This window comes from Hyperoodon ampullatus, assembly GCF_949752795.1.
Source record: "Hyperoodon ampullatus genome assembly, chromosome: 14".
Lineage (NCBI taxonomy): Eukaryota > Metazoa > Chordata > Mammalia > Artiodactyla > Ziphiidae > Hyperoodon > Hyperoodon ampullatus.
In genome coordinates, this window is record NC_136927.1 from 25,507,959 (window position 1) to 25,790,697 (window position 282,739).

Sequence of the window (282,739 nt, forward strand, 5' to 3'; positions counted from 1 at the left end):
CGCTGGGGGAGGGCCGAGGGCAAAGAGATCGTTGGGGCTTCTCCTGCCCTCTTCGGGGCGGGTAGTCTAAGCCCTGACTCCGCAAGCACCGCCCCCACCCTGCAAGCTCCGCGCGCCCGAGCACCCAGCGTCCGCGCTCCACTCCTGCGAGCTCGGCTGTTGCGTTGCATCCTGGGCTCTGTGGTTTTCGAGGACCGTTGGCGGGGCCCGCTCGGGGTGCGCGGCTATTGGGTAACGGCTGGGGCGCCCGCAATCGTTCCCTTTGTGCCTGCCCCTTCCGCCCCACAACGGCGCGTCGGAGAGCTGTGACGGGCTCTGCCCTGGTGCGCGTCAGCGATTGGCGGAGGGGCGGGGCCCAGGGGCGCGGCTGTCCACGGATTGCTCGGGCGCGGCGGGGGCGGGCCCGCGCATGCACGTAAGGGCGGTGCCCGGGTCGTGGTGGGTAGTGCCAAGATGTCGGCCGCGGCGGTTCCGGAGCTGAAGCAGATCAGCCGGGTGGAGGCGATGCGTCTGGGGCCGGGCTGGAGCCACTCGTGCCACGCCATGCTGTACGCCGCAAACCCAGGGCAACTCTTCGGCCGCATCCCCATGCGCTTCTCGGTGCTGGTGAGGACGCGGGAGGACGCGGGCGGGCGGGTACGGGACGCCACTCGGACCTGCGCCCGTGACCCGGCGCTCCCTTGCAGATGCAGATGCGCTTCGACGGGCTGCTGGGCTTCCCCGGGGGCTTCGTGGACCGGCGCTTCTGGTCGCTGGAGGACGGACTGAATCGGGTGCTGGGCCTGGGCCTGGGCTGCCTGCGCCTCACGGAGGCCGACTACTTGAGCTCGCACCTGACCGAGGGCCCGCACCGCGTCGTGGCGCACCTGTACGCGCGGCAGCTGACGCTGGAGCAGCTGCATGCTGTGGAGATCAGCGCGGTGCACTCGCGGGATCACGGCCTGGAGGTGGGGGCCGTTGCCCGGGCCCCGCTCCCCGCCCCGGGGTTTGGCTCTGGCCCCGCGGAAGGCACCGATGGGTAACACGTCCCCCTGAGGGTCCCCTGGACAGTTTGGGAGGGTGTCGCTGTCTCCAGCTTCGGGGTGGGGAGAGGGACCAGGGGTCGGGTAGGGTGGGAGGGGGGCCGGGTCTGGGCCTCCCTCGGGGCTGTGTTCCATCTGCCTTGCTGCCTGCCATTGCCAATCCTGGGAGTGGGGAGTGGGATCGGTGGGAGGATGGGAAGGGGCGGTGCCTGCTCCGGGAGGTGTGAAGCTGCAGAGTAAAAAGAGGATCTTGTAGGTCTGGGTTTATGGGCCGGAATCTCATGGTGTGGGGGATGAAGGCTCTACTTCTGGGTTTTATAGTCTGGAAGACTGGGAGTGGCACTTGGGGTGTTTGGGATTCACCAGGTGAAAGAGGGAGCATGGGGGTGTGGACTGCGGGGCTTCCTGCCAGTGGATGAGGGCTGGGACTTGAGAGTGGGACGTGCATGGGGATGGCCTTGAAACTTGCTTGGGGAAGAGAGGGGCTGCACCGCACCAAGGGAGCTGGCTGGCTGCTACCTCACCCAACCCTACCCGGGTCTCCCATTATGTCCTTGGCAACCTGGCTGTCCTTCCCGTGGCCTAGCAGCTCACAAGCCCCTCCTGCCAAGGCCATGCCATCCGTGTGGGGACCTGGTCCCAATCCTGGTCTCCTCTCCATGCAGGTGCTGGGGCTCGTGCGCGTCCCACTGTACACCCAGAAGGACCGAGTCGGTGGCTTTCCCAACTTCCTGAGCAACGCTTTCATCAGCACAGCCAAGTACCAACTCCTCTTTGCCCTCAAGGTGCTCAACATGATGCCCGAGGAGAAGCTGGCTGAAGCTTTGGCTGCGGCTACGGAAAAGCAGAAGAAGGCCCTAGAGAAGCTGCTCCCATCTTCCTCCTGAGGTTGCGCCTGTGCCTTGTGTCTGTCGCCCTCCCCCTGGCTCTCTGTACCCATGGGCTGAGGCTGGGCCCTCCAGCCTCAGTGTGGGAGTGTGTCTTCTAGCATGTTCTGTGCTTGACCCATTCCGACTGTGTGGGGGAGTGGGCACCTCGTCATCTCCACTGCCCAGAGCAGTTACTGGGTGGTGGCCTGGGTGCACCCACTCTAAAACGAGCTCTCTGCGCACGTGTTGTGGGCTGGTGGAGCCCCAGGTGGTGCCTGATGGCCTCTGGATAAGTGCACATGCACTTGGACCCTGGAGAAGTTGCTTTGTTCTCGTGGCAGTTTTGTTCTTGTGGAGGCCAACTTTGGGTTGACTCCATCCTGCGTCCTGCCCCGAGCCAGCCCCAGGGTCTGGAGAAACGCCAGCCCAGGATAGGAGGTTATGTTGTGAATTTTGGTTGTTAGCTTTATTTGTGGTGAGTTTTCAAAGCAGCTTTACCCCTCTGTCTTGGTCCCTGTCCCTGTGGACAGTCAGGGCCGTGGGGCCCAGGTGTACAAGGGAGCTGCTGGAGAAAGGACAGTAAAGTCGTGCCTCCGCCGTTCTGTGTCTTCTTCGGTCCTGGCTACAGGCCTAGGGGTGGACGCAGGAGGGTGTCCCCTTCCCCGCCACCCAGGGACCGGAGGGCAGGGGCCGGGCCTAAGAGCAGGGCTCTGGGTACCATTCAGGTGGAGCTGATGCAGGCCTCCCCTCCTAGGTGGGGGTGCCAGCCACCTCCCCGTGTTGACTGTGGCACTGCCAGCGTGGACTCTCTGGGCCATGGGCCTGGTCTGGTGGTTTCTTCACTGAGACTGACAGTGTGAGGCCCCTCCCTGATCCTGGTGGCTCTGGTGGCGCCTGGGTTGAGCCCACTGCTTCTTCCTTTGAGGGCCTCCCTCTCTCTGTTCCCAGCACAGTCTGCAGGCACCTCCAGGAAACAGTCTGGCAGCACTGGCCAAGCGTGCACAATGATGACAGCAGAGCCACCACGGGACAGGAAGGTCACCACTGGCGGTCTCCTATGGCCCTACGTCTGGAAAGACTCCTCAGCGAAGCTCACAGTTTCCACAGCGCTGGCCTGGTAAGGAAAGCAATGCTCCCGGCCCAGCCTGGGTGTCCCATCTTAGAGCCTCGATGAAGCGGCTGGCACATGTGGGCAAGGACACTGCTCTGTAAATAAAACACCTGTACTTGCTCCTCTTATTTCTGGGGCCTGCTTCGCTCTCCAGGTAGCTTTGTAGAATAATGGGGGTTCTGATGCAAAGGTGGCCCTAGCTACAGGCAACAGAGGGATGGGGCAGCAGGGACCACCCAGTCGGTCCTGCCCTGAGCATGGTGCTCTGGGCGAGGGCCCTGGCACAGCTTTCCTCTTGCTGTGGTTTATCAGCCAGTACCTCAGGCCGTGGGACCAGAACTGAACCCCTCACCAGCCAATCTTAAACTTTATTTTCCAGCAAATGACATACGCTGCCCAGGCGCCCCGCCCCAGCCCTCACCTGTCTGGGCGAACCTCAGTGTGGCGCCTGTGGTGTGTGGGGACACGCTCTCCCCAAGGCCCTGCCTGCTCTGGGCCCCACTCCTGGGTCTGGACAAGAGACCCTCGTCTTGCCTCAGTGCGGGCCTTGCTGCCCTCGCACCGGCCACAGCCCCGTCCTGTCTGCCAGCTGCTCCTGGGGCCCGATCCTCTCTGGCCCTGGCCACTGCAGCTGCCTGCTCGCTGGCCTCCTGTCCTCCGGGCACGCGGCTTCAGGGTGGATCAGTCACCCCACGTCAGATTCTGAGAAGGGAAAGGGAAGACTGAGGGGGGCGCTCGCTCGGCTGCACAGCTGCCCTGCTCTCGGGGCCGAGGTCCTGGACAGACAGACGGACACTCACCGTCCCCCTGGCTAAGGCTCCCGCCAGTTCTCCTTCCTGTTCAGCACCTGCAGCTTCTCCAGGCTCTGGGTCACTAAACACAGCACTCGCCCTGAGGACGGGGGCAGACAGTTACTGCTTCGCAGTCTGGAGGGCTCGAGGGCACAGGAATGGATGACCTTGAGGGCTGGTGGGCTGTCCGGCCCCCTGGACTCACCCATCTCCCGGACTCGATCCTCCAGGGCTCCCGACAGCTGAGGGAGGCTCAGGGCCTGCAAGGTGGCCTGCCAGCCTTTGGAGTCTGCAGGGCAGAGAGCTGAGTAGGCCTGGGGTCTGTGCCCACAGACCTGAGCCACTGAGACCAGGGGACACCCCCCCCAACCTTTGGTGCCATACGTCCCCCTCATTACATCAGAGTGTTCTCCCACTTGTGGAGCAAAGCGCTGACGGCCGGTCAGGGCTCAGCCCCAGGAATGTGTGTGAGGGCCCCTGCCTACTGCTGGGCTATGCCCTGGGGGGCCCAGCCAGGGGCTGCAGAAGTCACTTGAGGTCTTGGACAGTAGAGGCAGCCATGGCCCAAAGGCCACCTGGAGGAACAGTGAGGACATGGGCTTGGGCACGTGAGAGGATCTGGGGTGGGGTGGTGTCAGTGTGATAACCGCACTCAGACAAGTGGTAAAACCCAGCCTGGGGAGGCGTCCCTGCCCTCTGGCTACCTGTTCTGTGTCCAGGACACTGCTCTCCTTACCAGCTGTGGGGAGGCCTGGGCCCAGTGTGGCCTCGAGCAGGGATTCATCCTGCTGCACTCGGGCGGACAGCTCAGCTTGACAGGCTCTGCCGGACACGAGAACCAATCGCTGGTGAGGGGAGAGGCCAGGCGAGCGGACACCCTTCTCCCTGAGTGTGAGGCGGGGCTCTTCCCTGTGCGCCCTGCCAGCCTGTGCCTGTGCAGCCCGGGCAGAGAAAGACACACACGCGGCCCCTCTGCTGCCTGGTCTGCCCTGCAAGGAGGGACAGCCAGATATTTGGGGTGGCGGTGACTCCAGGAAGCCCTGAAAACGACCCATCCTTGGAAGAATCTGGAGGAAACAGTGACTTGGCCTGGCCCTGGCCCGGGGGCAGCTCGGACACCCGCTTACCGCAGCTGGTCCAGGACGAGCGCAGCGTCCCGGGCCAGGGCCCAGGTCTCCTGCAACTGTGCGTGGACGTCCTTGCGGGCGCCGTCCTGTTCCAGGAGGCAGCTCTCCACCACGGCCCGCAGCTCCTGCTCCTGTGACACCAGGCCCCGCATGGCCTCCACCTCCTCACAGCGCTGCAGCGGGAGAGGCAGCACGTGCAGCAGGCCGGTTCGGGGGTGGGGAATGACCACTCGGGCGGGGCTCCCCCACCCCAGGTTCCATCTCTGCCGTCAGACTGCCTCCTCTCCTGGCCTGGGGGGACCTGTCTCCACCTTGGAGCCCCCCCGGCCTGGGCCCCTTCCTGCAAGCCCTGCAGTGTGCGCTGCTGACACCCTTGCTCCCCCCTGTGCCCACCTGTGCGCCCCACTGCATCCGAGCCATGATGCTTCCTGGCCTCGCTGTCCTGTCACCCGCCCTGGCTGTTGCTCTCCGCTGATTCTGGGCATCTGTCTCCACGCTGTGTCCTTCTCTGCACATCCCCTGCCCCAGCTCTCTACTTACTTTGTGCAGCTGGATGGCAAGCTCCTGCATCTCGGCTTCAAGCCGGTCAGCGTAGGCCAGCTCCAAGGCATCGCTGGGGGGGCGGGCACTGCTGTGCCAGCGGGCGATGGCAGAGGTCATCTTTCTCTTGGGCCCAAACAACCTACAGCAGGGAGTGAGAGGACACGGATCAGCACCTGCTCTACGTGGAGGCTCCGTGGGCCGTCCTTCTACCAAGACTGTCTGCTAGAAAGATCCCAGCTTTGAAGGGGGAGAGTAGCCCCCAGGATCCTGGGACAGAAGACAGAAAGCATCGTAAGGAGTTGAGACCTCCCCACCCTGCCTGGCTGCTGCTTTCACTGGACAGGGAGCTGGGGCTGCTAGGGATGCTCTCAAAGGTGGACAGTGGAAAATGTCAGGATGCCCTGAGCACAGCAGTGTCCACTGGGCCAGCTCGGGGCCTCGGGACCCAGGCTGCCTGCACCTGAGCTGGGAGCAGCTGCAGGAGTGGACAGCTGACAGCAGGGAGAAAGCTGGCCACTGGACAGGGAGGCTCTCCACCCAAATGCTGGGAGCTGCACCTCAGCTGGTTCCTGGGCATTGCAGCCACAGAGGCCCTGGGACTCACGTGATGCCGATTTCCTTCAGGTCGCTCTCAGTGAGGGTCAGAAAGATGCGGAGGTCCACGTCCTGCTCTTCAAACACCTGCAGGTATTTGAGGCAGCCGATCTGCTCCAGCAGCGTGGCGAGGTCCTAGAGGGTGAGGAGCCAGGGCAGGTCAGAGGACAGGCAGGCCACGAAGACGTGGGGGCAGGAAAAGGCCCATGCTGCACACACAGCTGCCTTTCTCCTGCTGAGCACCTGGCCTGTCCTGAGCTCTGCTGACTCCCAAGTTCGGCAGAGAGCCTGGGCTGCCCCCTGTGTGTCCTCAGGCAGGGCAGGCAGGGCGTCTCTGGACCAGTGTCTTCACTGCAGCAGGAAGCACACCCTGTGGCAGGTCTGCGGCAGCAGCTCCTCTCGGTCTCTGCTGACCCGGGACTCTTCATTTTTCCTTCACTCTGGGGGACAGTCTTAGCCAGACGTCTCACTGTTGGTTAACATGTCGTCCCATGTCTTCTGGTCCCTGTGGTTTCTGATGAGAAATACGCTGTTAATCGTCTGGAGATCCCCTTGTACGTGCTGAGTCACTTGTCTCTTGCTCCAAGATTCTTTGTTTAGTGACACTCTTGATTGTGACGTGTCCAGGTGTGGCTCTGAATTTAACCAACTTAGAACTCATTCAGCTTCTTGGACGTGCAGATTCATTTTTTGATCAAATCTGAGAAGATTTGGCTTTTTTTTTTTCCACTGAAAACTTTTTTTTGACCTTTTGGATAGAAATGGGAATTTATTTGCCAGGAAGGATGATCCCATGGGACCAGTGCAGGGCCTCCTCTTTGCTAATTCTGTGTTTGGCCACGATGCAGCCTGCCCTGCACTTCTTGTCTGCGATGCTGAAACCTGGCCTCCCAAGCACCACGTAGAGGTCCAGGCTGTAGGTACCAATGCCTGGTGTTTGATCCCCAGATTGACGTGTTCTTGGATCCCCAAACCAAAGCTTCCAGTATCTGAGAGATTATTTTTTTCTTAACTTGCATTCTCGCACCTTTAGACGTTTCTCCAGGATTTCTTCTGCTTGGCCCCATGGACTGTGCAGTGGACGGCAGTCTTTTCATTTCCCCTGATAAGATTTGGCTATTTTAAAACATTTTTTCTACTTTTCCCTCCCTCCTCCCCAGGAACACAATTACATGCACGCTGTTGCACTTGCTGGTGTCTCATAGGTTTCTGTTCATTTTTCCTCATTCTTCTTTATCAGATTGGATAACCTCAAGTGATCTATGTTAAGTCTTCTGGTTCTCTCTTCTGTGTGCTCAAACCTGCTGTTGAGCCCCTCTAGTGAAATTTTCATCTCAGTTATTGTACTTTCAGTTCCAGAATTTCTATTTGGTTCATTTTTATTTCTATCACTTTATTGATATTCCATATTTAGACATGGTTTCCTTTAGCTCTTGGAACATATTCTGTTCTTTTTTTTGTTTCTGTTTTACAAATCCTGTGTCAAGGGCTGACTTTCAGGAGATAGCAGTGACGGAGCTGCTCTGCTACGTAGGAAACCCCGACCCAGAAGCAGGTAGCTTCGCCCCACCGGCTCCTCTGCCAAGCACATACACCAAATCTTGGAACATATTTAAAGAAGCTGATTTAAAGGCTCCAATCGGCATGTGTTTAAGGTATCAAGAGGTCAGCTGCTCACCGAGCCTGGGAACACAGGCGCTGGAGAAAGCTCGCCAGAGGGGCTGCGAGGAGAAACCAGCAAAATCACACGCTTTTAGTGAAGAGCAGAGCTGTGACTTTAAAAAATGGCAAATACTGACCTCTCTTCCACCTTTGTACCACTTATGCCCACAGAGGGTGGGAGAACACGCTAGGCAGTGGCGCTGCTGTTGCACCTATAATCCTGGACAAACTGCTCAGAGCAGCCACGATGAGAAAGGCAGCAATTAAGTTCTCATTAAGTCCCGACTAAGTGCCACCTTGCCTCTGCTTCCCATGCAGCTTGTCACTGTCACCTGAAAGCAGCTCTGTGATGCTGGCCCTTGTTTCTCCTCCCCAGGCTCAGGGAGGCTGAGCTGAGCATGGAGACCAGGGGGAGAGACGGATACCTCCATGGAAAGGGATGAACAGAAGCCCGGCAACCGGCTCCTCTCGCCATTGGAATCCTCTCAGCCCGAGTAGCTTTCTAGGTCGTGTGGAGAAAACCACCCCACTCTTTTTTCTCAACAGTGCCGGCCCCATGGGAAGTACAAATAAATGACTCACAAATCACAAGAAGCCCCATGGTCTTACCTGGGGTCCTGAGTAGGGGGACCTGTCAGTCTGGGGGATCAATCTTGGGGCACAAGAAGTCCCGGTGCCAGGAGGCCACTGGCTGTCGCTGCTGCTGTAACGATTCTTGGTCTTCACGTAGCTTTTAGTTTGTTTGCGACCCGAGCTCTTCCGCGCATGATCCGAATCCTGTGATGAGAGGTGTGTGTTTAAAGCAACTGCAGGGGCTGGCGGTTGACGTGCTGCATCCAGGCTCTGCTCCCCGCCCCACCGCCAGTGTATGTGGCTTCATCTGCACACTCCCCTCACTGTGGGGAAGGTCTGAAACTTCCCGAAACTCCCCCGCCTGCCAGAGACCTCCCCGGTGGCGGCCCCTGTGGCACTGCATGGACATGCGCACCTCAAGTGAACTGCTAGGCAGCCCCCACGGGGGCGGGGGGGAGGGGGGAGGGTCACCTCATTGCTCTCCAGGGAGGCCTCGCTGCTGAGTTCCGGGGCCCGGGCCAGGCCCTCACTGCTGCTGCTGCTCCGCGCGGCCCCGAGGTGGGCACAGAAGGCGTGCTCTTCTGACAATGGCGAAGACGAGGACGCCTGACCACAGGCCTCGCCCATGGCGACTCCCCAGAGCCCTGTCCCCGAGCGGCTTCAGCCACAGCGCTCCCCGGCCCCTCCAATTGTTCACTGTTTGCTTCTGCTTCACGCCGACTGCCGGGCCAGGCCCTTCCTCTCTAGGCTCGGCAGGGTTTGTCTGCTCTGTTCACCGATAAATGCAAGCATCTAGCCAGTGCTTGGCACACAGGACACTCGGTAAACAGCTGTGGAATGGACGATGCACATAACATACGAAGACATTTCCTAAGGACTTACCAGTCAAGAGGCTAAGCCTGTCTGTCTGGACTGACTCCCAAATCCTGCTCAGAGACCCTGGGTGAGAAGTCTCCTCACCTGTCCCCACGCCACATTATGACTCTCCTCACAACAGCCAGAACCTTCTCTAACCTTCACCCTCTCCTGCCGGATGGACCCATCACAGGGCCACGGCCCAGCTGGACTGGTGGCGGGGGGGTGTGCGTACCCCGGCTGCTGCTGCTGCTGCTCTCCACATCCCGCTCGTTGATGGGGGAGGTGACGTCCCTGTAGCAGAGGCCCCCCTCTTCCAGGGGGTTCTCATCGCTGCTGTTGAAGGTGACATAGCCCCGTGGAGGCACCTGCTCTGTGGACAGAATGGGGCACGTAAATCCACACGCATGCATAAGGAAGGACGAGTTCTTCCTTCCACACGCAACCACCTCCTCAGAGGGATCTCGGCGAGGGGAGCCCCGGGACAGCATTCTCTACTCGCCACAGTAACCTGGACAGAGCCGTGCCGTCTGCAGGTGAGGAAACAGGCTCCAAGGGGTTAGTGACCAGCTTGTGCCCAGCAGCGGGTGCACGTGGAGCCAGGCCTGGCAGTGGTGGCCTATCATGCCAGGCTGTTGCTTTGCCAAGAGGACAAAGTAGGAGATGTTAAGCTGTATTTACAAATTCCTGAGCCAAAGGAAAACTATACTACAAGGTGTTCCCGCAGCTGGAAACATCTACTCTCATACACACACTGGCCTGCATGGCCCCTGCGACTTTCCAGCACAGGGGCCAGTCAACCCCAGTCAAGAAGATCCAGCTGAACAGGAAGGTAAGAGGCCCTGGCTAAACATTAACGGCAGTGACAATGGATTATATAACCTCTGAATGTCTGCCTGCGAGAAAACAAGAAGAGGCAGAACACAAACCAGAGTGTTTAACTCCGCCTTTGCCCCTGCCTCTGCCCCACAGAAAGCACGTGTGTTTGCATGAAAGAGCCTGGCTGGTGGGACTATAGGTAACTTATTTTCTTCTTTATACCCTTCTGAAGTTAGAGATTTTTTACATCAGCACGTGCTATTTTATCATTCAAAAATGTTTTTTAACTTTTGGCAAAGACCATATATGCACTTACAGAAAATTAAACTTTCACACAGTGTAAGAAGAAAAACAGAATCTCCTGAAAGGCCGGAGCTGAGAGGCTGGTGAACACTCCTTCCTATGCCCCCGCCACAGCTCAGGCGGGACAGGTGGCCTGGGCTCCTCCAAAGGAATAGACTCTGCCACTCATCCCAGAGCCCCGAGCTCCCAGCTGCCAGACTGGATGCCCGTGTCCTCACCTGCTGCACCAGCTCGCCAGTCAGCCCCCCGGATGCTGGGAGGAGGCAGGCCTGGTTACCAGCCAGCGCCAGGACCCCTTCCAAGGGTCTGAGAAGGGAATCAAGTCCTCACATGGTCTCCTGGCTGGGAGGGGGTTCTGAGGGCTGCTCGCTAGACCAGCGGCCTGGTCACTGATGGGCGAGACCCACACCGGAGTCTGGTCACTCAGGCCAGCACGAGAGACAGCGTCAAGCCCAACTCGCCCCAAGAACTCAGTGCCTGGGCTCCCCAAGAGCACTGCACTCAACACTCGGGCTGACGGTCTGACAAAAACTCAGGCCATCTGGAAACTCAGGATCTAGGGTTCTGGCCCACCAGGTGTCTGGTGGGCAGTTCTCAAATCCACACCCTGAGAAAAGAGCGCGAGGGCAGAGTCCTCCCCAGGGGATGCGGCAGAGACAGGAAGGGGACTCAACGGTCACGTTCTCCCTGGGCTGACCCACCCACGTGAGGAATGGATCCGAGCTCAGCTCTCTCTCTCCTACAGGAGAGAATGTTCTATTTGTAGTTCTAACCAACAGAAAGGAAACTCAAAGGACAAACCAAAACCCAAGAGCGAGCCACTGACTAATGTGTCTCCATCCCTGTGATGGATTGTGAGTCCTTGAGCTGCTGCTCCCACCCAGCAGCCCAGGCGGCCCCCACGTCAGGAGCCTGAGAGTCGCTCGTTCTCTCAGACAGAATCCTAGACTACGGTGTCGAAGCCACCGGGATCGTGGGGCACTCACCGTAGCAAGGCTGCTGCATCCTGCCTCCAAGTCCAATAGCTGTGAGCCTGGCCAAGGCTCGCGGCCCCTCGTGGATGCTGAGGCCCTTCTTCCGACAGGGCCTCTGTCTCTGAGGGACAGGGCAGGATTCATCTGAAGAGCTCAGATCTTCGTATTTTTCTGTGGGTCAAACACCAAAATTTAGACGGTATGTTCAGTGATGGACTAATTTACTAATCCTCATAATGAACTGAAATAAAAATCATCCTAATTGCTTTTTTCCTTTTCCTAAATTAAGAGAAGTGTTCCCAGGATGTCACCTGTAAGAAATGCCACAATGGGCGGGTCCACTGCTCAGATGGGCGACAGGGACATGGGGCAGGGGGCAGGCCGGGGGGAGTAAAATTGCTAAGTATGGTGAGCGGATCCAACTCATCCCTCTCTGAGTTTCCAGAATTTTTTACAACATGTAAATATGTTAACAGTCAGAAATACAGTCTGTTCTAAGCTGAGGTGACAAGTAAGATCCATCTCTTCATAAACATATGGCAACGGCAGTCACAACTTCTTAAGCCATTTTATATTCTCAACCTGAACAATCTCTTAGGAAACAAGTGCCACATGACAGCTCTGTGTGCTGTTTTAGGACCCGTCTGAGCTGAAGAGCTCAGTGTGCCCACAGCTGTCAGCATTTTATAGCTTTTCATTGTTTTCCATATTTCATTACACCTACAAGACAAAATTCAGGGAGTTTTTCTGTAGAAGGCACCCATTGGGTAAGATCTCACTTTGGAGTTGGTGAACCGGGGTGCAGACATGCAGAGAAGCCCCTCATTACCACTGTATCCCCTGTGTGCTGGTGTCTGTTACAAAGCAGTCCTGAGGCCAAGAAGGGAGATGCTCACTCAGACATGAACTGAAGGCTCAGCCCAGCCACTGCCCGAGAGCAAGAGAGTCACTGGCCCAGTTTCCAAGCCCAGGCCAGTGACGCCAAGTGGACCCCTCCCTCACACTCCAGCATCCATGCCACCAGGAGGAGACGAGGGTCTATCCAAGCAGAAGCTGAAGGAGTCATAAAAAATAAATGTTCAGGCAGGGGAACCAAGGAAAAGGTGGCTCCACGAATCTGAACCTCCTGACGTGGCCCCTTGATCCCGTACAGTTGGCAGAACAGACAGAACCACACGAACTCCACACCCCAACATGGCCCAGGTGGCAGGGAGCCCCACAGACGCCGGCATCCCTGATGCCCGGGAGGAGGTGAGCACCCACTCCTGCAGAGACTCAGCACTCACCCCTTCTCTGCACAGAGACTAGTGGGTCCAGGAAACACACCACACAGAAGAGAGACATGGGTAAAGACCAGGCCCAGACGGTTTCACAGGGAATCCTTCAAAGACCACATGGGAGGCTTCCCTGGTGGTCCAGTGGTAAAGAATCCGCCTTCCAACGCAGGGGATGCGGGTTCGATCCCTGGTCGGGGAACTAAGATCCCATGTGCTGCGGGGCAGCTAAGCCCATGCGCCTCAACTACTGAACCTGCACTTGCGTGCTGCAAACTACAGAGCCTACACGCCCTGGAGCCCACACACCACAACTAGAGAGAAGCCCGTGTGTTGCAATGACAGATCCCATGTGACGCAACTAAGGCCCGATGCACCCCCACCAAAAAAAAAAAAAAAAAAAAAGACCACATGGGACCAATGCTACATAAATTGTTCTAGAGCACAGAAAGGAAGGGAAACTTTCCAGTTCTTTTTATGAAGTATAATACTGATACCTATAACTGATAAAGATAGACAAAAGAAAATCAAAGACCAACATCACTTATGAATATCCATACAAAATTAATAAACATTAGCAAACAGAATCTAGAACCACATTAAGAAAAGAGTACACCAAGTGGGATTTATGCCAAGAATGTAAAGTTGGTTCATTATTAAGAAATTCATTAACATAATATACTGTGTTAATAGATCTAAGGAGAAAATTCACAATCATCTCCATAGATGTTGAAAACACCTTTGACAAAATTCAGCACTTATCCTATAAAAACATTCAAGAATACAGGAAATGACAAATACTTTCTTAACATGATAACATACATGCAGACCTTACTCTGCAAGCCAGCATCTTACTTTTTAAAAAAAAAACATTTATTTTTTATTCTTTATTTATTTTCATTTATATTTTTTATTTTTTGGCCGCACCACACAGCATGCGGGATCTTAGTTCCCCAAACATGGATCAAACCCGCAACCCCTGCAGTAGAAGTGTGGAGTCTTAACCACTGGACTGCCAGGGAAGTCCCAAGCCAGCATCATACTTATTAATGTGGTATTTCTGCTAAGATCAGGGCCAAAGTGAATGCCCACTACCTCACCTCATTCAACAGGGAACTAGAGGGATTAGTGAGTGTGATGAAAGCAAAGAAATCTGAGGTACAAAAATCAGGAAGAAAGTAGTAAATCTGTCTCTGTTTGCAGGTTCTATGGCAGTGTACCTGGAAAACCCTAGAGAACAGATAAATGAAACGAATTCAGACAATGAAAGAACTCAATAAGGCAGCAGGCGGTAGAACTGTGGACAGACAGCAGTTGCCTTCCTCTGCACAGACAACAAGCCGTTCAAGGCTATGGTGGCAGCATTAAGAGGGATAATGCTCTTACAACAGCAATGACGGAAATCAGACCCTCAGGAATAGACTTCAGTTACATGCAAAATGTATTTGAGGAAAAATTTAAAACCCTCTTGCAAGACACGAAAGTACACTTGAACAAAAGGACGTCCCTTGGTCTTAGGGCGACTCAACAACACAGAGCAGTTCATTTGTACATTTGCCACAGTCACAAAAATATCAGCACACTGTTTTTAAGGAGCTAGACAAGTTGATGCTCAAGTTCACACAGAAAAGCAAGTGCCAGGAAACACTGGAGAAGGAAAGCTACGAGGAGGGCCAGCCCCACCAGGTGGCAAAACATGTCAGAGAAAGCCTCTGTCATTTACACAGTGTGGGTCTGTGTGTGCAGAGTCCAGTGGAACAGAACAGGCAGTCCAGAAACAGACCTGAATGCAAACAGAAATTCAGAACATATGGTAAAGATCACTAGGTCAAAAATGGACTTCTAAACACATGATGCTAGGACAACGGGGCAGCTATCTGGAAAAAAACATACATGAAAATACATTGTGAATGGATCAGAGATCTACATGGAGAAATGAAACCATACACATACTAGAGGAAAACATGGGCAATTTGTTGTACAACCAGGGCATAGGGCAAGATTTTCTGTGACTTAAAACCCAGAGGCAATAAACGGATGAATTTGACTACATAAAATTAAAACATCTGGGGCTTCCCTGGCGGCGCAGTGGTTGAGAGTCCGCCTACCGATGCAGGGGACACGGGTTCATGCCCCGGTCCGGGAAGATCCCACATGCCGCAAAGCGGCTGGGCCCGTGAGCCATGGCCGCTGAGCCTGCACGTCCGGAGCCTGTGCTCCGCAACGGGAGAGGCCACAACAGTGAGAGGCCCGCATACCGCAAAAAAAAAAAAAAAAAAAAAAAGAATTAAAACACCTGCACGGAGACAAACAGCACAAGCAAAGTCAAGAAAGAAAAACCAGAGCGATCCCCTCTGTGAGCTGCCTTCCTCCTCCCTGTCCTGCCCATCCTCAGCCTGGCAGTCCCGCCCTACGTTCTACACCCTCTCCCCTCAGCCCCGGTCCTAGCCAGGCTCCAGGAGCCAAAGGGGAGGAGGGGACGCCAGCAGAGGCCTGGCCGCAGATGCAGGTACCTGGGCTCCGGTAGAGGCTCGTGGGCAGAGAAGGTGAGTTAGCGTCTATCAGCCCCACAATCTTCATGTGTCCATACTGCTTGGCCAGCATCCGGGCTGTGGCTCCACTGTGGTCTCTCGTGTCCACTTTGACTCCCTGTGAAAGTTTGTGAAAGAAGAAGAGTTAGGAACCTTGTCCACAAAGCAGCCTCGCTTTGGGGCTGCAGACCCTGGAGGAGAGGGAGGGCACCGGCATCTTCCTGACAAGCCCACATCCCTGCGAGAAAGTGGGGAAGGCAATCTATCTATCTATCTATCTATCTATCTATCTATCTATCTATCTATCTATCTACCTATGGCTGCGTTGGGTCATCATTGCTGCACGGGCTTTCTTTTTAGTTGCAGCAAGCGGGGGCTACTCTTCGTTGCGGTGCACAGGCCTCTCATTAAGGTGGCTTCTCTTGTTGTGGAGCATGGGCTCTAGGTGCACAGGCTTCAGTAGTTGTGGCACATGGGCTCAGTAGTTGTGGCTCGTGGGCTCTAGAGCTCCAGCTCAGTAGTTGTGGTGCACGGGCTTAGTTGCTCCGCAGCATGTGGGATCCTCCCAGACCAGGGCTTGAACCCGTCTCCCCTGCACTGGCAGGCAGATTCTTAACCACTGCGCCACCAGGGCAGCCCCGGGAAGGCACTTCTTAGTGACAAGAGTCGGGGGCACCCGGCTGGCTCTGACGCTGCAGACACACACTGAATGGGGAGCATGTGTCCCACTTGCTGCACCTCTCTTCACACAGAGAAAACTGGAGACAACAGATTCACTGGAGGGCCAGCCTTTAAAAACCATAATCAGATTGGGAGCACCACCCTTCTGAAACAGAATTTGGTAACTTTTACCCAAAGCCCTAAAAAGTACTTATCATCTTCAGCACAACAGTTCCACTTCCACACCACATATCTGCAATAACAAAAACCCGGAGACAACTTAAATGCTCAGGGGGGTGGAGAGTCAGCTATGTTACTGCCGTAAGTGCTGGTATTTACAAATAACAAAATTATAACCAAGATTTTAAAAGGACCACAATACAAAACTGTATACATACATTACAACTGCGACAAAACAAAAAAGTATACAGAAAGTAATACTGGAAGGAAATATGCCCAAACTGTTAGTATTATTTTTAAGCAGTAAGATAATGGGGATTTTTCACATCTTCCTAATCTTCTATATTTTCTAAATTTACTACTATGAGCACGTTTACTTTTGAAACTGGAAAAGCCCTATAAGCTTTCCATTTTGAAAGCTTCAACCATGCAGCCTCATAGTTGATGGTGGGACTACGAGCCCGTGCTCTGGAGGGCAAATCAGCAAGATAGTTGAAGCCTGAAAAGTGTGCACGCCCTCCAACCCGGAAATTCCACTTCTGGGAATTTAACCTCAGGAAATAATGAAGGATATACACTAACATTTAGGATCTTCCTTGAAGCATTTAGCATAGTGAGAACTGAAAAGAACTAGTTCACTAGGGGATTAGTGAAATAAGTGAGAACACATAAAATGGAACACCACCCACCCACTTTCGTGACGGGGCCAAGTGTACGTACAAACCTAGGCAGGTGTGCACAAGACATCGTTAAGAGAAAAAAAGCATATTACAAAACATTCTGTATAATGGAATTCCACTTTGACTTAAAATATTTATCCATAATAAACTAGGATACTTGGGAATTCCCTCGCAGTCCAGTGGTTAAGACTCGGGCTTTCAGTGCCGTGGACCTGGGTTTGATCCCTGGTCGAGGAACTAAGATCCCATAAGCTGCACGGTGCGGGAAAAAAAAAAAAAAAAAAAAACTAGGACACTCAACAATATGTTAATGTGTGCTATCTCTGGGTGATGGTATTATGAGTGATTTTTGCTTTCTGTCTGCTTAAATATACTTTCTAATTCTTTTATAGCAAGTATATATCGCTTGTATAGTAAATATTTACATATGTACTTTTTTCCCCCTATTTTAGAAAACTATGATCAACTGACAGTCTTGGTTGAGCCCAGTACAGAAGGTGATTATCACACTTCCCTCTGGTAGGAAAAAAACCGCATTTGTACAAGAGCCTAATTGAGCTTTACTTTCTATAATCCCCAACTTTCCAGAGCTCTGGTTAGAAATCAGCAATGAAACCTTCAGCCTTAAAAGAGCATTTCAGGGGAGTGGCAGGAGGGAAAATTGGATGAAGGTGGCCAAAAGGCACAACATCCTGGGGGGAGGGGCAAAATAGGGGTAGGGGATTAAGAGGTACAAACTATTATGTAAAAATAAATAAGCTACAAGGATATATCGTACAAATAGGGAATATAACCAATATTTTATAACTGGATATAACTTTTTGGGTTTTTTTGGCTATACCTCGCAGCTTGCGGGATCTTAGTTCTCTGACCAGGGATTGAAGCGGGGCCCCTGGCAGTGGAAGGACGGAGTCCTAACTACTGGACTGCAAGGGAAGTCCCTAAATGCAGTACAACCTTAAAAAAGTGTGAATCACTATTTTGTATACCTGTAACATATAATATTGTACATCAACTACATCTCAATGAAAATTTTTAAAAAGGCACAAACTTCCAGTTGTAAGTAGAAACTAGGGATGTAATGTACAACATGATGACCACGGTTAACACTGCTATGTGTTATATAGGAAAGCTGTTAAGAGAGTAAATCCAAAGAGTTATCATCACAAGGAGACATATGTATATAGATATTTTTATCTATATCAGATAATGGATATAAACTAAATTTATTGTGGTAAGCATATCATGATATATAGAGGTCAAATAATTATGCTGTACACCTTAAACAGTGATGTATATCAATTATATCTCAATAAAGCTGAAAAAAAGATAATTTCTAGTTTCAGTTTGATAGAAGGACCCAAAGGTTTCAACCAGAAAAACAAAACCATCTTTAATGAAGGATTTTTTTTCTTTTTTTTGGCTGCGCCACGGGGCTTGTGCGATCTTCTTAGTTCCTCGACCAGGGATCGAACCCGCACCCCCTGCATTGGAAGCGTGGAGTCTTAACCACTAGACTGCCCGGGAAGTCCCTGAAGGATTTTAACTAATATCCGCTCCGTGGCATATGGGATCTTCCCGGACCGAGGCACGAACCCGCGTCCCCTGCATTGGCAGGCGGACTCTCAACCACTGCGCCACCAGGGAAGCCCCACTAATATCTATTTTTAAGCCTGGAAGACTACAACTTCAGATTATACTAAAGGGAAAAAAGAGTAGTAACACTATTTCTTAGTGAGGAAGAAAACAGAACTGACAACAAGAAGGCTCCAAAGGTGAGGGAAGAAAATATTAGAATTTCCATCAATTTATTTATCCTTTAAATTTTTTTGTTTTTCTATTTTATAATGTACATAATATGTAACTAGAGAAGAACATGATGGAAGTTCATTTTAACTGACAGGAAGGTGGGATCACAAAGCTGAGAGGCCGTGAACCAGCGTGATGGCTGGGGGCACTCCCCATGTGGAGGCCATGGCACCCTCAGCTCCCTCCTAGGAGAGGCCCAGCCCACCCTACATGGTCCTACTGGAAGGAGGGACATGGGGTACGAGGGAAGTGGCTGCAGCCCCTTCCTCCCCTGGCAAAGAGCACAGGGTGCCCAGCCTCCAAGTGTGGAGCCTGGCTAAGGGGGGCAGGTCAGGGGACCAGGTCAGGGGACCGGGTGGACTCACCCATGACTGAGCAGGAGGAAATTTGCAGGGAATGAGGAGCTTCCACACAGGGCCAGCCAGACGGCCTCCCTAGCAAAGGAATGACCCGGCCCATCAGCCAAAAAGCAACCACCAGAACTGACCAGCCCCTTCCACTCCTGATTAGTGCACTGGGGGAGGCTCACTGTTGATTTCCTGAGTTTGATAACTGTATGTGATAATGAAAGAGAAAATTCTTGTTTTAGGAAAAACATACTAAAGTATTTAGGAGAGGGACTTCCCTGGTGGCAAAGTGGTAAAGAATCCGCCTGCCCATGCAGGGGACATGGGTTAGATCCCTGGTCCCGGGAAGATCCCACATGCCGTGGAGCAGCTAAGCCCGTGTGCCACAACTACTGAGCCTGCGCTCTAGAGCATGCGAGCCACAACTACTGAGCCCACGTGCCACAACTACTGAAGGTTGGGCGCCTAGAGCCCATGCTCCACAACAAGAGACGCCACCACAATGAGAAGCCCTGCTTGCCACAACTAGAGAAAATCCGTGCCCAGCAACAAAGACCCAGTGCAGCCAAAAAATAAAGAAAAAGAAAAAAAAGAAAATGGTTTTAAAAAAAAAAAAAGTATTTAGGAGGAAAAGGGCACTATGTCAGCAACTTACTTTCAAATGGTTCCAAAAAAGATAATAGGTATATAGAGACTGATAAAGAAAATGAAGTGAAATGTTAACATTTGGGGAATTCAGTGAAGGTACGCAAATTCTCTGTACTATTTTATAACATTTCTTTAAGTCTGAAATTGCTTCAAAGTTTAAAATTTAGAAAAATTTCCAAAATAAATCCAATACAATTTGTTTTCCCTACATATGAGTCGCCCACATACAATCTCAGACCCAGTCAGAGAGTAAAGGCACCAAGTGAGGGTGTAATCTGCACGGTACATAAATGATCAAAAGTCTGATTCTCTAACACATTTTCCTTTTAAAAAATTATAACAGTAACTGTCCCTTATGGTCTTCAGTTCTACCTTATTTAAGATCAGGCTCTAAGCTCAAAGGCAGAAGTTATGCTTTTCACAGCCGGGGCTCCCTGCCCCGCATCAACATCTGTCCCTTTGCTACGTCTTAAGGAGGCCTAGTTCGTGTGAGCAGAATTACCTTCAAAGAATAATTATGTTCAGAAATGGAAGCGCAGATGGCAAATAGATATATGAAAAGATGCTCAACCTCACGAGAAATCAGGGAAAGGCAAAAATCAACAGGAGACCACTCAGCTGATAGCAGGTACCAAGGGTTTTGAGGGGACAGGAGACACAAGCTATGAAACGCTGTCAGAGGTGTGCAAACTGGGACACCTACAGGGGAGAGCAAGGTACACTCTCTAGTGAAGATGCACCCAGCCTACACACCCAAAATTCTGCTTTGAAGAACACATCCTGATCTCCTAAAGAAATCCCTTCATATGTGCTCAAGAGGACAGGCAGAAAATGCTAACTGCAGCACTGATACGAATAGCAAGGTGGACATGACTTAGGGGTCCACTGACAAAGGAATGGAAAATATACCGTATTCATACATTCAATAAATACAGAGCTGATAAAATGAGTGAACCCCATCTACATGTACCACACTGTGTTAAATGACACAGTCATTATATAAATATATAACATAAATAAATATATTATATTTTTTTTAATGGATGGGAGGATACTTTTTCATTCCATCAAAGCCAAACATTCATGAAGTGTCTCTTTTTCTTTATAAATTTATTTATTTATTTATTTTTGGCTGTGTTGGGTCCTCGCCTCTGCGCGAGAGCCCTCCCCAGCTGCGGCAAGCGGGGGCCACTCCTCATCGCGGTGCGCGGGCCTCTCACCATCGCAGCCTCTCTTGCTGCAGAGCACAGGCTCCAGACGTGCAGGCTCAGCAGCCGTGGCCCACGGGCCCAGCCGCTCCGCGGCATGCGGGATCCTCCCAGACCAGGGCTCGAACCCGTGTCCCCTGCACCGGCAGGCAGACTCTCAACCACTGCGCCACCAGGGAAGCCCTAAATATATTATTTATATAAATCTTTAAAATATATAAAACAAGTCTACATGCTGCTTAAGGACACATAGTGTGTGATGAGAGTATAGTCAGGGACAGGAAAGGTACAGACCAACATCTGGATAGTGGTTACCTCTGGATTCATGTGGATTAGTTGTATTAATATTATCTCTGTACTATTTTGAATGTTTAAACTACTTCATAATTTTTTTCTATAAATTTATTTATTATTTTTATTTATTTATTTTTGGCTGTGTTGGGTTTTCGTTGCTGCGCGTGGGCTTTCTCTAGTTGCGGCGAGCAGGGGCTACTCTTTGTTGCAGTGCGTGGGCTTCTCATTGCAGTGGCTTCTCTCATTGTGGAGCACGGGCTCTAGGCACGTGGGCTTCAGTAGTTGCAGCACGTGGGCTCAGTAGTTGTGGCTCACGGGCTCTACAGCACAGGCTCAGTAGTTGTGGCACACGGGCTTAGTTGCTCCGTGGCATGTGGGATCTTCCCGGACCAGGGATCGAACCCTTGTCCGCTGCACTGGCAGGTGGATTCTCAACCACTGCGCCACCAGGAAAGCCCCAACTTCAAAATTTAAGAGTCATAATGCTTACTGCTGTAGACACCGTTCAAGTTGGTACAACTTGCTCTTTGGATAGCAATTTGGCAACATCCACGTTATGGCTCTACTTAGGCTACATCCAAAACTTCTACCTTTAGTACCGAACTGTAGAGATGTGGTCGCACAAGTGTGTGGAGAAGTATGTGTGCAGATATCCCGCACAGCACTGTGCATGATGGCAAATACAACTTGATTCTATCTGCAGACCACTGTTAGAGAAACTGATTCATCCCTACAAGGGAGTGCTATGCTGCCATACAAGAGAGAAGAGAGCTTTATATCTACTGATATAGAACGATCCAGGATAGACAAGTCTAAAAAAAAACAAACAGGATTTCCCTGGTGGCGCAGTGGTTAAGAATCCACCTGCCAACGCAGGGGACGCAGGTTCGCTCCCTGGTCAGGGAACTAAGATCCCACATGCCACGGGGCAACTAAGCCCACATGCCGTAACTACTGAGCCCGTGAGCCACAACTACTGAGCCCGTGCAATCTGGAGCCCATGCGCCACAACTAGAGAGAAGCCCACGTGCCGCAACTAAGACCCAACACAGTCATAAATAAATAAATTAATATGACAATTCGTAAAAGAAATACAAATGGTCAATAAATATGTTTTAAAATGTTCAACCTCACTAGTAAGTACAAACCAAGATGCCACTTTTCTCCTACCAAACTGGCAAAACTTTACGATGGTAACATCTAGGGCTGGTGAGGATGTGAGAAAATGGGCATCATCATGTATTACTGGTGGGAAGGACAAGAGAGAGATCCTTTTTAGTGGGAATTTGTTAGAACTCACTAAATATTTCCCCCGTTGAACTTTTTAAACAACTTTATTAAGATGTAATTCTTCTACCATGCAATTCATCCACTTACAGTTTACACTTCAATGGTGGACAACCACCACCACAATTTCAGAACGTTTTCATCACCCTGAAAAGAAATCCTGTACCTCCCCCCAGCCCTAGGCAACCACTAATCTACTGGTCTCCACAGATACGCTTATTCTGAACATTTCATACAAAAGGAATCATACGATATTCAGCCTTTGTATCTGGCTTCTCTCACCTAGCATATTTTCAAAGTCCATCCAGGTGGTAGCACGGGGAAGTACTTCACTCCTTTTTATGGCCAATTAATATTCCATTGTGTGCATGTAACAATTTTATTTATCCGCTTATGGACATTTGGGTTCTTTTCACTGTTTGACTACTACAAACAATACTGTTACGGACATTTATGTACAGGATTTTGCCTGGACCTGTTTTCAGTTCTCTTGGGTATATAGCTAGGAGTGGTATGTATCCAAGTGCTGGGTCATATGGTAACTGTATGCTTAACTGTTTGAGAAACTACCAGAATGTTTTCCAAAGAGGCTGCATCATTTTTCATGTACAGAAGTGCATGAGGGTTCCAATTTCTCCACGTCATTACCACCTCTTGTTATTGTCTTTTTTTATTATATTATTATTTTCCTGGTTGTTTTGATTTGCCATTTTCCCTGATGACTAATGGTGTCAAGCATTTTTCCAGGTGCTTATTGGCCATGTGTGTATCTTCTTTGGAGATATATCTTTTCAGATCCTTTGCCCATCTTTTTATTGTCTTTTAATTTAGCTGCCCTTTTTTCTTAAATTAATTAATTTAGTTAATTTAATTCTCTTGTTGCAGAGCACAGGCTCCAGGCACGTGGGTTTCAGTAGTTGTGGCATGTGCTCTCAGTAGTTGTGGCTCATGGGCTCTAGAGCATAGGCTCAGTAGTTGTGGTGCATGGGCTTAGTTGCTCCATGGCATGTGGGACCTTCCCAGACCAGGGCTCAAACCAGTGTCCCCTGCGTTGGCAGGCAGATTCTTATTAACCACTGCACCATCAGGGAAGCCCTAATTGCCTTTTTATTAGGACCTATTAAGTTCAAAATGTGGGAATCAGCAATCCCTCTTGTAGAAATACAGCATACAGAAATAACTGCATGCGTGCTAAAGCTGTGTGTGCCAAGATATTACCTGGAGCACTGCTTATAATTGCAGAATGTTAGAAACCTAAATTTCTACTAATAAGGAACTGACTGAACTAACTATGGCATGGATACTGCATGGAATACCATACAAGGGTAAGATGTCTATGGCATATTATTTTTTAGAAGCTGCAGATCAAATACACAGTAGAATCCCACTTTGTTCAAAACAAAAAGCCATGTGTTCGCAGGTGTCTACAGACATACTTTCTCAGCAGAGGAAAATCCTGGGTCCCTTTAACAACCAACTGGGCATCCTGTGGGGGAACAGGGGGTGGGTGGAAAAGGAAGGAAGATCTTTGCCTCCTTATTCTATATAAATTTTTTAAGTGATGGGATGATGAGTGCTATTTACTGTTTTAAATTTTTTTCCATACTTTTCAAATAATAGTATTTTTAAAATTATTACAGGAATAGGTGTCTATAATTGCTCACCACTGTATCCCTAATGCCTAAGCACCACTCAGCACTTGGCATAAACAGATACTCAATGAAAATGTGTTGAATAAACGGATGAAGAGCAGTTATTTCTGTGTAGGAGAAAGTTCTGTTACAGTTTATTCCTCAGTGGTATGATGCCTCACTTGCTGTGACTAAATTATAAGCTAACAAACAGGGTCACTTACATGATTCAGGAAATACTGCACGATTATTTCATGGCCAGCGGCAGCCGCTTCCATCAAAGGAGTGAATCCATATACGGGCTCCCTGCAAGATCGAGACTGCAGTCAGATGATGAGCAGAGGAAGCTCTGGGGGGGCGGAAGCTTGCCTGCTGCAGACAAAACCTCAGTGATGCAAAGTCACCCATCCCTAAGCCTAGAGGGTTCCCTGAATGGGGAGAGATGAGAAAGTGAGTATCAACACATCAGTCCCGTGGTTTCTACCCCAGGTCTAGTCTTTTGTTCCTAAGACAATCTGTTTCCCATCTTCACTCCTTCTTAGCTGTTTTCCCCCCTGCTATGGCCTGAATCTCTACTTAATCACAGCACAAAGTAGCTGTCACCCTTCACTGCTCACAGACAGCTAGCACCTCCTCTCCACCTATCCAGATACCCTACATTTTGAGATCAACATCCTCCAGGAACCCTTCCAGGAGCTCCAGGACTAACCATCTCCTACCCTCACTACACCTAATGCTTGCTTACGGCTAACTCAGCGCCCTCTTCAGAGTGCCCCCTCCACCAAGTCCTCACTGGTTTCACCTGGGCTAGAAGACAGGAAGCAAGCTAACCACTGGTTTTCATCCGTTCGAGGACACACAGTTTTCACATTTTAGCATCGCTGAAGTCAGAATATCAATAAATGAAATGCATTTTAATTAGGAGCATTTTTTTTCTTTCTTAGTGGCCTGTAAACCTACAGTGTGTTACAATGGCTGACAGCAGCCAGGGTGTGCAGTGTCAGGTGAATGCTGGGTTGAAAGAGGATTATCATGGTGACATGCTTTAGACAACAAGCCTACTTCCAGCTTATATTTAAAACTCATGACTGTTTTCAAAGTATCACCTCACCTGATATATACAGAAGGCAAGAAAGCTAAAGGGATTTAGCATTTAATGCATGTCAATTCAGTGCCACACACTATGTTAGGCCCCTGTTATATGACAGAACATGTAATTCTTCTAACAGTTCTATGACATGGGCATTGCCATCCTGTTTTCGGATAAAGGAAATAAGGCACAGAGAACTTAAAATTTTGCACACAATGCCACCTGACAGATGCATGAGAAAGCTAGGACGATCCCCATGCCTCCACGCCTAGGCAGGACTGTCCCCTCCGTCCCTTTGTCTTGAGCCTGTCAAACCAAGGCAGGGGCTCCCTGCACTCCAGCCTCTAGCTGCCTCCCCAGTTGCCCTATTCAGAGTCAGACGTGACCACCCCCCTCCTGCGGCCACTTAAGACCTCGTAATCACCTCACATTGGCGTTCGCTCCACTGTCCAAAAGGAACTTGACCATCTGCTGGTGCCCAGCACTGGTGCAATGGAAGAGGGCAGTCCAGCCTTGAATGTCCTTCATTTCTAGCTCAGCACCTTGCTTCAAGAGAACACAGAATGCTCGTTAAGGCCGCATCTCCTCTGCACAGGGTGGGCGCCCTCCAAGCCATCACGCTGAAAGAATCGAAGTGATTACCCGAGCACACGCACGCACACAGGGGCCTGCAGTGGTTCACGTCTCTGCAGAGCGGCCGGGGGCCCCTCAGGTTTCTGGCCTGAGGCCCTCGTAGCTCACCTGGAGGAGGAAATAGGCGATGCTCTCGTTGCCACAGCTGGAAGCCAGCATCAGCGGAGTCTGCCCTTCTGGGGTCGGCACATTCACACTCACCCCCGCCTCGAGCAGCAGGTGCACGATGGTATCGTGTCCAATGTAGGAGGCATACATCAGCGGGGTCCAGCCACCACCATTCTTCTTATTCAAATCTAACTCTCTCCTAAACAAACGCAAGACATGCTAGACACGCCAGCCATCTCATAGGTGGGGTTTACCAAAGCCAGTGGCCAGGCCAGGCCAAGAGAAAGAGCAGGAAGTGCTGAGAGGAAGCAGAATCATATGCCACCCTGGACGTCACTGGTGGGGAGTGGGGGGAGTGACTACACTTGCCGGACAACTGCCTTTGCAAACTCCCTCAAGGTTGCCTCCCTCCTCTGATTTTTCGTTCTCATCTGCACCCTCCTCCTACCCTAAGGCCAGCAATTCTCTTTTTTGCTACCACCAGCTACATAGATGGTTCTCAACCACTGGAGATTTTTCCCCCAGGGGACAGTTGCCAAAGTCTGGAGACATTTTTGGTTGTCACAACTGGGGAGGGAAAAGCTACTGGCATCCAGTGGGTGGAGGCCAGGGATGCTGCTCAACATCTTACAGTGCACAGGACGCCCCTCACAACAAAGAATGAACTGGCCCAGGTTGTCAGTAGTGCCGAGGCCGAGAAACCCTGACCTGGAGCCTTGACTACCTCCCACCAACAGACCAGTCTGCTAGTCCAGAACCGAGGGGAGAGGAAAGAGGAGGGGACTCAGACAGTGGACGATTTCTCCCTTGTCGTCCCACCCTACAGAAACCTTCTTGGAAAAATCCGTGACAAAAGAATCCTGTCTTTCTCACTGATTTCCACTGCAATTCTGGAAAAGTGTTTCCCACAGGAAAAACAATGCAGGCTTCCCAACCCAGAGTTTGGGGTCGGGGGATGGAAGTAAGACCCACTTCCAGGAGCATCCTGCCTGTTTCACGCCCCAGTCTTTCCTCCTCCACAATCCTTGCCTCCAGTGGAGGTACCAAGTGACAGTCGACCCATGCAGTTCGTGCCTCTCCTAGGTACACACACTAAGCTACACCAGACAATTAGTTTCCATTCACCAGCACATTTTACTGACCCTGGCTTTGGACCCAGGCAGCCATTTCCCAGGTCCTGTTCCCAGGAATGCAGGGGTAGCCACTGGCTGGGAGAGCCGCCGGGAGACCAGCCCATTCTCACCACATGCTGTCCCACAGGGACAGGGAGGCGCCCCCACCCCCACCCCTTGGCAGAGAGGCCCTGGGGCTCTGGCAACCCCCTTCAGCCAAATCCTCCCTTCTGACCCCTCCAAATCCCCCTCAGGTCCCCAGTGTGTGTTTACTGTGCACCAGCCTCTGTCTCAGCAGGTGTCACAACCCAATCAGAACACAAACACTTCCTAGAGCCATTCTGGACTGTTCATTTTAACAGCACACCCGAAGGCTTAAAAGCCTGTGAATGTTAAAGGAGCAGAACTATAGGTGGGGTCGCGGTGACCCTGTCGGGAGATGTGCCGCCTGCGCATCCGCCCAGTACAGGAGTACCAACTGGCCAGATGCTCATAAGTGATGGCTACGACCTGGGAGCCAGAAACGGGGCTTCCACGAGGCTCTGCTTTAACTCCCCAAGCTGGAACTGGAAAAGGCCCAGGTAGGTATGGACATAGGTTGTTTCTCTAAGTTATCAATGAGATGATAACGGTGAGCACAAAGTGTGGCGGACAAAGTGGGAAGAGATGAGAAGATGGATCCCTTTCCAAAAATTACATTGAGTATCAAACCGTACTTCAAACAAGGCGGCGCTAAGAAGCAGTGCTGTTTAGGGGGACCTAACATGCACATAAGATCAGTGAAAACGGCATGTGGGCAGTGAGTAAGGTGCAATCCTCCAGGTGGGGATAACCCCACCTCCTCCTCTATGGCAGAAGCTAAAGGGGAGAGGGCGGCAGGAGGGATTAAAATGAAGCTTCTGGGGAAACAAGGCCATAGGGCATTGCTTTCAATCTTTATTTTTGTTTTGTTTGAGCATTTCTGCAATTAGTGAAAACCATAAAATTACTCTGGTTAAAGTAAGCCTGAAACGAACAATTTCTAAGCCTATGAAAAAAGTTTAAGCTGCCTTTTTCTTCCTCGGAATCAAAACTGCCTTCCTTATTGGCATCCAGCATAAATCATCCCTGACAACAGCCCAAGAGAAGCAGCAGTTGATCCACCCAAGGATTAAATGTCTACAGCTGCAGGCAAGGCCCCCGCTAGCTCCCTAATGGCTCCACCTGAGAGCTGAACCATGGAGCTCAAAAATCCAAGAGGAAGGAACATTTCCCAAGATCTCTTACCGCTGCACACATTCCTTCACCACTTCATACTGGCCAATGGAAGCAGCTGTGTGAAGATCCAAGGGGACGGCCAGCTCCTCCCGGCTGACCTGCGCACCCAGCCCATGCCACATGGACAAGCTGCGGTTCAGCAGCTCCGGCTCGCTGGCTTCATCGCTGAGCTCCGACATCGCTGTGGAGGGAGGCACTGGGGTCGTTAGGTCCTTCCTTTCTGGTAGCTACACGGAGTGAAACAGCATGGTCACACGCCTGCCCACAGCAGGTGGCTAAGTCACTGCCCTGACAGACTGCTGCCCAATGTACCCAACTCCTGGGACTGACCAGACAACTTCCTTTCAATAAATATCGTATGCGGGAATTCCCTGGTGGTCCAGCAGTTAAGTTTCCACGCTCCCAATGCAGGGGGCCTGGGTTCGATCCCTGGTCAGGGATCTAAGATCCCGCAAGCCCTGCAGTGCAGCCAAAAAGAAAAAAAAATTGTATGGTTCGGGCAGCTCCATCATGCTAGTACTGGTGAGCCTGTCACTAGACAGAAAAGAGGAGCACATATTGTGTCATAAACTGTGGCATATGTTTTCCTTTATCGACCCCCAGGCCCCACATTCTAGAAAGGGAACTCAAGGAGCCTGACAACCTCTTGGATGGGAAGCAGAGAAATGGTAATTAGGTCAGTGGACCAAATCAGCTCTCAGATGTGGTGAAAAAGAACCCTGGGGCTTCCCTGGTGGCGCAGTGGTTGAGAGTCCACCTGCCAATGTGGGGGACACAGGCTCGAACCCTGGTCTGGGAGGACCCCGCATGCTGCGGAGCAACTGAGCCCGTGAACCTGCGCTCTGGAGCCCGTGGGCCACAACTGCTGGGCCTGCGTGCCACAGCTGCTGAGGCCCACGTCCCTGGGGCCCATGCTCCGCAGCAGATGGGGGGGCTCTGACACGGTGGGAGACCCGTACACTGCGGCGGGGAGTGGGCCCCACTCACCGCAGCTAGGAGGGGCCCACATGCAGGGGGGAAGACCCAACGCAGCCAAAAATAAATACATAAAATTTAAAAAAATAAAGAGCCCTGGACTTGGAATTAGATCAAAATTTAGCTCTGCTACTTAGCATCTCCAACCCCTAGTTCCTTACTGTTTAATGGGGACATGATATTTCCAAGGACTGCGGTTAAAAACACATGGCAGAATGGACAAACAGTGGCACATCCACACAATGGAACACTACTCAGCCATAAGCAGAAGAAATAAACAGGTGATACACACAACACATGAACGAACCTCAAACGCATTATGTAAGCCAGACTCAAAACGCTGCCTACTGTATGATTCCATTTACAGGACTTTCTAGAAAAGATAAAACTAAAGGGGGGACTTCCCTGGCGGTCCAGTGGTTAGGACTCCATGCTTCCAAAGCAGGGGGCGCGGGTTCGATCCCTGGTCGGGGAACTAAGATCCCGCATGCCATGCAGTGTGGTCAAAATAAGTAAATAAATAAAAAATACAAGTGCATGCGTTTAAAAATTTTTTTAAATAAAAAAAGGATTAAAAAAAAAGGATAAAACTAAAGGAGGATAGATCAGTGGTAATAAGGGTTAGGGGTGGGGGGCCCACAAAGGGACTGCAAGAGGGAATTTGGGGATGATGGACTTGTTCTCTTTTTTTGCGTGTGTGTGTGCGGTACGCGGGCCTCTCACTGCCGTGGCCTCTCCCATTGCAGAGCACAGGCTCCAGACGCGCAGGCCCAGCGGCCATGGCCCACAGGCCCAGCCGCTCCGCAGCACGTGGGATCTTCTCAGACCAGGGCACGAACCCGTGTCCCCTGCATCGGCAGGTGGACTCTCAACCACTGCGCCACCAGGGAAGCCCCTGTTCTGTATCTTGATTGATGGACATATGACTCTATACATTTATCAAAACTCATAAACCTGTACACCAAAATGAGTAAATTTACTGTATATAAATTTTAAAAACAAATTTTGAAACAAATGGAAAGAAAGCCCCAACACAGAAACCAGGATGTGACCAGTGTTAACTGACTAGGAATCTACCTATGCATCCCTTGAATGTGGGAGAGACGAGGGGGAATGGGATAGACTGCTTAATTTGTTGGGTGACACTTTCCCCAAGATGGGACAACAGCAGGATGAAGAGCCCTTCATTCTAGGAATCCTAACCCATCAAGCCCAAGTCATCAGCTTCCTAGTAGAACTCTTAGTCCAGGAGTAACAACTCTCTCCTGTTCTACTCTGGGTGGGAAAGAACAAAGACCAAGGTGTAGAAAAGGAAGAGGAGAAAACAAAACCACTTCCAGTTCAGATGGCCTAAAGGTACCACAGCGGTTCACAGATGCCATTAGCACGTCAATCTCTACTAACAAATGCTTCCAAGCATGAGATACAGCCAAGATGGCCAAACAAGAAACAAGCCACCAATTTGGGGGACAAAGAATCTGTCGGCCCTTGGCCAGAGTAAGTGTAACAAAGTTCAGAGCAAAGCCCTGCTTCCTGGAACCACCTGTCCACACTGGCAGGGCCTGAGAACAATCAGCTCTCTCAATTTTCAGGTGGGAACCCCCAAGCTGAACAGTCCACGTCACAGAGCCTGGATAAGAATCCAAATAAGCTGAGTGTCAGTTCAGCACTCCTTTCAATACACCCCTCAAGCCTTCTTTGGGTGTGTTTCTTCTACTCCAAATGCCTCTTCCAGGGTGGGACCCATGTTCTCTCTCCTTTTATTGGAGGCTCACCTGTCTGACACCCTCCAGAATGCTGAGGGTCAATCAGAATCAGACCCCCACTCCACCAGGAGCCCATGGAGGGAGAACTCGGATGCCAAGAGACCATAAAGCTATTGGGTTGGCCAAAATGTTCGTTGGTTTTCTTCCATAAGATGGCTCTAGTAGCGCTTAGTTGTCTTTAACTTCATTTGAAACAATTTTGTTAGATTGTATTGTGACAGCTGCCATATCAGCGTTCATTTTAAAAAAAAGTTATCCTGCTTACCTGGTGGCGCAGTGGTTGAGAGTCCGCCTGCCGATGCAGGGGACACGGGTTCGTGCCCCGATGCGGGAGGATCCCACATGCCGCAGTGCGGCTGGGCCCGTGAGCCATGGCCGCTGAGCCTGCGCGTCCGGAGCCTGTGCTCCACAACGGGAGAGGACACAGCGGTGAGAGGCCCGCGTACAGCAAAAAAAAAAAAAACTTATCAAAATTGGTGAATTTTTGTGTAGCCATTTTAATGAAGATGGAAGACAAAAAAGCAACATTTTCAGCATGCTTTATTATTTCAAGAAAGGTAAAAACACAACCGAAACGCTGCAGTGTATGGAAAAGGTGCTGTGACTGATCGAACATGTCAAAAGTGGATTGAGAAGTTCCATGCTGGAGATTTCTCACTGGATGATGCTCCAAGGTCAGGTAGACCAGTTGAAGTTGATGGTGATCAAATCAAGACATTAATTGAGAATGATCAACGTTATACCACGTGGGAGATAGCCGACATACTCAAAATATCCAAATCAAGCACTGAAAATCATTTGCACCAGCTTGGTTATGTTAATTGCTTTGATGTTCCACATAAGTTAAGCGAAAAAAACCTTCTTGACTGTATTTCCACATGTGATTCTCTACTTAAACATAACTAAAACGTTCCATTTTTAAAACAAATTGTGAGGACTTCCCTGGTGGTCCAGTGGTTGAGAATCTGCCTTCCAATGCAGGAGACGCAGGTTCCATCCCTGGTCCGGGAACTAAGATCCCACATGCCGCACAGGGCAACGAAGCCCGTGCACCACAACTAAAGAGCCCACATGATGCAACTACAGAGCCCACATGCCACAACGAAAGATCCCACATGCCACAACTAAGACCTGATGCAGCCAAAAATAAATAAATATTTTTACAAAATTAAAAAAAAAAAATTGTGACAGGCGATGAAAACTAGACACTGTACAATAATGTGGAACGGAAGAGATCGTGGGGCAAGCGAAATGAACCACCACCAACCACACCAAAGGCCGGTCTTCATCCAAAGAAGGTGATGTTGTGTATATGGTGGGATTGGAAGGGAGTCCTCTATTTGAGCTCCTTCTGGAAAACCAAACGATTAATTCCTACAAGCTCTGCTCCCAATTAGACCAACTGAAAGCAGCACTCTACGAAAAGCGTCTAGAATCAGTCAACAGAAAACGCATAATCTTCTATCAGGATACCACATGACCATGTGTTTCTTTGATGACCAGGCAAAAACTGTTACAGCGGGGCTTCCCTGGTGGCGCAGTGGTTGGGAGTCCGCCTGCCGATGCAGGGGACACGGGTTCGTGCCCCTGTCCGGGAGGATCCCACATGCCGCGGAGTGGCTGGGCCCGTGAGCCATGGCCGCTGGGCCTGCGCGTCCGGAGCCTGTGCTCCACAGCGGGAGAGGCCACAGGAGTGAGAGGCCCGCGTACCACAAAAAAAAAAAAAAAAAAAAAAACTGTTACAGCTTGGCTAGGAAGTTCTGATTCATCCACCATATTCACCAGACATCGCATCTTCAGATTTCTATTTATTTCAGTCTTTACAAAATTCTCATAATGGGAAAAAATTTCAATCCCCTGGAAGACTAAAAGGCATCTGGAACAGTTCTTTGCTCAAAAGATAAAAAGTTTTGGGAAGATGGAATTATGAAGCTACCTGAAAAATGGCAGAAGGTAGTAGAACGAAACACTGAATACGTTGTTCAATAAAGTTCTTGGTGAAAATGAAAAATGTGTCTTTTATTTTTACTTAAAGCCCGAAAGAACGTTTTGGCCAACCCAATACTATTACTTCCTTTATCACCCTGCCGCATGCCAGATGCTCTACGATGATGGGGTATTCCTTACGAACAAAATTGTATTCACACATACATCACGTAAACTTGTAGAAAATCTCCTGCATATCGCTTCCAGGATTTATTTCCAGGAAGTAGCATTAGGAACGCAACCCTTTGATTTTCCTTTTACCTTTGTGTTCTGTCCATTCTGTAAAATGCTAAGTATTCGTTACTTTTTTTTTTTTTTTGTATTCGTTACTTTTAAAGCAAAATAAAAAAACAAAAAAATTAACAACAATAACCAAAAAAATGACGTTGCTGCTGACCGTGGCATCCACAGGGAGGAGGTCTGTGAAAGCCGGCGGGCACCGCGTGCCGCCCCGGGGCGTGGGCCTTCCGCTGGCCCCGGGTATCCCAACCTGGTTCTCAGGCCCTGGGGAGGGTAACCTAGGGAACTACCCAAGCACTCACACTTCCTCCCAGTAACCCTACACCGCACGTGGCTTTATAGTCCCCGCTCCCCACCGGCAAAGCGGACGCTCGGAGTCATAAACTCAAGCGGCGAGCCAGCGGCACTGCTGGGACGCCTCGAGAGTGCGCAGCAGGTGAGGACACCAGGCGGGGCAGGGACGCCGCGGAGCCTACCTGCGCTGGGCCTCGGGCCGCGGGCAGCCCTGGGGCTGCTGCTGCCGCCGCCGCCGCCGCCTACACCTGCCCCCTTGCCGCCGCGCTCCCTCGGCGGCGCCCGTACGGGGTCCGTCCGCGCCGGCCGCCGCCACAGCGCGCGGACCCAGCGGCCCCGCTCCCGCCCCGGAAGTGGTTGCGAGAGGCGCGGAGCACGCCGGGACGCTCGCGGGTCCCCCGGGCGCTGTGGAATTCGTCCGTCCCGCACCCGGACCTTCCGGTCAGCTCGCCCGGCTCGCTGTGTGACGTCGGCGGCAGCCAATGAGCAGGGGACATTCACCCTACCCCGCCCCTCCGCTAGCCAGGGAAACCAATCGTGTTTCAGGAGAGACAGGACGCGCCAAGTCCCGAAAGAAGAGCGGGGGGTGGGAAGGAGTTGGCAGTGCCCTAATGTAAGACTGCTGAGCGGGGATTCCGAAGGCAGCGACAGCCTCAGTAACTGCGCTGCGGCCCAAAGGGGAGAACACGGCCGGAGGGACGCGCTGGAGCCTGTTTATATCCCTGTCTGGACCGCGCCAGGCGGGGAGGCTGAGGCCGAGGTGAACGGCCTCGGGCTTGCCGCAGCTGCGGAGATAAATGTTGGGAGTTGGACGGGGTGAGGGCTGGGGAAACGAGCTGGGGATCGGTGGGAGGACGCACGATGGGTTTCCTGTTTCCGACCTTTAGAATTTAAAAGCCTGACCCAGAAAGAAAAAAAAAAAAAAAAAAAAAAAAGCCTGACCCAAGAGGACTTTGGCGTCTAGTTGTCATAACAACCGGCTGACCGGCGGCAGGAGGGGGTGGGGGTCGGAGCATTGGGCGGGGCTAACGGGCTGCAGCCAAGAAACGGACGTGGGGGGCTTCCCTGGTGGCGCAGTGGTTGAGAGTCCGCCTGCCGATGCAGGGCATGCGGGTTCGTGCCCCGGTCTGGGAAGATCCTACATGCCGCGGAGTGGCTAGGCCCGTGAGCCATGGCCGCTGAGCCTGCGCGTCCGGAGCCTGTGCTCCGCAACAGGAGAGGGCACAACAGTGAGAGGCCCGCGTACCGCAAAATAATAATAATAATAAATAAATTAATTAAAAAAAAAGAAACGGACGTGGAGGCAGTCAGAATTCGGAGGGAGCTGCTGTTCCGTGCAGCGTTTAGCGTAAACCTCGTCTGCTGGGTGAGCCAAGCTCCTCAACTTGGCGTTCAGGACCCTTCACGATCTTGTCCGTTTGCACCGTATATCTCAGCAACTGAAAACTTCTTCCCCCACATGTTGGGCACTTTTCACTCCTCTGAGCTCTTACGTGCTCTTCCCCGCAGCCTGTAATGCCTTTTCCTCCCCTATTGCCTTGTCCTCCTGGAGAACTTAGGGTCTCTGGTAGTCCCCTTCACCCGGGTGATCCTGTTGCCCTCTGATCTGCTCTGCAGACGGAGAACATCCCGTGATGTATATACCAGATATGTCCCCACTCTGCTGTTCCCAGGTCAGGTGCACCAAGCTCCTGCCCCACTCCTGTGAGCACAGAAGAAGTAAGAAGCCCCCACTCACCTGCTGCTTTCCTGATGGGAACCAGGGCTGGGGCAGGAGTGTTCTTTTCCCATTTTATGGTTACAGAGGGCTCTCAGGCTGCAAGTACTCTCCAGACACTGGCTCTGAAGTACCATCACCCCACATTTCTAAGCCCCCTTGACCCCTGAGGGACTGGGCCTTCTGTTAGACTCTGGGACGTGTTGCCTAAGTGCCTGGGTATAAGGGGTTAATTTGAGTGTCAACTCCAAAAAAAGTGTCCGCGGGACCCCAAAATGTCTCTAGTCTGTTACTTTGTAAGGGGGCAGTAAAGAGTAGTGGGGCTTGGGGCTTCCCTGGTGGCGCAGTGGTTGAGAGTCCGCCTGCCGATGCAGGGGACACAGGTTCGTGCCCAGGTCTGGGAAGATCCCACATGCCGCGGAGCGGCTAGGCCCGTGAGCCATGGCCTCTGAGCCTGCGCGTCCGGAGCCTGTGCTCCACAACAGGAGAGGCCACAACAGTGGGAGGCCCACGTACCGCAAAAAAAAAAAAAAAAAAAGAGTAGTGGGGCTTGAAATCCCCTCTGACTTTGATACAAATTCTCTTTGTCTTTACTAATGATATAATCTCTCTGAGCCTATAAAATGTAGATAATAATAGTGTCTGCTGTATGGGATATACATAGTTTACAAATATCTGTATGTCATACACATGTATCATTCTGTATATCATCCATATACCTACACATCAAGTACATATTATATATCAATAGATATATCTATATATTATCATAAAATATCCCTATGTACATACATCTGCAGGCTCCATACTGCACTACACACACATACACACTTGCACACACACACACACACACACACAATGCAGGGCACAGTGCCTGGCCCTCAGTAACAGGAACCTGCAGACTAGAAGGAAGAAGGGGTGGGTGGTCTCCCAATCCGTTTTCATACCCCAAGGCAAGGGATGGTATATGCTTTGAAAAGGCAGCCCCCTGAGCTCTTGACCCTTTGCTCCTGGACCCTCTCACCTCACTCCATGTCCTCTGCAAGGTTCCTTGGATGATGGCACGCTGAGAAGCATCCCATGGCATCCCATGACAAAGATGTGGGGCCCTTACTGCCCAATCCCTGGGACGCCATCCTTGAGGCCGTCAAGGAGCAGCTCCCATCTCTGGACTCAGATTCCTCCTCGGTAAGCAAGCACCTTCTTCCTACATCTTCCTAGGCCCCCAATGCACTTTCTTCCCGTGACAAACATCATGCTGACCAAGGACCGCTTTGGAGCTTATCAGCTCAATGTCATGTAAGTGAAGCGCCAAGGTTCCCTGTTGCAGAGGACAGGGAGGCCCAGACTCTGCTCTTTCAGCTGTCACCTCGCTGCTCTCTTCATTCAGTGCCAGGCACTAAGTGAGCACCTGCTGTACGCAAAGTCTTAGGGGTGGCAGGTACGTGCAGAACTGGGCGCCCTGGATCTCACCTTCACCAGGTGGTGCTGCCAAGCCCATTTCTAAGTCAGCGGCAGGAACCAGCCATGGCGAGTCCCTTCGGAAGAGAACTGGTCTTCCCAGACAGCTGGAGAGCAGCGGGGCAGGGAGGATGGGTGGAAGCTGAGGCGCACCTGGCCCTGCCTGCTGCCACATAATCCAGAGAACGAACTCTCATTTGTCCACAGTCAAACTGCGAGGAAGAGGAGCTGTTCATCTTCCAGCGAAATCAAACTGCCCTGATTCCAGACTTGTCAGAAGAACTGGCCGAAGACCCTGACGGGGCCTGGGTCACTTCCTCTGGGTCTCCTCCTGAGGTCTGTGGAATGCAGGATCCAGGGATCCATGAAGCCAGGACCCTTTAAGCACAATAGGGTGTGGGTGTGGGTCTGGGTGTCCATGGCCCTCACTGGACTCTAATAGCAATGTGGGTCTAAAGAGGTTAAAGCCCCTGGTATAGCATCTCTGCACACCCAAGCCTTTCTCCAGGTATAACCCAAGGAGTTTAGACACCAAATATCTAATGGCCTTGTGCACATCATGATCCCAGGAGCCCAGAACACTTAGAGCTGGGGGTGGGGACTAGATTTTCTATCTGATTTTGCCCCTTGCTCTTCCCTTTGACCCCTCACTACACACACACGCACACACGCGCGCACACACACACACCTCCCAGCTGTCCTATTTCCACCTGAGCTGTCTGACCATTGTCACAATTTGTTGTCATAAATGCCTCCCTTAACCCAGCTGGCTTCAGCACTATCTGGCTTCTCACAGAATCCTGCCCTCCCTAAACATTTGTTGATTGAATAAGGGCAACAGTGGGGATTCAGAGGTAAGAGGTGCCCCTCGCTGGGGAGGTAAGATGAATACAGAGAACAATTAGCAAATGCCACAGAACGCTCAGTAATTAAGTATCGTAGTTGCGGTCATTGCCAAATGTCAGAGGGAATTTTCCATCCTCTTGTCTCCCCATTTCCCAGGGTGCCAGGTAAGACCAAGAACTCTTAAATCTAAAGTTAATGGCTTGATGCTTAGTTAAAGCAGTGGAAGGAGATTTTATTCCGTAACTACTGACAGCAGGGGAAAGAGCTGAGCTCCGTCTGATTTGTGCAGAGGTGACGGGTGTTTCAAAGGAAGACTGAGGGAGGGGGTGAGGAGGGCTCAGTGGAGTCAGAAAAGTGAAAAATCACAAAGAGCCAGTCAGTGAAGCTGCAATTAGGCCAGGTGTGTCTGCTACCTGGCAGGTGTGGGAGACAGGAGCCTATCCTCCCACAGAGAAGGGAGGCAGAGGCCCTGTCCTTCCTGATGAGTACATTTCAAGGGAATGGCTCTCAGGTCAGTGACAGATGCTTCTGGGTTGTAAGAGACACATATTCACAATTATAAGACCTTTTTAGTAAGTGCTCTAAGAAAGGGAGGTCAGGGGCCTATCATCAGGTGTTGGCTAGAACAAATAATAAATTCTGGCAGCATGGAGCTTTCTCAGGCAGGCATTTTAATGCGGCGCTGGGGTAATCCTAGGGGCACAGGCTTACGCTGCCAGAAGCCATGCTGGAGTTTGGTATTTGGACGGAGTGGGTACATGCCGAGACTCTGCAGTTCTGAGTGCAAGCACTGACACAGGGTCATCTTACAGAGCCAGGGCGTGTCCCCTCCCAGCACCATGACAGAAATCACCCACGCCCTCAGCCATGCCTAGAAATATATCTGAAATAACCTCAAACAGGAGAATTGCCAGGGCTGCCAAGTCCCCTGATTAGTTCAGTTGGAACCATGTCCATGTCACTTTATTTTGTGTTTTCTTCATCTCTACACTTACCTCGGCAACTCTTCTGGACAATTATTTTTTAACCTGGGATGGGAAAGTCTGTACCAACTCACAGGGGTTGAGGCCGTGGGCTCACTCTGGAGACAAAGGGGCCTGGGTCTCATCTTGTCCACCTCTTAACTGCTGTGTGCCTTTCACAATGACCAAAAGGGGGGAACAACCTGAGTATCCATCAACAGACAGAGTGGTTAAACACAGGAGGACCATCCATACAACAGAATATTATTCATCCATGAAAAGGAATGTAGTTCTAACACATGCCGCAACATGGGTGAACCTTGGAAACACTAAGCTAAATGGAAGGACACAAGAGACGAATACTGTGTGATTCCGTGCCTATGAAATAGGCAAACCCATAGAGACAAGAAGTAGATGAGCGTTTACCAGGGGCTGGGGGAGGGGAGGTACAGAGTTTGTGTTCAGGGTGATGAAAAAGCTTTGTAAATAGACAGTGGTGACGGCTGCACAACATTATGAATATACTCAATGCCACTGAACTGTACACTTAAAAATGGTTCACATGGCAGATTTTATGTTCTATACACATCTTACCGCACACAAAAACTCCCCGAGGTATGTTTTGAGGCTGCTAACCGAGGATGCTTGTTTCCCCCATAGCCAGCTGTAGTGCCTGTGGAATCCGCCGGGGAACCCTGGGGAGAGTGGAACGCTGGGCCCCAGGCCCAGGAGTCAGCCTCTCTGGAAGGAAGGGCCCCTGGCAGGCCTTTGCAGAGCTGTGATGAGAGCAGCTCTCTTCTCAGGATGCCTGTGGAGACCCCCACGTGGCAGGATGACGATGGGGGCACAGCCTTCAACACCAGTACATCACAGAGTCCTTGCCAGGGGCCACAGGGAGAGGCCACTCTGTCCCCTCAGGAAGCAGGCCTGCAGACAGAGCCCCCAGGTGCTGCCTCACGGGCCCAGGAGGGCTCAGACTCTGCAAACCACAGAGCCCTCCGGAGGGAGAGAAGGAAGATGATCGAGAAAGACATACTTCACAAAGTCACCTGGGATGCCCAGGACCCAGCCTGCCAAGACCTGAGTGGAGTGAAGGAGATGCCCTGTGATGCTGCAGAAACGCTGCCGGAGGGGCCCCAGCAGGGACCAACCTTGCTCTCCCTCCAGGTAGGCATCCCCCTAGCCCAGCCTTCCCCAGGGCGATGGTCCTCCCCAGGCCAACTCGAGGGCTGGCCCACTACACCTGTCTTAGTCTCTTTGGGCCACGGTAAAAAAATCCCATAGACTGGGGGGCTTAAACAACAGAAATTCATTTTTCACAGTCTGGAGGCTGGAAGTCCAAGGTCAAGGCTCCATCACATTTGGTGTCTGGTGAGAGCATGCTTCCTGGTTCATTTGTAAGGGGTGAGGGAGCTCTCTGGGGTCTCCTTTTTAAGGGCACTAATCCCATTCATGAAAGTTCCACCCTCATGACCTAATCACCTCCAAATACCATCACATTGGGGGTTAGGATTTCAACACATGAATTTGGAGGGACAAAGAGATTCAGTCTATAGCAACAACCTTAAGCCCATGGCACCAGGCCCATCATCAGGCAGGCAGTCCTACCTATCCGACAGACCATCCTCAGGTCGAGTTAAAGTGAACAAGGAAGAGCAAGGAGACCCCAGCCTTCTTTAAAAAAAGAAAAAAGAATACTAATCCCAAGCATGATCATGAAGATATAGAGATAGGTAAGATTTGACAAAGCGTAATCTCAAATCAAGCCCTTGTTCTCATACAAATGGTGAGCCCCTGTATTTAGCTCATTAACGAGGGAACCAGCAGGATGACAAAGCCGGTTCAAAGAGATTATGAGAAACTGGGATTTTGTACATGGCGGGGTGGGGAGGGCGGAAGGAACGCAGAGATTAAATTGCTACATTAAGTACAACAGGTCAGCACCTACAGGGCAACAGAACTGGTACCTTTGGGGTTAGCTGCTCCAATGGACGGAAAAGAAAACCGTCACACTTCTCAGTTTTACGAAGCTGTCAAACAGGTGAGCCCTGGTCAACTGTGCACACCAGCCCTCCCCTAGAAAGATGGGCTCCTTGGAAGATGCTCCTGCATGACACTAAAACATCACAAAACTCTTTTTTGCCTTATTTGACAAATTTTCTTAACAACTTAGAGAAAACTGGCATCAAGGTGTACATGGAGGTCACTTTCACCAATTCCATCCTATCAATTCCATTCTTTCCTTGAACCCCTTTATCTTCATTCCCCTATGGGGCTACAAGGAGCTGCAAGGCCATATACAAGACACAGTAATTCCTGATTAACGTCCTCCCCCCTCATCATACCACTGCCGCCCTCCAGTCCTATCACCTGCCTGGAACAATCTGTTTCTTAAAAGAGCAAAACGTTTTAACCTCCCAACATTCTAAACCTGCATGAACCTAAACAGTTTTAATATGACACTGAGTTTCCTCCAAGTCAGACAACGTCTTTGTGCCAGAAATAGAAGTATTGCGTAGGAAGGTAGGTGGCCTCACCAGCCTTCACGGAGGGAGTTCATTCTGCAACCCACACGGGGTGGGTGAGTGGGGGTGGGTGAGCGAGCTGCCTCATCTCAGCCCTGGTTTCTGCCCAAGACATCCCAGAACTGCCTGTGTGGGTCACGGCAGCTGTGAAATCTGGCGCTCCTGTCCCTGGAACCCCACAGCAGCCTCATAATCACCACTTTACTTATTTCAGCAACTTGAAGAGTGGGATTTGGATCAAGTCCTTCAGAGTCTGACAGGGCGAGAAGAGGACCCGGGAGATGGCGCTTCTGGAGCCACGTGGTGGGCAGCAGACCGCCTCCAGGGCCGAGGTCTGACCTTGAACGCCGGGGCCCAAGTGCATACCCACAAGTGGCTCCTTCCAGGGCCTCCCAATAAAATAGGGCAATGGGCTGGGCACAGTCAGCCCAGCAGCTCGCCACATCTGCTGCGCCTCTCTGCTGCTCAGCCCTCGCCGTCCTGCACACCCAGGATGCAAGATTTTATCCACCCATCCATTCACTCACTGACACTCGTTCATTCATCCATTACATATGTGACGGCCTGCTATGTTCCCGGGGTGGACCAGGCCTTGGGGATATGAGAGGAAGCCCTTCAGACAGGGTCCCTGCCTTTTCTTCCCCCCGCACCTCCTCAGACCTGCGTCTCTTTCTTCCTGGGACAAAAGTAATCCTGCATGTGTTACCCCTTCAGCCCACTCCTAAACAGAATCCTGTTTCCACTGCCTCCACGTTTACCAAACAAAGCCAGGGATGATTCCTTCATTGCACTTGTGGCCTCACTCTGGGCAGTTTCGTAAAAAAGTTCCCTGTCCCCTCCCGGCCACTCTGGCCCACAAAGGTGAGTGGAGGCAGGTCTGAGGCAAAGGAACTGTGAGGGTTCTGGCCTCCGGTTCCAGAGCAAAGGCTCCTTTGTGGCCAAGGGCCCCTGGTGCTATTTTAAAAAGGGTTTTGTTTGGAATTTAACCCCTTAGAGCAGGATATGGAGAAACTCACTCTCCTACAAGTTGGGGCAGGGCTGGGGGGCTGTTGTTGGTGCCCCCTTTTGGCGGGCAATGTGGCGGAATCTGTTCTCCATTTAAAGGCACATAAGCCTTTGATTAAGCTATTCATTCCACTTCTAAAGTCTGTCCTAAACACACCCTCACAGATGTTCATTGCAACATTGTTCATACTTGTGAAAAACTGGAAGCAAACCACATTCAATATTCAGTAGGAGTCTAGCTAATCCGTCTACCAGAGAATTCTCTGCAGCTCAACAAATGGAATCTATCATCTATCTATCTATTCATTTCTCTCAACACAGAAAAATGTAAAATATATTCAGTAAAAAAAAAAAATCTGTAGAGGATGATCCCGTTGCTACTTAAAAAAAAAAAAAGCAAAGCAAATACGCAGAACTGTTATTGATGGTTCCCTCTGACAAGTGGGACCGGAGGGAGAACGGGGACTACACTGTTAACAGGACGTCACCCCTGCTTCCCGGGCTCACACACAGCTCCCTGCTCAAGAAGACAGCGCCCCTCGCCCTGCTGAGCTGGAGGGGGCAACACAAAAGCTGTGAGCGGCAGAGGGTGGGCTGGGCCTCCACTGGCCCCCAGCACTTCTCCGAGCACAAGCCCAGGCATGTCCACACAAGGGGTCCTGAGGCTCAGGCTGCTGTGAGTCAAAGGGGACTGCGTCCCCACTAAGCTGCCTCCCCCCTCCCCACAGACCACGCCAAGCCGAGCACCCAGGACAGGCTCATGGAACAACTCACCCTCCTGTGTGCCACGCAGTCCAGAGCCTTTTCCTCTGCCTGGAGGGTGCCTTCTGACATGCCCCAGGACATCAAGCCGCAGGAGGCCGGAAGCAGGTAGGACCACGCATGGCCCCTGTCCTCTCTAGAACTGGCTTCTCTCAGCATTTATTGGGCCTTGATTTATGGGTGGGGCACTTGATGTGTATTTCTCTTTCATCTCAAGAAAATGATCAGGTAGGTGTTACCATTACCCCCATTTTACAAACAGGGAAACTGAGGCTCAGAGAGGTTGCCTTGCCCAGGACATAAGTGGCAGAGCTGGGACTCAAGCCCCAAAGCACCTGCTCTTTCCCTACCCCATGGGAATCCTCCTTTCACCATCCACAAGGCCTCCCCAGAGGAGGACCCTGCCCCTCTGGCCACCATTGATTGGGCCAGCCCTGGGCATCTGACCCCAGCCAGGCCAGCTGTGGTGAGAAAGGCTGAAGCTGGAGTGTGGGGTAGGCAGAGGTGGGGACAGGGCCCTGGGGTCCGTTAAGGCCCAGCTGTACCCTGACTCTTCCCACACTCTGGTTGTCCACCCTTTTTAGGAATCTGAAAGCCAGTAATTCCCTTTCTCGCCCAAACTAGTCGGAGTGGGCGTCTGTCCCTGACAACCCAAGTGTCCAGTAGAAAGGACACTGCACTTTCCAGTCAGTGGCCACTGGCTACGTGTGGCTAGTGCAGCTGAGGAGCTGAATTTCTAATTTAATTTTAATTAGCTTAAATGTAAATTTAAATAGCTACTTCTGGCAAGTGTCTGCCATACTGGAAAGTGCAGATACAAAACATTTAATCATCATGGCAAGTTCTATTGGACAGCACTGGCCTACATCTTGAGGGCTGTTCTCAGGACCTGCCTCAGTGTCCTGCACGGGGGCACCCAGCTGGTGGTGCACAGGTCACACAGTGGTTACCGGGAAGTGACTCAGCCACCCCGCTCCTCTCACCCCAGATGCGCTTCCAGGGAGCTGGGCTTCCAGGCGCTGGCCATGGACACGCAGCTAAGGAGCCCAGCAGGGCCTCCCACCGTCTTCATTGACCTGCGGCCGACAAAGCCATCAGACCAGGGGCCCTCGGAAAGGTACAGGGAGCAGTGACAGCCCTGCCACAAACCTGCTGCTTTGGGTTGCCACGTTGGCCTCAGGAGGAAGGGGGACTTGTACAGGCAGGTCCCTGGGAGCACTGCTCACTTGAGAAGTGCTTTGAGCCAAGAACTGAGCCTGGCCCACAGTCCCACTGGGTCCCAGCAGCAGGCTCTCCCCACAGGTTGGGAGGAAGCTGGGGCCAAGGGTTATCTTTTCCTGGTGGAGTCCTAAGCAGACTTAGCCTAGGCTGGGGTACCTGGCCCTGGCTGCACCCCTCCACCACGTGCAGTGGCCCTTTGGTTTCAGCTGGCTGGCCTTTGGCCGGCCTGCCCATCCTCCTGCCCTGGGTCACCAGGGAGACCTGGGTGCTCCAAGTCCCTAGTGGGAACCACGCCTGGCTGGAGTGGGCTGGTTATGTCCAGAGGAACCCACCTTGCCTCTCCCTGCAGCTGCAGCTCCCGCTCCAGCTCCCACTCCAGCTGCAGCTCCAGCTCCTCTGACAGCGAGGAGGAGGGGGAAGAGGAGACAGCAGCTCGGTGAGACCAGCAGGGCCCAGCCAGGCTACGGTAACCACAGAGGGGCTCCTGCAGCCTGAGATGCTCACCTGGGCCTCAGCAGCAAGCCCCTGCCCGCAGGTTAACATCGGTGCTTTCAGCTATCTGGCACCCACAGGGCTGGCACAGGAGGGTGTGAGGGGGTCTGGGGGGCGGGTCTGGGAGGAGGGTAGGGTAGCCTAGCAACGCCTGGCCTGGCCTGTTCTCCAGACATCCCCAAGGATGCTTAGCTCGGTCTTGAGAAGGGATTACGTTTTCTTCCTGAAAAATTGCCGCCCAACTTGATTTGTTCCCTACTAGTGATGGCAATGAAAGTGAAGGGATGGAATAAAGTGGTGGTTGTCAGCCAGAAAGGAAAGGCTTGAGTCAGTTAAGTGAAATGTCAAATTCAGGGAAGGTTCAGGTCTCTGACATGTGGAGGCCACCCCGTGGTTGTGGGGTGAATTTGCATTATATGCTCTGGCGGTCTCCATCGTTTTTGGAATTACAGAGCCTGAAGATCCTATCCTTTGGGAACGTCAGAGTCTAAAGCGGCATTTCCCCAGTGTGGCGTGTAGCTAGGCATTATAGGATTAAAGAGGGAAAACAAACTTGGGTTGAGAAGTGTCACACAGGTTTCCTCCCAGAAGCCTTTAACATGCTGACACGCGAGGGCTGGAAGGCTGCAATCCTGACCTTCTAGTGTCTTGAGAACCAGGCACACGCTCCGGAAGCACTCTGCTTTTCCTCTGTGTTCTGTTTCGGTGGCAAAGCATTGGGAGGTTGGCTCCACTGGGTGCTGATGCAGGTTGCTTCTCTTGTGTCACAGGGACTGCACGGGGAAGAGTCAGCTCCTCCAACAGCTCCGGGCCTTTCGGAAGGCATTGGCTCAGCCCAAGCTGCCAGCTGGCAAGGGTCCCAGAAGCCAGAAGGCTCAGGCCCCTGGAGATACGGCTGGATCCAGCCCCGGGGGGAAGCAACATGTAACACTCTGGGCTGAGAGACAGAGTGCCCAGGCCAGACCCCCAGGAGGAAGTCCCAGGGCCCTGGGGGACCCTCTTGGGCCAGGGACAGCCAGGGAGGCCCTGGTGCCTCCTCTGGGCCAATTGTAGATGACTCCGGTAACGGATCTGAAAAGGTGAATAATCTGAGGCGAATAAATGGATAATCTGACTTTCCATCGACACCCGAGGCCCTGGTGGTCCCCTCGCTCTCCCGTCTCCATCAGAATGTGCCTTTGCAGCACAGGGACCCTCCAACTGAGGATCTGCTGCCAGCCCTCTGCTAGAATTCAGTCAGAACTTCTTCATGCACCGAGAGCAAAGATGCCAGGGCAAACTTGTACGTGTAGTGTGACAAACATGTGGCCCCAAATCCTCTGAAAGTGGACCAGAAGGAAACACCGTGAAGACAACAGTTTTGTTCTGACAGTGGGACTTTGAGGCTTTTTCACCTTTTTCCATTCCTGTGTTTTTTTCTCTTTAATGTGCATCTATTATTATTATTTCTTTTTAACTCCAAAATTTAAGTAAAACTCCTTTAGAGAATTTCAGGATTGAAAAAGTCTTGGAAAATTTAGCTTCATTTTCTGAGTCCTGGATGTTTGCTCTTTCGTGTTCCTAAATTTACACACACACACACACACAGACCAAATGGACTTTTTGATAGAGGGGCAGATTGAAATTTGCTTTTTTTTTCTTCAACCAAGACACAAAGGCATGTACGTATATGTTTTAGGGTCCTTCCAAAGTAAAGGTGGATGGACTTTTAAATATAGATAGAATGTGAATGTTCTAACACCTGAAACTGTCTCGGTGGACAACCAGCAAGAGCTGGGGGCTGCAGGCAGCTCTGCCGTCTACTTTCCTAGAAGTATCCCCCTGACCTCCCACCCCCGGCCCCGACTTTCAGAGTCCTTCCATAACTGTTGTTCTCAGCCCAGCTGCTCCCAACAGGCTGAAGCCCTGATCTGCAGCACCTCTGTTCTCTCTCCAACTTGTTTCCAAGGTCTCAGAGTCTCAGCGCCCCTCTGCCCTGTCTGCCAATGGGAAGAACAAAGCAATCACCTCGGGCTCCCCAGGCCATGGGATCAGGCAGCCCAGCAGGGTCCTTGGCATTTGGGCACATGTTCCAGCATTTAGCTGGGGTCACCGCTGGCTGCTATGCACTGAGGGTGGGCAAGGGCCTCTTCCCATCCAGCCCGGCACCAGGTAAGACAGGCCCTGCCCAGCCTCAGCCAGCCACATGCAGCCAGGATCGGGGCCACAGACTCTACTTGATCTGGCCAAGGGGGCCTTACCAGCAGCCCCCATTCCCCACAACGGACATTTGCATTACAAGCCGGATGTGAGACAGCTTCCACCAAGATCACGGGAGGCCCGGGGGAGGCCTCTCCGGCAGGGACTGTGGCCAGACTACCATCACCTGGGGCCCCCGGATCCTCTCCCCCCGCGCAGGCCCCCCACCCTCCAATCCAGGGTGCACACAGCATGGTCAGGACTCAGCCGCTGGGCAGGCAGTCTGAACATGGCACACAGCCTCCACTGCAGCCACTAGCCCTCAAGAACAAAGGCTATTTTTAAAATTCCATTTCCCCCACTCTCTACCCCTTTTAATGGCAGTAAGTTCACTCAGAATGTTTCCCCAACAGTGACAGAAAATAAACTTAGTTCCAAGTTCAACTCTGTGAATTACTGTCTATCAAGGAAAGCCAGGCGGATGAGGCGGTGGGAGCTCGGACCTGGGTTGAAAGCTGGTCCTGCCACCTGGACAAGGTGCTTCAAGCTCTCGGGTCTCAGTTTCCATCTAGAGCAGGAGAATCATGAAGACCTGTTACAGGACTGTGAGAGAGAATGTCAGGGAACAGGCATTGGATGGGCCCAGCTCGCAGGTGGCAGAAGGCAGCCACCTCCAGCACCAGCCCGGATGTGAGAGAAGTGAGCCTGTGAGGGGCAGGCGGGTGGTTGGTGACACTGGCCTGGCTGGATAGTACGTGTCCCACAAGGTTAAAAACCATCCCTAAACTGGGCGGCCCCATTCTCCAGAGAATACACAGGACAGAGCACAGGGGCCAGAAGGACTGACGTTGTTTATTAAGGGAACAGAGAAGAGCAGGTCACACCCCCCAGAACCTGGGTTGTGTGGAAAGGTAAAAATATGTCTAGCAATTGGATGGAACATTCCAGAACCCAGTGGTTTCAGAGCTGCCCCACAACTTTACTAATGACTAAAGCAAACAAGGCCTCTTACTGCTCCCCTCAGCCACTATGAGACCATGGATGTGAACAGATCAGAGAGGCACATCCACCTCAGAAATTCCAAGCGGGGCAACCAAGGCCGGCCTGCGTCCTGGGACACGGCCACTTGGGCCGGAACAAAGGCAGCCCTGGCACTCTACCCTGGGGACTTCCTGATGGGCTGGGGGAGGCTGAAAGATGGGATCTCAGGGAAGCATTCCTGCGCCAGCCATCCATCCTATAGAACAGCCATGGCTCTGCGAAGGTGACCCACAACCACTGTGATACTGGAAACCCCCCCCCACCAACAGGCTACATTTTGAAAGTGCAGCAAGGTTCGGGGGGAAGGCAGGAGACCAAGCCCAGGTAAGGCTGGGGTACATAAACTGCAAGAGACCACAGCCATTGAGGCTTCCCCCAAAGTGGGCAGAAAAGTGTCCCCCCAAATTCATATCCAGAATCTCAAAAGGTGACTTTACCTGGAAACAAGGTCTCTGCAGATGTAATCAGTTAAATCCAATGACTGCATCCTTACAAGAGGAGACAACACATGGAGACACACACAGAAGAGGCTGTGGGGAGGCGGAGGCCGAGTGATGTGGCCACAAGCCCAGGTGCGCCAAGGACAGCTGGCAGCACCAGGCGCCAGGAGCACCCTGGGACAGATGCTCCATCAGAGCTGTAGGAAGGAGGCAGCCCTGCAGACCTTGATTTTAGGCTCTGGCCTCCTGAACTGTGAGAGAATTCCTGCTGCTGTAAGCAGCCCAGCTGTGGTCCTTTGTGTGGCTGCCCCAGACCCTAATACACCTGCAGGGCCCAGCTTCCTCCCTCAGCCTGGGCCCCCCAGATGTCCCACCACGTGTCCTCACGCTGGGGCCTACAGGAGCAAACGGAGTCTGAAGATGCCTGAAGACCACAGTTTCTGGCTCCGGGACAGAAGCGATTCTGGCAGCTTCCCAAATCGTCAGGCTCGGGCCCCGGGGGCATCCTGGAGCCTCTGGGGTCTGTGAAGCGGCTGCTCCCCACCGTGTGTGCGCTGGTGCTTGCGGAGGTCAGTACCCCGGCGGAAGCCCCTGCCACAGGCCGGGCAGGTGTGGGGCTTCTCGCCCGTGTGCGTCCTGCGGTGCGCACTGAAGTGCGAGCTGTTGTTGAAGCGCTTCCCGCACTCGGTGCAGGCGTATGGCCGCTCCCCGGTGTGTGTCCTGCGGTGGATGACCAGGCTGGAGCTCTGGCTGAAGCGCTTCCCGCACTGGGCGCAGGCATAGGGCTTCTCGCCTGTGTGCACCCGCTGGTGCGTGCTGCAGTTGGAGCGGTCGCCGAAGCGCTTCCCGCATACCTGGCACTGGTAGGGTCGCTCCCCAGTGTGCGTGCGCTGGTGCTTGGTCAGGTGGGACGTCTTACTAAAGGCCTTGCCGCACTCGGGGCACGTGTGCGGCTTCCGGACCCCAAGGGACTGCCCTCTGTCCGGAGGCCGCTGGGGTCTGGTCAGGCCGGGCCCCTGACCCGGGAGCGCTTGGCCCCACCGTGTTCTCACCGACGCGTCCGCCCTGGCATACTCTCCATCCTCAAACTGCCTCCCAAGCTCTGAGACAGAGAAAGCACAGTCGCTGAGGGCTCCACGGCGAGGGGGAGAGGGAGAAGGGGAGGCAGGGTGGGGCAGCCCTTGACCCAGAGAAGTGCCTTCAAATTCCCTTTCCACACCCTCCGCAGGATGCCTCATTCAGAGCCTGATTCTGGGAACTAGAACGATGGCCAGACTCACAAGGCCGTGAGGTGGTACTGTGACAGTCCCATTTACACATGAGGACACTGAGGCCCACTGACCTGACGGGGCAAGGACAGGCCCTCCCAGTGCCGGGAACTGTCCCTGCCGAGATGCTGTCCACCCCACACCCCCATGCAGCCCCCTCCTGCCTCCACACTGGCTTGTCCAGGAAGCCAAGCATGGGCTCAAGCTCACATCCACCTCATCTGTACAACTGAGACAGGATGGAACCACCTCCCTGGCCTTTGGTAAGAGTTTTTACAAAGGAACTGATTCTGGCAGTTCCTCCAACGGTCACACAGAGTGACCACGTGACTGAGCAATTCCACCCCAGGTGTAGGCCCGAGAGAGTGAGGGCCGCTGGCTGGTGACACTCAGGGCGTCCTGAGGACCCCATGCCCAGCCCCTCGTGTCTCCCTCGGGACCAGCTTCCCTATGGTGCCTGCATGCAGTGCCATGTCCCAGCTCAAGGTGGTAGGACTCTCTTGCTGCTCGAGCCCCAAACCTTTCTTAAAGCCACCTGTCTCCCCTTGCCTTTCCTTCAGGGCGGGTGAATCTGCCTTTGTAAATGAAGTTTCATGGCCACGCCCACGTCTTTTTATACTGTCTGTGGCTGCTTTTGTGCCAGGACAGCAGAGCTGAGGCATCACCAGGGAGACCATACGGCCCATAAAACCTGAACTATTTACTATCTGGCCCTTTTCAGAAAAAATCTGCCAACCCTTGCTCTAAGCCCTTGAGCCTGAACTCCACAAACACAGTCGCCGAGGTCTAAGCCCAGGAGAGGGGAGAATCTCATCTGGGACATCCGTCTCCTCCCAGACCCCCTCACCTGAGCCAGCACTGCCAGAGACTTCCCTCAGCCCCGAGGCCGCACAAGCTGGGTCCCGCAGGCCTTGCCCTGGCCCATCCTGGGCAGTCAGACAGGGCCCAGGAGCGGGGAGTCCTGCTCATGGGGAAAGAGAAGAGAGGATGTGAGTGTGGCTGGGACAGAACACAGGGCTGCAACAACCTCCTCCTCGTGAGGGCAAAGGGGCATCAGGAGAACCTGCGGGAAAAACTCCATGCCTCAACAGAGGTGGGAGGCGCTCCACTTCTGTGCAGACTGCTTCCTCAGAGAGAGGAAGCGAGGAAAAACAGGGCCCAAGGCTCTCCCCGGCTCTGGGAGGGAAACCAGATGCCCCGAGGAGTCAGAATTTCATCACAACAGAGATGAAGTAGCCAAGAGTTACAACACACAGCAGGACAGACCACAGAGCAGTGGGACAGCAACAGTGCACACAGCAAGCCAGTATTCGTGGCAATAGAAAGGTTTCATCTTCATTTGTTCTACAGACACTTAGTTGGGAATAAATGAAGATGTAAAAGAAAGTATGTGATCGTTAATTTTCTGTGTCAACCTGGTCAGGCTACAGTGTTGTTGTTTGGTTAAATACCAGTCAATTTTTCTTTTTTTAATTTATTTTTGGCTGCATTGGGTCTTCGTTGCTGTGAGCGGGCTTTCTCTAGTTGTGGAGAGTGGGGGCTGCTCTTCGTTGCGGTGCGTGGGTTTCTCATTGCGGTGGCTTCTCTTGTTGCAGAGCACAGGCTCTAGAGAGCAGGCTCAGTAGTTGTGGCACACGGGCTTAGTTGCTCCGCAGCATGTGGGATCTTCCCAGACCAGGGCTCAAGCCTGTGTCCCCTGCATTGGCAGGCAGATTCTTAACCACTGCACCACTAGGGAAGCCCTCAATCAATTTTTTATCTTTATTTTTTGACCATGCTGCACGGCTTGTGGGATCTTAGTTTCCTGACCAGGGATCGAACCCATACCCTCAGCAGTGAAAGCACAGAGTCCTAACCATGGGACCACCAGGAATTCCCTAAATACCAGTCTAGATGTTGCTGTGGAGGTTATTTTGTAGATGTAATTAACATCTACACTCAGGTGACTGTAAGGAGAGCAGATTACCCTCCACACTGGGGGGTGGGCCCCACCAAATCAGTTGAAGGCCTTAAGAGAAAACTTGAGGTTTCCTGAAGAAGGAATTCTGCCTCAAGACGGCAGCCTAGAAATCCTGCCTGGTTTCCAGCCAACTGGCTTGCTGTATGGATTTCAGACTTGCTAGCCTCCACAATCGTGAGAGCCAATTCCTTAAAATAAATCTCTCTCTACACACACGTATCCTAATGGTTCTTTTCCTCTGGAGAACCCCAACTGATAGAAAGCAGGATCTCAACTCCTTTAAGAAACATTTCAGGGAGTGAACATGTGTCAAAAGTGGCAGGATGAGCTGAGAAGGGCCAGTGTGGGGTGGTGAGGAGAGGCCGTAGACAGGCAGGGCCTTGCCAAGAGCAGCTCTGCCCATGGGCGCCAAGGACAGCACAAAGGCTGAACTGACACTGGACAACCGTGTGGGTAAAGGGCGAAAGAAGGAACTCAGGACAGCTCTGGGCATCTGCCTGGGACATGGGCAAGCAGCCACACTGCCCCCGCTGCAGATGGGCCACTGATGGGACACTAGCAACCTTGGCAGGGCAGGGCTGCCCAGCACTAGGACTCACCAGGGAATGCCCCCGACTCACTAAAGCAACCCCTGGGCACAACGCCCACAAGTTCCTATTTTTAATATGCTGCCTGGTGATTCCTCTGGCCACTAAAGTTTGAGACCTGCTGGAGCAGCTCCTGTGGGTGGGCGGGGGGAGCCAGGGAAGGTGCTGAGCAGGGAGGTGGCCTGGGCCTCGGGTCCTGGAGGCCAGCACATACCACAGCCAGCCTGAGGGAAGCAGCCACCCTCCCTGACACTCACCCATGTCAGAGACACAACCCAGTATCTGACAGACAACGGCCAGGGTCTCCCTGCACATACCCTCATCCTCCTGCAGCATGTCGCAGCTGTGGTCCTGCTGAGCCAGGTCCAAGCACCCCCACTCCTCCTGGGACAGGTACACGGCCACGTCCTCCAACGTCACCGGCACCTGCTGGAACACAGCTCACTCATAGCCTGGTGGGCTCACCCGTCCCCTCCACTTGTGTGATGATGGCAGGTCCTGCTTACCTCCCCCTACTTCCTCCCCTCCCCAACCTTTCCCCTTCCATATGTTGTTATCCACCCCTTCCTGCCAAGCTTGGCTCAGACACAGCTGGATCCTGCTCTTTGGGAGGACATGGTCACCACCAAGCTCTGCCCCACTGCTGCAGGGCCAGAGACTGTGTGGACAGATGTGCTGTGTGGAACAGCTGTATCTGCTGAGATCTCAGCCACTGGGGCCCATGCTCCTTGAGGACACGAGTTAGCATGCCCTGCCTCAGCTAAAGCCAGCCCCAGGACCCAAATGGGGTGACCTGGGGACTTCAGGATGCCTCTAGGCCAGTGGTTCCCAAATCTAACACCAGACTGACCTGGGAGCACGATTAACAGCCAAGAAAACAATATCCAGAAGAGGCAAATCCACAGAGACAGAAAGACTGGTGACCGCCAGGGGGCTGAGGGAGGGGGAGGGGGGAGTGACTGCTAATGGGTGTGGGGTATTTTGGGGAGGTGATGAAAATGTTCCAAAATTGATTTGATTACGCTGATGACTGCACAACTCTGTAAATATATTAAACACTGTATACTTTAAATGAGAGAATTGTATGGTAAGTGCATTACATCTCAATAAAGCTGCAATTGAAACAAACAAGCAAAGGAGACTCTGCTTCCAGGCCAGGGCTGGGGGAAAAATCTATTTTTACCCAGATGCCAGAAGATTTTAACATACAGCTGGGTTTGAAGTGACTGCCCTAACTCACCATTGAGACTCCAGGATCCTCCAGGACACACCTAATACTCAGGTGGCATCTGAGAACAGGTAGGACTTCCCAGGAGGTGAAGACCCGCCTTGGAAACCCATAGACCTGACCACGCAAGAAAAGTGTCCCCGTAACAAGGGCACGGGACACATGGGGATGCTGCAGATCAGGAATGCCACTCACCTGGGACCAGGCTGAAAGGAAGGATGTGGCCAGTGCCGCCGTCTCCTGACACTGGGAGGCCACTGGGCCTGGGGAAAGAGCACAGAGTCACCCACCCATGCACATGGCAACGAAGGCTGGACAGGTCCAGCTGCTCCCCATCAACACTCACCCGGCCGGGAGCCTGCCAACCCCACAGGCAAACAGGCCTGACCCCGCCACACTCCTTTCCCTTCCCTTCCCTTCCCCAGTGCAGGGCGTCTCTTTCCTCAAGAGGGGCAGCTACTCACCTGTCTTTGGCCAGAGCTGGGGGCCTCTTTTTGGTCTGTGGCTCAGCTGGGCTGGGGGCTGCTGGCTGGAGTGCTGAGCCCCTTCATCCAGAGACAGCTCTGCTGGCTGAGCCTCCACCTGGCATTTCAAGAACCACTCCCCTGTCCCGTGGGCCAGTGCGTCATCAGGGACTACCTCCGGATCCTGCATACAGATGGAGATCTGCCCACTAGCTCCCAGAAGGTCAGGAGGAAACCCACAGGGTTCCCCATCCCTCCTGTCTCGGGCACCCTGGCCACCCTGTTCCCAGGCTCCGTCTTACCACCGGGCCACCTTGTCGTGTCTGATGGCCTCTGTGACCCTCCAAGCACCTCCCTCCAGCCAGACCCCAGGGAAAAGGCATGTGACCCAGGAAGAGGTCAGGCTCCCAACCTGGGGAAAGGGAGGCCTGCTCCACTCCTGAGACTCTGCGGTCTCTCCCCATCACACTGTGTTGCTGTCACCGTCACACTCTCACCCTTCCTTCCTTAGTGCTCCTGAAAAACCTGGGCCAGAAGGGCCCCAAATCAGGTCTCATTTCGGAAGCCTGAGTTACTGCACTTGCTACATTTTTTGAAATCATCTACAGACCCTCTGGAATCATCTTAATTCCAGCGAAGGTGAATCAGATAAATTTAGTCTCAGAGTTTACTGACGTCTGTAAGAGTACTAGGGACAAGATACATCCCCGGGGAACTGAAACCAGCACCAGGGACCCTGTCTCAGGCTCAAAATTCCACACCTCTGAGAGGAAACAGTCCCCGGAGGATACAGGGTGCCCAGTGACAGAGGAAAGCCATGACGGGAACCCCAAACGCCAAGGCTGGCAGGGTTGAGAAGGGCTCCTGGGTTCTTGTTGGCCACCACTAAGGCAGGATGTGCTTAATGCACTCAACTCACCTTATGGTCAAGTTTTTTTGGTTTTTTTTTTGGGGGGTGGGGGGTGGGGGTCTATCCTGCCAGATGCAAAAGAACAGCACAGTGTGGCCAATGACACTGCCACAGGGAGAAAGGTGACCTGCAGAATTTGCCAAATATCTAATCAGGAGGAATTAATCTGACCCAAGCAGGAGAAATCTGTAAGAGACTTCCCACTCCCACTCCCCAGATTTGGTTAGAAGGAATTGAGTTTGCTCTAGAGTGGCACTCTCTGTAGAATGACGGAAGTGTCCCATATCTGCACTGTCCTTGTCCAGGGAGTAGCCACTGGCCATGTGTGATGACTGAGCCTTTGGAATGTGGTCAGTGTGACTTAAAAACTACATTTTAAATTTTATTTAATTTTAATTAAAACAAACACACATGGCTAGTAGCTACTGTATTGAATGGCGCAGCCCCAGAGAGATTGAGGAACACCTGGGGGCTCTAACCAGGGCACCCACCAGCACCTGGTCTTTCTTCCCAGTGCTCCTCCTTCTTTGGGGATCTCTTCAACTCCCAAGGCCCTGCCTTAGGAGGTCTCCAGCCTCTCTCCCATTAAAACCTGTGTCTGGCCTACGTTGGGATGGTGTTAACAAACCAATCCACATAGCTTAGAAAGGGCCGGCAGGGCTATAGTGGTTAATCAAGGGGTGGACACACGTCGGCCAACGTTGAGAAACACTCTGCAGTTGCCTTCTTCAATTCAGTGTCTGGCCAGCCCCAGGTACTCCCAATGACCAAGGCTGGCCACGGCTCCAGAGCCCAAGGAATCTAAAAACACAGACCTCAGCAGCAGGGCCCCGTTTTCTCACCTCAGGGCTAAAATGCCCCCCACCTCACCCGCTGCCTTTGTTTCCTGGGCTCCCGCTGCAGCCCTTCCACGAGGACCACGGCCTCCTCACCGCTCTCTGGCTGCTGCTCCCGCACCCGGGCCTGGATCTCCCCTGGAAGCACCGTCAGGAACTGCTCCAGCACCAGCAGCTCCAGGATCTGCTCCTTGGTGCGCAGCTCAGGCCGCAGCCAGCGGCAGCAGAGCTCCCAGAGGCGGCTCAGGGCCTCCCGAGGTCCGGCCACCTCCTGGTAGCAGAAAAGCCGGAAGAGCTGGCGGAAGGTCTCAGGGCTAGGGTCTTCAATCTCCAGGGAGGGCTCCTCTTCCCAGCAGCAGTCCTCTTCCACCTTCACGATCAGGATCTCGTCCTGCTCCAGGGGTGGCGAGTGCTGGAAGCCGGGAGAGGTCGCCATTGCTCCCGGTGAGCCTTGTTCCTTCTCTGGCCTGGAGCTCACACCTGTCTCTCCCTATACCTCTGGCCAGACACTGGGGAATATGTTTTCAGGGCTCTGTGGAGAGACAATAAAGTCATGTAGGGTGCAGCACTGGGGCTGGATAAGCGTCTGCAACCCATAAGCCCCTGCCCTGGCCCCAAGGCCGACTTGCCCTCACTGGCAGAAAGAAACGGTTAAAGTAAATCAAACTGTCTTTGCTACTAACCCTCTAATTCCCAGGAGAGGTACTTAATCTCTGGGCCTCAATTCCTCATGTGAAAGAAGAGATAGTGAAAGAAGAGATGGCGACACCACCTACACACAGGTTGCTGAGAGGACTAAACGGGACGTTTGAAAATAATTTTAGCACAGTGCCTGGAACGCGGTCAGAGTTCTAGAAACGCTGGGTTTTCAATATTACAGTTGGACATTTTTGGATGAGGTCCGTTTGGAAATATGATGAGAATCAGAGCCCCCTCTGCCCAGGAGGACGCAGATTCTATCCCAATCTGACCCCCGATTTCGGGCTTCGGGAGCCTGAAGCCCATCCGCGGGCCCCACCGAATGGACGGTCACCAAGGCCTCTCCAACTCCAGGGTCTTGTGAGGGTCAGGATTCCCCGGCTGGGCTGCTTTCCCGTCTCGTCCCCTCAGCTGGAGGGAGAGCGGTGACCGAGGCCGGGCACAAACTAGGCTCCGGCGGGCGAGGGCCGCGGACAGAAGCTCGAGCTGGGACCCTGCGCCCGCGCCCACACTCACCGGCAGCGCTGAGACCCGTGGGGGGGCTCGGGGCAGGCCCGGAGCAGCGGGTTGGAACGGGAGCGCGACAGCGGGCGTGGAGGGCTCGGCGGGCCAGAAGCGAGGACCAAAATCCTTAGTTCGCAGACCCGGGACAGTCGGCGACGACCACTGGCTGAGCCGGCGTCGAGCTGCAAAACGAGGCCGCGTGAGCGTCCCACGGGAAGCATTGTGGGTAATGTAGTCCTCGCACCTTTGGCCGGCTGTGGAGAGTGAGAATGGGTCTGGGTAGGCGGGTCCACGGGAGCCATTGTGGGTAACTACTCACATTGTGGGTCCTCGTACTACTGGTTGAACCGACTGTCAGGCATAGAAACGAGATACGTAGCGAGTCCGCGAGATGCACTGTGGGTAACGTAGTCATCCCCTGGCTGAGCCGCGGCCTCGGGTAGATGGGTCCTGGGAGGCGTTGCAGGAGAAGGGTGTTCCTCCAACTTCAGTGCGCATGCGCGAGGCTCCGCAGTTTCTGGGCCATTCTCTCTGCTTCTCTTCCATCCACCCTCCCAGGCCTGAGGAACTCCACGGTGGAGGGGATCCTAGAAATTTACTTTTTTACACACATAGTACTATGTATATGCCAGGCTCTGTTCTAAGCGATTTGCAATTATTAAATCAGTTCATCTTTGAAACAAAGGGGGTACTATTATCCCTATTTTATAGGTGAGGAAACCGAGGTGCAGAGAGGTTCAATGACCTGCCCAAGGTCACAAACACCCAGTAAGTGCAGAACTGGGGCGAGGTTGGAACCCAGGTGTCTGTCTTGGTCCAACTCCTTAATTTTAGAGACTGGAAAATGAAGACTCACAAAGTTCTTGCTGGGTGCATCTTTGTTATCAATTGCATATTTCTTCATTTGTTAATTTGATCAACAAATATGTATTTATTGGGCTCTGCTTTGTGCCAAGCAGTCACGATGAGCAGGAGGTGAACTGGACAGTCAGTCCTTGGTGTCCCTGTGGAGCCTGGGGGAGGGAGGTGCAGGCAGGTAGGTCTGAGCAGGAAGAGGGTCATGGTGAGAGCTGTGTGCCTAGCAGTGAGAGCTCCATAAACATCATCACTAACAACCCGACAACCCTTGAGTTTTTCAGCTTTGGCATCCTCAGACCTAGTGCCTCAATCAACCCTCCCACCAGCTTCTTTCTTTCCTTCCATTTCTACTCTCCATTCTCTCTCGCGTTCCACTTTCCCCCCTATATCCAATATCCAGTTTTTCTTGTGAGCACACAGGCAGAACAAGAAACTGGGCTGCCCACCACTGATTTCTGGAGACACCCACACACACACCCCCGGTGGAAGGCAGGACCTTTTTAAGGGAAGACGCCAGATTTCAGGACAGCCTTGTGGTGGGGCTTGAGGAAAGGCAGGACCACGTATGCCTCATTTTTGCCTTATAATCTTGGGCTGCTGTGCAATGCTGTGAAATCTCTCCTTGGAACCTGTGTTTTGGGTCCGTTATTAAATTTTAGACAGACAAGAGGATACATCAATTAACGGGTCAGGAGAGCTGGGATCTTAGAGGGAACCAAGGTGCGGAGCCATTCAGAGCACTGGCAATCAAGCCAAACACAAGAAGCCTGCCATTCCATCGGCTTCAGGAGGAGGGCATGGAAAGGGGTAATTTGGAGAAGTCACAGATGGGTATGTAGTGGGGGAGGAAGAAGAGAGATAGACAAAAGTGGAAGAGGGAAAAGGAGGAAAACAGAAGAGACACTTTTGGTGCCATCTGGAGGGGCAGACAGGTGTGGGGACAGCAGCATTTTCCAAGCTGCCGCACAACTTCCTGTTTCTAACTGCCTCCTGGTTAGCGGTGGGGCCCTGGCCTTGCATCTCTCATCATCTCCTCGGGGCCAGATATTCACAAGTTAGCAAGTCCATGAAGTGACCAAGGCCTGACTAACGTGGTCCTGGCCCTCTCCTCTCTGGGCAGTTTTCAGTGAGTAGAGCCAACAGAGATTTAAAGGTTAAACTTCTACTTTGCCCAGGATTTCTTTCTTAATTCTATCTTGAGGGGGACACAGACATTCAGTCCATAACCAGCATACACCAGGATGAATTTGGGCCTACCCTGACATACACCCAAACCAGTGCTTCAGATCCACCACTTACTAACTGGGTAAGCCTTACCTTTGCCTCGTCTGTAAAATGGGGATTGTCGTAGCTCCAACTTCTGAGAGCTGACAGACAGGCTTCGATGACATTATGTTTGTAAAGGACCTATGATGATGTCTAGCACGTAACAGATGCTCCATAAACATCAGCTCATGACCTGTAACCACACTGGGATGAAGTCTGCAGGCCTCAAGATTTGTGGATCTTGGATGCCTGGGCCCGTGGAGTTCCTGTAAGAGGTCCACAACTCATTCAGGTGCCAAGCATTGTTTACAGTATGAATTAAAAGTATTTACAGTTATATATATATATATAAAATCACATGCCACTGTTTATTCTTATAAATGTAGCTTGTTTTAATAGAGTTTATGGAGTTTACAAAACAGTTCGAGGTAAAATGGCAGTCTTACACTCACAGAAGTTGGCAAACAACTGAGAGGCACACTGAAGACAGAGGGGAAGATCATCTCCAGGCTGATGGTACATAATCCCTAATCACGTAATGGGTGTTGGTTCAGCTCACAGTTACTCTTATGACTTAATTATGGCTGGGAAGAGATGGTCTACCATCAAGCACTTTACAAGTGTGAGTCATCGTTGGTAGCAATTTCCCAAGGTCCAAATGACTGAGAACCAACAATTCAGTACAAGTCAAACAGTTTAGCTAATTCGACTAAATTATCTAGAAGAGTCATCAGAGAGCTTCCATATGTAATGATAATGTAATGCAAATTAAGGGAAGCAGATGGGCAATACCACAAGTGTTTTTTACACTTTTTCTAAGGCATTTTCAAGCTAACAATAAAAGCTAATGTTTTTTAAGTACTTCTAGGTCCATGGTGCTTGTGTTTTTACTGCGCTACTTAAATCCTCACAATGACTATTGTGTAGATATCATTATGATGCACATTTGATGCAGATGAGTAAACTGAGGCTCAGAGAGGGGCAGAGCCCTGCCCAAGGCCGCACAGTTAGGAAAGTAGAAGAGCCAAGACAGACTTGGGCAAGTACGCCCCAGAGCCTGCTGCTCAGACCACTCCCCTAAAGGCAAACTTGAATGTCAGCCAGGTAATCAGAGCTCTGTCTTGGAGTAAATATCCAAACTGTATCTCAGAAGACTCTGGTCCTGTCCCAAGATTCTCCTTTGAGGTGGCCAACCAGGGCCCCTCTGGTTTTCTCGGCACACTAGGCAGATCTGCTTGGCATATAGTAGATGCTCGGTAAATATTTGCTGAATGACTGAATAAATAATGGGGTGTAATTTGTTCTTCAGACACTGAACTCTGTTGCCCAAACTTATCACAAACTTGATTCCGACAATAATATAAATGGGGGTTAATAGTACCTATTTCCCAGAGGATACTTACTACAATTAAATGACACAGCACATTAAAATACTTTGCTCTAGGGTGAAACATAAGAGCACTCAGTAAACAGTAGTCGTTTTGTTATTCTTTTCTTTTTTTTTTTATGGAAAATTAGTGTATTTGAATCATTTCAGAGAGTAGAGAAAGTTTCACACTAGCAGATTTCGGCTTTTAGCACCTTTGAAAAGAAACATTCAAAGCTAAGACAAGTGGCAGGACAGACTCCTGACTACCTTCAGTGATGATTCCTCTGACTTAGGGTGTGCAGGTCACAGAACAGTGTGGTTATTTGGGTTTTTTCTCTACATTTTGAGAGTGCCACAAAAACACACTTAAAGAGAGTGAGACAGGTGATCACTGACTAGATGGCTGGTGGTTAGAAGATGGAAGAGAAATGTTGGGACAAAAGGAGAAAGATCACAGGCTGGACGAGGCGGTCAAATGGACAGCCCGAAGGCGCTGACAATGCAGTACATGGTCTTGTTCTCCCATCGCACAGTGCAGCTCCCATCAGTAGAGCTGTCCCAGAAGTAGGAACTTGCCGTGTGCAATTCCGCTCCATTCTTCTGCATGATTACACAGGTCACAATGTATTTAAATGGTTTCCCCAGCTTGGTGAGTTGGCTTAAACTTTGCTCCACTACGTTTGTGGTCCACTGATTCACTTTGCTGTGCTGATAGGCGTTGCCACCGATGGCACTTTCTATGAAGTGAGCAACATTTCCTTTTACAATGTTGCTCACTTTATCAACAACACAAGCAGTCTCCTCGGTAGCCTGGCAGTCTTCCATCTTTCCTTCAGCGCCTCACCTCCGCCTCCCTCTGCTATTATTTTCATCAACAGAAAGGATGAAGGATAAGAGGGCTTGCTGTGCAATGCTGTGAAATCTCTCCTTGGAGTCTGGTTGTGTTTTGGTTCCATTATTAAATTTTAGACAAGAGGATACATCAATTAACAGGGAGGCAGGAGATAGCCATTGTTTATACCTCGAACCACCCAGCATTTGAAACTTGATATGTCTTTTCCCTGCAGCCAGCAAGTTAAATGAGAAGTAGATGGGTAGGACTTCCCTGGTGGCACAGTGGTTAAGAATCCGCCTGCCTATGCAGGGGACACAGGTTCAATTCCCTGGTCCTGGAAGATCCCACATGCCTCAGAGCAACTAAGCCCGTGCGCCACAACTACTGAGCCTGTGCTCTGGAGCCCGTGTGCCACAACTACTGAGCCCATGTGCTGCAACTACTGAAGCCTGTGCACCTAGAGCCCATGCTCCACAACAAGAGAAGCCACCACAATGAGAAGCCTGCGCACCGCAATGAAGAGTAGACCCTGCTCGCCACAACTAGAGAAAGCCCACGTGCAGCAACGAAGACTCAACATGGCCAAAAAATAAATAAATAAATCTTTAAAAAAAAAAAGGAAGCAGATGGATAAGAACGGGCATGCAAAACATGATGATTCCTTTGAGGGAGTGCTGCCTGTAGGATGAAGGCATCACGGAGAAAGGCTGGAGTGTGGAAGAAGAAGGGGAATCAAGGCCCACCAGGCATGCTCAGAAATCCTTACCCGTGGGGATGACGTATGCTAAACTCCCCTGCTCGCGGTCGGCCCAGATGTGGCTCAGAATAGGGTGAAGATTCACACCCTTCTCTTGGAAAAAACACAGTGTCATAGTCTGCTCAGGCTGCTGTAACAGAATATCACAAACTGGGCACTTAACCAACAGACATTTATTTCTCACACTTCTGGAGGCAGGAAGTCCAAGATCAAGGTGCCAGCAGATTTGGTTCCTGGTGAAGACTGTCTTCCTGGCTCATAGATGGTGTCTTCTCTGTCCTCACTTGGTGGAAAGAGACAGTGATGCCTTTCTTCCTTTAATCTTAGTTAACTCCTATAGACCCTGTCTCCAGATATAGTCACGTCGGGGGTTAGGGCTTCAACATGAGTTCTGGAGGGACACAGTTCAGTCCACAGCACACAGCCAGACCCACAAACACCACCAGTCCCTGGAACGGCAAAAGATTCCCCTCAGACCACCACCCACACCTGCTCAAACACCCACAAGGGCCAGGGGTGGGGAAGGCAAGACTGGGCTTTCGACACAGACATGCATTAGTGCACCAAACATTCTGGAATATTCTTGTTTTCCACAAAGACATGGGCTCTCTCCCGTTTTTCTTAAAACACGTGTCCCTCTTGGTCTTTCTTCTCTATTACCGTGTGTGAGAGTGATGTGAATGTGGCGAATTTCTCTCTACAAGAGACACAACAGTGTCGTTGTGACAGGTGGAGCAGGTGCAAGGCCTCAGTGTCAAGGCCACGGGAAGCAGTGGGGGATGCAGACCCCACACTGCCTGCCAATCTGATCACTCCCCAGAAGCCAGATATCTGGATGTTTAGGTGAAAATTCCCAGTTTTGAATGTAGACTCAAAGTGGGTTTAAATCTTGTGTGACATAAACCAAACCCACCAACACGTTTCTGGGCTGTGTCTGGCACAAACAAGGATGTACAGGTAGACCTCGTTTTATCGCACTTCACTTTATTGAGCTTTGCACATATTGCATTTTTTACACATTGAAGGTTTGTGGCCACCCTGCATTGTCAGGTGATGGTTAGCATATTTTAGCAATAAAGTATTTTTTAAATTAAGGTATGTACATTTTTTTAGACATAATGCTATTGCACACTCAACAGACTACAGTATAATGTAAATCTAACTTTTATATGCACTGGGAAACCAAAAATTCACGTGACTCACTTTATTGTGATATTCTCTTTTTTGCAGTGGTCTGGGACCAAACTGGCAATATCTCCAAGGTATGCCTGTATACACAGACAAAAAATGATGCAGGTGGTAATAGTGCCATGAAGAAAAACACACCAGTGGAGGGGAAAGAGCAATACAGTTGCTCTTTTGGGTAGAAAATATCTAGACAAAGGACCATTCATTCACCTGGGCTCCATCTCAGGAAGGGAAGCCAGCATATCCTTGGCTTCAACACTTTCTCCAAAGGCTGTCTTAAAAGGGGAGGAGGCCAGAGCTAAGAAAAGAGAAATACAGGTAAAATGTCCAACTTCCTCCAAGAAATCTGCTGTGGGCTGAAGCCAACCACACAGAGGAGAGCCAGCCTGTGAGAGACAGAGACAGACACACAGAGAGAGGCACAGCTGAGGAATGGGCTTCTTTCACCATTTTAAAGAAAAAAATTATTCATGGCACTTGTTAGGGACCACTGAGGTTACTGAGTCCAAGCTTGTACTGCTTGTTGAACAACAGGCCAATAAATCAAGAGACGAGTTGTTGGGGCAAGGAACAGCGACTTTATTCAGAAAGCTGGCAGACTGAGAAGATGGTGGACTCGTGTCCCAAAGAACCATCTTGCCTGAGTTAGAATTCAGACTTCTTTTATACTAAAAGGAGAGGGAGTAAAGTCAAAATTTCCTGGTTTGGGCTAGCCTCCAGAGGGGAGGTGTTCATTTCTTTCAGTCATTCACAGGTGGGTCTCGTGAGGATTGTTTCCTGTGAGCTAAACAAAGGTATTTTTTAGCTTAATGCTCATTACCTGGGAGGCAGGGTTCCTAGAGATGGGCCATTATGGATAATTTAAGCTTATAGGTGTCATCCCTTTAGTTATTAACCTGTAATAGAATACAAAGGTTCTTGCCTGTTACACTGCAGTGGGATTTTGCAGTGGAGAGAGATCAGGTTCATCTCTGAATACAAGAAGGAAAGGTGGGAACTTATAGCCAAGGTGCAGGGCTCGGGGGAGGCATTGGAAAATTAACAAAAGGAATCATCAGGGTAAGAGGGGTTTCTTGCTGAAGGAAGGCCAGGGTGATCAGACATCAATCACCTGGGGAATGTGAGAGGATAAGGAACCCAACTAGGGTGGGGGCAGGTGGTTCTGGCTAAACTGGCTACAAGTGAACAATGCAGAGATGAACATGGAAGCCCAAAAGTCAGGGCCTAGTTGAGAAGAGAGTTCAAAGGAGCCTGAATAGAGTCTGGTCGAGAAAAGAATCTTTGCCACCACTTCCAGGGTAACCCGGCTCCCTATCCCTGACAGAGAAGAGTGCTCTGGAGAAGCAGGAAGTGCCCTTTGGGGGTTCCAAAGGTAGAAATTGTCCACAATAAGACTGCAAAAGAGAGGCCAAGTGCCTTTGCCTACCCTCTGCCTGGGAGATAAAGGACTCCCATGTCAAGGCCTAGTCCTCCCTCCTCAAAACCCCAACAACTTCTAACCCCAATTCCTTGTCCTGCCTTCTTCTTCCTGATACAATAATAATGGCCACCAATTTCTGATCACCAGGCAATAGCATTCACACTCCGTTCTTAATTTAGTAACGCCAGAGGTACTGTATCTCTACAGGTTAAAAAAAAACAACCCTGAATCTCTGAGAGTTTTAGGTATTGAACCCACGGGGGATCATATGGCTAGGAAGTGACAGCAATGGGGTCGGAACACAGTTTTTTTTTTTTTTGCGGTACGCGGGCCTCTCACTGTTGTGGCCTCTCCCGTTGTGGAGCACAGGCTCCGGAGGCGCAGGCTCAGCGGCCATGGCTTACGGGCCCAGCCCCTCTGCGGCATGTGGGATCTTCCCAGACCAGGAATCAAACCCGTGTCCCCTGCAATGGCAGGCGCATTCTTAACCACTGCGCCACCAGGGAAGTCCCTGGAACACAAATTCTTGATTCCAGAACTACAGCTCCTAAGTCCTGGGTTAATCCACTTTAGCCAGTAATAATATCGCAGACATCCTAAGGCCTGACTCAGTCGGCTACACTTGACTCTCTCCCTGTCCTTTTGGTTAAACTCGCTCTGTAGCGCGCCCGGTGACGCCACAGCGAAAAGAGGCCGGGAAGGGAAGGCAGTCCTTATTCGAGTCCCGCCTCTGCCTCAAAGGCTGCGGCCGCACGCAAGTCACCTCCCTTCCCAGAGTTTCAACCTCCGAGCCCGGGAAGGAGCCCCAGCGCACAACTAAGGGGAGCAGCGGAGCACCGCACTCATTAAGCGCACAATGAAGGACAGCCTCCGCCGCGCAGGGACCGAGACCAAGAACGTACCCACCGCCGCGGTATCGCGCGTCTTTCCCAAAGCCTCGCGCGAGGACTGTGCCCGCCGGAAGCGGAAGTCGCGGGCGCCGGAATCCGGGAGCGGCCGGACTACTTTCCCAGCGTGTCGTGCGCCGCACCTGACTGGCAGATACCCAAGGGACTCGTTGGGGCGGGGCGGTGTCACGTTGCTTTGAGGGTCTCCCCTGGAGGTGGCCTTGCGAGGGGCTGGGGAGAAGAGGCATTAGCCTTTGGGTGCGACTTTGTCGTTGCCGAGGCCACGGGCCAGTCCCTTGCGTGCTCTTAGCCTCAGTTTCCACAGTGTGAATGGGGGACGTTAAGTCGTTCAAAATCCTTTTATCCGTTCATACATTTTATATATATATATATATATATATATATATATATATATATTTTTTTTTTTTTTTTTTTTTTTTTTTTTTTTTTGCGGTACGCGGGCCTCTCACTGTTGTGGCCTCTCCCGTTGCGGAGCACAGGCGCCGGACGCGCAGGCTCAGCGGCCATGGCTCACGGGCCCAGCCGCTCCGCGTCATGTGGGATCCTCCCGGACCGGGGCACGAACCCATGTCCCCTGCATCGGCAGGCGGACTCTCAACCACTTCGCCACCAGGGAAGCCCCATACATATATTTTTTAAAGCCACATATGAGCGATCACATCTGCCAGCTTTGCTAGGTGCTGGGGTTTCGGCGGCGGTGGTGAACAAGTGCTTTCTTTCATGGAACTTACATTCTGCAAAGAGAGGCATACAGCGGACAAATAATTGCACAAATAATTGTTTAGTCACCTCTTTGGTGAATGCTGCCAAACGGATAGAGAAGAGGGGACCTGTCCCTCTTAGGATGGACGTGACAGTTGAGCAGAGGAAGGAAGGTATCTTAGAGTTAGCCTGGGGAATGGGGGAAGAGGGGTCCACACAGAAGGAACCGCAGGTGTGAAGGTCCTGAGGCCCAAGAGATCGGGGTGCATTTGCGGGACAGAAAGGAGACCATTGTGGCCCTGGTGCAGGGGGCCAAGCTTGGGAGATGAGGCTGGAGAGGTGAGACCAAGCAGGAGGGCCTGGGTGGCTCCTGTGAGGATTGAGGGTTATATCCTAAGAGCAAGGGGAAACCAACAGAGTTTGGGGTTTTAAGCAGGATAGTGTCCTGACAGGAGAGGAAGCTTTGTGGAGTACAGCTCTAAAGGAGACCAGAGGGGAGCAGTGAGAGCAGCTGGAAGCTCCTGGGGCCCGAAGTTGAGGTAATACTAGTGATGGTGGTAGTCATAGAAGGAGGGATCTGACCCAGATTCCTAAAGCGGAAGCCACAGGGCCCTGGGGCTGATTCGGTTGGGGTGAAGGAGGGAGAAGGTAAGAATAACAGTTTAGTAAAATGAGGATAGTAACACCTGGGATAGGCGCTGTTGTGATTTAAATAGGCAATAGAATGCCTGACACATAATAAAGGCTTAATATATGCTAATTTTGTAAATAATAAAGACTGCCTCTCTGTTCAGAGCAGTGTTCTTTGTAATGATAAAACCTAAAAACAATTTCAATGTCGATCAACAGAATGATGGAGGGATAAATCTCACAGAGATTGTTTTTTAATATTTATTTATTTATTTATTTGTGGGCACTGGGTCTTAGTTGCGGCACACGGGATCTTTGTTGCCGCGTGCAAGATCTTCGTTGCAGCATGCGGGATCTTTAGTGAACCCATGTCCCCTGCACTGGCAGGCGGATTCTTCAGCACTGCGCCACCAGGGAAGCCCCTAATGTGCTTTTTTAACAGCAGCAGCAACAACAACAAAATAGCCATTATTGGGAATTTGCATTCTTGAAATATTGAAACCTAGCAAATATTCTCATAAATAATTTTAAATAACTGCAGTACTGATTTTTAAGCAGGCATTATTGGTTGTATACTGTTCCTATTTTAATTTTTTACAATTTCTCTTCACCATCTAAGATTTTTATACTTGCAGTATAACATGGCTACGGTAACGTGCACAAATCTGAAGGGTATGGCTCAAAGAATCTTACAAAGCTGTACACCTGTGTAACCTCGCCCAGATCAAAATATAGGTCATTTTCAATTCTTTGAAGGCTCCTTCATGCCCCTCCCCAGTCGGCAGTCCCAGCCCTTGCCCAAAAGCACAAATCTGATTTACATCACCTTCGACTGATTCTTCCTGTTCTTGAACTCTGTAAAAGGGCATCCACAGGGTGCATTCTCTTTGCTTGCTGGCTTCTTTCGCTCTCCATTAGGTCTGTGAAACTCACCCATGCTGTTGTGTTTATCAGTAGTAGGTTCATTTTTAATGCCCAGGAGCGGTCCATTGTGTGACTCTACCATAGCTTATCCACTCTCCTGCCACCCAACATTTGCAGTTTCCAGTTATAGGCTATCATGAATTAAGCTGCTATGAACATTCTCGTCCGTGAAATCGGGGGAATATTTTATTATACCAGGTACATGGGAATTCATTTTGTGATTCCCCATTTTAAAAAATGCCCACTATTGTTAATATGATGACTGTATCATTATGACATGAACCTGATTAGTGTACCACATAAAAGAAACCATCGCCCCCCGCCGTGCCTACAAAACGGAACAAAACAATAAGTAAAATGGCTCCTTATGGGACCTGGGCATCTATGAACAGGCTTGTCTTCACACACCCTGAAGTAGGAGGTTGGCGATGCTGTCCCTGTTTTCCAAAGGAGGAAGTGGATTCTGGGATGTCAGGTGACTTGTCTAAAGTCCTAAAGTCCTGCAGTTAAAAAGCGGCAGAGCTGGATTTGTAATCCGTGCTTGCTGGGCCTGGGGAATCCCAAGATGTGTCAGCTGAGGCCTTCACCCTCACCCAGCTGACCCAGGTCAGGAAATGCAGAAGAAATCTATGCACGGCTGTTACTGGGTACACAACTGAGTCTGTGCCAAGCATGGGCTGCAGCATCACTGTGGGCGTGGCAAGAGCTTCCAGAACTGGAGGTAAAGTCATCAGCAGAGAGCAGGACCAACTGTCCTTGGAATACCGCCACCCCCCCCAGAAAAAGATTGCTCCAGTGACCAGGAGCGTGCAGGCTGGCAGCTGGGATACCACTGCTGCTCCCCATGGTCACTTACTGAATGCTCACCGCCTGCTTGCGCCCTAGGGGAGCTTGGGTGTACCATGTGGGCTTCCGTGAAGTCCATTTCCTTTCGAGGGTTCCAGAGAGTCCTGGGAAGTGCTCACACACCCTGTGGGCACAGCCTCTGCCCTGTACCCGTGGTCTCTGCTCTTCCTGTCATCTCTGAGAGCTGTTTCTCCAGGGGTGGCAGGCACATTCCCTGAATCACTCCGTTTTGTCCACACAACAACACTGTGGGAGCGACAGTATCACCCCAGTTTTATAGATGAGGAAACTGAGGCCCACAAGAGTAAGTGACTTGCCCAAGGTCACATCGCACAGGGTCAGTGGCAGGGTGGGGATTTTCACATCAGCTTCGCCAGACTCCAAATTTGGAGTTGTTTTCTCACCACTCTGGTCTGCCAGGGTGGAGCAAAAGGGAAGGCAGGAGTGAGGGGCACAGAGTTTGGGGAAGATGGCAAAGATGAGTTTTTAAGTGTTTACAACGCCCCATGCAGGAGGGAGGCTTTGGGACAGACGGCAGAGCCTGATACGGACAGCAGAGCATGATTTGGAACTTGACTCTGGTTCTGGGGCAGAAGGGGCTGGTCGTTCAAGGCAGGCCCTCCCAGGTCTTCAAGACTCCTGAGGGCCTGAGAGTCTCACACTATTTTAAAAAGAACAATAGTTTTATTTGAGGATAGCTCAAAGAAGTCATTTACAAAACGCCTATTGTTTTCAAAGCACAGCTTTTCATAAAAAGCAATGTCCACCCTTTAATACATGCTCTAGTACACAGGTGTGTGTCGGGGGCTGCCCAGGACCCGGGGAGCCCCGCGGGCCCGGGATGTGCCGGTGCTCAGCATTCCTCATCTGAGTTGTCCTTGGCCCACCAGCAGACCTTTGGGGGTCCGGGGGTGGCCTGGGGGCCAGCGGGGCCAGGGACAGAGGCCGGGGCCGGGGCCCAGTTCACCCAGCCAGGCCCTCGGGGCAGCACGTGGCTTTCATTCAGTCTGAAGGTGCGGTAGTTCTCATAGTGGACGTTGTGTGTGATGTCCTTCAGGTCTTGGAGGTGGGAGCTGGGAGATGGGCGGCAGGTCAGCAGGACTTCCAGGGCATCCTCCAGGGCCCCCGCAGCCCCCCAGGCTCCCCACATGCTCACCGGATGAGCAGGTCTCTCAGGAGGGGGAACTCACTGTGAGCCATGTTCTCCACTGCAAGATACGGCACCAAACCCCTGAGCGCAGGCTCTGTTCCACGCCCTGCCCTCAGCCAGCACCGAGTAAGCGCCTGCTGTATGCTGCACACCCCCTGCCACCGCCAGCCCTTCCCCACATGTCTCCCTGTGTTAGCCCACCTCCCGTTTGTTTGTTAGTTCATTCATTCATTCACGGCTGTGTCCCAGCCCCTGGTACAGGTGGCTCCTATAAACAGCTGTTGAATCAGCAAGGCCTTCCTCTGCTCCCTCAGGTACCCCCTCCCATCCCACATTTCCTTCACTGTGCTTTTCACACCTGTCCTTGTCTGGTCAGCTCTGTGGGCACAGGGATATTATTGGTCCCGCTTTCACTGTATCCCTTCAGGAATTCCACATAGCATGCCCGGCACATAGTAGGCCCCACAATCAATTCTAGTGAATGAATAGGGTGCCTCCTGGGTGCCAGGTATCATGCAAAGCAGAGGCTCTGCCCCCTCCAACCACCCTATGAGGTTGATGTTACAATGATACCCATTTGACTGCGAGGCAGCTGAGGCCCAGGGGGTCGGGGAACTTGCCCGGGGCTTCTGAGCTGCACAAAGAAACTTGATCCCAGGTCTGTCTGTTTCCTGTGCTGGGCTCTGTGGTGGGTGTAAGGATGCCAAAGGCAACAGGGCTTTTCAACATGTTCTCCCCTGAGCCCTTGCCAGGGCCCCTGCACTGACCTTCAATGATGCCCCACTTCGTCTTCCGGCCCAGGACACACCTCCCATTCACAATGTGCTCTCGGTCAGCCCCGACCACAGCGAAGGGGATCCGTTCCTGCAGGGAAGGGACAAGATCGGAGGGTTGGCCCCAGCCGGGAAGTGGAGAGAGAAGACACTGAGGTAGGAACGTGCAGGATGCTGTCCTTTGTGGGGAGAGAAAGTGATAGAAGGAGCACAGATATCTGAAGTCAGAAGACACAAAGTCTAATCAGTGTGCCTCGGTTTCCTCATCTGTAAAATGGGAGTCATGACAATACTGATGCAGGGCTCTGTGAATGTTTGGGAAGCATAAATTTGGGCTTAGCATAATGAAGGGATTAGCAGAACAAGTCTTGGAAGCCAAGTGTTACTCAGAGCTACATTAGTGATATAATTCTGCTCATGCCCAATTTCTTACCACCTTCAACCACTATCATGAGGTTAAGAGATAATTTTGTACTATAATTCGAAAAGATACATGCACTTCTTAGTTCATAGCAGCGCTATTTACAATAGCCAAGACATGGAAATAACCTAAATGTCCATTGACAGCTGAATGGATAAAGAAGATATGGCATATATATATACAATGGAATATTACTCAGCCATAAAAAAGAACGAAATAATGCCACTTTCAGCAACATGGATGGACCTAGAGATTATCATACTAATTGAAGTAAATCAGAAAGAGAAAGACAGGGACTTCCCTGGTGGCGCAGTGGTTAAGAATCCGCCTGCCGATGAAGAAGACATGGGTTCAAGCCCTGGTCCAGGAAGAACCCACATGCCACGGAGCAACTAAGCCTGTGCGCCACAACTACTGAGCCTGTGCTCTTAGCCCACGAGCCACAACTACTGAGCCTGTGTGCCACAACTACTGAAGCCTGTGTGCCTAGAGCCCATGCTCCCCAACAAGAGAAGCCACTGCAGTGAGAAGCACATGCACCGCAACCAAGAGTAGCCCCGGCTCGCGGCAACTAGAGAAAGCCCGCGCACAGCAATGGAGACCCAATGCAGCCAAAAATAAATAAATAAATAAATAAATTTAAAAAATGAAAGAGAAAGACAAATATTATATGATATCACTTATATGTGGGAATCTAAAATATGGTACAGATGAACCTATCTACAAAACAGAAACAGATTCACAGACATAGAGAACAGATTTGTGGTTGCCAAGGGGGTGGGGTAGGGGAGGGATGGACTGGGAGTTTGGGATTAGCAGATACAAACCACTATATTAGCAGATACAAACCAGAGACTGGATAAAAAACAAGGTCCTACTGTATAGCACAGGGAGCTATATTCAAAATCCTGTAATACACCATAATGGAAAAGAATATGAAAAGGAATATATATATATATATTTATAAACACGTATATATAAATAAATATATATATATATATATAACTGAATCACTTTGCTGTACACCAGAAACTAACACAACATTGTAAATCAACTATACTTCAATAAAAGAAATTTAAAAAGAGAGAGAGAGGACTTCCCTGGCCGTCCAGTGGTTAAGACTCCGCCCTTCCGCTACAGGAGACATGGGTTCGAACCCTGGTCGGGGAAGATCCCATATGCCGCGGGGCACGGCCAAAAAATTAAAAAGAAAGAGAGAATTTTGTAAACCAGGGGCTGGCAAGCTATGGTTCCTGGGCCAAAGCAGGCAAGTTCGTTGGCATACAGCCCCCGTCATTCATTTACTCTTGTCTATGTTGCTTTCATTCTACTACAGCAGAGTTGAGTAATTGCAACAAAGTCTAAAATACTTACCATAGTCTGGCCCTTCACAAAAAAAGTTTGCTGAGCCCTGTTGTAAATTCTGGTTGTTTACTTATTCGTGGAAGGAAGTGGAGATTAAACAGGCAAGTGCTGCATGTAGGTTTGTTTTTCTAAGAATTAGGTTGTGATGGGGAATAAATTGAGGCTAATAATAATAACTGTCTCTTGCACACTTATTATGCATCAGCCCATATTTGACCCTCAATAGATGTTATATATCTGGATGATTTATTGAGAGGTTAATTTGAATACATGCTCGTTTATTTCCCCCAGCACTGTTCCAGCTGTGAGCAGGCTGCTGTCTTTGCTGGCCTCAGGACAGAAAGCAGAAGGTCAAGCCTCTTTGAACCTTTCACAGGAAATACTGTTCATTGCTCCAACTGGGAGCGGAAAGAGGGAATGTGTGGAGAATTTGGATGCCAGACAAGAAGCAGGGTTTCTATGTACAGATGTGCAGTCTGTGCACTGCACAAAGGTAACCCACCGTGAGGCTGTGTAGGGCTGAAATCCCATGCAGGCTCCCTTCGGTGAAGGAAGCTACTGCCTTTTTCTAATTCAAGCTAAAGTGCTGTGTAGGTTAGCAGGGTCCCTGGGGGAGGGAGTGGAGGCCAGGTGTCTATGGATGAAGAATCCCAGGCCTCACCCAGATGCTTTGCAGGATCCAGACAGACTGACATTGAATGTACCACAAGGACAGGAAGATGGGGGCTTGGAGGTGAAATTCAGTTGATTCAGAGAAAATGAAGATGTGGCTATTTCCTTTCTTTCTTCCCCTCCCCCTTCCTTCCTTCCTTCCTTCCTTCCTTCCTTCCTTCCTTCCTTCCTTCTTTCTCTCTTATCTTTTCTTTTCTTTCTCCCTTCCTCCCTTCCTTCCTCTCTCTCTTTCTTTCTCCAACTTTACTGAGTATAATTTACAAACCACAAAATTTGCCCTTTTAGAGGTACAGTTCAGTAGTTATCAGTATTCTCACAAGTTGTGCAACCATCACCAAAATCTAACTCCAGAGCACTTTCATCACCCCAAAATGAAAGCCCGTACCCTTTATCAGTCACTCCCCATTTTCCCCTAAACCTCCCAGCCCCTGGCAACCACAAGTCTATTTTCTATCTCTATAGATTTGCCTATTCTGGACATTTCATGTAATGCAGTCATATAATATTTGGCCTTTTGTGTCTGGCTCCTTTCACTTAGCATCACATTTTCAAGGTTTATCCACATTGGGTTAGGGTTAGGGTAGGATCTATCAGAACTTTATTCCTTTTTATGGCTAAGTAATATTCCCTTGTATGGATAGACCACATTTGTTTATCCATTCACAAGTTAATGGACATTTGGAATGTTTCCACTTTTTGGCTATTACAAATAATTCTACTATGAACATTTGTGTATGAGTTTTTATGTCAACATAGGTTTTCATTTCTTTGGGGAGTGGAATTGTTGAGCCATATAGTAACTTAGTGTTTAACCTTGAAGAATTGCCAGACTATTTTCCAAAATGGCTGCACCATTTGACACTTCCACAAGAAGTGTGTGAAAGTTCCAATTTCTCCACATCCTTACTAACACTTGTCATTCTGTGTCATTTTGATACTAACTACCCTAGTGGGTGTGAGGTGGTATCTTATTGTGGTTTTGATTTGCATTTCCCTCATGACTGATGATGTTGAACAATTTTTCATATGCTTAGTGGCCATTTGTATAAATTCTTTGGGGAAATGTCTATTCAAATCCTTTGCCCATTTTCAACTTGGGGTACTTGTTTTTTATTGTTGATTTGTAAGAGTTCTTTATATATTCAGGATACAAGTCCCTTATCAGATATATCATTTGCAAACATTTTCTCCCATTCTGGGGGTTGTTGATATGACCTATTTCTTGCTCACCTTGAGTTTGTGGATGAGTGGAGATTCATACCTGCTAGAAATGTATGAACTTTCCCCAAGTTGCAGAGAGAGACGAATCTTCAGGTGGAAAGGATGAGTGGGAAGCACATCACCCAGCCTCGGTCCTACCAGCCTCCCCACCTCCCATGGCCTCCTACCCGGATCTTGCTGTTGAGGATCTTGTCATTGATGTCCTCATCGAAGCACTTCTGTGGATACACCTCTATGCCGTTAGTCTTCAGGGTTTCCTGGATCTGGGGACCACACACAGATGACCTCAGCCCACCTGTGCACTGACCCCCCCTCCACACCCCCACTGACCCCAGACTTGTCCCAGGTGCCCAGATTACCCTGTGCCTGAAGGCCTCTCGCTCCTCAATGGTCAGGCTGTCGGCCCGGGCGATCACAGGCACCACGTTCACAGTCCGGCAGAGCCGCTGCAGGAACTTGATGTCCAGGGGCCGCAGGCTGCTCAGGCGGGGCAGCCATGGCAGTGGGCATATGATGAGCGGGTGCCAGCCCACAGCCCACCCCGGGGGTCCCTCCTCCTCCTCTTCTCCTCCCCACGCAGGTGGCCCTCTGCCCACCGGCTCAGCCACCTCACCAGTGCCCGGTGGGCGGCACGAAGTACACGCAGCAGTGCACTCGGGTGTCGGGGATATGTCGCTGCCTGGTGATGAGGATCTCCTCCTGCAGGTACTGCTCATACTGCTCACTGATGTAGCCCAGGATGGGGTCCCAGCTGGGGTGGGAGATGGCTCAGCCTCAGAACCTCGCCAGGAGCCCCCCTCAACCTAGGTCCTCTGGGTTCTCTCCCCTTAGGATGACCAATCGCCCCATTTGCCTGGGACACAGGAATTTCAGTCCCACACAACCTGAGGCCCTTGGTCACCCAAGTACCATCCCCCCACACCCCTGTATCTTCAGAGAGACCCCTGCTTACTCTTCCTCAGCTTCCTCTTCTGTAAAATGGGGACAGTAAGAGAGCACCTACTTTGTAGGGGAGGAGTAAGCATTAAAGGAGAGAAATTGCCGCAGCCTGGTTCAAACCACCAGGGGCTCTCACCCAATTGTTGCCAGGGTCCCTTCCCCCCACAGGGCTATTGTCAACACAGCAGCCAAAAAGATCCTTTTTCTGCTCAGCCTCCAGTGGCCAAAGAAAAGCCAAAGTCCTTATGTTGCCCTACAAGTCCCTACCCCATCCCACTGCTGAGCTCTGCCTCCCCTCCCACCCCACCCCCACTTCAAGGCTTTTGCACCTGCCGCCCTCTGCCTTGATCACTCTGCTTAAAACTGCACTCCCCCACCAACTACAGCTCCATCTCCCTTTCACTCCCAGAAGTGTCCTGTGTCAGTGATAAAGAGTTCAGGTTCACCCTCCACAAAACTGATTAATTTTGTTCAGTTTGCCTCCCCACACCCATGACAATATACATTTCATGGAGACAAAGATGTTCATCAGTTCTGTTCATTGCTGTATCCCTGTGTCTAGAACAGAGCTTGCACATACTAAGTGCTCGGTGAGGTGCTGTGTGCAGGACTGGCTTCACGGGAGTGTGGATGCAGCCGGCACCCAGGGCTCTGAACCAAGAAGGGCCCATGCAGGGCTGAATGCTCTGTGGGTGTGGTCTTATAATTCTTAGTAATTTTTTTTTTTTTTTTGCGTTACGCGGGCCTCTCACTGTTGAGGCCTCTCCCGTTGCGGAGCACAGGCTCCAGACGTGCAGGCTCAGCAGCCATGGCTCACGGGCCCAGCCGCTCCGTGGCATGTGGGATCTTCCCGGACCGGGGCACGAACCCGTGTCCCCTGCACCGGCAGGCGGACTCTCAACCACTGTGCCACCAGGGAAGCCCCTTAGTAATTTTTGAATAAGGGCCCCACATTTTCATTGCACTGGGTCCCACAAGTTGTGCAGCCAGTCCCAATTGTGTGTGTGTGTTTCATCTCCTTGAGAGCCTAGAACAACTCTGCAAGGGGGATGTCGTCATCCCCAAGTTACGAAGAAGGAAGAAGAGGCTCAGAGAGCTTGCGTGGCCAGGCCCAGGTTATACATCTGGGAAGTGGTCAAACCCAGGGGTCCTGACTCTGGAGTGCGGGCTTCTATCCCCCTGCCATACCATAGCCTCTATCAAGTGCTTCCAGGCAGTAAGCTAAGACCTTTACATACTTGACTCCCTTTGATCTTGGGGGGAGGGTTGCACACACCCACTGTACAGACGAAAAAACTGAGCCTCAAAGATGCCACAGCCAGGTGGCTCCAGGCCTGGATGTTTCCCAGAGACTGGAGGAGCTGGGCAGGGGCAGCCAGGGCTCTGCCCTCCCCACCTCCCCGCCAGGACCCACCACTTGTCGTTGTTGATCTGGTCCCCGAAGCCGGGTGTGTCAGTCACGGTCAGCTTAAGCTTCACGCCGCTCTCCTCGATGACTGTAGGGGGAGAGCAGAGGGGCTGAGAGTGGGCCTGGGTGGGTGGGGTGAAGGAGTGCTCACTCACCGTGGGTCACAGACTGCAGCTGCAGCGTCTGGGGTATGGGCACCCCCAGGCCCGGCATGGTGGCCTTCCACATCTTGGACTTGAAGAGTGTGTTCACCATGGTGGACTTGCCCAGCCCACTCTGTCCTGTGAGTAATCACATGGCAGCAACAACGGTGGATGCGTTAGGCATGTTTCTGAAATTCTTAAATAGTTTTAGAAAATAAACTGTTTTCTAAGTATAACAAATACAGCAAAGCACGTATTATCATAAGTCTCCAGCTCAATGCCTTCCCCCATTTTTTATTGAGGCAAAATTCATATAATAAAAAATTAACATTAACCATTGAAAGTGTACAATTCAGTGGCATTGGGTACATGCACAGTGTTGTGCAACCACTACCCCTGTCTAGCTCCAAAACATTTTCATCACCCCAGCAAGAAACTCTATATCCATTAGGCACTCACTCCCCATTCCCCCTCCCCCCAACCCCTGGCAACCACTAATCTGCTTTCTATCTATGGGTTTGCCTATTCTGGACACTTCTTTTTTCTTTTTGGCCGCGGCACTTGGCTTATGGGATCTTAGTTCCCCAACCAGGGATGGAACCCGGGCCCTAGGCAATGAAAGTGCCGAGTCCTAACTACTGGGCCTCTGGGGAATTCCTTGGACATTTCATATAAATGGAATCTTGCAATAACTGTCCTTTTGTATCTGGCTGCTCCCACTCGGCATAATGCTTTCAAGGGTCAGCCACACTGCTGCATGTGCCAGAACTTCATACTTTTTCATGGCTAAATAATATTCCATCAGATGGATAGACCACACTGTGTTTATCCATTCATCTGTTGATGGGCAGGTCAATGCATTTTTACAAATTAAACCACCCATGTATGCAGCACCAGATAAAGACACAGAACACACAGCTCCGCCCAAGACCACTCCTACCTCCTCACAGTAACTGTTAACACAGCTCCAGGGACAGCCGCTCTCCTGACATCACTGGTAGGGAGCAGCGCTGCCCGCGCCCCTACTTGGGGAATCACACAGCACGTGCTCTTTCATGTCTGGCTTGTTTTAGTGAGATTCCCCTGTGCTGCCTGAGCTTGTAGATGGTCCATTCTCCCTGCTGTGCAGGCTTCTCAAACTCCGCGGACCACGCCCTGCAGTAGGAAACATCCTACATCACAGGGCAGGACACACTTTTGTGTCTAAAACTGAAACTGGGACTTCCCTGGTGGTGCAGTGGTTAAAAATCCGCCTGCCAGTGCAGGCAACACGGGTTCGAGCCCTGGTCTGGGAAGATCCCACCTGCCGCAGAGCAACTAAGCCCGTGTGCCACAACTACTGAGCCTGTGCTCTACAGCCTGCGAGCCACAACTACTGAAGCCCATGTGCCTAGAGCCCATGCTCCACAACAAAGAGAAGCCACCGCAATGAGAAGCCCGCGCACCTCAACGAAGAGTAGCCCCTGCTCACCGCAACCAGAGAGAAAGCCCACACGCAGCAATGAGGACCCAATGAGGCCAAAAATAAACAAATAAATAAAATTTAAAAAATTAAAAAAGAACTGAAATTGTCCTTTGGGCTGTGCTATCCAATATGCGAGCCACACCTGGCTATTGCCACTGGCAGTATGGCCATACACCAATCTGAACTGAGATGTGCTGTTGGTGTAAAAGAATAAACCATATTTTGCAGACTTGTTATGACAAAAACAATGTAAATGATCTCATGAATAATGTTTTATATGGGTTACATGTCGAGATGATAGTATTTTTGGAATGTATTGGTTTAAGTAAAAAAGACAATTAAAAGTAAGTTGTCCTGTTTCTCTTTACTTTTCTAAAGGAAGCTACTAGGGAATTTAAAATTATGTATGTGGTTCCTATGACATTTCTTTTCTTTTTTTTGGTCACGCTACGTGGCATGCGGGATCCTAGTTCCCTGACCAGGGATTGAACTCGGGCCTCCAGAAGTGGAAGTGCAGAGTCTTAACCACTGGACTGCCAGGGAAGTCCCCTCCTATGACATTTCTGTTGGGTACCCCCACCTTAGAATAATGCCCTTAGTTGGTGCTACACACTCTGACATTTTATGTTCCATTATATCCAGTTTATTTTGTGAGAAGTGTAGTTTTTGACCTACAACATTAATTTTGCATATATAAAAATGCAATTCCAGATAAAACTGACCCATGGGGAACCTCCTAGATGCCAGGCACTGTGCTAAGCCAGATGAGGAAACTGAGGCAGCGAGGGGTCAGAAGCCCTGCCCCAGGTCACACACTGGGGGTTGTTAAGGCCTGGGACCAGGATCTGAGTCTGGTGTTCCCTACTTCCTGCCACACATGGCCTCCCCTTTTATTGCTTTGTTTGCGTTTGGTTGGGGCTTCATGGTGATTTTTGTCTTTTCACAATTCAGTGTTTCCCAGATTTCCACCTACAACACTCTTGTGACATAAGACTATCAGGCCCACTTTACAGATGGGGAGACTGAGGTTCCGAGAGGCGATAGGTCCAGGCCCACAGGGTGGCGTCCATTGGTCTGTCCCCGTGAGCCTGAGGCCCTTCACTCACCAACGACCATGATGTTGAACTCAAACCCCATCTTCATGGCCTTGATCTTCAGTTGGTCCAGCACGGCCTCGATGCCCACATAACCAAGCATCTCACAGGGTAGGGTCCTTGGCCTGGAGGCCCGTGACGAGCTGGGGGAGGGGGACTGCCTCAGGGGGTCCATGGGGCTGAGGAACAACGATGCCTGTCATCTGGGTGGGGTGGGGAGAAGGGGGTCGCTGGGGCTCCAGAGGGGGACCACCCGAGTTCTCATTTCTGAACCCTGACTCCTAAGACCTGCTCCCAGGCACTCCTGTACTTCATGCCCCCTCACCTATGCACCCCCCAAGTCTCCACTGCCCACGGGGTTTGTCGAGGGGTGCCTGGGAGAGCTGCCTCCCAGGGGAGACTGAACCCGCTTTCTGATATGCACCAGGCCCAGGGATCTGTCTCTCCCCACTCGGACTCTCCCGCAGCAGAGCGTGGCTGGCCTGGCAAAACTCAGGGGCTGGACCCATGGGGGACAGAGAGAGAGAGAAGCAGCCTCATGTGGCACCTGGTGGCCTTGGATCCCTGTGGGAGCCTTGGGGGGCTGCCCTGTTCTGGCAGACCCTGGTTATGTGCTGAGGGGGAGGGGAGAGGGTGACAGTTAACTGAAGAACCTGAGCTCCACCCCCTTCCTGTGACCCCAGCTGGGGGCTCCGCTGCAGCAGGGGGCTGAGAACAGGGACAGGTAAGCTACTCCACCAGGCCCTTTCAGGTCACTGCCCTATAACCCTCACAATGACTCCGGCCTAGCTCTATAGACAGGAACCCCCTGCCCCCGCCCCGGGGAAGCACCTTTGCCCAAGGTCACTTAGCTGTAAGTGGCAGCTCTGGGCAGCAGCCAGTCCCTCTGCTTCCAAGTTCATGCCCCTTAACCACTCTGTTAGGGAAGCAAACCTGTGACCCATGGCCAGAAAGTACAACATCCATGTGTTTTCTTCGGTCCGTCCATTGTTGGCATTGTAGTGTTTTAAATTGCCAATATAGCCAGAGTTTTGTCTGTGCACAACACTGTTTTAGGAGCCCTAGGATGTTAACTTGTTAATAATCATCAGAGCCCTGTGAAGTAAGTGCTGTTACTACCCCTCAGTTTACAGATCAGAGAGAGTCCAGTGAGTGGTTCAAGGTCACACAGTGAGGAAGTGGCAGGGCTGGGATCTGTGTCCACATGCTCACCCTCTGCGGCCTCTTTTCTTGTTCACACAAACCTCTAGATTTCTGGTGTATTTTAGAGATTATAAGCCTTGGCAACTCTGGGTCCAGCCTACAGCTGACACAAGCTGCCCTCTTTTCTTTTTTTTTAATTTATTTTTTGGCCACGTCGCGCAGCTTGCAGGATCTTAGTTTGCTGACCAGGGATTGAACCCCGGGCCCTGGCAGTGAAAGTGCCAAGTCCTAACCACTGGATCACCCGGGAACTCCCTAGCTGCCCCCTTTAGATGGGCTACGTGCTCTCCAGTTTGCCATAGTCCTCACCCCTCCCTAATGTCTCCCTAATAAGATGTTTCCTATACCAAGTTCATCTCACTCAGTTATTTCGTTCTCACCTGTTTCCTGGCACCTGAGTTTGCAAGCCCTAAGCAATCCTCTGTCTCAGATGTTGGCAAATGTTTTGTGTAAAAGGCCAGATAGTATAGATTTTAAGTTTTGCCAATCATAAGATCTCTGTTGCAACTACTCTTCGGCTCTGCCGTTGCAGTGGGAAAGCAGCCACAAGTAGATGGACGGGAGTGGCTGCGTGTCAGACTATTTACAAAAAGCAGGTGGTGGTTTGCCGCCCCCACTCTGCCCACCAGGACTCAGCAACTCTGCCCGATCTGCTCAGCTCAACTGTCCTGAGCCCCAGCAGCCTCTGTCCCTCCCTGCCCATGCCCTCTGCTCCCCCACTTTCTACACATCTGAAGACAGAGGCTTAAACTTCACTTTCCAGGCTTGGAGGACAGGAGTGGGGCTGGGCAGGGCCCTGGGCAGAGCCTGCCCTGAACGTGTGCCATTCCTGCTGGAGAACTCTCTCAAGCTACGCCACAGCTCTTGAGGGACGTGGCAAGGCTGGCCTCCTCATCAACGCAGATGAGAACGTTCTGTGCGGATGACCAAACAGCGCTGCTGACACGGAGACCCACCTTGCACGGGAGGAGATTCCGTCTCTGGGAATGTCTCCTAAGGAAACAAGCCTCTATGCCCAGAAAACACTTTCTCCAGGAGAGGTGTCACACGTGAGTGATGTAGGAGTCTGGAAACGTGGGGGGAAGATGCCCACAGGGACTGCAGACGGGAGGATCAGGTCTGCAGAAAGCAGGACCATTCAAGGCGCTCTTGGCCATGTGGACTGGGGAAAGCCAAAGGTAAAGCGATCAGAGTGTGGATGGCAGGTGAACCCAGTGTATCCAAAGAATCAAGACTGGAGGGAATCGTACCCACAGGTTGGGTGAGAGTAATACATGACCATTTAGTGCATTCATTGTGCCAAGGGAGTGTTTACATCAATTATTTCTTTTTTGTTGTTGTTGTTGTTGTTGTTGTTGTTTTTGCTTTGCGGTACGCGGGCCTCTCACTGTTGTGGCCTCTCCCGTTGTGGAGCACAGGCTCCGGACGCGCAGGTCCAGCGACCATGGCTCACGGGCCCAGCCGCCCCACAGCATGTGGGATCTTCCTGGACTGGGGCACGAACCCGTGTCCCCTGCATTGGCAGGCGGACTCTCAACCACTGCACCACCAGGGAAGCCCTACATCAATTATTTCATTCAATCCTCAGCAGCCTGAGGAGGGGGATACTCTCCATACACCCACTTTACAGATGAGGAAACTGAGGCAGAGAGGGGTCAAGGGGTGGGCCTCCGGTCACACACGGGTGGGTGTTAAGGGCTGGGGGCAAGATCCGAGTCCGAGGTCTGACTGGCCTGAAATACAGCCTGCCATGGCCTCTATCCCATCATTGCTCTGCTTAGGTCCAAGGGGCTCTATAGGTGCTTTTTGCCTTTTAATGACTTGGAATATCCCAGATTTTCTTTAATGAGAATAAATAAGAAATGAGGCACCTGGGCGTCTGGACAGGAAGACTGAGGGTCAGTGGGGAGAGGAGAGGACTGGCTCCTGCCCACTTGGCCAGGCCAAGGGGTGGGCAGGGGCCGCAGTCGTTAAACCACCCCCCTCCCCGCTTTTTTTTTTTCAATTGAGGTAAAATTCACAGAACATAAAAATTAACTGCTAGCCATTTTAACGTGAACAGATCAGTGGCATTTAGTATATGTTCACAATGTTGCAAATCTACCACTGCTACCTAGTTCCAAGACATGTTCGTCACCCCTAAAGGAAATTCCATTACCACTAAGCACCCTATCCCCATCCCCCTGCCCCTGGCAAACACTACTTTCTGTCTCTATGGATTTGACTATTCTGGACATTTCATATAAACGGAGTCACATACTATATGGCCTTTTGTCCTTCTTTCACTCAGCATCATGTTTTCAAGGTTCATCCACTTTGCAGCATGTGTTAGTGCTTTGTTCCTTTTCATGGCTGAATAATATTCCACCACATGGAGAGACCATAATGTGTTTATTCATTCATCAGTTTGTGGATATTCTGGGGTGTTTTCACTTTTTGGCTATTATGAAAACTGCTGCTGTGAACATTTGTGTACAAGTTTCGGCGCGGACACGATTTAATCTCTTGGGTATATATACCTAGGAGTGGAATCGTTGGGTCTTATGATAAGACTATGTGTAACTTTTCAAGGGACCGTTTTCCCCAGTGGCTGCGTCTCTACCCCCTTTTGCAACAGAACAGTCATTTCAAAGTTTCCCACCCTGGGCAACAGGAATCTGAGATCTCAGAACAGGAATGGAGGGGATGGAGGGTGTAAGATGGGGATCCCAGCACAGGAGACTGTATTACATGGTGGCCAAGGGCTCTGGGATCTGACGCCTGGGTTCCAGTTCAGACTTCTCTGCTCACTAGGTGTGGCTGGAAAAATCATGGTGCCCAAAGAGTTCCCATCTGAATCCCTGGGAACCTGTGAATATGTCACCTTATGTGGCAAAAAGGGACTTTGCAGATGTGATTAAGGATTCTGATGGGGAGATTATCCTGTGGGCCAGTGTAATCACAGTGGTCCTTATAAGAGGGAGGCAGGAAGAACAGAGCCAGAGAAGGTGTGAGGATGGAAGCAGAAGTGGAAGTGATGGGGGTGGGGCATGAACGAAGGAATGTGGGTGGGTGGCCTCTAGAAGCTGGAACTGGGACTTCCCTGGTGGCGCAGTGGTTAAGAATCTGCCTGCCACATATATACAATGGAATATTACTCAGCCATAAAAAGAAATGAAATTGAGTTATTTGTAGTGAGATGGACGGATGTGGAATCTGTCATACAGAGTGAAGTAAGTCAGAAAGAGAAAAACAAATACCGTATGCTAACATATATATGGAATCTAAAGAAAAAAGGGTTCTGAAGAACCTAGGGGCAGGACAGGAGTAAAGACGCAGACATAGAGAGTAGACTTAAGGACACAGGGAGGGGGAAGGGTAAGCTGGGACAAAGTGAGAGAGTAGCACTGACATATATACACTACCAAATGTAAAACAGATAGCTAGTGGGAAGCAGCCGCATAGCACAGGGAGATCAGCTCCGTGCTCTGTGACCACCTAGAGGGGTGGGATAGGGAGGGTGGGAGGGAGATGCAAGAGGGAGGGGATATGGGGATATAAATATGTGTGTGGCTGATTCACTTTGTTGTACAGCAGAGACTAACACAACAATGTAAAGCAATTATACTCCAATAAAGATGTTAAAAAAAAAAAAAGAATCCACTTGCCAATGCAGGGGACACAGGTTGGATCCCTGGTCCGGGAAGATCCCACGTACCGTGGAGCAACTAAGCCCGTGCGTCACAACTACTGAGCCCGCAAGCCACAACTGCTGAGCCTGACTGCCACAACTACTGAAACCAGCGCGCCTAGAGCCCATGCTCCGCAACAAGAGAAGCCACCACAATGAGAAGCCCATGTACCGCAATGAAAAGTAGCCCCCGCTTGCTGCAACTGGAGAAAGCCTGCGCGCAGCAGCGAAAACCCAATGCAGCCAAAAATAAATAAATTAAATTAATTAAAAGAAAAAAAAAAAGCTGAGGAATTGATTCTCCCTTAGGACTTTCGGGAGGAACACAGCCCTGCCCACTCATTTTAGACTCTGACCTCCAGAACTGTAAGATAATAAACTTGAATTGTTTTAAGCCACTAAGTTTATGGTAGTATGTTATAGCAAGAACAGGAAATGAATACATGTGTGACCTGAGCTAGCTGCTGAACTTCTCAAGGCCTCAGTTTTCATATCTGTAAAATGGGAATAGCAATAATACCCACTTTAGGATTGCCATGAGGAATACATTAGGTACACGCATCCGTCAGGGATATTGTGGGTCCAGTTCCAGACCACCACAATAAAGTGAATATTGCAAAAAAACGAGTCACACGGCTTTTCCAGTGCATGTAAAAGTTGTTTACACTATACTGTAGTCTATTAAGTGGACAACAGCATTGTGTCTAAAAAAGACAACGTACGTACCTTGACTAAAAAATACTTTGCTAAAAAATGCCAAAATAATTACAATAATAACATCAAAGATCACCCCTCACAGATTGCCGTAACAGATATAATAAAAATGAAAGTTTCCAAATGCTGCTGGAAAATGGTACCGATAGACTTGCTCACCTCAAGGTTCTACAAACCTTAAATTTATCAAAAATGCAGCATCTGTGAAGTGCAGTAAAGAAAAGTGTGCCTGTATAGCATCAGGCACAGAGCCTAACATTAGCCAACATGTTTTCCCAGTGAGACCGTAAGCCCCACAAAGACAAGAAAGTGTGTCCACCTGATTTACAGCCGGTCCCCAGGGCCTAGCAGGCCTGGCCCCTGCTATGGGGGTAAGGGGGGAGGCGAGGCAGCTCCAGGTGCCGTGTCAGGGGCCCTGGGCTCCAAGTTCTGGGGAGAGAGCTCATTTGAGCGACCATAACCATCGTCTCACAAGCGTCACTGTGAGGATTAGAATAGAGAAGGACCCCAAAGGCTGCTGCTGCGCTGCCAGGCACACAGTCGCTGCCCAGGCAAGGGCGGTGGAACAGAAACATCTTCTCCCTCTCCTCCCCTCCTTTCTTCTTTTTCACCTCCCTCCCTCCTTCCAATCTGCCACCATTTTTCTTCTGTCTTTTCTTCATTCATGAAGGCAACAGCGGCTGAGTGTCTGCTGTGTTCCAGGTTGGCTGTCTGGTCTATTGAGAAAAAGTGAAAAACCCCTGGAATGAAGAGGCCAAGAGGCCTGCGGCCTCCTCCTTCCGCGCCGCACCTGCTGAGGTTGGGAGGCAGGAGGTAGACACGTGGGGCACAGGCCCCGCCCTCACCTGAGCTCCGTCGGTGCCCCCACTGGCCCTGGCGGACTGGTAGGGGGCGGGGCTGGTTGCCAAGGCCTCAGGTGGTGTAGACCCGGAATCAGGAAGTAGTCTGTATTCCCAGGACCTAGTACCTGCTTGGCTGGGAGATTTCCAAGGCAGGTGGGGGCCCAGGGGTGGGGCTGCTGGGGGGAGTGGGCGGGGAGGAGATTGCTCAGGCCAGGGCCAGGAGAGAAGTGGAAGAGAGGCTGGGGTAGGGGCTGGGGCCAAGAGGGGTGGTGTGGGAGGGCAGGGCCAGGGCTGCTCTGCAAGGGGGCAGGGATGCGGCAGCCCCAGAGGAGCCCAGGGTTCTGAGGTGGCCCTCTGGGGGGCTGGAGCAGGCGGTGCCCAGGACCATCCAGCTGAGATGGCCTTCTCAACGGAGGATGTGGAGCAGGAGCTGAGCGCCAAAGCCCAGCAAGTGCTGGGGAAACTGTGGAGCCACCAGCTGTTCCAGTCCAAGTGGGACACTGGTGCCTTCATCATCTTCCTCGTCTTCCTCGGTGAGTGTGGCTTGGCCTCTGGCCCCCGGCAGCCTCCCAGGCCGAGGGCTTTATCTGGATACCCATCCTGCCCGCAGGCGTCGTGGCGCTCCTGCTGCTTGTCGTCTGCATCCATTGCTGCTGCTGTGGCTGCTGCCAAAGCCGCTCCTCCAGGTCCCGGAAGGTGAGCCCGGAGCACCAGGGCCAGGCCTGATGGGGTGGGGTGGGCCGGGGGCCGAGGAGTGAAGCCACCAGCTCCTCTGTGCTTCTCTTGCAGAAACTCGCCGGGGGATTTGATAACCTTGCCCTGGAGCCTTAATGTGGAGAGTCCTTGCTCTCCTGCTTTTGTCCTGCTGGGCAGCAATAACAATGCCTTGTTCAGCCAAAGCCTGAGTCTGGAGTGTATTCCGAGCCTCCCGTCAGGGTGGGCAGTGTAGGCCCCCACTGCTTCATCCAGATGCCCCCTGTGTCCCTCACAACCTTCAGATGGCATGACTGTCACCAGGAGACCTCGGGTGACGTGCTGCAGCCACCCAGCGGCTGCCCATTTACCATCCCATTTGGGCCCTCGGAGGCCAGGGGTTCAGTCACTGGGTACTCGGCCCAGCTCCTGACTATCGGGGACCCCTGGCCAGGTCCCTACTCAGACAGACAGACAGACAGAAGGGCTCCAGGCAAAGTTGGATGATCTTTATTTCTTGAAGGCCCTGCCAGGGTTGCCGAGCGAATACAGTCAAGGGCACTACAGCTCATGGTGGGCAGCTTCTGTCCTCCTTCCCTCCCAACTCAGAGCTTAGGGCCACCACCCACTCCTCAGGCTCCGGTGGGAGGGGGTGTGTGACTGCCCCTTGCCATCCTGGAGGACAGGCTGCGAAGACGGGAGGAAGGAGAGCCCTGGGCCTGGCCTCAGCCTGAGTCCAAAGGTTCCTGCCTTGGGGGGAGGGCAGGGCTTGGACTATAGGCTACCTCCAAGCTCCGCCTTCCTGACCTCCCCCGTTCAAAACAAAAAGCACGCCAGTGTCCCTTCCTCCCAGTGGGTCCAGTGTTCAGTCCCATCTGTGCAGATGTGACAGGCAGGGCAGGGTGAAGAGGGAAATAAATAGCCCACAGTGCCGAGCTCTGGCTGGCACTTTGGGTGCGTGCGTGCGTGCGTGTGTGTGTGTGTGCGTGTGTGTGTGTGTGCGTGTGTGTGTGTGTGTGTGGAACAGGGACTCCCTGGGCAGGGGCCATTCCCAGGGGGACAGGCTCTTGGGCGCTCTGTTCAGAAAGGCCTGTAGCTCCAGTAGCTGGAGAACACGGAGATCTGGGGAAGGAGGGAGATGGGGGACACGGTGAGTGGTGGTGCTATAGGGGATCTGGCCCCTGCTGCACCCTCTGTGACCCAGGTGAGATTTGAAGGTCATCCAAGGGCCATGTGTCAGGAAGAGGATACTGTTGCCAAGCAACACCATGGCCCACCTGTTTGGGGTGTGCAGAGGGTACGACAGACCTTAAGATTAGGGGGCGCTTTAGAGGTGTGCCGCTCAAAAAAGGAAGGGGCTAAACAACCTGCTGTTTGGCTGGCCTAATCTGCGTGAGGCCCAGCCCAGCCCTGACCCCCCATGTCCCCACCTTATCCTTGAGCTGCTGGCAGAGCTGCAGGGAGACGGTAAAGAAGACGAGGGCATCGTTCAGCCACGGGATCACACACTCCACCTTGTGCACGTGGCTCACCTCCAGACGCTGTGCACCCCACTCGCTGCGGGGAGATGGGAGGGTCCCTGAGGGCAGTTCAGCTGGCCAGAACCCCACCCCCTGAGGTGCAGACGGGCGAGGGCGCTCCAGGGACCCCTCCCAGGCAGCTTACTTACAACATGGCCCCGGGGCTGTGAAGCACGGCACCTCCAGCTGGGCGGAAGTTCTAGGCAGAACATCATCAGACTGGGTCAGGCCTGGGGCCTGGGGCGGGCTGGGGTGGGGTCGGTGGGGTGCTCACCTTGGTGGAATTGGGCTGCAGGGCATGCAGCTGGTACACGGTGAGGCAGAGCTTGTTGAGGCTGATGTAGACGTTGACCAGCAGGTCGGAAGGCAGGGCGGGGGCGAACATCCGCTGTGGGGAGGGGGGCTGAGCAGGCACATCCCACGCCCGCCCCTCCAACCACCCCGGGGACTCCCAGTCCCCATCCCATGGACTGGGGTTTCCAGTGTCTTCTCAGGTACCCCAGATAGCTTCCTGCACCACTGGCCTTGGGACCCACTGATCCAGATCAGGGGGGTACGTATCTGGGGGACACAGAATGGAAGCCAAGGATCCCATCCCAGAAAACTGCAATAGGACTCTGTCGGCAATTTGGGGCTTGCAGGACCTCCTGGCACCCCTGTGTCCCTCCCGGGCACGAGCTGGGCCCCTCTGTGGGGACCGCCTCTCCTGGAACAGGGGCCAGCCTGAGGCACCACTGACCGTGAGGCCGCTGGCAGCGATCTCAGGCAGAGTGAGGGTGGCTGGAGTGGTGAGCCGGTTTCGGGCTCTGGTCAGCTGCAGCATCACGGCATCCATCAGCTGGGGGAAGGGGGCTGGTCATAGCTGCTGTGAGGGCAGCGGGGCCTGGTCCTGATCCCCTCCCCCTCCCCACCCCCGTTTCAGTAGCAACAAAGTTATGGTAGCTCCTAGCTCCTTCCCTGGAGGTCACAGTCTCAGGGCCCGAACCCCTGCAGCAGGGGGCTTGTTAAAGATGCAGGTAATTGGGCTCCAGCTGGGGGTCAGGGGCAGGACGAAAGGTTGTACTGCATGGGATCCTGGGTATTGGTCCAATGGGGAACAGAAGATCCCAGAAGTTAGTCCCAGGGGCACGAGGGCGTTGTGGATGACGGTACAGGCAATGAAGGAGCTTAGAAGAAGGGACCCTAATTCAGCTTGGGTGCAAGGAGCCAGGGAGGGTTTCCTCAAGGAACAACTGGGGTGGCTAAGTTGAGGCCTTATGGTGGACACCAGCCCCATTTTCACAGGTGAGGAAACTGCGGCTCCAAAGGGTTATGGTCACACAGCTAGGGAACGGTGGAACCATCTGCACTCATCCCTTCCCTTTGCCAAGGAGCAAAGCTTTGGCTCGAACTCAGAGCCCCAGTTTCCACTGCTTCCAGCTATTCATCCAGCTGTTGCCATGGTGCTGGGGTCACCTGGCTCCAGGGAAAGGCAGAATTACTGGGTGGAGGCATGGGGGCTGCACATTACACCCCAGAGGGTGGTCACAGTTCTGAGAGAGACCTTAGTCCATCGGGTTTCAAATTTTCATGAGGTCCAGAGAGGATAGGTGAACCACCTGAGGACACACAGCAAGTCAGGGGCAGAGCTAAAGCACGAACTCAGGGCATCTGAGCGCATCTTGTCCCTCCACACCACATGAATTCACTTTGTTAATTACAAAAGTTTTTCTGTTGCTGGTACTAAAACCTGTAGCTTCTGCTTACCGAGCGCTTACTAGAGGCCACTTTACCTGCATCATCACGATTGGCAGTCACTACAGCTTGTCCCCCTTTTACAGGTGAGGCTATTGAGGCACAGAATAGCTAAGTAAGTGACTTGAGGTTGCACAACTCATAGTGGGGGCCCTGGGATCAGAGCCCAGGTCTGTTTCTGGAGCCTGGGCTGTGAGCCTTTCAACTGTGGCTGGATGGACATGTATACACTGAGAGGTGAAGGGTCAACCATCGGTTACACCTGAGAATGTGGGGGCAGAGCTCTCCAGGGGCCCAGTCAGAGGTCAGGGAACCTGGCTCTCCCATCCCTGCAGGCAGCTCACCTTGAGGACCTCTGCTCCTGTCCTGAACTGGTAGCTCTCGTCCCTGTTGGTAAGGAGGTAAATGGCTTGGCTCACGTGGTTCCTGGCGTCCTGGATCTAAAAACAGCACCCAATGAGCAGTTAGTGGGCTGGGCCTCGGCAGGGGGAGGAGCCAGGTTCACAGCAGCCACGGTCCCTGGGGGTCCCAGCCTACGGGCCCCCACCCTGAGGGTCTATCCTCCTAGGAGGGGCAGGGTGGGTGCCACCTGCGGGCCAGGCCCTGGCTGGGTGCTGTGAGTCAGGCTTGGTCCCTGGCCTCATGTGGCTCACTTTCCAAAGGAGGACAGAGGATAATAAGAGCAAAGGCACAAGGTAACAGACTATGCAACTTGCACAAGGAAACAAACAGGGTGATGAGGGCGGCGAGGGAGAGGCTCCAGGGAAGCGACTCTTGAGCTGACGCTCGCGTGATGAGAAAAGCTGAGGGAGTGGACTCCAGGCAGAGGGACAAGCCCAAGCAAAGGCCCTGAGGTGGAAACAGCTGGTGGCCAGTGAGAGGAGAGAGGGAGGGGGCAGAAGCCAGGCCCAATCACACAGGTGCTGTTAGGAAGCATGGACTTGGTCTCCAAGAGCCAGGGGAAGCCCCTGGAAGCTCTGGGCAGGGACTGACTTGTTCAGGGCATCCCTGTAGCTCCCGCTGGGCTGGGGGCCTACACATAGGACAGGCTAGGAGACCAGGCACTGCCCACCACAGCTGTGCTGCTAGGAAACACCTTCCCAAGCCTGCTGCGGCTGCAGGTCCCCACAGTGGCCAGCCCAGGAGGCTTCAGCGCTGCAAGGAACTGCCCCTGCCTGCCCTTGTGCCCCTGAGCCCTGGCTGGGGAAGGGCCCGGTTACCTGCTGCAGCTTCCACTGCTTGTCCTCCCTGAAGGCAAAGTGCAGCAGCTGGTTGTTCCTGGGCATCTTCAGGTTCACGTCCTGATGGGCAAGAGAGGGATAAGCTGGGCAGAAGGATGCCCTCCTGCTTTTGGCCACTCTGAGCCCTTGAGCCGGGGGCAGAAACGGGGTGTGTACGGTGGCTCAGGCCACAGCCACTATATGGGGCAGAGGGCCTCTCAACACCCTGGCCATTTGGGGAGTGAACAGGGAGGTCAGGAAACAGGAACTCAGGCCCAAGAGGAACCACGAGAAGTGAAAGGGAAAAGAGCCAAGAAAGGGGAAGGCGGCTTCGTCTGGGAGGAAGCGTGTAGTTGTGGGCAAATGGGAAACACGTGTACATGCCAAGGGATGGAACACCCACCCGAGGAGAGGGACCTTCCCCCAGGCCTTGGCACCTGCCACAGGGTCAAGTGCAGCTGGAGCTCAGATGTTGGCTGATTGCACTTTGATCTGGGGCCAGCCTAATCCTGCCAAGGCCCACGCTTCCTGGGGCCCAGAATCCAGGTAGGGCCAGGTAGCACTGTGTGCAAAGCATTCCTCCCCACTTCCTGCACCTGTCACTGAAGCCACACACCAATCTCATGAGCGGGTTAGGGAGGGTGTCATTTTACAAACAAGGAAACTGAGGCCCAGAGAGGTCAAGGATCCTGCCCAGAGTCACACAGCTGGCTGGCGGCAGAGCTGGGATAAGCAGGAGGCCCCCATGCTCTTCCCCACTAGGTCCTGTGGCAGCATGGGAAGGGGAGAGGGGCCGGGAGACTCACCGCCTGGCTCAGTGCATCCCCTTGCAGAGTCAGCACGCCCTTCACCTGGTCTGTGCTACAACACGTGGGAGTCAGAGCAGCGCCTGCAGCTGCCCCTCCCACCACCCCATCCTCCCAACAGGCTGTCCCTGGCTGTCACAGGATGGTCCAGCCTGTCCCACTGCATACCCTCTGGACGTTGGAGCTGAAATCAGTCTGCAGGGCAGGGCCGTGCCACCTGTCCTAGAGGGTATCCCAAGTGTCCCCCCTCCCCAAGAGCCCGTCCCCCAACCCAGCCCAGGCTCACCCACAGCTGCCCAGGATGAAGTTCTCCTGCTTTGTGGGCCCCTCGGTGCCTGAGCCCGGCAGAGTGAAGCGGAGAGAGGCCTCCTGCGGGGCAGAGGGGAATGGGGTAGAGTTCACCCACTCCAGCCTAGCCATGTGTCCAGAAGCCCCACTCCCAGGGCCCCTCCCCCACAGCCTGAGTTTCAGGTCCTACCTGAGCCAGATACCTGCTCCTTCCACACTCCCTGGGAGCTTACTGTGTGCCCAACCCGGGAGAGAGAACAGAGAGATACCCTCCTGGCTTGGGTAAGGTTTGGAAGTGGGGAGCAAAGTCAGGGGAGACAGTAGTCATGGCAACCTGCAATTTTGGCTTTACCAGGCACTGCCTGGACATTTTTTTGTGATTCTATTGGCTTTTTTAAAACCACAACAGCCCTGAGGCCGGTACTAGTATCTTCTTTTTGCAAAGGGGAGGCCCAGAGAGATCGAGTACTTGGCTGAGGTCAAAATGCTGGGTCCTTCAGATCTGAGGTTAAATGTCAATTTCAAAGGAGGCCTTCCCCGACCCCCGGGCTCAATCCAGGTCCGCCGAGCTCACAGGGCTGCTTGTGGAATTGGGTAATTATCTGCTACTGCCCGCCTCACGACTAGACTCTAAGTCCTCTGAGGGCAGGGCCTGGTCTGAACACCGCGCGTTGCGTACACAGTCGGCGCTCGGGCGGCAGCCGCGGGAGGCCGGGGAAGGAACCGCGCTGGGGGAGGGTAGGGAGGGTGGGCGCCCGCACAGGCCCTCAAAGCGCGTTACCTTGAGGATGTCCTGCAGCTGCCTCAGCACGGCGTGCACCTCGTCGTGCAATAGCCAGCGAAACTCCTCCTCCTGCGGGGACAGGCCCGCAGTCAGCCGCCCGGGTCCGCCGCCCCCGCCCCACCCCGCCCGCGCGCCTCACCAGCACCGCCCGCTCCGCCGCCGTCGCTGCCATGACGGTCGCCATCGCCGCCGCTCGCTGCCCAGCGACCGTCACCGGCCAGCCGTCCGCTCGCCGCTCAGTCCTCCGGCGCGCCCGGGCCCACCCCCCGCCGCCGATTGGCTGCGCGGGCGCCCGCCCCGCCTCCAGCTCGCGACGCTGTGAGCGCCCCGGAACCCGCCCGCTCCGGCTCGCCCGGGACACCACCCGCACCAGCCGCGGGCGCTAAGCACTCCGGCGCCGTATCCATCGCTACTCTCGGGCCGGAGCGCCGGGGCTGCTCGTCCCGCCCCTTCTCGGCCCTGATAGGGCGCCCTGCTCCGCGCGCACTCACCGATTGGCCGGCCCGATAGCTTGCTCTCGCCGCGCCCGGCGATTGGCCGACGGGGCACCTTGTTTCCGCCCGATCTCGCCTCCGGCCCACTAGTTCCGTCGGTCCGGGAGGGACTAACGCGCGGACCCTACAGCCCCGTCGCCGTGCTGAAAAGGCCGCCGCTCCGCTCCACGCCTGGCCCTACCCCTCCCACCACCGCACGGCGCTCGATGTGTGGGCGCAGACCACCGCCAAGGTCACAGTTGTGTTAACAAGAAACGTTTTTATTTTGCTTGCAGTAGCTTTTTGTTAATTGCACAAAATCATGTTTTGTTTTTGCCATTTAAACATTATCACACAATCCTATTCTGAAAGACAAATGTTCATTAAAAACAAAGCAAAAATAAAAATTCACAACCTTAATTACCTAGAAGATTTGTCATTTAAAGGTTTAAAGGAAAAAAAAAGGGTGGTGGAGGAGGGGCTTTCTTACAAGCTTTTTCACAAGTGTCACATTTTCTCCTTAAAAGGGAAGGATTTCAAAACAAAGGTGAAATAGCTTAAACAAATATTCATAAAAAGTAACTTTACAGAATTGTCAACAATATTAAGACAACATTGACTAACCAGTTTCATTACAGCATCTTCCCCCACCCCCACCCCCCAGTGTCCAGCTAGGACTAGCACAAGCTTTGTGTTCAGACAGAATTCAAAATCCCAGTGAAATGAACAACTGTGCCAAAAACCACGGGCATCTCCCCTGCCCTCCACCCACGTCTTCTGAGATCCCCTGACCTGGGTTCCGATCAGTGGAAAAGGGCCAAGGCTGTGAGGGGGAGGGGCCCCACACCAGCGTGGCCACCTCGTTATGTTTATCATCACATATTCACTATAATTGCTGACCTTCTGCGGTGTGACTTTGGAAAATCCAACCCATGCAGAGGGAGAAAACATTGACATCCTTTAAGTAACTTCTCCTTGTTCTTATGCCACATTCCAAGCCCCTCTGGTCCCCTATCCAAGGAGAAATGCTAGGGTCTTGAGGATGTCTTAGATCTGCCTCTGAGGGTCAGGTAGCTCTGGTTCAGTCAGGCCTAGTTCTCCTCTTCCCTCCCAACAGACCCCAGGACCCTGAAAGCACCGAAGACCAAGCTGCTGGCTGAAGTGCAGACACTCATTCCTGTTTCAAGAGCTGAGCCTAAGAAATGGTCATCGTTGGTCAGGTTGGGTCTGGACCAAAGAAGGAAGAGACAGAAAGCAATACTGTCTCCATGAGAGGAAAAGGGGGAGGGGAGGAGAATGGAGAGAGGTGGGCATGCAGGGGACTTATGCAGGGATGGGCTGGAGAAGGTGGGACTGCTGTGAGGGGATGTGGGTCAGAGTGGCTCTTCAGAACCAGGTGAAGGGTCTGTGGTGTAACGGAAACAGGAAAGAACCCATACCCCCTCCCTCTTCAATCCTCAGTGGTGGCCCTCAGGACCCCCTTCCCAAGGACTGGAATGCAAATCCAAATACTACAACAGCCTGGTGAGGAGTGAGCACCCTTACACCAAAGCAAGCAAGTCTGATCCCAGCCCAGGCTCCACAGTGACGGTGACTTCCGGGCAGGTGCTAAACAGCAGCGAGGAGAGGGCTTCTGTGAAGCTCACCTAGGGACGGGCTGTTTGCTGCTTTCCCTGGAAAGCCAGAGCCCTGTCTTCGCTTGACTCTGCCAATCCCTTTTCAGCTCACAAAGGCATTTATGGAGAGTTGGTTGCACACTGGTAGCTTAAACATGACAATCCTCATCAGCTGGTCACCTGAGGTTGGAGGGCCCATGGGACCCTCGGTTTACAGTCTGCTGGCTCATCTTGGCCCAGAGCCTCTTTCTGCATGGGATCCAGTGGGGGACAGTGGACAGAACCACAGCCTCTTCGTTGTGAGGGAAGCAGTGGGAAAACTTCCACTTCTCACTGCTGATTCTAGTTCCTCAGCTGGAAGGGGTTTGAGATAAGACAGATTGGAAAAAGGGGAAAAAAAAAAGCCAGGCAGCAGTTTCTGGGCAGCTTCTATCCTGGGGCGAGAGCCAGTATGGTGGGTTGTGTGTGTGTCTGTGTGTGTGTGTTTGTGTGTGTGAACACACAGCCACCTAGTCCAAGGCCGGTGCCCAGCTCAAGAGCTTTCCCACAGGCCAATCCTGCTGACACCCCTCCCCTCTCCAGGACCTCCAGGGGAGGAGCGACACTGTGTGCTGTGCTGATGGCAAGTCTCAAAGTCTGTAAAAAAGAAGATGGAGACAGGTGGACTGGTCCAGAGTTAAGTCCCAGGACCCCAACTCCATGTGAGGAAGAGGGGGTCTGAGGGAAGATGGGGGGTGGGGGTGGGGTCAAGGGCTTAGTGTATATAGGCTCGGTACACGGCAGACATGTCATTGTCAGACTGGTCCAGTGCCTTGGCTCTTTTGTACACCTGGAAAAAAATGACATGGGCTTAGTCTGGCCACAAAGCTGACTTACAGACACAGATCTGCTTCCGAGAGGCGATTCTCGATGTGGTTAGGTAGGTAGCTTCTGGAGTCTAGGCTGTCTGGGCGTGACTCTTGGATCCCACACTGACTGGCCTAACCTTGGACAAAGTGCCTCAGTTTCTTTGTGCCTCCACCACTGCTTCTTGACTTTATGGAGAAGGTAACAGGGTTACTGTGAGGATTAATGGAGTGAGGAATGTAAAGTGCTCAGAGGCAGGGCTCAGCACTGTTAGTAGTTATAATCATGTTCCTTCCTGCTCCAAGGACTTCCCATGTTATTCTCTGGGCCACTGTCCCTGTCCTTCCCTCAGCATTGGCAGGCTCCTTCCCAATCAGCTCCAAGGCCTTTCCTGACCATCCCATCTGAAGCAGCGGCTGCACCACTTTACCCAGACACCTCCATCCCTTTACTCTGTTCCACTTTATTCATAATTCTAACCTTCTGCAATTCTTACTTGTTTAAACATTTATGTGCTTACTTTGTGCCTCCTTCCATTAAAATGTAAGCTCTACAAGGAAAAGAAGGGGCTGCACCCTGTGTCCCCAGAGCTTAGAATGGTGCTTGGCAATTAACAGCCACCCCAAAGGTACTAGATGAATATGAAAGAGTGTGAGAAAAATTAAAAAGCCATCGTTTAACAAGGGCAGCACAACATCCAGTCATGTTGAAAAAATGCAGCTGGACACAGGTTCCTCCCACACAGTTGGCCGGCTGCATTTTTTTCTTTTTCTAAACATGACGTCCACTACAGCTCAGGTGTAGCTGTCAACTCAGAATGAAGACTAAATAAAGACCTTTTGAGATAAAAGAGAACTAATCATTGCCAGCAAACCTGCATTCAAGAAATGCTAAAGCAAGTTCTTCAAGCTGAAAGGAAAACAATACCAGAGAGAAATTCAATTCTTCAGAAAGGAAAGGAAAGCACTGGAAATGGTAAATTAGAGAAATATGAACTTATTTTTTCTCTGAATTTCTTTAAAATACATATGACTACTTAAAGCAAGACATTCTGACAATGGTGGCTTTAAAACAAAGACAAATGTAACACATAGGACATTTGTACCCTAAAGCAGGGGTTCTCAACCTGGGGTCATTTTGCTCCCCACCTGGAGTGACATTTGGTAATGTCTGAAGACACCTTCTGTGAACTGAGGGGGTGCAACCGGCATCTAGTGCGTAGAGGACAGGAATGCTGCTAAAAATCCTGCAGTGCACCGGAGAGCACCCACATCAAAATGTCAATAGTGCCCAGGTTGAGAAACCCTGCCTTAAAGGATGAGGGAGGGAGAGGTAAATGGATCTACATTTTATGTAAAGAGGTCTAATCTAGGATGTGAAATATAGGATGCGTATAGCAATCCTTAGAGCAAAGACAAAAGAAAAATGATGCACTGTTAAAAAGCCAATAGATAAAATGGAATTAAAAAAAATATTTATTTATTTATTTGGCTGCGCTGGGTTTTAGTTGTGGCACACAGGATCTCGGGATCTTCACTGCGGCATGTGAGATCTGGTTCCCTGACCAGGGATCAAACCCGGGCCTCCTGCATTGGGAGGGCGGAGTCTTAACCACTGGACTGCAAGGGAAGTCCCAATAAAATGGAATTCTAAAATATATTCAAATATCCCAAAAAAGGGATATCCCAAAAGGAGGAACAGACAAACAAAAGCCAGAGGGGACAAATGGCAATCAAATGATAAAAGAGTAGCTCTAAATCCAACCACATATCAATAGACTTCAAGACAAAGACTAAATGTTAATGGACCAGTTAACCTCAAGATCCTGAACTCCAAACAGTGGCCAGAAAGTGCCGTGCTCCATCAAGAAATTAACCAATATGTCTGTTTCCAAGCCAACGAATCCTGTAGTCAGGGGAGAGGCAAGTGGAAATCACCTCACAGAGAAGTGCTCCCAACACAAGCCACCATGGAACCCTTCAGAAGTAACCACAGTTACAAACAAACTGATCAACGAAAAATTATACAACACACGAGGAATTCCACTGCCAAGAGAGAACCTGAAGGTAAGAAAGGAGGAACCTGAAATTGTACTGCACACTGGAAGAGTGAAACAAGTACTCTGAGATGTTCAGACACACGAAGGAAGGACAGAGACACAGAATTCAAGGACAGAAGATTATAAACTATGAATAGGCAGGTCTGAAAAGAACAGTACTGTGTCTTTTTTATTTATTTATTTTTGGCTGCGCTGTGCGGCTTGCGGGACCTTAGTTCCCCAACCAGGGATGGAACCTGGGCCTCCAGCAGTGGAAGCAAGGAGTCCTAACCACTGGACAGCCAGGGAATTCCCCAGTACTGTGTATTTTTACTTCTTTGTCTCTACAGAACAAGCCACTTGAGACCTCTATTTAACTTGAACAAAAATGCATATAGCTTATAGCACTTGGAAGACAGAGTCTCTAAAATAAATGAATCTGTGTGATTCATGTATGTACGTGTTTCACAAAATGTAGTTTTTAAAATTTTTATTTTATTATTTTATTTTTTGGCTGCGTTGGGTCTTCGTTGCTGTGCACGGGCTTTTCTCTGGCTGCGGCGAGCAGGGGCTACTCGTTGTTGCAGTGCGCGGGCTTCTCATTGCGGTGGCTTCTCTTGTTGCAGAGCACGGGCTCTAGGCGTGCGGGCTTCAGTAGTTGTGGCTCGCGGGCTCTAGAGCACAGGCTCAGTAGTTGTGGCACACGTGCTTAGAGGCTCCGCGGCGTGTGGGATCTTCCTGGACCAGGGCTCGAACCTGTGTCCCCTGCATTGGCAGGCAGATTCTTAACAACTGCACCACCAGGGAAGCCCCAAATGTAGTTTTTATTGTAATTCTATGGTAAAGACAAATATTGCTCAGCTGTTTTTTTTTTAAGCTTATACTTCTATCAGATTAAGAAAACTGAACTTCTAAAAAACTGTTTCCAAAAAGTGCCTACATAGGTGCTTAATAAACGTCATTCAAAAAAATGTTAAGGACTAAACAATCCAGTTAATAGGCAGACACTGTCAGAATGGATAAAAATGCAAGCCCCAATTATAGACTGTCTACAACAGACACAATTTTAAAACAAAGATTGAAAGTAAATGGATGGAAAAAAATACATCACATGGAAACTGTAAGCATAAGAAGGCTACAGCAGCCATATGAAAATCAGACAACAGACTTCAAGACAAAGATCAAGACGGATGTTTCTTAATAACGAAAGAGCAAATTCACCAGGAAGACATAACAATCATAAATGGCTAAGAGCCCAATAACAAAGACATCAAGCAAAATGGACAGAATTAAAGGGAGAAACAGATGATCCCACAATCACAGCTGGAGATTTTAACATCCCTTTCTTAGCAACTGAAAGAACTAGAGAAAAAGGTCAGTAAAGATAATCTGAAAAAATACTACCAACCATCTCGACCTAATTGATATGTGCAGAACACAGCACCCAACTGCAGAACACGCAGTCTTCTTAAGTGAACATGGCACACCCACCAAGACAGATCATCTGCTGAGCCACAAAAACAAGTCTGAATCAATGCAAAGAGTTAAAATCCATATGTAGTATATTATTTTGGATCACAAAGATACATTAGAAATCAATAACCATTAGGTATCTAGGAAACCCTTCAGGGTTTTTATTTGTATTTGACAAATAATCCACAGGTCAAAGAAGAACTCCCAGGGAAGTAAGCATGCCTCGGAGGAAATATACTTAGAAAAGGAAGGTCTAAAATCAACAACCTAAGATTCCACCTTGAGAGGTTAGACACAGAGCCAAGCCAAGCCAAAGTAAGCAGAGGGAGGAGTGCAAGGGAAACAAAGGAGGGCTGCTGGGACTAGCACCGAGGCCTCCTGCTGTTACCTCATTGGCTGCAGCTGCCATAGGAGTCGGATGGTTGACGGCATCACCCAGCGCAATGGCTAGACGGAGATCCTTCTGAATGTATTTCAGGTAGAAATCAGGCTTAAAGTTTCCTTGCAGGATATCTGAGGAGGGAAAGTCATTCATCAGAAGAACTGAAAGGATCCTAAATAAGAAACCACCTGGAGTCCTGTCAGGGGTCAATACCTAGCATTTCCTCCCCCTCGGACACCCAAGAGACAAGTTCCCAGCCTGTAGCCCCAAATCCTATCTACCATGTCTCTGGATGCTCTCTGACTGGGGGCCTGGACTGACTGGAGTGGGTGCATCATTCACACACAATGAGCCCCTGAAGAAGACACTGTTCTGTGACATCTGCCTGACCCAGTTCCCAGCTTCAACCAAAACTAAAACGCAAAAAGAGAGGCCAAAGGCAACTTACTTTGGCACTTCTGGTCCAGGAAGATGCTGGCCAACTGTCCCTGATTGAGGATGTCCAAGAGTGTCTGCTGGGACTGGCCTGTCACTTGGGCCAGGGTGAGCCCCTCAGCGATGGTGGCCATGAAGCTCCCCTGGACCATGTTCACAATCAGCATCATCTTAGCTGCGTTGCCAACCTCACCTGCCCAGGGCAAAGAATCGTGGTCACGTCCCAAGAATCCCGTGGGGAGGGACTTTCTGCCCACCCTCACCCCTACTTGGACCCACCTCTACACCCAGGGGAGGCCCCATTCACCTGCCCCTGACAGAACTGGCTCTGACCCTTCTGCTCTTCCTCCTTCCAGGCACTGACTGTGCAAGTCAAAGGAAACCTTCCCACGGGGGCCCCAGGCAGAGAGGCCGTGCGGGACTGATGGTGTCATCAGGGCGGTCTAGAGGGGATGTGGCCCACCCAGCCTCCAGGCCTGAAGTGGCCCGACAGGTGGGCAGGCATGTTACCTAGAAAGAAGGAGGTCTTCCCCATTGCCTGGAAGCAGCTGCTGCAGTCCTCATATAAGCCCCTGTCTCCGGCCGCTAAGATCACCAACATCCCATCATTAGATAGCTGCTGATTCCCTGAGACCGGGGCTTCCAGAAAGCGGCCCCCCCTGGACACAATCACCTGGAAAGGAAAGTCACAGCTTCTGGAGGGCTTGCCTCTCATGAAGGTCTTGGGCAGGAAGCAAGGAGCATACTGGGGCAGGAGCACTTGACCCTCCACGCCGAGGCCCCAAAGCTGACGCCCGTACCAAGGTGCTGGACTGACAATGGGAGGGTCAGCAGACTGTCCTCCACCAGGTGCCTGAATCACATGCAGTAGACAGAGAGAAGCTGGGGTGTCCTCATAGGCTCCCATTTACTTGGCATTTCTCACAAAGACCAAAGACTATAACCAACATGACAACGCCAATGGCGTGGTCGACCACACTTCCTAAAGATACTGTCCTACCTTGATTTTAGCCACCCTTAGAATGCACGTGGGCCACAAATCACCACCCCCTCACTTGGGCCCAGTGGCTCAGCGTGGTGGAATACTCTGCTAGTATCTGTAGAAAGCTGCTTAAATCAAAAAGGCCCTGCTGGCAGCCTAGATGGCTTCTGAGAGGCTGGCAGCTATAGGACCCAATGCCCATCCCAGCCAGGAAACAAGTCTCCTTTCACAGCCACTCAGACTGGCTGTAGATTTGAAGACACAAAGTGAAGACAGGCTAGTCCCAAAGTCTCTGGCTTTGGCTCTAGAGTAACTAAGTTGCCCACACTTTGGCATGGTTAGCCTGGGTCTTGGGCTCCAACTGAAAGGATGCTGGAGGGCCAGCCTGAATGAGGCCGCTACCTGGGCCAGCTCGGTGACTGTGTCAGCATCCACTGTTGACATGTCCACGTAGCACTTCCCGGGGCGGATCCCTTGCAGCACACCACTGGGGCCCAGCACCAGCTGTGGGGACACAAGGGAGAAGCAATAGCCCAGGCTCCCAGCCAGACACCCAGGAGCCCCTTAGACCTAAGGTCAGTGTCCTGCTGATTTTTTGGTTCATTTCCCAAATAGAAGCTAAATATTAAGGCTCAAAAGGGAAGAGCATGTAAATAAGCAAGGGAAAGAGGAGAATTTATGGTATGCTCCCATTTATCTTCAAAAAGAACATGTGTGTTTCTTTTTATTAAAAACCTCCCATTTAAAAGATGGAACCTCACTATTTATTTTTTTGGACTTCTTTGGATTTACTTGGATTAGTCCAGTCATGAGTTTAACAAGATGACTACTGCACTTGAACTTCTAAAGCATACAAATACAGCGATAGCTAAACATAGGAACTTGTCACATGGACCACAGGCACACCAAAGCTTCCAGCTCAAAAGGAATACATGAGCCTGTCAGGAACCATTTCACATTTCAGCACAGACCTTAGGGACCCTAGTCAATTTCATTCTTTGTTCTGAATTAAAGGAAGTCTGTATTCAATCTATGCAAACACCCTTCACAATGGGAGATGGCCCCCAAATGGGAAATCCACAGCTCCACCCCTCCCCCAATGCAAACACTCACTCAGTGCTCAGGGGAGAAGGGGAGGAGGCCAGCCAGTTTTCCCGGCCACAACCTGAGATGCTGAGGGGAGGGAGGGGATCCTTACGTCCTTGGCTGCCTTTGGATCCGACACACAGGCAAACGTGATGTCACAAGTTGAAACGACTTCAGCGGGGGTTCTTCCTAGGCGGGCCCCCTCCTGGATGAACAAATCACACTGCAAAAGTCACAGATCCTAATGTGAGCTGCAGGCAGTGCACAACACACACACCAGCCAGGCCAGAGATGCAGTGCCCAGTCCTCCGGAGTGGCCTTCCAAGGCAGGAGGCTGAGACTGTGAGCCAGGGACCCCAGCGGGTAGTCTGACTGCTCAGGGAAGTGGACGGGAGCCCCTTAAGCACAGTCTTGTGTGTGTTTTTTTTTTTTTTGGCCGCGCTCATGTGAGTTCTTAGTTCCCTGACCAGGGATTGAACCCACGCCCTTACAGTGGAAGCGCAGTCTTAACCACTGGACTGCCAGGGAAGTCCCCAGTCTTGCCTAGGAGGATGTTCCACATTCTACTTCACAGGAAGCACAAAACAAACGTCTGCTGAAGGTCTCCTGAATGAAGAACAGGATGTGAATAGTACTTGTGTGCAGCAGCTCTTTGTGGCTGTCGCTGTCTTGGCTGTGGTGAAATCTACCCAGTGCCCTGTGAGCTGGGGAAGCAGGGTTGGGGCTAACAGGTTGCCATTCCTTACTGAATTGTTTCTAGGGGGCGGGGCGTCTATAAGCACTAACTTTTCTTTTCTGAAAATTAAAATCACCAGAACATCTCATAACAAAATATATCATTAACATTTTGCTGTATTTCCTTTTTCTAAAGGCATTTAAAAAAAGTATTTAGAATAATTTGGACCTATTATTTTGCATCTAATTTTTAATATTTTATATGATTACATCTATCAATATTATAGACTTTCATATTTACTGTTTATAATGCATGGCTGAAGGATACTCCACTGAGAGATACACCTGAATTTACCTAATGGCTCTCCTGCAGTTCAATATCTAGCCTGATTTTAATTATAAATGACCCCAACAAATATACATCTCTTCTATTTTTTGAATTTAGATCTCTGTAAGTAGAATATAGCAGGCTCTGAAAATGGTTTTAAAAAATGTAGACAGGACTTCCCTGGTGGTGCAGTGGTTGAGAGACTGCCTGCTGATGCAGGGGACATGGGTTCGTGCCCCGTTCCAGGAAGATCCACATGCCGCGGAGTGGCTGGGCCTGTGAGCCATGGCCGCTGAGCCTGCGCGTCCGGAGCCTGTGCTCCGCAACGGGAGGGGCCACAACAGTGAGAGGCCCGCGTACGGCAAAAAAAAAAAAAAAATGTAGACAAATGGCTTTCGAATAAGGCTGTGTCCATTTATAATGATCTCCAGCAAAGTCTCAAATCACCAACACAGAGCACATTTTTTAAAAACAACAAATAAGTACACATAAATACATTAAAAATTTGTCCTACTAGATGATTTAACAAGCCCAAAATGGCAATTTTCTGCTTGATATATTTTGATTACTCCTGATTACTGAATCTCTTTAATACCTCTGTTTATTAATTGTTTCCTCTTTGTGAGCTATTTAAAAATCTTTAAATCATTACTATACTATTTGTTTAACAAGAAATTCCACTCCTGGGTTTATACCTAAAGAAAACAAAAACACTAATTCGAAAAGATACACACACCCCGAATGTTCATAGCAGCATTACAATAACCAAAATATGGAAGCAACCTAAGTGTCCATCAACAGATGAATGAATAAAGAAGATGTGGTACATACACAGACACACACACAGAGGAATATTACTCAGCCATAAAAAGAATGAAATTCTGCCATTTGCAACAACATGGATGGACCTAGAGAGTATTATTATGCTTAGTGAAATAAGTCAGACAGAGAAAGACAAACACGCTACACTATCACTTATATGTGGAACCTGAAAAACAAACAAATAAATGAATATAAATAAAAGAAACAGACGCATAGAACAAACTAGTGGTTACCAGTGAGGAGAGGGAATTGGAGACGGGCAAAATAGGAGCAGGGGACAGTACAAACTGCTATATGCTATATATAAACTAAATGAGCTACAAGGATATATTGTGCAGCACAGAAAAATATAGCCATCATTTTATAATAACTTTAAATGAAGTATAACCCATAAAAATACTGAATCACTATGCTGTACACCTGAAACTAATGTACTAATGTAAATCAACTATACTTCAAAAAAAACAAAACCAAACAAACAAAACCCCCAAAAGCTCCCACAAAAACTAGGGGAAAATACACAAAAATTGTTAGGGTAGTGGGAAGTTTTTAGAAATACAAAATTTTTAAATTCCAAAAAATAAACTAGTTGGCGTATCTTTCAATTTTTTTTTTTTGTTTATTTTTTGTTGTGAGGAGTATTATCAAAAACTATTCATGGGGTGGCTGGGATGAATTGGGAGAATGGGACTGACATATACACACTACTATGTATAAAACAAACAGCTAATAAGAACCTATTGTATAGCACAGGGAACTATACTCAATGCTCCGTGGTGACCTAAATGGGAAAGAAATCCAAAAAGAGAGGATATATGTATAGGTACAGCTGATTCACTTTGCTGTACAGCAGAAACTAATATAACATTGTAAAACAACTATACTCCAATAAAAATTAATTTAAAAAAATATTCATCTTGGGCTTCCCTGGTGGTGCAGTGGTTAAGGACCCATCTGCCAATGCAGGAGACAGGAGTTCAAGTCCTGGTCAGGGAAGATCCCACATGCCACAGAGCAACTAAGCCCATGCACCACAACTACTGCGCCTGCGCTCTAGAGCCTGTGTGCCACAACTACTGAAGCCCGCATGCCTAGAGCCCGTGCTCCGCAACAAGAGAAGCCACCGCAATGAGAAGCCTGTGCACCACAATGAAGAGTAGCCCGTTTGCCATAACTAGAGAAAGCCTGCATGCAGCAACGAAGACCCAACTCAGCCAAAAATAAATAAATAAATAATAAAAAAAAGAATCTGCCTGCCAATGCAGGGGACATGGGTCTGAGCCCTGGTCTGGGAAGATCCTCCATACCACGGAGCAGCTAAGCCCATGCACCACAACTACTGAGCCCGAGCTCTAGAGCACGTAAGCCACAACTACTGAAGCCCGTGCGCCTAGAGCCTGTGCTTCACAACAAGAGAAGCCACCGCAATGAGAAGCCTGCGCACCGCAACGAAGAGTAGCCCCCGCTCACCGCAACTAAAAGAAAGCCTGTGCGCAGCAATGAAAACCCAACGCAGCCAAAAAATAATAATAATAATAATGATAATTTATTAAAAAAAATTCACCTTTTTCTTTGGTGATTTAAAAAGGTCTATATTAATATTTAATTTTGTTTTCTTCTGGTTCTTCCTTTTGAAAGAAATAAGAGGGTAAGCAGCAGAGCTGTCTGATTCCAAGCCCAAGTTCATAATTGCTTTGCTCTACTGTCCTCCCATAAATTAATCTGGAAAGAATGGCCATGTTTATAACAATTAAGCTTTCCAATCAAGAAAACAGGATGACCGGAGGCACTTCTATCAAATGGGAACATACTTGTAATGCAAACCCTTAGATTCTACCGATGTTCTGCAAGTATGCATGTCTGGATTTCCTGGTTACCCTGGCCTTGAATCAGAAGTATCTGCCGACAGGGCCTCTGAGATCTCATTCCTGACTCAGGGCCCCGCAGCACCTACCCAGTGCCCAGCACCTGAAGCCCACATCTCTTAGCATGGCCTTCAGTGTCCTTTCTCCCAGGCTCCCTCAACTCTCCAACCAGTTCCTCATTATTCTTGAAAAGGGCTGTTTTAACAAAGTGAACTTCTTACTTTGCCTAGAACATTTTTGTTAATTCAAATCCACCAGCTCTACTACCTCCCTTCATTCCAGCTCTCACCTTGCTGCACACATGGGATGCTCACCCCATCATTTCACAAATACATGCTTGGCCACACCTTGTTCCTCAAGAGGCTGGTTCTTTCTTGGTCTCTTCGTTCCTGGCAAGTACAGTGCTTTAGTTTTCTAGTACTTAGACTATGGTTTTTTATTTTCTTTAATTTTATTTATTATTTTATTTGACTGTGTTGGGTCTTCATTGCTACGTGTGGGCTTTCTCTAGTTGCTTCGAGTGGGGGCTACTCTTCGTTGTGGTGCACGGGCTTCTCATTGTGGTAGCTTCCCTTGTTGCAGAGCACAGGCTCCAGGCACACAGGCTTCAGTAGTTGTGGTTCGCAGACTCTAGAGCACAGGCTCAGTAGTCGTGGTGCACGGACTCAGTTGCTCTGCAGCATGTGGGATCTTCCCGGACCAGGGCTTGAACCCGTGTCCCTTGCGTTGGCAGGTGGTTTCTTTTTTTTTTTTTTTTTTGGTATGCAGGCCTCTCACTGTTGTGGCCTCTCCCATTGCGGAGCACAGGCTCTGGACACGCAGGCTCAGCAGCCATGGCTCATGGGCCCAGCCGCTCCGCGGCATGTGGGATCTTCCCAGACCGGGGCACGAACCCATGTCCCCTGCATCGGCAGGCGGACTCTCAACCATTGTGCCACCAGGGAAGCCCTGGCAGGTGGTTTCTTAACTACTGCGCCACCAGGTAAGTCCTAGACTATGGTTCTTTACCTTTTCCTGGATGGGAACTTGATGGGAGCCTGGCCTCTCTCCATTACAAAAGACTTGGAATTCCATTTCAGGGCATGCACAGACCCCTTGAATCCATGGACCACCTTAGGTTAAGAACTTCTAAACCTGTCCTGTCCCATATGGTAGCCACTAGCCACAGGAGACTATTTTTTTTTTTTGCGGTACGCGGGCCTCTCACTGATGTGGCCCCTCCCGTTGCGGAGCACAGGCTCCGGACGCGCAGGCTCAGCGGCCATGGCTCACAGGCCCATCCACTCTGCGGCATGTGGGATCTTCCCAGACCGGGGCACGAACCCGTATCCCCTGCATCGGCAGGCGGACTCTCAACCACTGTGCCACCAGGGAAGCCCAGAAGACTATTTTTAAGTGAAACAAAATTTAAAATTCTTTAGTCTACTAGCCATGACTCAAGTGTTCAAGAGTCACATGTGGACAGTGGCTACCACAGGCCAGTGCAGATACAGGACATCTCTTTCACCACAGAATGTTCTACGGCATGGTGCTGTTAATACAATCCAAACACAGAACATAGTGCAGCCATTAACAAGGACGAAGCAGATCTGTTGATACACACTCTCCATATCAATGAATTCATTACACACACACACACACACACACACACACACACACACACACACACACCTCTTGCATGGTGCTGTTAATACAATCCAAACACAGAACATAGTGCAGCCATTAACAAGGACGAAGCAGATCTGTTGATACACACTCTCCATATCAATGAATTCATTACACACACACACACACACACACACACACACACACACACACACACACACTCTCCATATCAATGAATTCATTACACACACACACACACACACACACACACACACACACACACACACACACACACACACACACACACACACACACACACACACACACACACACACACACACACCTCTTGCATGTGCATGGAAAAACCTGACAGGTTTTTTTCCTATCACTTATTTCAGGTAATGGCAGAGAGGGGAAAATTTCCACTTCATTTTATACCCCTGGGTGTTTTAAATGTTCAGTTTCTATAACATCCTACACTGGTATATCTACATCCCCACCTGCCTGAACTAAGAGCTTGGCTTCTACGCCATGGCATGCAGAATGATGAAGAGAGACAGGAGGGCGATTCCTATCCTTAGTTACCCCAAGGGTCAAGGCTCTGTCCCACCCCACCCAACAAGCACCACTATGAATGCTTACTTTCTCTGCAGTCCGGTTCCAGACAGTCACCGTGTGACCCATTTTTAGCAAGTTGGAGACGATGCCACTTCCCATGAGGCCAAGGCCCAAAAATCCTATCCTGAAAAAGAGAGAGACTGATCAGTTCAAGGTGGGGGGGTGGGGTGGGGGAGGACAGGGTGAGATCCTGAATGCCCCACAGGCTCCGCTTCCTCATAAACCTGGGGAGCCTCACCTCAGACCACCAGGAACACTGCTCTGTGGTGTGCTGACACCACCACTGCAGAGCCAGCGGTAGTGCAGGCAAAATGTGCCTTTTCTTATTATGCCACTGTTCAAAAGTGTTCATAAGTTTAAACAGGCATTTTAAAATCCTCAACTGCCACTGCAAGAAGTATGACTCATATGGTTTATGGCAAATCTTCCAAATCATTTCCTTGTTGCTTTGATAGAAGGTCTGAGCTTACAATTCCATTAGTGAGAAGGCATTTATCTTCAGATCCTGCAACAGTTCCTGATCAGCCACCTCGAGTCCTAGGCCTTGAGATGCCAATTTAAAGCACCTTGGGATCCATGGCAAGTTAACAGGAGCAGTAAGTACGGAGCCAGCCACCTTCCTCGACTGCAGGAGTCAGCATCCTGGTGCTCACCTCCCCTTCCCAGCTCCACGCCCTGCACCACCTTTGCACTCTTCTTACCGTCAGCAGGGAAAGGCCTTGCCCCGCTTCTTCAAAGCTTCACCTGAGCTTTGGAACCAATCTTTCCCAGTGCATGGATTCTTCTCCTGAACCTCTTTCCCCCCCGTTGCTTCTCTACCCTGGCCCGTCCTTCTCTCCACGCCTTCTAACTGCAGGCCATTATGATCCTTCTGTGACTGAAACACTCAGGTGGACAGTATGTTCAGCTTACCTTCACTTCCTACAGCTTGCTCCTTCCTACAACCCCTAGAGCTATGAGCTGCTACATGCTTTTATAGACAATTTTACCTTGCCCAAATCTCTCTTCTTGGTTCTTGCACTTCTGTTAACTCTCCTTGCATGAGACATGGCTAAACAACGCCTCTTTCTTCATTTAATTAATTTTTTGGCTGCGTTGGGTCTTTGTTGCTGCACGCGGGCTTTCTCTAGTTGCTGCGAACCAGGGCTACTCTTTGTTGCAGCACAGGCTTCTCATTGCAGTGGCTTCTCTTGTTGTGGAGCATGGGCTCTAGGTGCGTGGGCTTCAGTAGTTGTGGCTCGCGGGCTCTAAGGCGCACGGGCTCAGTTGCTCCACGGCATGCAGGATCTCCCCGGACCGGGGCTCGAACCTGTGTCCCCTGCATTGGCAGGCAGATTCTTAACCACTGCGCCACCAGGGAAGTCCTCTTTCTTCATTTATTACCTCATGTTCTTGTTTTCAGCTTGTGTTTCTCTCAGCTCTAAGATCCTCTGCAGCTTCTTCACTTTGACCTGTGTTATCCTTTCAGTATTTTCAGTCTCCTGGAAGTCATATCTGCAGCCACCTTTGCAAACTGGCTCAGAGGTTCCCCTATCCTTGCTGGAATATGCACTCTCATACTCTCTGTTCCAGCCTGCTCTAAGTCATTTGAATCAAATGCTGAAAATGGAACCCACCACCTTCCTCACCAAATGGCACCCTTGACCATTAAGTTTCAAGCCAAAGCTTAAAAACAAGGAGGTATCTTTTGTCATTCACAGCTATCTGGGTAGTACAAGTTTTCCCTATCATTCTAAATCATGACAGACATTCTCTTTCCTTTTCTTGGTGTTCCAGGACACCTAGAAGACCTGGGGATAAAGTTTATGCATTTTAAACACAGCAACTGACAGTCCTTCATGGTGTCCTTGAGGCAAGGTGGAAAATGTGGACCAGGTGGACTGGGTACGATGCAGCTGGTCTGCTCTGTAGTTGGCTTTACACTCATGTTAAAAAAGGGTTTGACTGATGGGAGAAAACACTGGACTCTGTCCTTGGCCTAGAGCTGGATTTTTAAAAAAACCCAACAAAATCCTCATTAATTTAATGGGCAATACCCATGCCCCTTTTTATTAGCATATAATACATGCCTCTAGCTCCTTCACTCCACTAAGAAAGTTCACTAAATATAACTGACAGAACAAGTGACTTAAACAGTACAAAAAGTGATGAATAATGTAAAAGACACTGTTTTTAGTCTGAGAAAGACCCCTATAGAAGACTCAGATGGGAGATTCAGATTTAGCTACGTACTTCAAGAGAATGCTCCTTCTTCAAGAACCCTTTCCATCAATACAACTGGCTGTTAGAATTGAGGCAAAGGCAAGTGTGGATGCAAGCTAAGGCCTGGGGACCACAGTCAAGTCCCCCACCTGTCTGGGTGGGGCGGAAGGCAGCAGGCAGGTGCACAGGAAGGACAGGGAGGTGACAGCAGGGAGAGCCAGGGAAGGCAGGACAACAGGCTGCGTTCATCTTTTGCCCCCACCAGGGCCAAGGACAGTGGTTCTTAAAGTGTGGTCTCCTGATGAGCACCAGCAGCTACCTGGGAATCTGTCCACCCCAGACCTACTGATCAAGAAACCCTAGGGGTGTAGTCAAGCAATCGGCGCTTTACGAGTGGCCTTCCAGGTGATTCTTTTTTTTTTTTAAAGTTAGCTGTTTTATTTATTTATTTTTGGCCATGCTGCAAGGCTTGTGGGATCTTACTTCCCCGACTAGGGATCAAACCTGGGCCCTTGGCAGTGAGAGCTCGGAGTCCTAACCACTGGACCGCCAGGGAATTCCCCAAGGTGATTCTGAGGCACAGGAAAGTCTAAGAACCACTGATCTAAGTGTTTCCTGCTTGGAGACTCACCAGTGAGCACGAAGCCAAATCCACAGTACATTTATAGGGCAGCTTCTGTCTCCCACAAGTCAAATTACTCCTAGGCAAGTCGTAAGAATTACAACTTTCCCTTTCTCTTTCCATTTAGTCCCAGCAACGGTTGGGACACAACCCTTAACAAGCCACCTTGAGTTCACCCTCTGGCCCCAGCAGAACCAGAGGCACAGGAAGCCTCTTCATCAAAGGTCCTACTTTTTGTCTGTGGGTGTGATGCTGCCATTCACAGCCGTGCTGTCTGCTGCCTGGATGGAGGTGGACCCAGTCTCCTAGGGAAAGGAAGCACAAGTCGTCAGGTCAGCCTGCCCATGTGAGGCCCTGATGAAAATAAAAATGAGGAGGCATGGAACATACGTACCTCTTCACATATTTTCAATTTCTTTGTGATTGCCTGGTAACAGACAGCTGGCTAATAAAGAAGTGAGAAAACCACTTATTAAACTGAACATTTAACCAGTCTTCATTACGATTTCCCTATTAAGGTTAGGCCCGAAGTGGGAAGTTAACATCAAAAACTTATTTGGTGTCCAACCTTACTGAATTCCAAACCACACATGAAAAGTTAACTTGCGTCACTTCATTCAGCTCTCACGCAGCTCTACAAGATGCTTTTGCTGATCATGATGTTGAAAATCAGAGGTGTTAGGTCATGGGCCCAGAATTACAGACCTGGTCAGTGTAACTGGGTTTAGAATACAGATCTGTCCAACTCCAAGGCCACATACCATCAGCAGATCCTATCAGGGCTCAGCCTAACCGACAGCCCTGTAGACACTTGGGGAAACTCCCCCCACACACCCAGGGCTCATGGAGACTGCCTTCATCCAGCAGCACTGGCTACCTTGTGGGTGGTCAACAGCTCCTGAGGTTTCAATTCCATCCTAGACTCTGAAGGCAACCGCAAATGTCTCAACCACACAGCCACTATGTTTTAAAAGCTTTTTTGGGTTCATTTTAAATCTTAACAGTGCCTGATTCACGAGTGGTCCTCTATGTAACTTTTAAACTTAACTAGTTGCTCTGGGCAGCAGTACAGGTAGACACTAACTTTTCAGACTAGGGTGAGGTTCCAAAGGAGCAGGACTCTCCCCTCAGGCCAGCTCCTGACCAAGGATGAAGAACCTCAAAGAACAACTTACCTTCTCAGTTTGGCTGAGCAGGAAGTGATGGAAATGAGGGTCTGCATCTTTAACAGGCTGAAACCAGAAAATGATTTAATAAAACAAGTTATCTTCCAACACAGGTCACCTCCTTCTACCTGATAACCAGCTTCTCCTCTGGCTGAAACACCTCTGGGAGCTGGGCTCATTCTTACAACTGCCTGGAAACTCTTCTCCCATTGCTGGTCTAGGCCTTTCATAAAACAATGCCCATTCCACCTGGAGGAAAACTGGTTTCAAGTGGAAAAGAATGAACGTTTCTGCCAGGTTGGTGGATAAATTACTCCCAAACACTGGAATAATACTGAAAAAGCATACTATTTTTTAAATCCAGCATTCACCAGTCACTTTGGATGACCCAGCAGACCAAACCAAATTCTCAGACTTTTCTGATCTTAGGATTTTGGCCCACTTGTGCCTGGTGCCAGACCCTTGAGTGTCTTGACTCACTGAGGATCGGTATTAAAAGAAATGAGGAGACAACAACTGCAGGACTGTCAAGGGCTTTTCCTAAGTAGGCCCAGCAACAGGGGGACGGTGCATCCACCCCAAGGGTAAGGTAGTGTGCAGCTACCAAACATCAAAGCTGTATATACAGTGCAAGGGTGTTTATAAAGTACCAAGTGGAAAAAATCTGCAGAATGATCCCACTTTTGTGAAAACCAACACTACTCCCGAAAGTAAAAACTGTAACATGGGTACGTGATTATATAAATGATGGTTAAGTGGGTGCACCAAAGGGTTTGGAGTGAGTTACATCAAGCTTAACAGTCAGGATGCCCCAGGGTGGAGACCTGTGCTTTTTAACTCATTCACTTCTGTACTGTTTGGCAATTAAAAAAAAAAAAAAGTCTCATACACAAGAAAAGTGGGGGAAAGGAAGAGCACATCACACAGTCAGGCCAGGAAACCAGCTCCAAGGCTGGGCTTCTCCTGGCCCACGGGAGAGGTTATTACCTCGCTCACGGTTGGCTGCCATTTAAACGCGGCCATGGGTCCAGCCATCATCCCCTTCACAGTACTAGACTCGGGGATGGTGAGGTCCTACAGAGGGAAAGGCAGATCGTCAAAACGCCGTGGCACCTCAGGAGCAGGTGTCCTCCTGCCTAACTTGGGGAGTACCTCTTCACTGTTTTGCTCCCTTTAGTCACACTCCACCCCAAACTAACCCTGCCAGCTCCACGGTCTCCCCAGGCATGGCTCTGATGACTGTCCATCGGGAGAAACAGGGCAAGTTCTTGTCAACACAGAGGGAGCCTTTCTTCTTCTCTGTTCTAGAAGTAACAAATGTGTTCCTGTGCCAAAATTTCATAAGGATGGAGGTAACGGGAAAGCCCAATTGTGGTCCGTAGTGTGGTCAGCAGGTCACAGAGAAAATTCCTTATGGCAAATATTGAACATTAAGATAACAATACTGGCTTCAGAAAGAATCCACTATATCTCAAAAAAAAACTAAGAAAGCCACATGGAGCAGCGAGATCTGCCCAACTTTCTACAGCTGCTAAGTGACAAAGCCAGAATTAGAACCCGGGATGGTCAGGAGCCAGGAGCCTGCTCTCTCCCCAGACAGAAGGTAGGAACCATTTGGGTGGGGGAGTCAAGAGCTCAGTGGGGGCATGTTGAGATCTCCACTAGACAGCCGAGGGGAAATGCAAGGAGGGCCACCGAGGCTGGAAGACAGCAAATGGGGAGAGGGACATGAGGTCAAATCTGTGGTGAAGGGGCAAGAGCAGATCAGCTGTAGAGCTTTATCCCTAGACACCTGGCCCGCAGTGGAGATGCTCAAAAAAAAAAAAAAAAAAAGAGGCCCAGTGCAGTACTGTCCCAGAGAAGTTTCTGTCATGATGGACACGTTCTGACTCCGCTGTATCTAGTGCAGTAGCCACGAGCCACATGTCACTATGGAGCACCTGCTAGTGTGACTAAGAAACTGGATTTTAATTTGGGTTTAATGTAAATTAATTTAAATGTAAATGGTCACCAGCCTAGTGACTTGTCTAAGGCCACAACAGAAGGGAGTAAGGTGAGAACACAGCTCTCTGTCCAGCACTGACCAAAGGCCTCGACTCCTGACTCCTTGCTCTCTGCACAGGTCTGGATTTTAGGAGAGCCACGGACAGTTCTGTCCTGTCCGGATGGTTCGTGCCCAGAGTTGCAGTTCTCAGCTCAGGACTCAGAAATAAGAGCCCCAGAGAGAGGGTGAGCGTGCACCCCTCACACAGCTCCCACACACAGTCTAGACACAAACCCAGCCTTTGCCTTCCCGCATATAATCGACACCCCTGCCATCAAGGTCAGGCTTTTCAGTTAATCCTCATGGGACAGAGAATTATGGCCCAGAATGGCAATCATCTGGGGCTCTGCCCAGTTATCAGCTAGGCTACTGTGCTGTTTCAGAGAGGAGCTCGCCAGCCAAATGACAATTACTATAGCAACACACACGCTTTTGTGAGGAGTAAGCCTGGCGGCAGCCCCTGGGATTGAACTAAAACAACCACACTCTCACTGCACAACAGGCTACTGCTAAAAAATAATAAATGTACAATGTTCATCAAATGTATAGTGTCGCAGGCACTAAGTACTTGGCTTGTGTTACTCATTTAATTCTTAAACCTAAGAGGCTTTATTATTTTCAATGACTAGACAAGGAAACGGAGGCAAAGGTAGTTGGCCAAGGTTGCACAGCTGTAACAAGTCACGGAGTCATGATTCAAACTCTAGGTCCTCCTCCTGACCTCTCCTTTATACTTCCCTTTAACCCAAAAGAAGTTTCTCTCCAGGGCGAGCACAGGAGTTGGTGAGATCCATGGCTTAAGATACCAGAAAGCATGAATTTGGAGAACAGTATAAAACCTGACAGCCCAGATTTCTGTGGGTCCCCAGGAAATCAATTCAATTGGATCAAATCAGATCATACCCCCTGAAAAGTTCTTCACGCACTGCTCCCGGCAATTTCTAAACTTTTTCCACCTTTGGCTGGAGGTTCCCTGCACTCATGGTCACCTGGGCTGTCCCCACCGCTACAGTTGCTCTCATCTACTCTCTGTCTTAGGTCATCCAACAGCGAGAAGGACCCTCTCTAACACAGAGATTGCACAGTGGCAGCTGAAGGCTGAATCTAGTCCAGAGAGATGTTCCTTTGGACCTAAAAGTGTTTTAAAAATTTGAGTTAGCTTCTAACACTTAAAACGGGAACATTTCACTTAAAAAAAAAAAAATCTGTATTTCCAGCTTCTCTTGAGAAAAACCAGGCGATTTGGCAAAAGTTGGCTGTCACCCTGTGGGGGGGGCCTTGGCCTCCCCAGACGGCAGCCGCTGCCACCCCTAATGCTCTCGGCCCAACCTCCTGCTTGAGCACTCTCTCCCTTCCCTGCCTGGTCTCACTGGTGTCTGAACTTGCAAGTTTTGATCTCACGTTTAGCGTTTCATCGCAGCCTCATCACCCGTCTGTCTGTGCCAGCCATCTGGCTTCTAACCCCTTGATCCTGCTCTAACAATCTTCCCCTGTGTTTTGACAGACTACCCTCTTCACCTCAAATTCTCCTCCCTTGGCTGCTAAGACTCATACGAATCTTTTTGGGAAGAAGGTGAGAGGTATATTATTTCTGCTTTACTTTACTTCGCCGGCTCTGCCCACTTCTTCCAACCCTGAGCCGTGTGCATTCTCTCTGCAGAGCCAACTTCTGCCCTTCACTCTCCTCTCTCCTTGCTCCCCCCTAAGACAATCCCCATCTGGTCTCACGGATCCAACATCCTCTCTAGATATTCGCTCCTCCACATCTACATTTCCATCCTATGTTATTGGAAGCCTCCCTGGCAGTCTAGACATCACTCCATATGCATCACACTCAAAACAGAACTGGTCCTCTTGCCCCATAAGCCAGCTCCTCTCCTTACTCCACTGCTCAGAAAAAGGCATCATTATTTCCACAGGCACAGACTTGAAATCATCTCCCTTCCCTTTTTTCCATCATCCCCTATATGTAACCAGTTACCAAATGTTCTGAACTCTTCCTCTGAAGTGCCTCTCACACAGTTCCTTTCAATATTTGCTATCCCACCCACCACCCACGCCCGCCAAGGAAAGCTCCTTATGAACACACACCTGAAGTTACCCTTCTCATTGGCTTTGAGCCTTTCTTCTCTGCCCGCCATGATCCCTAGCACACAGCTGGAAGCACACTGCCACCTCCACATCCAGCTCAAACACCTTCATGGCCCCCTACTGACTCCATGACAGTATTAACACTGCTTAAGTAGACCTCAAGGCTCTCCACAATCGGGTGACAACCCATCTTTACCTGTCAGCTCTCCTTCCTGTCCTCTACCAGTACTGAGACTCTGCATGCCAACACTGAGCCCACGTGGGCTGTGCCCTTCACGTATGGAAAGGCCTTCCCTTCTTTCCTGCTCAGCCCTTTCCAGTGCCAGCCCTTGCACACTGGCTCAGGTGGACCCTTCTCCTCCCTCGACCATCTGGTCCACCCGTGCATCCAGGCCGTGCCCCTCCCCTGGTCTGCAGAATTCTTTAGGGCAGCACATAGCAGAGGACTCTACGTCCATTCAGGGAGCTGAAGCATACCGTAGAGCTCAGCTCTCCGGTATACAAAAGAAAGTCACTAATCCCAGAAGCTACAGAGATAAAACAAACCTTCTCATCCTTTGGGGGCCGACCCCGCTTCCGGGGACTTTGTTCTTGGGCTCTTTTCAGAGGGGACTTGGAGCCTCTCTCTGAGGAGCCTGATGACACCCTCTTCTTTCCTTCTCCCATGTTCTTCTTCACCTTCCCTTCAGACAGGCTAAGCTTGCGCTTCTCATCACCTGAGTTTGGCCTACTTCTCTCCTCACTGGAATTACGCCGATTCTTGTCATCAGCAGAACTGTGGGATGATGTCTGAAAGTTTAATAATAATAATAATGATAACCACCAAAACAGCTGCCACCATCACTACCACGATTTACAGGAGCCACACCCTGTGATAAGTGCTTTACGTGTGTTATCCACACAACAACCCTATGAAGTAGGCTCTGTCGTCAACTCCACTTATATTCGGGGAAGTGGATTGAAAAAGAAATTCAAGTCACTTGCCCACAGTCCCCAAACTGGATTTACACCCAGGGAGTGGATATAGCCCAGAGGTCGTGCTCCTAACCTCCATGCTATAAAAGGGAGAAGGCCTGTGCTATACTCAAAAGCTGAGATACTTCTCCTGGGTCCAAGAGACTTTCCTAAGAGCAACAATCTATTCCAGAAAGGTCAGCCACATGCATGGAGTTTCAAGTTGATTAGCAAAACGCTGATACCTTAGAATTGAAGTAGCTCTCTCTCCACTGGCATTGCATTAAGAATAGTTTTGGGTTCGGGCGATATTTAATCTGTCGGTTACTATGCAAAAATAACCAGTCTGGAGTCGGCATAAAGTGAGAATCGTGGAGCCTCTCACCTGGTCTTTCCCTTTGGCTCTCCTGAGGAACTCTTCGACGGCATCCACAGCTTGCTGGAATCGTTTTCCCTTGTTAATCTTTATCATTTCCTCCTTATGTGCATGATACGGCTTGAGCTGTTCCACTTTGATCCAGGCACTGGCAGAAAACATAGAGAAAGCATATGATCCACACTGCCTATGCCCAAAAGTATCAAAGACCTCACCCCAGCAGAATGCAAATACCTGTTTGGTTTAACTGGACTTTGAAACAGGCCTGCCATTTTTACCCAAAACATGCTACTGACCACCCCAAACTCTTGAGCCTAAAAGTATGTTTTCTTGAAACAAGTCAAACAACCACCACCAAAATCAGCATCCTCCAAATAAAATCACTGCACTGCAGGTTATTTCCACTCTTATTCACCAGCCTTCCACACTGAAACACACATACTCTGCCACTAGCTCAGGGCAGAGGAAACCTGTAGATGTGCTCCCATTCTCACTACACAGTACAAATGGCCTCATGTGGATCCCAGGGAATCAGGGCTCTTGGAAGCGTTATCAACCACAGCAGCATCACTGTCCGTCAAGAGCCTGAGCCAGAATGATGACCTGTCAATACACTGAGAATGTGGGATGATACGAGGACTAAAGAAAGGCAACATCTTCAAAATTCTGCTGCTTCTACAAATGTTTGCAGCCTTGGAGCCTATATTTGTTCATAAATGATTGTACCCAGGGCTACTAAACCACACAAAACTTGTGACACATTGGAACGAGGGCAGTAGTCACAAAAGGAGGCTTTTAAAAACAAGATTCTACTTGAGATTAGAGGAAGGGGAACATACTCTTCCGATTTTTAATTCCTACCACCAATGCAAAACACATGAAAATGAAAAAAGCCATCAACTCTGGAATAACTGGCCTACCATACTAACCTGCATAAATCTACCCCAGCTGGCTTTTGTGGTTTCCCTAAATGACATTCAGTTTCCAGAACACCAGTAATAATGGAGGGAATTTTATAGGCTTGGCAAGGTAAGAGTTGACTTACATATTTTACCATGCAATACTCAGAGGTTTCATAGCATAACCTTCAGAAAAAGTGGATCAAGTCAAGGATATAGAAACTGGGCTATCACACTAACTTAGAATTCTTTCCTTTAGAGAAAGCTAGAGAATATTCACTAATAACAGTAAAAGTGCTAACCTCTGCACATAAAAATAGAGCTACCAACCCAGCAACAGCCACCTGTGCTTTGAGTGGTTGTGCTAATGGCTGTGATGATGGGTCTGCACAAACACAATCTCTGGAACCATCAGTCTGCAAACTAGGACTAGGCATGTTATCTATGGGTAAACAAGACTAGAGAGAATGAAACAGTGAACAGGCACTCAGATGCTGGTCTTACTGCACAGAGCTCCAATGAGATGAAGTAAGCAGGTACCCTTCTAGTTACCAACTCATCTTGAGGTTTGAAATTGGACACAACAGACCCAATGGGTCTGATCTACAAGGAGGAAAAATGGAATTAAATTTTGACCCCACATTATTTAGCAAGCGCGTTTATAGCATTTCTAAGGACAAACCACCAGAGCAATCAGAAGAAAAGCCAGACACACCCTGAAAAGCAAGTCAGACTTTCAGATTAAATGGCAGCTCTAAGGTGACAAAAGTATCAGTGATGAAGCTTAAAGACTCAAAGTCCTCAGGAAAAGCCTCCTCCCTCTCCGAGCTTCAGGTCAGAAGCTGAGACCTGTCCAAGTTCCTAGCATAAGACTGGGTGGTTTTCATCGAGCCCCTTGAGATGGGACAAGACTCTAAGAATCCCTAACTCCCTCTTCCTCAACCCCCTCACGTGAACCTCTGATTCAAGTGGAAAGGTGAGAACACCTGTGGAGGAAGCACTAATAAATCCATGCCCATCTGTTAATTGAAGCATTTTAAGTGCATTACTGACTTCTGCCAGGAGAACAGTACAGCCAAAATTCACTCATCCTAAATAAAGACTGGCATTTGAGATACTAAAATTTTCCTCTTATGACCATCTTTGAAAAGTGAAAATAATTTGCTAAAAGAACTGACAGTATAAATATGACTTCAACAAGATAAATGCAAGAAATGTTCATCTACTTAAGAAATCAACCTCTTGTTGGAGAAACATCCTGTCACATCAGAAAAACAGTAAATAAAAAGCCAGCCCACTGGAGCCCTAGGAAGATTATCTCTTGAAAGCAAGATAAATTGAAATTCACTTTGGCCATCTCAATAATTTTCTCTCTGAAGGCTATATTGCAAAACTCTGTCTCCTTAAAAAGGGCAAGCTTGAATTTCAGCTGGAGCTTCAATAAGCCCCACTCTCCATCCACTGAGGCCCATCAGGCGGGGCCTGGCATGCAACTGGTGCTCAATAATCACCTAGTAAATTACAACTTCTAGGCACCTTCAGGGGGGCTGGATTGCCGACCTCTGGGTTAAATAATGTATGGTTGTGGAGGCTTTTTGTAGTTGTTGCTGTTGTTTGTATGTTTTTAAAGTGACTGTTCTGTTTCTTTGCTAGATATAAGCTGTAACTTGTGATTTCCCCCTTAACAAGCTCCGAATGCCTTGATGGAGCTGTACCTTTTCCAACCAATTTGCTGTGGGCTGGTAAGTCAAAAAAATCAGGCTTAGGCAAGTTGTGTCTAACGAACCGGCTTTGCTTCTATATACAAGGAAGTTAACTACACGTTGTTTGTAGAAGTAAATGCCCGAAAACAAGCTAACTGGCAATCAGTGAGATCATTACGAAGAATGAAATGGAAGGTCCCTTAAGATACATGGCTAAGTGGAAAACAGCAAGATACAGAACAGTGTGTGTAGTATGCAAGCACTTGTGTAAAAATGAGGAAAAAGGAGCACGTAACTGCCTGATGATGCGCAGTGTCTCTGGAGTGACTCGCCATAAGAAACCAGTATAATTGGATGCCTATGGGCCAGAAACTGGGTGGCTGAGGGATGAGGATGAATGAAATTGTTTCAACGGTTTACAGCTTGATTTGCAGGGAAACCATGAATATCTATTATTCCTAAAAAACAACATATCAACGATAAAGGCCTCTGCTGTAGCACATGGGCTACTCTGACTGCCCAGAGGGTTCTCCCCCATGACTTCCTTGTGTAGGTCTGCTCAGGTGGGTAGCTACTGCTTGGCTGCCTGTGTAACAGCACCTGTAACACAGCCAAGAGCAGCAAACTTACGCTGGTATTCTGATACACCTCCCACAAATGCCTTCCATTTGAGAATATAAAACTTCCACTAAGCCACCTTCCGATTATACACTCAAAATAAATTTTAAAATTTCACATTTTCAAACACTTCCATAATTCTGACCTGCTTTCCCCTTAAATTAAAACTAAACTATGATATCATAGTAAAGAAGCCAGTCTATGAACAATCTCAAGCGCCCTCGTCTATGTGTCTCAGACTTCACAGCAACAATGACCTGGGCTGGAGAGAGAGAGTACACACACGCAAGCATAGCCCACAGGTGAGAACAAGGATGAGGTCAGAGATGTGTGTTCGCCTCTCCATCTGGATTTGGGGAGTACTGTAGTACTTAAAAAATAATTTCTATGCTTGCCCCATCCCCCCTTAAACTAATGAAAGAGGCTGAGGATTACTGAGGTGTTACAGGTCCAAGTCTAAGCTATTCAGAAATCAAGACACCCAAAAAAAATGCAAATCAAAAACCAAAACAACCAAAAAAACCACAAAACAAATAACTAACAATTTCAGTTAATTTCAAGCAACTGATTATCACACAGACATCAACAAAGACTTGCAGGGACTTCCCTGGTGGCGCAGTGGTTAAGAATCCACCTGCCAATGCAGGGGACACGGGTTCGATCCCTGGTCTGAGAAGATCCCACATGCTGCAGAGCAACTAAGCCCGTGCGCCACAACTACTGAGCCTGCGTGCTGCAACTACTGAAGCCCGTGTGCCTAGAGCCTGTGCTCTGCAACAAGAGAAGCCACAGCAATAAGCCCGTTTGCCACAACTAGAGAAAGCCCACGTGTAGCAATGAAGACCCAACGCAGCCAAAATAAATTAAAAAAAAAAAAGTTAAAAAAAACCCCCAGGGCTTCCCCAGTGGAGCAGTGGTTGAGAGTCCGCCTGCCGATGCAGGGGACGTGGGTTTGTGCCCTGGTCCAGAAGGATCCCGCATGCCGTGGAGCGGCTGGGCCCGTGAGCCATGGCCGCTGAGCCTGCACATCCGGAGCCTGTGCTCTGCAACAGGAGAGGCCACAACAGTGAGAGGGCCACAACAGTGAGAGGCCCGCGTACCGCAAAACAAAACAGAACAAAAAACCCAAAAAAACAAAGACTAGATTTAGAAGATTTTTGTTTCCAAAACTTGAAAACATGCCCAAATGCTGGATAAGGCTCTCAAGCTGTACTGCCAACACCAACATGGCCAGCCACTTCTTTTCATGCATGACATCTGTTCCTGGGGTCCACTGCTTTAGCCACGAAGGGAGGCACCTGTAGGACAGGAGCTGCTGTTGGCGCTGGGAGGGGAGAATCTGCTCAGAGCTCTCTAGGATAACTACTGTCCAGCTCTGGCAGAGGGACACTGCTGGCTCACTCCAAATACTGGAGCAGTGGCTCTCACTATCTGCTTGGCTCAATTCTCCAACCACTGCATGTGCTGGATGCAGGGAAAGTGGGTCAATCAGGTGCCAGGTGAAAAGAAAAGGGGATGCTCAGATGGTTCCAATCTGCTATGCTTCTAATTATGAGCCACAAACTTTTCTAGAAGTTACTTCATTATTATTTTTAAAAATTTCTTGGCCGCACCTCAAGGCTTGGGAGATTTTAGGTCCCCGACCAGGGACTGAACCCGGGCCCTCGGCAGTGAGAGCGAGGAGCCCTAACCACTGGACCGCCAGGGCATTCCCTCTAGAAGTTACTTTAGCACTCACTCAGACACCTCACAACCAGGCTGTCTATATCTAGCTTGATGTAAAAAGTACCTCAGGCTGGGACCTTGGACATCTTAACACTTAAATCCTTGTTTCCTGATGGCTACAGAAACTCTTGTTTGGGATTTAGCCATTGTTTGCCCACGGTATTCTTTGAACTGGTTTGTTTCTGGTGGTTTTTTGAGCACCTGCAAACTAAATGAACTCCCTCCATTCTGCCATTCACGGCCACTGATGAAACTTTTAAACCCTGAGCTCAGTTTCTACTCTGATGAGCAGCCACCTGCTTCGAAGTGGGCCATCATGTGCCTGAGACTTAATCTTTTGTTGTGGTCATGTGGTGGAGTTGGCAAAATTACACTGAAGTTATTTTCCCCTCTGAATTTTTGCAAAATAGAAAAGGACTGTGGGCAATTCCCATGTAGCCACCTAGGCTCAGCTGAATCCAGCCATCTTATATTAAGTCCTTCCCCTCACAGGGGAAGCTGGATGGGAAGGTCTATTCCTTGCTTCCTTTTTGTGAGGGGCAGCGAAGTCAGGAACGAACTATGTCGCCATCCTGGTGACATCACCCCCGGCCCTCTCTTCCTGGTTCCCTCTTCCAGTGGGAAGTCAACATAATTTGCTAGATGTTTTGGAAGAGGAAGAGAGAAAAATCAGGTTTCTAAAAGATTAAAATCACCATTTATCTTAAGGAGCTGCCCTTTTTACTCTTTAATGTAAGTCCCTGCTTAGTATAAAAAAATCACATCTCTATATATTTTCATTAAGTAGCATGTCAGTTTTGAAACTGAACATCCCTGACTGAATCCTATGTTCCTCAGGAATACAAGAACAGCCTCACTGGGTCAGAACATGTCCACCGAGGTCAGGGCCCAGTGACAAACGGAGCCCCTAGAACGTGCCAGGAGCACACGACCCTCTCCCTGGCATCAAGCATTAAAGGTGAGGTAGAGTTCAGCCTCTGCTGTAGCCACTTACAGCTTTGCCCGTAAAAAGTCATTCTCATCCCTAAAAAGTCCACTTGCATTTCCTGTCTAAACCACGTCTCACATAGTTCTCCTTATATATGTCCTAAACACAGTCACACAACATTTATTCTACTCACGGTGCCCCTTGTCAAAACACCTGAGGATTTATGAACAAGTCAGTGTTTATCTCTTTAAGACCGCTCATTATTTCACCAGTTCTGATGGTGTTCTTTTCTCGGTCTTTGCTTTTTCACATTGAAGAGTCCTGTCTTTCACCTGATTCACTCCCCTTTCCCGATGTTGACTAGTTCCATCAGATCCCACTACGATGATAGACTAGACAGCACACAGTACTCCTGGTGAGGCACAATACAGTTTTTACATAAAGGTGGAACGATGTAAAAATAAGAAAAAAGAGTAACAAGAACAAAACAAAACCAACCAAACAAAAAAGGGTGGAACAATGTACTGTTTTGTGTTCAAAGCCTTTATGGTCAAAAGAACAGACCTGGCTGACATCCTCAGGAATCTCCAACTCTCAGATGCCTTTCTTTTCAAACACAGATCCTCCCCACTCTGCCCTACCATGGGCAGGGTCTGTCTCTCTCTCTCTCACACATTTTCCTTACTTAAAGCCACCTGCTTCTAATCAGCTTTTTTCTTTTGTAACAGATCTATACCCCGACCTGATGTTTCTTGAACACCTGCTCTTGCCAACCAATACTATGAATAAGTGATGCTACTTCTTCATAACTACAAGGTAGGGGGTGTTACCCCACATGTGGACGAGGACACAGAGATTTAGAAAAGTGAAGCAGCCCAAATCACAGAGCAGGCAAAAGTGGTATCTGAATATACATTAGGCTGGTAACAAGCCAAAGCTCTTTCCCCAAAGTAATTTTTACTTTGCTGCTACCAAACAATCTGGAGATTTTACCTTCAGTTAATACAAACATTCTAAATAAAATCTGCCTAACACTGATCACTAAGAACCCTTCACCCTTTAGAGACGTACTGTAGATCCTTAACCTTTGTTTCCTTTCATGAAGGCAACCGCTTAGCCACAAAAAGTTAACACGTTAGTTCCCTGATAGCTTAATTTTTAAATGGTTTTTTTACGAACACTATCAAGGAGGTTTAGAAGACTAAAGATATTATATCTAGCCACTGCTGTGTATCCACTTGCTTATGAATCTCCTCAAAGAACTTTAGTTAGAAATCACATCATCACCACCACCAACACGTTATTTTTGTGTCCAGGGAACTCATCCTTTTCACTGGCTTCAGAGGTTTGCCTGGTTGAGTGCTTGAATGCTGAGATTCCCTCAGCTCCAATTTCCTGTGTCCTATTTGTAGTATTTCGTATACATAGGGCCGACAGTTTATTCTTCTAGCCTTCTAGCATTTAAAAAATTATCATAAAAACACAATAGCTTTCAGGTCTCCTGTAAGCTGATTAACTCCCCACTTTCTATGAGGTCCCATTTGTGTTTCAGACTTGTGTACTTCTTCATTTAGCTACCCAAGCTGGGCCAACCATGTTGCCCCTGTTCTCCCCAAGCACAAGTTCTTTACCTCACGCAGGAAGGCTCTCTCTGTCCACACATCCAACTTAACTCCCAGTGGTTTACAGTAGCCCCACTGCCTGGAATGCCTTTACTATTCTTGCCTGTCCAAATTCTAGCCATCCTCCAGAGTTTGACCTAAATCCCATCTCCCCAGCAACCTTCTTTGACCTAGCTGTTCTCCACTGTTCTCCTTGTTCTAGAACCCTTTAACAATAATTCTACGCATCACTCATTCTGCACTTAATCCCATCTAAAATGTTTACATCTTGTCACCTGAGTTTATGTCTTGTCCTGAGTCCCTGGAAGACGGGGACCACAGCATTTGCTTTCCTGGAAGTTCCCTTTGGTGTCCAGCAATGTGGAGTGTGGCTGTACAATCATACTTGTTTGCATCCAGACAATCTTTGCTGTAAATTCAAGGCATTACCAGAACATTCCCTCTTCCAGATTGTCTCTTGCTCTTACAGCTCTGGGTCAGTGACTCCCTTGAAATATTGCCACCAAAAGGCTGCTGAGTTGGTTTGTGACAAGAACCGGGGCTGGGTATGTCTGTATATGTTTTTGGTGAAGGTAGACATGCCATGCAAACTCTAAACCAGGATGAGCACTCTGACGCATAAGCTTGCCAGTGAAAAATACTGTTGTAAGAGATTTTCCTATGGAATATTATATATTGCTTTCTAGAAATGTATATTTTAAAAGTTGGTATCAGATATATCAGGAAAGTCACAGACGTTTTTCAAACCCAAAGCTATGTTTTCCTGTAAGAATCATAAATAGAAACACAACTATTTAAATCAAACCATCTAGCTAGACCCAGGCAATTAACTTGATGGAGTGATGAGAAAGCTAAACAAGTTGCTGGAAACTCAAATACACATTCTTCGCTTCACTGTGACTTCTTATATGGCCTATTGAAGAATCTCAAATTAATAGTCCTGATTTCAACTCTAAAACAGATCTGGTTAAAAAGCTTTACTGTTACAAAAGACCCCGAAGAGCCAAAGCAATCTTGAGACAGAAAAACGGAGTTGGAGGAATCAGGCTCCCCGACGTCAAACTATACCACAAAGCTACAGTAATCAAGACAGTATGGTACTGGCACAAAAACAGAAACATAGATCAATGGTACAGGATAGAATGCTCAGAGATAAACCCACGCACATATGGTCACCTAATTTATGACAATGGAGGTGAGAACATACAATGGAGAAAAGACAGCCTCTTCAATAAGTGGTGCTGGGAAAACTGGACAGCTACATGTAAAAGAATGAAATTAGAACACTACCTAACACCATACACAAAAATAAACTCCAAACGGATTAAAGACCTAAATGTAAGACCAGACACTATAAACCTTTTAGAGGAAAACATAGGAAAAACACCCTTTGACATAAACCACAGCAAGATCTTTTTTGACCCACCTCCTAGAATAACAGAAATAAAAACAAAAATAAACAAATGGGACTTAATTAAGCTTAAAAGCTTTTGCACAGCAGAGAAAACCATAAACAAGACAAAAAGACAACCCTCAGAATGAGAGAAAATATTTGCAAATGAAACACCAAAGGATTAATCTCCAAAATATACAAACAGCTCATGGAGCTCAATAACAAAAGAACAACAATCCAGTTAAAAAATGGGCAGAAGACCTAAATAGACATTTCACCAAGGAAGACATATAGATGGCCAAGAGGCACATGAAAAGATGCTCAACATCACTAATTATTAAAGAAATGCAAATCAAAACTACAATGGGTATCACCTCACGCTGGTCAGAATGGCCGTTATCAGAAAATCTAGAAACAATAAATGCTGGAAAGGGTGTGGTGAAAAAGGCACCCTCCTGCACTGTTGGTGGGAATGTAAACTGATATAGCCACTATGGAGAACAGTATGGAGGTTCCTTAAAAATCTAAAAACAGAACTACCGTATGACCCAGCAATCCCACTACTGGGCATATACCCTGAGAAAACCGTAATTCAAAAAGAGACATGTACCACAATGTTCATTGCAGCACTATTTACAATAGCCAGGACATGGAACCAACTTAAATGTCCATCAACAGATGAATGGATAAAGAAGATGTGTCACATATATACAATGGAATATTACTCAGCCATAAAAAGGAACGAAATTGGTTATTTGTAGTGAGGTGGATGGACCTAGAATCTGTCATACAGAGTGAAGTAAGTCAGAAAAAGAAAAACAAATACCGTATACTAACGCATATATATGGAACCAAAAAAAAATGGTACTGATGAACCTAGTTGCAGGGCTGGAATAAAGAGGTAGACATAGAGAATGGACTTGAGGACATGGGGTGGAAGGGGAAGCTGGGGCAAAGTGAGAGTAGCATCGACATATATACACTATTGAATGTAAAATAGTTGGCTGGTGGGAAGCAGCAGCATAGCACAGGGAGATGGGCTCGGTGCTTTCCGATGACCTACAGGGGTGTGATAGGGAGGATGAGAGGGAAGCTCAAGAGGGGGGCGGATATTGGGACATATGTATGCATATGGCTGATTCACTTTGTGACAGAAACTAACACAGTATTGTGAAGCAATTATACTCCAATAAAGATTTGAAAAAAAAAGCTTTACTGTTAGAACGCTAGATCAAATCATCTAGTTTTACAAGAGCAACACTAAACAATTACTTTAAGATGAATGAAATTTTAGCTTTCACTGCATACCTCATGCCTGAGCCACGACAATAAACAGCCATTAAAAGAGAACCAAACATGGCCCTGATAAAAGGAACTGCCTGTGGGGTTGGGTAAAGAGACGTGAGAACTGATCTCAATGAAGTTATCATATGTGGAAGGTGGCACCCCACTTCCCAACTGACTGACATTGCTACTGGTCCCAGGACAGCTGCCCAGGACAATTTCTGGGAGATAAGAATAGCACCTTTTACTTAGGTATGAAGCCAGAATGATATGCCATTCTTACAAACTACAATGAGACTGAACTAGGATCCGTAGAATATTCACAAAGCAGCTTCAACCCAGGGCAACTCCCAAACGTAGGGAAAGTGAAACTGCTGGTGAGCACTACTCACTGATCTTCTGTTCCAAAAAACTTTACAAAGAAGCATTTCTTCCCACGCGGTTTCTTTAAGTCCTTGGGTGGGTTAACAATCTAGGGGATGAAAGGGAAAAAAAGGCTTTTTTCCACAGGTATAAGTTGGTAAGAAAAAAAATAGAACAAAAGAAATACATCTTAAAAAACAAAACCAAACACAGGGCCTAGTTTATGTCCAAATCTGTCACTTTTCTACTGAGATATGTGGAAATGTGCTAGGAGTTCCCTACATCTACTATGATCTACAGTGCTCAGCAGATACAATATACCTTTCACTAAAGTGGCCCTTTTTTTTTTTTTTTTCTGGTATACGGGCCTCTCACTGTTGGGGCCTCTCCCGTTGCGGAGCACAGGCCCCAGACGCGCAGGCCCAGCGGCCATGGCTCACGGGCCCAGCCGCTCCGCGGCATGTGGGATCTTCCCGGACCGGGGCACGAACCCGTGTCCCCTGCATTGGCAGGCGGACTCTCAACCACTGTGCCACCAGGGAAGCCCGGTCCTGTTTTAAAAGCAGTTAAAACTAAGGCCAACGTCATTACCCCCTGCAATGTGAACCTGTCAACACTGAAGAAATGTAGAGAATACTCTTAAAAATACTTCTGTGCAGGAAGAGTTGAGACAGGTAACAGCGACAATGAAGAACAACTGAGGCACTGAAAATGCCATATTGCAAAGAGACAGTCTAAAGACATTTCCTGGGCTCCTAGCAAGAATATAAAAACAACATTTGGAAAGCTATGAGGGATCGCCTCATGCAAAATGTGGAATGCCAACTTCTGCAAAGATGCACTGGAGTAGCACATATGGTAAAATGGAAAAAAGATTTAAACTTAGTTGGGACAAAAATACTTTGACTTTTCACTAACCTACATTTAGATTTTTCTTCCTGGAAAATTTATTTGCTTCTCCTTTTGTTAGATTTAAGTGCAAAGCTAAATTCAAGTTAGAATGGGTTTTCAGGGTTAAAAGACTTTATCACAAACCACCTCTGATTCAAGAAATAATAACACTGCAGATTAAAGGACCTGGTTTATATTATACTGCCGTTTCTAAATAAACTGACACTAAAGAGAAAAAAATTCCGAGTGTTATTTAAATAAGCCCAGTTTAACTCAATGCTAGAAACTGAGGGGGAATACATCTTACAGTCTCCCCTTCCTCAAACCCAACTTCAGACGTCTTAGTAGCAAGACACTCACCTTTCCCGGCCAAGGAGGATACCGGCCGAGTTTCCCCCTAGAGAAAACACAGAGAGTCAGCATTTGCCCTGGAAAAGCCAGTCCATCTTCAACTCACTCAACATGCAATTTATTTTCCTAAATCTCCACTTCCACCCTCAAGTGCCAGAACAAAAGCTGGCAACCCGGAGTTCTTAATGCGACTTCCACAGCTGGGCCCAAGAGGCCCAAGTCCCTCAGAAATGCAATGCAAAATTGTAGACTTATGTGTATAGGTATGGGCATTCTGCTGGTGAGAAGGAACACAGAAAAACAAAACCACCAAGGAGTCGTTTGTCTAGAGCCTCTCCGTGACGTGACGGGGGTGGGGGGCAGTTCGCTCTGTAAACACAGACTTCCCCTTACAAAGTCTGGTTTAATTCACCAGCCCGGCTTTGACAAATGCTTATGGAAGCCCTTCCTCTGGATCGAGAAACAAGCTACGCAGCTCGAGGGAGGCGGCGACAGTCAGTCTCGGTTCGGGCGGTTGTCTGGGACACAGAAGCAGACCACGAGAGGCACCCAAGAAGGTACTGGTCACCGCCAACCCTTCGGTGGTAAAGGAAAAGTCCCCCTTCCATTTCTTCACAGGGCAGCGCCAGCAGTCCGGTTTCGACACCCCCGGCTGAGCCGCCCGCACAGGTCAGTTCCATCGCAACGCAGGTTTCGACGGGCTTGCCCAGACGAGATGGCCCCGCGGGCTCTCCGGCTCTCCTCCTTTCCCGGGAGCTTCAGCCAGACCCCGAGGCGAGGACCGGGCGTCCCCGGGAGCCGCGCGGCGCCGGGCATCCCCCGCTGCCGGCGTCCGGGTCCGGAGCGCAGCCCTCCCCGGGCAGCCTTGGGGCTCAGAGCCGGGCCCGCTGCGGCCACCCTCGGGCTCAGTCCCCCGGGGCCAGGCTGCCCCTTCCGCCCGGCTTCGTTCCCAGCGCCGGCACCTGTCTCGCCCTCTCACCGAGACCTGGAGCGCATAGAAAAGCAGCCTCGAGGCGGGCCGTGCACCTCACGCCTAGGGAAGCAGCTCCCCGCGAACCTCGCTTGGCCCTGGCAGCCCGGACTCACCACACCAAATCGCCGAGCCGCAGACTCACAGCCGCCATCTTACCACCCAACCACCGCCGACGCACGGGCCGTCGGGAACATCAGGTCGCCCCGGCGCCGCCCATTGGAGTGAGCCCGGTCACATGACGGGGGCCGGCCGTAACCGGCCACGCCGCTGCCTTGACGTCACCGCGCCCGTAGGGGCTTATTGGCCGGTCGAGCAGCACGTGACCCGGGAGCAGCGGTGTCCGCGCGCCGGATCCCGGAGACTCTCGGCTCCTTCCCCCTCCCTCCGGCTTGTGACAACGAAGCGCCGCGGTCTGAGGCGGCGGCGACGGTGCGGCCGGCCAAACGAGCTAGGGAGCCGGCCCTGCGCCCACCCCGCCCCCGGGCCCTGGCCTCCATCCCGCTCCCCCTCGGCGCTTCCGATACGGCCGTTAGTCCCTCGCAGGCCCCCGGGCCGGCCGTGTTGCCGCGCCGGCAGCTGCCCTGACGGACTTCAGCGCGGCCTGGAAGACAGCCTCCGCCCGCGTCCGGGGCCCCGCACCTGGCGGGCTCTGCGTGGTCGCCCGCGGGCGGCGGACAGGTCCTTCGGAGCGCGCTTTCTGAAGGCCGGCGTCGGGGGAGCCGCTCCGAGCCTGCGTCCGCGCCGCAAGTTCTCCAGGGGCGAAGTGCTGCCCGCCCCGAGGTTCCGAGTTGCCTGGCCGGCGTGGAGCCGGCGTCTCTCCTCTTCCTCTTGGGTCGGCGCGGCGGCACGGCCGGCGAAGCTACCGCCGGGCGCGCGGGGACCCGGCCATGGGCCGCGGCGCGGGCCGGCCGCCCGCCGGGAGGCATGGCTCGGTGGCCGGCCGCTAGCAGCGCCGCAGCCCGGGCTCCCGGGCCGGCATGAGGACGGCCGCGGGGGGACGAGTGCGGCCCGTGGGGCCGTAGCCTGCGTTGCGCCGGTGACAAAGGTGCGTGTATTTGTCGGGACCGGGCTCTCACGTAAGCCTTGTTGTAGTTTGACACTTTTAGGGAAGTTGGGAGCAGGCGGTTGTGACAGCAGGAAGGCAGATGCTAGGCGTAGTTTCAGTACGTTAAAACTAAACCATTGAATGGGGAACTGTGAACAGCAGTTCAACACAGCGTCTGCCTAAACGTCAGCATCCCAGGTAGAAAATAAAAAAATTTAAAGGTCCCAATCCTAGTTCCAGAACACAAACAGTTAAGTCAGGTGTTGACTTAACTTAGAACCGGACTTTTCTTGAGTCACCCGCCTGCTTGAAAAGGTGGCAGGTCCACACGCCGTTTCTTATGGGTGTTTTGTTATACGGAGACTGGTTGTAAGCGGGTTTTTAGCGAACTGGCTTGTCCGCAGTCTGGTTTCTCTTTGGAGTTCAGTTTCGCTGAAGTACCGTCAGCTGTTTTCAGGAACTGTCATTTACTGTTAACTATTTTGTGTTTTTTTAAAGACGAGTTGATCATTTAAAGCGTATTTAAGTTTCCAGGATATACCTTAATAAAATTCAACACACTCTCTTAGTTTAAAAATTCTTAAATTTTGAGGAATTGAAGGCTACTTGAATGACCTCATAAAATACATGAATCTTAAATCAACTTCACACTGGACTTAGAGACATTTCCGTTAGAGCCAGGAACATGGTAAAGAATATATTGTCTGATATCCTGGCAGTTCTAGCCAATGCAACAAGACATGAAACAAAAATAAAACATAATTTTTCAGAAAGGAGAAGACAAAACTCTCATTTTTGTGGATGATGGGGCAGCCTGTTTTTAAAAACAAAGTTAAGGGAAAACCATTAAAATAAGAGTTCATTGAATAGACTAATTACAAAAACAGCATACAAAATTCACTTTTTCTACATTTCACCAATAATCATTTTGAATATATGATTAAGAGGATATGTAACAACAACAAAAAGTACTATTCCTGGGAATAATCTGAGATGGAAAAGGGGGCTAGTATCTCTTGGATAACATCAGTTGAAGTTTTTTAAGAGGGATGCTTTTGTTTGTAGAATACTGTACTTTTATTTAGAATTAATGGGGACTTCCCTGGTGGCACAGTGGTTAAGAATCCGCCTGCCAATGCAGGGCACATGGGTTCGAGCCCTGGTCCAGGAAGATCCCACATGCCGCGGAGCAACTAAGCCCGTGTGCCACAACTACTGAGCCTGCACTCTAGAGCCCGTGAGCCACAACTACTGAAGCCTGTACACCGCAATTACTGAAGCCTGCACGCCTAGTCCCGTGCTCTGCAACAAAGAGAAGCCACCGTAATGAGAAGCCCGCGCACTCTAATGAAGAGTAGCCCCCACTTGCTGCAACTAGAGAAAGCCCCGCGCACAGCAATGAAGACCCAATGCAGCCAACAATAAATAATAAATAAATTTTTAGAATTAATGGTCAACTCATTAAAATTGAGTATTTAAATGCTTAGCTTTTTTAAAGCCTTTTAAGCTTTGTTGACAAATCTTTTATTTATAAATCTAAGAATGTTTACATAAAAATAAATGTTTGATTTTTGACAAAGTTTCAATTAAGGCAACAGTTTAGATTAAATTCCCGTAAACAATGAGCTCTTTTTTACGAAATTAAATTCCCTTAAATGTTTTACACAGCATTTAAAGCTTTATATGCTTGTTCTCTCAAATACTTCAAAATTCTGAAACAGTGAACTTGTAAACCTAGAAGTTAAATTTTTCCAAGGACTTAACTCTTTTAAGTCTAATAAACGTGTAAATGTAAGTCAGGTCTTTTAAAAGCACACTTTCGGGCTTCCCTGGTGGCGCAGTGGTTGAGAGTCTGCCTGCCGATGCAGGAGACACGGGTTCATGCCCCGGTCTGGGAAGATCCCACATGCCGCGGAGCGGCTGGGCCCGTGAGCCATGGCCGCTGAGCCTGCGTGTCCGGAGCCTGTGCGTCCGGAGCCTGTGCTCCGCAGCGGGAGAGGCCACAACAGTGAGAGGCCCGCCTACCGCAAAAAAATAAAAATAAAAGCACACTTTCAAATTTAGTTATATTACCTTAAGCATTTCAAATTAAAATTGTAAGTCTAATATCATTCATTAAAATGTCTGATTTTCTTAAATGTTTGAAATGACTTAGTAACAAGCAACAGCAATTATCACGATGACTGTAAAACTTAAACGAAAATCTAGGTGTTAACATGCTGTAGGTTTGATTTACTTTATTTTCTAGTCTTATTTCTGTATTTTCGCAGGCCTGCAAAGTCACTTACACAACCAAGAGATGAATTTTTACCATCTGGGTTGATTGAAGTTACACTATCTAAAATTTGGGACGAGATAAGGTGACATTTTTAAATTACTGCCTAGTCAAGGGCAGGGACCTAGTTCCCACTTCTAAGATGACCTTTCTGCATCCCATCAGTTAACATGCAGATTCTCTTCTTACAGTGAGAGTTTGCCTGCATTTATGAGTGGGGGACCTTTATACCTTCACCTTCACTTTGCCTGCTTTTATGAGTAGGGGACCTTTATGAAATCCCTTTCAGCTGGGATTTATTTCCACAATCCAGAGAATCACGACTGTTGTGGGGGCCTTGAAAGTTTCTTTTAGGGGAATTTCTTTTGACATCTTAGTGCATGATGGTCTTTTGCATCACCAACCTGTTTTGCTGCCAGTTGCTTTGTTTTCTATTTAGAATTATTTTAACTCTTCATTTTTAGATATTTTACTCCCTTACCTGGTCTTATAGATCACAATTTTATGGTCATGACAGAAGAAGTGAATATTGCATGTATACAGATACACATGATGTATATGGATATATAAGATATATATATATATATATATATATATTTTTTTTTTTTGTGGTATGCGGGCCTCCCACTGCTGTGGCCTCTCCCGCCGCGGAGCACAGGCTCCGGACGCGCAGGCTCAGCAGTCACGGCCCACGGGCCCAGCCACTCCGTGGAATGTGGGATCTTCCCAGACCGGGGCACGAACCCGTGTCCCCTGCATCGGCAGGCGGACTCAACCACTGCGCCACCAGGGAAGCCCTAAGATATATATTTAAAAAATACACGTATATATAAATCTTCCTGAACTAATTCACATTTATGATTCATTTACATTCAAAATGCTGTGAGCTTTTTGGGGGAACTTATCAAAATGATTTTTAAATTGACCTGAAATAATTAATAGGCTAGAATAGCCAAGTATTACTTTTAAAAGAATAATAAAAATGAATCTTTAAGTTGTTGAAATATACCATAGAATCTTTCAAATCAGTGCTGTACTGGTTCAGGAATCTAGATACTAGATGGATATAACAGGATGCATTTCAGAAATAGACCTTAAGATATTAAAAGACATATATATGCCAAATTAGCAGAGAAAAGAGGGATTATTTGGTGATTGATGCTGGGGAGAAACCAAGTTAGGGCCTCACCTCTCACCTTATAGTAAATTCAACTTGGATTAAAGAGTTCAATGTGAAAAATACATCTATAAAACAAGAATGGATAAATTCTTCTACAAGAATTACTTGGTTGGAGGAGGACATTATAGGCATAAAAGAAATGGAAGAAGCCATAAGGGAAAAGAGCCTAGTTTTAACTGCATGAAAAGCTAAAATTTCTTTCAACATACCTCACTCTATGCAAAGTTAAACAGTAAATAGCAAAGCAGGAGAAAGTATGAGAGATATGACAGGCATTACATATTTATTATTTATATATCTATAACAAGTCAAAAGCCCTTACAAATCAATAAAAGAGCTGCGATTTTTTCAACCATTCCCTTAATGCTGGACACTCAGGTTGCTTCTATCATTTTTCATATACAAACAAGGCTACAATGAGTATTCTTATTTATTGGTGTGGTAGAATGTGGGTTTTAAAAGGTAGGACACAAAATTTCATATAAAGCACACACACAATATATATAGTGTGGTTTACATGTTTACATTCTGTAAATCCTTGGAATTCTGGAGTTCACAATATACTTTGATCATTTCCAAGCAACTTTGAAGGTCTTTGGCCTGTGATAATTTGTCACTTTGCTGAGTCCCAAGTTTGGGTGGTGAGAGGCTGGTGTTCAGGAGTGAGCCTAGCCACGCTACTTCTGAGACAGTGGTCTTACTTATCCTGGGGTAGGCAGTACTTCTCTGAACTGATGAAAACTGTCATTGTGAAGAATGGCCCTACATGAAAGTAAACTGCTGGTGATGAAAATAAAGAGGTTTTAAGACGGGTTATTCTCAGCCAGAAGTAAAAAAAAATGTATTGGATAAATTAAATGAAAACCAATTTTCTCTAGGATTCTTTGCAATTCTGAGGATTCTTTAAGGCTCTATCAGCATGGGTTCTCTAGTGTCGAGAATCTAGTGAATATGCATAGAAAAAGAAGACTGGAAGGAAGTATGCTAAACAGTGATTATCTCTGAATGATAGAATTTGTGGTACTTTTCATATCTATATGAAATTTTTTATATTTAAAATAGTATTTAAGAAGAAAAAAGCAAATGATAATTAAGATAAATTTAATAGTGATTCTTCTTGACAGTGAAATTTTTTTTTTAAACTTAAATCTGTATAACTGAACAAGAAAAATCACCATTTTTATCATCTCGGTTTGACCTGGCTCTTCTTTTCAATGTTAACAGAAGCCATGCAGTGACACCTGGTAAGACTTGTTGGTAGCCATGTCGGAGCCCCACAGGGTCCAGTTCACCTCTCTCCCAGGTTCTTTGAATCCTGCATTTTTGAAGAAATCCCGGAAAGAGGAGGTTGGGGGAGCAGAACAGCATCAGGACTCTGAGCCGGCTGCAGCAGCTGTTCGGATCACACTTACCCTCTTTGAGCCAGATCACAAGCGCTGCCCAGAGTTCTTCTACCCAGAGCTGGTGAAGAACTTACGAGGGAAGGTGAAAGGACCTCAGCCTGCAGACAAGGTATACCCCAGTGACCCCAGCTCACTCTGCAGATCTAATGCTTTGGGCAGCGTGTGTGGATGGGGCTTCCGGAGGGTGGAAGCAGCACTAGAGAGGCTTTGGGCTCCCCCACAAAGCAAGCACAAGGTCTGCTGGTTTTTCCTCTGGCAGGAAGGGATAGAATTCTTTCTAGAACCATTCTCCTGATTTATGCTAGAGAAAATGTATGGCACATCCAAGGCTAATTTGAATTATGGCTAACTAATATGAATAAATACCAAATTTTTTCATACCAAGTCTATAAATGTTACATGTAAGTGGGACCAGTCCCTAGCTTTTCCAGTGCTGGAATTTCATGCTGGACATTTCTCTTTTCCAAGGGAATCTCACTGTGTCTAATATGAGGGCAAGCAAAAGACACAGCCTGCTCATCTCTTTTGAAAAGTAATATTCTGGATAGTTTCTTTACCTGGATGGATAGAAACCTATTTTTGTGGGTTTTGTTTTTTTTGGGATTTCTTATCCCCCACTCCCCACTGGAATTGGGCAGCCTTTAGGGCTTTTGAGAATCAGTTTGATTTTTTAAATAAATAAGTAAATAAATAGTTTATTTACTTATTTATTTATTTTTGGCTGAGCTGGGGCTTTGTTGCTGTGCACGGGCTTTCTCTAGTTGCAGCAAGTGGGGGCTACTCTTCGTTGCGGTGCCCGGGCTTCTCATTGCGGTGGCTTCTCTTGTTGCGGAGCACGGGCTCTAGGCGTGCGGACTTCAGTAGCTGAGGCTCTCGAGCTCTAGAGTTCAGGCTCAGTAGTTGTGGTGCACGGGCTTAGTTGCTCCACAGCATGTGGGATCTTCCCGGACCAGGGCTTGAGCCCATGTTCCCTGCATTGGCAGACGGATTCCCAACCACTGCGCCACCAGGGAAGTCCCAGTTTTGATTTCTTAAATGTTTTTTAAACGATCTATTTATTTTCCTGGCAGACTTGTTTTACTTTTTTAGTATGGAATGTATCAAACATGTACAGTGTAGAGAGAATAGTATAATAAGCCCCCATGTACCCATTACCCAGCTTCAGTTATTACCTATACTTTGGCAATTCATTAACATTGTAAAAATTTTTTATAAACTTTTTAACTGAATTATGTACATAAGAAAAGTGCACATATGATAAATACACAGTTTGATGGATTGTCACAAACACCCATGTAATCTGCACCTGGATTACGAAATATAACATTTTCCAGGACACTAGAAAACCTCCTTCTGCCCTCCCAGAATACTGCCTCAGCCCTCAAGGGTAACAACTGTTCTCATTTCTAATAGCTGAGATCAGTTTTGCATGTTTTTGTATTTCATATAAATGGAATCATACAGTTTGAGTAGGAGCTAGGTCAAGAGCATTTATTTATAAGCACCTACTGTATACCTGTGTGCTAGGCTGGCCTCTGAGGGAAAGGTGAGTAGGGTCCTGCATTTGCAGCATTTGGATCTCTAGAGTGGCTCTCAGTGAAATGGGGATTAGGCTAGTACCCAGCTCACAGTGTGTCTGCGGGGTGGGGGGGACGGTGTGTGTGGATGAGACCATGCAGGTGCATGATTTCTAGCAGATTGCCTCAGAGCCAGTGCTTCAGCAGTCTAATCCATGGTTGTGCTGTTTGAGGTGAGTGCCTTTGGTTAGAAGGATTATCCACTTTTCTTTACTCAGATAAAAATGTGTTTCCTTGGTAAAGATCCAGTTGGCTGAATGGAAGCCAATTCAGTCTGTGCCAAGGGTCAGCCTGTTGTATGAGGGCCAGTGGTCAGGATGAGAAAAATTTCAAATCATTCATGAACTCTTTTCCAAAGTGGGAACAGGATTTTCTTCCTTGAGAGGAATAAAAAGTAGCAGGGATTGGTTAAGGTATTTATTTACGGGCTCAAACCAAATTAGTAGGTCAACTGAAATTAGAACTCCAGTGGTCTGATTTCACCTTTTTGGGGGTTCAGATGCCCTCCTCAATTGCAGAAAAATGCATGGGGCTTACACAGAGAACTTTGGATCCAGTTTCAGGGGATTCACTCCTGGCCTTCAGATTTAGAACTCCTGAATTACCGTGTCTACTCTGCAGTGTTCAAAGCACAATGTAATCTGACACATTCATGTATTGACTCACTTAGCATGTATACCTTAGAATGTGAAGGCACTGTGCTGGATGCTGAGGACTATGTAAATGTGGGGAAGTTGCTGTCCTAGCCTCACAGGAACTTTGCGCTCTTGTAGATGTTTTAGGAGAATTACACCAGCACAGGTAGCAGAAGTCACAATGTGGTAATGGTTTAAGTCTGGTACAAATACAGGCCCCGGAGGGCTTAGACAGAGAGGAGCTTACATTCCAGATGCTGTGTTGAGACAGAGCTGGACCTTCATGCATTCAGGAAATAGTGGATGACTGCTGTTTGCAGGGCATTAAGGAGTATGCATTAAATCCAGCACTGCTCCAGGTGGGTAGGTTTTCTTAAAATTATTTGAACCACTTAGGTTACATGTGATCAGTGTAGAAAAATTAGAAGATACAGACAAGCTGTTTTAAAGACCACCCATTTATGGTATGTACATGTTCTGTAATGTCCCATTGTACGTGTGTGTCCTAAATCATTTAACTGATCCTTTATGGGTAAGTGGAGTTTCAGTAGGCAGAGATGGGAGGGTGAGATGGGAGAATTTTGTTTTCAAACAAGCATCTGATCTTTAGTGTTTTTGGACTCCAAAGTCTTAAGTGTATTTGGTACAGGAGTTTTTTATTAAAATTAAGATTCCTTACCATGGAAGCTTAAGGTCCAACTCTGAAAAATTTTCTCAAGAAAAATGTAAGAGTAAGTTTATGGAATATAAATAAACTTTGGAAAACCACATGAATGTATCTGGAGGGAGTATTGAGATTGGGAGGGATGGGAGATTATTGATCCTTCAGAATAGGCTTCCAAGGAAAGGTAATGCCATGAACTTGGGTTTGACTGTTTGTAGCTCTGAGAGAACTGCAAGTTCATACCACTCTTCTAACCAATAAGGCTGAATAGCTGTCAAGAGCTTGTCCTATGCTCAGTGGGTTCTTAACCTTTTTGAGCCATTGACTGCTTTGGAAGTCTGGTGAAGCCTATGGACCCCTTCTTAGAATAATGTTTTTAAATGCATAAAATAATTTTTAGGATTACAAAGGAAATCAGTTATATTGGAACACAGTTCTACATGGGTTGAGCATCCCCTGACTAAAGTCCCTTTGCCATATTTGGAGCCCTACAGGACCTAGTGCTGTGTGTGATGGGTGATTGTAGGCATTTAGTCAAGTTCTCTTGAATCTCATGAATGGAAATTTTACTTTCTTAAACAGCTAAGGTAAACACTCATGTGAAGGTAACGTGTATTCTACCTTGTCTTTTCTGAAAAACAGTTGTTTTTATTATGCAGTTTATAGGTGTTGAGTCAGTGCAGGCACTAGGAATAGCACTGGGAATTTTTTTGTGACTCCTATTTTTGTGGAATGGTCTCTTTACAGAAGAAAGATCTCTCGGATCCTTTCAATGATGAAGAAAAGGAAAGGCATAAAGTGGAGGCCCTTGCCCGGAAATTTGAAGAAAAATATGTAAGATTTCTCTATTGGACAACAAAACAACCTTGTTGGATGGGAGAGGTTTTCAGACATTTCCATATTCCTTTAGTGGTTTATCATCTAAGCAACACTGATGTGGAAACAAGTGTAGACCTTGGAGAGAACAGAATGAAGTTATTAAACAAATGCATTAAGATAAGAAAACACATACGGCAGGAACTCATGTGTGGAGCTAAACGGATGAATAAATAAGAAGGGGCTTTTACCCTTAGAATTTATCCTGAGAATAAACCTTTTGGTGCAAAGCATATGAAGCCATTTAGTTCTTCTGTCTTAGGCCACTTTATGCATTTACAAATCTGTCCTATTTTGAAAGGTCTTCAGGGAATGAGGTTTTGGTGTGTGTGTGTGTATGAGACTGTTCCAGTGCTTTATAACCTTTAGTCATTAGCTGATGGAGTTCAAGGCAACAATTAATTCTGTGTATTAAAAAAAACCCTGTGACCCTAGACCTAGAAATTTGTTAAAAGGGTAGATCTCATGTTATGTGTTCTTACCACAAGTACAAAAAAGCATGTGATCAATTTTAAATTTTAGGGTGGAAAGAAACGTAGAAAAGACCGAATACAGGACTTGATTGATATGGGTTATGGTTATGATGAATCTGATTCCTTCATCGATAACTCTGAGGCGGTAAGTACTTAATGAAACCTCTGAGACTACCAGAACCACTGCACCCTAGCATCTACCGACAGCGCCCGGAGGCTGGGGGTGGAGTCAGAGTGGATGTACCCTTAGCACGAGGAAAGAGCTGCACTGAAGGGAGAGGAAGTGACACCTTGATCTGGGCCTTGGTTCCCTTTATGAAAATGGTGATCAGAGACGTCCAAAACACCTTCTAACTCGGACATTGGTGATTGACCAGAAACATGTCTTAGCATGCTGTCTGAAATGTGACAGAGAAACATAGTCACATCTGCTCTGTCAAGACCCGCTCTGCACCTTTGGACTGTAGTACAGAACTTGGAGCTGACCGTTTGTTTTCCCCCCTTCAGTATGATGAGCTTGTTCCTGCTTCTTTGACTACAAAGTATGGAGGATTTTACATTAACTCGGGAACGCTGCAGTTTAGACAAGCATCAGAATCTGAGGATGACTTCATTAAAGAAAAGAAGAAAAAATCTCCAAAGGTTAGAACGTTGCTCGCTTTTGGATTTCAGAAGTGCTTTTTTACATGACCTTATGAGATCAGTAGGTGACTTGCCAGAATACGTGCTGGTTTAGGATGACTCAGGACATTGGCGGAAAGGCACCAGCTGTGCTGAGGTTGGCGGTTCCCTTCTCATGTGTGCTGTGGCGAGGTGCCGTGAACCTGGAGGTCTCGGTCATTGTATCCATGCCTGTGTCCTTGCAGGCTCGGCAGGGATTCATTCCTCGAGGTGGTCCCAGGGCGGGGACGAGGGCAGTGAAGGGTGTGGAGTGAGGGGAGTTTGCACCAGCTTGCTGTGTCTCTTCTTTGGACATGTAGAGGACTTCAGTTCCCAGGGCTGTCACCCCAACGAAAACAAGACAGCCCTATGATAAGTTTATTTTGAAAGCTATCTACCACTGCCTGTGTGTTTAAAATGCAAGGTAGGCCCACACATAGCTCATTTTAAACCAGAAACTATTCAGGCTGCAGAATGGCGTCTGTTGCCTCAGGCCCGGGTTTCCCAGAAGCTGCTGTCAGTGGGAATGCTGTCCTGACCTGCGGGTCTGTGGTCCAAGGACTGAGCGGAAAGCTTTTGTTCGTGAAGGAAGTAAGACAGCTCTCAGGATGTACCCTGGGCGGAGCAAGGCCGGTGCTGTGTAGTGCACTTGCTCCCAGAGTTAGGGAGCTGTGTAACTGTGCCTTGTCTTTAATTCTCAGAAGCGGAAGTTGAAGGAAGGTGGTGAGAAGATAAAGAAGAAGAAAAAAGATGACACTTATGACAAGGAGAAGAAATCGAAAAAGTCCAAGTTTTCCAAAGCCGGGTGAGATGCAGCAGCTTCTTTGCTAGGATGACGTCTGAACTGTTAGGGCAGGACACCTGGGAGCTGACTCGCCCTCCTCCTCACAGCTTCAGAAGAGGCAGCAGGGCCTGGCCTTCCGTTCCCCCTCATGCCTCCCACGGTGCCATGTGGGCATAGTCTGTACTCTCACATCTCTGTGTGTCAGACATCAGAGTTCTCTCTGTCCCACTGTCAGTGTTGGCAGCTATTTCTGTCACTGTATGATTGCTGATGTTTCCTGTTCTCTTGGGCACCCCTCCTCTGCCCCAGTTCTCCTGTCTGTGTTCCCCCTTTGTCTTCTCCGGTCCTGCTTCCTCTGCCTCACTTGGTCTCACCCCAGTTGCCCTTCAAGTTGCTGCTGCTCTCTGCTGCTCCTGCTTTCTCCCTTTAAATATCTTTCTTACCCCCCCTTTTTTGCAACCTTTTATTTCAGCCTGGCAGTGGTTTTTAAAAACCCATCGGATATGTAGCATTTTGTGATACTGTTTTGCTAACCTATATTAAATCTCAAGCTTTGGTCCCAGCAAGAAGGAGCTCCATATGCCAAGAAGAGGGAGGAGGAGTAACAGGGTGAACTTGTGACTGAGGTTCCTGGAGACCATTGTGCTGGGAGCAGGGCTGAAGCCCCTCTGTGAATTTCCCTTTTGAGGTGTACTGCAGCCTTAGTAACTGACTTCCCCCTTGCTTGCAGCTTCACAGCCCTCAATGCCAGTAAGGAGAAGAAGAAAAAGAAGTATTCTGGGGCTTTGAGCGTTAAAGAGATGCTGAAGAAATTTCAGAAGGAGAAAGAGGCTCAGAGAAAGAGGGACGAAGAGCATAAGCCCGTAGCAGTCTCGTCGGTGGAAGCTCAGGGCCTGCGGGAATTGGAGGGTGCCTCTGACCCTTTGCTCTCGCTCTTTGGCTCCACTTCTGACAACGACTTGCTGCAGGCAGCCACCGCCATGGACTCGCTGACTGATTTGGACTTGGAGCAGCTGCTCAGTGAGTCTCCAGAAGGAAGCCCCTTCCGCGATATGGATGATGAAAGCGATTCCCTTGGGGTGGGACTGGACCAGGAATTCAGGCAGCCCTCTTCCCTTCCCGAAGGCCTGCCTGCGCCCCTGGAGAAGCGCATTAAGGAGCTGGCTCAGGTATGGTGACATGGAATGGCCGGGCTCTCCTGGAAGCAGTTTGGGCAGTTGATGCTGGTCCCTAACCACTCGAAGCTTGTGGCCTAGAGCAACCCTCAGTCAGTGGGCAGTTCCAGTGTCAGCTCTTCCAAGTTTTCTTCTCATCCCAAATGAGGGAACAGTGGAATCTCTGCCTGTCAGGCATCATTTCTCAGCCTTTCATGGTTCCTTCACTCCTGGAGAATTTACTGTCTTCTGGAGAGATTTTCTCTTTTCCTACTTTCTGCCTGTCAGAGTATCTTTCCTTTTGTATGATAGACTGACACTAGTGTTGGCAGCAGGCAGCTGAGGCAGAGATCCATCTTTTTAGTAATCTTCTGAAGGTTTTGAAAATTCACAGAAGTTTGCAGTCATATGTTAGACGTGGGGCAATGCTTCGTTGCCACTGGGTTTAATTGCCCCCTGGACTTGCACGTCACCAGTGTTAGGTAGTGATTACAGGAATTCTAAATTGTGCTAAATAAGAAGGAGCTGAACCATAAATGCTGTCCATGCCCCATGTTAAAAACGATAACAGTCTTCAGAAAATAACAGACACTGCTCCTGTTTTCCCCCTGGTGATTGGGAATTGATCCCTAGAGCACTAAGGACTGACAATTCAGTGATACATGAATGCTGACTATAAACCAAGCACGGGTCGTTAGTTATGATGACTTTTAGTTAAAATACCGTTTTACCGTGGACATCATGACTTGTGACACAACTCCGGTGGCACTTACACTATAGCTTAAGTTTTAAACCAGTGATTCAGAATCTCTGTTGTGTATAATATCCCTTGTGTTTTAGGGCAGGGTGAAATGTTAACCACTGCTACAAATGATTTTCTCACTTCCAAAGAACACTTGAACACAACATGTGAAATAATTCAAACGTCTTATTCAGAGCTCTAGTTCATCCTTGTAGAACATGCACAGTATTCTGTTTGAACATAACCATTTAAATGAATTATGCCATGTCAGGATTCAGAGTATATCTTAACAGGATGTTAAGGGGAAATAGTTGCATCTGAACTTGGCATGTTTGAGCATACTGTCCTGTGCTCTCTCTCAGAATTTATGTTAAAAAACATTACTCCTTATTCTCTTCAATCCTCTGGTTTGTAATCAAATTATTTTGTAGCTTCTGAAAGCCTTGTTGAGTGAGCTGAGTAAGATCTATGTGGCAGGGCTTCCCTGGTGGCGCAGTGGTTGAGAGTCCGCCTGCCGATGCAGGGGACGCGGGTTCGTGCCCCGGTCTGGGAAGATCCCACATGCCGCGGAGCGGCTGGGCCCGTGAGCCATGGCCGCTGAGCCTGCGTGTCCGGAGCCTGTGCTCCGCAACGGGAGAGGCCACAACAGTGAGAGGCCCACGTACCGCAAAAAAAAAAAAAAAAAAAAAGATCTATGTGGCAGTAGCCAGTCATTTGTTAGAGAAAAGTGAAAAAGGGTTCTTGGGGGCTTCCCTGGTGGCGCAGTGGTTGAGAGTCCGCCTGCCGATGCAGGGGACGTGGGTTTGTGCCCTGGTCCGGGAAGATCCCACATGCCGTGGAGCGGCTGGGCTCGTGAGCCGTGGCTGCTGAGCCTGCGCATCCGGAGCCTGTGCTCCGCAGCGGGAGAGGCCACAACAGTGAGAGGCCCGCGTACCGCAAAAGCAAAACAAAACAAAACAAAAAAAATGGCTCTTGGATGTGTCCCTATTCCCACCAAAGACTGTGTTCTAGTCTGATAACTTAGACTCATTATTTCATTTTCTTGGGAAAGATGGACAAATCTAGTGGAAACAGTGGTTTAATGTGGAATGGCGTTGGGTTGTGATTTGAGAAAACCTCGCTTTCTAGAGTCTGTTGGGGGGACAGTGAGCAAGCTGTCTTCCTCGGTGACTGCCAAGTCTCGGTTGTTTCTTGGGCACGGTGAGACAGGGTTCAGGATCCCATAGGTAAGGTAGGCTCGGGTCCTGGTGAGGAGGGGGTGACCAGGAGGCATACTGGCTTGAAAATATGTTCAAATGTGAAATTGATACTTCAGTCATCCCCTGCCCCTTCTCCTATAACAGCATTAAGAAATTTGGGAAATGGAGTGGTAAGTGGGTATTACCCACCATCCCGCCAATCTGAAAACTATTTTCAATTTACGTATTCTTTTCTAGCCTCTGTATATATGTATTTATGCAGGTGTAATTATAGTTGTGAATAATTTCCTGGTTTTTTCACTTAATAAATATTATTTATAAAGACCTCATTACTTTTAATGGTTGCATGAAAAAGAAGGCTTAATTTAGAAAGTTACTTAATGCCACTCTAAAGGATCCCCAGCTGCTCTGTTCCCACCAGGGCCCTGTGCTTGGGGCACTTGGAGCCTCCTGCATGTGTGCACAAGTGCTCTAGACCCAGACCCTGTTGAGAGTCTTCTGGCAAAGAGATTCCTCCCAGGGAAAAAACACCTATGTACACAAAAATTGCATATAATTTCAAAAACCATGCATGGATATTTGGATCCTTAATAAGAGGCCCCGTCCTAGATCTTGAACTGGACATTGCATTTTTAAAATTTAAATTAAACTTGATGTATATAACTATAACATTAGCAGTGTTTATGTGTTTCTCACTTTATTTTTCACTCCCCTTCTTTTTCTTTTTTACCCTGTTCTTTTATTTTTGTAATAGTTTGTTTAGATTTTAAATCTTGGCCCTAGAGGATACATGTATCAGTTTCTACCTCTATCTAAAAATCTACCCCGCTGCCCCCAAACTTGGTGGCTTCAAACAGTGACTCATTTCTCCTGACTGTGGGTTGGCCGGCGGTTTGTCTTCTGGTCCTGCCTGGACTCGCTCTCAGGGCTGTGTTCATCGGGCAAGATGGTGGCTGGCGCTGGGACAGCCAGGATGGCAGGACCTCTCTCTCCTCCCTTCTTTCATCCTGGGCTTTTTCAGGGCATGACAGTCTCAGGGCAGCATTTCACGAGGGAGCTGTAAGGCCCTCATGATCTAGCCTTAGAAGTGGTATGCACCACATCTCTTCTGCCACAGTGTATTGGTAAAGCAAGTCACCAACTAGAGGCCACCTCTCCATGGGGGAATGCATGTACTAGGAGGCGAGGAATCTGTGGTTCTGTTTGCAGTCCACCACTGTACTTAAGCAGATTCTATTCTTTTTTTTTTTTGTGGTACGCGGGCCTCTCACTGTTGTGGCCTCTCCCGCCGCGGAGCACAGGCTCCGAACGCGCAGGCTCAGCGGCCATGGCTCACGGGCCCAGCTGCTCCGCGGCATGTGGGATCTTCCCGGACCGGGGCACGAACCCGTGTCCCCTGCATCAGCAGGCGGACTCTCAACCACTGCGCCACCAGGGAAGCCCAGATTCTATTCTTACGTGTATCAGTCTCCCTGGGAAAAGTTTTTGCTGTTGGAAGCAGAAATTAGATTTGACTTCTAACTAGATGTGATACTTAAAACTTTTAAAAAAACATTTGAAAATTTATGTATGTTAAAGAGGTACTCCAAGAGGGCGACCTTGGATGCTCCAGAACTGTTACTGTTTTCTTTTCATGTTAGCTCATTTTCCACTTCTTATTTCCTTGTACTGTACATTTTTATGGGCCCCAGGGAACCCAGTGGTTTGATTTGATGGCCTTACCCCTGCCTTCTCTTAATATGTATTGGCTGTGTCTTTTGTCTTGATTGTTGAAAAGTTCAGGTATGTTGTGCCTTCAGTTTACTGTCGTAATGTGGTTTGGCAGCTACTCAGCCTGCTCCAATCAGATGACCCAGCTCTGTTTTTTTTGTTTGTTTGTTTGTTTTTTGGCGGTATGCGGGCCTCTCACTGTCGTGGCCTCTCCCATTGCGGAGCACAGGCTCCGGACGCACAGGCTCAGTGGCCATGGCTGCTCATGGCCCACCCGCTCTGCGGCATGTGGAATCTTCCCGGACCGGGACACGAACCTGTATCCCCTGCATTGGCAGATGGACTCTCAACCACTGCGCCACGAGGGAAGCCCCCAGCTCTGTTTTGGTCCTCTTCAGCATAAAATGGAAATGATACTGATACTAAAAATAGAAAAGAAACAGAGACCCCGTGTCACCCACCATTCTACCTGCTCACTGCTTACCCTCCTATACGGTTAGAACCCTTGCATTGCAAAACCAGGGAGACATGGATCCAAGGGGAGAATAAGGTAGAATAAAAATAACAACCTGTTTGGTCTTTGTAAAAAAGAAAATCATGCCAGATTTCATTCTATTCAGCAAAAACAGGTACAGTATATAAGGTTGTGATCTCAGTGCTGAAAGGCTACAAGTGGCTCTTCTTATAATGAATAGAAGAGCTCATTAAAAGGCTATTGGAACTATTGTAAATCAGCATGATTTGGCTGTTTGGTTTAACTTCATTTCCTAGTTAATCTAGGATTGATTGATTCATACAACTCCTTGGGCAAGGGTGTCTGTCTTTAGGGTTGAGGGATGTCACTTCTTTCTGGCAGACCATCAAATATATATCCAACTGCTCTTTTAATTAGATTTATTTTAAATTTTATCTCTGAGGATTTTGTTTTATACTTGACTGATTATCTTCAGTATAAAACCAAATCCTCAGAGATACTGGTCTACAGGATTCAAAAGGCATCAGAAAAAAAAAAACATTTCAAAAGGCATCAGGAAAAAAAAAACTTAAAAAAATTTTATAGCCAGAAAGCTTCTGAAATGGCTGATATCTAAAGATAAAATTTGATTGGCGGGAATGCCCTGGAGGTCCAGTGGTTAGGACTCTTCGCTTTCACTGCCAAGGGCCTGGGTTCAGTTCCTGGTCAGGGAACCAGGATTCCACAAGCCAGATAGTGCGGCCAAAAAAAAAAAAAATTGATTGGAAACCTGAGCTGTTGATGGGTCTGACAACCAGGCATTTGAAATACATGTTAATTAGGCTGAATTAACATGAAGGTGCTTCTGCATCTTATAACTAGCAGTGTATAAGCTAAAGCAACAGAATGACTCAGTTTTGTTTTCTCTCAAACTGAAGTCATAATCCCAGTACATTAAAGGTGCCACAGTGGATTCCGAAACCTCTGACAGTATAAGAAATGGCAAGTGAATGGGTTACAGTGACGCCCTTTCTTTCTTCCCTTTCCCCCTGCTATCTCAGACCTCTGCGCTCTCCTCTGGCCATGCTTGAGTTTTGCATATCCTCTGCAAGTTTTGTTTGGTACTAAGCTTTTCTTCCTCGAGTTTTCATTCTTTCAGTGATAATCTGTTCATTTGTTTGTTCATTCATCCACTCAGCTGACATTTACTAAGTAGCTATTATGTGATACGCAGCTGTGGGAAATACATTGATGAGTAAGATTCAGTTCTCCTTCTCCATGAGCTTGTTATACAGATGGACTGGTAGCCATGTAAACAACGGGCTGTGGGACAGAGCAGGATGAAATAAACTCTGTCATGTTTGGATGGCCAACTAGATGGTCAGGTGAACAGCCAGACTTGAGGAAGTGAAAGAGGAGCTCTTGGGGGTACATAGGAATCGGACTGGAGGCAGCAGGCTTGGCCAGCCTCATGGGAGAGAAGGCCTTATAGTAAGCCAGGGCACAGGGCTGAGGATGGGCAAGTTGTTGGTTAATGAAGACTCCTGGTATGTGGTGGGAGGGGCTGGAGTGGATGGCTGGGGCCAGAACCTAAAGGACCCTAAATGCCAGGTGGAGGAGTTTGGGTTTGATTCTAGGCTTGGGAAGGGCTGCCAAAGGGTTCTAAAGAAGAGTGGAAGGATTTAAGAAGGGTGGAGTGCTGTTATTTAGAAGTAGGGACACAGGAGGAGGAAGAGCAGAAACTAGTAGGTTAGGTTTTGGACAAGTCAAGTTTGTATACCAGAGGGTCATTCATTCATAGAAGTAATTTAAGATTCTGGTCCAGAGCTTAGACAAAAGTGTATAGAGTAGGTTTAGATTTGAGACCTGTGTGTGTTTATGTTATTTTGAAGCTGAGGGGGAGACATTATCAGGTGAAGAGGGTTCTAGATAGAACCTGGGAGCCCATCTGCAGCTAAGGAGCTAGTGGAGGGGACAGGATGCAGTCAAGAGGTCAGGAGAGGACCCAGAGGATGCAGTGAGAGGAAGGCCAGTGGGGCCAGAGGAAGGTAGGTGTTTCAGAGGGTTGATCAGGATTGATCATTTCATTTAAGACAATCACCTTATTGTCGTTGTTTGCCCTCATTGTTATATATCAAGCCTGAAATTTTATCTTGCTTAAAGACTTTGGACCAGCAACTCTTGAGTTTAGATCAGTGGTTCTTGATCCTCTGCATGCTAGTCACCAGAGTTACTTTTTAAAAAGTACTGATGCTTAGGTCTCTTTTAAGGAATACATTATTCCCCAGAGATTCTGATGTGATGGGTCTAGGGTGGGGAAAGCTGCCAGGTACTTCTAGTGTGCAGCCAAATAGAGAACCACTGGTTCAGGCTTTTGCAGTTTGCTTTCCTCACTTGTGCATTCGATGCCCTGGTTGCCCACTGTGGTTGCTTCAGGAGTCTCCAGGCTTGCCATCCAGGGCGTTATTAACTGTGTACTCATGGGAAGCAAAACACTGTATAGCAACCTGCTCTATCTTGTGTTAGTGGGTAGTCAGGTATGTTAGTCATTCCAGTGGTCTGAGTAATAGAGTTCATGATATACCCTAATTAGATTATGAATTTTCAAAGAATTATAGTCCTTAAATGCTAAAGCAGCATATTATTATTGTTGCTATTATTACTATTTTGTTTGCTAAAGACCTTCAAATACTGCAGGTTTGTTAAAGTTCTTGATTGTTTTGTACTGTAGATGTATGGAGATTCTAGCTCACAGTTTAGATGATAGAGTGCTGGGCACAGGAGTTAGCTTGCTGGCTGAATCAGATGCTTTATGATTCCCCTGACTGATTTTCTTTTATGTGACTGTTGTTTCAAGTCCTGGGAAGAAGGGACAGTCCATAGATACTTCAGCAGCATGTGAAAAGAGCTGGATGTACCACTTCTGGAGCATACAGAGATCATAGGTGAACTTAATCTGGGATTAGGGCTGAGTAGGGAAGGGCATGGTGAGGATTTTTAGGGCTGAGTAGGGAAGGGCATGGTGAGGATTTTATCATCAGGTGTTCTGTAGGCCTGTGGGTGAGTGTGAGGGCCTTGCGGGGAAAGTGCACTAACGGATGTTACTGTCTACTGTGAACCAGGCTGCCAGAGCTGCTGAGGGAGAGAGCAGACAGAAGTTCTTCACCCAGGATATTAATGGCATCCTCTTAGAGTGAGTATCTTGTTTCTTTGTGTCTGCTGTTACCATGCCTGGGTTCAGCAGGCTGGGGGAAGTTGGGAGTACGATTCAACTATGAATGGGATAGGAAAGCACTGATGAGATTTTTAAAAATTGGTTTTTATTTATTGTTATTCTTTTAAAAAAGGTCAGGGGGGAAGTCCCTGGCAGTCCAGTGATTAGGGCTCTGAGCTTCTACTGCAGAGGGCATGGGTTCGATCCCTGGTTGGGGAACTAAAATCCCGCATACCGCTAAGCAAGACCAAAAAATAAATACATACATACATACATAAATACAAAAATAAAAAAGGTCAGGGGTGGGGGACATCAAATGTTTGTCTCTAGGAAATGGTAGACCGTACTAATCTTAGGCAGCAGACATTATTAGAACACTGTACGTAACAGTCATGGCGTGCTGGAAGAGGATTTTGTGCTAAGCGTGAGATGAGAGGGAAGGCGTTGCTTGCCCATCTCTGGGAAAAGTAAGAGACAGCTTGGTGCAGGCAAGGCTCTGCCCTCCTGGGGCACTCCTCAGCATACCTACCTGGTTATTCTCCTCTTATTCTCACTTTTGCTCCCAAGGCCAGTGCTCATCATCCCGTAGCCCGTCTAACAAACACCCAAACCTCTGAGACATCACACTGTATGAATTGGATTAAAAAGCAAAAAAAACCCAAAAAAACAAAAAAAAACCTCCACGTGTATAAATCCAAACCAGATTCTTTGTACCTGGCCCGCCAGCTTTGCCACCTTCTCTCCTGGTTGCATCATGTAGCAGAGGAAGCTTATTGCTCAACAGCTGAGGATTTTGCACATATGAGAACAGTTGTGAAGACTAGGGAATAGTCTGGCAAAGGACCTTGCCTGGCCAGGATGGAGACTGGCCACTTGGGTCAGGGAGCACCTGAGACAGCACAGATGAGGGGTTTGTCTCCTGGAGCATGCCAGATACAGAGAACTCAAGGGATTGAAGACGGACTGTGTTCTGCTCATCTAGAAGGGGATGCTGGAGGGATGAGGATTTCCCTGACCACTTAGTCAGGGACAGAACTTGGAAATGGAAAAAAAAGGAAAATCTGCTGGAAAGTATTTCCTGTCGACCCCAAGTAACTCAGTTACCTTCCAGTTTGAAAGCATTTATGTTTTCTTTGTTTATGAAACTCAGAAATTCAGATCTTGTTCTTTTGGGCTCTGTTTTCTTGATACCTTTGACTTGGTCCTGTCTTTGACCTGAGAGCCTTGACCCACTCTACCTAGCCAAGTTTATTGGGTCTGGTGACTGCTGGAGGTCTTTTGTGCTGGCTGCTCTGTTACACTGTGACAGGCGAGATCAGGCTTGGCCCGCTCTTGGCTCCTGCAGACGAAAGGAACTGCGGTGAGTAACTCTGCTCTGTTCTTCAGCATAGAGGCGCAGACCCGGGAGCTGAGCAGCCAGACCCGTTCCGGGGTATATGCCTACCTTGCTTCCTTCCTGCCCTGCAGCAAAGACACCTTGGTCAAGCGCGCACGAAAACTTCACCTCTGTGAACAGGTGGGTGACTTTGCAGTGGAGCCCCTTGGCTTCAGGGCGCAGCGGAGTGGGTGATGGAGTCTTCATAGATGCCACATCTGCTGCTGCGCTGCCTCTGTGCGATTATTCCTGTAGTGTGTGCTCAGTGTAAGAAGTGATGCATAAACCAGACTTACGATATGTCCTGCTCTCCACAGGGGGGACGTCTGAAGGAGCCTATCCAGAAACTTAAGGAAGCCATTGGCAGGGCAATGCCAGAACAGATGGCCAAGTACCAGGATGAATGCCAGGCACACACGCAAGCCAAGGTCGCTAAGTAAGTGTGTCCCATCACTCCCTTCAGCATTCTGACCTCCTTTTCTTAGAAGTCCTGGGGGGTGGGGGGAGATGGTGGGCAGAAGGAAGCAGTTCTGCAGTGACCTTAGAGTCCTGCCTAATTCTTTCTACCTCCCAGGATGCTGGAAGAGGAGAAAGACAAGGAGCAGAGAGAACGGGTTTGTTCTGATGAGGAAGAAGATGAAGAAAAGGGGGGCAGGAGGATAATGGGACCCCGGAAGAAATTCCAGTGGAATGATGAAATCAGGTGTGCCCAAACTGGGACCTTGCCTCAGTGGAGGGTTTGTGGGGCCAGTGTCTGAGCATGTTCCCGTATTTCTAATGAAGGTTAGAATCATTTACTTTAATCAGGGCTGCTGAAAGCACATGATTGAAACCTTGAAGAAACATTTGGGGTAGTTTAAAGGTTTCTGACTTCTGCCCACTCTTCAGGGAGCTACTCTGTCAGGTGGTGAAGATCAAACTGGAGAGCTATGACCTGGAGAGGAACAAGGCCCAATCCTGGGAGGACTACGTGAAGGCGTTTCTGGATGCTGAGGTCAAACCTCTCTGGCCCAAAGGCTGGATGCAGGCCAGGTGAGGGCCCGCGAGCAGCCAGTGTGGTCAATGTGACCATAGGGTGGAGCGTTCTTGCGGTAAAGAGATGTCTGAGTGATTCTTTTGCACCAGGCCCCAGAGCCCTACCCTCAGAGAGTCACCGGCTAGTGGACTCGACTCTGATTTCACTTGAGTGACTGGGGGCTTCTCCATCTCTCTTAGAAGAGTGAAGTTATCTGTGGGGTTTTGTCTTTGTCATTCTTTATCCCACTTCAGTTCAAAGTTGGCTGTATGCTCATCCTACTTCAATCTGCCCTTTTCCTGAGATAATGGCTCCTACTAGAAGTTGAGAGACAGATTCGTGTTTGGAACATTTTAATGTTCTGAACAGAATTCTTATTTGCAACTGGCAGGGGTGACTACTTCTTAGAGTTAAGTGCCAGACTTTCCTCACAGGCTACTTTGTGTTATATAGCTTCCCACGAATGGACTATGTCTGCAATACACAGAGAAAGTTACCTGGAACTAGTGTTCTTTAGAAAAAAAATTTTTTTTTTGGAGTTAAAATACACTTAATGTAAGTTTAGCATCTTTAAATGCACAGTTCAGTGGTATTAAATACACTCACATTGGTATGCAACCATCACCACCATCATCTCCATCACTTTTTTCATCTTGTAAAACTGAAACTCTACCCATTAAACACTAACTCCACATTTCCCTCTCCTCACAGACACTGGCAGCCACCATTCTTCTGTTTCTATGATTTTGACTACTTTAAGTACCTCATATAAGTGGAATTATACAAAGTGTTTGTCTTTGTGTCTGGCTTACTCCACTTAGCATAATGTCCTCAGAGTTCATCCATGTTACAGCACGTGTCAGAATGTTCTTCCTTTTTAAAGCTGAATAATGTTCTACTGTATGTATACTTTTTGCTTATCCATTTATCTGTTTATAGTACTTGTGTTGCTTCCACATTTAAGCTATTGTGAATAATGCTGCTATGAACGTGGGCATACAAATATCTTTTCAAGACCCTGCTTTCTGTTCTTTTACATATATACCCAGAACTGGAATTACTGGATCATATGGTGATGTTGTGTTTAATTTTTTGAGGCCTCACCATAATGTTTTTCATAGCAGCTGTTATCTTTTTACATTCCCACCACCAGTGCACAGGGTTCCAATTTCTCCACATCCTCACCAACACTTTTTTCTCTTTTTTTGGTAGTAGCCATCCTAATGGGTATGAGGTGGTCTCTTGTAGTTTCAATTTGCACTTTGCTAATGATTAGTGATGTTGAGCATCTTTTCATGTACTTACTGGACATTTGTATATCTTCTTTGGAGAAATGTCTATTCAAGTCCTTTGCCCATTTTCTAATTGGTTTGCTTGTTTTTTTGTTGTTGAGTTTTAGGAGTTCACTATATATTCTGGATTTTTTAAAATATTCTGGATATTAATCCCTTATCAGATACATAATTACCAAATATTTCTCTGTTCTGTGGGTTGCATTTTTACTCTATGGATAGTGTCTTTCAACCTAGATGAAATGGACAAGTTCCTAGAAACACAAAACTTACCAAGACTAAATCACAAAGAAATAGCAAATCTGAATAGACCTATAACTATGTTTATTCTCTATTTTGCTTATTTCTGCTTTAATCTTTATTATATCCTTCATTCTGCTAGCTTTAGGTTTAGTTCTACTTTTTCCACTTCCTTAAGTTGTAAGTTAGGTTGTTGATTTGAGACCTTTCTTGTTTCTTTTTTTAAAAAATTAATTAATTAATTTTTGGCTGCATTGGGTCTTCGTTGCTGCGCACGGGCTTTTTCTCTAATTGTGGTGAGCAGGGGCTACTCTTCATTGCAGTGCGTGGGCTTCTCATTGCGGTGGCTTCTCTTGTTGCGGAGCACAGGCTCTAGGTGTGCGGGCTTCAGTAGTTGTGGCGTGCGGGCTTCAGTAGTTGTGGCATGCGGGCTCAGTAGTTGTGGCACACAGGCTTAGTTGCTCCGTGGCATATGGGATCTTCCTGGACCAGGGCTTGAACCTGTGTCCCCTGCATTGGCAGGTGGATTCTTAACCGCTGTGCCACCAGGGAAGTCCCTAAATTTCCCCTTATCACCACTTTTCACTTTGTCCCATAGCCTTTAGTATGTTGTGTTCTCATTTTCATTTGTCTTTTAAGTATTTTCTAATTTTCCTTGTGATTTCTTCTTTGATCCATTGATTGTTTAAAAGTGTGTTCTTAAAAGTTGTTTTTGTCTAGTGTATCTGCCATTTGTTTTTTTCTCACAATTTTGTTAGTTTTCCAGTTTTCCTTTTGTTATTGATTTCTAACTTCATCCCATTGTGGACAGAGAAGATACTTTTTATGATCGCTATCTTTTATTTATTTTTTTATAATTTTTTTAGCATCTTTATTGGAGTATAATTGCTTTACAATGTTGTGTTAGTGTCTGCTGTATAACAAAGTGAATCAGCTGTATGTATACACATATCCCCATGTCCTCTCCCTCTTGTGTCTCCTTCCCACCCTCCCTATCCCACCCCTCTAGGTGGTCACAAAACACCGAGCTGATTTCCCTGTGGATAGCTGTCTTTTAAAATCTACTGAGAGTTCATTTGTGGCCTCACATATGGTTTATGCTGGGAAATGTCCCATGTGCACGAGAATGTGTGTGCTGTTGTTGTTGGGTAGAATGTTCTGTATCTGTCTGTATCTGTTGTTGGGTAGAATGTTTTGTATCTGTCTGTATCTGTCCAGCTTTTACTGTAGAACTGTTCATTCCTCCCTTCAGTTCCCGTCAGTTTTTGCTTCATATATTGTATTTTAGTGGTCTGTCAGGTGCATGAATGTTTATAATTGTTATATCTTCTTGCTGTATTGAACTTTTTATTAATATATAATATTCTTCTTTATCTTTTGTAACCTTTCTTGATTTAAAGTCTACTTTGTCTGATATTAAGATAGCCACCTCTGCTCTCTTGGTTATTATTTGCATGGAGTATCTTTTTCTATCCTTTCACTTTTTTTTTTTTTGCGGTATGCGGGCCTCTCACTGTTGTGGCCTCTCCCGTTGCGGAGCACAGGCTCCGGACGCGCAGGCTCAGCGGCCATGGCTCACGGGCCCAGCCGCTCCGCGGCATGTGGGATCTTCCTAGACCAGGGCATGAACCCGTGTCCCCTGCATCAGCAGGCGGACTCTCAACCACTGCACCACCAGGGAAGCCCCATCCTTTTACTTTTAATGTTCTTGTCTTTGGATCTCAGGTCTTTGGCTCTTTTTTTTTTTTTTTTTTGGCTGCGTTGGGTCTTCATTGCTGCACATAGGCTTTCTCTAGTTGTGGTAAGCAGGGGCTACTGTTGGTTGCAGTGTGCAGGCTTCTCACTGCAGTGGCTTCTCTTGTGAGGTGCGTGGGCTTCAGTAGTTGCAGCATGAGGGCTTAGTAGTTGCGGCATGCAGGCTTATTAGTTGCGGCACACGGGCCCTAGAGTGTGTGGGCTTCAGTAGTTGCGGCGTGTGGGCTCAGTAATTGTGGCGCGTGGGCTCTAGGGCACGCGGGCTCAGTAGTTGTGGCTCGCAGGCTCTAGAGTGCAGGCTCAGTAGTTGTGGCACACGGGCTTAGTCGCTCCATGGCATGTGGGATCTTTCCTGACTAGGGATCGAACCTGTGTTCCCTGCGTTGGCAGGAGGATTTTTAACCACTGCGCCACCAGGGAAGTCCCAGGTCTTCGGCTCTTGTAGATAGCATATAGTTAGATCATGTGGTTTATCTATTCTGCCAGTCCCTGTCTTTTGATTGGAGTGTTGAATCATTTACATTTAAAGTAATTACTGGTAAGAAGGTACTTACTTCTGTAAGTTGATCAACACACAAAAACTCTGCCCCCTTAACAGCTCTGCTGCTGTCACAAAAGTACATAGTGTGCCCCAAAACATAAACTAATAGTTTTTTAAATGCCTCCTGAGTTTTGTAGAAGACAAGATGTGGAGTTACAAACCAAAGTTACAGTAATAATAGCTTTTAAACTAATTAAAAAATATATTTTTTTAATTTATCGGCTGCGTTGGGTCTTGGTTGTGGCACACGGGATCCTCGTGGCATGCGGGATCTTTCATTGTGGTGCGCGGGCTCTTTGTTGCGGCACAAGGGCGTCTCTCTAGTTGTGGCGTGTGGGCTTCTCTCTAGTTCTGGCACGTAGGCTCCAGAGCACATGGGCTCTGTAGTTTCTGGCACGCGGGCTGTCTAGTTGAGGCCCACGGGCTCAGTAGTTGCAGTGCGCTGGCTTAGTTGCCCTGTGACATGTGGGATCTTAGTTCCCCCACCAGGGATCGAACCTGCGTCCCCTCCACTGGAAGGTAGGTTCTTAACCACTGTACCACCAGGGAAGTCCCTTAAACTAATTTTTTTTCTTTAGATGTATTAGTCTCTTAAATGATGTAGAAAACAAAAAGTGTGGTTACAAACCATTGTTGTTATAACACTAGCTTTCCAATGGTCATGTATTCACCTTTTTGAGATCTTTATTTGTGCATGTAGCTTTGAGGTGCTGTCTGGTGTCCTTTCATTTCACCTTTATTAGGACCCTTGAGCATTTCTTACAGGGTAAGTTTTTTTAAAAAATAAATTTATTTTATTTATTTTTACTTTTGGCTGTGTTGGGTCTTCGTTGCTGTACGCGGGCTTTCTTGAGTTGTGGTGAGCGGGGGCTACTCTTCCTTGTGGTGTGCGGGCTCCTGATTGCGGTCGCTTCTCTTGTTGCAGAGCACGGGCTCTAGGTGCGTGGGCTTCAATAGATGTGGTGCACGGGCTCAGTAGTTGTGGCTTGCAGGCTCTAGAGCGCAGGCTCAGTAGTTGTGGTGCACAGGCATAGTTGCTCCATGGCATGTGGGATCTTCCCGGCCCAGGGCTCAAACCCCTGTCCCCTGCATTGGCAGGCAGATTCTTAACCACTGCGCCACCAGGGAAGCCCTACAGGGTAAGTTTTTGATCATGAACTCCTTCAGCTTTTATCTATCTGGGAATGTCTTAATTTGTCCCCCACTTTTTTTTTTAATTGAAGAATAGTTGATTTTATCTCCCCCACTCTTGAAGGTCAGTTTTGTCAGATATAGGATTCTTGGTTGACAGTATTTTTCTTTTAGTACTTTGAATATATCAGCCCACTGTCTTCTGGTCTTCAGAGTTTCTGATGAGAAATCTGCTGATAATCTTGTTGAGGATCCCTTGTGTGTGATGATTCAATAATATCTGGGTGTTTTCAATACTCTCTCTTTGCCTCTGGCTTTTGAAAGTTTGATTATCATGTGTTTTGGTTTGGGTCTCTTTGAGTTCATCTTACTTGGAGTTCTTTAAGCTTCTTGGTTGTTTATATTCATGTATTTACACTTACATTGTTTGTTTTCACATTTGGAAAGTTTTCAGCCATTATTTCTTCACTATTCTCTGTGCCCCTTTCTCTGTCCTCCTCCTGGGACGTCCACGCTGTGCTGGTGTGCGCTTGTCTGCTTGATGCTGTCCCACTGTTCCCTTGACTCTGTTCACTTTTCTTCAGTCTTTTCTTTCTGTTCCTCAAACTCGATAATCTTCATTGTCCTGTTTCACGTTCACTGTTTCTTTTTTCTGCCTGCTCAAAACTGCCTTTGAATCCCTCTACTGAATTTTCTTTGGTTAATTAATTAATTAATTAATTAATTTTTGGCTGCGTTGGGTCTTCGTTGCTTTGCGCAGGCTTCCTCTAGTTGTGGTGAGCGGGGGCTACTCTTTTGTTGCGGTGTGCAGGCTTCTTACTGCAGTGGCTCCTCTTGTTGCAGAGCACAGGCTCTAGGCACGTGGGCTCAGTAGTTGTGGCTCACAGGCTCTAGAGTGCAGGCTCAGTAGTTGTGGCTCACGGGCTCTAGAGTGCAGGCTCAGTAGTTGTGGTGCACGGGCTTAGTTGCTCTGTGGCATGTGGGATCTTCCCGGACCAGGGCTCGAACCTGTGTCCCTTGCATTGGTAGGCGGATTCTTAACCACTACGCCACCAGGGAAGCCCTGATTTTTTTTTTAATATTTATTTATTTTATTTATTTTATTTTTGGCTGCATTGGGTCTTAGTTGCAGCACGTGGGATCTTCTTTACGGTACACGGGATCTTTGATGCACCATGGGCTTCTCTCTAGTTGTGGCGAGCAGGCTCAGTAGTTGCAGTACACAGGCTCTCTATTTGTGGTGCACAGGCTCCAGAGCGCGTGGGCTCTGTAGTTGCGGCACGCGGGCTCTCTAGTTGCGGCTTGCATGCTCATTAGTTGTGGCACATGGCCTTAGTTGCCCCGTGGCATGTGGGATCTTAGTTCCCCAATCAGGGATCAAACCTGCATCCTCTGCATTGGAAGGTGGATTCTTTACCACTGGACCACCAGGGAAGTCCCCTCTCCTGAATTTTTCACTTCAGTTACTGTACTTTTCAGCTCCAGAATTTCTTTTTGGTTTCTTTTCAGGTTTCCCATCTCTTTATGGATATTTCCATTTTGTTCACATGTTATTTTCTTGACTTTCTCCACATCTTCCTTTAGTTCTTTGAGCATCTTTAATACAGTTGTTTTTGTCTAGTGTATCTGCCATTTGGTCTTTTTTTTTAATTAATTAATTTTATTTATTTATTTTTGGCTGCATTGGGTCATCGTTGCTGCGTGAGGGCTTTCTCTAGTTGTGGCGAGTGGGGGCTACTCTTCATTGCAGTGTGCGGGCTTCTCATTGCTGGGGCTTTTCTTGTTGCAGAGCACGGGCTCTAGGTGCGTGGGCTTCAGTAGTTGCAGCACGCAGGCTCTGTAGTGTGGCTCACGGGCTCTAGAGCGCAGGCTCAGCAGTTGTGGCACACAGGCTTAGTTGCTCCGTGCTGCCATTTGGTCTTTTTCAGGGACAGTTTCTGTTGATTTGTTTTTTTTCCTTTGAACAGGCCATATTTCCTGTTTGTTTGTGTGCCTTGTGATTCTTTGTTGAACACCAGACATTTGAATCTAATATTGGGGTAACTCTGGAAATCAGATTCTCCCACTTCCACAGGGATTGCTTTTTTTTATATACTGTTTTTGCTTATTGGTTGTTGTTGTTGTTGTTGTTGTAGGCTGTCGCTGTGTTGAGGATCAGCCTGATGTGTGAACTTAATGTGTTACTCTTAGGTCATTTCTGAGCTTTTTGCTGGTATGCGCAGTCACTTTCTAATTTTTCCCGTGTAGGTAGTTTTGTTTTTTTGTTTTCTTTGATGTCTGACACCAGAAAGGGGAAAATCAGAAAAAGAAGGAGGTTAAAAGGTGGTGCCAGCCCTTTAAATCCCCTGGCAGTCACTTCAGCCTGAGGTGCAACAACAACAGCTGTGTGCACCTCCCACCTCTGTGATCAGAAGCAGTGATCAGCCATCAGAGCACAGATCCCTCATCTTTGGAGACCAGGGTCCTTTTTGCCCACGCTTGTTTCCACAAGCTGTGTGCAAGCTGCTCCAGGAACACCTGCACAGCCCGCTGGGTGGGGGATGGGCAGCTGCTACTGTGTTGAGACCTGAAATTAACCACAGTTTACTCATCTAGGTCTTCTCCTGGAAGTTGTAAGCCTTGAACAGTCTCTAGAGTTATAGAATAGTTCCGTCAGATGGATTCTGCCAGTGTAGTGTTGTCCAGGTGGGCAGACCATTCATGGTGCTTCCTACTCAGCCGTGTTCCCAGGACCCTCCCCTTGGAGCTAGTGAGCCTTTTCTTGTCTCAGTGTCCCTTTAAATAGAATTGCTCTTGTCACTTATAGATTGGGCTCCTGAAGGTACATAGGGGAGGGCATAAAGAAATTTCCGTTGTTTCTCTGGGAAAAGATAATGCCATGGATCACTTCACATTTTTACTTTTGGAGAGGGATGAGAATAGGCAGTAAGGAAAGTGCTCCTGACTTCAGTGAAAAATCACTGTGAGAGGTTTGGGGGCAGACCCATAGCTTGTTTTGTTGAATTCTAGCTCCTTGGCTTTCAGGTGGCCAGTGCAGCTACCAAGGCCCTCTCACCAGCCCACTGACATTTAGTGAGTGACAGCCACTGAGTACCAGGGAGGTGACAAGGCTCTGGAAGCAGAATCTGCTTTCAGGGGGCTTGTGCAGACTTCCCAGTGTTCTCTGTTTGTTCCAGGACTCTGTTTAAGGAGAGCAGACGAGGCCACGGGCACCTGACGTCAATCCTGTGAGTGTCTCAGTGTTTTCACTTGTCAGGACTACTGGCATTTTTATCTCCTTCATGGATCTCCTCTGAACCTTTCCTGTGTTCATTCCTCTGAACAGGGCCAAGAAGAAAGTAATGGCCTCTTCCAAAATGAAGGTGAAGGTGAGTCAGCGTGCCCAGGTCACGTGTCATCTTTTCTCATCTCTCTGCAGCCATGCTCCTGGCAGCTCATTGAACTTTGCTGGTCTTGTGGGGGTAGCTCTTTGGGATTAAGTTGTACCAAGAGGCAGCCTGGCCCACAGGAGTGGCCTGGGGTCGGCAGGGCAGAAACCTGAGTCGGGCCACTAGTGCCCTTCAGCCCCCGTTCTAGGAAACAGCACCCACCTGGCCAGTTCCTGGGGTCGTTGCGGGGTCAAGTGAGGTCCTCCTGACAGCCCTCTGAGGAGTGATGAGCCCTTGCAAATGTGGAAGTGTCACAGTGTGAATTGTCCTAATCTCTTATGGAAGAGCACCATCCTAGTGAAGAGCAGGTGAGCCTGGATCTGCACCGGGCAGGGTGGGAGGCTTTGTCCAGTTGACTAGCAGATGTGGAGGGGAGTGCGACGGTTGGAAACTAGAGACTGTGAGATGACTTTGATGCGGCAGAGATCTCAATGTAGTAAAAACTGCCATTTCACCAAAATTCTTGCCAGTTCCTGAGGCTTTGTAGTGCACTTCAGTGCACTTCACCATACCTGAACAGTCCGAGGGAACAAGCATGCAGATCAGTTATTCCTAAGAGTCTGTTGAGCTCCTCCCACATCCTTAAGACTCACTGCACCAAGTGCTCGGGAGGCGGGAGTGACAGGACAGACCCCATTCCTGAGCCCACAGAGGAGACAGGTGCTGGGGAAACCAAGGAGGGAAAGAAAACTAAGGCAGTTCCCCTGCCCCATGTCACTTTCTGCTTGTGGCTAGGAGCACTGAGGTAGTGTGAGGGCCAATAGGGAGAACATCTCTTTGCTCGAGTCTTGTAGTTTTTCAGAAACAGAGCGAAGAGTTTCCCTGTGGAGGTGTGTGTGCGTGCCTGGGTCAGCCCAGCCCCAGCCCCAGGCATGGGCAGAGGGTGGTGGGGTTGCGGCATTTCCAAGTTCACGCATGACTGGCACCTGCTCCTTTCTTCCCTGGCTTTGTGATCCCACAGGAAAGCCCGCTGCTTTGTCTTGTATTCTCATGCATATGTCCTGTCAGCAGGGCCAGTGTTGGCATCTTCGGACATTTGTAAATATCGGCCTTTCTGCTTTCCTTTAGGAATCATCGACTAAGCCTGATAAAAAGGTTTCTGTCCCATCAGGCCAGATTGGCAGCCCCCTTGCTTTGCCTTCAGAACACCTGGGAGGAGGCCTGAGCATTGGGGCTGCAAATAGGGAGCTCTCGTCCCAGGCATCTGGCAGCCTTGCTAATCCTGCTCCTATCAACGTGGAGGACTCGTTGGATGGAGACTTGATCCGTAATTCGGCCTCCTCGTTGGAGGCTGTGTCCAAGGAACTGGCTGCACTGAACAGCAGAGCCAGCGGGAGCTCTGAGTTCACACTGCCTGCACCCTCAAAAGTGCCTGCAGAGAAAGTCGCAGGTGTTTTATGTACGGAAGAAAAAAGGAACTTTCCGAAGCCCAGCCCTTCTTCTGCCCCACCACCCTCTAGCTCTCTGCAGTCACCCCTCAATTTTCTGGCTGAACAGGCTCTGGCACTGGGGCAGTCCTCTCAGGAGAAAAAACCAGAGAGTTCTGGCTACAAAGAACTGTCCTGTCAGGCTACCCTCAGCAAGGGCCTGCCAGAAGTGCAGCAGTCCAAAGCAAAGCACCACAGTTTGCCACGGACGTCTCACGCACCCCAGGCAGGAGCTCCTGTGCCCAGCCCCCAGGTGAAAGTCTTTCATGCAGGCACTCAACAGCAGAAGAGCTTCACACCCCCAGCTCCGTTTGTCAGTAAGCTTCAGGGCCCAAAGCCTGCCTCCCCTCAGTGTCACCGTTCCCTCCTCCAGCTCGTCAAGACAGCTACCAAAAGCCAGAGCTTCCATCCTTCCACGCCAGTGTCTTCAGGAGGCACACCAGCCTCCAGCAGCAGCTCTCATAAGACCCCAGCCTCCTCCTCCACTGCCCTGAGCCATCCAGCAAAACAGCACTCAGCCAGCTCTTCAGGGCCGTCTTACAAGAACAGTCCCTTTGCTGGCTCTATCTCCAAGCACGGGGTTTCTTCTGGCAGCTCTTCCTCTGGAGGAGCACCAGTCCAGAGCTCTGTTTCTGGGAACCTGCTCCCTGCTGTGCAGCCTCCCTCCACAGGACAGTCCGCCAGCCGACCCATCCCAGGCTCTGCAGTGAAAAAACCACCTATTTCCCAGAAGTTGACCCTGGTGGCCCCTCCAGGTGGTCCAAATGGAGATTCTAGTGGGGGGACCCAGGGAGTGGCCAAGTTACTGACCTCCTCCCTGAAGCCCAGTGCGGTGAGCAGCGTGACATCGTCTACCTCCTTGCCAGTGAGTATCTTGAAGCAGCCCTCCCCTCGTGCGCCTTGTGGGCAGGGCCGCTGGCCTTGCTCTGGTCAGAGAGTGAGATCTGATGCTGAAGGTCAGGTAGGAACAGAGCCCGGAAATTGGAAGGAGGACCGGACTTCATGTTTCCAGGTTTCTACTTTTCTGGTGGCAGGACTCCCAGGGGAGCCTGAAACTTCTCCTTGGGAGGATGAGTGGAGGGAAAGGACTGGTCAGCATCATGTTTGCAGGGAGGCTATGGATCTGGATGGCATGGAATGAGCTAGAAAACTTTCCTTTCATAGCCTCCTGCCTGTCCATCTCTCCAAGCAAGTAAATGAAATGCATACTGTCTCTCAGATCATTAGTTATGTGGAGATACTCATGCCCTAGGAAGATCAGTACCTTCTAAGAATGATCCTTTGATTGGGTTTGGAAAGACTCTGTAGGTCAGACAAAGGCGATTTGACAGAGTCCAGTGGTTTATGAGGTTTGCCTGTAGGTGATTACAAGAAGTTTGGATGCAGGTTGGGGAAATGAGAGCGAGCTTATTTTTTTCTCCATTTTTCCAATATATAAGACAACCATGTGGTTGCAAAGGACAAAACTATAGAAAGTGTGTTGAGCAAAGTTTTGCTTGCCTGTGCCCTCCTCCTACACCCCCTGTAACTGTTCCTTAGTTTCCAGGTTTTTCCTGTTTCTTTCTAAAAACAAAGATTAATACTTATAAATGTGTGTGTGTGTGTGTGTATGTTTTATGGATATAAGTATACACATACACATATTCCTATATACTTATATTTGTGGGTATCCTTCCCTTTCTTGCACAAGGAAGGCATATTTAACACCTGCTTTTTAAAATGAACTCTGTTCTGGGAGCCCTTCCGTGCCAGTTCACAGAGACTGTCTTTCTCCTCCCTTTGGGGCTGCAGTGGAGGGGGTTCCTTCACAAGGGGTGGCTGACGTGCATTTGTCCCCCCAGGTATGGTAACAGGTGTGGCTTGCGAGTGAGCTCTGGATGGGGCTGGAGTGCTGATCCTGTTGTGTGCTTCCTCCCCAGAAAGGAACGAGTGGGGCTGTGCTGCTGACCAGCTCCTCACCCTTAAATCTGCTGTCTTCATCCTACAAGGCAGGCAGCCCAAAGCTGCCTGGGGCCTTGAACTCGAACCCCTTGGGGATTATCTCCCAGCTCCCCCTCCACGTAATCTCCTTTAGTGCTGACTCCTCCGCTAAAGCAGGGGTCTCCAAGGATGCCATCGTCACAGGCCCTGCCCCTGGGACGTTCCACCACGGCCTCGGCCACAGTAAGTGTCTCCTTCCTCCCCACACTGGAGGTAAAGTGCCTCTGTGTGACCCACAGGTTCTGTTGTCATGTGCTGGGTTCCTGTGTTTGTCTGGTGTGAGACCGTGGGCAGCCTTCCCGGGGACCCTGCTGAGCCACCCCCTGGGGGTTTCCATCCAGAACTAGTGCAGTAGGTCGCCTGGGGCTCTGGAGCACCAAAGCTGCTTTCCACTCCTGTCTTCAGTGTGTGTGCTTTGTTCTTCTCTCCCTTCCTGTTTCCTCTCAGGTCTCCTGGCTGGCTTGCACTCCAGCCCGCCCCGCGCAGCACCTCTCCCACACGCTGCCGTGTCTACCCACATCCCGCAGAGTCTGCCAGGTAATTTCCAGGTGGTCAGAGTGCCACATGCACTGTGGGCCATTCCCCTCCCCCATCAGAGGCCTTGTCTGCTGCCAAGGACGTAAGTGTCTGCTCTCGTTGTCACCATGTTGTGTGGGTTTGTCGTCTGAGGCTTGGCTCTGTGGGTACTCAGACTGAGGGACACAGGCTCTGTCTACCGCTGTGTTATCTCCTGGGTCAGCCTTGCCCTATGTGATCACAGAGGAAGTCATGATGGCCTGTGTACAAGGCTGAGGAGTTCCCCACCCATAGCTCAGCATTTCTTCTTTAATTAACAAAAACTAGAAGGGTAATGGTGCTGATTTCCCAAGGGCTAGTTGGGGCACTACCGCCTTTAGGTTCACACTGCTACTCCTTCTAGGGGGTACCAGCTAACAGAAGACACTAAATTTAGTTTAAGTAAAAGGGAAAGTCCAAGTAGCAGCAGCAGGTGACAGTGGCGAGGCTTCGGGAGGGACCCTTATCCCTGATGTCAGCATGTGTCCAGGAGAGGAGCAGCTTTCTCTTCAATCCAGGTGTCAACGCAGAGATTTGGGATCACGACACGACTGAGGCAGCGTTCCCTGTCTTCCCTGGGTCTCCTCTCCGTAGAGCAGTGCCTTTCAGAAAGGGACTGGCCTACGGCCCTAGGTCCATAGCTGTGAGAAGAGGGCCCTGAGCCAGCACCTACACAGTGAGTGGTCTGCCTTGCCCTGTCCTGGGACCTTGGCCCTTAGGCACACGTAACGCAGTGCTGCTGGGAACCCTCACGGGATCTCTGTTTTGGCCTGCTGCTCTTCTTACTACTCTAGACCTGTTCCAGAAACGACCGGGGGGCTACATTGCTCAGGTGAGACCCATTCTTGAGGAAGCTGAGCCTGGGTAGCCCTGGTGGATGGGTCCTGGGTAGATGTGAGGCGGGGAGCTGCCCAGCTGGACGTGCCTGGGACCTGCCGTGCTGAGAGCTTTGGCCCCGTGTCCGCCTCCAGATGTGCCGTGGGTCCCTGGCCCCATGTCCGCCTCCAGATATGCCGTGGGTCCCTGGCCCTGTGTCCTGAGGCTGACACGTTCATAGTGACTGCCAGAGGCCAGCTAGGTGCAAGAATGGACTGTAAATCCCCAAGATGGAAATGTTGCTTTTTCAGAGAAAGAAACTGGGGGGCTAAGCCTGTATCAGCAGTTACTCCGTTTTCCTCTGGAGAAGCAGTCAGATTCAGGGACTCATTCCACAAGCTAGTGGTCACAGAGCCATCCAGGCAAGAGCTTGTGGCTGTTGAAAGATTGCACTTTCTCTGCTTTCCGGAACACTCAAACAGAAAATAATTGAAGAGCCATTGAAAACATGACCATTGGTCTGTGGTATTTTCAGCAAAAAAGGGAAAAGCGTTTTCTTGTACCATTTCCTACCTGTTTTTCCTCTGGGTGTTGAAACGCTATCTGAAAAGCATCTATGCTAAAACAGGCTATTTGAATATCTCTCTTTTAGACATTCTTTGCGTTGTAGGATTACATTGAGTGATTGTCAGTGAAAAGCTCTCTGCTTGTTCCAGCTGTGACTTGTATCTGCTTTCCTTTCTTTCCCACGTGGACTCAGAATGCTAGTGCCTTTGAGCTTGTCCTTTTAGGACCTGAGGGTCTTTGATGGTGTGGATGCTCACTGTGCTTTTCAGTCCTCACCATGGAGTCCGGCTCTGCCTGGGGATGACAGCTGTGGCTGAGAACTGGAGTGGTCCGTGTTGCACAGCAGAGCCGCGGTTCTCTGAACACGGTGCTCAGCCAGCAGCTGCCCTCCCAGTGCGTGGCAGTCTGCACCACTGCAAGGAGCAGCACACTCACATAACCTGCCAGCGTATCCGGCTTCTTTGAGCCTTAGAACATTCAGTGTTCAGGGGCTTTTGCTATTTAAGAAGTGATCCCCTTGAGGTTTGGTTACTGCTGCCTTAAGGGAATCAGAGATCCTGAAAATCTTATGCTCTGTTTTTGCTTATTCTTTTTCAGATGCTTCTCAGCTTCATGGGAAAGGGCCCAGTGTACCACGGAAATTGTGACTTTCAAGGGAAAGGCTGGAAGCTGAACGAGTAGGTCTCGGAAGTCGGATAATAACTATGCTCTTTCTGCCATTGATTTTCTTCTGGAGAAGGCATGAGTGCTAAGTGGAGCGTCTCTTGGCACGTGTGATGTGCCTTCAGTTAGGGGAGCAGCCCCGTGCTTCTCTGGAGGCCCTGACCAGCCTCGTGCTCCAGGCCTCTCACTCTGTTGCAGACAATCGTTGGAGGGGCAGCGCTAGGCTGGGGAGTGCACCGGCTCGTGTTCAGAGCTCTGGTGGCGGGGCAGAGCAGGTGGCGTACCTGTGCTTCACATCTGCCCGACCCCCTCACATTTGGTCAGAGTACCTCATGGCACCCTACTGGTCGGGGCTCCTTCTGGCCACAGTGGGCTCCCTGGATGGTCACGGTGTCTGTCCATCCTCAGGCTGTGTGCTCAACAGGACAAACCCAGCTAACATCACAGCTGGGAGATGTTCCTTGTTCTTTGAAAACTACACCCAATGTGTGCTCATTGTGGGGGCCCGTCTCGCCACTGAACATGACAATGAAGCTCTTTTAGAGAAAAGACCTTTGTAGATTCAACAATTGTGGTAGGATTTTTAAAGACACTTATTTTTGGCTCAGTTTTCATCCTTACCATTAAATGCATTGGATAGAATGGGACTATTCTTCGCAAGTCATGTTGTTCCTAGGAAGACATAATTCCAGTGCCTTTATGGTGGAGCAGAATTAGACACACATCCATTCAGCCCTCTGAGTGGATCTCAGATGAAGACCTTTTTAAAAGATATGTCTGTATTTAAGACATAGCCAGTTTGAGTTTTTTATGGTTGCACATCATAATCTGTGCCGTCCTGACTTGAAGGTCATCTGGGCCCACAAATCCCAGGTCCCAGTTCAGCCAGGGCCCCTGCTTTGTTTTTCCAGAGTTCATACAGGTGGACTTCAGAGCCCCAGAGCCCTTCTTCATCTCTTCGAGGGCCAAGGATATGAGGGGTTCCAAGTCGCAGGTAGACATTCCAGTTTATTTAAAACCCATTCTCAGGCAGAGCTGCAGGAACAGGCCTCTGTGAAGCATCTGCCGTGTAGAAACAGGCGTGGAGGTCCTGGCTCTCCAGGCAGCAGGGCTATGCATTGACTTCAGGGTGACATGCTGACGAGCTTGGAGAGCATGTCAGAGACAGATTGGGACAGTTACCCCGGAGCTCAAGTCATCCCACTGTCCCCACTCACCCAGTGGCTGCTTCACAAAGATTTTTACAGCACTTGCCTGTCCTGTGAAGTCTGAACTGACTGCTCTAGCTAAGTGATTTCTGATATGTTGAGAGTAAACAGCCTCCTCAGAATGTACGCCTGTGTGGAGACACGGGCAGCTCTCTTGGTTCCTGACTCCCAGGATACAACGCTTGGGTAACTCACGATTCACACAGAGGTTGCCTGGTTTCCAGAGGGAGCAAGACCTCTGCCAGCTAGTCGGCCAGGCTTGTGCTCTTTTTTACATAAAAACCAACATGTGTTTCACATTGGGCTAAGTGGATTCCTTATCCCTTTATTATATCTATTTTTTGCAACTTGGGTTTCCAGTTTACAGACTAGTCTTAGGTAGTAGCAAAAGAGCCAAAGAAGAGATTTGTATTGCTGAGCTCAGAGCCGCGCAGAGGCCGTCCGTGAACGCTGAGCAGCAGGAGAACACCCTGGTTCCCTTCCCTGCAGTGCTCTCTCCTCCCCGAGCACCACTGAGTGTGCGGCTGGAGCAGGATCCCCTCATTCTTAGGAATCTAGTGATGCCTCTTGCCTCAGGGAAACGTTTCTTTGATGGGGAGTTTATGAGGTTTCTTTTCCTTGTTGATGCTTTATTTGTGGTAACGAAAGAGTGAATGACTTAAAGAGCCACGGCAAGGCAGGTCTGTTGGCGGAGCGGGCTCATGGGCCACGGCGCTGCAGGGCTTTCCTTGCCGGCGTTTCTTGGGTGTGAAAGGGCTGTGGCTTTCATGCAGCGACTATGTTGGTGTTGGGGGTGGTGTGGAAATTGTTAATCTTGTATAAAACCACCCAATAAATTGTTTCAAGGTTTCCAAAACATCCGTTTCTCATTTATTTCCTTTTACCATATTTGCAAGTAATTCTTTCTCCCTTAGGAGCTGGTATGTAGGGAATATTCTTTTTGGCTAAAAGCCAAGAGGGTGTTGGCGAATAAGCCTCACATGCAAAAGAGGAAGAAACACACCATGAAATTAGAATCAAGCCACCAGGTGTTTATTTTTGCACTATAAATAGAGTTCTCTATTACTTCCCATTTTCTTACATAATACGTGAGATACAGAGGACCCGAAATTTGTTTGGTAGAAAATCAACTGTGGAGTTTACTAAATGGCAGTGAGATAATAAGCAGGACTAGGCACCGAATCTAAGGCTAACAGCAACACAGTCCACTAGGAAAGTACTTGAATTTCAGAACATGAAACGTTCCCTGATGGTGCGTTTTCTTGGAACAGTCTGGCTTGACAGTTAAGCTTCATTCGAGCACCAGGGTCAGATGCTGTTCTGGTTTCTTTGTGCCTTTTCTGGCATAGAGCCTAGATCCGTCTCCCCAGAAGGCCTCTGACGAAGAGTTGGCTGAGCCAGATCCCAAGGGGTGTGAATGCAGGTTGCAGGCCTGGGGAGCTGTTGCTTTGCTGAAGTGGGGAGGCCTTTCTGCCCTAGAGTTTCCCCTGCTGGGGTGTGGAGGCCAGTGCTACATGGAGTGGGCTTGTCCACCCCAGTTGTTGGTCGTTGTGTGCTTTAGTAGTTTTTAGTTGCTTCCAGGTATCACACAAGGAGTCTGTTTATGGGACTGTGTGGGAAAAGAAGAAGAAGGGCACTGCGGGTTTGAATCATCGGGAGATGAAGCAGGTCACTCACCTGGCTGGATGACCGTTCAGCAGGTGCCTGTCCCGCTTGTGGTTGAGCTGTGCTCTGAGCAGCTGGGGGACACACAGGGTTCTGCATGGATTAGGAGGTGCACGGGGCCAGGGAGAAAAGATACCGAGGAGAGTACTGGGCAGGAGAGAGCCAGCATCTGCTTCCAGGAAGGTGAGGGTGGGGCCGTGCCTACTTCTCCCCAGACACCAGGACGGCCAGCTCCTGGATGGACATATCCTTGTTGATGTAGCGGTCGTACTGGGCAGGGGTCAGCCTTCCGTCCTGCAGGGCCTCTTCGATGGAGAACTTCTTGCCAGACTTCCTGTCATGGATCACGGAGGACTCCCCGTTGGGACCCTTGACAGAGATTTCCTCCCAGTCGCACTCCTGGCTCCTGAGTTTCACAAACATGTTCCAGTCGATGAGGCCGGCCCGGTGGGCTTCCTCTGGGGACAGCTCGCGGCCCGAGTCGGGGTCGATGACCACGATGGAGCGCCGCAGGTGGTTCTCCCTTTGCTCCCGCTTGATGGCCACGGAGCCCAGGCGCCGCTGCAGCTCATCAATCTCCAGGTCTTTGTCTCTGGAGAGCTGCCTGAGGTCGTCCAGCTCCTGCTCCAGGAACCGGAGGCGGCAGTGCGCCCCGGGGTCCGCCGCCACTGGCATGCTCCTTAGACCCCGCGTCTCTGCCACTGCCATCTCGATTTCGGACTGGAGCCTGCGGGCCTCGAGCTGCAGGCTCTGCCGCTCCAGCTGCAGTTTGTGGTTCTCTTCCCTCAAGAAATCCAGCTCCTTGGATGACTTGGAGTTACAGAACTCCAGCTCCGACAGCTTGGCCTCCAGCCGGCTCACCTCCACGTCCAGCTCCCTCTTGCTCTGGCTCTCCGCCTCCAGGCTGCTCTTCAGCTTCTGAATCTCCTGCTCGGTGTCGCCTCTCTCCACCTGGATGCTCTTGGAGAAGACCACCTTCTCCTTGACCTCCATCTTCTCCAGGTGCTCCAGCTTTTTCTTCAGGGTCTCGAGCTCACACTCCAGGACCTGCCGCCGGTGCCGCTCTTCCTCCAGCTGCAGCGCGAGCAGGGTGTGCTCCCGGGCCTGCTGGGGGTCCTGCTGCAGCACCACCTTCTGCTTGAGGGTCACCTTTTCCCGGGCCTCCTCCTCCTCCTCCTCCAGCTGGGCCAACCGCTGCTTCAGGTGCTGCACCTCCAGCTCGGCCTCCCTGCGTGTCTGCCGCTCGCGCTCCAGCTCCTCCAGCTGGCACTCCAGCTCCGCTCGCCTGCGCTGTAGCTGCTGCAGCTCCCCGCGGAGGCCATCAATCTGCTGCAGCTCCGCGTCGATGCTCTCGGTGAAGGCGTTCACCTCGGCCTGCAGGCCCGGCTCCTCCTCGTACTTGACGACCTCCTGCTGGACCATCTTCTCCTTCACCTGGGAAAGCTCCTCCTCCTTCTGTTTGATTTTCTCCTCCTGGGACGCCCTCTCTCTTTCCAGATCCACTTGCTTCTTCTGTTCCTCTGACAGCTGGGCCCTCAGAGACTCCACTTCCTCTTTGGTCTGGGGGTCTTCCTGGAACTGCAGGATCTCCTGGACCACTTCCTTGGTCTGCACCTGGGGTTTGGCCTCTTTCAGGGACTGGATCTCCTGCTTCAGCTGGTAGATCTCCAGGTCACACCTTTCGATGAGTCTGGTCTTGTCGACGATCTCCTCCCTGAGCCTCTGAAGCTCTTTCTCCATCTCGGGGTCAGTCTTGTACTTGATGATCTCCTTCGTCACTTCCTTGACCTCCACCTGGGGGCCCCGCCTCCGGAGCACCTCCAGCTCGCTCTGGTAGCTCTTCAGCTGCTCCTCGGCCCCCCGGTACTTGCACTCCTGCTCGACCAGCTCCAGGCGGAGGTTGGCCACCTCACTCTCTGCCTTGGGGTCTGGCCGGACGATCTCCCGCACTTTCTCCTGCACGACCACTTTGGCGTTTTCCTCCTCCAAGGCCCAGATCTTTCGGAGCAGCCCTGTTTTCTCCCTCTTGTTGGCACGAGCCTTGGCAGCCTCGTCCTCATACTGGCGTTTGAGGTCACCCACCTCCCTCTCGGTTGCCACATCCTTTTCCACCTTGAGCACCTCCCTGATGGTGATTTTGCTCTCGGCCATGGCCCGCTCCTTCTCCAGCCTCTTCAGCTTGTCCTGGAGGAAGCTCAGCTCCTCCTCCTGCTTTTCCCTGAGCTGGTGCTCCCGCTGCTGGTCCTCCTGCAGCTTCCGGAACTCTGCCTCCAGCTGGGGGTCATTCTGCAGTTTCACCACCTCCTTCTCGGTGACCTTCTCCCGCACCTGGTTCTTCTCCTGGGCCAGGGCTGCGATGCGCTGCTGCAGAAGGAGAGCCTCTGCCTCCCGGGTGCCCTTCTGCCGCCGCAGCTCCTCCAGCTCCTCCCTTAGCCTCAGGACCTCGTTGGCCTGGGTTTGGTCCGGCTCGATGCGCAGAACCTCCTTGACCATGTACTCCTGCCCCCCGTCCCTGGCCTCCTGCTCCAGGGTGCGCAGCCGCAGCTGCAGCACCTCCAGCTCCTCCTGCAGCAGCTGGTTCTTGCGCTGCTCCTCCACCAGGGTCTGCTGCGTCTGCCGGAAGCTCTCCTCCAGCGTGGGGTCTGGCACCTTCTTGAGCACCTCCTTCCTCACCACCGCTTCCTGCGGGCTCTGGTTCTGCAGGGTCCGGATCTCCTCCTGGGTGCTCCTGACCTCATTCTCCAGCTGCTGCCTCCGCTCCTTCTCCTCGTCCAGCTCCTTCTGAATCTTCCACGTCTCCTCTGCTCCGGAGCCCGGCTTGCTCCCGGGCAGGGCCTCATGGCTCATGCCTGCCTCAGCCTGCTGGGAAGGAGAAGACAGCGCAGGATTAATGCCGGACTCTGCACGGCCCAACCCCACCTGGCTACCCGCCAGAGGTCAGACTGCTTGTCCTGCGGTCCCTAGGGGACCCCCTCAGTGCCGGGTTCACTAGAGTCCTAGGCTTCCTTTTGAAAATGGTAAAACAACTAGTTTAAATGCATCTGGGAAAATATTTTAAAACCACAGAAGAGTGTGAAGCAGAGGCTCTCTGTCACCTCTGGTCCTGTTCCTACAGGATACTGTCACCTTTGAGACACGTATATTTTTGCGTGTGACACATATTTATTTTTTCCACACTAACGGTGATGCCTGTTCTGCACGCTGCTTGTTGCACTTATGAGAGAATCTGCAGCGGCACAGAGAGCGCCACCTCGTCGTGTGACAGCTTCGTCATTTTCCATTGTGTGGACAGACCCTGGCTCAGTCGCACACCCATTGCTGGTGAATATTGAGTTGCTTCCACTTTCTTAACTATTACAATGTTGTCGTTAACGTTTTGGGCTTTTAAAAATAAGTTACCTTTTTCTGGGTACTCAGCAAATGTTTGAGGAATGGGACACGTAGGTTGGACTCATGTCCACAGGGGCACGGGGTGGGCTGGCGTCTGCACTGGCGCCACCCAACCCTGTTCGCAGGGGGACACGCCCACTGGTTCACAGGCTGTTTCTCTAAGGCACAATGAGTCTTATTTCTCAGCTCTTGGGATAGTTTTGAGTAGAATGCCTTACTGGGATCCATTACCTGTCTCAGGAGATTCAGAGCAAACTCCAGATTCTGCAGCCTCTGTCTGTTGATGGCATTAACTTCCGTGAACTTGGCAGCAAGAGCCGTTTCCTACAGGAGAGCAGACAGGAGGCAACAGGCTAAGCGAAGCTGAGCTGGACGGTGTTTGAGAAGTCTGGCATTTGGGGAGAGAGGGTACCTTCTTGCCCCTTCCTACCTGGAGTTCTACTACAGTCTCATCTACAGGAGAGAAAACTGGATTTAGAGTCAGAAGCCTAAACCCCCAGCGAGTGACCTTGAGCAGGTCTGTCTCTGAGCCTTAACGCGTTCCTGTATGGAAGGAGCTGATAACATCGGCCCTCTGTGTGTGTGTACTTACTTAGGGGGAGCAGGGGGAGTCCGTGGCTCTGGCCTAGATAAACCCAGCAGGCTGTCTTTCTAGGCATATCAATGTCGCCACCCCAGAATAAGTTGTCTCCTCTTACTGAACCTGTTGGCACCCAGGAGGGCTCTTGGGCCAGTTTCCCTATTGTGTGTGCGTCTCTGAGGCCTGCATGCCATGCTCTCCGGAGCGAGGGAACCCCGAGAAGGCCTGGCCTGCAGAGCTCACCTCTTCCCTCACTTTGGCGGCAGGGGACTGAAGCCTGGCCCTCTTGCTCATGCGGCTGCTTCTTCCATTCTCCAAGTCAAGGAGGGACCTGAGTTTCTCTGCTTCCAACTCATAGTCCTGCGTGAGAGAGACGTGGCAGAGGGCAGAGAAGAGCAGGTGAGACCAAAACGTTCTTATGCCCCTTCCAGCTGACTGCAAAGGTCTTCCGCTCAGCCATACCCTGTTCTGCCTGCCAGGAGGTTTTGAGAACCATAGATCCATCAGCGGTACGTACCTAGGTCCCTGAATAACACGTGAGACGAGAAAAAGTAGGCCCACAATCCCCCTCCGTCCCCAAAGCATGCTCCTTCCAGGCCTTCCCTGGCCTAGAGACCATGGCATTCTGCTTTCTTCATTGAACTCTGTATCATAAGAGTTATGGCTTTTCTCATGTTGCCTCCTCCTAATCCTCCTGTGGATCAGTTTGATGGCTTTAACATCCATTGTGTGGTTAGATGATAATTTACTAGCCGTCCTTCTGCTATTGGACATTTAGGTTATTTCTAGTTTGTCTGTTTTGCTATTGTAAGTAATTCTGTTGTACAATGATTTTGTTAATCCCACATTATTATTATTTCATACTTTTTCCTTTAGGATAAATTCCCCCAGTTACTGTTTTAAACAGTAGAAAATCCTTTTCTGGTATTCGATGCCCGGTACCATCTTGTTTCCCAAAGGCCTGTGCCGGTTTGCGTGGCCGCCAGCAATGCCTGAGGACACCCCCGCTGGACCAGCTGGTGGGAAGAGGCCCTGCTGCTTTACACTCCGGGCAAGGTGTCACGTCTCACCTTGACAGCTTGCTGGTACTGCTGGGAGTGGGCGTAGACTTTCTGTACTTCCTCTTCCCTTCTTGCTATCTCATCTAGCAGGTTCTATAAAACAACAGAGACTTTGGAAACCAAAAATGAAAAAAAAAAAAAATCCAAAACCTAGATAGAGTAGCTGGATTCCTTGGAGTCTGGAATTCTTCCTAGCACAAAGTATAACGAACAGCTTCCTTGTTTACATTTGTTTGTTACAAAAGGCAATTCTAAGGCCCTGTGAAGAAGGGCCAAGAAGATAATCATCTTTGGCAGGCAAGTTGTGTTTACTGAGTGCATGGAAATGTCAGGCACTGTTCTAGTATCTTTCTTAGATTATCTCACTGAATCTCCCAACATCCTGTGAGGTAGGCACCGTCCTCACCTCCAGTTTATGAACGAGGAAACACAGGCACAGTGCGGCGCAGTGACTGGCCCGTGGGCACATGGCTAATGGGGGTGGGAGCAGGATTTGAGACCAGGCTGTTGGGCTTCCTGTTCCTCGTCCTTCACCCCAAGGCCCTGCTGCCTTCTGGGGAGCCAGCACTCTGGGCTTTGGAAATGGGTTTTTCCCCCTGAGGGCTCCCCTGTGTCCCTGTATTTGCTTATTTAGCTGGCTTGCACGGAGTGTCCACTCTGGGCCAGGCCCCGTGCTGGGCACTGAGGATGGAGAGGTGAGGGAGACCCCGTCCTTGTTGTCAGAGACTCGGGTGCTGGGAGCCCTCCTGGCCAGGACCGCTGCCAGGCCCCCGTCCATGAAGGGGCTTGCTAACGTCCGACCCCCCTTGTGACCATCCTCCTGTGAACGCGGAAGTGGCCTTCTCACCTTCTGGTTGGTCAGCTTGGTCTCCATCTGGCCGAGGCTGTCTGTCTCCTGGGGCTCGTAGCTGGGGATGTGGGACAGGAACTGCAGCAGGCGGTCGCAGCCACTACAGAAGGCGGCGTGAGCAGCCCGGGCGCTCTGCAGGCTCTGGACCCTGTGGGGCAAAGCCCGTCAGGCCTTTGAGCTCTCAGATCTCACTGACAGCGGCCTGCCGTCCCTTTTTAAAGAGGTTATCAAAAGTAATTTAACTGGAAGTAACCTAAACGTTCACCAGGAAGGGAGTAGTTAGATAAATTACGGAATATTGTGTTGGAATACTGTGTGGCCTCTGTAAAGCGCAGGAAGGCCCGCCTGTGTGGACTCACAGGGATGCCCACTGTGAATTCTAGGACCTAAATAACTCATGGATCCAAGGGGAAATCACAAGGGAGGTGAGGAAATCTTTTGAACTCACTGAAAATCAAAACATCAAAATTTGTGGGACACAACGAAAGCAGTGCTTAGTGGAAAGTATGTAGTTTTAAATGCTTAGATTAGAAAAAAAAGAAAGGTTTCAAATCAACAATCTAAGCTTCTACCTTAAGAAAGAAAAAGAAGAGCAAATTGGACTTAATGTAAGCAGCAGTAGGAAATAATAATGAGCAGATGTCAGTGAAACAGGAAACAGGAAAACAGGAGAAAGATCACTGCAACCAAAGCGGGTTCATTGAAACCGTCAATGACGTGATAAACCTCAGACATAATGATCAGGGGGACAAGAAGAATAAACAGATACAACAGAAGAAGATACAACATCAGGAATGAGAGAGAGGACATTCCCTCAGATCCTGCAGATAGTCAAGGATAAGAGAATATTATGAACAATTTTATGCCAATAAACTCAACAACTTGATGAGATGGAAAATGTGTCCTTGAAAGACACAAACTTCTGAAGTTGCTCAAGCATTAGATGACCCAAATGGTCCAATATCTATTAAAGAGGTTGAATTTGTAGTTAAAAACCCTCTTACACACAAAAAAACAAATTGCAGGCCCAGATGGCTTCAGTGGTGAATTCTTCCAAGCATTTAAGCAATTAATACCCAGTCTACACAAACTCTTCCAGAAAACAGAAGAGGAGGAGGCAACACTTACTGACTCATCAGGCTGGGAAAATATATGACAGAGAAAATAGCAAGACACACTGTATATGGTGTGTTGTCATTCGTACGTTAATTACCTACCCCAGCTCATACAGAATGTTTTTGGAAGGACACACAAGAAACTGGTAGCAATGCTGATCTTGGGGGAAGGGTTTGGTCATTATAATCCCTTTGTGTTTTTTATCTTGTATATGTACTGCTTTTTTCAGAAAGAGGAAATTATTTAGAAATCAAACAGCCTTCAGTGTTGTCTGCAGAAATCCCACTTTGGTGCCTTAAGGCAGACTAAGCCGAGGCCCCCCGCGGCCCCCTCACCTGAGCTCCACCTGCTGGCAGAGGTTGTCAAAGCGCTGGCGCAGCTTGTGCACCTCGGCCTCCTGGCGCTCCAGGTCCGGGCAGTGCTCCTGGAAGCGGCTGGCCAGCAAGCCAGAGCACTGCTTGGCGGCCTGCAGATTCTGCTCCACCTCGCTGAGGAGGGCCTGCCGGGCCTGCAGCTCGGAGGCCATGGCCTGCCGGGGCGGAGAGGCAGATGGCAGGTGCTGTGGCCAGAGCTCCGGGGCCCGGGATGGTGCTACTCAGAGCTCTTGGTGCTGCCTGCTTTTAGCGGGTGGCAGGCCTGGACCTGGGCAGGGACCGGCGCTTTGCCTCTGAGTTTATCCTCAAACCCGTGGTCATTTCTGCAGTTTCCATTTTGTTACAATGACCAATACCCTGGGAAAACTAGCTTCTAAAACCCTGCGGCACACGGCACATGCCTGTGACACCGTGCCTGGGACTGGAGTGGCCTTAGTGAAGGCTCTGGTCTCTGAGCCCGTTTCCTGGGCTCTGAGGTGAGGTCCTCACCACAAGGGCAAGGGTCTTGTGAGGTGGTTTCTGAATAAGGGGCCTCCCGCGGGCTCACAGACCCCAATGCTTAGAGCGGGCCTGGCGGCAATGGTGAAGAGGGCAGGTGCTGGGCTGGGGCAGAGGCTCCTGTGCTCAGCTGACGCGCCGTGCAGGCATGTGGGTCCGGGTGACCAGATCTGCTTGTCCAGAGACACTGGGAATCCGGGGGGATTATGTGGACGTTCGATTTTAAGATACCAGCACCTGATTTCCACAGGCCACAGAAACCCCGTGTGCGGCTGGGACTCCAAACCTGGAGAGACTTGCTGCCCTGGGCCTCGGGCCCCTCGACTGTCCACAGGTGGGGTGGCAGGGGTGCCTGCAGCCCATGCCCAGCTCAGAGAAAGGCTCCTGAGGCCCAGCGTCCCACACTCACCGCCAGCTCCTGCCTCTTGCTGTCCAGGGCATGGCCACTCTTGGGCACCGTGTCCTCCTGGGCCAGCTGGTTTTCGTATGAGGCCAGCACCTCCCGGCCCTGCTGCAGGCTCTTCTCCAGGCGGTTGGCGATGTCAACCCTGAGGACAGGAGTCAGGAGTTGGGGGGCGGTGCTGGCCTTTGACCCCGCCCGGCCTCCCCACTGCCCATCTGCACCCACTTCTCCTGGGCCGCATCCAGCAGCTGCACCAGGCGCTCATATCTGCGCTGGGTGTCCTCCACCCGCATCCTCAGCAGGGCCGCACTGCCACTGCCCGGGAGGGCCTGCATGAATGCCTCGCCCTCGGCCGTGCTGCTCGACTTCTCGGGCTCGATGCGCAGCAGCTCGTTGGTGATGTTCTGTGGGGACCAGAGCCTCTCGCATTGACCACAGCCGGCAGCCACCCCCACCCAGAGATGTCCTCCCCGGGAGGCCTGACTGGGGATCTGGGGCGCTGGCCTAGGAGTCTGTGTTTGTAATGAACATCCCTGGGAATTCTGACACAGTGGATGGTGACTCACAAGTGATGAATATTAATAGTGGGAATATTAATCCTGTTCCCACTACTTCACACGGCTTTACTCATCTTTGGGGACAACTCCAATGAGGTGGGTACGACTCCAAGCAGCTTAGGAGGGGACATGGTGGGGCCTAGCCCCAACCCTACCCCTGTATCAGGCGTCCTCTGGCCTTGGCTCAGCCCCAACCAGACCAGCCCTGGTGTGAGCCCCGTCAAGGGCCACGGCACTTCTCTGAACCCCGTTCCTCTCCTGTAAACCGGGAACGGTCACACCCATCGTGGAGGGCGCCGAGGACCCGGGAAACTGTGTGTGTGTGTAGAAGAGGTGAGGAGTAGGTGGTGTTCATGCGGCTCATCTTGCCCCATCCTGTCGAGGCCCCCCTGAGTGGGGATCCGCCCATTTTACTGAAGACACTGAGGTTTGGGCTTGAACGGTGTCTGTGGTCACGGCGAGTGAGCCGGCCCTGTCGCCCCAGAGCCCGTGTGCTGCCGGGCACCGTGGCCTCTCAGCTCAGTGCTGATCTTCTCAGATTGCAGTCCTGCTGTTGTCAGCTCTGCCATGAGCCCTTTTTCCTGGGGGTGTGTCTTGGGGGCTCCAGGCCTCAGGCACCTCCTCAGTCTTTGGCCTAGAGCAGCCCCCCTCCCCACGACTCACGACTTCCTGTTACACGTGGCAAGTGGTCCCTTTTGAGCGCCAAGACATCCCATGGGGATAAGACCTTGAGCAGGGGCCCCAGGGAGCCAGTGGGCCAGCCTCTGCCCCCAGCCTGGGGTACCTTGAGGTCCTTGGCCCGCTCAGCACTGTCCTGCACGGCCCGGCCCTGCTCCAGCGGCGGCCGCAGGATCCCTGTGATGGCCTTCTCCTGCCGGTCCAGGTCACTGGCCACCTTGTCCAAGCTGGCCAGCAGCTGCCGGCCCTGCAGGTCAGAGGCATCTGCCAGAGGGAAATCAGAGTCGGGTGGCAGTGGGAACCGTGAGGCCCAGGGAGCGGGCGTAGGAGGGCCAGCCTCCCCACCTCCACTGTCCCATCTGCAGCACAGACCCTGGGCCCAGCCCTGCCTCCCTGTCCCCCCAGAGCCTCAGGCAGCGTCTGGTACCCACCTCCAGAGTTCTCTGCCTTCAGCACCTCGAGCCGCTGCTGGAGCGCCCTTCTGCTCTCAGCTGCCTTCTGCCGCAGGCTCTGGTACTGGCTGCCCAGGCTGTGACAGCAAAAACGGGCTGGGGACCTGGGGCAGCCCACTGCCCCTACTGCCCACTGATAGAGGACCCTGGACTCTGGCTGGACAGACAGCCTCGAGGAGTCGGGAAGCTCAGCAAAATGCTTTGAAAAGTTAACATGACACACGTAGAAAGGATTTGCTGAAACGCTGGTCTTTCTTTGCTCTTGGATTCAACGGACCCCTTCTTTCCCTCCTTCCTTTCTTTGTCTCTCTTTTCTTCAATAGCAAGTCTTACTATCTAAAATTATCTTGGGCTTCCCTGGTGGCACAGTGGTTAAGAATCTACCTGCCAATGCAGGGGACAGGGGTTCGATCCTCGGCCCGGGAAGATCCCACATGCTGCAGAGCAACTAAGCCTGTGCGCCACAACTACTGAGCCTGCATTCTAGAGCCCACAAGCCACAACTACTGAGCCCATGTGCCACAACTACTGAAGCCCGCGGGCCTAGAGCCCGTGCTCTGCAACAAGAGAAGCCACGACGAGAAGCCCGCGCACCATAACAAAGAGTAGCCCCCACTCGCCACAACTAGAGAAAGCCCGCGCACAGCAACAAAGACCTAATACAGTCAAAAATAAAAACAAATAAATAAATCTGTAAAATAATCTTGTTTGCTCATTTGTTTTCCCCACCAAGATGTTACCCCTGAGGGAACAGTACACAGTAGGTGCTCAATACATATTTGCTGAATGAATAAATGAAGGAATTCCTTGAATCACTCATTCAACAAAGAGTTCTTGGGTACTTGCCTTGCACAAGGTACTGAACAAGGCCCTGAAAATAGTAAGTCTCAAGGAGCCCCTGCCCAGTGAGACTGACACAGACACAAAGCACCCTAATGAGAGCAGCACGAGCAGTGGGAGAAGGTGCTTGAGAAAGAGGTGGCAGCCCTTTTCCTGGAGCCAGGGTGGACGATGAGGGGGCAATCAGGGAAGGCTTCACAGAAGAGGTGACCCCCAGGCTGGGTCTTCAAAGCAAGAGGCCTGAGCCAACAGGTGGTGGGTTGGTGTGCAGGTAGAGGGAGCAGTATGTACAAAGGCCCAGAGGCCCTTGCAGAAAAACCACTCCCTGATGTGTGCCCAGAGCCAGAGGTTCACAAGTCAGCTCAGCCAACAGGATCTGCTGCTGTCCCACTTGAGCCTCCAAGGGGTGCAGGTGTGGGGATGTTAGTGGCACCCTGAGGTTGAGTTGGGGTGCCCAGGGCTGTGAACGTGGCCTGAGGGGCCGAGGGGGTGCGGCCAGTCCACACTGGCTCCTTTCTTTGCCCCTGTACCTGTCGGCCAGAGCCAAGGCCTCGGGGTCGGTGGGAGGGATCATGAAGCAGACAGCCGGGGCAGTCAGCTCATTCCCTGCACTGTCCGTGAGGTCCCAGCTCTCCCCGTTGTTCCTCTGCAGGGTGTAGCTGTAGCCCCGAGAGATTAGGCCCTGGTGGGGACAGGCCAGTCAGAACACATGGAGAGACCTGTCCCACCTGGTGGCCAGGAGCCCAGTCACCATCTCAGCCCCACTCCTAACTCTGGGACCTGGGGAGTCTTAGCCTGTTTCTCAGATCCTCCCCAAGAGGTTCCATCATAGAGAGTTGAGAGGGGCCAGCACCAAGAGAACATGTGTTGGGTCTGCCAGCCTAGCACCCACCTGGATTTCCCTTTGGGGAGCCACCATGCACTCCCAGCCCATGTGTTCTCATCCCTCCATTCCCTGACTTCTGGGGGTGGACATGTGACTCAGGTCTGGCCAATGAGAGAATGGCATCCCTGGCCACAGTGATTGGTTTAGGCTAGACACATGACTCAGAGTGGGCCAATGACAACCTTCCCTGGGACTTCTGCTGGAATGACTGGGGCCACTAAGCTGGTAGGACAGAACAGGCCAGGGTAGCAGGTGGGGTGATGCAGGGGCATTGGCAGAGAGGACCCCATGATGGAGATGAACACAGGCTCCTGAAATATTTGAGACCCTGCATCCAGCCATGTCACTCCTAAGGCCTTTCAGTGACATGAGAAGGGGCAGATCTGGGCCCAGCCTGCCTGGGGCACCTGGAGCACCAGGCAGGTGCTCACCTGGTCACTCTCAAAGTCACAGAGCGCCTCCACGGGGATGGGCTTGAATGGCGTCTCCCGGCGGTACTTGAGGGGTACCACCTGCTGCCCTCGCTTCTGCAGGCCCCGCACCTCATGCTCGTACTTGTCCAGAGCCTTCTCCTGGTCCTAAACATGGGGGGGAAATGCCCAGGTGAGATCACGCAGCCTTCCCTGGTCAGCAGGCAAGGAGCTGGGGAGGGGCCTGCTCAGGCATCACTCACGTCCAGCTCCCGCAGCATCAACTCAATCTGGTATTGGTCTTTGAAGTCGGGGCTGTATTTCTGGTTCAGGTCTGAGTCCACCTTGCGCAGCAGCTCCTGGGCATCCTTCACGTCTTTGTGGAACTAGAGGAGACCAGGGGGGCCCTGTCATGGACAGGACAGTGCTAGGACACCTGGGGCTAATCCTGGCTGTGACTTTAAAGTCACAGGTGGGGCTGGGCCTCCCACTCACCCTGAATCCATGGGCTCTGCCACCTGGGGACACCCACAACCCTCCCCAGCCCAGCTTCCTGGGGGGCTTCACAGGGAGAAACCAGGTCCCTTCCCACCAATCCATGCAATGCCACCCCTATGACATGTGTATACACCAGTAAGCTTAGGGTTCTTCTCTATTCCACTCTTCTCTTTGTGCTAGGGACACTCTGACTTATTCTAAGTCTTAGTACGTGGAAGATAAGCCTCCCCACTTGGTTCTAGAAAACTTTCTTGCCCATTCTTCAGCCCATTAGCTCTGGAATCATTCATTGTCAGCTGTCCCCTGGGCTGCAGCTATGAACATGACTTTGGGATCCCTGTGAAGCTCATAGCCTAGAAGGGCTGACACTGAACCAGGAGTTAGTTACAATAGTATCATCTGAGTTCAAGTGTCCCCAAACCACCTACTCATAAGAATCATGTGCAGCTCTCTTGTTAAAAACACACATTCCTAAAAAAAAAAAAAAAAAAAAAAAACCACACATTCCTGTGGAAACAATGCAGCATCCATCAACAGGTGAATGGATAAACACAATGTGGTCCATGCATACAATGGAATATTATTCGGCCATGAAAAGGAATGAAGTTTCTGGTTCATGCTACAACATGATGAACCTTGAAAACATTATGTTCAGTGAAAGAGCCAGATACAAAAGGCCACATAGCATGTGATTCCACTTCTATGAAATATCTAAAATAGGCAAATCCAAAGAGACAGAAAGTAGATGAGAGGTTACCAGGGGTTGGAATGGGGAGTGATTGTCCACTGGGTATAGAATCCCTATTTGGGGTGATGAAAAAGTTTTGGAAAGACAGTGACAATGGTTGCACACCATTGTGAATGTAATGAATGCACTGGATTGTACACTTAAAAATGCCTAAAATGGCAAATTTCACATTAAATATATTTTACCAAAATTAAAACTCCACACACCTACTCCTGTGCCTACACTATCCTGGTGAGTCAGACTCTCCAGCCCCAGCCCCCAGGAAAGGCAGACAAGGGCCCAGCAAGCTTGGGGCACGCCCACGTCATCAGAAGTGTAGGTACTGGGAGGCCTGGGCAGGCAGCCCTGCAAGGCTCCTGGAGGAAGTAGCACTGAGGCCATGAGTGAGCCCAGCAGGCACTGGGTGCTCCCACCAATGGGGCCCTGGGCTGGCAGGTACCTGGTGGTAGTCTTCCATGTACTTCAGATGGCTCTCCTCACAGATGAGCAGGTTCAGGTACTCCTTCCAATCTGCATGCACAGCCTCCATGTGAGCCTGCCCGGAGAAAGGAGGCAGATTGCTGCTGGCCAAGCACCGGGGACACGAAGGGAGGGATGGCAGGATTCCAGACCAGGAAAGGATAGAGGAGCGGGTAACTGGCCTCTGCGTGTGTGTGGCTCCCAGCCACCTCCTGCCCAGGGGTGGGAGGAGGAATGAGGGGAACGTGTTGAGGTGCCAAGCAGGGCTGCTGTGTACGGGTGCTCAGGTTGTACACTGCACAAGGGACAAGTAGGGGCTGTGTCTGCCCAGACAAGGTGGTGCTTTTAAAAAAAATCTCACAAAGGTACTCCCCAAATTCAGGTCCACCAGAGCTCAGAATGTGACTTTATTTGGAAATAGGGTCTTTGCAGATATAATGGTTAAGGATCTCAAGATGAAATCATTCTGGATTTAGGGTGGGCCTGAAATCCAGTGACTGGTGTCCTCGTAAGAAGAGGAGATGACACACAGGTGAGAAGGCCATGTGAAGACACAGAGGCAGATACAGGAGTGATGCAGCTCCAAACCAAGGAATGCCAAGGATTGCCAGCAACTACCAGAAGCAAGGAGAGATGAGGAAGGATTTTCCCCTAGAGACCTCAGAGGAAACAAGCCTGCCAAAACCTTGATTTTGAATTTCTGGCCTTCAGAACTATGAGAATAACTTTCCTTTGTTTAAAGCCACCAAGTTTGTGGTCATTTGTTACAGCAGCATTAGGAAACTAATACAGGCACCACATGGGGTTCAGAAGTCCAGGGACTGAGGGCAGGGCATCGAGATAATGAGAGGACGCAGGGTCAGACAGAGCAAGAGGAGGCAGCAAAATGGAGAGGCAGACAGATGGACACAAGACACCCACCTTGGGGCCTGCCTGAGTGTAGGCAGCCCAGAGCAGAGGCCACCCGGAGGGCAGCCTGGAGGAGGCGTCCCTTCCCGGGGCTCACGTACCTCAATGGAGTTCCTTCCGGGGTGCTTGGCGGCAAGTAGCTGGTCACCCTCGTTGTGCAGCTTGTTAATTCTCTCCTCTTTGGCCTCCAGGTTCCGGTTGATGAAATTCTGCAGCAGGGGCAGTGGAGGGGCTCATTGACCAGCCACTGTGCTCCTTTCCAGCCCCCTGGCCCGCACCCCCAGAGCCTAGTGCCCACCTCGTACTGGCGCCGGCGACTGGGGTAGTCGAGGTTGCAGTCGCTCCAGTCGTACTGCATGCGGCTCTGGGCCTGCTGGTCCAGCCAGTACAGCTCATTGGTGCAGCGCTGCATGTAGTCCTGCAGTGAGCTCAGGTGCTGCTGCCGTGCCTGAGACTCCGCCTGTGGGCGGGCAAGGACAGGGCTGTGGCCTTGCTGGCAAGAGCCTCCCTCCACGCCTCCTGCTCCACTGCACTCCCTTGGATAAGTCACCTGACCACCACCCCCACCCCAAAACCCCTTCATTCGTTCAGCAAATGTTTTCTGAGAATCTACTAAGTGCTGGGCACTGCTCCAGGCCCTGTGGATACAGCAGTGAGCAAAACAGACAAAACCCTCACAGAATTGACACGTTTGTGGAACGTTAGTTTACTCGTCTGCAAAATGGGACTAACGACAGCACTGATCTCAAAGGGCACCAACCCTGGCATACAGTCGGTGCTCAATAAACATCAGCAGCTACACTTCCACTTTTTTCTTTAACATGTCATGGTGCTAGGGGGATCGTAGCAAACTACCACAGGGCAAGGAGGAGGGGAAGGAGGAGGGATGTCTGCATTCCACTCTGCAAATGAGAACAGTAGTGAACACATGTGTGGGGCCCACCACGTGCCAGGACTGTGCTAAGGACTTCTCCAACATCAACCCATGCAATCCTCAAAGCATCCTATGAGCCAGGGACTGGAAGTGACTGTTTTACAGATGAGGAAACTGAGGCTCCCAGAGGCTCAGCAGCTTGTGCTCAAGGTTTCCCCACCAAAAGGGGTGGAGGCAGCCCAGCTCCAGAGCCTCCTATTGGCTATACTATCACCGCCTCTGCATTCTCACGTCTGAGGCGTCTGTAACGTCCATAACGAGTGTCTGTAATGTCCACAACATTTATGCATCACTTGTGCAGTTTTAAAAAGAAGACATTCTTGGGGCTTCCCTGGCGGCGCAGTGGTTGAGAGTCTGCCTGCCAATGCAGGGGTCACGGGTTCGAGCTCTGGTCTGGGAAGATCCCACATGCCGCAGAGCAGCTGGGCCCGTGAACCACAACTACTGAGCCTGCGCGTCTGCAGCCTGTGCTCCGCAACGAGAGAGGCCGCGATAGTGAGAGGCCCACGCACCGCGATGAAGAGTGGCCCCCTGCCACAACTAGAGAAAGCCCTCGCACAGAAACGAAGACCCAACATAGCCAAAAATAAAAATTAATTAATTAATTTTAAAAAAAAGAAAATATTCTTTAAAGGTTTTGAAAAAGGAAATAGAAAAACTTCCGTTTATTAAGCGCGTGGCATTGTATCTGGCACACAGTACGTGCTCAATAAAGAATTAAGAAGCAAATAGTAAGATGAACTGTATCCATGGGGTCTCTTGGGGTTTTCCACGAGCACAGGGCAAACAGGGGCGCCTCTCAGGTAGGGGCTCGGGGTACTGCCTCTTCCCACTTCATACCCCTCCGTCCTGTTTGAAGTGTTTACTGCACACACTTCTGTCCCCATGGCCCGGCTTCCCATCCCCTCCCATCCCGTTCCCGGGGGCGCCTCACCAGCAGTTTCTGGTACTTGGCCTGGAGTTCGCTGTTCTGCTCCTGAGGACGGAGCCGAGGGCATGGGTTAGGGCGGGAGTGCAGGTGGGAGCCCCTCCTCCCCGGGGCCCCCTCCACCCCTGTGCACATACCTTGCCCCCGTCCTTGGTCAGGTGGGGCCTGATGGCCTTGACTTCATTGTGGAAGATGTTGTGCTGCTCCACCTGGTGGTCCACCAGCGGCAGGTCCGACCCGAAGCTCTGGCTGCTCAGCTTGTCCTGGCCGGGTGGTAAGAGGGACCACACGCATGGGGGTGGGCCAGGGGCTCAGGACTCGCAGCCCACCCAGTACCCCATATCCCGGGAGCCTCAGCTCTCCTCCTCGTGGTGCCGGCCACGGAGTGAGTGAAGTGGCCCCGGAGGGATGCAGAGAGAGGCTGTCACATCCCATCTCATTTAATCTCACAGCAACCTCAGAGGCCCTCACGGTTACTGTTTCCATTTCACAGATGGGGAAACAGAGGCTCAGGTGGGGGAGTCACTTGCTTGGGGTCACCCAGTGCCCGGGCTTCTCCATGGTGGAGATGGGCTGGTGAGGGCACAGGAAGGGCAGTGGCCGGCCAGAAATCTGGCCACTGCCCCCAGCCTGCCAGGACTCCAACGAGCCCGGGAGGGTCCCAATCTCCACCACTTCTGCTGTGTGACCCTGAGCTAGGCACTGCACCTCTCTGAGCCTTGCCCATCTCATTGACACAAACATCAGGAAACACCGGGAACACAACTCCCTCCCTGGCAGGACTGTGGTGCCCGTTCAATGGTAGGGGTCCCCCCGGTCCACACACAGCCCCACCCCAGCTGAACCCCAGGCCATACCAGCTTTTCCTCCACCAGCGCCTCCCAGTTGACCTGTGGGTCCACCTCCTTCACTGCCAGGTTGTAGACCTGCTTGTGCTTCCTGCGGAGGTTGGTCACACGCTCCTTCAGCTGACAGATGCTAAGCGGGGAGAGTGGCCACCCTGGTTAGCGGGGCTGGTTGGCGGGTGCACTGCCCACGCCACGAGGTGGGGGCCTCCCACCCCAGCCCCTGGCCTCAGCTTTCTGCTCAGTGGCCTGGTAGGACAGGGTGACTGTGGCCTTGGGTCCAGGCAATCACTCCCACCCTGCTCCTGTCCACTTTCCTTCATTCTACCTTCCCCCACCAATGTTTCCTGAGAGCCCTACTGTGTGCCCAGAACCACAGGAGGTTCCAGAAGAAACAGGCAGATCTGCTGCTCTCTGGAGCCCACCATCCAGCAGGGCTACAGGGTGGTGGGGACCGTGAGAGTGAGAGTGCTTTGTCCACATCTAAGCTGAGGCGAGAGCCAGGCGCTCAGAAAGCCAGCTGGGTATTAGGCAGGAGAGAATGTGTTCACAGGCTTGGAGGTCAGGGGGCTGTGGTCACACTCTGACCAGGACAGGAGACACCAGCGCTCCAAGCCTCAGTTTCCCCAACGGCAAAGTGGGTTGTCGTGAGGATAACATAAGGTGGTTGGCTCGTGCTGGCATCCAGTTAACCCTCAACAAACCCCAACTCGGGTTCCTGAATGCTGAGTGGCTGCAGCCCCCCTGCCCTGGCCCCGAGCAGGTCCCTCAGGACCCGAAGCGGAGGGGACCTACTCCTCGGCGATCATGTCCCCCTGGGGGTGCTTCATGTGCTTGGCGATGGCCGCGTCCGCCTCCAGCACATACAGCAGCTTCTCTGAGTCTGAAACCTTCTGCAGGGCCGAGTCCCGGTACTCCGGCTGCCGGCCCTCCTGCAGCCGGGCCAGGTCCTGTGAGAGTCACAAGAAAGGGGCGGGGAGAGAGAGTGGGCAGGGACTCAGTGGGCACAGCTGGGATGGGAGGGACGGGAGGAGAGGGGCGAGCGATGGCCTCCCCCAGCCCTGCTCAGCCTCTGCTCAAGTGCCTGCTGTGGCCGGCTCGAGACACAGCTGTGCACAAAGAGACAGGGCCCCAGCCCAGGGGAGAGAAAGACCCCCAGAAAGGCAAGTCACAGATAAACCTCACAAAGGTGACTGCAAGTTCCTACAAGTTGGTGTTTACCAGGGAAACACAGAAGAGGTGGAACATGGGGGACCTGCTTGAGCTCTGGGGGTCAGTGAGGCCCCTCTGAGGTGGTGACACAGGCTAAGAAGGAAGGAAGAAAGAGAAGAGTGTTCTAGGCAGAGGCAATAGTCTGTGCAAAGGTCCTGTGGGAGAAAAGGATGGCTGTGATTGAGGCTGGAAGGAGGGACGGGGGAGGAAGTGGGACACGGGGCCCCACCTATCCTTAAAGGCAATTCCTCCAGGGGCTCTGCAGGGAACAGGGTACAAGCGGGGAGCACAATCAGGGGTTGTGACAGGGCCCGGGTGAGAGCTGAGGGTGGCCCACGCTGGGGTGTCACCAGTGAAAGGGCGAGAATGAACAAAGTGGGTGGGCATCTGGGAGGTACAATCGATAAGTCGCTGATGAGTCCAGGGTCTCTGCTTATTTAGGGAAGAACAATGAACGGGCAGCGGGTACAGCAGGTTTCTGAACACGGCCCATTAATCCACTTAGTGGACTTTCAGGGAGCGGGGCTGGGCACTGTGCCAGGCCCGGGGGACCCCAGGCCCAGCGGGGATGAGTCAGAGACTGGACTGGGGGTCCAGAGACTGGACGGGGGTCACATGGGGGAACTCGCGAGGCCAGTCCCCTCCCCTCGCTGGGTCTCGGCATCCCCATCTCTGCAATGGGAGTAAGAGAAACCCCTGCTTCAGAAGAGGCATCCAAGTGACCCAAGGACTCTCCCTTGGCGGCGAGAAGGTGGGAGCACAGACGCGGGCTCATCAGGGACGAGCCTCGAAACCATGCAAGTGAGAGGAGCCGGACCCGGAAGGCCACGCTGCACGGGACTGATTTATGGGAACTGCCCCGAGTCGGCTAATCCACAGGCAGAAAGTAGATGAGTGGCTGCCAAGGGCTGGATGGGAGTGGGAATCTGCAGTCAGTGGACACAGGAGATCTTACGAAGGGATGAAAAAGTCCTGAAACCAACCTATAGAAATGACTGCACCACTTGGTGATGTTACTAGAAATCATTGCACTGTACGTTTAAACGGGGTGCATTTTTCTGATCTGTAAAACATGCCTCAATAAAGATGTTAAAAAAGAAAAAGGAAGAAATGACAAAAGGAAAAAGAAGTGAACAGAAGTGATGTGGTGCCTGGTACAGTGTCAAATGACTCAACTTCCTCTCGGAGGAAGAGAAGGTATCCAGCCCGTTCTTCCAGGTCTTTCCTGGGGTGGGAGGGCTGAGCAGCAAGTGGGCCCAGCGCCCTGAGGGGCTTGGGGGTGAGGTCCACGTGGCAGAAGTCCAATGGCGCTGGGCCATCGCCCCACCATGGGTGGGTCTGGCGAGTTAAAAAGTTGCAACAGGGCTTCCCTGGTGGCGCAGTGGTTGAAGAGTCCGCCTGCCGATGCAGGGGACACGGGTTCGTGCCCCGGTCCGGGAAGATCCCACATGCTGTGGAGCCGCTGGGCCCGTGAGCCATGGCCGCTGAGCCTGCGCGTCTGGAGCCTGTGCTCCGCAGCGGGAGAGGCCACAGCAGTGAGAGGCCCGCGTAACACACACACACACACACACACACAAAAAAAAAAAAGTTGCAACAAAATGTCATGGTTCTTGGCTTGGGTGGAATTTTATCAGCTCCACCATCACCAGCTGATCTGAAGCTCTGCTGGGCAGTTAGAGTGTCAAAGATTAATTTTGCAAAAGGAGGAAGTAAATTAATCATTTCCTAATTCACACAGGTGCAGGTGCTGTGTGGGAATGCAAGCCCTCTCCAGCCGAGACAAGAAAGAACATCTAGTGGAGAGATGCCATGTGGGTGTTCGACAGTCAACAGTTGGACAAGACTGATCAATGGGAACAGAGGTCAGCACAGTGGTTACCTCTGGGGGATATTGATTGGGAAGGTCCCTTGGGACCTTTCGGGAAATGTCCTCTATCTTGACCTGAGTGATGGTTTCATGGGTACCTACTGATGCAAAAACTCACAAGGGTGAGCTCTTAAAATTTGGACACTTTCCATAGACAAGTTTTTTAAAGTAAAAAAAAAAAAATCATAGGGACTGACATATCTTGTAAATGACACACACACTGATGGACAGATGAGGGATAAAGCAAATCCAGGAGATGTTACTGGTACAAATCCAGGAGATGTGGTGAGGATATGGATGTTCTCCAATTCTTCCAACTTTTATGGCATTTAAAAATTGGGAGAGACACAAAAGGTCACATGCTGTATGGTTCTGTTTATATGAAATATCCAGGATAAGTATATACAAAGAGACAGAAAGCAGATTAGTGGTTGTCAGGGGCTGTGGGGAGGGGGATGGGGAGTGACTGCTGACGGGCATGGAGTTTCCCTTTGGGGTGATGAAAGTGCCTTGGAACCAGATAGAGGCAGTGGTCGCACAACATCGTAAATGTACAAAATGCCACGGAATTGTACACTTTACGTGGTTAATTTTATCTTATGTGGATCTCACTTCCATAAAAAAATAGGAAAGTTCAAGAGAACGTTTGGGTAGTAAAATCAATAATGATGTTTTCTTCCGAAAAAAGGAAGGAAGGAAGGAAGGAAGAGAAAAGACAGAAAGATTAGCCCATGCAGTCTTCAAAGCGTGGTTTCTTAAGTTTGTTCATTTGAATGAAAAGAAGATAGTTCAAAATTATCTCCCTAAAACATCCTTGTTACTTTGAGTCATTACTCTAAGCAAATACAATGAGCCAGCTGGATGCTATTCACACACACGCACACACACAAGAAAAGGTCACAGATACACCAGAAGGTTAATGGATGATCATTCTCTCTGGTGGTGGAATTCTACGCCATCTTAATTTGCTTCCTTATACTTGTTTATCGGTCCTGAAATGTTTGTAACGAACACATATTACTTTTATTAGGAGGAAAAAGGACACACTCCAAAAAGCTGTTTTCATTTAGGAAAGCACACGCCACCACGGCAGTCACAGAGAGGGGCTGGGTACCAGGGCAAGGGCATGGCCAGAGGGAAGGATGCTGGCAGGGCCGGCTGAGGCTGGAAAGAAAGGTGGGAGGTGGAGGCAGGAAAGGAATGAGAGAGGGGAGTGGGGACCCTGGGGGAGGGGGGACCCTCTTGCCTTTCCTGCCCCACTCTCCCCATGCCCCCACTTCTCACCCCCCCAGCTGTGCCATCCCCAGCCCACCCCTGTCCCTCAGGTCTCAGGGGACTGGCCCTCAGGGGGGTGGATCCCTTGGCTCTCAGAGGAGTGGCAGCCACGTCTGGGCCTGGGGACAGCAGTGGGGCCGGCCGGACCTTGACCTCTCTCATGACCTGTCCACCCTCAGCCACCCACTCCTCTGGACCCGCCTCTTAGTCATGCCTGGAATGCAGATGAAATACAGATGCCCAATTAAATTCAAATTTCAGACAAACAATGGATAATTTTATAATATCCCAAGTAGTGCATGGGATATACTTACACACAAAAAAATTCTGTGTTCTAAAATTCAAACTTAACTGGATACCCTATATAAATATATATATATATTTATATATATATATATATATTTTTTTTTTTTTTTGCGGTACGCGGGCCTCTCACTGTTGTGGCCTCTCCCGTTGCGGAGCACAGGCTCCGGACGCGCAAGCTCAGCGGCCATGGCTCACAGGCCCAGCCGCTCTGTGGTATGTGGTATCTTCTCGGACCGGGGCACGAACCCGTGTCCCCTGCATCGGCAGGCGGACTCTCAACCACTGCGCCACCAGGGAAGCCCTACCCTATATATATATATATATTTTTTTTCTTACCCTATATTTTTATTTGCTAAGTCTGGCAAGCCCACCTGTGGGATGCCTCTGGCGTCAGCTCTGTCACTGACATAGTCCGCCCTGGCCCTCTCTGAACCTCAGTTTCTCCAGCTACAAAAAAACGTATAAACTCAACCGCACTGGGCTGTGGAGGGTTCAGAGAGGAGGGGGTCATCTTAGCAGCTCACAGGAGTGAGCACGGCTCCGGTGCGGCCCACGGTGCAGGATCCCCAGGAGAACCTTTGGGCTCAGGTCGGTTGTTATCCCCATGTTACAGGAGAGGAAACTGAGGCACAGAGAGGGAAAGTGATCTGCCCAGACTGCATCTGAGTAGTGGCGAGGGTAGGAGAAGTAAGGCTGATGATGTTGACAATAATAGTGAACCCTGCACTGCAGCTGCATAATCTCATCAAATCCTTACAGCAGCCCGGCAGGTGGGGACAATCGCTCTTATCCGTTCAGAGGGAATCACATGAACAGAGAGGTAAGGTGACTTGCTCAAGGTCACACAGTAAGTGGCAAAGCTGGGATCCTAACCACAGCCTGGATCCTGAGTCTATGGTTTTCCTCCAGATGGGGCCCATAAGCTGCAGCAACTTAGTACCCGGGGTGGAGGAGCTGGTACTACCAGCAATAATGAAGTTCCTCTTCACTGCATCTCCACCTGGGCACTTTGACATCTGCGAATGGATCATTCTGTGTACCGGGCCGTTCTGTGCACTGTAGGGGGTATAGCAGCATCCCTGGACTCCACCACTAGATACCCGCCCACTGCACTTCCCAAGTTGTGATGGCTAAAAATGTCTCCAGATGTGACCACATGTCCCCTGGGGGCAGAATCACGCCCAGGTGAGAACCACGGGGTCAGACAAGCCCCTGGTCCTGAGCAGGGCTGGTGGCACAGGGGGCACTGGGGTGGGAGATGGGGCACTCACGCTCTGCAGCTTGGCCTCCGTGTCCACGATGTTCCTCTCCACCTGGTCGGCATTCTTCTGCAGCTGCTCAATCAGCTCTGACAGCTCCTTGTTAGAGATGCTGCAGGCGGAAGAAGCGAGGTAGGCCGAGGGCCAGAGGGCAAGGGCCGGGTCCCCACCAGCACCCAGCCTCCCAGGCTGTCCCCAGCCCCAGGCTCGGAGCAGGAGCTGTCCAGTGAGCCTCAGATGGAGCTTGGCTCTCCCCCCAGGGCAACGTCACTAAAGGCACAGAAAAGAGGCAGCACCTGGCAGGGAATCAGCCCTCGCTCTGGCCATCACTCTAACGTTTCTATTTTACCATGTTGGCAGAGCACACTTACCCTGTTTTTCCACATTTTCTACTGAGATGTAAAATTCACCCTGTTAAAGTGTATAATTCAGTGGTTTTTAGTGTATTCACAAGGTTGTATAACCATCATCACTATGTAGTTCCAGAATGTTTTCATCACCCCCAAAAAGAAACCCTGCATCCTTTAGTACTCACTCCTCACCATCCCGCCCTACAGCTCCTGGCAACCACGAATCTACTTTCTGTCTCTATGGATTTGCCTATTCTGGACATTTCATAGAAATTGAATCATACAATACGAGCGAGGCCTTTCATGTCTAACTTCTTTCACTTAACAATATTTTTGAGGGTCATCCATGTTACAGCATGTGTCAGTGCTTCATTCCTTTTTATGGCTGCATAATACTCCACAGCTTGAATATCCCACATTTTACATATCCAGTCATCCACTGATAGACATTTGGGTTGTTTCCACCTTTTGGTCATTATGGATCAGGCTGCTATGAACATTCAGGCACAAGTTTTTGTGTAAGCAGCATTATTAAATACCTGATACTTTTAATCTGCTCACTCTTTATATTTAAATAAATTTACTAAAAAAGGGAACTTGCTCTTCCCATTGCAAACATAAAACCAGAAGTCCTTGCCATCAATGGAGGTAACCACCAAAATAAATTCCACGGAAATAAAAGGATGGCATTAAGCTCTAGCCAGACACTCGGCCGCCTGCACACGTTGAAACTGAGCGTTGCCCTCACCTGCTTAAAAGCAGAGCTTGGCACATACTGCAGCCAAGTTAGAGCTGTGCTGGCACCAGGCTGAGACCTCCTGGGTGTTATCAGAGCATCTGAGAGAGACCTGAAATCAGAACGGCTTTCTCACTTGGTGTTTCTGTGTTTCCTCCTGTCACATCTGTCTGCCCCCCGAAATCACACCACAGACCACTCTGGCAAACACTACTGTGGGAGTGAAGACCTTGGCTTTGGACTCAGATGTGGGTTTTCACTGTGCGACTTGGCCAAGCTGCTGTCCCTCTCTGTGCCTCTGCTTCCCGCTGTCAGATGGACCTTTCCCAGTGGGGTGTTAGGGATGGGAGTGAGGTTATGCAGGCAAAGAGCTGGGCGCCCAATAAATCTCACAAAGGTTCAAAGGTTCATGATTATAGTCGTTAAGGAGCCTTACTGATCAAGCTCCAACTTTGTTTTCTTTAAACAAAGGAAGGAACAAAGACCAGAGAGGGAAAGCAACTTGGTTAATGTCACACAGCCAGCCAGCCAGCTGGCCAGCAACGGTCAAGATTAGTACTTAGTCCTCTAATCTCCATCAAAGACCTTTTATACCGGCGCCACAGTGGGGCCTGAGAAGCTAAGCACCCAGAAGCAGCATTCTGCCCACACTCAAGCACCTACTGTGTGCCAGGCCCAGTAATGCACACAGGCACAGCTACCCCAAGACTGGTAGGAAATCAGCATTTATAGAAATAGTCACGAGACTGAGGCAGGCATGACCAGGCAAGCCTCCTGACCAGCTTGGTAGGAATGGGGATGGTCAGTGAAGGCTTCCTAGAGGAGGTGGTGGTGGCTGGGTTCTGAAGGATGAAGAGGAGTTGGGGTTGTGGGCAGAAGGCTCCAATGAAGAGAGGCCATAAAAGAGGCAGGTCTTGGGTGTGTCCCTTGGGGTGGGCCAGGGCAGGGCTCTTGACCATCAAGCAGAGCGGGCAGCCAACTCTTCAGAGTTCAATTCCTCAGATCAAGGCCTGGGACCCACCTGCTGTGGCACGAAACATTTAGATTCCCAGGCACTAACCCAGAGCCTCTGAATCTGGATCTCCAGAGCTGGACCCAGGAAGCTGTATTATTATTGCTGCTGTTTTTACAGGTTCCCCAGGGGACCCTGATACCCTCCAGGGTTTGAGGTCCAACACCGCAGGTACTGCTGGCATGGGGGGAAGCTGGAGGTGGGTGGAAACAGGCAAACAAACAGAAGCTACGAGTCTGTCCAACCATGTCCCAAACCTTGCCTGAGGGCCTGCTCTGTGCCAGGTCTGGACACACAGGAACTAGGGGGAAGAGGGGAGGGTCTTAGGGAATAAGACCCAGGCCACACCCTCTGCAAAGTCAACCGAGGAGGCAGCCTTTCCCAAAGTGGGGCCCCAGGAACCCCAGTCCTGTAAATCACTCCTGGAATGAAGGCTTTGTCAGTCTAGGCAGTTAGGAAAACCCAACTCCTCAATAAGTTCAGGAGCCAGTAAAGGCTCTGAGAAGTCCTGCAGTGGAGAAAGCTGGTACTCAGTGGAGCATCCAGGAAGGCTCAGAAGAGGGGACTGTGGGTGGAGGATCTGGGTAAGGAGGGATAAGGCTGCCAGGTCATGGGCTGACCCCCACTGCCCCCCCACCCTGGCTGGGCGGAGCACATGGGGAATGCGAGCACTTCTGCCCTCAGCTCTACCCCAGCCACTGACCCCAGCCTGGCCTCAGCACTCAGACATGTTGAGTCTCAACCCATTATTTAACCCATGACAGTTGGGGCCACCACTGGGAACCTGCAGTGTAGGTTAGGTGGGGGCCTCATCCCTGTCAGGTCCAACGCAGCTCCACCTCAGGGCATGGGGCCAGCTCTCAACCAGCCCCTTCACTGACTGGGGCAGGTTCGAGGAAAGTGCCTCCTGGACCCCCCCCCGGCCAGCCCATTACTCCAGCTGAAGCCCAGCACTGGAAGGGGACACAGGGTGGGGGTGGGGGGGACAGCCAGCCCCAGGGACCTGGTGCTCCTGGTGGAGAACAAAGGACAGCTCAGTGGGAGCTGTGGTCAGACCGGCATGGGTTCCATGGTCCTATTGGACCACTTACTGCTTGGACCATCCCAGGTAAGCACCTTACTCTCGAGGCGCCTCAGTCTCTCCATCTGTTGACTGGGGATGACCACAGAGTCACCGTGGTAATTGGACACTTAGTGCACACGCTTCACCAGACATCAGACACGTTCACAGCATCCTCACCTTAAGCCCCTGGGGGAGGTTTGTGTGCCCCTTTACAGGTGAGGAAACCAGCAATTTTACTTGATAGATATCAAGAGAAATGAAAACATAGGTCCACACAAAAACTTGTACACAAATGTTCATAGCAGCACTATTTACAATAGGCAGAAAGTGGAAATAACACAAATGTTCAACTAATGAACAGATAAATGAAATGCAGAATATCCATACAATGGAATACAGCTCAGCCAAAAAAGGAATGAAACGCTAATACAGGCTACGGTATGGAGAAACCTGGAAACCATTAGGCTAAGTGAAAGAAGCCAGATACAAACAGTCACAAAAGGTCCACTTATATGAAATGTCTAGAATAGCTAGATTCCTCGAAGCAGAAGGTAGATTAGTAGTCGCGAGGGGCTGGGATGGGGAGGAAGAAGGGGAGCAAGTGCTGGAGGGTGTGGGTTTCCTTTCAAGGTGATGAAATGTTCTAAAATTGATTATGGTGATGGTTGTAGAATTCTGTGAATATACTCAGAACGGCTGAATTGTACATTTTAAATGAGTGAGTTATATGATATGTGAGTTATATCTCAATAAAGCTGTTATCGAAAACATTGGCAAGTGCCATTTGTAAGTGATAGGGGTTTGTTTCTTCTTCCCTCACCACCTCGAGTGGGCCCTGCCTTTTTATCCTGTTTTCCGTGGAGGCTGGGCCAGCTCCAGGTTATGCCCAGCTGCCTGGCAGATGCTAGTTAAACACTCACGGAGGGATGACCATGTGCCCGGCTGGTGCTAAGCAAATCACATATAGATTAGCTCATTAATCCTACCACCCCCTGAAGTAGCACTGTTCTGAGTGCACAGAGCCATTAGATAACTTGACCACAGTCTCACTGCCAGAAAGCAGGGTGGAGCTGGGATTCCAATCCAGGCCTCTAGAGAACAGTCTCAGCACTTTTGCCTTTTGGGTTTGGAGTCCTGAATTAGTGGCCCCAAAGGGTCCTGCATTCCTCCTGCCATCTAGCTGGCCATGGGAGCAAACATGTGTCCCCTTGAGAGCTGCAGAGCCCCACACCAGGAGTATAGGAATGTGGGCGGGTTGGGAACCCGCAGGGAGTGGGTGCAGATCCCAAGAGGGCTGGGAACTGGCTGTGCCGGTCCAGCTTCTCATCTGGCTAATGAGCCAGACTAAGGCAGCCAGAAGCGAGGCACCAGGGTGCTGTCAGCCCGACTGATGGAGGCCCAGATACAGCCCTTCCCTAGCAACCTCTTCTGAGTCTGCTCCCACCCACGGAGATGAAAATCTCCTGGCTGAGCCAGGAAAGCGGCTCTCAGTGACAGGCTGAGAGAGGGACACGCCCAGCCTCCCTCCACTTACTCAGAAGTCTAACATGGACACAGGGGCTGCGGGCAGTGACCATGGGCACTGGTAGTTGCATCCGAAGTCATCCAGCCCCACCTGCTCATTACATATGTGAGCAAACTGAGGCCCTCAGAAGCGAACGCACCCGCCCAAGGTCACACGGTGGGCAGTCAGTGTCCTTAGTCAGACAGGGTTCAAATCCATTTGTGTAACCTTAGAGGAGCTACTTTACATTTCTGGGCCTCGGTTTTATCATCTGTCAAATGGGCGAGATACATCCTATCTAGGTAAGTGAGGTGGGCAGGGAGGGTCAGGGTCACTTCTGGAAACACCAGAATCTCAAGCTTCAAAGACCACTTTGGGGTTCAAGGACTGAGCTGGAGGTTGGGAGCAGCTTCTGGGGGCCCATAAGCAGATTAGACATCATGTAAGCTCACGAGTGGAGTGTCACTGGTTTTACCAGCGCCTAAAACAGTGCCTGGCACACAGGAGACACTCAACAAATACTTATGCTGTACAGCAGAAATTAACAACATGGTAAATCAACTACACTCCAATAAAAATTAAAAAAACAAAAACAAATATCCATTCTAATCACCTAGCGCAGGGGCCCCATAAATGGTGACAAAGACTATTCATGAAATACCTATTCATTGCACTTTTACTCCCTGCAGGGCTTGCCATTCAAATGAGACTGAGCCCTTACACTGCTCCCTGATCTGTGCGTGGGGCTCTGCCTGTGGACCCCCTTTCTCTTCTGGGAACCTCTTCTTGCCAGTGGCACCCGGTCCTGTAAAATAGGTTCCTTCTAAAAAAACAGTAACTTGGGGGCTTCCCTGGTGGTGCAGTGGTTAAGAATCCACCTGCCAATGCAGGGGACACGGGTTCAATCCCTGGTCTGGGAAGATCCCACGTGCCGCGGAGCAACTAAGCCCGTGCGCCACAACTACTGAGCCTGCGCTCTAGAGCCCGTGTGCCACACCTACTGAAGCCCACGTGCCTAGAGCCCGTGCTCCGCAATGAAGAAAAGCCACCGCAATGAGAAGCCCGTGCACCACAACGAAGAGTAGCCCCTGCTCGCTGCAACTAGAGAAAGCCTGCAAGCAGCAATGAAGACCCAACACAGCCATAAATAAATGAATGAATAAATAAATAAATAAATAAAAATTTAAAAAAATAAGTAAATGTTAAAAAAATAAAAATAAAAACCAGTAACTTCACAGCGCTGGGGACAGCAAGGTGAACAATGCCAGGGAGAAGGTGCGTCTACATGGAGGACACGGCACTCTCTCGCAATCCTCCTCGATAACGCACAACCCCCGTGCCATCGCTGGGAGCCAGCAGACAAACGCAAATTGAGGGACGGTCTACAAAACACCTGACCAGACCTCTTCAAAAGTATCAAGGTCACAAAAGACCAGACTAAGGGTTAGATGACAGACCTGACGACTAAATGCAACCTGGGGTCCTGGAACAGAAAGAGGGCATAGGGGGGAACTGGGGAGGCAGGACAAAGGTCATAGCTCAGTTTTCTACAAAAAGGTTCCTTCTAGATTTCCAGGTTTTCCAGCAAAATCCTATAGGAACGGATGCTTCTGGGTGATGGTGTGTCCAGGATGCCCACCTGGACAGGTAGGGCAGTGGGTGCTGTGGCCTGACACCCCATCTGGTAAAAGCTGACGGGGACCCAAGACTAGGCTGTCCCCAGAAACAGCCCTCTCAGCCCAGCCCAGGCTGCAGTCAGGGGATGCGAGTGAGTTTCACAAGCCAGGTATGGTCACACCCAGCAGACTGGGGCTGTTTCTCCAGAGAACCCGCCCTTGTTTTCTTTTCCAGGGCTGAGGAAGTTGGAGTCTGGCGAGGGTCCAGGAGGGTCGAGGTCCCATCTAAGGCACGACAAGGGGTCCCGTTTACTTGGTCTGGTCTGCGTATGAGACTCCTGGTAAGAAGAGGGAAAACGGGGTGCAGGCCGCCCGGGGGGCTGCCTCAGAGCCCCGGAGGGGGTTTGAGGACACTCGGGGACAAACAATTGCTTTCTGGGTCTGAGCCCACAGGCACCAGCCTGGAACAGACATCTCTTTGTATCTCAGGATGTACTCTGAGTGCTGGAACTGTGGGGAGACGGCCTGGGAGCCTCAAGTGGCATCGGGTACACTCGCTCTGTCACCAGGAGTTAGAAACTCAATAACCACAGCCCGACCTGCTTTGCAGGTGGCCACTAACAGCCCAGGAGGTCAGCTGCAGAGTGGGGAGCTGGGGCTGGAACCCAGTGCTGTGCTGTCCAGGGGGCAGCCCAGGACAGCCTGTGGTCTGGTCAGCGGGCCAGCAGGGATGCCAACTAGAGAAGTGAGGACAGAGGTGGCACTCCAGGTCACCCAGACTCTGTAGATGCTCCATATGGAGCAAAAAGAAAGAGAACACAGGCGTCTCAGAGGACCCTCAGCCCCACCCACCACTAGTCACTCTTCTTGCTATAGTTTGTGTGGGGAGCCCCTGGCCCTTTCCCATGATATAGCTGTACTGCAGGTTAACCTGGAGGCTAAGCACCCAGACCAATGGCAGGCAGCCTAGATTCAGATCCTGACTCAGTCCTTGTTAAGTTGTCAGTTACTTAGCCTTTCTGAGCCTCAGGTTCCCCATCTGTGACTGGGGGTCATGGCAGTCCACACCCCTCAGGGCTGGGGCGGTTAACTGAGAGAGCAGATAGAGGACTTCCCTAGTGGCAGAGTGGTTAAGAATCCGCCTGCCAATGAAGGGGACACGCGTTCAAGCCTTGGTCTGGGAAGATCCCACATGCCATGGAGCAACTAAGCCTGTGCTGAGCCTGCGCTCTAGAGCCCGTGAGCCACAACTACTGAGCCTGCATGCCAAAATTACTGAAGCCCGTGAGCCTAGAGCCTGAGCTCCGCAACAAGAGAAGCCACTGCAATGAGAAGCCCGCGCACCGCAACGAAGAGTAGCCCCTGTTCGCCGCAACTAGAGAAAGCCTGCGTGTAGCAACGAAGACCCAACACAGCCAAAAATAAATAAATAAATAAATAAATAAATAAATACATTTATCAAAAAAAAAAAAAGAGAGAGAGAGGGGATACAAAATCCTGCCTCGGGGGGACCCTGGGGTTCTCTGCTTCCACCCAGAGTCACCACCCAGGGATTTGGGCTCCTTTTAAGGAGCAGATAAAGGCCAGCAGCTAAGGCTCCATGTGAGAACCCACGGGCACGGAGAGCTAAAAAAAGACCCCGAGGGCTTCCCTGGTGGCGCAGTGGTTGAGAGTCTGCCTGCCGATGCAGGGGAAACGGGTTCGTGCCCCGGTCTGGGAAGATCCCACATGCCGCGGAGTGGCTGGGCCCGTGAGCCATGGCCGCTGGGCCTGTGTGTCCGGAGCCTGTGCTCCGCAACGGGAGAGGCCACAACAGTGAGAGGCCCACATACCGCAAAAAAAAAAAAAGAAGACTCCGGGCCACCCACACCATCCACACCGATCCTTGTACAAGCCCAGACGCACTCTGCTTCCACCTTGTGGATGTCACCTCGCCCGGTCGTGGAGAATTCACAAGTAACCTCAATATTTGGAAATGTCTCCTCCAACTCCTGCAGGGAGAGGCCACGCACATATACGGGTAATGAGGCTACAAGGAGGACACGGCTCCCAGGCCCAGTCTGGCTGGACCACCTTGGCTTTGGACTAAGGATCAGGTCACTAGGTTTGGGGATTTGAGAGGTTCAGGGTGTTTCTACCATGAGTTTTGCTGCTCTGAGAACTCTCCCCTGTCTGCATCCAGGAAACCACAGGACGGAAGGGTGAGGAGGACTCATCTACCAGGTCGTTTAAGCAGAACCCCAAGAACCACCCCAGATCCCTGGCTCTCCCTCTCCTGCTTCCACCTAGGAACAGAGCCCAGTGCTCCCATCCCCTCTTGGGCCCTAAGGTCTTCACCTTGATCAAGCGCATCACCTCTCACCTGGACCAATGCAATAGCCACCCCCAACCATCTCCTTGCACCCTGACTCTCGCCGCCCCCAGCCAGCTTCGGCACATTTATCAGAGATCTTTCAACGATGCAACCAGATCTCGCCATTGTCCGGCCTCAAACTTGCCAATGCTCCCAAACACTCTCAGAAGAGAGCTCACTCTCCTGCCCAGGACCTGCCTCTCCCGCCCCAACCACTGCTGCCTTTAGCTCTCCCTCTCCTGGTCACCCTGCACCAACTGGCCCATTCCTCTCCATCCGGCCTGCAGGGAGGGAAACTGAGTCAGCCTGCAGGGAGGGAAACTGAGTCAGCCTGGACCAGGGAAAGAACGTAGACTGAGTTTGGGCTCGAGCAGGTTCCTTAGTCTCTCTGTGCCTCGGTTTTCTCATCTGCAAAATGAGTTTAAGAATCAGCCCCACCCAGAGGGTTGAGACAATTCAAGGAGATGATCCTTGTAAAGCACTCTGGACCTTGGACGTGGGTGTCACACCACAAAGGGTCAGGTTTGTTTCACTTGCCTACCCTTAATTTCCTTGTCCGCACAATGAGGTTATTGCATCTACTGACTAGGTAGCAAACAGAAGTGGGTGGGGTCGGCACTATGTCACTTTGCTTTCAAGGCCATCGCTGCCCAATAAAAACAGAATATGAATATATTTGTAGTTAAGTCTTCCTAGTAGCCACATGAAAAACATAAAAAGAAACAGATGAACTTAACTTTTTTTTTTTTTTTGCGGTACGCGTGCCTCTCACTGTTGTGGCCTCTCCCGTTGCGGAGCACAGGCTCCGGACACGCAGGCTCAGTGGCCATGGCTCACGGGCCCAGCCGCTCCGCAGCATGTGGGATCTTCCCGGACCGGGGCACGAACCCGTGTCCCCTGCATCGGCAGGCGGACTCTCAACCACTGCGCCACCAGGGAAGCCCTGAACTTAACTTTTTTTTATACACTATTTTATTTAACCACATATAGCTAAAATGTTATTTTGACAGCTAGTGAAGAGAACATTATTAGTGAGATAGCTTACATTCTTTTTTTCATAGTAAGTTCCTCAATGTCTGGCATGTGGTATACACTTGCAGGACATCTCAGTTTGTTCTAAGCACATCTCATGTGGCTGGTGGTTAACAAATAGGACAGCACAGTTCTGGGTGGTTCTGGGGCCTCTGGACCGCTTTGCTCTAAGCCCATAGTGACTGCAGCCCATCAGTTCTGCCATAATGAAGCTGATAGATGCTCAGAGCATCTATCCACTTCACTTAGTGCCTGGTACCTAGGGACATGTAATAAAAGGTCATTTCCTGCCACTCTCCCACCAGACCCACACACGCTGGCCAGACACCTGCCCAAGGCCAGGTCTCATCTATGGGTCTCTGGCTGCCTGACTTCAAAACAATCCAGGGCTCCCAGCTGTGCCCATCAGAGCATGGTGCCTGGTTGTGCAGTGCCAGGGCACACAGACCACAGCCCCACACCCTTTCCCAGGCCACCGGAGCTGCAGCATCCTTGCCCATGGCCATGGGGCAGAGCCAGGGGCATGTGACCTGCTCCAGCCATCCCTCCCTCCTGCCTGAGAGAACGGCTTCTTTCCTGACCTGCCACTCCAGGGAACAGCTCACACCCCAGACACCACGGAGAGGCCACAGCTCTGCCATAACCCCCACCCCAGCTGTCACTGTGCCCCGTCGGTCACAGCTCAACTTGCTTTCTCTTTCCGGGTGTTGAGATGGGAACTGGCAGGTTAAGAGTGTGTCTGATGGGGACGGCCCTTCCTCCCTGGCCAGGGCCACCTCACCTTCCAGGCCTGAGTCAATCCCCATGTTCTGGCCCTTGATCATGTCCATGGTTCCTCCCTTTTGGGGTTAATTCTGTCTCTGTAGGTGCCAGAGGGGAGGATCAGTCTTGGAATGCCTGGAATGCACAGGAGCCCACACCTCTCCCAGGAACCAGCCTCCCCAGCCTCGCCCCTCCTAGAGCCCAGAGAAGGGATCTGGCCTCCTACTGGCCATGTAGGCAGGCTGCCTCCAGGGCCAGCCAGGCCCTAAGCGGCTCCCAGGCAACCTCCAAGCTCATCTTGGGGGCTAGGTGGCTCCCAGCCTCCACCTCCTTTAAACACTGCCTGGCTGAGAGAGTGAAGGTTATCACTCCAGTACACCTGCCCTGCCCCTGCCACAAAGGCACACACAGTAGGTTCAAGAAATAATTGCTGAATATGAACAACCAAACACTGAGAGGACTCACTAGATGCCCATCACCCACTCAGCCCTTTCCTGCAACATCTGCTGAAATCTCGCAGTCCTGGGAGAAGGGCACCCTTATAGTAATTGGGGCGCTTTTCTTAATTCTGTGTATTAGGTTATAAACTTTTGGACAATAAGGATTTACTCATCTCTTGGGTTGGCCCTTCTGTAGCCTTTAATTCCAGGCCTTGCACAGGCTTGGGGCTCAATAAATAGGTATTGAATTGAGCAGGCATTTTATTTTTATTATTATTATTATTTTTTTGTGGTACGCGGGCCTCTCACTGTTGTGGCCTCTCCCATTGCGGAGCACAGGCTCTGGACGCGCAGGCTCAGCGGCCATGGCTCACGGGCCTAGCCGCTCCGCGGCATGTGGGATCTTCCTGGACCGGGGCACGAACCCGTGTCCCCTGCATCAGCAGGCGGGCTCTCAACCACTGCGACACCAGGGAAGCCCTTATTTATTTATATATTTTTTATTTTAAAATTAATTTATCTTTTTTTCAGATGAAGATAATTGAGGCTCAGAGGGGTTAAGAAACCTGCCCAAGGTCACATAGTTGAAAAGTGATAACGTCAAGATTTGAACAGGTGCCAGAGCCATCTCCTCAGAACATGGGGGATGTCAATATTATTCCACAAACAAAGTGACGGGAGATACTGGGGAGGCGGGACAAAGCAGCAAGGTGTGCACCACCCAGGGGAGGCGTGGTGATTTATATCTTGTTGGCATCTTTATCAGTATAATTAAACCCAGTGGTTGAGTAACAATCAGTGGTGGTAGCTGAGCGTGAGTCATTCTCCTAAGATGTCACCACAAGGGGCTCCCAGCCTGTCCCTCTGAACAGGCCATTGCGGGGAAGGAAACGGTATGAAGAAACCTCTCCCTGGGCTACACCTTCTCCCAGCGCTGACACACAGTCTTGCTTTGATCCTAACAACCCATCATCAAGGTTGGTACTATTATTGCTTGCAGTGCATATAAAGAAACTGAGCCTGGGGAGGAAGGGAGAATTGCCTGGGGCCAGAAGGTCAGTGTATATGCTGGTGACTGCTGCCACCCCCGCCAGTTTTCCAGATCGTCAATATTTCTAGATATTCAGTAACTGCTGAATAAATTTTCACCCCCACCCCCAAATCCTTGTCCTCTCTCTACCCCTCTTACAGGCCCTGGGGATAGGCCCTTCTCCATTACCAAGTCATGCCACAACTACTGAAGCCTGTGCGCCTAGAGCCCATGTTCTGCAATGAGAAGCCACTGCAATGAGAAGCCCACGCACCGTAACAAAGAGTAGACCCCACTCACTGCAACTAGGGAAAGCCCGCATGCAGCAACAAAGACCCAATGCAGCCAAAAATAAATAAATAAATAAATAAATAAATAAAATGTTTGCTCAATTCAACACCTATTTATTGAGCCCCAAGCCTATGCAAGGCCTGGAATTAAGGGCTACAAAAGAGCTCCCACCAAAAGATAAGTTAAGTCCTTATTGTCCAGAAGTTTATGGTCTAATAGGCAGGATTAAGAAAAGCACCCCAACAACTGTAATTCTAAAGATTCAGATTGCCTGGGTCAGGGTATTTTCATCCATTCTACCCCATTTAGGCCTTGTATCCTAACTTAATTGTGAAAATACAGCTCAGTCCAATAAAACGCAGGGAAAGAGCAAGAAGGAAACAAAGAGAAAACATGATAATAGGAAATACAAAATAATATGGCAGGAGTAGGTCCAAACACATCATTCATTACAATAAATGTGCATGAGTTAAATTCACCTGCTAAAAGATAAGACTCTCAGGTGAGAACAGGAAAAAAAAAAAAAGCCAGCTCTATGCCATTTTATACGGCATGTACCTAAAACAAAATAACACAGGAAGGTTGAGAATAAAAGAATAGAGTGCGACAGACTAGGCAACTGCTGCTTTAGCTCTTTTAAAGGAAGAGCAAGGTGCATATAACTCTATGGACAAGTTATATTGCCCATATACTTAAGGCAATCAGTGAAAACATGTGATTTGATGGCTGCACATCAAAAGACTGAAGTCTGGGCCCTGCCTCACTGATTCTGACTTAACTGGTCTGCAACAGGACCTGCATCACCTTCAAAGCTCAGGTGATTCTAACGTGCAGGCAGGGCTGGGAACAAGGGAACGAACCACGGTCTTGTGTTACAGGGTTAGGGGAGCAGATTGAGGAAGAATCCCCAGGTCTCTGCAGGAAGGAAGTCTTGTAGAAAGCAATACCCAGGAAGCACCCAACAAATACCAGATTGACTGGTCAACTGACTGATAGGCTCCCTACTAGAAACTTCCATGGTAATTAGCTGGGTGTGGAGGAATTTACTGTCTATTAATCCTGGGGAAGTAGGTTCTAAAGTGAGAGGGCTGTTGGTGTAGTAACTCCGGCTCCGTTTCATGGCCCAATCTGTTTCTGCCCAGGGAAGACCTCCCCAAAAGTGTGTGCTTTTGGGCTCTCATTACAGACACACACACAGAAGTTCAAGCCACTTTGGGTAACACCAAGGCATGTCTTGGAGATTTTTGCAAGGTTTAAATGGGGCTCAAGCCAATCTCAACACTCCCGGTTGTTACGACGTCATTCCGGGTTTGAGACCAGTGGACAAGGAGTACTGGCCTTGGTTTATGAAGCACCTACTATGTGCCTGATGCTTCACACACGTCACCTCCAGTTCTCTCCATTATCCTACACGCCTCTGATTTGCAGATTCAAAACAGACCTCCCACCACTGCTTACTGAGCACCTGCTGTGTGTTATGCATCGTTCAACGATGTGGCAGTGACCACACAGCCTGCAAAGCCCCTGCCTTCATGAAGCCCAGAGTGGGGCAGGAATGTGGCCAGCAGCACAGCTGACAAGAGGCACAGCTGGACCTGGAAGTCAGGTCTGCATCTCCCAAACCCAGGCTCTTTCTATTCTACCCACCAAGCCCTCCATCCCTGCCTTTAGCTTCAGCTTCCCTCTCAGTAACATGGGGGTTTTGTTGCCCAGTTTATAGTTGAGAAGAGTCAAGCTCCTTATGCGGAGCAGCAGGACTGCAGCCCTCTCTGTTCTTGGTGGCATAAACTCAGAATCCTTCCTCAACCTTCAACTAGAACCAAAAAGTCTCCATGCCCAGGATGGAGAAGTGAAAACCTTAAAAGCCATGAGTCTGAAATCTGAGCCCAGGCTGCTGGCGCAGCAAAGAATTCTGCACGTGACTGTTTTCCTGCAGCTGCTCAGCCTTCCAGGGTCAGCAGGCCTTGATGGGGTGGAGCTACTGGCCAGCGAGCAGCCCATTGTGCATTTATCATATAAGACCTGACAAACCCTCTGCCCAGGAAAGGATGGGCTGGCGACCAGCTGGGACACCCTACCAGCCAGCTCGCCTGCTCCCAGCTCATAGCAGCTGAGACTGTGAAACTCTGAGCCTCACCTGGAAAAGACAGATGAGGGTAATATTATCTAAGAAAGACAATACAATCATAGTTTAGGGAGGTTGTTCCAAGCTAGGACTCAACCTCAGAGGCTGTCATGTGTTCACACCTCTCCCAGTTCCCGTCCTGTTGTCCCCTCTCCACTTCTGAGACTCTCCCTTTGTGTCTCTCCATCCAGAACCCTCTGGCTTGCCCTCCATTTTTTAAAAAGATAAATAAATTTATTTATTTATTTATTTAATCTTTGGCTGTGTTGGGTCTTCGCTGCTGTACATGGGCTTTCTCTAGCTGCGGTGAGCAGGGGCCACTCTTTGTTGCGGTTCATGGGCTTCTCATTGTGGTGGCTTCTCTTGTTGCGGAGCACGGGCTCTAGGTGCGCGGGCTTCAGTAGTTGTGGCACGTGGGCTCTAGAGCGCAGGCCCAGTAGTTGTGGTGCACAGGCTTAGTTGCTCCGCGGCATGTGGGATCTTCCCGGACCAGGGCTCGAACCCGTGTCCCCTGCATTGGCAGGAGGATTCTTAACCACTGCGCCAAGGAAGCCCTTGCAGCCTGTTTATGGAGCACACAGAAGATGGGGGATGGGACAGGGGACTCTCTGCTCAGGCCCTCCCATGCAGGAAAGGGAAGGGCTCCACCTGCCTGGAGGCAGGAATGGGCACCTGGGGCCTCCCTCCCCAGGCTCAGGAGGATGGAAGACAGAAGACCCATCAAAAGCAGAGAGAACAAAGACCAAGGACCATTTCTGTCTTCCCACTCCTGAGACAGGCTGGGGCAGGCAGGCTGGGAGAGTGGCAGGCGGCACTGGCAACGCCCCGCACAGCCCTGCCTAGAGCAGAGAGGAGCTGGGACTCCTGGGTCCTCCTCCCTTGACAAAGAGCCTTGGAAACGCTCCCAAAGGCAGCTTCTCCCCCAGCCCCCAGGGCCCTCCAGAGGTCCCTCACCCTCCTTAGAGTGTTGCCTAAAAGGTATGAATTGAGCTCAGCCTCTCCCCACAAAACTCCTTGTCCCCAGGTGAGTGCCCTGACTGTGCCTGAAATGCCACCATTAGCAGCATTGTTATAGGTTCAGCTCTGTTCTGTTCTGAATCTAATTTACTAGGTCTCGTTCCTTCTGCCAAGCGAACTGGGCAAGTGAGGGCAAAGCCAGAGAGAGGAGAAGCAGAAAGGGCTGCTGGGCGGAGTCAGGGATACAAAACCCAATGACTCCACCATCGGGCCTGCAACAGTCCCAGAGACAGCTGCCACCAGCCCCAAGTACAGGTGGGGAGACCTAGTTTCCCTCCCCAGGGGCCCTGAGCCCCCAGCATCAGCCATTTGTGAGCTGTGAGCCCAAGGTGAGTGCCTTTACTATTGGCCTCAGTGTTGCCCTCTGTGAAATGGGACACCACCACCAGCCTGGCAGGCTCGGTGTCAGAATGAGATGCTATAACGTCCATGGCCATGCCGGGAGCACAGTAGGTGTTGAGAAATGGCTGCATGGACCATTCAGTCCTGGTCACCCACATGGTGGGAGGTGGGCTTTGCTGACAGGGCCCTCCCCCAAACTGTTCAAGCTTTCCAGCTTCACTGATCAGTGCATGAGTGTCTCTCCATGTGTCTTCTTTTTTCTTTTTGGCTGTGCTGCACGGCATGTAGGAGATTAGTTTTGTGACCAGGGATTGAACCCACGCCCCCTGAATTGGAAGCCCAGAGTCTTAACCATTGGACCGCCAGGGAAGTTTCTCCATGTATCTTCTTTTTTTAAAAAAAAATTTTATTTATTTATTTGGTTGTGTCAGGTCTTAGTTGTGACACATGGGCTCCTTTGTTGCGGCTCTCTGGCTCCTTAGTTGCAGCATGCGAACTCTTAGTTGTGGCATGCATGTGGGATCTAGTTCCCTGACCAGGGACCGAACCCGGGCCCCCTGCATTGGGAGCTCAGAGTCTTAACCGCTGCGCCACCAGGGAAGTCCCCCTCCATGTGTCTTCTTAAGCGGGGGTCCATGTGAATGCTGGGGTGAATGAATGAGAGTCAGCTGACCTCCTGCCCCACTTGGGCTGCAGCCTCCACAGCTGGAAGAAGACCAGCTGCCTGGTCACCTCTGGTCTTAGCACCATCCTCATTTTTAACAGCAGTGTGTGATTACCAATACTGGCTGCCATGATTTACTGAGCACTCACTGTAAGCCCTGGTCTGGGGCTGGGCCCATCACATGCATTATCTTGCTTGATCCACTAGTGACCTCACCAGCTGGGTGTTCCTGCATCACTCCCATTTCACAGATGAGGAAACTGAGACTCAGAGGTGTTACCTGATCTGCCCGAGGTCACACAGCTTAGGAGAGACAGAGCTGGGGCTTCAACTCACACCTGGATGACATCAAACTCTATGCTTTTAACCACCGAGAGGCCCAAGGTACCCCAGCTGGCTTCCAGGAGGACACGCACCTCTTTCACCAGCCTCCAAAGCCTTGGGCCCTGCCTCCCACATAGGGCACCTCCCCATTAGGACTGGACCATTCTTGCAGGACTGTGCCCAGGTGAGGTCAGGAAGCGAGGCGAGGCTGCTGAGTGCTTATTGGGGCCCAGGCCTGTGTGGAGGGGCAAAATTAGCCCCATTTTACAGATAGGGAAGCTGAAGCTCACAGTGAGGCCAAATTTCTTTGCCAAAATCAAACACATGCAGAATTCAGTCTAACTCCAGAGCTGGATCTAACCACTCCATTTCTCCCGATGACAGGGCAGACACCTCCCCAGGAAGTCCTCCCTGATAGCCCAGGTCTCCTGGTAACCCTGACAGCCCTCACTTCAGACCAGTCAGGGAGCACCAGAGCCATCGGGCTGGAGACCTCGTCTGTCCAGCTCTACATCCCCCCCGCACCAGGCTCCCATCACCACCACGACACAGTCCTGTAACCACACTAGTAATTAAGCAAAATTCCATCAAGTGCAGAGAGACTGTCAATATCTCTTCTACACCCACCCCCACCGCCCAGGAATGGTACCCCTGGAGTTGTGCAGTGCACTGCCTGTCCATCACGGCATCCAGCTCAATCCCAGACACACAGTAGGTGCCTATTCGAATTTATTCAATAGTTATAATCATCATAGCTGCTGTGGACTGAGGCTTCCTGTAATTCTCAACCCTTCCCTGCATTATTTCATTTAATCCTCATGCCAACGATATCACCAGGCAGGTACTACTTTTATGCCCATTCTACAGGTGAGAAAACAGAGGCTCAGAGAGGCCAAGCAGCTCTCCCTAGGTCGCACAGCTGGGAAGCAGGGGCTGGCAGGAGCTGTACTCTCAGCCACAAAGCAGGGCGGTAGGACCAGGGCCCCTCGAGACCCTCCCTGCTGAGCTGGATACTATCCTCAGTGACCTGCACCATCAGGCCTGACCCTGTCATTAGTTCAGGTGTGCACACCAGTTCCCATACCTGTCATTAGGAACCAGGGCAATGAGAGCAGCTGAGTTCACACCCAGTTTCAGCTGATAAAAGGCTGACAAACAGGGAGGGGTGGTTTTCTCCAAGGGGGCTCTCCATTCACTAATTTCTGTTCACTTGTGCAGTCCAAAGCCCATGACTGCTGGGTGTGAAGGTCACAAGTCCTGGTTCCTGGATCCCCTTTGCTGGGGACAGGGTTGCTGACCCTCAGGCTGGCTAATTCCTATGTGCTGGGGGCATTCTCTCCGTTGTTACATGTGCTCCTCCCAGCAACCCTATGCAGAAGATATTAGCACCATCCCTGCTTTGTAGACAAGGAAACTGAGGCTCAGAGAGGTTTCTGCCCACAGCAGATGTAGCAGAGCTGGGACCAGAGGTGAGGAGCTCCTACCCTCCTCAATGCTGAATCTCACTGGCAACCCCGCCCGCCTTCCCCCAGACAGAGGAGGAGGGCCCCAGAAAACTCAGGGTGCAAGAATAACTTGGGGGTCAGCACCCTGTGACCAGCGACCACACCTTAGAGTTACAGGTACAGGCTATGCACTGGGTAACACTCAAGAGATTCTTGTTGACAGAATTGGGCAAGAGGCAACCCCCCGCCCCACAATCTGGTCCATGAACTTGTCCCCACCAAGGGGAAAGGGCAGAGGGACACGAGGGGCTGGTACGACCACGGGCACCTGGCTCCTACCCAGGGCTGTGACTGTGCGAGGTCACGGGGGGTGTGAAGGAAGAGTCTCTCATCCCATCTTGGGGAGAGAATCAGAAAGGCTTCCTGGAGAAAGAGATCTCTATGCTGAGATCAGTCATTCAGCCAGGGGCAGAGGGTGGCTGCTTTGGGCCAGGAGTATTGAGAGGGGCAGGACCTGTGTCCTTGCCACCCTGAGTCCCCGAAGCTGTAAAGGATGGGAATTCCTTCCTTCCTACCCTCTGCTGGGAAGGCCAAGACCCTCCCAGCTTGTCTGGATTCATTAGAACTTTTGTTAGGTCCAAGCCCAGCCCTTGGGGAACTGGATGGATGGAGAGCTGGAGGAAGGGGGAGCTTGAGGGATGGGGGAGGCAGAGGGCAGGGCGAGGCTGGCCCATCTCCTGGTGTGTGGGTGTGTGCGTGTGTGAAGGACTGGAGGGGCCCCAGTCTTGGTGGGGGGAGAACAGAATAGTCCTCCGTGCCTGGCACGGAGCATTTGATTGTGCAACGTCTGAAAGAACAGTTCAGGGACTGGACGGGACCCCAGCTGGGTTTGAGAGCCAGCTGGACTCAGCCACAGAGGACAGCATGCAGGGCCCTGCCCACTCCCTGGGGATGTGAAAGACCAGGGAGGCTTGTGTGTACGTGTATGTGTGTGTGTGGGGGGGGGGGAATCGTGGGAGGGGAGGGGAAGAAATGTCTCTGAACTTGAAACAATGCAAAGGAGAGAGGGGGCAGTGGGGTCACTGGACAGGGGAGTTTCTGAAAGGGCTGGAACTCAAAGAAATGGAAGGCCCACATTCCCCATGCCAGTGCCCAGGCCGCCTCCACCTGTCAGACAGGTCTGCCTGGACTGGACCACAGGGGCAGGGTGGGAGCCCAGGCCAGAGCGTCCTCGCTTTCATCTGGGGCCCGGGAGGGAGTGGGGGACTGCTTCCGGTGGAGGGGGTGTCTCAGGTGAGGGCACTTTGGCGTGGATACTCCCAGGCAGGTGGGCTATGCAATTGCTGAGTTCCCCACCTGCCTGAAGCCCCTTGTCGAGAGAAGTCTGGTAAAGGCTCCCTCCCAGCTAGGAGGCCCCGCTCCATTTTCCTTAGAGAGAGGACAAGGCAGGGTCTGATTCTGCCCCCACTCTCGATCTCAGCATCTCCAGTTATGAAGTGAATACATTAGGCTTAAAACCGACGTGGGCTGCCGTTTCAAAGCAAACACATTGAGACACGTTATTCTCTTCCCAGGCAGCCCTGAGAGTTTCGGGGCTTTGTGATTTCTCAGGGGGCAGCCACGCCCCTGAGAAATCACGCAGGGAGAAGGCCCCATCGTCTCTCAGCCGATGCGCAGACCCCGGGGCGGGTGGTGGACAAGGGGTGCCTCAGCCCAGGTTCCCCCAACCCGACCCCACACCCACCGGTTCCCCTGGACCAGGTTCTGGAGCGCAGGATGGCAGGTGCTGGGAAGAGCTGCCGCAGGTGGCACAACCCCACCAGGCGGCCCCCCCCATCCCCGCCTGCCTGACGCCAGGAGCACCTGCGCGCTCTCCAAGAAGCACTAGTGAACGCCCGCCACTCAACGCCTCACGCTCCAGCTAAATTTCACGGCCCGGGTGCGCCCCTAGACGATGCTTCTTAGGTCCCCTGAGCACCCCACTCCCCGGCCTTGGGTGTAGCGTCCTCCAGAGGACACACCACTGTCCACCCTGGCGGTGCTTCCTGGCCCAGGATGACCCTTGGCGCAAGGGCGACCCCGCAACACCGAGGTCCCCTGTACCTCCAGCTAAGTTCCTCGCCCTCTAAGCACCCAAGCCAGTGCTCTCTGGGCTCCTAGAACTCTCCGGTGCCAAATAGCGTGTTTTCCCTCGGCGCCCCCAGCCCATCCGCATCCCCACCTTGGCGGTGCTTCCCAGCTCAAGGGTGGCCCTCGCGCCCCGCGTTCCCGCGAGTAGCGCACTCCTGGCTGGGTTCCCAGCCCCCTGGGCCTCCCAGGGCAGTGCTTCCTGCGCGACCCCCCATCCCCCTCAGCCCTCGAGGCCCGGCTGTGCCCCCCACGCCCTGGGAGGTGCATCCCGGCCCAGCACGCCGCCAAGCGCGCTGCGCATGGGCGCCTCCTCACCTGCGGGTCCGAACCGTGGGGCTGTATTTGCCTTTGTTTCTCTTCTTGAAGAGCGAGTTCATGGTGGCGCTCGGGGTGGGCAGGTGGGACGTCGGGTCGCGGCGCCGGGCTGGGCACTGGGCTGCGGAGGCCCCGGCGCGCACCAAAGAGCGGGCAGCGGGCGCAGGTGAGCGAGCGGCAGCGCAGGAGCCCCGAGTGCTGCGCGGCGGCGGCGCGCGGTCACTACTCGCGGTGGGCGGGGCGCTCGCAGGCCACTGGCCCTCCCAGCCGCTCCCGAGAAGGTGGTGCTTACCTTCCCGGAGGAGGGGCACCAGGCGGGCGGGGCTTCCAGGCTCGTGCGGCGCCTGGCCAGATCGAGTGGGGCGTCCGCTCTGGACTGGGGGGGCCACCGGGTCTTGTCAGGACACAGCCCACCGCCCCGCACGGACATTCGGGATGCTGGGCAGGCGGGCGGGGGGTTCACTGGCCACTTTCCCGAGCGTGCTCAGTACCCCCCTCACCCCCGCGCTCCGGGCCTGGCGCCCCTCTGACTGAGGGCCCCATCTGGCTCTCTGCTGTCCCTCTTGGGCATCAGCGCTCCCTTCTCGTTGGCTGAACCCAGGTGGGTGCCCACCTCCCAGGTGTGGCAGACACTGGATGGGTCTCTATGCCTCGATAGCTAGCGAATTACATTCAGGTGATAGCAGTGTCGACGGCAATTGAGAGAAGGGAGCTCTGGAGTGCGCCTGCCTGAGCTCAAATCCCGCCGCTACAGTCAGCTGACTCCTTGGCAAGGCTTCTTGCCGTTCCCAGCCTCAGTTTCCCTATTTGTCAAACAGTGATAACAACTGCCCCCATCCCATAGGAGGTTCCTGTAGTTAATTCACACAAAGCACTTAGCACAGCACCGGAAGTGCCAAGTTAGACTCTGTGCCGGCACGAGTCCAGGTTAGACCGTGGCCCCGTTGCGCCGTGTGCCAGTAGAGAAGGCTGTAGTTAGCAGACAGTGAACTGAGTCTGGCGGTGAGCCAGAGTGGGGCCCTGGCATCCGGGAGGGTTCAGCACCCCTCTGGAGGGCGCTGGGGGTTCTGAGCCCAGCTGGGAAGGAGGAACACACAGTCCCCCGGGGGGTGCCAGAAGGCATCGGAGATAGGCTATGGCCAAAGGGCTCAAATGGGGAGCAATGAGGTCTGAGGGGCAGAGAAAAAGGGGCCCCCGCTGGGTATCCAGAGTCCTCAGGGCAGTCCCTTCCCCAGCTGCTTTTTGTTTGTTTGTTGCAGTACGCGGGCCTCTCACTGTTGTGGCCTCTCCCATTGCGGAGCACAGGCTCCGGACGCGCAGGCTCAGCGGCCATGGCTCACGGGCCCAGCTGCTCCGCGGCATGTGGGATCCTCCCGGGCCGGGGCACGAACCCATGTCCCCTGCATCGGCAGGCGGACTCTCAACCACTGCGCCACCAGGGAAGCCCCCCAGCTGTTTTTTATTTTTAAAATAAGGAGGTTGGTGGGGAAGTTGATGCCTACAGGCTCGTCCTGTCCCAGACCCCAGGGCATCTGAGAACAATGTCCTTTAGGCCATTGGTGTCCCTGCCACCAAAGGACTTCAGTTTTGAAGCGTTACAGAGACTTTAGGAAAACCTTATTCCTAAGGGGGCATCTGCGGATGGGCTTAAGCAGGTCTGTGGATCCTCCTACAGCTGCTTTCAAAATGTGTGTGTCCAAATGTGCATTTTTTGGGGGAGGGTCTATCTCTTTCAACGGGTTCATTGATTGACTCATTCAACAGACATGAACACTCTCCCAGGCTTGGCTGCCTGGTTCTGCTGCGGTGATGAGGAAAGGGAAAAACCAAAAAAACAGCAGAGCCTTTCTCTTAAGGGAGGGGGAACGACACATATTAATAATAAGAGTAATAATAATAATAAATTGATGACCTCAAATTGTTAACCTTTCAAAAGGAGGGGGAATGACATATATTAATAATAATAGTAATAATAACAATAAATTGACGACCTCAAATTGTTAACTTTTCAAAAGGGTCTGGGGACCTAAAAAGGATAAAGGACCCTGGGGGGTGCCGCAACTCAGGATCTCCAGGGGAGTTTGTAAAATGCAGATTCCAGGGCCTTGACACACCCCCAGCTCCTGACTGGGGAGCGCAGGAAGGGTCCCAGGAATCTGAACTTTTAGCAAGTGCCCCTGGTGGTCCCTGGCCTCTTATGAGAAGCCAGGAGTGAGGGATCCTGCCTGCAGCCCCCCAGCTGCTCAGGTGGAGAACCCTGAACAGACCTTCTAGTCAAACCTAACATTTCTTTCCCCTCTGAACTTGGCTCTGCCCGGCTCCTCTCTCAGACGCCCCTCCTAGGCGGGGAGTTCATCACAAGGCAGCCGAGGGCTTGAGCAATTCCCTCCATCCCGAAGGGACTTCCCTTCCCAAGTCTGAGGATAGGACGGGGCTTGGCCGGCACTCAGAGACTGCAAGTCCAGCTAGCCGACATTGGGAGCAGGTGTCAGGGAGGCGCCAAGGCTTCAGCACATAGGCTGGGCAGGCGCAGGGACCTGGGGTCTACAGAAGTCCGAACTGGGGACAAAGCTTGCTCACTCAGGACCCCTTCCTGCACCCCAGGTGAGCCAAAGGGCTCAGGAAGGAACACTGTCCATCACCCTGCTTTATGGCACAACCCTGCGTGGAAACCCTCTTCCTTCTTCTGACTACCTTTCCCTTGGAGGCTAAACCTACCTTAGGGAACGTTCATGGCAGTAGTGTTGCCAGGAAGGAGGCTCTGGAAACAACCTGCTGGCCACTGGGATCAGGATCAGGTGGTTAAATAACTCAGGGCATATCTACACCGGGAAGACTATGCAGCTGGAAAAGAATGAGATGTCATATATGTAGTCAGGCACCAGCAGCAAAGTGTGAGGGAGAAGCAGGGAATGTATGTGCATATACACACAGAAAACTTCTGGAAGGTTCCACAACAAACTGTTAGCCATGAGTCCCCTCAGGAGAGAAATCTGAATTTTCATGATATGCTCTTTTATAGTGTTTGGATTTTATTTTATTTTTTAAAATTTCCTTTGGGTATTATTTTTATATGTACTTAGATTGCTTTTCCAATGGCTTTTTTCAGCTACTCTTTAAAAACTCATTTCAAGATGACCCAAGCCTGGCATTCCCTCTTCCCAGAGCCTTCCCTGCCACCCCCTCCCATGCCCCCTCCCCACCTTGTGCCCCGCTGTCAGTGCCCACTCAGTACCACACTCTATGGTACTAACCTCCTTCCTTGTAGGACATTCTGACTGGACTGAAAGATACTGGTTGATAAGGATTTTGGAAGATATAACACTTGGGCAAAATAGAACCCATGCTGAGGAAAAAAGCCTCTCTACCTTCAAGTTGCTCATAGTCTAAGGCCAGAGACAAAGATACAACAACTACAAAGCCAGACTTCCCTGGTGGTCCAGTGGTTAAGAATCTGCCTTCCAATGCAGGGGACGTGGGTTCGATCCCTGGTCAGGGAACTAAGATCCCACATGCTGCAGGGCAACTAAGCCCACGCACCACAACTAGAGAGACTGCACGCCGCAACGAAGGACCCTGCAGGCCACAGCGAAGATCCCACATGCCGCAACTAAGACCCGATGCAGCCAAATTAATTAATTAATCAATTAATTAATTAAAAAACAAATACAAAGCCAACTGGGATGAGTCTGGGGAGAAGAGCGTTATCAGAGCTCTGAAGATGGGGAGGAGGGGGAGCAGCCTGGGGAGTCCTGGGGTGGAGTCCTCGCTCAGTCCTTTTCAGCTATGTGAACAGCTTGTGGGCAGGTCATTTTGTCTCTCTGAGCCTCAGTTTTCCTCATCTGTGGAATGGGCACAACTATAGCATCCTCCTCCTAGGGTGAGTTCTCATGTGTTAAGCACTTGGTATGCCCCCTGCACTGAGTGAGGGCTCCACAAATGGGAGGTGATTACCTCTGCAGCCAGAGGCTCGTGGGGTTGAGGGTTACAAGCAATTACAGGAACTCCTCCAAAATGTGTCAGAACTCTGGACTTCTCCAAACTTTCATATCTTTCTTCTCCACACCTCCTAGAAAAGTGAAATTTGGCTTTTGGGAGGGAACCTAAGTAGAGACCTTCAGGTTAGCAGGCTTGTAGCTCAGCTGCTGAGTGGCAGCTGTGACACATGATTTAATGCCATTTCTCGTTTATTGAGGACCAACTCCGTGCCAGGCAACATGGCATGTGGCCAACATGCTTCAGCTGATTGACTCTCCCCAAGGACCCGGACCGGTGAAGCCTTCCCAGCCCTCCCCCCCGGGAGGAAGTTCTCTTATCTGATGTTCCAGGGAAGAGCACTGAGAGGCCCCGTGCCCAGCTGGGCTGGTTCCTGGGTTAGCCTGCTCTGGTCCCATGCTCTCAGAACCCCACCCGCCTCCACCCTCCTGGGCTCGGGCATAGGGCCCAGGCTTCCGCTGACTCGGCTGGGCCCAGCCCAGGTGCTTCAGGGAGAATTAGCAGATTTAGGGAGGAATTTGAGTTGTGCTGCACCATCCCTCCTCCCTCCAGTCTCTAAAATCTGGTTTCTGAGCTGGTGCTGCTGTGTATGTGTGTGTATGTGTGTGTGTGTGCACGTGTGTACACACGTGTGCACGCTGCTCTGTGGCCAGGCCGGAAGGGGTGGGAGCTGTGATCTGGCCCTGTGAATCCTCCTCTGGGCAGATGGGATTTGTTTGCTTCCATGGAGCCCTCTTACGCCAAGTGACTCATCTGCTCTGCCTGTGCTGTGGGGTGGGGTCTCGGGGAGAGTGTTTGCTTTCCTGCGGTTTACGTGGTGGTTAACCTCACGGAGACGGTACCTGTAGGGCCGTCCTGTTCCCTGGCAACCAGGCCATCCTTGGCCCCTGAACTCTGTCCCCTCCCTACAGCTGGGCCAGGCTGCCGGCTCCCAGGAGGCCACCACCTTCTGAAGGGTCACCCACACCCTCCCTATTTGCTGTCATTGTTTCCCCAGCAGCTGGAGAGGTGCTCACTCATTCCCTGGCTGGCTCGGGTGTTTCTGTGAACCAGTTTGAAACAAGAAGGGCAGCATTGCCCCAGCCCTGGAGAGAGGGGTGTGCGGGACCAGAGGCCTGCTCCTTACCACAGAGCCTTCTCCTCCGAGGGCGGAGGCCCAGCCCATGCTCCTGCAGTCATTCTCCCATCTCCAATGGTATGGCCTCACCCCAATCTGGGGAGCATTTAAAAATGCAGATTCCAGGGTCCCTCTTCTGAGATTACAGGTGGGTGGGTCTTGGTACAGCCCAGGAATCTGCATGTTAACAAACACATACTCCCTGGGATGCTGAAGCGTGTGGGTTTCTGGGCCACACAGCTGTGAACAGAAAGAGATGCAGCACATGCTCAGGCCCTGGTCTATACCTGCCTGGGAAGAACCCACAGGCTGTAGCTTGAGGCCAACCTCTGTTTGAATCCTGGCTCTGCCATACAACCAGCTGTGTGACCTTGGGTAGGTGGCTTAACCTCTCTGAACTGGGTTTCCCTATCTGTAAAACGGGGACGAGCCAGCGCTCAGTGATGTGTGCAGAGCACCTGGCATGGAGGTCCCTCTCATCCCTGCCCTCCAAGGGGACAGGAGGGGGCTGGCCCAGCTTCACCCTGTGTTTTGTAACATGTATTTACTTTTCTTGCAAAACAATGCAGGGGATGGAAAGTCATGTTGGCCCTCCAGCCCACATGGGCTGACACACTCAGCCCTGGGCTGGGGGCCTAGTGAGTTCCCCACAGCCCCCTGGGACCAGAGGGGAGGCTGGGCCCTGGCAGCAGGGACAGGAGAGAGTGCATGGTGAGTCACCCACTTGGCCTGCCCCTGAGTCATCCCCCAAAAATGTGCTTCAGGCCCCCACCGGCCCAGGGCCCCTGGAAGGCTGCCCCATCCTGGCCACCTCTTCACTGCCTGCCAGGCAGCCCCACTCTGCTGCTCCCCAAGGGAGCCACTGCTCAGATGACCTTCCTGCTGGCCCTCTCTGGATGCAGGTGTGCACCTGTACACCTGTGTCTGCTGTCAAAGTATTCAAACAGCTCCTGACCAGGTGGCTGAATAGGGGCTACGCTGAGCCCCCAGTGGTCCTGGCCACCCTGGACCTTGCCCCAGGGCCCAGCCACTGAGGGGTTAACCCTCTGCTCAGCAGGAGAACTCTTGGACCTGGCCTCACCCACAGGCTGGCATCCACTCTGGCCCAGCCAGACTGCCCCATCATCGCATCTTGAGATCCAGGCTTCATCTTGAACTCTGGGTGGCTTTCCAGCACAACCTACCCCACATCTCTGGACACCTCATTTCAAGCCCATCCCTGGGCCTCTCAGATCAAGCTGTGAGGGCCACCCAGTGAGGAGGTCGTGCTGTCAGGGCAGACAGTGGAGCTGGGTGGGGCCATGGGGCCAGACAGGCTCTGCCAGGCCTGGGATCCTCGCAGGACAGGTTACCCAACCCAACCCCAAAACTCCCCTCCCCACAACCAAGCTTACTTCTTCCTGCCCTGCCTGCCAGGGCTCATGCTGCCCAGACCGGTGGGGCTACATTTCTGGGGCCAGTGTGTTACAGCCCCTGGGAATGGCCCAGGTCGGGAGGTCAGGACCCCATTCCCTCGTGCGCCTGGGGGCCTGAGTAATGGCCAGGCCAGGCCACAGGGGAGAGAATATGAAATCAAATCAGGTTTTAGCTTGAAGCCAACCTGGATTTGAATCCTGGCTCTGCCATGCGCCCAGCTGTGTGATCTTAGGCAGGGGCTTAACCTCACTGAACCTCAATGTCTCCATCTGTAAAATGGGGAAGAGCCGGGGAGCTGTCAAATCCCAGCTCCTTCATTTCCTAGCCGTGTGACCCTGGGGAAATGTCTTCAACTCTCTGAACTTGGGTTTCTCCATCTGCAAAATGGGGACTCTCTGGCACCTGCTCCATAGAGTTTTAAAAGGATTCAGTGAAGTAAGACACATAACAATGACACAATAACAACTTCTGTTGAGCGTTTACTATATGCCAGGCCCTGTGCTAAGTGCTTGGCTCAGAGGGTCGGCACTGTGTTTTCTAGCTTCGTTGAGGTGTGATGGACGTACAACAGAGTGTATATATTTAAAGTGTACCATCTGATGAGTTTTGACACAAGCACACAATGGTGAAACCATCGCCATGACAAAGATGACAAACTGGCCCTCTTCCTCTCCCCATTTTTCAGATGTGGAAACTGAAGCTCCAAGGCATTCAATGCCTGCTCAGGAAGGTCAGGAGGGGCCTCAGGATTTAAACCCTGCGGTCTGAGCCAGCACCCTTGTCTCCATCTCTACCACCATTCAGCAGGTGTCAGGCACAGAGCAGGTGCCCAGTGTCATGTTGAATGAACGAATGAATGAGTGAACGAGAGGGTCACTGCACCATGGTCCTGGGGACGATCCCCAGAGGAGGACCAACCAAGGGCTAGTAGGTCCTGAGTCAGGACCATGGTGGAAGAGAAGGGAGTCATTCGTCCATTCGTCCAATATTTATTGAGCACCTACTATGTAACAAGTCCTGCTCTAGGCACTCAGGATACAAGTGGAATACAATGGACACATGTTCCTGCCTTCAGGGAGTTGGCAGCAGAGGACTGAGGTGGGGGACAGTGTAAGTATGAGGTCCCTGGTAGATGATGGCATCTCTCCCATATCCCCAAGGATGGAGCACCCCAGGCAAAGTCACAGACTGGGGGTCCCGGGGATACTGTGAGGAAAGTGTCCAGACCCCAGGCTGAGGCTGGTTGGAGCCTCTCAACCTCTCAGCCTCTGCCTGGAGGCAGGCAGGGACCCCAGGTTCCCTCCTTCTTCTCCTCCCTCCTGAGCATCACTGATGTTTCCATGGGAATCAGGTTTCCTGTCCCGAGGGGAAGATCTTGACTTCTTGCCCCCAAAGTGCCTCCCACATGTTCACCCATCCATTTATGGAGCACCTACTGTATACCCCATCCTGGGGATACAGCAGCTAACAAGATACAGCCTGTATGCCCCGGTCTGGGAAGAGAAAGGGATAGAAAAGCAAGCCGACAACCGCATTTAAATAAATGAAATGACTTAAATGCCCATCCACGGGGCAGTGGCAGATGAACGATGAAAGCATCAGGCTCTGGAAAGGTGGATGGGGGTCAGGAAGGTGGGGGTCCGTAGGCCTTGCAGGAAAGGAAGTCTAGGCTGTAGCAAGTGAACCAGGAGGTGCTGTGTTTTTGCCATTTGTGATTTAAACTAGAGCTGCCCCTATGTCCATGAGTTTGCCTGTCTACCCCAGTCTGGACCTGCCTGGGCCTTTTGTCCACTCTCTCTGCTGAGGTCAAACATTCCTGCCCTGGACCCAGGAGGCCCAGTCACCACAGGCTGCCCTCCCGGGCCATTCTCTGGTCACTGGCTCAGTCTTAATCCCTCACCCGGGCTCAGGCCTCAGAACTGATGAGTCAACACAAACCGGCTCTGGACAAACACCCCCTCCTCCTGGCCCTGGGGTCCCTACTCCACACCCACCCAGTTCATCCTCTTCCCAAGAAAGGGCGCAGTCTCTGCTGGTCCAGGGATGACTCGGAGCAGCCCTGGCCAAAGGAACTTCCTGCAATGCTGGAAATATTCTGTATTTTAAGGGAGGCACGAGCCACATGTAGCTATTGAGCACTTGGAATGTGGCTCGTGCAACTGGATTTTGTTGTTTTTATTTTTTATTTACATGAATATATGACATGTTTATATCCATTTAATGAATTTAAACAGCTGCCTTTGGGACTTCCCTGGCAGTCCAGTGGTTAGGAATCTGCACTTCCATTGCAGGGGGCGTGGGTTTGCTCCCTGGTTGGGGAGCTAAGATCCCGCATGCTGTGCAGTGTGGCCAAATAAATAAATAACTAGCTGCCTGTGACTGGTGACTGTCACATTGGGTGGCCCCAGGCAGAGGGGAGAAGTGGATGGCCTGGAACCCTGGCCTCTCCTCAAAGCAGGGGCAGCTTGGGGTAGGGGCTGGTTGAACAGCTAGGGCCTCAGGGACTGAGCTGTGGGGGTCACTTGGGGTCTGTTGAAGAGGCCAAGTTTAGCTTTCGGAGCCTGAGGCTGTCTGCCCCAGCCCCTTGGTCTGACCCAGCTTGGTGGGCAGAATCATGACCCGAGCTGACCTCTTGATGTTGGAGTGCCATCTCCTTCATCCCTCCCAGACCTCTGACTCAACGCAATCGCAGCCCTACCTCTCCCTCTGCCCGTCCCTACTCCCCGGCGCTGTCCTGACTTGGATGGGGGGCTGGCGTAACATCTAATCTGCTGAAAGGCAAGAGCGACACTCCTCCTTTCAACCTAGAGGAGTCAGAGGCCACAGCGGTCCTGGTCCAGGTCCCCCTGAACACAGAGCTTGGGTGCAGGGGCTTTGATTTTGGAAGTGACCCTCGGGCACAGGAGCAGGGACATGGGGGAGAGCACCCCAGGAGAGGCAAATCAACCCAGGGTACAGTCGCAAGCTGGGCCCTGCAGTGGGCTAATGGTGGTCCCCCAAAGACAACAAGTCCAACTCCTAACCCCCTGCAACATGGGAATGTGAACTTATTTGGAAAAAGGGTCTTTACAGATGTAATTAAACGAAGGATCTCAAGATGAGATCATCCTGGATTTACCGTGGGCCCTGCATCCAATGACAGGAGTCCTTATAATAGAAAGGCAGAGGGAGACTGGAGACAGAGACACATCAGCAGAGAAGGCCATGGGATGCCTGACTTAGGCAGAGATTAGAGAGATGTGGCTTGAGGAAGGAGGAAGGGGCCATGGAACACAGGCTCCAGAAGCTGGAAAAGGCAAGGAAACGGATTCTCCCCTCAGAGCCTCCAGAAGGAGCACATCCCTGCCGACACCTTGATCGTAGCCCAGGGTGACTGATTTCAGGTTCTGACCTCCAGAATTGTAAGATAATACATTTGTGTTGTCTCTAAGCCACTAAAGAGTGTGCTGATCTGTTACAGCAGCAGTGGGACATTCATACATGGGGTCCCTTCTTCCCTTCCCCACAGGGGACTTTATCTGCCACCATCATGGCGACTCTGGGCCAAAGGAAGGTCATGGGTGGAGGTGGGAGAGTAGGGGGTCAGGGAGTGGGTGTCTCCTTCCCCTTCCATCTCAACGCCATGCTCTCAACAGAGTCTCATGGGAGATGGACCCTCTCTCCAAGCTGGCACTATTTACCACTATTTTGTTTCAGACTTTTCCAATGTGATTTTTTTATTATTGTGATCAAATATACATAACATAAAATTTACCATTTTAACCATTTTTAAGTGCAAGTTCAGTGGCATTAAATACACTCACACTGCTGTGCAACCATCACCACTATCCATCTCCACAACTTTCTCATCTTGCAAAACTGAAACTCTGCACCCATTAAACATTAACTCCCCACTCCCCCTCTCCGTGCCCTGGCAACCACCCTTCTACTTTCTGTCTCTGTGAACTTGACGACTCTAGGTATCACATATAAATGGATCATATAATATTTGTCCTTTTGTGTCTGGCTTCTTTCACTGAGCACTATGTCTTCAAGTTTCATCCATGAACCTTTCTTTCCTTTTTTAAGGCTGAATAATTTCTGCATCATCCCCATTTGAAAGGAGGGGACACTGCAGCCACATACACTGCAGGGACACTGGAAGGTAACAGAGCCAGAACTCACACCCAGGCCAACCTGACCCCGGCTCTCAGCGCTCACCACTCTACCACCCAGCCCCCTCCCTAGCTCCCTGCTGACTCCCCTGGGGCATCCTACCTTCCTTTCACTTCCTCCCCTCCTTGCTGAGAGCCCCTGGGGCTCAGAGGCTTTACACACCTTTGGACCCCAACACCACATGTAGGGCCTGCTGGAATCCCAAAGCCTGTGTGGAAGTGACTGGACTTGGGGGTGGGCTGGGGGTTGAGGTGGGTGGGGCCTGGCTGTGTGGCCCTCTGGGTGAGGCTCCCCTGGACTCAGCCTCCGCTCAGTTAAAGTTGCCCAATGACCAGGACAACCACATAGAGTTGTGCAGACTACAACCTGCACATCTGTACATGGCCACCCTGCCAATGACCCTGATGGCCCTGGAAGGTCCCCAATCTAGGAGGTCTCTGGGCTCTGCTCTTGGGAGGAGGAAGAAGGAACAGGATTAGGAGCAACCCAGGACAAATGAGATGCAATGCAGAAAGCAGACTGAGGGCTGCTGGAGCTGGGGGGAGGGAGGAAGGAGGAGTGACTGCTTGATGGGTACTGGTTTTCTTTTGGGGTGATGAAAATGTTCCGGAACTAGACAGCAGTGACGGATGCAAAGCCTTGTGAATATACTAAAAGCCACTGAATTGTACACTTGAAAAATGGTTAAAATTTGTAATTTTTATGTTATGTATGTTTTATCATAATAAAAAAATGTCCCACTCTCTCCAGCTTCAGCACCCTGCCAGGGCCTTTATGTATTCTAGGGCCCAGATCAAGGGCCACTTGTGTCCCCACAAGGGTCTGGACTCTGGACCCTCTCACTCCCCACCAGCTCCCCCGCCCCCTCCCCGCAGTGTCACATTGAGCTTTCCGAGGACATTTCCCTGCAGGATGCCTTCTGGGGGCATCTGTGTTTGGATTGGGCCCAGTGTTTTATTCAAATAAATGCATTACTGATGGTTGAATTGCCTGTGGCAGTGGCCCAACTGTGGGAAGATATTCAAACATGCGAGGTGGTTTCTGGAGTCTTCAAAACCCACCATACCAGAAGGCAGCTGTGGCTCGGTCATTCTCACAGGGCAAGAAGGAAGCGGCAGATAGAGGCTGAACGTCCTGCCCCTGAGACTGACTTCATGCCTCCAGTGTTCCCATCGAATCAGCCCATTCTTTTGGTACCTCCCCAGTCCCGAACCAGGATGCCTGGATATCTTTGCAGCTCAGGCTGGGAAATGACATCTTCTGGGTACTTCCGCTGCAGCCCTGGGGCAAGAAGTCCTAGGTTTGAGTTCCTTACTAGCTGTGTGACCTAGGGCAAGTTACTCAACCTCCCTGTGCCTTAGTTTCCTTGTCTTTATAACGAGGATTAACAGAGTTTTGGCCTTAAAAGGTTTTTTGCTTTATTTTAATTTAGGTATAGTTATATAACATAAAATTAGCCATTTTAGGGGCTTCCCTGGTGGCACAGTGGTTGAGAGTCTGCCTGCCGATGCAGGGGACATGGGTTCGTGCCCCAGTCCGGGAAGATCCCACATGCCGCGGAACGGCTGGGCCCGTGAGCCATGGCTGTTGAGCCTGTGTGTCCGGAGCCTGTGCTCCGCAACGGGAGAGGCCACAGCAGTGAGAGGCCCGGGTACTGCTAGCCATTTTAATGTGTACAATTTAGTGGCATTTAGTGCATTCGCAGTGTTGTGCAACCACCACCTCTGTGGAGTGTAAAAACATTTTCATCACTACAGGGGTTATTTTTGAGGATTAAATGTGTGAATGTTTGTAAAGCCTTCGAACTGTGCCTGATACAGCACGTGCCAAGTAAGTGCTCAATAAACTGTAGGAGTGATTGATAGGAAAACGGAATAGGAAGCAGGTGGTGCTATTACTAATTCGCTTCCCTTGGCTGGAGGAGGAGGGAGTTAGGCTCTCACTCCCTTCTAGGCCTCATTTTCCACTTTGAGCTCTCTGTACCCACGCAGCGGTCGCACCCCTTTCCCCCCACCCAGTGGCCTCCTCACCGGTTGCGGGTTACCGGTTGCGGGCAGGGGCGGCGCTGATGGTAGCCGGGAGACCTGGAGCCTCCCCACAGTCTCAGGGCCTCTCCTCTGCTCCTCGTGACTTTTCTTGCCCCCAACCCCTGCATCTCCCACGCCAGCTCCTACTCCCCCAAGCTGCCACCTTCTGTGGCCAAGAAGACACGAGTGTGGTGGTCAGGATGATTCAGCCTGGGTGGAAGAGAATAATAGGAGCGTGAGCACGCCCACAACTGGGAGGAGCTCTTGCGAGCGGACCTCCCCCACTTACGAGCGTACCGGCTCCCTCCCCAGGGCTGGCATTTACTCCGAGCATCCTGGGATCCCCAGGCGCTAGGAATGACCTCCAAGATCCCCCCCACACTGCCAGGCCTGTCCGCTTAGAAGAACCACTTGGGGAGCTTGTTAAACAAGCACGTTCCCAGGTTCTTCGAGCAGTGCACGGGACTCTGCATTTCAACATGCACCCTGCTGAGGGAAGTCTTAGGAGCTGGAGACTTTGGGATAGATTGCTCCGCCCCACCTTTCCAGGTGTAAACATCCCAGTTTGTGGTTACTTTGCGCCAACTCAATGCCTTTCGAGCTGTAACAACAGCCAACAGTGTGAATGCTCACTACGCGTCCTGCACTGACGCCCAGGAGGAGCATGAGTTCCCCTAATGAACCCCGGGTCCAGCGATACACCCCGGACTCCCATCTTCCGCGACAATTCCCCTTGGTGGCGACCCCAGGAGCCATGGACTGTCGTTTGCTGCCACCTTGTGGCAGGGATGGGAACCGTGTGCTCCGTTTCCATTCTTGATAACCTTAACCAAGAAAACGCACTGAGTACTTACTGTGTGCCATGTCTCCAGTAAGATCCCGCGGATGTGGGGCAGATGAATAAGACAGACACGGTCCCTTGCCCTTGCGGAGCTCACAGTCTCCTGGGTCAGACCAACAAATAAATAAAATGAATGAATAAATAAGGTGATTACAGAGTGTGACACACGCTAGGAAGGAAGCAAACGGGCTCTTTATCACAAGGTGCAACGATATATTTGCTAAACAGAGCGCTGTCTCCCTGTACACACTCTCCCTGCCCAGAACTGTGGGCCACGCAAGGGCAGGCAGCTTGTCTGACTCCCTCTTGCAAATGGGTGAAGTCACACAGTGCTGGCACATAGTAGGTGCTTAGTAAATGTCAAGTGAATGAATACACGGATGACAAGGCTGTCCAGAGTCAGCTTCTTGGCTCCTCCAGGACAAACAGATGGGGAGAGGGAAGGGAGGGCTATGGAAGGAAGGCTGGGTCCCCGGGATCCTGGGAGGGCCGGGAGGGTTTACGTGTGCGCTAAAGTGAGAAGGATGGGAAATCGTCACCCTGCCGGGGAAGCCCCAGTCCACCCTGTTTTAAATTGTACCCTCACTCCGCTCGCTTCTTGAATCCCTTCCCTGGTTTTTTTTCACCTTGGTACTTTCCCCCATCTCCCATAGTACTATATATTTTCCTTATTTATTTAATGTCTGTCTCCCCCACTGAAATGTAAACTCTACGAGGGCAAGGATTTTTTACCTGTTCTGTTCACTGATGACTCTCCAGCGCCTAGAAAGTCCTGACACTTTAGCAGGAGCTCTGTAAAAGCAAGCATGTGAATGAAAGATGCACGTTGGCGGCTTAAGGCAGGGCCAAAAGGGCTCTGGGGCGTAGCCAGTGGAGGGAGCCGACTCAGAGCCCAGGCGGAGGGGGTTGACCCGAGTTAGGGAGGGGGCCAAAGGTGAACTGTACTAGGGCCAGCGGGGCTGGGCGGGGCAAGGGTTCGCCTGGGAGCAGAGCTAGACTGGGGTTGGAGCCATGGGGCGGGGTCTTCCTGGGGCTGAGCCTCCCCCGAGGCTGCGTGCTTTAGGGGCGGGACCCTATGGAAGCGTGGCCAGCCTGGAGAAAGGGCCGGGGTGGGGGCGTGGTCAAACAAGGATGCATAAAATGAAGGGAGGGGCTAAGGCTGGGGTGGGGCCAGTCTGGGGCGGGGCCTGTCCAGGGGGTAAATTTGGGCGGGGCCGGGGCTGAGCGGAGTGGGAGGGCGAGGGCGAGGGCGGGGGCGGGGCCAGGCCAGGCCGGGATCTCCGCTGTCCTGGGTCCTGGAGGGCTCCCCCCTCCCGCAGGCCCCTCCCTGACCGTCCCGGACGCAGGGTGTGCAGGTCAGGACGCCCCACGCTCGGCGATCGCCGGCCCGGACTGCAGGGTCCAGCGATCGCGGTTGCGCCCCGCCCCAGGTGCTGCGCTCTGAGCCAGGCGGCCGCGGGGGATCCCGGCGGGCTCAGCTCCGTGCTGCCGCGGGGCTGCGTCTCGGAGACTCCGAGGGCTAGGGTGAGTGGGGCTTCGGGGGGCCTGTGCGTGCATGCGTGTGGGCGCATGCATCAGTGTGTGTGCGTGTGTTTGAACCTCTATGCGCATCCTAGAGGGGATGCTGTGTGCGAGCATGGAGTTGAGTAGGTGCGTGCTCCAGGGAGCTGGGCGTGTGTGCAAAGTTGAGTGCGTATGCAAGGGCGGTCCCGTGTGGGAGGGGAGTTATGCATGTGTGCGCGTGTGTGGCAGAGACAGTGCGTGTGAAATTTGGTGAAGACTGTGTGCGTATGTTAGGGTGTCTTGGAGGAAAATGGGAGGGCAGGTGCAATGATTCTTTGGGGGACTGCAGGGTCGGGACGCCCATGGTAAGCTGTGGGGTGCAGTGGGTGAATGAATTGTGGGAGTGTAAGAATTGCAAATGTGTGTGTTTCCAGGTGGGTGGCTTTATGGGGTTTTCCGGGGGCCCTCAGCATGAGGATGGAGGAACGTTTGGGGGTACTGATTGCTCCTCAGGAGTGAGTGTGGTCCGGGGCATCGAGTAATGGACAGGGCAAGTGTTTGGGGCATGGCCCAAAGTAATTTGGGGATCACATCGGCCCCTTTGCTTTGAGGGCTGGGGAGATGTGCGAATGGGGCCAGAGGGATGGGCCTGCCCCTTGCTGGGGGAGCAGTGGGCAGGGTTCCTGCTTCCCGTGGAGGGAGCTGCTCCCTCACCAGATGCCCTCACCCAGGCTCTGTGCCCATTCCTGCCTGGCTGGCTTCCGCTGGTGGTCCTGCGAGAACATGGTGCAGAAGTACCAGTCTCCCGTCTGCGTCTACAAGTACCCATTTGAGTTGGTCATGGCGGTGAGTGACCCCTGACCCTGGGACCCCTTGTGTAACAGTTGGAGGGAAACAAGAGGTCAGCTATGATGGGAGGGAGACGGAGACCCTTGGATCCCCAGATCAGAAGGAATTAATGAGCTACTCCACTAACCTGGTGGGTCCAGCTTCTAACCAGGCCATCCCACCTTTCCCCACAACTTCTAGAACCCTTGCCCACTGACCCAAACACAAGGTCTTTCTTTCTTTTCCTTACTGAAGCTTATCTGTTTGCATCTTGGTCTCCTTTGTCAGAAAACAAGGATATCAAGGGCCGAGCTGTTTGCTGGCTGTCGTTTTGTGTACTGATAATAATAATAATAATAATAATAATAGTACATATTCTAATGAGGATGATGACAGCAGCCATTCACTGAGGGTTTGCTAAGTTTACATACGTTGTTTTGTTTAATTCCCAGAAGCTCTCATTATTCTCATTTTACCTCCATTAAACCAAAGCTCGGACAGGTGAAGGAATGGCCTTGAGTTCTGTGGCCAGGAAGAGGTAGAGCCGGGCTTGGATCCGCACGGGGGCGGCGGGGGGGATTCCAGGGCCACAACACCCCCCATGTCCTCCCTCTGCTCACACCCCCTCCCCTCCCCTTCAAGGAAGCTGAGACCAGGGGAAGAGGGGGCGCGTGTGGGCAGGAAGGGTCTGGGAGCAGTTGTCTAACTATGCAACATAGAATTGTCTCCCAGGCCCTCCTGGACCAGTAGTCTGTGCACCGTGGGGCGGGCGCTGGGGACAGGCAGACGTGGCTTTCCTTCTCGGTGCCAATCACTCTGCCTCTCAGAGCTTTCCTCCCCAGTAAAACAGAGGCAATGCTATGGGTTGTGGTGAGGAGTGAATGAAATAGTGCCCGGTGCCTCTGGCTCAGTGCCTGGCACACAGTAGGTGCTCACTAAATGCAGCTGTCCCTGTTATCACACCACATGGTGTTTTAAGTGATTGTACTGAAAGTGTAAGAAATACCAGAATCCACCCCCATTGTCCTCATCCCACCCTTGGTTGCTTAATCCCAGCCTTCTTTCCCAGGACTTTCATATCAGCTGACGGCTCTGTGTGTGTGTCCTCCCCTAACCTAGTCTATGAACCTACCTACGTATGTGTTTTTAGTCACATAAAAGATGAAAAAGCATCATTGCAGTAATCCATACACGTCGTGCTGTAATGTGTAGATGGTTCCAGGTCAGGAAAGAAGCAGGAGCAGGCCTGGGCTTGTACTGACAAGCTGGGTGACCTTGGGCAAGTTACTTAACCTCTCTGAGCCTGCACTTTCCGTCTCTAAAATGAGGATTACATGGTTTCCAAATCTGGGGGTCTGTTGTGGATTAATTGAGTCAACACATGTAAAGCTCCCGGTACAAAGTCTGGCACAGACCAAATGCTATTACTGTTATTGTTACTGTTATTGTGTTGTTGTCTGTGGCTGTGTGACTTTCCTTCATTTGTAATGGGGGTGGGACACCCCAGAGACTTAGGGATGTGCGGTCGGAAGTGCTGCGTCCCTGCCGTTGCCTGGCTGTGCTGTGGCTGTGTGTCTTTAAAAAGTCACTGAATTTCTCTGAGCCCCCATTTCTTCCTTTGTGAAATAGGACTGGTTATATGCACCTCATAAGGTTGTAATTAGGATTGAAGGTGATTATAGTGCATGTGTGGCGGGGGGTGGGGGAGGGGAGGTGGCCAGCACAGGGCCTGGTCTATACTTAGTGGACAATAAATGGCAGCTAAATATAAATAATCATCCTGTGTCTAAGGCTCCAGACGGCTCACATATTCTGACCCTAGGACTCATTCATTCATTCATTCATTCACTCAATAGAAGAGAGACACTGTCCCCACTTTTCTGGGATAACCTATGGCCCAGAAAGCCATGAAGCCAAGAAGCTGAGACAAACGACGATAGAATGGAAAACTAGCAAATTTTTATTATTGCATGGGCTTAATAAATGTAAATTTAATTTAGTATGTTTAGGATTCTCAAAAAATATTTATAATCATTGCATTTTAAAATAAAAATGTCCAAAAAAAAAAAAAAAAAAAACAAATAAAATAAAAATGTCCGCTAAGACTTAAGACTTAGCACTTAAGACTGTATTAATAAGACTGTTGGAATATGTGAAGTGTATTTTGTCAGCTTTGAGTTCCATAATTGACTCAGTTTACTCCCCTAGCTGTTAACAATCTCTAGGGGTTGATGGATAAATGCTTGTGGGTACAACAGGAAACAAAAGTTTTCAGATATTTATTATCTGTATTGTACTAAATTGTCATTTGTATTTTTCAAATACTATGTTGCCTTATCTCCATACAGTCCTTGTTGGTGAAAGGGCCCCAAACTGCCCCAACATTGTCGACAAAGCCACTTTGCCGACTGTTTACAAAACATCATTGTCCCCAGAATAGCTGCATAACTCAACATAACTTGCTCGCTGTGCGGGCACAAAAGGGTTTTTCTGCACTTAATGTCGGTCTTTGTTTCTCAGCTAAACACTTGCCCTCAGTTTGGGTCAGATGCCAGGGAAGTTTCGGATGAACTCAGCTATTTTGACCACATCCGAGTGACCAGACAAGCTGGCCTTTTGGTTTTTCTGTTTAACAAAACTGACTTGAGAATCAAAGCATCCCTTCACTTCTTCAGAAATCCACCAAACCACTGAAGTTCACAAACCACTGACACTGGGTCTGTGGAATTGGTTATAAAATAGTACTAAGGCAACCTTTCTAGATCCAGCTTAAAATTTTTTAAAAATGATTTCTCTCTTTCATTTCAAACATGTAACTAATCCACTGAATGGGTATCTCTCTCCTTGGGCCAAATTCCTTGACATGAATTCTGTTTCTTAAGGATGGAATTCTAGGGACCCTTGCTTTCTCCTTTTTTTTTTTTTTTTTTGCGCGGTACGCGGGCCTCTCACTGTTGTGGCCTCTCCCGTTGCGGAGCACAGGCTCCGGACGCGCAGGCTCAGCGGCCATGGCTCACGGACCCAGCTGCTCCGCGGCATGTGGGATCTTCCCGGACTGGGGCACGAACCCGCGTCCCCTGCATCGGCAGGCGGACTCTCAACCACTGCGCCACCAGGGAAGCCCGCTTTCTCCTTTCTTGATAGTATTCTGTATTATTGGGTTCAAAACAATGAGCTTGTATTATCTTGGTAAGCAGAGGAATACAATTAAGACAATGGAGGCAGCTGCCTATCCAGGGTTGGAGAGAATCCCTTGTCCCTTTGAATGTGGGGTCCCCGAAGGTGGGGGGTCTTTGTGGAGATACCAGTATGTAGAACACAAAGACCATGTTTTGGACTGTGGACTGTGGTTACTTGAGCCCTGAAGGCCACTCTCTGGTCAGCCTACAGCCCGTTGTGAATGATTTCCAGCTCATCTGGGCTCTTCTCCTGAATGGGTGGAGGTTACGAGCCAGATCCTCCAGGCTGGGTCCCTGCTCCAATTTCTTACCTGTGAAATGGAGATAATAAAGGCCTCTGCTCATCAGACAGCTGAAGTGAGGATTAAGCGAAGGGACATGTGTACCCGGACAGAGCCTGGCACGTTGTTTAATGCTCATGAAATATCCCTTAAGTGTATTATTATCATTTATGGTTTTAACAGCTTTTTTGAGTTATAACTCACCTGCCATACAATTCACCCATTTAAAGGGTCCAAATCAAGGGTCTTTAGTATATTCATAGAGTTGTGCAACCATCACCACTGTCAGTTTTAGAACATTTTCATCACCCCAGAAAGAAACCCCATACCCTTTAATCATTATCTCCTAAACTTCCCCATTCCGCCAGGCCCTTGACAACCACTAATCTACTCTCTGTCTATGGTTTTGCCTATTTTGGACACTTCATATAAATGAAATCATACACTATGTGGCCTTTTGTGACTGACTTCTCTCAGTTAGCATAGTGTTTTCAAGGTTCATCCAGGTTGTAGAATCTATCAGTATTTCAACCCTTTTTGTGGCTGAATAATATTCACATTATGTGGATAGACCACATTTGTTTATCCATTCACAAGCCTATGGACGTTTAGATTGTTTCAAGTTTGGGGCTATTATGAATAACGTTGCTGTGAACACCGATGCACAAGTTTTGGGTGGACCTATTCCTTCCAAAGAAACCCCTGCTGTGAATGGTGGTTGTTATTTAGAATATTTAGGCAGATTCTATTTTAAATTTTATTTAACAAACATGTACACAGCACCTACTAGTTTTGAGTCCATTCAAATATTAACTCATGTGCTTCTCAGAACTACCCCATGAGCTAGGTTCGGTGGGTAACCCCATTTTACAGTTGAGGAGACTGAGGCACAGAAAGGATGAGTGGATTATCCAAGGTCACACAGCGAACACATGGCAGGTGTGGACTTAGCTGCAGGCAGTTTGGCTCCAGAGTTTACATTTCAAACCATGAGCTCTGCTGTTTCTCAGGGCTGAGGATCTGAAGTTATTGGGGTGGCCTCTGGGCCGAGTAAGCCGTCCCATGGGGCAGTTACCATCAGGACTGTGTCTGGAATGTCCACACCCCATCAGAACCCTGCAAAGGAGAGCAGAGCCAAAACCTACAGTCCCTGGCTTCTTGGAGGGCAGCTGATCACAACAGCCCAGAAAGGTTTAATGAACACTCTGTGTGCCCACCCCCTCAGGCCAGCTCAGAGGCAAGTACTTTAGTAGCAGCCTCAGCTGCAGCAGAAGAGGAAACTGAGGCTTAGAGAGGTTAAGGAGACTGTCCCTGTGTCAGTGTATTTGTTTGCTAAGACGGGGTAACAAAGCATCACAACTGGGTGGCTTAGAACAACGGAAATGTATTGCCTCCCAGTCCTCGAGGCCAGGAGTCCAAGATCCAGGTGTCAGCAGGGTCGTGTTCCCTCTGAAGGTGCTTGGGAAGGATCTGCGCCAGGCTTCTCTCCTGTCTTCTGGAGCTCCTTGGCTTGTGGTGGCATAACTCCAACTTTCACATGGTATGTTCCCTGTGTGTGTGCACCTCTATGTTCAAATTTCTTCTTTTTTTTGTTTTGTTTTTTTTTTTTGGGCCACGCCGTACAGCTAGTGGGAGCCTAGTTCCCCAACCAAGGACTGAACCTGGGCCCTCAGCAGTGAGAGTGCAAAGTCCTAACCTCTGGACTGCCAGGGAATTCCCTAAATTTCCCCTTTTTACAAGGACAGCAGTCATCTTGGATTTATAAGGACATCCTAATGACCTCATTTTAACTTGATTACCTATATAAAGACCGTATTTCTAAATGAGGCCACATTCTGATGTACCCAGGGTTAGATATCCAACATAGCTTTTTTGGGGGACACGATTCAGCCCATAACTCTCAGTCAATGGCATCATTAGTAAATGGCAGAGATTTGTTTTGTTTTGTTTTGTTTGTGGTATGCGGGCCTCTCACTACTGTGGCCTCTCCCGTTGCGGAGCACAGGCTCTGGATGCGCAGGCTCAGAGGCCATGGCTCACAGGCCTATCGGCTCCGCGGCATGTGGGATCTTCCCAGACCGGGGCACGAACCCGTGTCCCCTGCATCGGCAGGCGGACTCTCAACCACTGCGCCACCAGGGAAGCCCCAATGGCAGAGATTTGAATTTAGGGAATCTGACCCCATAGCCTGAGCTCGCAGCCAGACATCCTGGATTCTGTCTCTGAAGTTCAGTAAACATCTGTGTGCCAGTGGCTGAGGTGGCTTCAGAAATGACCTGGCTGCCTCTTGTCCGTCCACTGCCCAGGGGTCCCTGTGGGGCTCAAAGCCCTGTGGTTTCAGGTCATCTCAGATTCTGCAAACCTAAAGAAGGAAGACGGCATGGAGTAGAATTTCCTAAGCAGTAGTCTGGCTGTGCATCCGGAAGAAAGGTTATAGAGGTGAGGGCTGTTGGTGGCAATTAAGTGTTAAAATATTTAAAGACCTGGACTTTGTATTGATAAACAGCTTGTAATTTAGCAAATGGGTTATTAAGAAGGAGCAGCCTCTGAAGGTAAATCCTTGCAGCCCAGACCAACGGCAGGCAGTTAAAGTTGGAATCGTTGTTATGGATGTAGTTTTAATAAAGCAGCTGGGGCCTTATTTAAATGAGTTTAAATTAGTTCCCTGGAGCCTGTCATCTGATCCCGTTGCTAACAGATTAAGGGAAGCAACATTTTCCACCCTGGATTTCTTACAGGGCCCTGACGGGCTCTGATCTGGGCTGGGAGAACAGAGGTGATCCACTGCCCAGCAAAGTAATCTGATTTCAGAGGGCCCTGAAATCAACTTTAGGCCCTCATTCATTAGTTTATGCATGCGTTAATTCTTGCACGTATGCATTCCACAAATATTTATTGAGTTTCCACTGTGTGCCAAGCACCGTGCCAGGTTGCAGGGGCTACAGACTAGGTGATTCTTAGCACTTTTTGAAATGCATCATTATTCTGTTAATTTGCTTGCCTACTTGTTTATATGGAATTTGCTTGTTTATTTGTTTATATGGGTCTTTTTCATTACATGAAGCTTCAGAAAGGGGGAGACCTGGTCTGTCTTCTTCTCGTTCTGTCTTGACCTGGTTCTCCTGACATGACCCCTTCCTGCCCTCATAGACCTTGCAGCGTGTGTGTGTGTGTGTGTTTGTGTGAGAGAGAGAGAGAGAGAGAGAGAGGGTGTCCAGGCAATGTCATGTAGCAGGATTTGTAATTGGGGCAGAACTCGTTTCTTTGAAGAAATGAATGTGGCTTAGTTGGGCCCCTGTGATTTAGAAAGTGGCTGGCGGGGTCAGTTCATTTTTTCAAGGACTTTGGGAGCTTGGGAAGGTGTGGAAAGTGGATTGGAGGGGGGATTTCCATCCCAGAGGTGGGGAGAGCTTGGGGAAGCAGAGTTGACCAAGGCTGGGTGCATTTCTGAGACACTTAGAAAACCTAAAATAGCATTTCGGGACTTCCCTGGTGGCGCAGTGGTTAAGAATCCACCTGCCAATGCAGGGGACACGGGTTCGAGCCCTGGTCCGGGGAGATCCCACATGCCTCAGAGCAACTAAGCCCGTGTGCCACAACTACTGAGCCCGCGTGCCACAACTACTGATGTCCACGCACCTAGAGCAGGTGCTCCTGCAACAAGAGAAGCCACCACAATGAGAAGCCCGCGCACCTCAATGAAGAGTAGCCCCTGCTCTCCGCTTTCTAGACCCAATGCAGCCATAAATAAATAAATAAATAAATAAATAAATAAATAAATTTATATAAAAATAAAATAGCATTTCCCTCCCATCATGACCCTGACACAGCACTAACTGTCAAGACACTCTGGGTTGGCCTCGCTGCCGCCCTGCCTCTCCCTGAACCATCAGGGGTACCAGCTGATCCCGGAAGTCCGTGGGTGCAGAGCATGTTCAGAGGAGGATTGTTCCCCACTCCGCTCCCCACGAGTGGGTAAGAAGCCACAGCAGGCTTTTGTGCAGTGCCCTGGCCCAGCGGAGGGGCTTCACATTCCCGCAGGGCCAGAGAGGCCAGACGTTCCCCTGGCATGACCTCACGAGGAGGACACCAGGTCCCAGCCAGGCAAAGGGAGGCTGGCTTCCTTCCTCTTCCTTCCTTCCTCCCTTCCTTCCTTCCTTCCTTCCTTCCTTCCTTCCTTCCCTCCTTCAGCAAATATTGGCTGGGTGTCTGTGGTGTCCCAGGTGTGCTACGAGGCCACTGGGGAATCCAGTGGGGAAGGAAACAGACCTAGAGACAGAGGCATTGACTATAAACAAATAAACACAGACATGATACCCTAATCCAAATCACAATCTGGTAGAGCTATAAACCATCCAGAAGATGGCTCACCTTCTTAAAAAATTGTGGTAAAATATACATAACACAAAATTAACCATTTTTAGGGGCACAGTTCAGTGGCATTAAGTGCATTCACATTGTTGTGCAACCATCACCACCATCCATCGCCACAGCTTTTTCATCCTCCCGTACTGAAACTCTGTCCCCATTCAACACTCACTCCCTGTTCTCTCCCTCCCCCAGTCCCTGGCAACCACCATTCTACTTTCTCTCTCGATGAATTTGATGACTCTAGGGACCTCATATAAGTGGAATCATACAGTATTTGTCCTTTTGTGTCTGGCTTCTTTCACTGAGTATTATGTTTTTGAGGTTCATCCATGTTGTAGCATGTGTCAGTGCTTCATTCCTTTTTATGGCTGCATAATAGTCTGCTATATGGCTGGACCATATTTTGTTTTTCCCTTCATTTGTCAATGGATATTGGGGTTGTTTCCACTTTTCTGGCTACTGTGGATAATGCTGCTGTGAACATGGGTGTACAAATATCAATTCAAGAACCTCGTGGTTTACCCTTGTCCATTAAAAAAAAGAAATCTACTATATGGTGACTGGCACTGTGCTAAATGCCTCACACACCTTATCTCCCTTTAATCTTTGCAGCAACCCTTACAGAGTCGGTGTCATTGTCATCATCATCATCCTTTTCTTTCTGAGGAAACTGAGTCTCAGAGAAGCTAAGTTGAGGTCACCCTGCTGGCAGGTGGCAGAGGCAGTGTCTAAACCACATGCGTTGTCTCTGCCACTTCACCATATCCCAGCCTTGCCCCCTGCAGGGTCCTTCTGACTCTTTGTCTTCATCGTTTTGTCTCCTGAGCTGCCTTTGACTAGAGTAGCAGCAGGTTTCTCAGCTACAGGGCCATCTGGGTACAGCTGTCTCTATAGACTGTATACAGCAGTCATTTCAAAATGTTCCAAAGTGATGTTGCCCTGGTTCACCCATGTCCGCTTGCCTTCATCAGCGGGGATGTAACTGCTGCCATCGGGTGTCTGATGGCTCCCTCAGCAACTCGGAGCAACTCTGCCAAGAGCTGGGGGATCCACACAATGAAATATTATTCAGCTGTGAAAAGGAATAAAGCACTGACACAGGCTACAACATGGATGAACCTCAGAAACATAATGCTCAGTGAAAGAAGCCAGACACAAATGGCCACGTATTGTATGATTCCATCTGCATGAAATGTCCAGAAAAGGCAAATCCATAGAGACAGAAAGTGGATTAGTGGATGCCTAGGGCTGGGGTGGGGGGAAAGGGGAGTGACTGTGATGGGGGTGATGAGACGTTTTGATATTAGAGAGTGGTGATGGTTGCAAAACTTTGTGAATGTTCTAAAATCCACTGAACTGTACATTTTAATTTTTTAAAAAAATATTTATTTATTTTGGTTGCGCCAGGTCTTAGTTGAGGCACACAGGATCTTTGTTGCGGCATGCGGGATCTTTAGTTGTGGCATGCGGCCTCTTAGGTGCGGCACGTGGGATCTAGTTCCCTGACCAGGGTCGAACCTGGGCCCCCTGCATTGGGAGCGCAGAGTCTTACCCACTGGACCACCAAGGAAGTCCCTGAACTGTACACTTTTTAAGAGTGCATTTTATGGTATGAGAATTATATCGCAATTTACAAAAAGAGTTGGGGGAGCTGAGAGGATTGATACATCTGTCCTGGGGTCTCCCAGGCTTGCAGGGGAAGCTGGGGGTGGACAAGAAAGTCCCCTGAGGAGTGTGACAGGGAGGGTACACTTTGTGCAATGGTCACGGTTGTCAGTGCTGACTAGCCTGCAGCACGGAAAAAGAAGGTGAAGTGTTGGGCTAGAATATGTTGGTGTGGTTTGGATATTCTTTTCGCACTTTTGGCGGAAGGTTTGGGGTAAGCAGCATTCCAGCTTCCTTTGAATTTGCATGAGGAAGAGCAGGAAGGAAGGAGGGAGGGGAGGGGAGGAGGGAGCAGCTGTCAAGTGATTAGCAGAAATAGCTTTTCTGTACTTTATAGAATCTCACTCTTTTTTAAAATTTAAATTTATTGAACAAATGCTTATGTAGAACGAACCATGTGCCAGGCACTGTTCTCAGCACTTAACCAAAACAGACTCCTTTATTCCCCTGATGGCTCAGTAAGGGAGCTACTTTTCTTATTCTCCTTTTAACAAATGAAGGAAGGAGGGAACTGAGAGCTTGATGACTTGTTCAAGGCTACAGAGCTGGTAGTAAGCAGAGTAGAGATGCGAACCCAAGCCCCAGAGTCCACACCCTTCATGGCTAAGCTACACTGTCATTCACTCCTTTATCATGTAATGTCTATTGAGTATCGACTGCATGCTAGGCATTTTGCTAAGCACTAGGGATTCAGGGCTGATGACTTTTTACTTCAGCAGTTGTGACACGGGAAAGAAGGAAAGAGGCACAGCTGAGCACTCATTGGGAGGTTTCATGATTACTCCCCTTTATAGAGTAATCATGTTACAGACTAATCATGTTCTCAGGGAGAAACGGGAAGTACTGTGCTCCAGGTTACCCAGCCTGGAGATGGGCAAGTCTGGCTAGGAATCCAGGCTCCCCTTTCCACATGCTTAGTGTGTTGACATGGATTGTTGCAGGATGGGCAGCTCATAGGAGACCTTCAATAGAAGTTTCCACTGGCCTCTGCCTGCCCCAGCCCTGTCCCTGCCTGGGCAGGTTCTGGGCCTTGGACCAGCTCCCTTTCTGAGCTGGCACATGTGGGTGTCCTTCTCCAGTCACTTGACGGAAGGGCTGAAACCAAATCCTTCTGCTACCCTGTGTCCCTGAGGAGGCCACAGCATGTGTTTGTCCAGCTGGGAGAAGCTCAGGCCTGATTTGTGGGGATAGCAGTCAGCATCTGAGGCTCTCAGGTAGGGATAAAACTAGCTGTGTGAGCTGGTTTCCAACACAGGGAGGGGCCTGTGAACTACCTGATCCTGTAAGACCCTGTCACCTGCCAAAGCCAAAGGGCCCCTGATCTGAGGGTTTTGGGCCAGCAGGATTCAGAATTTCCAAAACACTGACATTTGTGATGTAGCCAATGTCCCCTGAGAGGCAGGACTGGGAGGTTCAGGGTTGGGGGCTGGGTCAGATGGGCCTGCAATCCAACCCCACCACTTACTGGCCCTGTGATGTCAGAGGCAAGTCACTCTGCCTTCTCGAGCCTCAACTTGCTCATCGGTAAAATGGGGAAATACTAGTTTCCATCCCAACAGGATGTCATGAGGACAAAATGGTGCAGTCAGTCCTCTGTAAATGTCACCATAACAATGGTGTCCAACACCAGCCCTTACAACCCCAGGGAATCTCTGGCTGACAGCCTCTGACTCTGGAGAATTAGCACTGGGTTAGACTCCTTATTTTGGGGCCCCCTGCCTTCCAGATGGAGCCTGGGCTCTGGGGTCCCCCCAGTGCTTGGGGTGGCACCATTGTTGAAACAGCAGTGCCTTCCCCCACACAGTCAGGGAAAGCTGTGTCCAAGAGCCCGTCTGCTGCTGATCAGCTCCGCCGTTATCTGGGGGTGCCAGACGAGGTTCTTCCAACAAGAGGTTTGTAACAACAGGAAGTTGGTTAAGCTCGGTTGGCTGTGTGCACTGAGCTAACAGTCTGTCATTCTTTTCCCTGGACCCCTTTCTTGGGGCTTTTTGGGCCCTTGGCAAGTTTGCATTCTTTCTTTCCTTGCCTGTCGGCTTTTCTTTGTTAGCCCTAGTTAGCCCAAGAACTGAGATGGGCACAGGTCTGAGTTCAGTGTCACAAAAATCACGTAGCCCAGGCCTTGGGTATGCCATGTGCAAGCAAGTATATGGTTAGAAGGTGCCATAAGTGTTACCAAGAAAATGAACAGGACAGAGAACAGTACAGGAGGCAGCCTTGCAGGGATGAAGGTAGGGGAGGATGTCCCAGGAAGGGGGGCCGGCACAGATGAGTCCCTGAAGCCAGAACATCTCTTGAGCCTACAATCCAGGTCTCCTACCTTCTGGAAGCCCCTGTGACTCAAACCTCTCTCCCCCTTTGATGTCAGGTGGATTGATTAGTGTTCCAAGAAGAGGGAGCAGCAAGTGCAAAGGCCCTGTGGCAGGAACAAGCTTGGTGGGTATATTGGTTTCCTGTGGCTGCCATAACAAAGTACCACAAACTGGGTGGCTTAAACAGCAGACATTTTTTACCTCATAGTCCTGGAGGCTGGAAGCCTGAGATTAAGGTGTCGGCAGAGCTGGTTCCTATTGAGGGCTGCGAGGGAGAATCTGTTCCATGCCTCTCCCCTAGCTTCTGGTGTGGCTGGAAATCCTTGGTGTTCCTTGGCTTCACCCCAACCTGTGCCTTCATCTTCACATGGCATTCTCTCTGTCTGTGTGTTTGTGTCCAAATTTCCCTGTTTTAAAAGGATGCCAGTCCTATTGGATTAGGGGCCTCCCCGCTACTCCAATATGACTTCATCTTAATTAATTACATCCACAACAAACCTATTTCCAAATAAGGTCACATCTTGAGGTACTGGGTGGGTTAGGATTTCAACCTATGAATTTTGTTAGGGGTGGATGACACACAGTTCAACCTATGACAGCATGTTCCAAAAACAGCAAGGCTGGAGCAGAGAAAAGGAGGCTGCAGTGGGAGGTGGGATGGTGGAACAGAGTAAGGAGTGTAAGAGTAAGAGTGGGATTTGTTCCGGGCACCCAGGCCTGTTCTGAGTATGTCGTTCCATCTGGGGAGCAGGAGAGAGACTGCAGAACAGAGGAATTGGAGATGCTCAGGGGCAGTGTGGCCACTGCTTGGCAGGAGTTGAAGGACTGAGGGTAGAGAAATCAAGACACATGGCCCCGGGGGAAAATGCCTGGGCTGTTTCCAAGCTGCTGAGCAAGGGGTTCCTGAGGGAGCAGGGGCTGGCCGGCTTGGGATTTAAATCCAGGTTCACCATTTTGCACTGTGTGACATTGGGTGAGTTACTTAGTGTCTCTGGGCTCCAATTTCCTCATTTGTCAAATGAGGGCGCCATTCAGAGGATTAAATGGAAGAAGGCACACAGCTGGAGGAGCAGAGTCGAGGCCTCACTGTGTGCCAACTGCTCTGAGACGTGATCTAGTGACATCCTTACCACCAGCCCATTTTACAGATGATGAGACGGAGGCTCAGAGAGGGCAAGTGACTTGCCTAAGGTCACGCAGTGAGAAGGTAGCAGGAACTCAAACTGAACCTGACCAGTTCTGACACATGCACCCCTTTCCCTCCATAAACTTTCAAAAAAAGGTCAGCATCCCTCTGCCCATCACGGAGGTGGGGCAGAGCCCAGCTCCTCTGGCTCTCCCTCTGCTCAGAAGGGGCTGGGAGGGTGTTGTTTGCAGTTCTTGCAAATGTGCACTGTGCCACCATTTGAGTCCTGTTGCCTGGAGAATAAAAACCCTGGGTGCCTACTATGCTCCAGGCTCTGCGTGAGACACTCAACCTGATATATACCCATTTTCCAGATGATGAAATGGCTAAGAGCAAAGAAGGGACTTGCTTCTCCTGGAGGTGGAGCTGGGCTTCATGCCAGGCACCTGACCCCACCCCAAGCTCTGCTTACTTTGCTATGCAGCTCCTTCCTCAGTGGAGAAATGCCTTCCTTTGAAAGAGGGTTCGAGGCGGCCTGAGATGTGTAGGGGAGACACACTTCTCAGGGGTCCTCCCTTGCCAACCCTGAGGCTAGACCACCAGGAGTGCCATTGTGCATTCTCCCCTGAGGAGAGTTATTCTAACCCTGGTGTGTTTGTACAAAGCAACCAGCCTCTACACATGGAGGCAGCCCTGTCCTCCTGACCCTGGTGGACGATGCACTGGGCTGGCCTCGTGGGGCCTTGAGTGACACCAAGAGCACCAAGCATCTCTTCCTTGTCCCTCCCGCGCCTCTGCCCTTCTGAGCTGGGTGGTCCCGCCTCCCTGCCAGGAGCCAGGAGGGATGGGAAGGAGGTGTGTGTCCTCAGATGACGGCACTATTTTTGGAGCTCACTTTGATCCTTGATTCTGGGACACGTGGCTGTGACAGGCTCTTGGAGCAAACCCTGCTTGAATACAGTCAGCCACGGATGCTGGTATGCCCCCCGGCGGCTCTGACCCTGGCAATTCTGGAATTGAGCTCTCCAATCTGGATGCTTTTTCTTGCTTTTACTTGCCTAACTGCCCTGGCCAGAACCTCCAGGACAATGCTGCATGGAAGCAGCCAGAGCAGACATCCCTGCCTAGTTCCTAATCTTAGGGGGAAAATGTCAGTCTTTCACCATTGAGTATGATGTTAGCTGGGGTTTTTGTAGGTGCCCTTTATCAGGCTGAGGAAGTTCCCTTCTATTCCGAGTTTGTTGAGTGTTGTTTTTTATTTTTTTTAATCATGAAGGGGTGTTGGTTTTGTCGATTGTTTTTTTCCTAAAAGATATCTTCTTTTAAAATGCCCCAAGCCATATTTAAAATAGATAACCAACAAGGACCTACGGTATTGCACAAGGTACTCTGCTCAATATTCTGTAATAACCTAAATGGGAAAAGAATTTGAAAAAGAATAGATACATGTATATGTATAACTGAATCACTTTGCTGTACACCTGAAACTAACACAGCTTTGTTAATCAACTATACTCCAATATAAAATAAAAAATAAAAGACAAAAAAGTAAATAAAATGCCCCAAGCTAGCCCACTCTACCTTCCCAGGGCAAAAACTCAAATGTAGAGTCAAAACGTGATTTGCCAAGTCATAGCTCAGGCACTCCTGTGTCACTGCTCTAGAACAGGTGTTAAGACGGTGGTCTTGGTAATACAGGCAGTGGTCACTGCTCTTTCCACAGGCCAGGACACTCTTCTCTTCTTTGGATACCCCCTCTCGGAATTGAGACAACAGCCCAGTGAGGGCTGGAGGGAGAAGGGTTGTGCTCTGGCTGCCCCCAGCCCCCTTGGCGCTCACCCCCGCCCCTCTGTCCCCAGGCCTATGAGAAGCGCTTCCCCACCTGCCCGCAGATTCCGGTCTTCCTGGGCAGCGAGGTCCTAAGCGAGTCCCGCAGCGCCGACGGGGCGGTGCACTTGGTGGAGCGGAGCTGTCGGCTGCGCATAGAAGCCCCGCGGCTGTTGCGGAAGGTGCGCATGGAGGGGGTCCTGGAGAACCAGGGACCCCGCAGAGGAGGGGACCGGACGGATGGTGGGAGATGGCGGGCGGGGGACCTGGGACCAGGGGGTGGGTTCAGGCGTTGGGGTGAGTGTGTATTGGTACCCGGAGGGCGTTCTGGGCTGGGGGCCTCCCGTGTCCAGGAGAGACGAAGGCCGGGAGGCTGGGCTGAGACTGTAGGAGGACCAGGGCCAAGAGGGAGTCCCGGGGTCTGGGAAGTCGGGGGAAGGGGGAAAAGTCGGGGATCCGGGCTCTGGCTGGTGGGCAGGCGCGGGGCGGGGGGCCGGGGGTCCCGGGGTCCGAGGGTGACAGGGGCCAACCCTCCGGGTTCGCGCCCCCAGCCGCCACCTCACGTCCAGCACGCACGTCCCTGCTGCCCTTTCCCTGCAGATTGCAGGCGTCGAGCACGTGGTCTTCGTGCAAAGAAACGTCTTGAACTGGAAGGAGAGGACTCTCCTCATCGAAGCGCACAATGAGACCTTCGCCAGCCGCGTGGTGGTCAAGGAGAACTGCAGCTACACGGTGAGCAGCGGGCTGGAAGCCCCGATATGTATGTATTAGTTTAAGCAGTCTCAAAAACTGCTTGGGACATACTTACTAAAATATTATTCGTGTTTATCTGAAATTCAAGTGTGACTGGGCATCTTGTATTTTATTGGCTAAACCTGGCAACCCTGCTCCCCCCTTCATGAAACTGTGCCTCAGTTTCTTCACCTGTAAAATGGGGTTAATGATTGTACCTACCACATAGGTTGTGGTGAGGATTAAATGAAGTAAAATATCTGAACCCCTTAGAGCAGTGCCTGGCACATACTAAGTCCTGCATACGTGTTAACTTTTTATAAAAATTTTTATTGGAGTATAGTTGATTTACAATGTTGTGTTAGTTTCAGGTGTACAGCAAAGTGAATCAGTTATACATATATCCACTTTTTTTTTTAGACTCTTTCCCATATAGGCCATTACAGAGTAATGAGTAGAGTTCATGTTAACTTTTAATATAATTAATGATAATTATTATTCTCCAGTACATACTGATTGAGCACCTACTATATGTCAGGCAACCTGACAAGTCCTGGGCACCCAGCAGTGGACCAATCTGCCTGACCATTGCCTTCACGGGACTTCCATTCCAGTGGGAGACACAGATGAGAAAAAAAAAATCAATATATACTTACAACTTTGTCACAGTGCTAAGAAGGGATCCAGAATTACAGAAAATAAGAGGAGGTGACAGTGTCTTAGGTAACAGTGTCCCCCAGGCCTCTCTGAGGACATGCTGCTGAAGCTGAGATCGGAAGGATGAGAGGGCTGGGAACAGAGTTCTGGAGGAGGAAACAGCATGTGTGAAGACCCTGAGGTGGATGAGCGAGGTCTGAGAATGGGGGCTGTGGGGGCTGAGTACTGCTGGCCTCGGGGCTGCAGTGAGGAGTTTGGAGGCATTTGCTGGGATGAACCCAGCTCTGCCACTTTCTTGCTGAGTGACACTGGGCAATTGCTTCCCCTCCCCGGGCCACCCTTCCATATCTGTAAAATGGAGACAGCAGCAGAACCCACCTCACTGGGCATTGGAAGAAGCAAATGAGGTAATGTAGGTAAAGCCCCTTAGCTGATGCTACATCCCAGATGGTTAGCTCAAGGTGGTAACTCCAGGGTAAAAAATGTGGCCCATTACAGGTGGTTTTTTTTTTTCTTTTTTAATTGGTTGTGCCGCATGGCTTGCAGGATCTTAGTTCCCCGAACAGGGATCAAACCTGCACCCCCTGCAGTGGAAGCGTGGAGTTCTAACCACTGGATCGCCAGGGAAGTCCCCTGGGTGTTTTTGATGTGTCTTTGCCCAGCCTCCTGTTCGGGAGACCTTGCCTCATTCATCTGTTTGGTCCCTAGACACTTTGTGTGGTGCCTTGTATACAGCAGGCATCCAGTAAATGCTCACCGCTTTTTCCTTCCACATTTTCAGCTCCTCTTGGAGCCTCCTGGAAACTGAGTCCAGGATGTTTACCTCTGGGGAGGTGTTGGTGGTAGTTTTTTTATGTCACTTTTAGTGTAGTGTTTCTTAGAGTGAGTTCTGCTAACAGCTGGTGAGCAGTATCACCAAGACTGCTTGTAAATAGAGAGTCTAAGGCCCTACCTTGGACCTGTTCAGCCCAGGCATCTGCATATTTAACAGATGCCCTGCTAATGCTTCTGCCCACGGAAGTTTGAGAGGCACTAAGCCTGGGTCTGCACAGTAGCTCTGTCCATGAAATTTGTCTTTGCTTACATATATATGCATATTTACTTATAATAAAGATATGATAGGGCTTCCCTGGTGGTGCAGTGGTTGAGAGTCCGCCTGCCGATGCAGGGGACACGGATTCGTGTCCTGGTCTGGGAAGATCCCACATGCCGCAGAGCGGCTGGGCCTGCGAGCCATGGCCACTGGGCCTGCATGTCCGGAGCCTGTGCTCCACAATGGGAGAGGCCACAACAGTGAGAGGCCCGTGTACCGCAAAAAAAAAAAAAAGGTATGATATATAAATACATATTTTTAAAATATAAAATATAGTATTTATGTATAATTTATTTATAATGGTATATTAAATATGTTATTTAAATATATCACTAGGTATGTACAATTTTTAAGGGACGGGAACATTGGTCTCACTTTCTTCTGGTCCCTCCTGAGAAGACTCTCTGTTCTCTAAGGCTTTAGACCTTGCATTGTTCTGGGCAGGGCCCTTTGGTACTGGTGCTGCCCTTGGGTGTTGCCAGGCTATGACATGCTGTCCACTGCATGCTCTGGCTGGTCCAGATCTCCAAGAGAGCCCCCTGGGGAGGGCATGGCATCTCCCACACTGAGACCATGTCACTGCCCCTGCCTGGCTTTCAGGTCCACCCTGAGAATGAAGACTGGACATGCTTTGAGCAGTCTGCCTCGCTCGACATCCGGTCCTTCTTTGGCTTCGAAAGTGCCTTGGAGAAGATCGCCATGAAGCAGTACACAGCCAACGTCAAGAGGGTAAGAGACGGGTTCCATAGGTCATGCAGAGGAAGATGCACAGACCTCAGAGCCTGCGGATCCCGATCTGCCACCTCAAGACCCTTAACCTTCCTCAGCCTCAGTCTCCTCATCCATAGAATGGGTATTCTAATCAAAGTCACATCACATGAGATAATGGATGGAAAGCACCCGGTCCATAATGGGGGCACCATAGTCATTGTCCCAAAGTTCCTAGGCTTGGGCAGTGAACTCTCTGGACAGAGGGACATTGTGCGCTGCTTGGTTTAAAGATCTCAGACCCATCACTGAGTGGAGGCCTGTTAGTGTAGTGAAACAGGTGAACTTCATTTTAATAATAATATATTTTATCCACGTGTTATCAATATAAAACTTATTCACGCGCTATTTTACATTCCTCGTTTGGTACTATGTCTTGGAAATCCGGTGTGTATTTAACACTCCCAGCACGTCCCTTTGAACTGGCTGAATTTCAGCTGCTCAGTAGCCACATGTCAGGCTGGCTGGGGCCGGAGCCGGGTGGGGGAGACTCCCAGGCTGAACTCCGCGGTACTGATGTGTCTCTCTGACCTCCAGGGGAAGGAGGTGATCGAGCATTACCTGAATGAGCTCATCTCCCAGGGCACCTCTCACATTCCCCGGTGGACACCTGCCCCAGTCCCAGAGGAGGACACCCACTCCCAGGCTGGGCTGAGGGATGGCAGCGCCCAGGGCCCTGCTCCCGAGATGGTCAGTACTGACGGTAGGTCTCAGCCAGCCAGCCAGGTCTGTTCTGGGGTCTGCAGCGTGTTTGCTCACTCCTGGGGGGAGGAGGTGGGGGTGGGGAGAGTTGCCAAGGGTCCCCTTGGTGTTGGGACTCAGCTTCCTCCCTCTCCCGACTGCTTTGCCTTCTCTGTGCTCTAGCCCAAGAGCCAGAAGTGACATTTCTAGATTAGGAATTGACTGATCTGGTGCCTCAGGGCTGCCCTTTCCTCTGTTTTATTAATATTCTATATTAAATGAGTAATGCATGATCATGGTAGAAAAAAATTGAAACGGCTCAGAAGATGTGAAGTAGGAAGTAAGACTCCTTTCTTCTCACTGGAGGCAACTACAGTTTTTCCTGAAATTATCTAGGCATATATACGTACATAATATGCACACACACGTGTATACACTCATACACACATGTGTAACCTACATTGAACAAATGAGAGCATATATACATTCCATTTGATATTTTGCTTTTTTTCACTTACTAATGTTGCTTGAACAGCTTTTTGTATCTGCATGTGTCTTGGCACTTTGCAGTATTTTGTGGTGTGGTTGCACCATTATTTATTTATTAATAAAGATTGATTATTTATTATTTTAGTTTTTTTTAGCTAGTCTCCTATTGATGGACATGTAGATTGTTTCCATTCTTTTTAAAAATGCAAATAATGTGGTACCTCTTTGTACTTAAGGTTTTAAAAAATATTTTCATGAGCATATATATATAGCATATAATTTTGAGTTGATTTCCTGAGTCAAATGTTATATGCAACTAAAATTTTGGTAGATTTACCAATTAGGCCTGCAAAGAGGTATAGTAGTTAATGTTCCCACCAAAAATGTGTAGCTGCATCTATTCCGGACTTTACCCCAGCTACTCTGAGACTATTAGTATATGTTTTAAACTTCTGAAGGGCAAAGAGTGACCAAGGGTAGATTAGTGGCCATTTCTTTCTTTATGAGTGAGGTCATTTTATTTTTTCATGTTTGGTGACTGTTTTTTCTTTTCTTTCTTTCTTTTTTTTTTTCTGTGAATTCCTGTTCTTGTCCTATGTCCATTCTCCTATTTTTCCATCAATTTCTTATTGCCTTGTAAGAGCTCTTTGCATATTAAGGCAATTAGCCCTTTGTCATATTTCAGACTCTCATCGACATGGAAAATGTTCACAATATAGTGTTAAAGGAAAAAACCTAGGACACACAATTGCACATGCCCCATGAATCCAGTTTTAACCATGTGCACTAATGCCCGCAATGGCTGTTTTCTCTTTGGGGCCACTGAAGTGTAAGCGCTTGCCTGACACAGAGATATGCCACAAAAATACATCTGGGGCTGTGTTTAGCAAGAACAAAATTCATTTGTTCAACAAATATTTATTCTGCACCAACTGTGTGCACTAGATGGTTGCTGTTATACGTGTGCTTTTAAAATATTAAAAAAAAAATTTTTTTTTTACTGCACTTCTGCCCTTTTCTGTGCGCACACTCTGCGTGTCATGCCCTGTGCCCTCCCCATTTGGCACTAGGCCTTCCCTTCCCTTTCTTTCTGTGCTGTCCACCAGCAGAGCCAGTACTCAGGATGGCTGGAGGGAGGCAGGATCATGCCCCTTCCACCCTGCTCTGTGTCACTGAGCCTTTGTGCTCAGGAGAAAGGGGCCTCACATCTGCCTGGAGGCCGGAAGGAAGCTGGCGTCTACTGCCTCCCTCGTGTTTCCTCCCTCATTCCCTCCTTGCCCCCTCCCTGTCTTCAGCATCTCCACTTCAGACCACTCTGAGGTGTTGCAGGGTCTGGGCGGTCCCTCCACAGCATTCCTCCTGACTCTGTTTACCCAGGTGGCTACTGGTGCAGTTGCCATGACCACCAGCCCTGGGCTTTTTTTGTTTTGGAGGGAAACGCTGGGTCCTGCTGCTGGATGTGCAGACATTCTGTTTGTTTTCTTATTGTGCCCTCTGCACACAAAGAACAGTCTAAGCCCATGAAGGCTGCTCTTTGTGGACCATCTGCACCCAGGGCTGAGATGCTAAGATGCTGAGATGCCTCACCATGACAGCATCTGCCACCACAGCAATTCAGAGTGGGCAACAGGACCTCAGCTCCGAGTCCTGCCTCTAAACGCCGGCACACGCTGACCTCAAACAGCCCAACTGTGCGAGACGGGATTGAACAGTGGGCATGATCCATGCAGCTCCCAGGCTGTATTTTGGGGTCAGGGCTTTGTCTACCCAAAACCTCGAACCCCACAAGGGGGCTGGGAGGTGGGAAGGCAAAAAGAACTGGTACTTATCCGCTGCCTCCTTTATGCTGGGTACACCACAGGCATTTACCTGTTTGAGTTACGGAACCTCTCTTGGCCTCAGTTTTGTCTTCTCTAAAGTGGGAACAATAGTGACACCCGCCTCCCAGGGCTGTTGGGAGCTGGCTCAGATGATGCATGTCAGTAGACAAGAGCTCATATTGTCAGTAATCTTCAGAGGGTGGGGCAGCTCCAGAGGGTTGGAATTTTTTTTTAAATTGGAGTATAGTTGATTTACAATGTTTTACAATGATTTTTTTTAACAACAAAAAATGATTTATTTGCAACACAGCCCAGTCCCCATCATTTCAATACAGCACAGGAGTAGGAAAGAGTCACACTGCAATCATCACACTGCCAAGCTGCTGTACAGCAAAAATGACTCAGTTATACACATATGCATTCTTTTTTTAATAGTCTTTTCCATTGTGGTTTATCCTAGGAGACTGGATATACTTCCCTGTGCTGTACAGTAGGACCTTGTTGTTTATCCATTCTAAATGTAATAGTTTGCATCTACCAACCCCAAATTCCCAGTCTATCCCTCTCCCTTTCCCCCTCCCCCTGGCAACCACAAGTCTTTTCTCTATGTCTGTGAGTCTGTTTCTGTTTTGTAGATAGGTTCATTTGGGTCATATTTTAGATTCCACATATAAGTGATACCACATGGTATTTTTCTTTCTCTTTCTGACTCACTTCACTTAGTAAGATAATCTCTAGTTGCATCCATGCTGCTGCAAATGGCATTATTTTGTTCTTTTTTATGGCTGAGTAATATTCCATTGTATACATATACCACATCTTCTTTATCCAACCATCTGTTGATGGACATTTAGGTTGTTTCCATGTCTTGGCTATTGTGAATAGTGCTGCTGTGAACATAGGGGTGGATGTATCTTTTTGAATCACAGTTTTGTCTGGGTATGTGCCCAGGAGTGGGATTGCTGGATCATATGGTAACTCTATTTTTAGTTTTCTGAGGAACCTCCATACTGTTTTCCATAGTGGCTATATCAACTTACATTCCCAGAGGGTAGGAATTATCTTGATTTCTGAGGGTCAAAGGGACACACCACTCAGCACAGTGAGATCCAGGCTTGCCCCAGCATGAGTTTTTAGAATCACCTTGGAAATGGGTTGGAAACACTAGAAGATCTGAAGACCAGTAGCTATTTGGTGAAAGGGTCACCGTGTGCTTGGAACTACGTTTTGGATTCAAGGTGGCCAGTAAGGCAAGGGTTTCAGAAAGGGTAGACCATGCAGCATCTCCTGCTGTCCTGAACCCCCTTTTCTCCTCCAGGGGACAAGCTGGATGCAGACTACATTGAGAGGTGCCTGGGCCATCTCACACCCATGCAGGAGAGCTGCCTGATCCAGCTGCGGCATTGGTTGCAGGAGACCCACAAAGGCAAGGTGGGTCAGGGCTGGGGCTGTAGTGACTCAACCTCAGGCATGGGGGGAGGAAGGGCCAGGTAAGTAAGTCTGTGTAATTAGCAATGCTGGACACTTCTATTTGGCCTTCTTTTGTTATATCCTGTCTCATGCATTCTGTACGTAGCACTGATAGCATCGTTTCCCATCCTTGGCATAGTTGACATTTGAGGATGGACAGTTCTTTATGGGGGGCCGTCCTGTGCACCATAGGGCATTGTGCAGTGTCCCTGGACCCCACCCATGAGAGGTCAGGAGCTCTTCTTCCCCAGCTGTGACAACCAAAAGTGGCTCCAGACATCGCCCATGTCTCCTGGGGAGCACAGTCACAGCACAGTCACTGTGTTCACAAAACCATGCATACTGTCCTTTTCTAAGAGATTTAATGATTTGCGAGCGTTGATTTTTGACTGCACATGGACTTTGCCTTTAGACTCTAAGCCCTACACATGAGTGTCCACCATGCCTGTAGGTCTCAGTCACGGGCCTGACCTTTAGCTCTGTTGAATAAGAGCTTCCAGCCTAGTCGTGAGTTGCTTGCCCTTCCTCCCCTCCCCCCACTGGGGGGCAGACAAGGGAGTTACTTTAGTGTTGGGCTGGGATGTAACCTGTTTGCCTGTTTCCTCACCTGTAAAATGGGTACAATGTGAGCACACCCCTGCCCCCGGAGTGAATTACAAGGAACAATCCACTCCGTGTCTGGCTCAGCACAGCACTCAGGAAAGTGCACTTTTTATGGGGGCTGGCTTTCCTTGACTGTTGATACTTGCCTGAGGGAAGGAAGAAGAGTGGTGGGCTTTAGCTTGTCACCTCTGCATGTTAGTTAGAGTCTGGGTTATATGTGTTAGGAACACAGCTTGAATCAATCAGACAAAAAAAGCGGGGGTAGGGGTTTAATTGGCTCATATAACAAACTGTTAAGTGGGGTGTGTTAGTTTCCTGGGGCTGCTGAAACAAAATACCACAGACTGTGTGGCTCAAAGCAACAGAAAGTTATTCTCACAGTTCTGAAGGCCAGATGTCTGAAATCAACGTGTCGACAGGATTGGTTCCTTCTGGAGGCTGGGTGGGTTGGGGGGAATCCGTTCCATTCCTCTCCCCTGGCTTCTGATGGCTGCCAGCAGTCCTTGGTGTGTAGATACATCACTTCCAGTCTCTGCCTTTGTATTCACGTGGTCTTCTCCCCTCTTTACATTCTGTGTCTGTGTCCAAATTTCCCTCTTATAATAAGGACAGCAGACATTGGAGCAGGCCACCCCCTAATAGAGTGTGACCTCATCTTAACTAATTACTTCTACAAAGAGCCTATCTCCAAATAAAGTCACATTCCGAGGTTCTGGGTGGACATGATCTTGGTGGGGCACAATTCAACTGACCACGCAGCCTGTCTCAGGGATGTCCCGAACCAGACTTTTTTTTAAAAAAAAAATTTATTTATTTGGCTGCGCCGGGTCTTGGTTGCAGCATGCAGGATCTTGTTAGTTGTGGCACGTGGGATCCTTAGTGTGTGGGATCTAGTTCCCTGACTAGGGATCGAACCCGGGCCCCCTGCATTGGGAGTGCGGAGTCTTAGCCACTTGACCACCAGGGAAGTCCCATGAAACCAGGACTTAAATGCTGTTGGAACCCCTTAGTTCTTGTATCCGTTTATGTCTGCTTCATCTCCTCAGACACGCTTCCTTGTTGAGCTTGGATCTGTGGCTGCTTACAGCTTTGAGTCTCCCCTTTGCCTCCGTAGAGAAAGGGATTCATGCCCGTTCTTCAGATTTAAAATTGTCTAAATGCTCTGATTCGCCTGGCATGGATTTTGTCCACCGGAGGCCGTGGGAGTGGGGTCCTGTGATTGGCAACGCTAACTAAAACCACCGTTGGTGTTGGGAAGGGGGCAGGAAAGGCAGTTCCCCAAGAGAAAAGAGATGTCACCCCCAGCACAGGAGGGGGAGGTTAGGAAGCCCAAACTCAGACATTCACTGCAGTCCACCTTTGGCTGCGTCATCGTTGAGTGTAACGTCCTTTTCCCAGCTAAGTGTTTGTCAGATAAGACAGGAGACTCATTTTCCAGTTTCACCACCCGGCTTAGGGAATTCCATGCTAAAGGCTTTCTCCTCCTTCTCTTCTCAGATCCCCAAAGACGAGCACATCCTTAGGTTCCTGCGGGCTCGAGACTTCCACCTGGACAGGGCCCGGGAGATGCTGTGTCAGTCCTTGAGCTGGCGAAAGCAGCACCAGGTGGACCTCCTCCTTCAGACCTGGCGACCCCCTGCCCTCCTGGAGGAGTTCTACGCAGGGGGCTGGCACTACCAGGACATAGGTGCGTCTCTTTACCTACATAACATGGAGTGTACACTTGGGTCACTGTCGAATGCACGTTGAATGCCCCTTTTCATCTTAGCATCTTATTATTTTTCCTTTTGGCTCTTCTGGGCATCTGGAGATGCCTTTGAGGTGACAACCCAGCTGTGAAGGCAGAGCTGGAATAGATGTTTGGGTGGGAGACAAGATGTTTCTCCCAGGGGCTGGGTCAGCCCACCATTACTTTTTGGCTCATGAATACTGACTGCATTAGTGTCCTGGGACTGCCTTAGCAGATTACCACAAACTGGGTGGCTTAAAGCAATAGCAATTATTCTCTCATTGTTCTGGAGGCTAGAAGTCCAAAATCAAAGTGTCAGCAAGGCGGTGCTCCCTCCGAAGGCCCTGGGGGAGATCCTTCCTGCCTCTTCCAGCTTCTGGTGGCCTCAGGTGTTCCTTGGCTTGTGGCCACGTCACCCCAATCTCTGCATCTGTCTTCACACAGCCTCCCCTCTCGGTATCTCTGTGTCCTCTCCTCATCTTTTAAAGACCCCGGGTCACTGGATTTAGGGCCCACACTGATCCAGCATGATTTTGTCTTGAGATCCTTAAGTAATCACATCAGCAAAGACCCTATTTCCAAATAAGGTCACATTCTGAGGTTCTGGATGGACATGAACTTTGGGGAGGACACCGTCCAACCCACTACAAATATCATATCTGGATTTTTTATTAATCTGCCTTTGACGCCAGTGCCTGTTATGCTTTTCAATGTCCTTTAGTTAAAAATTCATATGTATTGATTAGGGCAAGGGCTTGAGTCTCCTGAAGAACTGGTTGACACGCTTGCTTTCAATATACAGTCGGTCTGTGTTATTCATGGATTCTGTATTTGTGAATTTGCCTACTCACTAAAATTTATTTGTAACTTCCAAATCAATACTCAGGGCGCTTTCACTGTCCTTCACGGACAGAGTGACGAAAAACCTGAGTCACCCGACGTGCACATCCATTCCCAGCTGAGGTTGAACGAGTGTCCTTCTGCCTCCTTGTTTCAGCTCCTACTGTAAATGAGTATCCTTTCTGCAGCCTATTTAGTGCCTTTTTTTCCTCGCATTTTGTGCTTTTTTGCGTTGATTTCGCATCGTGCAGAAGCACTATGTTCCTAAGTGCAAGAAGGCTGTGATGCACCTTCTGGAGAAAATTCATGTGAGATAAACTCCATTCAGGCATGAGTTACAGTGCTGCTGGCCATGCGTTCAATGTTAATGAATCAACAATGTAAATTAAACAAGGTGTCCTCAAATAGAAACACACGCAGAACAAAGTTACATACTGACTGATCGACTGACAAAAATGTCACGACCAGAGGCTGGCAGAAACTTAACCTCCTATTCCCCCCTTAGAAGCAATGGTTCTGAGTTCCTTGATTCAGTGTTCAAGGTGACTTTATAGAAAGTAACTACCGCAAATAACAAGAATTGACTGTACATATATAATATATACGAAGGATTATGTAAAAGTATGTAATTCGGTTTCCCTTTTGTCCTCCACTTGCTCGGCCCCGCCCCAAAGACGGCCGCCCCCTGTACATCCTGCGTCTGGGCCACATGGACACCAAGGGCTTGATGAAGGCCGTGGGGGAGGAGGTGCTGCTGCAGCATGTGAGTTGGGGTCCCCGCTCCTGGGAGCCCCCGGGGTTGCCTGCGGCTGGAGCAGCCAAGTGAACATTCGCCAGCACCTTCTCTGCTTTCCAGGTTCTTTGCGTCAATGAGGAAGGCCAGAAGCGGTGTGAAGGGAACACAAGACAGTTTGGCCGTCCCATCAGGCAAGAACCCAGGCAAACTTCCCCAAACAGTAACAACAGCCGAAGTTCACTGGGCATGGGTGCCGTGCCAGGCAGCCTGCTAGATGCTTTACGGAAATGTCCTCACCTAATTCTTACAGTGACCCTACGAGGCAGGGACTCTCAGCATCCCTGTTCTTTATGGAGGGGAAACTGAGGCTCAGAGTGCTGAGGTCATCCAAGGCTGCTGAGCGGGGAAGGGGCAGTGCTGGAGTTTGAACCCGGTCCTATCTGGCTCGGGCTCGCGGACTTTCTCCCCGTGCCATGCAGCCTCCTGGACTTGGCTTTTCGAGACCAGCGCTCCCACCCCAAGAGCCACCCTGCCAGTGTCCCAGGCAGGCGGACCTCGCAGGTGTCATGGCACATCCAGTGATCCACCGCCTCCTAGGGCTGCCCCAGACTCCTATTCCTGAGCGGAGTTTCCCACACCAGTCCTTACAGTGGCATTGCCCCCAAAGGCACTTAACCTTTCTGATCTGTGGCTTCCTCTTCTGTAAACCCTTCCTAGGGTTTCTTTATGGCTTATCAAAAACAATGACTTAATGGGAATTCCCTGGCAGTCTAGTGGTTAGCACTCTGCGCTTTCACTGCTGGGGCCTGGGTTCAATCCCTGGTCAGGGAACTAAGATCCCGTAAGCCATGACTTTAAGAGGTGATGCAAACACCACATAGCACTTCCTGTGTAGCAGGGACTCTTCCAAGCTCCTTGAGTCATGTCACCCGATCACAGCCTACAAGGGAGGGACAGGCAGGACCTGCTACTGAAGTTTTTATCCTGAAATATCCTGATCTTTGTGCAAATTAAGTTCCTTTGCTATTTAGAGCTTTCCTAAAGGGGTGTCCCTTGGGGTTGGAGTGGGGAATCGATAATTCAGCATCCTGGCCAGAAGCGGAATGCCCCCCAGATGGCTCAGATGACAGGGTGTCATGAAGGCACTCCTAGGAGTGGGTGGGCAAGGTGAAGGGAATGAAGCTGGATGGACAGGCTCCCAGGGACCACTTGCTGCAGCCAAACAGTCATTTTCCTAATGAATTGGTTCTAATGAAATGGAGGCACAAAGAGGTTAAGTAACTTAGCCAAAGCCACACAGCACATGCCAGAGCTGGGACTTGAACCCAGGCCATCTGGCTCTGGAGTGTGTGCTCTATTTAGCAGTCATCATCTTTTCAGCAATTAGTAGTAAAAACTGGCTTTTAATGAGCATGTGCTATGTGCCTGTCCTTGCAGAGAACTTTACATAGACCATCTCATTTAATCCTGACAATGGATGAGATGGGGACTGTTACTGTGATTGCCACTGTCCTGATGAGGAAGTGCCTGTGTCACACAGCTCTCAGGCACTTGAATTTGGGTGCTTAGCCTCGGTGTGCACACTCAGAACCTCTATGCCACGTGGCCTCCCCACGGTGGCAGGGTCCACAAGAGTGCCCTGTGGTCCCTGCCCCTTCTGCTCCCAGCGCTGCCTTACTGAGCCTCTCCCTCCATCCCTGTCTGTGGGCCCCCAGGTCCCTGAGGATGGTGTTGGGGGCCCTGGGAGGTGGCTGAGCGAGGTGGAGTGAGGGGGCATCTTTGCCGCAGCTCCTGGATCTGCCTGGTGGACCTGGAGGGTCTCAGCCTGAGGCACCTGTGGCGGCCGGGGATAAAGGCCTTGCTGCGCATGATCGAGGTGGTGGAGGACAATTATCCTGAGACCCTGGGCCGGCTGCTCATCGTGCGAGCCCCCCGCGTCTTCCCTGTGCTCTGGACGCTGGTAAGAAAGAGCAGGAGCCTGAGATGGGAGGGGGTCCCTCTGTGAGCTGCTCTGCCCAATTATCCTGCATTGTTTCCTCTAATTACCAGCTTTATTGAGATATACTTCATTTCCCATAAAGTTCACCCTTTTGGGAGTTCCCTGGTGGACTAGTGGTTAGGATTCCGGGCTTTCACTGCCATGACCCGGGTTCAGTCCCTGGTCGGGTAACTGAGGTTCTGTAAGTTACGTGGCACAGCCAAAAAAACCCCAAAAACAAACAAAAAGTTCACCCTTTTAAAGTATAGAATTCAGTGGTTTTTAGTATACTCACAGAGTTGTGCAACCATCACCACCAGCTAGTTCTAGGACATTTTCATCACCCCAAAAAGGAAGCCCCGTCCCCATTAGCAGTTCCTCCAATGGCCATGTGACAATCTGCCAAGAAGCAGCAGCAGTGATAACAGAGCTCAGCTACAAACACGCATCCTGGTGTTTGAGATGGATCCTTGTCAGTTATTTGCGCAGTATTGCTGTGAATCTGCATGCATTTTATTTCATTTTTATTTTTTAGATTAATTTTTTGGAGTATAGTTGGTTTACGATGTTGTGTTAGTTTCTGCTGTACAGCAAAGTGAATCAGTTACACATATACATATATCCATTCTTTTTAAGATTCTTTTCCCGTATAGGTCATTACAGAGTATTGAGTAGAGTTCCCTGTGCTATACAGTAGGTCCTTACTAGTTATCTATTTTCTATACAGTACTGTGTGTGTATGTCAATCCCAATCTCCCAATTTATCCCTCCCCCATTTCCCCCTTGGTAACCATAAGTTTGTTTTCTACATCTGTGACTCTGTTTCTGTTTTGTAAATAAGTTCATTTGTACCACATTTTTAGATTCCACATACAAGTGATATATTTGTCTTTCCCTCTGACTTACTTCACTCAGTATGACAATCTCTAGGTGAAAAGGGAGTTCTGACTCACGCTACAACGTGGTTGAACCTTGAAAACATGACACTCAGTGAAAGAAGCCAGTCACAAAAGGCCACATGTTGTGTCATCCCATTTCTATGAAATCTCCAGAATAGGCAAAAAAAAAAAAAAAAAAAAAAACAGCATATTGGTGGTTTCCAGGGGCTGAGGGGAAAGGAAAGGGGAGTGACTGCTAACAGGTCTGAGGTTTCTTTCTGGGGGGAAGAAAATGTCTTGGAATTCAAGGTGATGGTTGCCCAACATAGTGAATGAACTAAAAGCCATCGAATTGTTCACTTTAAAATGGTTAACTCTATGTTCTGTGAATTACACTTCAATTAAAAAAAAACAACATTCCGTCTTCCCCATCTCCCCCTCTCAGATCAGCCCCTTCATCAATGAGAACACCAGGCAGAAGTTCCTCATCTACAGCGGCAGCAATTATCAGGGTCCCGGAGGCCTTGTCGACTACCTGGACAAAGAAGTGATCCCCGACTTCCTCGGGGGAGAGTGCCTGGTGAGGCCCTAGTGGGCCCTGCGCTTACAGCACGGGGAGGGTCTGTGGCCTCGGAGAGGCAGGGCTGTGGATGGAAGGAGGCGGGAGGAGGGCAGGCCCTCTGTGTGTGCTCTGACCTGGGGAGGGCCTTGCTGGCTCTTTGGGGCAGAGCTTGTCCTCTCTGAAGGAGGGGCCTGACCTTGGTTCTTTCAAACATAGGGAGCGAAACAGAAGTTTCCCGAAAGCTCAGAGACCAGGACAGGCAAAGGCTTACCCCTCTGTATTCCCATCCAGGACGTTGCTAGGCAGCAGTTAGAGTTTAGCTGCTGGCTTTGCACACTCTGCTGCAAGGGGAGGGGACTCAAATGTCCCAGCGGCCTGAACCCCGAAGCTGGTGTACCCAGAGGGACTTATCCTCAACCCACAGCCTCATGGCAAGGGATGATCAGGAAACTGTTTCCAGGGGAGGCGGCCCCAGACCCCCTTTTCCCCCCCAGACCACTTTTATTGCCTGCCCTGGGGGGTGAGATGATAGGCAGGGGTGACCCTAACTCATGACGGTGGGAGGGCAGGCCTTTTCCTTTCTCCAACAGAAATCTCAAACAGCAAGCTTTCATGATTTCAGGGTAAAGAAAGATGTTTCCTAGGAATTTTGCCAAGCTTACCCAGGTCTCCCCAATTGTCAGGATATGTACGCATGTTATAAGTGTGGTTTCAGGGGTCACAGAGCACCTTTCTGTGGGTCAGCCAGGCCTGGCTGGGCCCTGACTGTCTCTGGTGTCTTTGTCCCCCAGTGTGGCGTCCCTGAAGGAGGGCTGGTCCCCAAGTCCCTCTATCTGACAGAAGAGGATCAGGAGAACAAAGGCCAGCTGCAGCAGTGGAGAGACACCTACCAGTCGGCCAGTGTGCTCCGTGCGGCCCCCCATGAGGTGCCGGGGTCCCGGCCTGGGAGGGCCTGCTGGGCTGGATGTCGTCGTAGGTCAGGGACCCCGAAGTGGAGTCTGAGACGAGGGTTCTTGTGCCAGTGATTTGTAGAGGATGAGGGCTCAGGAGAAACCTGTAAGGAGGGCGGGGGCAGAAGCTAAGCCAAGAGCCAGTTTGAACCACGGTCTAGCCCAGCCTGATCCGTGAGGAGAGCGTGGCAGGGGGCCAGCCTTTGTACCCTCACATCAGCCAGCCATTGGCTGGGGGTCACCCTGCTTCAGGGTGGATCCTCCCAGGCATTTCAGACAGAGGTGGGTCTGTCCAGAGCAATTCTTGGACTTGGGGTTGAGGCTGAGGGAATGGAGACCGGGGTGGGCACCCACATCCCTGCAGCCGACTTCCCCACCCCAGGCCCCGCCAGGCTGGACGTTCAGACCTCACCTGTCACCTGTCCCCACGTAGGTCGCAGTGGAGATTCTGGAGAGGGAGTCAGTCATCACCTGGGACTTTGACATCCTGCAAGGGGACGTGATGTTCAGTCTGTACCACACCAAGCAGGCGCCCAAGCCGGGCCCCCGGGAGCCTGGGGCCAGGGCTGGCGGGCAGCTGACAGACAAAGGCTGGGCCCTGGGTGCAGATTACAACCGTGTGGAGGCCCCCCTCATCTGCCGGGAAGGGGAGAGCATCCAGGTTCTGTTTCTTTTCTTTTCTTTTTTTTAATTTATTTTTTTGCCCATGTTGGGTCTTCGTTGCTGTGCGCGGCTTGTCTCTACTTGCGGCGAGCGGGGGCTTACTCCTTCGTTGCGGTGCGTGGGCTTCTCATTGCGGTGCCTTCTCTTGTTACGGAGCACGGGCCCTAGAGTGTGTGGGCTTCAGTAGTTGCAGTGTGCAGGCTCTAGGGCACGTGGGCTTCATTAGCTGTGGCTCGCAGGCTCTAGAGTGCAGGCTCAGTAGTTGTGGAGCACGGGCTTAGTTGCTCCGAGGCATGTGGGATCTTCTCGGAACAGGGATCGAACCCGTGTCCCCTGCATTGGCAGGTGGATTCTTAACCACTGCGCCACCAGGGAAGTCCCCAGGTTCTGTTTTTACGTTCATTTATTCATTCATCACTCAGGACTGAGTGTCCACTGTGTGCTGGGTTCTGGGGATACAGCAATGGACAAACTGGACCTGGTCTCCGGTCTCAGAGACCCTGCGGGACAGCTGCGGAGAAAGACAGATTCTGGCAGGGCCCCATCCTCAGAATTCCGAGACTCTTGTCAAAGATGCAGGGTGCTGGGGCCCACGGCAGGAGGGCCGGCTCAGAACCTCTGGGCGTGGGGCCTGGTGTCTGTATCCCTCACCTCTCACCGTGATTCCTTATGCACAGTCAAGTTTTCAGAATCCAGGCAACAGAGAAACTGTAGGTCTGGGAACAGCACTCGGACATGTCACCAGAACATGAGCCACCCTTGCTGACCCCCACATTCTCCATGAGGCCAGTGCTTGCAGGTCAAACATCACCGGCCTCGAACACACATGCACGCACGCACGCACTGGCGAGCAGTGCAGATCTTACTGGAGGTCTCCTAAGGGAATTGAGCAGACAGCTGTCACGTCATACACCAGCACCCCCGCCCCAGGGTCCCACCGAACACCGCAGCCCTTTTTCAAAGTTGCTCTTCTTATAAAAACTAACACCCTCCTTTCTTGCTGTCCCTCTGCCCTCAACAAATTCTAAGCACATTTAAGCTCCCTTTTCAGGTCTCCTCAATTTGCAAATCCCACTCGGCAGGACAAGAGCTCAACAAAATCCAGGTGTTTAACCAAACCACACCTCTGTTGTCCTATAGCCACACCCCCTAGGCCTCGACCCCCAGCCCCCATCCCGATTAAGAGGAAGGCTCTCAGCTGCCAGGGATATGGGGTAACAGCAGAGGGGAAGCAAAGGTGGCTTTGGGACACCCCAAAAGGAAGGATTTGCTGGTGGACTGGTTTAGAAAGGGTCTCCTGTCCCCTGGTGAACCAGGGCCTCAGGCGTGTGGCTGCTGTGTTTCAGGGCTCCCACGTGACCCAGTGCCCTGGCGTCTACCTGCTCCAGTGGCAAATGCACAGTGCCCCTGGCCACATGGCCTGCAGCCTCCCCGGCGTGGAGGATGTCCTGATGGCCCTGCACAGCCCTGGCCCCAGGTGCAAACTCCTCTACTACTACGAGGTGCTGGCGTCTGAGGACTTCAGGTACGAGGGGCCCCGGACTCCCCTCCAGACCAGGCCCACAGCATGCCTGAGGCCACTTTCTTCTGGGCTAGGGACGCTGGATTCACCTCCTCTACTTGCCCTCAAGCTTCTCTAGGGGTGGGGCCCTGGCATGGGTGTTGTTAAACTTGCCAGTGGCTCAGCACCTTTTTGTGAGCGATCAGATAACTATGCTGCTTCAGCCTCAGCTGCAGAGCCTTCCCTTCAAATGAAACTATGGACAGAAGCCTAACATACCAGATTGATTGGTGGGGGGAGAAGGGGAGCCTGAGTCCTATTTGTACCTCCCCTCACTCCTAGAATTCCATAAAACTGGGTTTGGACTGCTCTAGAACATTCTAGAATAATGCCTCACAGACAACTCTCCCCAAGCGTTGCTGTCAGAGAGACAGGGATGTGTAGTGGTTAAGACCTCCAGCACTTCCTGGTTGCTCTGTGACCTCAGGCAAGTCACTTTAGTTCTCTGAGCCCCAACTGTTAAATAGGAGCCCCTACGTCATGGGGTTGTCCTGAGGATGAGATGGTTGGCGGAAGCCTGCCCTTCACCTGAGCGTACAGTAAGCACCCAATAGTGGTTTCTGCCATACCTTGTGTTTTATCTTTTAAAAACAAGTGTGATTTTGCATCCTGCTCCGTGATGTATCTGTATAGTTTCCTTCTAAAAATGACGCTTTAAATGGTTTACCAATGAGTAAACTTGAGGCTCCAAGAGGGTATTGAGTCTGGACCCATATCCAAGGCAGAGCTCCAGGGATCCTAGGGGCACATGCAGCTGGCACAGGAAATGCTGGGCCTGGGAATTCCCTGGCGGTCCAGTGGTTAGGACTCCGCGCTTTCACTGCCGAGGACGTGGGTTCAATCCTTGGTCGAGGAACTAAGATCCCACAAGCCGTAAGCACACCCCCCCAAAAAAGAAAAGAGATGCTGGGCCAGCATCTTTACTCCAAAGGGAGACCCCACAGGGTGTCAGAGGGTGGTGATTCCCTTTGGGAAGCAGCCTGTTCTGGCCATCGGGGCTCAGTGTGGGAGAGAGAGACTGAGGTGCAGGGGGACTCAGACACACAGACACCTGCATCTGGGGGCTGCTGCCTTTGGAAGGGCAGGTGGAGGCTGAGGGGTGGGCCGGATGCTGCTTGCCAGCCTGTCTTGTCTGGTCAGTGTGGGGGAACCTTGCTGCCCTGACCTTCAATAGTGTCAGGAGAGCAGCAGTTCAAGGCTGCTCTCAGTGGGCAACCGGTGGCCCTGGGGGGACCAGACAGATAGCGTCTGCCATCATGGAGCAGGAGACCACGTATCCACACCCGAGCACCGATAGATGCCATGAAGTTATTCCAGCCTGGGGTCCTTGCTCAAGGTCACACTCCAGGAGGTGCTAGAGGCCTTAACATAGGGCGCTGTCAGAGCCCAAGACCAGGCCCGGCACAGGGTGGGCAGGGGTGCGGGGGTGTGGGGAGGTGTCTGGGAAGTGACATTGGAGTTGAGATCTAGGCATTGTGCACACGATCACCTGGAGGGCTCGTCAAAATGCAGACTCTGATTGTGCAGCTCTGGGGCGGGCCGGAGAGTCTGCGGCTCTGACAAGCTCCAGGAGATGCTGGTGCTGCTGGTCCCCGGACCACACTTTGAGTAGCTGGGCCCTAAGGCTGCACTCTCCAACCCGGTAGCTCCTAGCCGAAGGTAACAATTTAAACATAGCGATTAGAACTAAATAAAATTAAAAGTTTGGTTCCTGGTCACACTAGCCACATCTAGAATGCCCAGCAGCCCCACGTGGCCAATGGCAGCCGTGTTGGACGGCGCAGATATGGGACATCTGTTATTTGTCATAGCAGAAAGGTCTCCTGGACAGTGCTGCTCCGTAGTCTGGAGTGGGATTTGACTGGACAAATTGGGCAGGAGAAAAAGGCTTCTGGCAGCAGGTGCAGACACACAAGGCCCCAAGATGGGAGGCAGGTGTCAGAGGAGCTAAAAGGAGGCAGAGAGGGGAGGCTGGAGATAACGGGGTCCCCTCTGGGCCATGCTAGGCCCCCGGGTCAGGGAAGCCCCTGAATGGTAGGTGGAAGGCTGGGCTCTTCTTGGGGGGAAGAGGGTGCCAGGGAAATGGGCTGGGCTTTGTTTCTCATCACAGCTTCACTTGATTTTCCCTCTGCACTTGCCCTCTGTGCCTGGGGCGGTTACCAGCCTTGTGGAAAGGGCCCTGGGGCCTCATTTGCACCCAGGGCTGTGTCACCACCAGAAGGCAACGTGTGTGTGCTTCCTCCCCAGGGGCTCCATGTCCAGCCTGGAATCCTGCACCAGCCGCTTCTCCCAGCTCAGCGCCACCACCTCCTCCTCCGGCCAGTCCCACAGCAGCTCCCTGGTCTCCAGATAGTCAGGACCGAGCCCTGCGGGGCAGCCTGCTCGCCTCCCACATCCACAAGTATCCACGAGGGCTGGGACCATATGGGCTGCAGCCCTGGATCTGGACATAGCCAAAGTCGGGTTGGCTGGAGCCCCGCGGGCTCTTGAAGTGGTGAGATCAGAATCATCTCCGATGGGGCTTCGCGTACAAAAAGCCAAGGGGTGGGCTAACCACGTTCAGGTCTGGGGGCTCAGGGATGTCATCAGGCTCAGTGCCCCCCACCCCCGGTCACCTCTGGCTCTACTTCCCTGGGGTGGCCTCCTTCTCAGGGGCCTCCTAAGACTATTGGGGTTCCCCCCATAAGAAGCAGGAATGTTGGGTGTTCACCATAGCATCTAAACCCGTAGCTATGCCCTGGGTCCCAGGATATGCTGGTGAGCAGTTATATGAGTTACAGGCTCCATTTTGTGGGGGAGCCACCTACCCTGGACCTGAAATTCATTTTCCCAGCACATGACTGGGCAGGCCTAACCCTGACCACCCCTGACTTGAAGAGGGTGGGAAGGCCCAGCTTTTCTGAGTTCCAGGCAGTGATAAAGCGGCTCTGGCTATCTTTATACTCTCTGGAGTTCCCTTTCTCTCCTAGGAATCTGTTTAATTGTAACTTTTTTGGTTGTAAGTCACCTCCCAGTGGCTTAAACAAAAAAGGGTGACCATTCATGGGTGCATGTAACTGGCCAGTGTAGGAGGACTTGCTTCAGGTAAGGCTGGATCCAGGCTCTCAATGTGTCATCAGGACTCCCCTGTGGGGTGGGGGCTATGACTTTGTTGCAGCTGCCCTGGGGCAAATCTGACCCCCAGAACCAGCTCCAGTATTGAAAGACTTTCCCCGAGTTCCTGCATGGGAGGGGCGTGGGTCTCCTTGGGGTTCTGAGGACATTTCTCCTTTCATTTCCTGGGCCCTCAAAAAGGCAACAGGTCAGAGGTCACCACTGGCAGCCTGCAGTCTGATCTGGCCTGCTTTTAGTGTTTTTGTTTTTTGCCTAAACAAAAGGTTTAAAAATTGGGGCATTTCACACCAAAATCAGGATTTACAGCTTCACTTAAGCATATAGGAGTGTTGGCCAAACAGAGCCACTATTGCTGTGTAAAGACAACACAGCTGGGGCTTCCCTGGTGGCGCAGTGGTTGAGAGTCCGCCTGCTGATGCAGGGGACGCAGGTTCGTGCCCTGGTCCGGGAAGATCCCACATGCCGCGGAGCGGCTGGGCCCGTGAGCCATGGCCGCAGAGCCTGCGCGTCCGGAGCCTGTGCTCCACAACGGGAGAGGCCACAACAGTGAGAGGCCCGCGTAATGGAAAAAAAAAAAAAAAAAAGACAACACAGCTGTGCCCCTGGATGGGGCCACCCCAGTCCTCACCCCTCTCTATCAACCCACCCCTAGCCCACATCACTCACTTGCATTATCTGCCTGGGAGGGACTTCACTGAAATAGCTCCACAGTCTGGGGCGAGAGACTCAGCGTTACTCTCATCTCACAGCTTTGCTTACAGTTGGGGTCGTCTCTGGCTGACACCCAGAGTCACTGGGCCTTGCCCAAGGGGTGAGTTCACAACTAAGGGGATGTCACCTCCATGCAAGCTCGACATGACAGGGCAAGGACCTACTTGCATGCCACCCTCAACCCCATACCTGGAGTAGGGGGAAGGAGCTGTCCTCAGAGACCCCCCTTCTCCCTGCAGAGAGGGAGCCTTGCCCACCTTTAAGGTTTTCAGTTCACTTCTGAGATATAGGAACAAAATCCCAAACTCCACATCCTGCATTAAGGTATATGTGTACATGCATGAGGGAGAGAGAGAGGGAGGAAGATTGGAGACATTCTTAAAACTAATTGCTCCCATGTCACCAGGCGTTTATCGCTGGGAGCAATCTGCGATATTTTCAACTATCTTTAGGTGAATTTCTAGCTTGTCTCTACAAACTAGAAGCATTTTGGGGTAAGCTGCCCTGGCACTCCCCGCACACTTAGTGTCTAGGACTAGCCCCCAGTGAAGGACGGAGAAGCCTTTCCTTCACTTGAGGTTGTAAGTGGCTTTTGACAAGTGGGAACCTGGATCTGCTGATTCCAGAGAGGAAGGTCGGCTATCAGCTGTCCAGACTTAGCAGCAGGAGCCTCAGCCCTCTCTTTTTGAGAGCTTGCTCTCCTCCCTCCCTCGGGAAAGCCCCAGCTCAAACAGGTTTAAGCAACAAAGGGAATTCCCTGGCTCCTGTAACTGGGATGGCCGAGGGTGGTGCTTGCTTGCTCCAGGTACGGCTGCATCCAGGAGCCCAGTGTCCTCAGGCTCATGTGCTGATCCTTAGCCTCACCCAGGCCTCTTGGTTCTGCATCACTTTGCATGCTGGCCTGTCCTTTCCTCCACCTGCAGGGGAAGGTGGCTGCCAGCAGCCCCTAGCCTACAACCACAGGGCTCTCATCTCTAAGCCAGAAAGAGACTCTTCCCATCTCAAATCGCAGAGAAGGCTCTGACTGGCCCTGGGCAAGTCACGTGCTCACTCTTGTGGACATACCGGCCAAGAGGCTGGGAGTCCTGTGATCGACATTCCCTCCAGAAGCAACAGTGGAGTAGGGGAGGGCCAGTCACCCAATGGACAAAGGGAGCTGGGCCACGGGAGCAGCAGGTGACCACAGTGGCATCTGCTATTGTTCTTCTGTGCTGGAGGTCCCTGGGGCTCATGTTGGAGCATCATCAATCAGTAGCCATTCTTCTTACCTTTGCGAGGCTTGGGGTTAAAAATCCAAGGGAGCGCTGCCAAGCTCTTGGCTTCTAAATTTCCCCAGACCCCAGGGCTGGAAGCTCCTTGGCTTGGTTTCTTTCTCCATCTTGTTCATTAACCTATTGTGGCCAGGACAGAAATGGCCCATTAGCAATAGGACCTGCCCAGGCACTGGGTTTAGGAGCCTGGGTCGTAAAATCTCCACAAAGTGGGGTTCAAGCCCCAGCCATCCTTTCACTAGCTGTGTGACCTCCAGCAGGTGACTTAACCTCTCTTTGCCTAAATATCCTCATCTGTAAAATAGGGATAGCAGTGCCTACCTCATTCACTGGGTTGTAGTGGGATGAAACAAGAGTGGCTGTGAAGTCCTCAGCCTGTCACATGGAAAGCTCCTGATAAAAGTCAGTGGTTATTCTGATTATTTAATGCTTCTCATCCAAAGACTCCAGACTTCCTGTGAGGACACCCGTCACTGTTTTACACACTGTGCATCTGGAGAAAAGTGGGAGATTAGGATACTAGTTACTTCTGACTTTCCCTTTTTAGAAACTGCTTGTGTTCTCTGGGCACATCCACTCATCTGTAAGAGCATCATTCCAAGTGGTGTTTCCCTCAACAAGCTACAGAATGTTCTCCCCACGGGTTGAGACTTTTTTTCCTACCCTGCGTCTGGAATTTCTCCCCCTGTAAAATGAACTGATCACACAGTCGGTTTCAGCCAGGAAAACACGATGTTTCTTGTTCACCTGATCGTTTGCTCCAACCAGAAGCATTAAACGTTTTAGATTTGGATATACCTCTGTTGTCTACCTCCTAGAACCCTGAAGGTTTCCCTGGGTTTGTTCAAGAATTACTCAGCTGTTGTTTAAAAGACTCAAGAGCATGTTCAACAGGGGTGACATCACCCTCAAGGGGTTGCAGACTGGTTCTTGGAGGGAAGAGGGTGGCACAAAAAAATCATGTTTTTAACATATAAAGCACAAATATAGTGTATTAGTTTCCTAGGGCTGCCATACCAAATTACCACAAAGTTGTAGCTTAAAACAGTAGAGGGCTTCCCTGGTGGCGCAGTGGTTGAGAGTCTGCCTGCCGATGCAGGGGACACGGGTTCGTGCCCCGGTCCCGGAGGATCCCACATGCCGCGGAGCAGCTGGGCCCGTGAGCCATGGCCGCTGAGCCTGCGCGTCCGGAGCCTGTGCTCCGCAACGGGAGAGGCCACAACAGTGAGAGGCCCGTGTACCGCAAAAAAAAAAAAAAAAAAAAAGTAAATAAAACCAAAATACAAAACTAAACTTCCAGGTGGAGATGAAACACAAGGTCCCTGGAGGAACACGTCAACTTGGTTGTTTGTATTTCTGTAAGGAGGAATAAAAACCTGCAGCATTCTCCTGGATCTTTGGACAAGTGGCAGTCAAGTTCCTGGACATGCTGTGAAAACCATTCCCCTCCTTCCTCCAACCTGGTCACAAACTCAGGACGGGGGCTGAGTGAGAAGGGAGAACTTTTGGTGGCTTGGTGGTGGGTATTGTGGGCTGTGGGCTGATGGGTCCAATAGGTGCTTGATGAGATGTGCCCCAGGACACCGACAGACCCTGGCCTGTGGCACCTACTGTAGGACCAAACATCCTGTTCCCTGTAGGGAATGTCGCAGGCTGGCACGGCAGCTCTCCACGCCCTGTCTCCAGGGGAGACAAAGACATACAGACCCACAGATGCATCCCTGCAGGAACTTGGAGGCTGGGAGCTGGCCTGTGACATTTCACTTCTCTGAACTGAATACTTCCTTTCTAAAGTGAAACTAGACCCGTGTTACAGTAGCTCAGCTGCAGTGATGGGTTCAGTCAGCCTCCTGCATTCCTGTTCCTTTGCAGCTTTTCATCAAGGGGTGAAGCTTCAAGAGGCTTCACATCTCTCCCTGGATCCCCATCTCCACATTCATCCCAAGCCTGAGCCAGCCTCCTGGAGGATGACACCACGCGGACCAGAGCTATGTGTTCAGCTGTGGCCACCCCAGACCAGGCCCCAGCTGGCCCATTAGCTGATGGCAGGCACATAAGTGAGCCCAGCTGGACTCACTGATCCTAGCCCAGATCAACAGAATCACCCAGCTGACCTTAGAAGCAGAAGAAACAATTATTTTTCATGAGAAGCAATGACTGGTTGTTTAAAGCCACCAGTTTTGGGCTCGTTTTCTGCACAGCACTAGGTAACCGCTACAGTTACAGTCCAAGATCAAGGTGTTGGCAGATTCCATTCTTGGTGAGAGCCCGCTTCCTGGCTTGTAGACAGCCATCCTCTCACCGTGTGTTCTCACAGCCTTGTCCTTTTGTGTGCTCGCGGAGACGGTGCTCTCCTGTCTCCTCCTCTTCTTATAAGGGCACCACCCTCATGACCGCATCTAAGCCTAATTTAATTAAACCAAAGGCCCCACCTCCAAATACCATCACATTGGGAGTTAGGGCTTCAACATACAAACCTTGGGGGGATGCAAACATTCAGTCCATCACATGCCTGGATCTATTTGAGGACCTGCTGGAAACAGCAGCACCTCCCCTCCCCCAAAAGCTGCTAAGCACACAGTGTGATATATATTCATGGGCAGGGTGTCGCCAGGCACTTCCTAAAGACACTTCGAGGCCACAAGTTACAAACTCATACTTGCAGGGATGCAGGTCACAGGCGAGGGAAGCCAGCTGCTGGGGCTGTTATGAGCTGGAGAGGACAGATCCAGACGGCACCAGCCATTCTCAGCTCGGACAAGTCATTGCCTCCTTGCTGCGGCAGGAGGGCATCAGCCGGGGCTTCGAGCTCTTTCTTTTAAAGAGAAACCAGAGGACTTCCTTTGTGGTGCAGGGGTTAAGAATCCGCCTGCCAATGCAGGGGACACGGGTTTGAGCCCTGGTCTGGGCAGGTCCCACATGCCGCGGAGCAAATAAGCCCGTGCGCCATAACTACTGAGCCTGCGCTCTAGGGCCCGCGAGCCACAGCTACTGAAGCCCACATGCCTAGAGCCCGTGCTCCGCAACAAGAGAAGCCACTGCAGTGAGAAGCCTGCGCACCACAACAAAGCACAGCCCCCGGTTGCCACAACAAGAGAAAGCCCGTGTGCAGCAACGAAGACCCAATGCTGCCAAAAATAAATAAATTTATAAAAAAGAAAAAGAGAGAAACCAGAAAACTGGAGTTAACCTCTTGACTTCTAAGCGTTGGTAACTAATTTAAATTCTACTAAAACATGGTGCGGACTAAACTTTTCTCTTTCAAAGTGTGGTCCAGACACCTGCAGCCTTCACCTGGGAGCTCAGTGAGACCTGCAGACTCTGAGGCTCCAGCCCAGGCCAGAATCTGCATTTTTAGCGAGCTCTTCCAGGTGATTTGAGTACACTTTAAAGTGAGAACCCCTGGATTAAACAAAATAGATAAGGGAGCTGGACATGCCCCTGACTCAGGTTAAGCAGCTCCACCTGTCAAAATCTAGGGGTTCCTCAATTCCACGATTCCGCAGATGCCGCTCCAGGGGTCCTTTTATTATATCAATTTATTCAAGTGGTAGAAAAACCCTTTTGGCGGCAGGACAAAATAGCCTGTAAACATGATTTCACCCCTCTTCCCTTTAAGGAGCTTCCCATAACAGGAAATAGAATTCTAGTTGGCAAGTTCAGTGATGAGGTCTGTAAAATGGGGTCCCTTGATATGTCCATAGTCTCTTCACCCCATCCGAGGGGGCTGGCTGGACCCTGCCACTTGGCCACGGTTCGGTCATCATGAATTCCACTGGCAGCGGCCCCTGCCCCAGGAGGCCGGAGGCTCTTTGGCAGCAGCGGGGCAGGCCCTTGGGGGACAGGCCTCGTGAGCGGCAGGCACAGGCAGGCAGGGAAGGAGGCAGAGTCTCTCCAGGGCGCGCTGTATTGCTAGGGTTGCACGTGCCACGGCAGGCGGCCAGGTGAGGGGCTGAGGCACAGGTGCTGTCAGAGGCCTGGCTTGGCACGTGGGTCGAGACCTCCCAGATGGTCAGTGGCCTTGGAATTTCCCCTGCAGAAGCCAGAGCTCATGGCCACGAGCCTCCAGAACAGGTCATGATGGGCAGCTGGAGGCGTCAGTCCTTGAAGGGGTTACAGGTGTCACCCGGTTGCTCCTTCTCAGCAGCCAGGAGCTCCCCGTTCATCTCCTGCAGTGGGTGGTAGACGTAGGCCCCATCCAGGTGCCGGCTCCGCGCTGCCCTTGACCCGAGGAATAAGGACACATTTGCCACCGTGCTGATCAGCAGAAGGAAAACCAGGGCCAAGGTGATGGCCAGCCAGGTGGTCCTGGGGGCAGGAGAGAAACCCCGGACGGGGACACTGTTGGGCGATTCGGGCTGGGGGTGTGCTGGAGGGGCTCCCTCCATCCCCTCACTTGGCTCCTCCACCCAGAACAGGGACACAGGGTCGGGGGCCTCTAGGGACCGCACAGGAACTGTCGAGGAACTAACGGGCCTGGTGGGGTGGAGGGCACACTCCACGCATGTTCGGGAGCAGTGGGGACAGCTGTCATGTGGGACTAAGGCTGGTGCGGCCACATCTCCTGATATTTCAAGAGCAGCCGTGGAAAAAAGAAGATTTTTACGTGAACGTTACTGAGTTTCAGATGTTGCTAATAAGTGTAAATTTCAATGGGTACAGGCCACATATAATACAGCTGGGGACCTAATCTGCCCCGGGAGGCAGTAGTTTGCATTCTGTGCTTCCGGGATGTTGACAACAGAGGCTGGGTTTTCTCCAGGGTCCTCAAAGCACACAGAGCAGGGAGGACCCGCACCCCTTCCTCCAAGGCAGGGAGCTGGCGGGGATGGGTGGGGTCCTTCAATGATCTTTTTTCCTTCACGTGAGTCTTTTGTCTGAAGCCCCCAACGCAAAAGCAGACTGCTCGGGCGGCAGGGCCTGCAGCCGTGCCCCTCAGCACCCCATGGCTCCCCTTCCCTCACTGCAGGACCACGTGGTCTCACACCCGAGGAGGCTGAGCTTGGGGTGCAGGGCTCCCGGGAACCACTGTCCCTGCTCAGCTGCATTTCCCAGCACACTTCCAGGATTTTCCTCCAGGCCCCACCCGACTCACAGGATCAGGACCTCCAGGAGGGAGCTGGGATCTGCGTTTGTGATGAGCTCCCAGGTGCTGCCTCCAGGACAAGGCCAAGGGGCTTTTCATTCACACCTACACCTGCTTCCCACTTTGAGGGGACGGGGCTGGGCCGGGCACCCAGGGGGTTATGGGACGTGAGAACCATGAGAAGAGAGGTTCTCCAAGTGGGGCTCCCAGACCGACAGCATTGGTTCTTGAACCCAGCTTTTTTTTTTTTGTGGTACGCAGGCCTCTCACTGTTGTGGCCTCTCCCGTTGCGGAGCACAGGCTCCGGACGCGCAGGCTCAGCGGCCACGGCTCATGGGCCCAGCCGCTCCACGGCATGTGGGATCTTCCCAGACCGGGGCACGAACCCGTGTCCCCTGCATCGGCAGGCGGACTCTCAACCACTGCGCCACCAGGGAAGCCCAGCTCTCTCTTTTAATACACTCCCCTGGAGGTCAAGTTGAAGACCCCCTGCACTAGAAAATAAAGACCCAACACGAGGGGTGAACACCCCCAGGTGTCAGAGAAATGACGTGAACTGCTCAGGGCTTCATACTTCTTGCATCGGAAGCTGAGAAAAAAAGCCCACACCCTGCCCCCTAGATTCCACTGGGGTGGTGGCCAGGGTCCTTCTCAGCATCTCCCTGGACAGCACAGGTGGCTGCGAGCACCACCTAGGACTCTCCCTGTGCTTATGTCAGAGAATTGTCATCTGGTGCCCAGCTGCCACTTCCTAGCCTTGCCCAGACCCTGAGCAGAGGCCACGCCTCGAAGGCAGAGGGAGGGGGGATTCCTCCCACCCCTGCCCCAGCTCCCAGCAAAGCACCTACCTGGTGAAACGGGAGAGTTCTCCTGTCCGCAGGGTGTCCTCGGGTGGCGGGAGACACTGCTTCACTGCAAGATGCCAGAGAGAGGCTGAAGGTTGGGAGAGGAGGGGTCTGCCCCCTGCTGTCCCCGGGGGAGCGTGGGAGGGGCCGTACCTTGGGAGAGGATGCTGTTCAAGGTGCGTGACCCAGCGAGGCTGCAGTTGCCGGTCTGGGGGTCGCAGGGACACTGGTGCTCACACTTGCAAGGGCTCTGGCAGCCTGGCCCGTACCAGCCGAGGGGACACTCTGCAGGGAGGAGCCAGGAGGACAGAGGTGGAGGCCTCGGTGGCAGGACCTCTCTCTGCACTGCTGGGATGGGCCCAGGTGTGTGCTGAGCTGAGCTGATGCAGAAGCATCCCCTGGGCGGGGCTCCCTCCTGGCTGAGTCAGGGGCCCTTCCAGCTTACCCTGCACACAGATGTCTCCAGTGAAGCCAGGGGGACAGGCGCAGGTCCCCCGAACTGGGTCACAGGTGGCTCCATTATGACACTGACACTTCTTGGCACAGTCCTCCCCGAAGGAGCCGCTGGTGCACGCTGGGATGGGGGAAGCAGGGCCTTTGCAAAATCTGGTCCTGCCCCCCAACCCCACCCCAGGCTGGGGCCAACAGGATTGCAAACGCCACTCTCTCGCCCCAAGTGGCCCTGTAGGTTCACATGTTCTACCAACAGATTGTTCTGGAGAAGTTGGTACGCGGCAGGCCCTGAGGCTGTGATCTCATGGAGGGCAGGCAGCCAGCAAGCCAGAAAGCAGGTGTCAAAGGACAAGGGAGGACACACGCTGGAGGGAAGGGACTGATTGTGGCAGCAGCAAAGCACTGAGGAGGTGGGGTGGGGAGGCCTCTGAGGACCTGACATTGAGGCTTGGAGAGCAGGGCGTGGCTGGAGCCCCCGGGGCCTGGCAGGTCATGCTGAGGAGTTCAAATTTTTCACTCAGAGCCAAAGAAAGCCACTAAGGATTTAAGCTATGGAGGGTTATAAGTGCGTTGAGCTGTGTCCTCCCAAAGATATGTTCTAATCCCCAGAAGCTGTGAATGTGAACTTATTTGGAAATAGGGTCTTTGTAGATGCAATTAAGTTAAGGATCTTGAAATGAAAACATCCTGCACTTAAGGTGGACCGAAGTCCAGTGGCCTGGGGTCCTTGTAAGAGGACAGAGCGGGAGACTGGGGACAGACAGGGGAGAAGGATGTGCCTGTGAAGTCAGAGGCAGAGACGGGGGTGATGCAGCCACCAGACCAGGAATGCATGGGGCCCCCAGAAGCTGGAAGAGGCAGGAAGGCCCCTCCCCCAGACCTTTCAGAGCCAGTGCAGCCCTACTGACCCCTTGATTATGGAGTTCTGGCCTCCAGAACTGTGAGAGAATAAAGTAATGTTTTAAGCCTGAGTTGGTGGAATCTGTTGCAGCAGCCCCAGGACACTAATACAGTGATTTACATGTGAGGCAAAAGCATGAGACAAGAGGGAAGCGACTTGCAGACCAGAAGGCAGGGATAAAGGCAGCTCTCCCGTGTGCCCAGGGGGCTGGGGAGGAGGCTGGCCTGGTGGCTTTTACCTTCACTGCAGTTGGACCCTGTCCATCCAGCTTCGCAGCGGCAGCCGGCTGCCAAGACAAGACCGAGAAGGTCAGGTGAGGGCCCACGCAGGGCTGGGGCAGTGAGAGCGGGGAGCCTGGGCTGGAGCTGCCTCCCAAAGAGCCCCACTCACTCTCCGTGCAGAGCCCATGCTGGCTGCAGTTGGCGGGGCCACAGTCCAGCTCGCTGCAGGCGGTGCCCCGCCAGAAGCGCCCCGTGCACTGGCAGCGCCCCTCCACGCAAGTCCCGTGGCCGTTGCAGTCAGACGGCTGGCAGCGGGGCTCGTGCACACACACCACAGTGGACACGCGGCGAGGACAGCGCCACATGTTGTCCTGGCTGCAGAGGAAACAGGAGTGTGAAGAGAGGCTGAAGTGCTGGCCACCCCAGCAAACCCTCAAACACCCCGCCCCCACTGCAGCCCCTGAGGGCTGCCTTTCCCTGCCTCTCTTCATTGTCCCTTCTCCAGCCTTTTACAGGTTCTTCCCATCCCTAACAATCCCTTCCACCCCAGGGCCTTTGCACATGCTCTTCTGTGCCCAGAAGGCTCTCCCATGCCCACCTAGCCCCTCATCCTCCAGATCTCAGCTCATGCTTCACTATCCTCAGGTCTCTCCTGACCAATCACCCCCTTCCATTGGCCTGGGCAGTGCTGGTATGCTACATATACTTCCTGTAAGCAGCGAGAAGCAGGGATCTTGGCTCCTCCTGCTCTCTGCTGAATCCCCAGAGCCGGGCACAGAGCAGGTACTCAATATTTGTTGAATGAGACAGTCGGGGACACGCTTGGCCTTGGACCTCAACAAGGGGGCTCTGGTATGCTTACCAGTGATCGGACGGGTAACTGGCCAAGGTCCCGTTGAGCACGAAAGTGGCAGAGCCCCCTCCGTCCAGGTTGATGGCATTGACCACGTTCTGTTTCAGCAGGAACTCCGCCATCTCCCACAGGTTAATGCTGTGGCACAAGACCAGTGCTGCTGACCTTGCCACAACTGTTTCTGGGTTAATGCATCTTACTTTCCACAGTGGACAGTATCACACACCCGCTACGGCAGGCAAATTTCTAAGTGCCCCCCCAAAGGTGTCCTGTCCCAATCCCGGGAAGCTATGACTATAACAAGAGATCACTCTCCTGATCATGTTATGATACATGGCACAGCTGTCTGCAAATGGGCACACTGTCCTGGATTATCTGGGTGGCCCCGATGGAATCACAGGAGCCCTTAAAAGCAGAGAGCTTTCTATGGCTGAGGCAGAAGAGGAAGTGAGAGAGATTGGAAATACAAGGAGATTAGATGGATTTGACACACCTTTTGCAGCTTGAAGATATACAAGAGGAGAGTATATACATAAGGGGGAATGTGGGCAGCCTCATGAGTGGAGAGGCCCCCAGCCAGCAATGACACAAAGACCTCAGTCCTACAACCCCAAGGAACTATATTCTGCCAACAACCTGAAGGAGCTGGGAAGAGGATTCTTCCCCAGAAGCTCCAGATAAGCACCCTGCCTGGCCAACAGCTGGATTTTGTCTGTGGGACATCCTGAACAGAGAACTCAGCTGGGCCCCCCCACCCACTGACTCCTGACCTACAGAGCTTTGATCTAACAAATCAGTGCTGCCTGCGCTAATTTGTTACACAGCAACAGCAGACTAGCACACTCACTTTACAGAGGAGGAAACAGCAGCTCAGAGAGGTCAAATGACTTGTCTATGGCCACAGAGCCAGCAGATGGCCAAGCTAGGATTGGAACCGAGGTCTACTCCCAGCTAACTTTGTAATAATTTCCTTTCACCCCAATCAGAGCTCAGGAGAGATGAGGCCCTAAGCTGGCGAGACTGAGAGCAAGTGTGTGGAAGATGAGTTCTTGGAAGTGGGACAGATCTAGGGACCCTCTGCCTGTGGGAAGACAGGGAACAGATGGGTGTGAACATCCCCAGGGAACAGCTGGAGGTCAGAAGGGCAGCTGCTGGTGGGCTGAAGTTCCTCAGAGCAGGACTCAGCCCAGGCCTAGAGGCCCTGGCTCACAGCACTCACCCCCGCTGCTCTGTCTGCCCGTCCACGTGGAAGAGCACCAGCTGCCCCTCCCGGTCGTGGCCCACGGCTGTCCTGGCTGACATCACGTTCACAAATTTGCTGAAGGAACCTGAAGGAGAGGCAGCCTGGCTGATCACCTGGCCCTTCGGGAGGCTGACTAAGCTCTACCTGCCACTTCCTGCCAGTCACTCTCCACAGAGACATCACTCTCTACCTCCAGGTCTACGCATGCAACATCTCTCTTCCTGTGTCCCGCCCCACTCAGTCTCCAAAGAGTAGCCAAAGGGCTGTTCTTCAATTAAATCAAGATCAAACTCCAGACGAAAACGCTCCAACGGCCTCCACTGTCCTTGGAACAAAATCCAAATGCCTTACCAAGGCCTGGCATGACCTCCTTAGCCTGCTTCTTCTACCTCATCTCCTGGGGGCCCACCCCTCTGAACACCCTGCAGCCACTTTCTACTTCTGGCTGGACTGCACTTCTCCCCAGCTCTTCCCATGGCTTGCGCCTTCTGATCTAAGTCACCTCCTCCATGAGGCCTTCCCTGACTGCACAGTCTAAAACAGCCCATTTCCATATCAGGGCCATGGGGAACCTTCCCTGTCCCAGTGATTCTCAAAATCGAATGTCAATCAGAATCACACAGGGGGCTCCTTAGAACACACTCTTGGGCCTCACCCCCAGGGATTCTGATTCTGTAGCATTGAGGCACAGGGGTAGGGGCTGAAGTTCTGCATTTATAACAGGTTCCTCGGTGATGCTGCTGATCCACAAACATTTTAGGAACACTTCTCTATTCTTGTCCATAGCTCCTCTCCTCCAACTTTTTCTTTCTTAGCATTTACCACTTCTTTTCAGTATACTTAATATCTATTTCCTTTCTTATATATTCCACAATGCAGGGATCTTATCTGCTTTAATCCCCACTGATCCCCAATACCTAGAATAGTACTTGTTGAAAGACGTCCCCCGCCACTCCACCGGTCCTGGTTTTCAAGAGGCTTGTTGCCAACACCCCCACTCATCACCCACATCTCATCATACTCATTGCCCCTCCCCCACCTGTTTCCTGTGTCTCATCGCACTCAGCCGCCTGACTCTCGTTAATGTAGATGCTTCCGTTGCGAATCAGCCACACGACCCCGCTCAGCAGCTGCACAAACGGATTCTCAGTGTCCAGCACCTCCTCTTCAGACAGGTACCTGGACACAGGGAAGGCATGAGATTCAGTCAACAGCAGTGGCAGCTGCAGGGAGTGCCCTCCCCTCCCACTACCCCCGCCCACCCCGCCGCCTGGCTACTTGATTCCTCCTCATGCCCAGGAACCTGCCTGGTCCTGGAAGCAATCTTTGCAAACAGTCTACGCATCCCAATCTACACTTCATTTAACAGAAACAACCATCCTCAACAGATCACAAGTCCACCTATGGCCCTCAATCTCTCAGGCCGTCACCCCAGCCAAACTACCATCTGATGCCTGCAACAGCCTCTTAATTGGTCTCCTTGCTTCTACTACGGCCCAACCAGCCTAGTATCCAGCAGGGTCAGAGCAAGCTTTTAAATGACGAAAGTAAAAATAAATAAATAAATGACCAAAGTTGGTCCTGTCCTCCTCTGATACTTTGCTCCTTCCTTCAGTCGCTCACACACACCACGCCCCTCTGCACCTCTGAGCCTTAGTGCTTGCTGTTCCTTCTGACTGCAATGCTCTTCCTCCAGTTCTGACTCTGGCTGACTTGTGATTAATTTTCATGTCTCAACTCAAAGGTCACCTCCTCAGTCTTTCCTGATCACCTTCCCGAAACTCAACACTCTATTTACAATCTGTTCAACCTGTTTATTGCTTCACTGCACATACACAATTTGAATTAACTTAATTATCTCCCTGGGTTTTGTTTATTTTTCCTAGTAATGGTGGGGGGGGGGTAGTGTCCTTTTTTGAAGGCAAAGACTGTGCTTGTTCACAGCTATATCCCCAGTACGCAGCACATTGACCGACACAAAGCAAGCGCTACACGATACTGGAAAACGAATAAACTCTACAAGGAAGGCATTACTTTCCCCATCCTGAAGATGAGAAAACGGAGGCTCAGTTTGGTTAGGGGACTTGAACACGGCGGCACGGCTACACCTCAACTCTCAGGACCTCTGCTCTAGAATCTAGGGCCTAGACAGTCACGGGACTCCCTGCCTCCTCACCCGGTGACCAGGGTCCCGTCGCGGCGGATCCCGAACTGGGCGTTCTGCAGCCCCCCGGCGCTGCTCACCCGCCGCCCGTCGCTCACAACGTTCCCCAGGCACTCGCCCGTGTCCATGCGGAAGAAGCCGCCATTCTGGGCGACGCTGCAGCCGGCCGCCCGCGCCGTCTCCTCCACGGTGGCGCGGCGCCTTGAAGCGCAGCCGCCGGGCCCGCCGGGCTCCAGCACCGAGAAGGTGCGCAGGGGCTCGGCGGCCCGCGTCAGGTGGCCGGGCACCGCGCGGTCTGCGAAGTGCGAGACGAAGATGCGTACGGCGGGGCCGCGTGCGCCGGGGTTTGAGAGGGACGGCGGCCACCTCTCGTGCTCGCGGCTGCCGGCGCGCACCCTTGTGCAGTCCCGGGCAGAGCGCGCCCGCGCGCGGGAGTAAGGCAGCAGCAAGTCATCGTCGCGGGAGGCCCTGCTGGGATGGGGCAGACCTGAGCTCGGAGTGCTGTGCGGGGGTCTGGGGGACCCCCCAACGAGGCTTGCCCCCGGCAGCTGTACTCACCCCGAGCCGAGGTCGCCGGACGCTTCACCGAGGAAGCCGCGCAGTGAAATGAAGAAGAGAAGGCAACGACCAATGGAGGCCGCCATGTTGGACTCGGGCCTCCGGTCACGTGGGCCCACCCCACATGACTCAGGACTTCTGGTGGCCGCTTTTAACTCTGAATTGCTTATACTTTTTTGGATATCCCGAGATCTCTTACTGTAATTTACCGTGTTATTTTAGAAGGGGCGGGCGCTGGGGCGGCGGGAAGTTTTCACGTTGAAAACTGCTTTATATCCAGGTGCCAAAAATCATCAGCAAACAAGCCAAAGTCTGCCACCAACTTCCCTGCCCCTGGAAGTCCTCTGTTCTCAGTCAACTAGGAGTTGCAGGTGGCAGGCAGTCTATGGCAAGTTCTGACCTTTATTCTTCTCCCTACTTAGATGTTTTTCACTCCTTTGCCAAGTTGTTGTAAGTGTAAGAGGGAGAACAAATCTGACTCCACATTAGATCTGTTTCTTTAACTTTTGTATTCTGTTGCTTTTGCTACAAGTTAAGAATGTTGCCTATGGCCTGAAATATACAGGATAGCCCATTCTCAAGCCTCTAACATTTAAAGGTATAACACGTTTCCATTCATATAGAGATAAAAAGTTGCAGAACAGAGGATAACATTCGTCCTGTTGGAGGTTTACATGAACATTGTAACCTGACCTTTGTGGGCAGCTTTAAGAACAAAGGATTCTGGCACCAAGAAGTCTGCAACAACCAACAACACCCCTTTCCCTTTTTAGTATAAAAGAAGCCTGAATTCTAATTTGGGTAAGATGGGTCTTTGGGACACTGTGTAATAGGGAAGAACCTTTTGTATTCTATTACAAGTTAACCACTAAAGGCATGTTGCCTATAAGCTTAAATTATACATAATAGCCCATCTCTGGGAACCCTGCCTCCCAGGTAATGAGCATTAAGCTAAAATACCTTTGTTTAGTTCACAGAAAACATCCTGACCAGGCCCACCTGTGAATGACTGCAGGGAGGAAGAAATTAACACATCCCCTCCGGAGGCTGATGCAAGCCAGGAAGTGTTTGACTTTGCTCCCTCTTTTTAAAAATTAATTAATTAATTAATTAATTAATTAATTGGCTGTGCCAGTTCTTAGTTGCAGCACACAGGATCTTTGTTGAGGCATGTGGGATCTTTTAGTTGAGGCATGTGGGATCTAGTTCCCTGACCAGGGATCAAACCCAGGCGCCCTGCATTGGGAGTGAGAGTTTTAACCACTGGACCACCAGGGAAGTCCCTCTCCCTTTTAGTTTTTTTTTCTATTTTTAAAAATAGATTTATTTATTTATTTATTTAGGCTGCGTTGGGTCTTCATTGCTGCACGTGGGCTTTCTCTAGTTGCGGCGAATGGGGGCTACTCTTCGTTGCAGTGTGAGGGCTTCTCATTGTGGTGGCTTCTCTTGTTACAGAGCACAGGCTGTAGGTGTGCAGGCTTCAGTAGATGTGGCGCACAGGCTTAGTGGCTCTGCAGCATGTGGGATCCTCCAGGACCAGGGATTGAACCCTTGTCCTCTGTGTTGACAGGCAGACTCCCAACCACTGCACCAGCGGGGAAGTCCCTCAGTTTGTCTTTTAAAAAGTCCCAAAATACAGTTCTAGCCAAACCAGCTAACTCAGGACTTCTCCTTTGCTCACACCTACTCTTTTTTTTTAAAATAGATCTTTATTGGAGGATAATTGCTTCACAATACTGTGTTAGTTTCTGTTGCACAACAAAGCAAATTAGCCATATGCATACACATGTCCCCATATCCCCTCCCTCTTGAGCCTCCCTCCCCTCCTCCCTATCCCACCCCTCTAGGTCATCACAAAGCACCAAGCAGATCTCCCTGTGCTATGCTGCTGCTTCCCACAAGCCAACTATTTTACGTTCAATAGTGTATATATGTCGATGCTACTCTCACTTCACCCCAGCTTCCCCCTCCCACCCCATGTCCTCAAGTCCATTTTCTATGTCTGTCTCTTTATTCTTGCCCAGCAACTAGGTTCATCAGTACCATTTTTTTTTGGCTCCATATATATGCGTTAGCATACGGTATTTGTTTTTCTCTTTCTGAGTTACTTCACTGTGTATGACAGTCTCTAGGTCCATCCACCTCACTACAAATAACTAAATTTCGTTTCTTTTTATGGCTGAGTAATAGTCCATTGTATATATGTGCCATATCTTCTTTATCCACTCATCTGTCAGTGGACATTTAGGTTGGTTCCATGTCCTGAATATTGTAAATAGTGCTTCAATGAACATTGTGGTACATGTCTATTTTTGAATTATGGTTTTCTCAGGGTATATGTCCAGTAGTGGGATTGCTGGGTCATATGGTAGTTCTATTTTTAGTTTTTTAAGGGACTTCCGTACTATTTTCCATAGTGGTTGTATCAATTTACATTCCCACCAACAGTGCAGGAGGGTTCCCTTTTCACCACACCCTTTCTAGCATTTATTGTTTCTAGATTTTTTGATAATGGCCATTCTGACCGGCATGAGGTGATACCTCATTGTAGTTTTGATTTGCATTTCTCTAATAATTAGTGATGTTGAGCATCTTTTCATGTGCCTCTTGGCTATGTGTATGTCTTCCTTGGTGAAATGTCTGTTTAGTTCTTCTGCCCATTTTTTAACTGGAATGTTTGTTTTTTTGATATTGAGCTCCATGAGCTGTTTGTATATTTTGGAGATTAATCCTTTGTCTGTTGTTTCATTTGCAAATATTTTCTCCCATTCTGAGTGTTGTCTTTTTGTCTTCTTTATGGTTTCCTCTGCTGTGCAAAAGCTTTTAAGTTTAATTAAGTCCCATTTGTTTATTTTTGTTTTTATTTCTGTTACTCTAGGAGGTGGGTCAAAAAAGATCTGGCTGTGGTTTATGTCAAAGGGTGTTTTTCCTATGTTTTCCTCTAGGAGTTTTATAGTGTCTGATCTTATATTTAAGTCTTTAATCCATTTGGAGTTTATTTTTAGTGTATGGTGTTAGGTAGTCTTCTAATTTCATTCTTTTACATGTAGCTGTACAGTTTTCCCAGCACCACTTATTGAAGAGGCTGTCTTTTCTCCATTGTATGTTCTTGCCTCCTTTGTCATAAATAAGGTGCCCATATGTGTGTGGGTTTATCTCTGGGTATTCTATCTTGTACCGTTGATCTATATTTCTGTTTTTGTGCCAGTCCCATACTGTCTTGATTACTGTAGCTTTGTGGTA

At 50.7% G+C, this 282,739-nt stretch overlaps 12 protein-coding genes and 1 long non-coding RNA gene across 18 annotated transcripts; 4 read left to right on the plus strand and 9 right to left on the minus strand.

Moving 5' to 3' along the window:
* Positions 1–447: 447 nt before the first annotated feature.
* NUDT16L1 (nudix hydrolase 16 like 1) lies at positions 448–3,118 on the plus strand. 2 transcript variants are annotated; one of them, XM_079718511.1, is made up of 4 exons: positions 448–606; positions 687–947; positions 1,688–1,910; positions 2,840–3,118. In XM_079718511.1, the coding sequence occupies exons 1-3, from the start codon at positions 454–456 to the stop codon at positions 1,907–1,909; spliced, it is 636 nt and encodes a 211-aa protein (XP_079574637.1). In that variant the 5' UTR covers positions 448–453; the 3' UTR covers position 1,910; positions 2,840–3,118. The 2 variants fall into 2 exon arrangements, with proteins under 2 accessions (XP_079574637.1, XP_079574636.1); XM_079718510.1 differs by having other exon boundaries at positions 452–606; positions 2,845–3,118.
* A 239-nt stretch (positions 3,119–3,357) lies between these two features.
* Positions 3,358–33,574, minus strand: ANKS3 (ankyrin repeat and sterile alpha motif domain containing 3). Its single transcript, XM_079719264.1, has 17 exons — positions 33,436–33,574; positions 28,002–28,219; positions 25,624–25,822; positions 25,307–25,428; positions 24,017–24,098; positions 15,031–15,166; positions 11,256–11,414; positions 9,383–9,520; positions 8,764–8,873; positions 8,329–8,496; positions 6,068–6,192; positions 5,461–5,602; positions 4,921–5,093; positions 4,530–4,615; positions 3,999–4,082; positions 3,803–3,893; positions 3,358–3,704 (listed from the first exon to the last, which is right to left on the minus strand). The coding sequence occupies exons 2-16, from the start codon at positions 28,169–28,171 to the stop codon at positions 3,814–3,816; spliced, it is 1,974 nt and encodes a 657-aa protein (XP_079575390.1). The 5' UTR covers positions 28,172–28,219; positions 33,436–33,574; the 3' UTR covers positions 3,358–3,704; positions 3,803–3,813.
* Positions 33,575–36,050: 2,476 nt separating this feature from the next.
* Positions 36,051–45,297, plus strand: DNAAF8 (dynein axonemal assembly factor 8; the record flags this gene model as incomplete). Its single annotated transcript, XM_079719786.1, is given in 9 exon segments — positions 36,051–36,158; positions 36,639–36,767; positions 38,900–39,406; positions 40,979–41,096; positions 42,498–42,639; positions 43,520–43,648; positions 44,102–44,189; positions 44,193–44,218; positions 45,015–45,297. Coding segments are annotated over 9 exon segments (1,530 nt in total).
* Positions 45,298–48,385: 3,088 nt separating this feature from the next.
* Positions 48,386–55,592, minus strand: ZNF500 (zinc finger protein 500; the record flags this gene model as incomplete). The annotated part of the gene is made up of 6 exons (XM_079719611.1): positions 48,386–49,005; positions 50,019–50,135; positions 52,036–52,147; positions 53,142–53,209; positions 53,411–53,594; positions 55,191–55,592. 6 exons carry the CDS (start codon positions 55,590–55,592, stop codon positions 48,386–48,388), a joined length of 1,503 nt encoding a protein of 500 aa, XP_079575737.1.
* Positions 55,593–60,323: 4,731 nt separating this feature from the next.
* LOC307062614 (dynein light chain Tctex-type 1-like) lies at positions 60,324–60,677 on the minus strand (the record flags this gene model as incomplete). The annotated part of the gene is made up of 1 exon (XM_079718358.1): positions 60,324–60,677. One exon carries the CDS (start codon positions 60,675–60,677, stop codon positions 60,324–60,326), a length of 354 nt encoding a protein of 117 aa, XP_079574484.1.
* Positions 60,678–68,915: 8,238 nt separating this feature from the next.
* Positions 68,916–78,888, minus strand: SEPTIN12 (septin 12; the record flags this gene model as incomplete). The annotated part of the gene is made up of 9 exons (XM_079718991.1): positions 68,916–69,135; positions 69,219–69,270; positions 69,980–70,076; positions 73,832–73,927; positions 74,024–74,141; positions 74,278–74,415; positions 76,018–76,099; positions 76,167–76,292; positions 78,726–78,888. The coding sequence occupies 9 exons, from the start codon at positions 78,886–78,888 to the stop codon at positions 68,916–68,918; spliced, it is 1,092 nt and encodes a 363-aa protein (XP_079575117.1).
* Positions 78,889–86,323: 7,435 nt separating this feature from the next.
* Positions 86,324–92,371, minus strand: ROGDI (rogdi atypical leucine zipper; the record flags this gene model as incomplete). Its single annotated transcript, XM_079718856.1, has 11 exons — positions 86,324–86,957; positions 87,266–87,392; positions 87,505–87,554; positions 87,630–87,743; positions 88,095–88,193; positions 89,434–89,529; positions 90,310–90,390; positions 91,116–91,170; positions 91,402–91,484; positions 92,185–92,256; positions 92,327–92,371. 11 exons carry the CDS (start codon positions 92,369–92,371, stop codon positions 86,916–86,918), a joined length of 864 nt encoding a protein of 287 aa, XP_079574982.1. The 3' UTR covers positions 86,324–86,915.
* A 2,659-nt stretch (positions 92,372–95,030) lies between these two features.
* GLYR1 (glyoxylate reductase 1 homolog) lies at positions 95,031–129,802 on the minus strand (the record flags this gene model as incomplete). Of its 5 annotated transcripts, none has more annotated exons than XM_079719512.1 (16): positions 95,031–95,105; positions 99,022–99,146; positions 99,464–99,643; positions 99,961–100,123; positions 100,835–100,936; positions 101,631–101,741; positions 107,456–107,555; positions 110,487–110,560; positions 110,650–110,700; positions 111,431–111,487; positions 112,409–112,495; positions 116,103–116,345; positions 116,896–117,034; positions 127,451–127,530; positions 128,673–128,709; positions 129,750–129,802. In XM_079719512.1, 16 exons carry the CDS (start codon positions 129,785–129,787, stop codon positions 95,031–95,033), a joined length of 1,662 nt encoding a protein of 553 aa, XP_079575638.1. The 5 variants fall into 5 exon arrangements, with proteins under 5 accessions (XP_079575638.1, XP_079575639.1, XP_079575642.1 ...); XM_079719513.1 differs by having other exon boundaries at positions 101,631–101,723; positions 129,750–129,787; XM_079719516.1 differs by lacking the exon at positions 116,103–116,345 and having other exon boundaries at positions 101,631–101,723; positions 129,750–129,787.
* Positions 129,803–130,253: 451 nt separating this feature from the next.
* On the plus strand, positions 130,254–166,450 carry UBN1 (ubinuclein 1; the record flags this gene model as incomplete). The annotated part of the gene is made up of 18 exons (XM_079719368.1): positions 130,254–130,681; positions 135,361–135,648; positions 139,163–139,249; positions 139,814–139,909; positions 140,272–140,406; positions 141,126–141,229; positions 141,939–142,377; positions 149,590–149,660; positions 151,068–151,197; positions 151,374–151,492; positions 151,631–151,759; positions 151,945–152,088; positions 160,207–160,257; positions 160,356–160,398; positions 161,527–162,750; positions 163,805–164,048; positions 164,313–164,402; positions 166,401–166,450. Exons 2-18 carry the CDS (start codon positions 135,400–135,402, stop codon positions 166,448–166,450), a joined length of 3,405 nt encoding a protein of 1,134 aa, XP_079575494.1. The 5' UTR covers positions 130,254–130,681; positions 135,361–135,399.
* Positions 166,451–168,684: 2,234 nt separating this feature from the next.
* PPL (periplakin) lies at positions 168,685–213,293 on the minus strand. Its single transcript, XM_079718512.1, has 22 exons — positions 213,226–213,293; positions 192,687–192,786; positions 187,551–187,705; positions 186,768–186,888; positions 186,048–186,173; positions 185,917–185,958; positions 184,347–184,508; positions 184,150–184,257; positions 183,120–183,215; positions 181,698–181,820; positions 181,456–181,602; positions 180,669–180,820; positions 179,278–179,375; positions 178,953–179,110; positions 177,837–178,015; positions 177,618–177,756; positions 176,672–176,865; positions 175,218–175,368; positions 174,380–174,463; positions 173,553–173,669; positions 172,961–173,053; positions 168,685–172,201 (listed from the first exon to the last, which is right to left on the minus strand). The coding sequence occupies exons 1-22, from the start codon at positions 213,285–213,287 to the stop codon at positions 169,541–169,543; spliced, it is 5,268 nt and encodes a 1,755-aa protein (XP_079574638.1). The 5' UTR covers positions 213,288–213,293; the 3' UTR covers positions 168,685–169,540.
* A 15,770-nt stretch (positions 213,294–229,063) lies between these two features.
* Positions 229,064–264,429, plus strand: SEC14L5 (SEC14 like lipid binding 5; the record flags this gene model as incomplete). The annotated part of the gene is made up of 15 exons (XM_079719369.1): positions 229,064–229,126; positions 243,899–244,048; positions 244,467–244,598; positions 246,949–247,077; positions 247,654–247,819; positions 251,425–251,537; positions 253,677–253,866; positions 255,423–255,511; positions 255,605–255,675; positions 257,273–257,444; positions 258,786–258,920; positions 259,694–259,828; positions 260,286–260,513; positions 261,862–262,040; positions 264,324–264,429. 15 exons carry the CDS (start codon positions 229,064–229,066, stop codon positions 264,427–264,429), a joined length of 2,058 nt encoding a protein of 685 aa, XP_079575495.1.
* LOC307063315 lies at positions 255,009–261,034 on the minus strand. The gene is made up of 3 exons (XR_013811240.1): positions 260,265–261,034; positions 259,793–259,956; positions 255,009–255,041 (listed from the first exon to the last, which is right to left on the minus strand). It is a non-coding gene; the product is annotated as an uncharacterized lncRNA (long non-coding RNA).
* A 6,315-nt stretch (positions 264,430–270,744) lies between the features above and the next one.
* Positions 270,745–279,582, minus strand: NAGPA (N-acetylglucosamine-1-phosphodiester alpha-N-acetylglucosaminidase; the record flags this gene model as incomplete). The annotated part of the gene is made up of 10 exons (XM_079720123.1): positions 270,745–271,480; positions 273,107–273,170; positions 273,257–273,388; positions 274,696–274,743; positions 274,848–275,053; positions 275,541–275,669; positions 276,751–276,859; positions 277,814–277,953; positions 278,951–279,406; positions 279,497–279,582. The coding sequence occupies 10 exons, from the start codon at positions 279,580–279,582 to the stop codon at positions 271,270–271,272; spliced, it is 1,581 nt and encodes a 526-aa protein (XP_079576249.1). The 3' UTR covers positions 270,745–271,269.
* Positions 279,583–282,739: the final 3,157 nt, after the last annotated feature.

Bases quoted from the DNA above. Each gene is read 5' to 3' on its own strand.
- NUDT16L1 (XM_079718511.1), top strand. From the start codon at position 454: ATGTCGGCCGCGGCGGTTCCGGAGCTGAAGCAGATCAGCCGGGTGGAG. The intron at 607-686 runs GTGAGGACGCGG...GCTCCCTTGCAG, and splicing joins CCATGCGCTTCTCGGTGCTG to ATGCAGATGCGCTTCGACGG. The intron at 948-1,687 runs GTGGGGGCCGTT...CTCTCCATGCAG, and splicing joins CGCGGGATCACGGCCTGGAG to GTGCTGGGGCTCGTGCGCGT.
- ANKS3 (XM_079719264.1), bottom strand. From the start codon at position 28,171: ATGTCGGAGCTCAGCGATGAAGCCAGCGAGCCGGAGCTGCTGAACCGC. The intron at 5,603-6,067 runs GTGAGTCCCAGG...TCCCTGCTGTAG, and splicing joins CTGAAGGAAATCGGCATCAC to GTTGTTTGGGCCCAAGAGAA. The intron at 3,894-3,998 runs GTGAGTCCAGGG...CCCCGTCCTCAG, and splicing joins GGATCGAGTCCGGGAGATGG to GGCGAGTGCTGTGTTTAGTG.
- PPL (XM_079718512.1), bottom strand. From the start codon at position 213,287: ATGAACTCGCTCTTCAAGAAGAGAAACAAAGGCAAATACAGCCCCACG. The intron at 192,787-213,225 runs GTGAGGAGGCGC...TTCCGCCTGCAG, and splicing joins CCCACGGTTCGGACCCGCAG to CATCTCTAACAAGGAGCTGT. The intron at 179,111-179,277 runs GTGGGTACCAGA...TCCCTCTGGCAG, and splicing joins GAAGGCAGAGAACTCTGGAG to ATGCCTCTGACCTGCAGGGC.